Raw genomic sequence first — 288,358 nt, 5'->3', positions numbered from 1 at the left:
TATACATCTCTGTCTTCATTTCTCATAAACATCTCAGGCACAATGCATCTAAGCAGATCTCATTATCTTTTTATCCAACTCTACTCCTCCCCCCTGCAGTTTCTGTCTCAGTAAGTGACCTTCCTATACATCAATAACCAAGTAAAAAGCTAATTCCAGGTAGAATATCTACCCTCCCTCTAGTGAATTAAACATACAGCCATAAATTCAATTAAAATATTGGAAAACTCAACATTATAAAGTTAAAAGTTCTTCAAAAATTAATCTACAATTTCAACAAAGTTCCAATAAAAATTTAAACAATGTTTTGATGAAACTTGACAAGCCAATTCTAAACTTCAAAGGGAAGGGGAAAATGTGAAAGAATCACCAAGAAAATTTTAGGAAAAGGAAAAAGAGGGAAGACTTGTGCTACTATATAGCAAAACTATACTCTCAGGCTACAGTCCTCACCATCATGTGATGGCAGCACAAGAATAAACAAACCAAGTTCAGACACAGGCCCATCTGTATAGATGAGGAGAAAGATTAGCGGGAAAAGGATGGCCTGAATCTTAAGTAAATAGTACTGATACATGGAGAACAGTATGGAGGTTCCTTAAAAAACTACAAATAGAACTACCATACGACCCAGCAATCCCACTACTGGGCATATACCCTGAGAAAACCATAATTCAAAAAGAGTCATGTACCAAAATGTTCATTGCAGCTCTATTTACGATAGCCAGGACATGAAAGCAACCTAAGTGTCCATCAACAGATGAATGGCTAAAGAAGATGTGGCACATATATACAATGGAATAGTACTCAGCCATAAAAAGAAATGAAATTGAGTTATCTGTAGTGAGGTGGATGGACCTAGAGTGTGTCATACAGAGTGAAGTAAGTCAGAAAGAGAAAAACATGTGAAAGAGAAATACCATGTGCTAACACAAATATATGGAATTTTTTTTTTAAATGGTTCTGAAGAACCTAGGGGCAGGACAGGAATAAAGATGTAGACATAGAGAATGGACTTGAGGGCACAGGAAGGGGGAAGGGTAAGCTGGGATGAAGTGAGAGAGTGGCATGGACATATATACACTACCAAACGTAAAACAGATAGCTAGTGGGAAGCAGTCGCATAGCACAGGGAGATCAGCTTGGTGCTTTGTGACCATCTAGAGGGGTGGGATACGGAGGGTGGGAGGGAGATGCAAGAGGGAGAAGATATGGGGATATATGTATATGTATAGCTGATTCACTTTGTCATACAGCAGAAACTAACACACCATTGTAAAGCAATTATAATCCAATAAAGATGTTAAAAAAATAGTACTGATACAACTGGCTAATCTTTTAAAAAAGATCAACAATCTATATTATATATTATATATATATATATTTATATTATTAACCCAATTTATTATACAAGTCAATAAATTCCAGATAAGTTAAAGATCTAATTATAAAAACATAAAGCTATAACATGGATGAAACTTAAAAATACTATGCTGGGCTTCCCTGGTGGTGCAGCGTATAGGAGTCCGCCTGCCAATGTGGGGGACATGGGTTCGGTCCCTGGTCCAGGAGGATCCCGCATGCCGCAGAGCAACTGGACCCACGAGCCACAACTGCTGAGGCCCGCCTGCCTAGAGCCCGCGAGCCGCAACTGGAGAAAGCCCGCATGCAGCAGTGAAGACCCAACACAGCCAAAAATAAATAAATGAATAAAAATTAAAAACAACAACAACAACAACAAAAAACATGTAGCACTGTGATGTACCTAATGTGATAGGAAAGTGGTACAGCAACACTGGGATGTGCAAGTGGTTCCCCCCCCACCAAAAAAAAATATATATATATATATATTATGCTAAGTGAAAGAAGCCAGTCACAAAAGACCACATATAATATGACCCCATTTCTATATGTCCAGAATAGGCAAAACTACAGAAACAAAAACTGATCACCTACGGTGGGGAGGTGGGGGCACGTTGAGGGGAAATGGAAAGCTACTACAAATGGGTATGGGGTTTTTGAGGGGGCAGATGAAAATGTCCTAAAATTGATTGTGGTGAAGGTTGCACAATTCTGTAAATATGCTAAGAACTATTAACTAGGAGAACTAAGAACTGCTTTAAATAAGAGAATGGTATGATACGTGATATATATCTCAACAAAGCTATTAATAATATATAAAGCTTAAAAATCCAAGGAAAATATAGGAGAATGTATTTATTACCTTGTACCAGAAAGTTCATTCACATACACACACACACACACACACACACACATTTAAATAAACTGTATGACATAAAACCATGTAAGAAAAGACCTTATTAACAAAGTTAAAAATCAAATAATAACTAGAAAAAAATATTTGCAACATATATAAGAGACAAAGAATTGATATATGAACACAGTCACCTTCACACACATACAAACATACCTATAAGGAAAAGACAACCAAACAGAAATTAATAATAGTTATAAATGAGACATTAAAATTCGAAAATCATTCAATCTCATTATTAATGTAAAATATTATTTAAATCAGCATTTTTTTGCACAGCAAAGGAAACCATAAACAAGACAAAAAGACAACCCTCAGAATGGGAGAAAATATTTGCAAAACAAGTGACCAACAAGGGATTAATCTCCAAAATATACAAACAGCTCATGCAACTCGATATCGAAAAAACAAACAAGCCAATCAAAAAATGGTCAGAAGGCCTAAATAGACATTTCTCCAAAGAAGACATACAGATGGCCAAAAAGCATATAAAAAGATGCTCAACATCACTAGTTATTAGAGAAATGCAAATCAAAACTACAATGAGCTATCACCTCACACCGGTCAGAATGGCCATCATCAAAAAACCTATAAACAATTAATGCTGGAGAGGGTGTGGAGAAAGGGAACCCTCCTACACTGTTGGTGGGAATATAAATTGGTACAGCCACTATGGAGAACAGTATGGAGGTTCCTTAAAAAACTATAAATAGAGTTACATATGATCCAGCAACCCCACTCCTGGTCATATATCTGGAAAAAAAACATAATTTGAAAAGATACATGCACCCCAATGTTCACTGCAGCACTATTTACAAAAGCCAGGACCTGGAAGCAACCTAAATGTCCATCGACAGAGGAATGGATAAAGAAGATGTGGTCCATATATACAATGGAATATTACTCAACAATTAAAAAGAACAAAATAATGCCATTTGCAGCAACATGGATGGACCTAGAGATTGTTATACTGAGTGAAGTAAGTCAGATAGAGAAAGACAAATAGCATGTGATATAACTTATATGTGGAATCTAAAAAAATGGTACAAATGGACTTATTTACAAAACAGAAATAGAGTCACAGATGTAGAAAACAAACATAGGGTTACCAGGGAGGAAAGGGGGGGAGGGATAAATTGGGAGATTGGGATTGACATATACACACTACTATACATAAAATAGATAACTAATAAGGACCTACTGTGTAGCACAGGGAACTCTTCTCAATACTCTGTAATGGCCTATATGGGAAAAGAATCTAAAGAAGAGTGGATATATGTATCTGCATAACTGATTCACTTTGATGTACACCTACAACTTAACAACGTTGTAAATGAATTATATTCCTATAGAATTTTTTTAAAAATCAGCATTTGTTGATCCATCAAATTGGCAAAAATGATTTTAGACTGATACTATCCTATTGGCAAGGGTGTGGAAAAATGAGTATTTTCATATATTGTTGTAGGGGTCGAAATTTGTCAGAGTTGTTGGAGGGTAATTGTGTGGCAATTTATTAAAGCTTTTTTTTTTTTTTTTTTTTAACATCTTTATTGGAGTATAATTGTTTTACAATAGTGTGTTAGTTTTCCCTCTACAACAAACTAAATCAGTTATACATACACACATGCTCCCACATCTCCTCCCTCTTGCATCACCCTCTCTCCCACCCTCCCTATCCCACCCCTCCAGGCGGTCTCAAAGCACAGAGGTGATCTCCCTGTGCTATGCAGCAGCTTCCCACCAGCTATCTAATTTACATTTGATAGTGTATATATTAAAGCTTTATCTGTGCATACCATTTGGTCCAGCAATTCCATTCTAGCTATCTGTTCTGAAGACATATTCCTACATGTAGATAACAAGCATGGATAAGGATTTTATCTGGAGAATCACTTGCAAAAGTGAAAATTTGGAAACATTTTAAATGCCCATATTTTTGAACGTGGTTAAATCATGATATGCCTATATAAGTAGCTTCAAAGGATGGGATAGATTTACATTTACTAATAGAGAAACTAATACCGGTGGTTGGTTGGTTGGTTGGTTGTTTTTGAGGAGATTGATGTTGATATGTTGCTATATCTGTGTAGATTTTTTACCCAAAATTATGTATAATTTATCTAATTAAAAATAAGTGGAAACAATAAGGTGTGATACATTAGTGAGGAACATTTTGAGAAAAATATCAAAAGCAGACTTTGCATTGGTCTCCAACAGAGATTTTAAAATGGACTAATGTAGTTAAAATAAGTGTTTAAGGATCCTGTGATCCCACTTCTTGAAATTTACCTTGAGGAGAAAAATGCACATGTGCACCCTCCCCCAAAAGTACGCATAAGGATATCCATTCCATAATTTTTTAGTTAAAAAAATGGACACAAATTAAAGGTTCACACATCAGGGGATGGCTATATAAATTATGATGTGCACATCAAATAAAATTCACTATAGCCATTTGAAAAGATGCTGTAGATTTTTCTGACTTGGAAAATGTCTTACAACATATACTTAAGTGAATAAATCAGACAATAGAATAGAATATATAGTTTGATTCCATTTACATAAAAAATGGTTTCCATAGCCTTGTGAATTCACATACATAGAGAAGTATCTCGAGGGATATTTAATGAAATATTGATATGGTAAATTAAAATTATAAAAATCATTTATCTAACTTTTTGTTTAAAACTTAATATGTATTGAGACTATGTTAAGTAACATATACTCATTATTTCATTTGATCTTCATTATACTATAAATTGAGAACTATTATCATCTCCATTTTTTTAGGTTTGAAATTGAAGATAAAAAATTTATACAAGACCCTCCAGCTGGTAAGTGATGTGGTTGAAATCTGTCTTTCTAACTCTGAAGCCCATGCTTCTTCTAACCACTAGTTATTCTACTTCTGTACTCCACACATTTTCTTACACGTATTTAAGTAATTTATTAATTGATGGTCACTGTGTTGTTTCTAAGCCTAACAGTTGCCAAACAGTAGGGAGTTACTGGGAACTGTACACAAGGGATAGTCATAAAGACTAGAAAGAAGTGGTCTGAGGCTCAGGCCCTTGTCCTTGCCTTGCTCCTGGCAGACCCTGTTCCCAGCAAGGCCTGGAGAGAGTCTAACACTATGCTTGGAAATGCAGCCCATAGGGTGCTGGACACACAACACACAAACACACACACAGTGGCATTTTGTACGGCATTTTGTGACCTCTCTCTTTCTACCCTTTGAGAATCCATGACTTCTTTAAGAAAAAGCTGGACTAGATACTCTCTCTCTCAAATACCCTATAACTGTTCTTAAAAAAAAAAAAAATCAGTGGCAGAGGTCTTTAGCAGACATTAAGAAGAATATATTTGGGGGTCTACTTAAAACTTCAAATTGTGAGAAATTCCCTGGCGGTCCAGTGGTTAGGACTCCGTGCTCTCACTGTTGAGGGCCCAGGTTCAATCCCTGGATGGGGAACTAAGATCCCACAAGCTGCTCGGCACAGCCAAAAAAAAAAACAACTGCGATTTAACAGATTCCTTATAAATATATCGCCCATCCGCCCTGGTACTGTTGGATAAATGCATGGCAAGTTACCTGCAGTTCCTGTGGCTACGGTGGGTCCTACGGATGCAATATATCTGGATTTTAATAAAACATCTCATTTAAAAGCTCAAATAATTAGACATGCAACATACATGGTTCCTAGCAAGTTCAAAGCTGATTGAAATCCTCTCCTCACCCCCCGCCCCCCAAAAAAAGAATGCAGATAATTATCTGACGTTAGGAACAAAAGTATGGAGAGAGAATCATAGATAATACAAATACATAGAGAGATGGAATAATAAAATGAATGCTGCTGGAAGGCCTATTAGGTTCATTTCAACTAAAGCACGAAGTACACAAATATAATCTTAGGAAAGAGAATTTAACATGCATGCATTTGTAACTAATAGGATACGTTTTCGTTTGTGCTCATCTCATCCCAGGGTAGGAAAAGGCCATTCAGAGGAGAGACGTCCTGTTGTTATAGTGGTGACTTTGGGGGTCACTGGAAAACGGCAGACAAGAAAAGAGAGCCCACGGCTGTCTGTCCCTACGGAGTGCTCGCCTCATGCTCAGTGGGCAGCCATTTTGAGTAACAGTGGTAATAACCCCATGGATGCCTGTAATTTGTACCCTGCTTGAAACATTAACTCAGGCCAATGTGTCAAAAGTCCACAAGGAAATATATAAATTAAGGACAATAGGGCTTCCCTGGTGGCGCAGTGGTTGCGAGTCCGCCTGCCGATGCAGGGGACGCGGGTTCGTGCCCCGGTCCGGGAAGATCCCACGTGCCGCGGAGCGGCTGGGCCCGTGAGCCGTGGCCGCTGCGCCTGCGCGTCCGGAGCCTGTGCTCCGCAACGGGAGAGGCCACAGCAGTGAGAGGCCCGCGTACCGCAAAAAATTTTTTAAAAAAATTTAAAAAAAGGAATTAATGACAACAGTTACTTGATATTGTAATAAATATACAGTTAAATATATATAATATGTTATAAAATAAATACAATAAAACAAAAAAGGGAACTAATATTTGTTAAGCACCAACCATGTACCAGATACTTTATGGTGACAATTTCATATCAACACTGCAAAGTATCATCAACCCCATCTTACAGACAAGGAAACTAGTCCAGATAAGTGACTCACACAAGGCAAAAAGGCAGGGACAGAAATAGAACTCCAACCCAGGCCAAACTGGCTCTAGAATTCATGGTCTTTCCATGCTATGGCATCACTTCCCCAGATGGGGGCCTGAATTTCCCACCAAATAGACATACTTAATGTATATCAGCCTACTCGTAGTATGAACTGCTAAAAACCACTCACTGGGGTCCATCAGACAGAATCCTTGGCTGAAAAGAGGGAAGAGCATGAACACGGCAGTTTCGTCCTATTTGTTCCTTACAACACCACTAGGAATTATGCAATTATTTCTCATTACCCGGCTTTCTTTTCTGCAATGAAATTTTTATGAGTAACGAAAATAACCTCATAAAGAAATACCTTGGGGCTTCCCTGGTGGCGCAGTGGTTGAGAATCCGCCTGCCGATGCGGGGGACGCGGGTTCGTGCCCCGGTCCGGGAGGATCCCACATGCCGCGGAGCGGCTGGGCCCGTGAGCCGTGGCCGCTGCGCCTGCGCGTCCGGAGCCTGTGCTCTGCAATGGGAGACGCCACAACAGTGAGAGGCCCGCGTACCGCAAAAAAAAAAAAAAGAAAAAAACCCTGCAGTGAATAATTATTGAAACAATATGTCTTAGAATCCACATCTTAGGGCAGTGGGCAGCACCTGCATCCTTTTGTAGAGTAAGCATGCTTTAGGGCCCTCAAAAACCTCCTTTAAAAGGCCCAGATGCTAAAATTGCTCTAAAGCAGTTCTGAGCAGCCTCCAGCCTAATAATGTGTTTTAATGCTCTTGACCACCCTGCAAATTAGCGATATTATCCCCATCTTAAAATGAGGAAAGGGAGGCTCAGGGAGGCAGGACAGCCCAAGGCTTAATATCACAAATCCTCTTCCTTAACAGCTAGGGAGACAAGGCATCTATCTCAGCTTGGTTCCATCCTATGACATCTGTAACTCTTGTGCTGCTGATGGATGTGCCACTAGTAGGGTCTGACAGTTGGAGGATAAGCACTGATAGGATTTGCCTTGCAGGAAGAGGTATACTGTCTATTGGCTTGGAGAGAAGGCAGATGGTGGGGAGAATGGATGATGATGGTGTGAGTCTGTCATTTTCCAAATGGTTGCTGCCAAGAAGAGAAGAGCAGCTGATGAAAATCATGTGTGTCAAAGTAAGGAGACTGGGAAATACTTTTTTTTAAAAGACATTGTTTCTCTTATTTGCAATGGAAAAATCTCTTTTTCAGAAAGAATAATACCAAAATGCACTATGTAATAAGCTGCATTTTATAGTTAAGTAGCTTACAAGGTCAGTAAAAGACAAAAGAAACAAGATTCACAAATGTCTTATTTAACAACAAAAGTTATTGAAAGTTGCAGCATTATAAGATACTGTAGTGCATGCTACTATGTTGATCCTGAAATTTTAGCAAAAATTGTTAAGACTAACAAAACAGTAACAGAGAAAAAGAGAAATGTTTCAACATATTAACATGGAGAGCCTCCCTCCAAATGACCCAAGTGAAGACACCACAGTGAAGATCAAAATGAACAAGCCGCATTTGCAGAGATTCTAATCAGAGTTTTAGTTCTCTAATCCTGATCATAAGAAGACAAACAAGGGCTGCCAGACATATGACAAAACTCTCTAATGTGGAAGATAAAGATCAGAGCAAACAGAAAAGGAAACAAAACAAAAAACCAACTTGGAGTAAACAAGGAGCAGAATGCTTTTAAAACAACTGTAATTAGTATCCTCAGAGGCACAAGGAAAATATTGCAGTCCAGAAGCAAGAACAGTATCCTCCAAAAAGGAGCACTCAGAAAACAAAAAGTGTTCTTGAATTTTTTTTAAATGATAGCATAAATAAAAGTGTTAATATAAGGATTACAAGACCCAGAAAACTAGGGGAAAAGATAAATAGAAGGACAACTAAAGAAATAAGAAAATTAAAAAACAATTCCAGGAAGTCTGGCATCAGAATTATCAAATTACCAGAAAAAACAAGAGACAACAAAGGAGAGGAAATCATAAGCAAAACTTTTTAGAAGTAAAAGACATCAGTTTCCAGATTGAAAGGCTGACTAAGTAGCCAAGACGGTGGAAGAAACTGACCTACCGTAAAGCACATCAATTCAGAATACAGGCATACCTCAGAGATACTGTGGGTTTGGTTCCAGACCACCACAACAAAGTGAATATCATAATAAAGCAAGTCACTCGAAATTTTTGGTTTCCCAGTACACATGTACTGGGAAAGTTATGTTTACACTATATTATAGTCTGTTAAGTGTGCAATAGCATTATGTCTAAAAAACCATGTACATACCTTAATTTTTAAATGTTGCTAAAAAATACCAACCATTATCTGAGCCTTCAGTGAGTTGTAATCTTTTTGCCATAGTAACATTACAGACCACTGATCACAGCTCACCATAAGAAATACAATAATAATGAAAAAAATTGAAATATCACGACAATTATCAAAATGTGACAGGAGACGTGAAGTGAGCAAATGCTGCTGGAAAAATGGTGCCAAGAGACTTGCTCAATGCAGGGTTGCCAGAAACCTTCAATTTGTATCTGCAAACCACAATAAAGTGAAGCACAATAAAACGAGGTTTGCCTGTAGTGTGGACCAAGAAAATCTCCTGCAAGTTAGAGAGAGAGGAACAAATGGCCATATTCAGAGTGTCAGGATTCAGAATGGCTTTGTACTTTCCAAGACCAACACTGGAATCCAGAAGACGATAAAATAATGCCTTCAAAATTCTGCAGGAAAATTACTTCTAACTTAGAATTCAATACTCAGCCATAAATTATAGATAAGGTAAAATTGAAACACTTTTAGAAATGTAAGGTCTCAAAAAACTTGCTTTTCTGTACGCTTTCTCAGGAAGCTATTGAAGATGCCTTCACCAGGTGAGGGAGTAAAAGGAGAAGGAATATGTAGGATTCAGGGAAGAGGTGATTCAAAACAGGAGAGAGGAAAAGGGGAATTTTCAAGATGATAGTATAGAAAAAGTCCTAGTAATAACTGAGCACTAAGTATACAGATGAATGAAATAATGTGATTCAAGAGAATGGCATGGCAATGGCTGCCACCCTGATCTCCTCTGCTATAATATCCACTAAGAGAAACAAAAAACAAGATGAGTTCAGAAAGCCCACCCAGTCCTGGAATGGGCCCAAAAGTAATCAAAGATGACCACTGTCCAGCCAGGCTAGGAAGATCTCTAGGGACAGTGTCTCAAAAATGTATATATAAGAACTGATAGATTAGCTGTTGTGATAAACTTTGTGGAAAGTCTTACTAAAAGGTCATTAGAAGAAATGGAAATAAAAATAAATAAAAGAAAAAGAAAACTTAGCAAATGAAAAAAAAAGGATTCTTAACATTATGAAAAATATAAAGGAGGGAAAAATAACCATATACACAGAGATGCTCAGTTATAAAGAATATTAGAACAATCATCATACTAATTTAACCAAAATTAGTAGTAGAACTATATTGGGAAGATAAGAAAGGAGGAACAAAATGATGAAGAATAAAGAGGTAGCTATATCTTTCATGATAACTTAATAGATTACATCTAAAATGGACAAATAAAGAGATAGCAATATATGCATAGTTTTTAGAGCTCTGGAGATGTGTAAAGGCCAGAGGAGCTTTATTTATTTATTTTTTGGCCGCATTGGGTCTTCTTTGCTGCACGTGTGCTTTCTCTAGTTGTGGCGAATGGGGACTATCCTTCGTTGCAGTGTGCGGGCTTCTCACTGCAGTGGCTTCTCCTGTTGTGGAGCACAGGCTCTAGGTGCATGGGTTTCCATAGCTGCAGCATGCAGGCTCAGTAGTTGTGGCTCGCGGGCTCTAGAGCGCAGGCTCAGCAGTTGTGGTGCACAAGCTTTGTTGCTCTGCGGCATGTGGGATCTTCCCGGACCAGGGCTCGAACCCATGTCCCCTGCATTGGCAGGCAGATTCTTAACCACTGCGACACCAGGGAAGCACCCAGAGGGGCTTTAAAAGAGTCGAATTTTCCTCCCGTGGGAATTCCCTGTAGTCCAATGGTTAGAACTCTGCGCTTTCACTGCTGAGGGTGCAGGCTCCATCCCTAGTCCGGGAACGAAGATCCGGCAAGCCTTGCAGTGCGGCCAAAAATTTTTTAAAAAGAAAAAAAAAGAGTTAAAAGTCATTGCCTTTGGGGACTGGGGCCAGGAGAAGTGAGATGGGTTGAGTCAGGAAACAAATTTTGTAATAGATCTTTTACTACTATTTGCCATTTTAAACTACATGCCTGCAAAGCTTTGATTTAAAATTTAATTTTAAAATGAAAATAAAGAAAAGAAAAATGCTGAACTTCCAGTATAAACAGGTAGGGTCTCAAGTGATTAATTTGAATATTAAAAAGAGACATGATAGGGCTTCCCTGGTGGCACAGTGGTTGAGAATCCGCCTGCCAATGCAGGGGACACGGGTTCGTGCCCCGGTCCGGGAAGATCCCACATGCCGTGGAGTGGCTGGGCCCATGAGCCATGGCCCCTGAGCCTGTGAGTCCGGAGCCTGTGCTCCACAACGGGAGAGGCCACAACAGTGAGAGGCCCACGTACCACCAAAAAACAAACAACAAAAACAAACAAACAAACAAAAAAAAGAGACATGATATTATTTGAACCCCTGCCTGGGTAGGGGTATAATACAGATTACACCTGGAATAACCCAGCTCTTTTCACCTTAAATATTTTCATTTGTATTTCTGTGGTGCTTTCACCCTTTTTAATTGTTTGCGTAGTCAGTGATCTAATCTTCTCCGGGATCCAGAATTTCATCCACAGGCAGAATAGGATCTGTTACTTGCTCATATTATTTCTCTGAAACTCAGTGGTACAGGGAATGATTACCCTCTCCTAGGAAAGAAGATACTCTCCATTATATATGTAACCTGCACTGCCTTGAATATTCAAAGCCCCTCTGAATTGTAAGTACTTCACAGTTTTCAAAGTGCTTTCTCATGTTTTTATTTGATCCTGCAACAGCTCTGAAAGGTAGGCCAGACAGAAGCTCAGAGAGGTTAAGTGACTTCCCTAAGGTCACTCAGCTGGTCAAAGCAGAGCCACGAGTAGATTCATCTGCTTATGACTCTCTTCACCTACCACGCTCTACAGCAGCCTTGTTTTCACATTTCACGGAGTTTAATAACCTCCAATTGCTGGCAGCCGAACGACCGGATGGTGGGGAAAAAAGATAGAGGGCGTGTGTGAATTTACTTCTCCAAAGTCCAGCTACTGCGTCCAGACCTGGCCTAAGAAAAAATTGCCCTCTGCTCAGGAGATCAACCCCAGAACTTGTCCTGCAAACAGCACAAATTTGGGGTCTTAGGACTTTTCCACATTCAAGGTTCTCTTCTAAAATTGGAAATGTCCCTGAAAAAAGAGAGTAAGTACCTGACTACTTATCCTTCGGCAGGGCTGGTTGGCAGTCAGCTGAAAATAAGCCTGAGCTATAGGAAGACGGTTAAGAGAGGAAGAAAGAGGCATGAATTGATCCTAATTCCATATTGTTCCCAGGGTTAACCTTGGCCATCCTAGCCAGAATTATTTTAAAAGATTCCTTTAGCAGGAACATCATAAAGGGCCAACTCTCATTTTGTGACTATATAGAGTGATTGAAAAAAAAAACGACAACAACCAAACTCCAAACTTTCCCTGTGCAGTTCAGGTCACTGAGAAGCGTTTAGGATAAACTGGCTTTCGAATCATAAGTTATTTGTGTGTCAATTTAAAATCAGTTGGATGTTTCATCTTGTTCATCAGGAACAAGATTTTTCTCCCTATTTTTAGCAAAAATTGCAAGCTGAGCACGTGCAGTCTCTGCTAAACAGAATATGAACAAGGATTTCTTATAGCTCGTCAATGTATGGGGAGCATAATAAAGCTCAGAGAGGGACAGAACCAAAAACAAGCTGTGACGACCACTTGGAGATACAAGTCAAACTCAACTCTGGCTTCTGAGCTGGATATTAGTACTCCACCTTTTTAAAATTTTAATGAGTGTTACACATTAAAGTATTACACATAGTGAGTAGCAAAGTCCATGCAAATTTAAATATAGAGTAGGGCTTCCCTGGTGGCGCAGTGGTTAAGAATCCGCCTGCCAATGCAGGGGATACGTGTTCGAGCCCTGGTCCGGGAAGATCCCACATGCCGTGGAGCAACTAAGCCCGTGAGCCACAACTGCTGAGCCTGTGCTCTAGAGCCCGCAAGCCACAACTACCGAGCCTGCATGCTGCAACTACTGAAGCCCTCACACCTAGAGCCCGTGCTCTGCAACAAGAGAAGCCTGCACACCGCAAGGAAGAGTAGCCCCCGCTCGCCACGACTAGAGAAAGCCTGTGCGCAGCAACGAAGACCCGAAGCAGCCAAAAATCAATTCATTTTTTAAAAAATAATAATAAATATAGAGTAAAGGATAATTGTAAGATATCTCAATCAGGGATTCTGCTATTCTTCACGTATTTTAAAGGCATAACACACAGAGGTTACATAACTGCCTTTACAGAAAACTCTGCATTCAGAGCTGTTTTTGAAGCCTGTTTGCAGCTGAGTGTTTACTAAATCAAGCACCAAAAACTAGATTTACACTGGTTGTTCGAAGCTGAGAGCCAGCTGCAGCTGCCATTAGAGCAATTCAATTTCTTTTTTATAAAGCACAAGTAAGGCTCAATTTACTAAAGTTTTATTTCCTTTTTATGCATCACATATGCTAGGGGAAAAAATTAAGTTTATGAGATTAAAAATGAGTTTTATGCTAAATGTTTACAAAGTTTCAGCTGGTTGCATTTGCAAGCCCTCAAACCCACCAAGTTCAACTTCTGGTTTTTTTCTTTTCCATTTCAATGAAAGAAGGCCTTTGGGTTTGTCAAAGGAAATTTCCCCAGCCCCCTTCTCTGTTCTCATCTAGCTCTGCCTTCCTCTTTCACATCATACAATTTTACAACAGTTGAGACAGACAGATAAATAAGTTCCTTCATGATTTCAAAATCTTTAGTAGGAACGTTCTTGTATGAACTCAATTGCTTTTTTTTTTTAAGATTTTTTTTTTTTTTGATGTGGACCATTTTTAAAGTCTTTATTGAATTTGTTCTGTTTTGTGTTTTGGTTTTTTGGCTGCGAGGCATGGGGGATCTTAGCTCCCCAATCAGGGATCAAACCCGCACCCCCTGCATTGGAAAGCGAAGTCTTAACCACTGGACCGCCAGGGAAGTCCCTCAAATGCTTTTTTAAATGGTTCTTTTTTTCCTCCATTCCCTGTCTTGATTTACCTAGTCTGGTGATGTTTTTCATTTCTGCAGTCATCTCTAAAAAAGCCACATAGCTTTTACTTGATAGAAAGAAACATCTAGATAACTAACTGCTGCTGATTTGGAGAAGAGTACATTTCATCACTTAATTACAAACTACAGTAGCCTAGAAAAGGATGAGTGTTACCTTTCTTTGCTCCAGAATTAATGGGCACAGAGAATTATTATTTTTTTTAACTGTGCATACTTTTTTTTTTTTTTTTTTTCTGTACGCGGGCCTCTCACTGTTGTGGCCTCTCCCGTTGAGGAGCACAGGCTCCAGACGCGCAGGCTCAGCGGCCATGGCTCACGGGCCCAGCCGCTCCGCGGCACGTGGGATCTTCCCAGACCGGGGCACGAACCCGTGTCCCCTGCATCGGCAGGCGGACCCTCAACCACTGCGCCACCAGGGAAGCCCCTAACTGTGCATACTTAATTCAGGAGACCCCAAGATAGCCATTATAATAGATTTCACTCTGCAAATTCTCCCTCCCTCTGAAATCCTTTGGCCTTTCTAAGGATTGGTTTTATAAATTCCTCCAATTCAGATTAAGCCCTTGACGAACCCGTCATCTTAAGAAACACTCATTGATGTAGAGAACAAATGTATGGACACCAAAGGGGGAAAGTGGTGGGGTGGTGGTGGGGTGAATTGGGAGATTGGGATTGACATATATACACTAATATGTATAAAATAGATAACTAATAAGAACCTGCTGTATAAAAAATAAAATAAAATTCAAAAATAAAGAAACACTCATTGAAAAAGACAGGGTAGAAAAATACAAAAAGATGAAAAAGGCTTCTAGACATAAGGCCAGAGAAACCATCCAAATTATCAATGGAATAAGTCCATTTATGTTCAGTAGCTCATCCTGCGTCTACTTAACTGTCAAAAAGTCAAGTTTCAAGCCTTCTTAGTATCAGTAAAGGAGACTCTAGAGTCTTAAAGTATGAGATTGGGAAAAGGAAGGAGAAAAAAATCAACTTGTAGACCTCAGAGTAGATGACAGATGGGAAACGTCCTGTGAGAACAAGTTGTCTTGCTGGCCAGGGGAGCTCAGGTCTGTGCAAGCATGTTACAGAGGGTTCCATAAAGGGTTCTCAGCTGGGCAGAGCTCACAGAACCTTCAGCACCGAGATTCTTGAGCAAAGAAGAGAAAAGAAGGTCATCTCCCAGGCATTGCCCTACACGAGGGAAGAGTTGACATGGATCAACTTAAGCCAGAAACACTAGCTAGGGGTCAGTAGACTAGAATTCTCCAGGGATGTGAACCAAATAATCTCATTCCAAAAGGCAACTCTTGACAAACAGGATAGCTTACACGACAAAGAGTGAGAAGAACACCAACCACAGAGAAATGAACAGTCCCCACAGAGAAATGAAAGTTGAAAGATGCCTACAGAACACGGATCAATCTCAACCTGCGGCCTACAGCAGCAAAGGTGGGGCACCGTGGAGATGACCTTGGGTGCTTGATCTGAAGTGCTTCCGGCAACAAAGGAGAGGACCTGGGACTTGGCCAGGAGAGGGAGGAAATTGAAGGATGGGGTTGCCTTGATTTTACAGTAAGGGACTTCGACCATAGATCACTTTTTACTGGCATGTTAACTGTCCCCACCCCGACCCCCACTGCTTTAATTGTACCCCTTCCAACGATCACACCTTCGAAAACGAGCACCACGCCAACAAACCACACGCTTGGAATCCTCACCCTCATTTAGGGGAGACAAGGGACATGTTTATGAAACCAATAGAAACAATGAAGACCTGATCGGTAAGGTGTTACCCACAATTCATCAGAAACTTGGGAAGGGCTTCCCTGGTGGCACAGTGGTTGAGAGTCCGCCTGCCGATGCAGGGGACACGGGTTCGTGCCCCAGTCCGGGAAGATCCCACGTGCCGCGGAGCGGCTGGGCCCGTGAGCCGTGGCCGCTGAGCCTGCGTGTCCGGAGCCTGGGCTCCGCAACGGGAGAGGCCACAGCGGTGAGAGGCCCGCGTACCGGAAAAAAAAAAAAAAAGAAGAAACTTGGGAAGACAGAGGGGCCCATGTATGTAGGAGTGGTCAGAGAAGTTTTTCCAGAAGGGATGGGCCTTGAAAGACATACAGCATTTGGATAGAAGACCAAAGGTATTTCCAGCATATGGAGGGATATGATCTATAGCATTTGATGCAGGGATGAGAATGGCATGTTTGTAGAAAGGAGGACAGCAATAGAGAGGGCAAGTGGAGCCCAGGGCTAGGAGAGCTGCAGAAGATAACACTTGAAAAAGGGATTCGACTCAGGATTTGGAGGACTGCCGTCGCTAGGCTGAAGAGCAATGACAAGCCTTTGAAGGTGATGAGAAGAAAAATGGAGGGGCATCTTAGAGAAAACAGTCTGCTGACAGGACAGCAGGATAGAGTGGACAGGAATGAAGACAGGTCAGTCACGGGACAGTGATAATGATCCCGGCGTGAGGTAATGAAGCACAAGTGGGAAATTGGAAGCCACAAGGAGAAAAAAGCTGGGGTATTTATTCCCCCCACCCCACCCCACCCCATCCCATTGCTCATGAGAGTTTAGCAATGGTTGCATTCCTCTAGGAACTGGCGGGTGGTCCCCCTTCGTTAGATACAGCTCTCTCTGGACTCCCATAACACTGTTTACTCCTTTTCAAGACTACGGGTGATAAGAGCACCCCAATGGTATTAGCACCTGGGAGCTTTCCCATCCCTTTATGGTTTCTTTAATTTTATTATCTCCGTGTCCTTTTTTTTTTTTTTTTGAATGGGCCATTTGTGTCTCTGCAGCCCCTGATGGATGTAAATACCAAAAACGTTTGGAAAGAAAAGTAAAGAAGTCATGAATTGGGCTGGAAGAAAAAAGAAGGCTGTTGAATACACTTTTGAGTGTGGGGACTTGGAAAACATAGCCTAGAAATATAGAGCAGTGGTTAGGGGTAAAGGCTCTAGAACAACACTGCCTGGGTGAACCTTGGTTCCTCTACTTTGTAGCTGTGTGATGTCAACCTGGGGCACATGGCTTCACATCTCTAGGCCCGAGTTCCTTCATCTGTAAAATAAGATAATAATTCCTTTAAGAACTAAATGAGTTAATACATAAAAAGTGCTTAGGGCTTCCCTGGTGGCGCAGTGGTTGAGAATCCGCCTGCCGATGCAGGGGATACGGGTTCGTGCCCTGGTCCGGGAAGATCCCACGTGCCGCAGAGCGGCTGGGCCCGTGAGCCATGGCCGCTGCGCCTGCGTGTCTGGAGCCTGTGCTCCACAACGCGAGAGGCCACGGCAGTGAGAGGCCCGCGTACCCCCCCCAAAAAAAAAAAAAATGTGCTTAGCATGGTGCCAGGCTTCGTGTACATGCTGCTTAAGCATTTTCCATTATTATCACAAGAACTCACATAAGGAATATTGATTATGAACTAAACCTTATACACTTTGAGTTTAATGGTGATAATAGAATACTTAAATGGAAATTTACAGGAAGCACTTGGAAATAAATACTGACATTTGGGTAAGAGGAAATTACTAAGGTATAGACAGATAAACTTTGAAAATGAATGACCTTTCCAAAGCGAAGAACACATCAAAAGAACAGCCAAGTTCGGAAAAATAAGCTTTGGAGAAATGTAAAGTAGGTAGGAGGACGAAGAGACATGAAAAAAAGAATAGGAAAAAATAAGCAGAAAGCTGGATTTCATGGTATTAGGGAAGATAAAAGAGCCAGAAGCAATGAAAATGACAAGTGCCTTCTAACTTCACAGAGAGATTACCTGGGTCTTCAAGAGATAAACCTGAGGGAATGGAGTAGAAGTGGGAATGGAAGGGAGACTTAGGTCTAAAAAAAAAAAAACTGAGGAAATAGGTACACCCACCAGATTATTCTATGGATTTTTCCCCAGGATGCAACAGACAGGGGCATATTTAAATGGAAATTAAGAGAGGAAAAAAAGGGAAAATTCTAGGGAAAGAAAAAACAGGTAAGGTTGCAAAATGCTTCTGGGAAAAGATAAGAAGCTGGGAATAGGGGGACTTCCTGGTGGTCCAGTGGTTAAGACTTGTGCTTCCAATGCAGGGGGTGCGAGTTTGATCCCTGGTCAGGGAGCTAAGATCCTGCATGCTGCATGGCGCGGCCAAAAAAAAAAAAAGCTAGGAGTAAAAATCAAATCAGAATTTCTTTGGAAAGAGAAATCAAAATTCTAAGTGTTTGCAGGGTTTTTTTACCCTTATGAAATTCTTTTCACTTATAACAAAGCTAGCTACTGAGATTTTAATTATTATATAATCATATATTATATATATATTATATTATATATTACATACACTATATATAATATATATTATATATTATAATATATAATATATATTATAATATATTATTATATAATATATATTATATATTATATTATATATTATAATATATAATCTATTATATTATTATATAGTATATTATATGGTATATATTATAATATATAGTATATAATATATACTATGTAATATATTGTATATTATATAGTATATATATTATATTGTATATTTATAATATTATATATACTATATACTATATTATATATTATATTATATATTATATAATTATTTTAATTATTATGGTCCAGCTGTAAATCTGAGCAATTTTTTGTTTGTTTGTTTGTTTGTTTGCGGTATGCAGGCCTCTCACTGCTGTGGCCTCTCCCGTTGCGGGGCACAGGCTCTGGACGCACAGGCTCAGCAGCCATGGCTCACTGGCCCAGACGCTCCGCGGCATGTGGGATCCTCCCGGACCGGGGCACAAACCCTTGTCCCCTGCATTGGCAGGAGGACTCTCAACCACTGTGCCACCAGGGAAGCCCTGAGCAATTTTAAAACAAAACAAAAAAATGGCAACCTATACTCTTTCATTGCAAAATAACATTGTGGTTAAAAAATAGTCTCCAGAGTAAGACTGGCTGAGTTTACATCTCCAGACTTGTCACTTGGTAGCTACGTGCTTTGGGGCAAATTACTTTATCTTTCTATACCTAAATTTCCACATTTCTAAAATGGAGATAATAATAGTACAGGCTTCACTGGGCCTCTCTGAGGAATAAATAAGATAATGCAAATTAATTGTTCAGAACAGTGCCTGGGATATAGTAAAGATTCAATAATCCTTAGTTATTATTACTCACACATATCCACCTTGTACAATAATTATATCTTAATTCTTTCTTCTCAGGGCAGTACTCTGATTTCTTTCAACTCAAAGAGAACATTAATACATAAAAATCCCATGATAATGTAAATTCAGATATAATGCAGTTGGACATTGGCAAGTGTCTTCATCTGTGTTCAGCCTTGCTTTTTGAGTGGGGCGGGGCAGGCAGAGTTCTCATCTTCTGGAGGGGAGACACATGCAGTGAGGGGCAAGACTGGGTGGAGAAACTGTGTCACAGGAAACAGGGGTACAAAGGTAGCATCGCCACATCCCCGATAATCTGTCAGGCCAATTTCCCTCATACTGGGCTGAAGAAATGGACATCAAGTGACCTAGAGATTTCTGGAATCCCTGCTGCTGTTCTGAAAGTCCAGCCAGACCCAAGACCCAGAATCTTCCTCATTGATATGTAACCAGCGTGGCACCAAACGGCATGTGGGACCAGGAAGAATTTAAAGGGCGTGGCCCACCAGCTGCAGAGGCTCACCTGTTACTTGATTTATCTCACAATCCTGTTGGCTCCATATGTACACTATCGGAACTTTGGAACCCTCATTCATCAAGCTACAGTAGGGTTTTCCTGTACTTCAGCTGTCTTCAGAAAATTGTTCTAGGTTGATTAATAGACTCTTAAACCGGTTAGTTTTTCTATCTGCCCTGGCCAGACTCTGATTTTCTTGAGGGCAGGGCTCATTTTAATCTGGTTGTGTTTTTGTCCCCCCCATCTCCCACTATGACCAGCACAATGTAGTATGAAAATAGTTACCATGGCAACACAAGACCGGGGGTCGTGGAGCTTAGGAGGGATTTAGCCTCACCTGACCCTTCAATCATCTCCATATCCCCATCAACCCCCCTACTCACTCCCCTTTTCAAATGAATTCTGCCCCTAATTCCCTTTTTCCTAGAAATTCTGGAGCAACTTCTGAGTTGGTACTAAATAAATGTTGCTGAAATTTTCTGATTTGACCAGTATGCTGGAATCCTTTCTATGTCCCTGGAGTATGTCTCTAGCTCCCCTTTGTGGAGAATAATGACCAGGGTATCTCCAGCAGCTAATTCAGCTGGGTCAGCGTCCCAAGAGGAAAGAGACAGAGATCCTGAGATTAATTTAGCTGACCTACACAGAAAGGCAAATGCTATTTTGATAGCTAATTGCTGTTATCAAGAGAGAAACAGCCTAAATAGAGACAAAAACAGGAAACAGACTGAAAACAGGCACCTGGCCAACTACTTTGAGTTGAGTGCATAAAAATCCAAATTGTAGCCACTCTTCCATTTGAGTCCTCCTAGGATCCCAGACAGCTCCTCTTCCCTCTTGAGTCTGGAAAATCCTTTTCCAGTCTTTTTTGGACGATCAAAGGCTTTTAAAGTTGCCCATTTAGACATCTGCCGGTGTTTGTTACAGCTGCTTAAAAATTCACAATGGAGCAGAGTCTCCACCCAGGAATCACTCTATCAGAATGAAATGACAGCCTCGCTCCCACCCTAGCTTATGTCAGTTTCTGTTACCGTCTTTCATTTCTCTCACCCACCAATCTGTTCTGCTGCAAGCCGGCAGATAATAGCTCCTCCTTTGCACTGTCTTTTATCAACACTAATATAGCACTGCCATCTTCGTTTTTCTTATTGTTTCAGAATTGATGCTGCCCGGCGTGTAAACTCCAAACGGGGTAATGAATAAATGGTGCATGGTTTTATTCATCTTGGAACGGATGGGTTGACTAAAAGACTCCCTTTGTTTATTCATTCAGTATCCAGGTGCTGGTTTTAGCTTCAAGGAGTTGACAGCACATTTGGGAAGACACAGAAGCACAGAGTAGGAAGGTTAGGAAAGGCTTTCTCGAGGACAGAGTACCTGGGACTTCCCTGGTGGCCCAGTGATTAAGACTCCGAGCTTCCACTGTAAGGGGTGCAGGTTCGATCCCTGATCAGGGAACTAAGATCCTGCATGGCCAAAAAAGCTTAAATGTGAAACTGTGCAGGCTGGAACGATGCGGACGGTATTCGCAGAAGGAGCTGTGTGTGCACCAAGGCAAAAAGGAGCACAGCTTGTTCAGGGAGCAATTCTCGTGGCTGGAAAGTAGAGAGGTAGGCAGGGACCGGCTAAAGGTCATGTTGGAGGGAAAGAAAGCCATACAGAAGAGCTTACAGTTCTTTGGCAAGGGAAGTAATGAAAGGTTTGTCTTTAAACATTCTGAGATCTTCAGTTTCGAAAGCTAGCCCCAGAAAGGAGGATGATATTCAGTGCTGGATAACTCAAGGCTGGGAGAAAAGTTAAAAGACTGTTAAAATAAGCCACACTAGAAATAATAAATAGATAGCGTGGAACAATCATGGAGACTGATAAGATGTGGGGAGGTCAGAAAATGAAGGCGTCTCTGATGGTTCATAGATTTCTGGCTGAGCAACCAGGTAGATTGTGAGGCTGCTCTCTGACCCAGGGAATATGAAGAATTCAGGAAGAGTTTAGTTGTTAGATTCACCGACGTTGAGGTTTCCACAGGACTTTTAAGAAGAAATGTTCAATATACAGTTAGATATTGAATTCAAGAAAAAATTCAACACTAGAGACATAAATTTGGGAGCCCTTCACACAATGGCGGGAACTAAAATTGTGAGAGTAGATAAGTTCATTCAAAGAGTCTGTGCCGAATGAGACTCAAGACCAAATTGACCACAAGCAGACACTAGCCTTGACAGATGTCTACCACTCCACACTGAACCTGCACCGAAAGACAAATGCCGTATGATATCTCTTACACGTGGCATCTAAAATGTGACACACACAGATGAACCTATCTGTGAAGCAGACACAGAATCACGAACATAGAGAACAGACTGGTGGTTGCCAAGGCGGAGGGGGTTGGGGGGGGGATGGAGCAGGAGGGTGGGGGTCAGCAGATGTGAGCTTTTACACATAGAATGGATAAGCAACAAGGTCCTACTGTATAGCACAGAGAACTATATTCAGTGTCCTATGATAAACCATAATGGAAAAGAATATTTTAAGAAAAGAATATATATACGTGTGTATAACTGAACTACTTTGCTGTACAGCAGTAATTAACACAACATCGTAAATCAGCTATACTTGCATTGAGAAAGAATTTTTTTTAATAAAAAATAGAATGAAACTGCACCCAGAGGGAGTTTCCTGGCGGTCCAGGGGTTAGAACTCCATGATTCCACTGCAGGAGGCACGGGCTTGATCCCTGGTCGGGGAACGAAAATCCCACAAGCTGCATGGCACAGTCAAAAAAAAAAAAAAAAAAAATTGCACCCAGAACAAAGGAAAGTCCTACTCCCCCATATTCTCTGGATGGGTTTGCTTACTGTTCTATAGTCTTTCATGGGTTTTTGAAGGTCATTTTGGAATTTGCATAATTTCCTGAAGATTACAATTTTCAAATTTGAATTTATCTAATGAACTAAGAGTGGGAGGTAGGAATGAGGATGGGTGAGTCACCTGATGGAACTGAGGTGGGTACATTTGATAGTTTCACTCAAATAGGGTATCAACACTGATACAGCCAGCGTCAGATCCACCCTAGAAAGTCTTATTAGGGATCTTGGTACTTCCCAGTGGTAAAAGCTAGTCATCACAAAGTATTGTTACACATTTTAATGATGACAAAGAATACTGAAGAAACATGTGGTCTATAAAAATTCCATACCCTTCCGCACTTCTTCAAACACCCACATGGGTACACCTTGTCTCAGTGCCTTATGGCTATTACATGAGGTCACATATCCCGCCTTGGTCAACACCGGGTCTCGGTGGGCTCTCCTGATCATGATCTACTTGATCCTACTCTTTTCCCTCACTTTTCAGCATGTTCCATTCACCAAGACACTTGAACAAGCCACTTGGCTGTGGGCAGGCGGCTTCTGTTCTGTATGAATCAGGATTATCTGGGTTGCAAGTGACAGAAACCCCAGTCCAACTAGTTGAGGCACAAGGAGAAGTGTATTGGCTCCAAGAAGCTTGGCTCAGACATGCTCTCTGTCTGGTGTCTCTGCCCCTTTCTGCATCTTGGCTCCCAACTCTCCCCTCCTGGACTGACCTTCTCCACAGAGCAGGAGGCAACACCACATTTCTCATCTCCTAGGATCCACTCCAGAGGAGCTCTCAGACACATCCTCACTGGTCCTCAGTTCAGAATGCCTAAGAAATTTCCCTGATTGGCCAGCCTAGGAAACGCATCAACCTCATGACCACACATTTGTCCAGAAAGATGGTATTCCCAGAAAAAAAAAAAAAAAGGCAAAATAATAGACACCCACCATATGCTCATTGTAGAATCCTCCCTCAGTTACCTCGCTCCCCCTGCAGACCTGTCTGTGTGCCTTACAGATAAGGGAAGCGTTTCCTCTTTTAAAGCCTATTTCATTTTTATTCTGCTCAATCACTCGTTAAGGTCTCATCTACTCCCAGGCTGACACTCTCCACTCCTCTAAACTTGCCTAGATACCTTTCCTTCCCGGAATCCCTTGTGAAACTACCTGTCTTCTGCTCACCTAATGAAAGCACACCTGAGCTGGGAGGAGGTCAGAGTTCAGACAAGGAGGATTGCCAAAAAGAGAGAATATTTTCACTGCTGGTTTCATATGACAGTTTTGCAATCCTACGAAGTAGGAAGCTTGGTGAATTCAAAGAGGAGAAATCTATCATTTCTTTGTGCTAATTCTAATTTCAAAAAAAACCTCTTTAGAGACATATGGCAACTTAAGAAAGCAGGAAACCAAAGTATGTGACATTCTTGGATCAACGAATAAAATGAAAACCTCCTTGAAAGTTAACAAGGCAAAGATGAATGTGGATTCTAACATGTGAAGTTAGCGGTATTTAGTGATTTAGCGCTCCTGGAGGTTACTACACCAGAACAGAGTCAACACGGAACTTAGTTTGATCTGTAGTTCCAGTAAAAGAAATCTGACATTAACCCCGGTGTAATCTGAGCATGGAGTATTTCTAATGGGTCACTGAGCAGTTTGGTGATTACCCTTCTGTTCTTTGAAAATAAGAGAACACAAGACTGACCGATGATTGGCTGGAAGACAGATTTGGAGAACGTGACCACACCCAACATCATTTATCTAAGGTTACATTTGAATACAATCAGTTCTAAAATGTGTTAGTCATTTTACTCCGTTAAATGTTTGACAGCCATTTCTTTGTTACACATATTGAAAACTTCCCCTTCATCAGTTACTATCTCTTATAATTTTCATTTTCTTGGCTATGTGGCTTCTAGTAGAAGAAACAAAATAAGCAAAGATTATGTTTTTATAAGTTATTTTCCAATATTCAATCTTCTCCCAATAAATAAATATTAATTCAAAAATCGGAATGTTATATATCATGGTTATGATTCACTCTAGTTCATTCCTAGTAAGTTGAAAACTGTTCAATCTTTCACAACATTTTTCAATATAAAAAAATCATGTTTCATGGATATTACCACTAGGTGGCTCAAATGGCTGAAATATTAATTCAATATATGAGCAGGAAAAACATAACTTTAAAGATTTATATCTTTTTCTGTAATTATATGCTTTATACATTAATTTCTACAAACTTATATACTACTTATAGATTATCACTATAATACTACACATGGGAGACAATTACATTAATATAGGTCATCATCATGTATTCCATTTTTATGAAGGAGAGAGGATTAATGGACAAAATGAATGAGTTATGTTACATTTTGTCATAAAAATGTAATAATAAAATAAATTAAAATCTTGCCAGCTGACAGAGAACACAGTATTCAGTGGAGTCTAAATCGTCGGAGTCTCGGGTTGTATTTCATTTAAATTTATTCAGGCATTTGTAGAGATTACCTGCTATACTTCCTGGCAATTGTGGTTATTTATGTCTCTTAGAAGCAAGTGGCTCACAGCCAGAGCTCAAGCTCAAGGTAGTCCAGGGACCTTGAAAATCAAGCCATTCTTCTTTATAGTAAGTTATTGAAATGTAGGATGCTCAGGATACTGCATCCATTACATTCGATAGCTTGGGACCCTCTACTCTTTCTGATACAAAGAAAACAAAGTCAGGAAATGATTATTTCTTCCCAACTTTAATAAGCATCTTATCATTCTATTGGACTGTTCAGGATAGAGTACCAGGAGATAAAGGAAAAATGGGTTCTCTCCAAGCTGGAAAGGAAAGAATTAAGCCTTTTGATTCTGTCAGAGAAAAGAAAGCACAACAGGGATTTTGAATAAAGGGGACTTATGTGTTTCCTAACCAAGAAGAATCAACATGCCCTCCCATTACTCTGGAGATACCTGGTTCTCTAGGCTGTCTTAGTACTAACAGAAGTTCTGCCCTAAGTTTAAAGTTTGGGACCACTGAAATCTTAAAGAAGCTCTCCTTCAAGATGTTGGTTTTATCTTTGGATTATTTATCTTTATCCTTGAATTATTTGTCTTTGTAATCACCAACTATCCGAATCTTCCACTCTAAAAACTATTTAATTGGCTTACTTTAGGGAAGAAACCAGATCCTCTGTAGGAGGAGCTTAAGGGATGATTTTTCCAACTCTAATAACAGACAAGTAGCATTTTTCCCCTAATTTTAAAATATTTTCCTTGGCTATTTATTATTCGTCTTTTGGAAGTACATGTAAGAATCTGAGTTTGGCTTAAAAGAAAAGTACTGATTCTCCCTCAGGGAGGCCTAATTTAGGTTCAGCTGCAGTGCAGCAACAGCAGGTCCTGGTGTTTTTACATTCGTGTTCAAGCACCTGACATTTAGGTTTTATTTGAATATAGAATTGAAAATATAACATGAACCAGTTATCACATAGCTCTTAAATACTGAGATCTAATTAATTCTCTCCAAGTTTAACAACTATAGTTGGTCAAAGTTCTAACCACTTAGCTTTTGAGAAAGAGATAGAACCTTATCTTCCCAAATTATGGCCATGAATAGTTTCCACTGAGTGACTAAAAAATAAAACAAAACAAATAAAACCATTCAAAGTGGCTTGAAAGATCAGAAAGAGGTACAGTGGCTTACACGACTGAACCCTAAAGGTAGGGTTGCTTCTCCATGTCATCCATGACAAGGGTTACTTCTGCAGCTGTCTGCCCTTGGCAATGTCAGCTTCACTTCCGGTTCTCCTGGTTGTTCCTTCACAACAGCCTGGGCTGTACTTCCATTCATATCTCAGGACAGAGAAAGAAGGTGGTTACTCGAAGTTTTTCCAGAAGAGAGGACACTTCTCTCCCAGAAATTCCTCAGCAAGCATGCCCTGCAGGTTTACTGCCCTCCCCTGATGCAATAGCTCTGGACAGTGAATGGGGGCCCAGCATTAGTGTTGACCCAGACCACGTAGCCCAGGTCAGTAGCCAGCAATGAAATCTGCTCCCCACCCCCCACCCCCAGTAAAAGGGTTACATGCAGGTCGTTTAGATATCAGTGTAGTGCTCGCTTCGGCAGCACATATACTAAAATTAGATATCAGTGTAAATATCAGAGCTATCAAGGGGAAGGGAGAAAAAGTGGGGGAATGGGGAGGGGCAAAGGAGGGGTATATACTAATTCATACACCTGACTATATAGGTGGAACTCAAACCAAACTGCCTGAGTCTGAATCCAGGCCCTACCACTTGTTGGCTGTATGACCATGGGCAAGTCACTTGACCTCTCTCGTCGAGTGACAGGTAGGTCAATGATTTGCTTAATTGCTTATATCACAGGGCTTTTCTAAAATCCATGGCACTAAACCAAGCATTTATTACACTCTTCTTTGTGCGAGGCATGTGGAATTGGGAAGAACACAAAATGGAGCAAAATGACGTTCTGCTTTCAGAGAGCCAGCAATTCAGGAGAGGAAAGGAGAGCTCAGAGTTGGTGGCAAAAACAGACGGGATGAGATACATAGAAAAGATGTTTACTAAAATGGCGCGCTTTTTTCTAATTAAATATTCGTTAGTAGCGACCACATTTTCTAGTGTTTTTCAAATGCTATGTGAAGTCGATATGATTTTTCTGGATAGTCATTTATTAATAATAAATATCAACAATAATTAATAATCAGGCAATAAAACTACTAAAAAAAGAGTAACTGCAACCAAACTGCAACTATAAAATGTGTAAAGTGTAATGTTCTTAATTGTCTAATGTTTAAGATAATGCAGAGGAAAAGAGGTGAGGACCATTCAAAAATCACTGCAAGTTTTTCCTTGGAAGCATTTTTGTGCTTTCAGTGAAGTATGTGACCATTGGATATTCTGAATCTATTACCCAGGTCACAGAGCAAACCTCACTGTGGACACCTGGGAAGTTGTCTTTTCCCAGCCCACTAGTTCTTTCCTAAAGTTGGGAATAGACAGATTTCCTTTGTTCTAAATAGAGTTTATTCTCGGAGGGGCCGTGCAGCAGGTCAGCAAAGTAATTGAATAACTACCACCCCTAGAGGGAGCCATGGTGCCTCTTAAGTCACCGCAGTCGACTTCTCCCTCCCTTCCTCTCAGAGACCACTGCTGGTCCACTGGTCCCTGGGCATGCCTTCCTTCCAACTCTGAGTCCTCAGAATTTTGAACATCCTGCTTTTCACTTAGCGTTTTGGCCATTGTTTAAAAATACTGTCACAGTAAGATAACAATTCCGCAAAATGGCAGTAGCCCAACCACATTAATCCCAGACAGAAGGTACATATTGTCTTTTCATCAAAGAAACAGATGAAATACCACCATTGGTATTTATAACTACTGGGTAACTTCCTTATATCTTTTTGGAAAAGCATAGATAAAATTCTCAGGATGGCAGAGAGAGGGAATGTTGATGAGTGCCTGGGATGTTTAAGATGGAATCTTCGGGAAAGGAGCTCGCTGTCATTTCTACCCAGCTTTGTGGGGCTGGGGAACAGAGCCCTGTCTTTTCCTGTCTGTGTTCCCAGTGTGTGGCTCAGATTTACCTACAATAAATGTATGCCAAGTCGATTTCAATTTTTTCCAGAACGTTGGTAAACCAACCCAGCTTAGATATGAATAAGCAAATAATGATACGAAAGAGGAAAAGCACAGGACTGGGGTGGAGACTGGGGAAGATTGCAACGAAAATATCTCAAGAGAAGGGAGCGGCTGGGCAGGGCTCACTTAGAGCTGCAAGAACAACCGGTACTGGAAAAAGAAAAAGTCCACAGCATTCCAGGAGTGATGGAGCTGGGAAAGAGCATTAGGTGCTCTTGAGCCAGTCCCATTATTTTACAGATGAAAAGAGAGGTCCACGGCAGGAAGTAACTTGCCCATGGTTTCTCAGCAGATCAGAGGCAAAGGTGAGACCATGAATGATTTCAGCCACCAGGTGAGTCCCAGCTGTTCCCCATGCTGGTGGCCACTTCACCCGTCCCAGACATCCAGAATAGAACTGGCTGGTCAAGAAGACATGGTTTCTTGAAAAACCAGGCGCCACCTCAGAGTTTCTGCCAAAGCTTCAGTGAGTATTTCCAGGGCTGGGCCAAGTGGCTTCCGGTTCACCATCAGTTAGAAGTAAGGAAGCGGCGAGCCTCCTGACACTCACATTTTGCCTTGACCGTCCGAGTCCAATGCAGGGGATCACAGTCCTGAGCAAAGGACAGTCAAGAAGGGGCCCCGTTCTTCAAAACTCTGCAGAAGGTCTTGGAGGATTCTTGACCCCAGAGTTTCCAAAAGACCTAGATTACTTAGAAATATTTTGCTGGTGTGATGCAAGTTCAAATCTGAAGGTGTACAAGGAGAGATGTCGCCATGCACGCGTATAAGGTACAACCGAATCCTGCAGTGAAGAAGGGATGGCCTTCAGCAGGAGCCAACGGTCCTAGCAAACCCCCTAGGCCTGCGGTTTTCTCCCACGCTAGCTCAAAAGTGTACTTTAAACACCTGCAAACACCTGAGCGGCACAGTAGCTAAAACCTCCAAGATGGTCATTTTTGTAATAGAGGCTAAAACAAATAAATGAGTGGGTACTGCTTCCATTCAATCAGTCATTCCTTCCTGCAGGGTCTGGAAGTTGCACTGTGGGGAAGGAAAAGGAGGATGCCTATGCCACTTCTGCATCCCACGGGATAGAAGCTGTGGGAAGAAAACAGCATCCTTTGAAAGGTCTACTGGGAAAGCAATGGCCTCCAGGAAGAGCTAGGCTTCACTTAGAGCAAGAAGATGGAAGAAAGGATTAAAGAAGAATTTGCAAACATAGAGAGGTGTGCTGCTGACAGGCCATGAATTTGAAAGCACTGCAGGAGAGTCAGGGTTTGGTGGGGCATAGGTGCTGGGGACAGAAAAGGGCATGTTCAGAGCTGTATGGAGATGAGAATCCAGGGGACGGGGAAGTGCTGGGAGCCCTGAGTCCTGCACTTCTAGGGGTGCTTGGAGTAGATGGGGCTGCGATGCTCTTCCCAGATCCCCAGCCCCCTTTCCAGGACTGAAGATTCATGTCCCAGCTGCTGGGGTGCTGGTGCTGACAGCTCTTGGGTGAGTCCTCCTGCAGGAGCTGCCCATGGATGAAGAGAGCTCCCTTGCTTAACATGACACCCATTCCTGGCACCCCTGCCCCACCTTGACCAGTCCGTGCAGAGTCTGAATATCTGTCCCCTTGGCCTACCTCGCTCACAGCCACTCTGAAAGAGCACGAGAGCTTCAGAGCTCTCCTAGCGTTGCAGGATCTGTGCAGGTTCCTGCTGCAATGGCACTGCCTCCGCCCCATTCCGCTGCCTCCCCTTCCCCCGCGCCCGGGGATGCTGAGAGAACTCACCAGGGGAACCACCTGTGTGCAAATCTCCTGCACAGGGAACTCCACGTGTGACACCCAGGATGTGGTGAGATGAACCCTGAGACTCTCAGAGCAGATGGCGAGGGGAGACAGTGAGTGAGAGCTGGGATGGGTTAGGGCCAGGTCGGGGGTCTTGCCAGGGATCCACAAGCTCAGAGGTTCCCTTTTCACCCCCAGAACACAGCATTCTGAGGCTGTACTCACTGTAGGACTCATACAGTTTGATATGCTTCAAGGGAAGGGAAGAGACAAAAATGATTAGCCTTCTGCCCGAAGACCTTGTAGAAGTTTTCATTTCTATGCTGAACCCTTAACAAAAGCTCAGATAGCCACCGTACTAGCCTGGATTATTATCAAAGTTTTCTCAGCACTATTCCACACTGGGGCTGCTTCTTCAGCCTGCATCCCGGAGTGAATCACCAAAACTTACCCTCAGAGATTGCATCATAAGAGTGAGAAATACCCCTTTGTCAGAAACCACTGAGATTTTTCAATCATTTGCTACTGCAGCGTGATTTAGCCTCACTGGATAAATACAGACTCCGAGAACAGGGGTCAGCAAACTGTAAAGAGCCAGAAAGTAAATATTTTAGGCTTTGCAGGCCATCCAGTCTCTGTCAAGACTACTTAAGTCTACCATTGTCATGCAAAGCGCTCATAGACTATAGGTTAGCAAATGAGCATGGCAATGTTCCAATAAAACTTTATTTACAAAAACAAATAGCAGCCCAGATTTGACCCTTGGGAAATAGTTGGCTGATCCCTGATGTAGATCCTCCTGGGCATGTCACTGATGTAGCTTAGCCACTGGCTGAAAAATCCTACAGGTAATTGCCTAAAATCACATCTTTGCGAATTTTACCCATCCAGTGTTGTTTTGGTATGTTTTATATTAAAGAAGATGTTCTTAGAGTCCATTTATTTAGTAAGGCTTAAAGGGAGGCAAAAGCAAAGAATGGCAGATTTAATATTTCTTTATGGGAGAGGAGGGTATCTTTGCCAGCACAAAGCCTTCAAAAACAACTGGGAAGATCTGGAGAAAAAGAATTGGAGAGGAGAGATAGATGGCTGAATGAGGGATAAAAAGAAGGGAAATAGAAACATGAAGAGAAATAATGCAAAGGTGAGAGAAAATGGAGTGAAGCTAGAATTCCTTACTTGGCTTTTTTCAGTCCCAGGACCAGACAGAATGTTTATTCCTCTACTGCCACCTTCAGTTCTTTTAAGATCCTGGTTCTCATTTGCAATTTCCACTATGGGGCTAAACCACCCAGGATGCAACTCCTATAGGTACTTTCTCCATTTTTTATTTTAGTTACAACTTGTTGAAATCCACAGGGATTCATAAATGGCAGAACTTGAGTAAATGGTTTTTGAATGGAGGGAAGAGGACAAGATCAAGGATTGCGGATAAATATGGACCAAGATTAATGTCGGGATGGGATGGGAGAAACATGAAGCGAGTTGGGGGTCCAGGGACAGAGGAACCTTGGAGACAGAGCCTAATTCTATAAGTTAGAGAAGTGAGTTTGCATGCATTTGGGCAATTCCACAAAAGTGGTACAGTAAATTGATATCAATAGATTATTAATTATGACTGGGATCTGGAGGTGTGAATTGCAAGCAAAATTATGAGCTCTGGGTATACCTGGGACAGAACATCAGGGCTTAACTATCTCCTCTGCACTTTATCATGCCTGGTCAGGGAATCAGTGGTAATAAGATCACGGGGATATAATTTTTTTTACAAATTAACCAAATCTACTCTATCATTGCGTTATGGCTATCTGTTTAAGAGTCCGTCTACATTGTACGTAACTTGGGGCAGAAACAAGTCTTTTTCATCATTGTAAACCCAGCATTCACTATAGCAGATGTCCAAAAGTTAGCAGTCAATGGATTCATGTTGAATTAAATTGTTTCCTTTCAATGCTAAAATGCAGAATTTTGAAAATTTCTTGTGGGAAATTATCAGTTCCTCAGAATGGAGATGGAGAATGCTTTGTCCCTGGAACCTCTAAGAATTTGCCCTCTGTTTCCATGCCTCCATCCTAAAGCTACCCTTCTTCACTTCAATTCATTGTCTGCATAGAGTCCAAAGCAAATGGTCATATCTTTGCTCTAATAACTGCAGTTATAAGGGGCATTTAGTTTCACAGTGACCCCAGGCTGGGACTCGGCTGCAGCCACTCTAAGTCTCTCCTAGAGATGTGCAGCCTGAGAAAAGAAAGACTGAACAGGAAATGTCCATTGTCACCCTCTCAGGGCATCTCCTGGCAAGTCAGTCAACCCTGGTCCAGCAGTGGGTGATGGAGGATGCACTGTCTAGGAGTCCATTATGATATAAAACAGCCAAGCTCTTCAGAAGGTGATATGCATTTGCTTCTGAAAATAACTTCACATAATAGTAGAGGTTCAGTTACCAAGATAATCAAAACAAAACGTGGATAATCAAATGGGGCATCATACCTCAAGAAATAGCCATACCTGCTGTGTTCTTAACCAAAGGGCACTTGAGTTTTGCTTTTCTCTTATGGTTGAGGACACTTCACTTGGTAAATGTGCATGCAACTCTCTTCTTACTCAGGTCAGAGGTCACTTCCTTTGGGAATATCTTCCTGACCCTCTCCCCCACGCTCTCACTATTGGATCTGTGCCCCTCCTCCATTCACATTACTCTCATCGTATCATATTGAAATGGTTTATGGAACCTTCTGCCTCCAGTGCATTCCTTTAGGGCAGGAACCATTTCTTAATTGCCTCTGTCACTTCAACCCAAGCATCTAGGAGAGTCTCATTAAGTGTTTTTAAATGAATCCTTCCTTCATTGATCGTTCATGGAGTCAAAGAAATCACAAATTGAATTCTAGGGATCATGGCAGCTTCTCAGCCTTGCTAAGCAACTCAGTCATGGGAGAAGCAAAATAATCCCACAGAATTTTCCATCACACTTGGCAGTTGGAGTCCCATGGACATCTCAGGGACTGGTGAGAAGATGTCAGAGATGCCCCAACAATGCAGTAATGGATATTTGCCATTCTGTCTTCACTCAAAGGGTGTCCTTTGTGATCTCCGAGCCACCTCACAATAGTTTTGGGCCATGGGAAGAGCCATGTGGAGATTGCTGTGCTTCAGCTTGCTTCAAGGTCCAAGTGACCTTGAAACAGACTTCCTGTTGATCTTTATACCTAGAGGTCCCTTAACCATTTAAAGGCATAGGAACTTTCTATTAAGATTTGAATTATCTTTCAGTTCTGATTAGAACACTTTGCTTCAGAATCCATTGCAGTGTCCTTTCAGGAGAGGTGTAGCTAGATGAAGGTCAACACCCACACCGTACTCTTGCTTTATCTCTCAGCCAAATTAATAGATGTAAATGGGTGTCCATATGCATTCTCCGGCCAAGTAAACCACACTTGCAGAACTGGAAAAGTTCATTTTCTAGAAAACTGATAAAAATAACTGGATTCTGTTTCTAAGGGAGCACATATGTATAACTGTATATATATCTACTGAGTCTTCCCTTGGGTCATAATTACTTGCAAAAAAGAGATCAGATCAGATTCAGACTGTGAGCCTTTTGAGCTCCATTAAGTTGCACGTCCACTTAATAAGAACAATGGGTTACTCAGATTCCCCATCTGTAAAATCAGGTATTGGGGGTGGGACCAGGTGACCCCCCCCAGAGTCCTTCCAGTTCTAAGGAAACTCTAAATAAACATGTATGCCCTCAAGATCAAGAAACATCTCATTCCATCACCAGACATATTAAAGACCATCTTGAGGCAGGAGATAGATGGGCTGCAGGCTAGACATTTACAACTGGCCTCCTGTTCACACTACCTGGACTGAGAAGAAGATGGGCTCCAGGCCGGACATTCATTACCAGTCCCCTGTTTACATTTTCTGAGGCAAGAGACAAACAGGCTCCAGGACTACATATTTATGAACGGACTCCTGTCTACATTTCGATATCTGCACTTCAATATAAGAAACCGCAACAGGAATAGGGTAGATAACCGGACACTGGACACTTTTATGGCAGGGACAGAGAGGGGCTGAACCCTGTTCAACGGGTTTATCAAGAGGTCATACATTTCCTATCCTTGGGGCAAGGGAAACATTGCACATGTGCAGAAAGGCTCCTTGGGAGTCAAAAGGAGGGGGCACCACCCCATAATATGTGATGCTAAGGCCATCCCATAGGCTGAAATCCATCTTGGAAAAAAGTTGTGCACACAGGTTGGGGAGGGTCTTAGGGCAGGGCAGGTGCAGAAAAAGAAACCAGATAAGTGGCCAAAGGTAAACAAAGACCTGGAAGAACTGCCCTATATGAATGATTTAACCACCTCTGTACTGAGCGTCCTCATTAGGGAGGATGCCCACACCCTTCCTCTCCAGGTGCGCACCTCTGCCTTGCTTCTGTTTTAACTAAACAGTTTCTCTGTGTGTTCTCCCACTTGTTGTTGAGCTGTGTCTCTAATAATAAACTTTGTACCTGTTTTTACAGTTTTTGCCTCTGTGAGAAATGCATTTTTCACTGGGAGCAAGAGCCAGGGGGTGTGGTGGCCTGGATTCCTGGTTTTCAACCAGGCTCCCCAGGTTCAATTCCTGGGCAGGGAATTAAGATCTCCCTTCACGCCACCATTCACTGCTGCCTCTCCAAGATCAACCTGACCCAACATGGTCTTATTTCTAACTTGTAGTCACTTCATTTTCAGACCACTCACAGTCAAAATGCAGATTGTTTCAATTACCCACATGGATTAAGAAGACCACTGACAAGAAAGGAAGAGATTAGTCTGAAATATCCTTTAGGTTCGAGTGCATAATCCAAATTCCTAGGATATTTTACTACCTCAACTGTCTATGCTAGGTAGCTTCAGTTCTAGGCAGGCAAAGGCACAATACCAACTTTTAAAGTAAACACATATATATTATGCTCCGTGATTGGCTCTATTACTGTTAAAATCATTTCCTTTCTAACCCAAGACTCTTAGCTGAATAGCCTAAGCTTTGAGAGTTAAGCAGAAAGACTTCCCTTTCTGGCAGTTTTGGAGTTGGGAAAAACTAAAAATGCTCCTTCTATAAAACTAAAGATACTAAGGCAAGAGACATACACAGTGGCCAAAAATGACTGAGAAACTTAAACTAGAAAGATAAGAATAAGCTGGTAATATTAGACAGCTCTACAGGGTTTTACATGTTTTTGCAGCCAAATGGTTAGGTTCTTAATCCTAAGTAATGATAAGACCTTGAGCCTTTTTGAGGAAAGGGAGATTGAACTGAGGCTTCTGAGTCAAGAGAGATTCCAGAAGGTTTTACCCTTCTGCAAAAAGTAAACTGTAATGACAACAAAATGCCATCCAAAAAAGGAAGACTATTTGTCTTGGCCTAGACTTTGGATGGAAAAAATAATTATCTCTCTCTAAAATGTATAATCATGAGCCTGTTCCATTGTCTGGAGATGTTTGAGCCCCAAAGCTAACCACCACAGCAACAAAAAGTCCTGCCAACCTGGAAATCTCCTTAGCAGAGGAAGTTAAAAACTGCTCTGGAGATTGTACAAGATTCCCACCACTTAAGATGAGTTCACAATCCAAAATTTACAAATAAACAAATCAACCATACTGAAAATCAAACTACTCAACACGTGGTGGAAGAACTTCAAAAAATGAAATTTTAAGAGACAAGAAGCAAGTATAAATATAATAAAGATATATAGGTATTAATAAGTATAATAAAGTCAAAAAATTGAACACATGAAAGAACAAGACACTGCAAAACAAATAAGGTAGATTTGAAAAAGAATAAAGTACAAGTTATATAAATGAAAAAGAGTCTCTGAAATTAAAACTTAATGGAAATGTTAAACAGCATATTAGACATAGCTGCAGAAAAATATGAGTAAGAGGGAACTTAAATCTGAGGAAATTGCCAGAAGGCAAGACAGAGAATCAAGGATGTGAAAAATATGAAATAGAAGTTAAAAAACATGGTAGATAGAATTAGAAGGTCCAACATAGTTATGAATTCCAGAAAAAGAAAATAAAAACAATGCAGCAAAGACAGCATTCAAAGAGAGAGAGAGGATCAGTGCCGACCAGCACTCACCAGCCCGAGAGGCTTGTCTGCTCACCCGCCAGAGCGGGCGGGGGCTGGGAGCTGAGGCTCGGATCGCAGGGAGAGGTCTGGCAGTGTGAGTACAGCCTCAAGGGGTTAGCGCACCATGTCTAGCCAGGAGGGAGTCCGGGATAAGTCTGGAGCTCCAAAGAGACAAGAGATTTTTTCTTCCCTCTTTGCTTCCTGGTGCTCGAGGAGAGGGGATTAAGCGCAGAGGGGATTAAGCCCGCTGCTTAAAGGAGCTCCAGAGACGGGTGCAAGCCGCAGCTATCAATGCGGACCCCAGAGACGGGCATGAGATGCTAAGGCTGCTGCTGCCGCCACCAAGAAGCCTGTGTATGAGCACAGGTCACTCTCCACACCTCCCCTCCCAGTAGCCTGTGCAGCCCGCCACTGCCGGGGTCCCGTGATCCAGAGACAACTTCCCCAGGAGAACGCACGGCGTGCCTCAGGCTGGTGCAACGTCACGCTGGCCTCTGCCCCCGCAGGCTCAGCCCGCATGCATACCCCTCCCTCCCCACCCCGGCCTGAGTGAGCCAGAGCCCTCAAATCAGCTGATCCTTTAACCCCGTCCTGTCTGAGCGAAGAACACACGCCCTCAGGTGACCTACACGCAGAGGCGGGGCCAAATCTAAAGCTGAACCCCGGGAGCTGTGCGAAAAAAGAAGAGAAAGGGAAGTCTCTCCCAGCAACCTCAGAAGCAGTGGATTAAAGCTCCACAATCACCATGATGTACCCTGCATCTGTGGAATACCTGAATGGACAATGAATCATCCCAAATTGAGGAGGTGGACTTTGGGAGCAAGATATATTATTTTTTTCCCCTTTTTCTCTTTTTGTGAATGTGTATATGTGTGCTTCTGTGTGAGATTTTCTCTGTACAGCTTTGCTTTCACCATTTGTCCTAGGGTTCTGACCATCCCATTTTTGTAATAACTTTATTTTATCCTACTTTATTTTATCCTCTTTCTTTCTTTCCCTTTCTTTCTCTCTCTCTCTCTCTCTCTCTCTCTCTCTCTCTCTCTCTCTCTCTCTCTCTCTCTCTCTCTCTCTCTCTCTCTCTCTCTTCTTCTCCCTTTTATTCTGAGCTGTGTGGATAAAAGGCTCTTGGTGCTCCAGCCAGGTGTCAGGGCTGTGTTTCTGAGGTGGCAGAACCAACTTAAAGACACTGGTCCACAACATATCTCCCAGCTCCATGTAATATCAAACAGCAAAAATCTCCCAGAGGTCTCCATCTCAACACCAAGACCCAGCTTCACTCAATGACCAGCAAGCTACAGTGCTGAACACCCTATGCCAAACAACTAGCAAGACAGGAACACAGCCCCATCCATTAGCAGAGAGGCTGCCTAAAATCATAATAAGGCTACAGACACTCCAAAACACACCACCAGATGTGGACCTGCCCACCAGAAAGACAAGATCCAGCCTCATCCACCAGAAAACAGGCAGTAGTCCCCTCCACCAGGAAACCTACTCAACCCACTGAACCAACCTTAGCCACTGGGGACAGACACCAAAAATAACGGGAACTATGAACCTGCAGCCTGTGAAAAGGAGACCCCAAACACAGTAAGATAAGCAAAATGAAAAGACAGAAAAACACACAGCACATGAAGGAGCAAGGTAAAAACCCACCAGACCTAACAAATGAAGAGGAAATAGGCAGTCTACCTGAAAAAGAATTCAGAATAATGATAGTAAAGATGATCCAAAATCTTGGAAATAGAATAGACAAAATGCAAGAAACATTTAACAATGACCTAGAAGAACTAAAGAGGAAGCAAGCGATGATGAACAACACAATAAATGAAATAAAAAATACTCTAGATGGGATCAATAGCAGAATAACTGAGGCAGAAGAACAGATAGGTAACCTGGAAGGTAAAATAGTGGAAATAACTACTGCAGAGCAGAAGAAAGAAAAAAGAATGAAAAGAACTGAAGACAGTCTCGGAGACATCTGGGACAATATTAAACGCACCAACATTCAAATTATAAGGGTCCCAGAAGAAGAAAAGAAAAAGAAAGGGACTGAGAAAATATTTGAAGAGATTATAGTTGAAAACTTCCCTAATATGGGAAAGGAAATAGTAAATCAAGTCCAGGAAGCACAGAGAGTCCCATACAGGATAAATCCAAGGAGAAACACGCCAAGACACATATTAATCAAACTATCAAAAATTAAATACAAAGAAAACATATTAAAAGCAGCAAGGGAAAAGCAACAAATAACACACAGGGGAATCCCCATAAGGGTAACAGCTGATCTTTCAGCAGAAACTCTGCAAGCCAGAAGGGAGTGGCAGGACATATTTAAAGTGATGAAGGACAAAAAACTACAACCAAGATTATTCTACCCAGCAAGGATCTCATTCAGATTTGATGGAGAAATTAAAACCTTTACAGACAAGCAAAAGCTGAGAGAGTTCAGCACCACCAAACCAGCTTTACAACAAATGCTAAATGAACTTCTCTAGGCAAGGAACACAAGAGAAGGAAAAGACCTAGAAGAACAAACCTGAAACAATTAAGTCAATGGTAATAGGAACATACATATCGATAATTACCTTAAATGTAAATGGATTAAATGCTCCCACCAAAAGACACAGACTGGCTGAATGGATACAAAAACAAGACCCATATATATGCTGTCTACAAGAGACCCACTTCAGACCTAGGGACACATACAGACTGAAAGTGAGGGGATGGAGAAAGATAATCCATGTAAATGGAAATAAGAAGAAAGCTGGAGTACCAATTCTCATATCAGACAAAATAGACTTTAAAATAAAGACTATTACAAGAGACAAAGAAGGACACTACATAATGATTAAGGGATCGATCCATGAAGAATATATAACAATTGTAAATACTTATGAACCCAACATAGGAGCACCTCAATACATAAGGCAAATATGAACAGCCATAAAAGGGGAAGTCAACAGTAACACAATCATAGTAGGGGACTTTAACACCCCATTTTCACAAATGGACAGATCATCCAAAATGAAAATAAATAAGGAAACACAAGTTTTAAATGATACATTAAGCAAGATGGACTTAATTGATATTTATAGGACATTCCATCCAAACACAACAGAATACACATTTTTCTCAAGTGCTCATGGAACATTCTCCAGGATAGATCATATCTTGGGTCACAAATCGAGCCTTGGTAAATTTAAGAAAATTGAAATCGTATCAAGTATCTTTTCAGACCATAACGCTATAAGACTAGATATAAATTACAGGAAAATATCTGTAAAAAATACAAACACATGGAGGCTAAACAATACACTACTTAATAAAGAAGTGATCACTGAAGAAATCAAAGAGGAAATCAAAAAAATACCTAGAAACAAATGACAATGGACACACGATGACCCAAAACCTATGGGATGCAGCAAAAGCAGTTCTAAGAGGGAAGTTTATCGCAATAAAATCCTACCTTAAGAAACAGGAAGCAACTCAAATAAACAACCTAACCTTGCACCGAAAGCAATTAGAGAAAGCAATTAGAGAAAGAAGAACAAACCCCCTCCAAATTTAGCAGAAGGAAAGAAATCATAAAGATCAGATCAGAAATAAATGAAAAACAAATGAAGGAAATGATAGCAAAGATCAATAAAAGTAAAAGCTGGTTCTTTGAGAAGATAAACAAAATTGAGAAACCTGTAGCCAGACTCATCAAGAAAAAAAGGGAGAAGACTCAAATCAATAGAATTAGAAATGAAAAAGGAGAAGTAACGACGGACCCTACAGAAATACAAAAGATTATTAGAGATTACTACAAGCAACTGTATGCCAATAAAATGGACAACCTGTAAGAAATGGACAAATTCTTAGAAATGCACAAGCTGCCAAGACTGAATCAGGAAGAAATAGAAAATATGAACAGACCAATCACAAGCACTGAAATTGAAACTGTGATTTAAAATATTCCAACAAACAAAAGCCCAGGACCAGAGGGCTTCACAGGCGAATTCTCTCAAACATTTAGAGAAGAGCTAACACCTATCCTTCTCAAACTCTTGCAAAAGACAGCAGAGGGAGGAACACTCCCAAAGTCATTCTATGAGGCTACCATCACCCTGATACCAAAACCAGACAAAGATGTCACAAAGAAAAAACTATAGGCCAATATCACTGATGAACATAGATGGAAAAATCCTCAACAAAATACTAGTAAACAGAATTCAACAGCACATGAAAAGGATCATACACCATGATCAAGTGGGGTTTATTCCAGGAATGCAAGGATTCTTCAGTATACACACATCAATCAACGTGATACACCATATCAACAAGCTGAAGGAGAAAAACCATATGATCATCTCAATAGATGCAGAGAAGGCTTTTGACAAAATTCAACACCCATTTATGATAAAAACCCTGCAGAGAGTAGGCATAGAGGGAACTTTCCTCAACATAATAAAGCCCATATATGACAAACCCACAGCCAACATCGTCCTCAATGGTGAAAAACTAAAACCATTTCCACTAAGATCAGGAACAAGACAAGGTTGCCCACTTTCGCTACTCTTATTCAACATAGTTTTGGAAGTTCTAGCCACAGCAATCAGAGAAGGAAAAGAAATAAAAGGAATCCACATCAGAAAAGAAGAAGTAAAGCTGTCACTGTCTGCAGATGACGTGATACTATACATAGAGAATCCTAAAGATGCTACCAGAAAATTACTAGAGCTAATCAATGAATTTGGTAAAGTAGCAGGATACAAAAGTAATGCACAGAAATCTCTGGCATTCCTATACACTAATGATGAAATATCTGGAAGTTAAATTAAGAAAACACTCCCATTTACCACTGCAGCAAAAAGAATAAAATATCTAGGAATAAACCTACCTAAGGAGACAAAAGACCTGTATGCAGAAAATTATAAGACACTGATGAAAGAAATTAAAGATGATACAAATAGATGGAGAGATATACCATGTTCTTGGATTGGAAGAATCAACATTGTGAAAATGACTCTACTACCTAAAGCAACCTACAGATTCAATGCAATCCCTATCAAACTACCACTGGCATTTTTTACAGAACTAGAACAAAAAATTTCACAATTTGTATGGAAACACAAAAGACCCCGAATAGCCAAAGCAATCTTGAGAACGAAAAATGGTGCTGGAAGAATCAGGCTCCCTCACTTCAGACTATATTACAAAGCTACAGTAATCAAGACAGTATGGTACTGGCACAAAAACAGAAATACGGATTAATGGAACAGGATAGAAAGCCCAGAGATAAACCCACACACATATGGTCACCTTAACTTTGATAAAGGAGGCAAGAATATACAGTGGAGAAAAGACAGCCTCTTCAATAAGTGGTGCTGGGAAAACTGGACAGCTACATGTAAAAGTGTGAAAAAGTATGAAATTAGAACACTTCGTAACACCATCCACAAAAATAAACTCAAAATGGATTAAAGACCTAAATGTAAGGCCAGACACTATCAAACTCTTAGAGGAAAACATAGGCAGAACACTCTATGACATAATTCACAGCAAGATCCTTTTTGACCCACCTCCTAGAGAAATGGAAATAAAAACAAAAAAGAAACAAATGGGACCTAATGAAACTTCAAAGCTTTTGCACAGCAAAGGATACCATAAACAAGACCAAAAGACACCCCTCAGAATGGGAGAAAATAGTTGCAAATGAAGCAACTGACAAAGGATTAATCTCCAAAATTTATAAACAACTCATGCAGCTCAATATCAAAAAAACAAACAAAACAATCCAAAAGTGGGCAGAAGACCTAAATAGACATTTCTCCAAAGAAGATATACAGATTGCCAACAAACACATGAAAGAATGCTCAACATCATTAATCATTAGAGAAATGCAAATCAAAACTACAATGAGATATCATCTCACACTGGTCAGAATGGCCATCATCAAAAAATCTACAAACAATAAATGCTGGAGAGGGTGTGGAGAAAAGGGAACACTGTTGCACTGTTGGTGGGAATGAAAATTGATACAGCCACTATGGAGAACAGTATGGAGGTTCCTTAAAAATCTAAAAATAGAACTTCCATTCGATCTAGCAATCCCACTACTGGGCATATACCCTGAGAAAACCATAATTCAAAAAGAGTCATGTACCAAAATGTTCATTGCAGCTCTATTTACAATAGCCAGGACATGGAAGCAACCTAAGTGTCCATCAACAGATGAATGGATAAAGAAGATGTGGCACATATATACAAGGGAATATTACTCAGCCATAAAAAGAAATGAAACTGTGTTATCTGTAGTGAGGTGGATGGACCTGGAGTCTGTCATACAGAGTGAAGTAAGTCAGAAGGAGAAAAAGAAATATCGTATGCTAACACATATATATGGAATCTAAGAAAAAAAAAATGTCATGAAGAGCCTAGGGGTAGGACGGGAATAAAATACAGACCTACTACAGCATGGACTTGAGGATATGGGGAGGGGGAAGGGTAAGCTGTGATGAAGTGAGAGAGTGGCATGGACATATATACACTACCAAACGTAGTGTTGGGAAGCAACCGCATGGCACAGAGAGATCAGCTCGGTGCTTTGTGACCACCTAGAGGGGTGGGATAGGGAAGGTGGGAGGGAGGGAGACGCAAGAGGGAAGAGATATGGGAATATATGTATATGTATAACTGATTCACTTTGTTGTAAAGCAGAAACTAACACACCATTGTAAAGCAATTATACTCCAATAAAGATGTTAAAAAAAAAAACCAAAGAGATAATGTCTTAAGTTTTCCCAGATACTGATAATAACCTGATCCCTTAATTTCAGGAAGCTAAACAAACCCATATGGGATTAATAAAAATTCCCAGCATAGAAAATTCCATTCAATAACTTATGCTAGACTAACTGGTTATATGAAAAAATCAAATAAAATTAGATCTCTATCCTACACAATTTACAAAATTCAACTGCAGATAAATTAAAAGCTAAATAGGAGGGGAAAACACTTTAAAACACTTAGGGAAAAAATGTGGAAACTAACTATGATCCCAGGGTATGTAAAACATTATTAAACAGAATTTTTTTAAAAAATAATTAACAAATGATTTGTTAATTAAAAGATATTTAAAAATCAGAAGCCACAGACTGAGAGAAAAAATATTAGTGACCAAATATTATAAAGAACTCCTATAGATCACTAAGAAGATAAACAACCTCAAAAATGAGGAAAAAAATATAATAATATAATTCTCAGAACAGGAAACCAGAATGGAAGATAAATATATAAAAAGATGCTTGACTTTAGTAGTAGTCAGGGAAATTCCTATTAAAACAATAAAGTATATTATTTACACTCATCAGAGTGGTAAAAATGAAAATTTCTGACCATAAGAGTTACTAAGAATGTGGAGCAACAGGTACACTGTTCAGGGAAACTGCCAACTGGCACAGACTTTAGAGAACGATTTGGCCAGAGCTGGTCTTGGTAAAGATGTGTGTACCCTAGCACCCAGCAATTCCACTCCCACGTGTGTATCCCTAAAGAGATTCTTGCATAAGAGATGGAGAAAAGTTAAAGAATGTTTAATACACTAGTTATTGACACTGAGAAAAGTTTGAAACAGCTGATCAATGGGAGAAGAGCTAAAAAAATTTTTTTGTCTATTCACCTAATAAAATGCCATATATGAGTAAAAGTGAACAAAATAGAGCTACATCCATCAACATGGTTAAATCTCAAAAATATATTGTTAAACATTGTACACCTGAAATTAACACAATATTGTAAATCAACAATACTTCAATTTTAAAAATTAATAAATAAAAAATAAAAGACCATGTATTTTAAAAGATATACATATTGTTAAACAAACTAAAAAAAAAGGGTTTTATGAAGGATACACACAGTACAATACAATCTATATAAAAATTAAAGACATGGCCAAAATACCATAATATTCAAGGCTACATATGTATAGTAAAAGTAGAAAAACTGGGGACGGTGGGGAAGAATGATAGGGTTTTGTGGGGGCTTCAGCTGTGTTTGTGATCTTAAACCAGGTGATCAGTATGTTAAGTGTGCATTATACTATCATCTGTTCTTCTTATAGGTCTACAGCATCTCGTAATGTTAAGAAATAACAAAAAAGAGATGCAAACTCCCACACTCTGAGATGGAACAGTGAAACAATTTGTTTCATGCTGAGGAGTGGGCTGGTGTTTATTCCTGGGCCTTGTAAAGCTATCAGGAAAATACAAGAAGGCACATCTGCAGAGGCTTGGGTTAGTGGTAAAGGAAGCTTTACTAATAACTTTACATCATTTTACGTGTTTTATGAAAGATTTTAGAGTTAGTATCCCTGTTAAAGCTCCCTGACAGCATTCAAGTCTAAGAAAAACTGCGAAAAGATATTAACTGCCTTAGGAAAATTCCTTATTTTATGCATTTTGATAGCCCATAAATTGCCCAAGCCCCCAAACCAGAACGATAAAATGGAAATAGAACATTTTAAACTAATTTGTCGAGTACTTATAAGCTTCTCTCACGAACAAGGAGACCACATTTTCACTTAAAATAGTTATAAAACACACTATGCAATTTATTTATATATATATAGTTACTTCCTCTCTTTATCTCAAAAATCATTTAGGGCTTCCCTGGTGGCGCAGTGGTTGGGAGTCCGCCTGCCGATGCAGGGGTCACGGGTTCGTGCCCTGGTCCGGGAGGATCCCACATGCCGCGGAGCGGCTAAGCCCGTGAGCCATGGCCGCTGGGCCTGCGCGTCCGGAGCCTGTGCTCCGCAACGGGAGAGGCCACAGCAGTGAGAGGCCCGCATACCACAAAAAAAAAAAAAAAAAAATCATTTAAAGCAGTTAAACCTCTATTATAAATAAAATAGATTCAGGTGCTTGGAGTAAGACAAAGTATCAGTATTAGACAATCCCTACCCACAAGAAGCTTGCAAAATAATTTATAAAACCTTTGATCCAAACCTTACAAGTCCATGTTCTTCGTATGTAGCCTATCCTCACACTTAAACAGCCAAGTGCTAGAAATATGCAGGGCGCAAATCCCATCAGTGTCGGACATAATATCCATTAGCTCATTTATATTCGCCCTAGACTTTCCTAGTCACTGATGGAGTCGGCATTAATCTTTCTGGGCGGTCATCTCGTGATCCCTTTTAAAACACATAAAAAATCCAATTTTGCAACCTCATAGTCCCATATTAGTAATTTTCATCTCATTCCCTCTCTCCACGGTTGCTAACTGCCTAGAAAAATGTTATCATGATCATGTTTGGAAAATGACCCTATTCAAAGTATTATTGGACAATTATTGCATCAGCAACTGCCAACAATAGAAAGGTCCTAGACAACACTTATTTAAAACAGTCTCACCCTGGTCAGACGAATCCTGCATAGGCTGGAATTAAAACCTTTCAGTCCCGGGCTTCCCTGGTGGCGCAGTGGTTGAGAATCCGCCTGCCGATGCAGGGGACACGGATGGGTTCGTGCCCCGGTCCGGGCAGATCCCACATGCTGCGGAGCGGCTGGGCCCGTGAGCTATGGCCAAACCTTTCACTACTATGAAGTTTTGTGAGCCCGGGAATTTTTCTGATGGACTGGTTTTAACACTGAGAGCCTCCGGGAAATAATAACAGTAAAGCCTGCTTCGAGTAAACTGCGGGTGGGGTGGTCAGACTAGAGGACTGGATCCCAAGGGGAACTCAGCTGTCACAGTGGCTTCTGAGTCACTAGATGCATCTCTTTGAGATTGTTATGAGTAGGAGCGGTTTCCGTCCAATTGTTTTTGTGATCGGTACATAAGAAATCTATTAGCGGCCCTAGAGCTAGTCAACTTCTTCATGACTGGGGTCACATCTATCAAACATGATGTCAGAGGTGAAAGGGATTCTCAGTCCACCTGGCACCCTCATTTTACCAAAGGAGGAAATGGAGTCTTGGGGAGGCCAATTGTTTGCCCAATTATAGTAAAATCATAAAACAAGTAGCAAGGCTGCTGATAGCAATCACAGGCTCTTCCCCAACATGGTGCTATGTGGCTATTGGAAGAGTCTCACCTGCATGCTGAAAGAGCCACACGACAGATGCCCAAATGGGAAAGTGACCATGGCGACATTTCTAAATATACATCTGGAGGAGGCTTTGTGCTTCTTTGATCAGAGAGGAATGTTAAGAAAAGTATCTGTCCATACAAACAACATGCTTTTTCCCCCATACAGAGATGAGAGAAGAGAGCATGGGAAAGTAGTAGCACCTTTTCTCCTACTAGGGGGACCCTGAGTATTTGAAAGTAGCATCCCTCAAAGGCTGTCCAAGCTGGAGATAGCGCTCAGAGATGACCACAGTCAGAAAGCAAACACGTAGCTCCCATAAAGGGAATTTAGACAAATTGCTTCTGCTTCCGCCAGCCATCCACTGGGAAACACTGTCCCAAGGAGTGCCCACCTCGCCACCCCCGACTCCCCCCAGCCCCCCACAGCTGAGCAAATAGGATGGATCTCAGGCAGACATGCCCTCCTGGGCAGCTTCTTCTGCACCAGTGCCATCCAATTTCCCTCTTCACTGCCAAACTTACCTGGTTAGAACCCCCTCTACCTTTCAGTCACTCATTGCTGACAATTGCAGGGAAGACGACTTATTCCATTTTCCCTTCTACGTAATATATGTAATTCTGTAATTGGGGGCTTACTCTACGGCAGGCATAGTTCTAAGGTCTTTACACGCATTCCTATTTCATCCTCATAGCAACTCTGTAAGGTGGGTACTACTATCATCCCCATTTTACAGATGAGCAAACTGAGACACAGAAAGGTGATGGTAACATAAATTACTAGTACTTTCAGGTGGTCCAGGGGGTAATTTACCTACTCAGTGTGTAACCCAAAGCCATGTTCTTTTTTGTGAAATGCATATTTGCATATTTATTGAATGAAACTTGAAATAAACAACTTAGCACCATCAATTACCAAACTTCGAATTATTAAGCACTCCCATTAGTTCCTTTTTATAAGCTGATTTTAAATTTCATTAATAACATACAGGTTGGGTTCTAAATAAACTACAGCATACCTCAGAAACATGATCTAATTTTCATTGGCTTTCACCTGCATCCCGGGAACTTAGCCTGGGAAAACTGTCAACTCAATCACATCTGTAGAGCCAGCAAAAGCTATGCAAAGAATAACTAGCTATCAATACATAAAATGTATGTGATGATTTCCCAAAGCTATATTCTAATATTTGGGATATCTTTCAGGTGACTCAGAAGGAGAAGGATAGTGTCACCATTGGCCTATAAAAGCACATATGTATGTATGTGTATATGTATAATCTCTAATCTTGTGTGGATGGCTCTGAAATTTCACCTACACACAGGGCTGACTTTGGGGGAAGTTTGAGTGTCTGTCTACCCTTGAGTCCTCCTATTGCTAAAGAATAAGAGCATGGCTTCACACAATCTTCATATTTACTCTCAGGAAGAAGTCCTAGCAGTTTTGAAAACTTAGCTAGGGTATGCTTCAGACAAAATAAAAACCCATACATCATTTAAAAAACTTATTCCAAGTCACAGAAATCACGTGATATCAGCAATATCATCTTCCCTTTGACACTAATTAGGAACTTTATAATGTATTCATTATTTTATATTCTGCCAAGTTCTAAAAATAATTTGAGCCACTCTTGTTTCATGTTTAATATGTTGTTCACTCTCTTGGCATTACCTGTTAAGTATTTGGGAGTTCAGTACTAAATCAACTAAGAAACTTTTTAGTCATGCTGCAGAAAAGAAAAATCTGTAGTCATAAGTTATCTCCACTACAAATTCAAATTCAAAAGATAAAATAATTTCACAGCAGAAATGAAATAACATTTTACACTATCTTTTATGGGAATGGACTGACCCACATGAATCAATAACTTGAGATTTCATTTATTTTGGAAAGTTCTCTAAGAACTTCAAAGACTTAAATATAATAGAATTGATTTTCTAAGGGTTAAGTGTTAAGAATTTTAGCTCATCAACTCGAAATCTCAAACTGAAACTGAAAGCCATTCAAGCAATGCTTTTATTTTTTTAATTTTTAACATCATTTTTGGAGTATAATTGCTTTACAATGGTGTGTCTGTTTCTGCTGTATAACAAAGTGAATCAACTATACATATATATATATATATCTCCAAATCTCCCTCTTGCGTCTCCCTCCCACCCTCCCTATCCCAACCCCCTAGATGGAATCAAAGCACTGAGCTATTCTCCTTGTGCTATGTGGCTGCTTCCCACTAGTTATCTATTTTACATTTGGTAGTGTATATATGTCTATGTCACTCTCTCACTTCATCCCAGCTTACCCTTCCCCCTCCCCGTGTACTCAAGTCCCATCTCTATGTCTGCTTCTTTATTCCTGTCCTGCCTCTAGGTTCTTCAGAACATTTTCTTTTTTTTTTTTTTTTTAGATTCAATATATATGTGTTAGCACATGGTATTTGTTTTTCTCTTTCTGACTTACTTCACTCTGTATGACAGTCTCTAGGTCCATCCACCCCACTACAAATAACTCAATTTCGTTTCTTTTTATGGCTGAGTAATATTCTATTGTATATATGTGCCACATCTTCTTTATCCACTCATCTGTTGATGGAAACTTAGGTTGCTTCCATGTCCTGGCTACTGTAAATAGAGCTGCAATGAACATTGTGGTACACAACTCTTTTTGAATTATGGTTTTCCCAGGGTATATGCCCAGCAGTGGGACTGCTAGATCGAATGGAAGTTCTATTTTTAGATTTTTAAGGAACCTCCATACTGTTCTCCATAGTGGCTATATTAATTTACATTCCCACCAACAGTGAAAGAGGGTTCCCTTTTCTTCACACCCTCTCCAGCATTTATTGTTTGTAGACTTTTTGATGATGGCCATTCTGACCGGTGTGAGGTGATACTTCATTGTAGTTTTGATTTGCATTTCTCTAATGATTAGTGATGAGGAGCATCCTTTCATGTGTTTGTTGGCAAGTGGTATATCTTCTTTAGAGCAATGTCTATTTAGGTCTTCTGCCCATTTTTGGACTGGGTTGTTTGTTTTTTTAATATTGAGCTGCATGAGCTGTTTATATATTTTGGAGATTAATCCCTTGTCCATTGATTTGTTTGCAAATATCTTTTCCCATTCTGAAGGTTGTCTTTTCGTCTTGTTTGTAGTTTCATTTGCTTTGCAAAAGCTTTTGGGTTTCATCAGATTCCATTTGTTTATTTTTGTTTTTATTTCCATTACTCTAGGAGGTGGGTCAAAAAGGATCCTGCTGTGATTTATGTCACACAGTGTTCTGCCTATGTTCTCCTCTAAGAGTTTTATAGTGTCTGGTCTTACATTTAGGTCTCTAATCCATTTTGAGTTTATTTTTGTGTATGGTGTCAGGGAATGTTCTAATTTCGTTCTTTTACATGTAGCTGTCCAGTTTTCCCAGCACCACTTACTGAAGAGACTGTCTCTTCTCCACTGTATATCCTTGCCTCCCTTGTCATAGATTAGTTGACCATAGGTGTGGGGGTTTATCTCTGGGCTTTCTATCCTGTTCCATTGGTCTATATTTCTATTTTTGTGCCAGTACCATACTGTCTTGATTACTGTAGCTTGTAGTATAGTCTGAAGTCAGTGAGTCTGATTCCTCCAGCTCTGTTTTTTTCCCCTCAAGACTGCTTTGGTTATTCTGGGTCATTCGTGCCTCCATACAAATTTTAAGATGGCTTGTTCTAGTTCTGTACAAAATGCCATTGGTAATTTGATAGGAATTGCATTGAATCTGTAGATTGATTTGGGTAATATAGTCATTTTCACAATATTGATTCTTCCAGTCCAAGAACATGTTATATCTCTCCATCTGTTTGTATCATCTTTAATTTATTTCATCAGGGTCTTATAGTTTTCTGCATACAGGTCTTTTGTCTCCCTTGGTAGGTTTATACCTAGGTATTTTATTCTTTTAGCTGAAGTGGTAAATGGGAGTGTTTCCTTAATTTCTCTTTCAGATTTTCCATCATTAGTGTATACGAATGCAAGAGATTTCTATGCATTAATTTTGTATCCTGCACCTTTACTAAGTTCATTGATTACCTCTAGCAGTTTTCTGATGGCATCTTTAGGATTCTCTACGTATAGTATGTCATCTGCAAACAGTGACAGTTTTATTTCTTTTTTTCCAATTTGTATTTGTTTTATTTCTTTCTTTTCTCTTAATGCCATGACTAGGAATTCCAAAACTATGTTGAATAATAGTGGTGAGAGTGGACATCCTTCTCTGTTCCCTATCTTAGAGGAAACGCTTTCAGTTTTTCATCATTGAGAATGATGTTTCCTGTGGGTTTGTCATATATGGCCTTTATTATATTGAGGTAGGTTCCCTCTATGCCCACTTTCTGGAGAGTTTTTAATCATAATGCGTGTTATATGTGTCAAAAGCTTTTTCTGCATCTATTGAGATGATTATATGGTTTTTATTCCATAATTTGTTAATATGGTGTATCACATTGATTGATTTGCATATACTGAAGAATCCTTGCATCCCTGGGAGAAATCCCACTTGATCATGGTGTATGATGCTTTTAATGTGCTGTTGGATTCTGTTTGCTAGTATTGTGTTGAGGATTTTTCCATCTATGTTCATCAGTGATATTGGCCTGTAGTTTTCTTTCTTTGTGACATCTTTGTCTGGTTTTGGTATCAGGGTGATGGTAGCCTCATAGAATGACTTTGGGAGTGTTCCTCCCTCTGCTATATTTTTGAAGAGTTTGAGAAGGATAGATGTTAGCTCTTCTCTAAATGTTTGATAGAATTCACCTGTGAAGCCCTCTGGTCCTGGGCTTTTGTTTCTTAGAAGATTTTTAATCACAGTTTCAATTTCAGTGCTTGTGATTGGTCTGTTCATATTTTCTACTTCTTCCTGGTTCAGTGTTGGCAAGTTGTGCATTTCTAAGAATTTGTCCATTTCTTCCAGGTTGTCCATTTTATTGGTATACAGTTGCTTGTAGTAATCTCTAATAATCTTTTGTATTTCTGTAGGGTCCGTCGTTACTTCTCCTTTTTCATTTCTAATTCTATTGATTTGAGTCTTCTCCCTTTTTTTCTTGATGAGTCTGGCTACAGGTTTCTCAATTTTGTTTATCTTCTCAAAGAACCAGCTTTTACTTTTATTGATCTTTGCTATCATTTCCTTCACTTTTTCATTTATTTCTGATCTGATCTTTATGATTTCTTTTCTTCTGCTAAATTTGGAGAGGGTTTGTTCTTCTTTCTCTAATTGCTTTAGGTGCAAAGTTAGGTTGTTTATTCGAGATGTTTCCTGTTTCTTAAGGTAGGATTATATTGCTATAAACTACCCTCTTAGAACTGCTTTTGCTGCATCCCATAGGTTTTGGGTTGTCATGTCTCCACTGTCATTTGTTTCTAGGTATTTTTTTATTTCCTCTTTGATTTCTCCAGTGATCACTTCGTTATTAAATAGTGTATTGTTTAGCCTCCATGTGTTTGTATTTTATAAAGATCTTTCCCTGTAATTTATATCTATTCTCATAGTGTTGTGGTCAGAAAAGATATTTGATAGGATTTCAATTTTCTTAAATTTACCAAGGCTCGATTTGTGACCCAAGATATGATCTATCCTGGAGAATGTTCCATGAGCACTTGAGAAAAATGTGTATTCTGTTGTTTTTGGATGGAATGTCCTATAAATATCAATTAAGTCCATCTTGTTTAATGTATCATTTAAAACTTGTGTTTCCTTATTTATTTTCATTTTGGATGATCTGTCCATTTGTGAAAATGGGGTGTTAAAGTCCCCTACTATGATTGTGTTACTGTTGACTTCCCCTTTTATGGCTGTTCGTATTTGCCTTATGTATTGAGGTGCTCCTATGTTGGGTGCATAAGTATTTACAATTGTTATATATTCTTCATGGATCGATCCCTTAATCATTATGTAGTGTCCTCCTTTGTCTCTTGTAATAGTCTTTATTTTAAAGTCTATTTTGTCTGATATGAGAATTGCTACTCCAGCTTTCTTCTTATTTCCATTTGCATGGATTATCTTTCTCCATCCCCTCACTTTCAGTCTGTATGTGTCCCTAGGTCTGAAGTGGGTCTCTTGTAGACAGCATATATATGGGTCTTGTTTTTGTATCCATTCAGCCAGTCTGTGTCTTTTGGTGGGAGCATTTAATCCATTTACATTTAAGGTAGTTATTGATAAGTATGTTCCTATTACCATTTTCTCAATTGTTTTCAGTTTGTTCTTGTAGGTCTTTTCCTTCTCTTGTGTTTCCTGCCTAGAGAAGTTCATTTAGCATTTGTTGTAAAGCTGGTTTGGTGGTACTGAATTCTCTTAGCTTTTGCTTGTCTGTAAAGGTTTTAATTTCTCTGTCAAATCTGAATGAGATCCTTGCTGGGTAGAGTAATGTTGGTTGTAGGTTTTTCCCTTTCATCACTTTAAATATGTCCTGCCACTCCCTTCTGGCTTGCAGAGTTTCTGCTGAAAGATCAGCGGTTAACTTTATGGGGATTTCCCTGTATGTTATTTGTTGCTTTTCCCTTGCTGCTTTTAATATTTTTTATTTGTGTTTAATCTTTGATAGTTTGATTATTATGTGTCTTGGCATGTTTTTCCTTGGATTTATCCTGTATGTGACTCTTTGTGCTTCCTGGGCTTGACTATTTCCTTACCTATATTAGGGAAGTTTTCAAGTATAATCTCTTCAAATATTTTTTCAGTCCCTTTGTTTTTCTCTTTGTCTTCTGGGACCCTTATAATTCATATGTTAGTGCATTTAATGTTGTCCCAAAGGTCTCTGAGACTGTCCTAAATTCTTTTCATTCTTTTTTCTTTATTCTGCTCTGTGGTAGTTACTTCCATTATTTTATCCAGGTCACTTATCTGTTCTTCTGCCTCAGTTATTCTGCTATTGATTCCTTCTAGAGAATTTTTAATTTCATTTATTGTGTTGTTCATTCATTGTTTGTTTGCTCTTTAGTTCTTCTAGGTCCTTGTTAAATGTTTCTTGTATTTTCTCCATTCTGTTTCCAAGATTTTGGTCATCTTTATTATCATTACTCTGAATTCGTTTTCAGGTAGACTGCCTATTTACTCTTCATTTATTTGGTCTGGTGGGTTTTTACTTTGCTCCTTCATCTGCTGTGTATTCCTTTGTCTTCTCATTTTGCTTAACTTACTGTGTTTGGTGCTTCCTTTTCACAGGCTGTAGGTTCGTAGATCCCATTGTTTTCGGTGTCTGTCCCCAGTGGGTAAGGTTGTTTCAGTGGCCTGTGTAGGCTTCCTGGTGGAGGGGACTGGTGCCTGTGTTCTCGTTGGTGGGGCTGGATCTTGTCTTTCTGATGGGCAGGACTGCGTCCAGTGGTGTGTTTTGGGGTGTCTGTGAACTTATGATTTTAGGCAGCCTCTCTGCTAATGGGTAGGTTTTTGTTCCTGTCTTGCTAGTTGTTTGGCATAGGGTGTCCAGCCCTGTAGCCTGCTGGTCGTTGAGTGGAGCTGGGTCTTAGCATTGAGATGGAGATCTCTGGGTGAGCTTTTGTCAGTTGATATTACATAGAGTCAAGAGGTCTCTGGTGGACCAACGTGCTGAACTCAGCTCTCCCACCTCAGAGGCTCAGGCCTGACAACTGGCTGGAGCACCAAGACCCTGTCAGCCACATGGCTCAGAAGAAAAGGGAGAAATAGAAAGAAAGAAAATAATAAATAAAATAAAATAAAGTTATTGAAATAAAAAATTAAAAAATATTATTAAAAATTAAAAAATTAAATAGTAATAAAAATAAAGAAAGAAAAGAGCAATCAAACCAAAACACAAATCCACCAATGATAACAAGTCCTAAAACCTATACTAAAAAAACCCAAAAACATAAACAAAAACGGACAGACAGAACCCTAGGACAAATGGTAAAAGCAAAGTTATACGGACAAAATCACACAAAGAAGCATACACATACACTCACAGAAAGAGAAATAGTAAAAAAATATATATTTATTTTAAAAAAGGAAAAGAGCAACCAAATCAATAAATCTACCAGTGATACTAAGGTCTAAATACTAAACTAAGATAAACAAAAAGCCAGAAACAAATTACATGCAGAAAGCAAACGCCAAGGCTACAGTTGCTCCCAAAGTCCACTACCTCAATTTTGGGATGATTCGTTGTCTATTCAGGTATTCCACAGATGCAGGGTACATCAAGTTGATTGTGGAGATTTAATCTGCTGCTGCTGAGGCTGCTGGGAGAGATTTCCCTTTCTCTTTGGATTTGGTCCCACCTCTGCGTGTAGGTCGCTTGAGTGTGTCTCCTCCCCCAGACAGGACGGGGTTAAAGGAGCAGCTGATTAGAGGGCTCCACTCACTCAGGCCAGGAGGAGGGAGGGGTATGGAATGCGGGTCGAGCCTCGGGTGGCAGAGGCCAGCGTGACGTTGCACCAGCCTGAGGCGCGCTCTGTGTTCTCCCGGGGAAGTTGTCCCTGGATCCCAGGATCCCAGCAGTGGCAGGCTGCACAGGCTCCTGGGTGTGGAGGTGTGGAGAGTGACCTGTGCTCGCACACAGGTTTCTTGGTGGCTGCAGCAGCAGCCTTAGCATCTCATGCCCGTCTCTGGGGTCCACGCTGATAGCCGTGGCTTGTGCCCATCTCTGGAGCTCGTTTAGGTGGTGCTCTGAATCCCCTCTCCTCACACACCCCGAAACAATGGTCTCTTGCCTCTTTGGCAGCTCCAAACTTTTTCTTAGACTCCCTCCTGGCTAGCCTTGGTGCACTAGCCCCTTCAGGCTGTGTTCACGCCACCAACCCCAGTCCTCTCCCTAGGATCCGACCTCTGAAGCCCAAGCCTCAGCTCCCAGCCCCCGCCCTCCCCAGCGGGAGAGCAGACAAGCCTCTCGGGGTGTTGAGTGCTGGTCGGCACCCAGCCTCTGCACGGGAATCTCTCCGCTTTGCCCTCCGCACCCGTTACTGTGCTCTCCTCCACAGCTCCGAAGATTCCCCCCTCCCGCCACCTGCAGTCTCCACCTGCGAAGGGGCTTCCTAGTGGGTGGAAACCTTTCCTCCTTCACAGCTCCCTCCCACTGGTGCAGGTCCCGTCCCTATTCTTTGTCTCTGTTTTTTTCTTTTTTCTTTTGCCCTACCCAGGTACGTGGGGAGTTTCTTACCTTTTGGGAGGTCTGAGGTCTTCTGCCAGCATTCAGTAGGTGTTCTATAGGAGCTGTTCCACATGTAGATATTTTTCTGATGTATTTGTGAGGAGGAAGGTGATCTCCACGTGTTACTCTTCCGCCATCTTGAAGCTCCTCCCCTACCACCAACTTCTGAACTCAACACATGAAACTACCTAGATAGGAGGCTTCAGGCTTTTGTCCATTCTATACTTCTATTAATTTTTTTAATAGACTTCATCTTCCAGAGCAGTTTTAGATTCGCAGAAAAATTGAGCAGCAACTATAGAGATTTTCCAAATATCTGTTGCCCCCATGCGTGCCTACCCTCCCCCACTATCAAATTCTATACCCACATGGTCCCTGCATTACAGTCAATGAATATACATTTACACATCATCATCACCCAAGGTCCTTAGTTTACGTTACAGTTCATTCTTGGTGTTGTGCATTTTATGGGTTTCAACAAATGTATTATGACATGTATCCACCTATATTATAGTATCATCCAGAAGAGTCTCACTGCCTTAACTTCTATTAATTCTATTTTTGTGTGTGGCTGCTTTGGGTCTTCTTTGCTACATGTGGGCTTTCTCTAGTTGTGGCAAGCAGGGGCTACTCTTTGTTGCAGTGCGCGGGTTTCTAATTGCAGTGGCTTCCCTTGTTACAGAGCACGGGCTCTAGGTGCATGGGCTTCAGTAGTTGTGGCACATGGGCTTAGTTGCTCCACAGCATGTGGGATCTTCCTGGACCAGGGATCACACCCGTGTCCCCTGCATTGGCAGACAGATTCTTAACCACTGTGCCACCAGGGAAGTCCCTTTATTAATTCTTAAGTTAGAAAACTTTACCAATCAAATTTAATTAAAAGAAGAGACACCTGGATAATAATAAAAATAAATGCTTAGGCCACTACCAAATGAAACAGAGGTGGTTAAACAATATAAAATCAAAATGTCTTTGTTGGCTTAACTAATATCAAATTATTCTTTGTAGGTAATATAGTTATGTAGGTGGTTTACAAGGCCTTATCTAAAGTTCAGCTGCTAGCAAATTGCTTATAGCAGAGCAATGACCTCAGACTGTTTAGAATGAAAAAAAAAGGAAGTACCACAGGGGAAAATAAAGAGCACAAATCAGAGAGTTTCATATATTTTAAGGGCATGGCCTCCCCACAACATTCACAGAATGCCTCCAGTCTATGGGGTTTTCACGGATCAGCAGAAACTTCTTTGAAATAACACTTTCCTTGTTCAGCCTACACTTGACAATACATACCCACTCAGTGCCTTTCCTTATCATTACAAATAGAGGCCTTGAATATGCTTTTGACCTTTCTAGTCACTGTTCCCTGATTCTTGAACCTGGGATGTTTCCCTACTTCTCAGATCCCTGGCTCTTTCCATGCTTCTCTGTGGTCATTCCCTCACCTGGGATGCCCAACTCGCCAGCTATGCAAACCCTCCCCACACCTGAAGGCCAATTTCCATTGTCACCTCCCACTTGAGCCTCAACTTCATCATCTGTAGATGGGTTAATAGCATTTCTCTTTTTCTTTTTTTTTTTTGCGGTACACGGGCCTCTTACTGTTGTGGCCTCTCCCGTTGTGGAGCACAGGCTCCGGACACACAGGCTCAGCAGCCATGGCTCACGGGCCCAGCCGCTCCATGGCATGTGGGGTCTTCCCGGACCGGGGCATGAACCTGTGTCCCCTGCATAGGTAGGCGGACTCTCAACCACTGCGCCACCAGGGAAGCCCAGTATTTCTCTTTTAAGGTGTATGTTGAAGCATTAAAATAAATAACCCACATCCCTGTTGCCTAACAGGGAATCTTTCATGAACGGTGGATATTTGTATTATCTTCTAAACTTCCTAACTTATCTGTATATGACTGTGACATGTTTTTCTTTGCTCATATTATATTTATTTATGTAAATAGATATTTTTCCCGACCATTAGATTTTAAGTTTCTTGAGGCCAGAATCTGCTTTATTCATCTTGGTATCCCATGAAAACATAGCAAGTTTAAGCACAAAAGTAAATGTATAAACACGGCTTTCAGCAACTAAGTCAGAGTATCAATTCTAACTGTAGCAAACAGAAGTGAACTGACTTAACCGGGACAGAGAATGTGCCAATTACGTATAAATCCAGTCCAAACCCAGTTGTTCGTACTAAGAGTAATTTCCTGCAAGGTTCCGATAGTCTCAATTTTACAACACGGGACTAAACACAGTTACTGATCTAAGGAGAATGAACTCCAGAAATCCCCCAAAGAATGGAAGATCGGGTTTTAAAACGCAGGAACCCCTTCTCACTCACATAGTGATGTGGCTGAAGTTCATTCATAACAGTCTGTAAAGCTGCAATTATGTGGAGGAAAGAGGCTGAGACTTAGAATCTGACAGCTTAAATTTCAGTACCAACTCTGTCATTATCTGTTTTATAATTTGGTACAGATGACAATCTCTCTCAAAGCCACAGTTTTCTCATTTCCAATATGGGAGTAAACATTAGCAATTCAAAGATTATGATGAGAATTAAATGAGATGATACAAGAGAATGTACTTTTTTAAAGTTCCCAGATATTGTTAATATTTATGTAACATGGGATCATAATTCTTACCTAGATAAGTGTATCTTTATTTAATTTAAATATTCTCTTAAATGAAGTAATATGATGTCTGAGACTTGCTTTATAATAGAGATGGGGCAGAAGACAGAGGCTATAGAGAAATTAAGATCGGCCGTGTGTTGATGATCCTTGAAGCTGAGGGATGGGTATGTGAGGGTTCACTATACAATTCTTTAACTCATGGAGTTTTCCATAATTAAAAAAAAAAGTAATTCCTTACTTTGGTTATTTACTATTTAATTTTACTTAAAATAAGTTTTATGTAGTGGAGAGTTCAGGCTCTTGAATCCCAGAATTTGGGTTCCAGTCCTGTTTTTCCATCTGCAAAACAGAGATGATAGTTTTAATTCCTATCACATAAAAGTTGTTGTCAAACTTGGATGAGAAAAGCCTCATAAAGCCTCATGTAGCATACACAGGGCCAGAAGTCTAGTAAGAGCTTAATATATTACATTATGGAACCACATTAAAACAAACCAGTGTACTTAATTATAGGCATTCTTTTTCCATTTAGCTCTTGGAGAGACTAAATGCTTTTAACTAAAATGAGATAACAACAAGTTAAACCCTGCTTGAAAGTATTCAAGAGGTATATGTAAACTTACCCAAAAACTTAGCTAGCAAACTTCCATTAAACTGACATGTTCTGTGCCAATTTCCCCAAATCTTATAAAATTTCTACTTAAAGTTCCACCTAGTATTTCAGAATTTTTCTCATCAATATTTGTGGTCAAATTGCTGCTATTAATGGTGTTATAATTTATTAACAGTATCTAAAACTGGGCTTCCCTTATATGAATAGAGAAAAGTACCCTATCTTTTAAAACTTATCTAAGCAATATAGAAAAACTCAAAGAAAGGAAAAACTGATCCCAATTTCTCTACTCAAAAAAAGGCTCTTCATATTTAAAAACTCAATCTTTCTTCCATATCACCAAATATTGTATGTAGTTTTGATTGTATTTGACAAACCAAGAACCTTAGCCACAAAGTACCACACATTTACTGAAACAAATTAGTTATCTTTCTCTTTCAACTTGGGGCATTTCCATATGCTTCAGTGCAAAGCTCTTGAAATCAAAAGAGTTCCACTAAATTAAAACAAGAAAAAACAGGGCAAGCCTCAGTCATATTCTAGTATTGCGCTTGTTTCCTTGGTGTTTGTTTTACTTAACATTCCAAAAAAATGGAATTAGGCAATGGCATGTAAGTTTCACATGCCAGTTAAGAATTAATTTTAAAATAATTTGAGAAGCAAACTTTAGCTGCTGGAATGCTGCAAAAGAAGATTATTTTAGAAGGTCAGGGAAGCTTTAGAAAAACTGATGAAATGTACACACACACAAAAAAATTTTGCCACCTTTTTTTAGAGGGGTCTCCAGCACCCTGCAGTCCAGCCAAAGATTCCCCTAAGGTCCATGGCCTCTAGTCAAGAGCCTTGCTCTGGTAAGCCAATTTTTAAATTTTAGGATTAAAACACTGCTGTTCTGAGAGACCTTTGGTCCAATGCTCCTGTATGAGCCTAGGAACCCTGATATTCACCAGACACTTATTTTTCTCTCTTTCTTAGGGAGAAAAAAAAAAAGGAATTAACAGACCATGACTCCTATTAAGCAACTTACCACAAGGCTCTGCATGCTCTCCCCCAGAAGACAAATATTGCAACAAGGGAAGACTATGTTATGTTTGCAAAATGCTGGTAAGAATTTTCTCTTAGTTCAAAATGTGTGTACCCTTGCCAGTTAGGGTAAATATTACGGAAAAACAGCCCAGTGAACATGCCTCCAGTGGGAGGAGAGCGGTGGCTGGCTGTCTTCTCACTGACATTTTCTATTCTAGAGGAGATGGTAAGGGCAGAACACTGACACTCTTTAGAGGACAAGCTCACTCGGCTGGGTCACAGAGCCCCTCTGTGCGCTGCAGGCAAATCCCTTTGTATTCACTTTTGCCGGAGTAAATAAGAGTCTAAGACTGTTTAAAGATTTTTTATGAAGAAATATCTCATTTGTAGATGCCTGAAAATCAGTGAGCGTACTATCTGGGTACAGCTTAACATAGTTGTGGGTAGAAAACAAAGAGGACAGTTGAAAAACCCTTTGACTAATCATTAACTTTTGGTGCCCTCAAAGTCCTGCTCCTTGTTAACCCTAGAGAATCAAAAGTACGCTTTTTAAGAGAAGTTCTTTATCCCTGATTTTGGCAAGGTCCTAAAGCAATTACCTTTTAAGGTCAGACTGCTTTACAAAAACATGCACATAACCAACCTGCAATGCTGTTAGATGCATTTAGCTAAATCCTGCATTCTGCATTTCTTGAATTGATTTAATGTAAGTGAAATGAATAGAGAAGCCAAAATACCATAATTTGCCAAACACTGCGGAGTGGTACCAGACACAAATTAATGTATGAGAATGTATCACAGGAATTTAACTATAAGCCTTTGGTATTGAGTTAAAATGGGAAGAGGAGGATAAAGAAGCAGAGGGGTGACAAGGAAGAAGGTGCAGGGGGAGAGGGAAAAAGGCAGGAAGAGAAAACAATTTAAATCATGCTGGTGATCTACTACAGATGGATGCTTGAGTGTGTGCCCAGGAGGTCAAGCAGAACCCAAGGAGGTCACCCTGCATCCACAAATTCACAAATAGCTCATTGAAGAAATTATGTTTGCAAACATAACTTTCACTAAGTGCTGCCATTAGAACATGCAAAACACTTTACGATTTAAATTAAACTTGATGACAGTATCTTACACTACTTCCTAAACTGTACTACTCAGTGTCAAGAAAATATGCTTATTTAAGAACAATTAGGAACTTTTTTGACACAAGATGATAGACAATCAACAAATTTAAAATACCCTTCAACATGTTTACCACATTTAAAATGCAACACCTGGACTTCCCTAGGGTCCAGTGGTTAAGACTCCACGCTTGCAACGCAGGGGAAACGGGTTCGATCCCTGTCGGGAAACTAAGATCCCACATGCCGTGTGGCATGGCCAAAAAATAATAATAATAATATAATAAAATAAAATGCAACTCCTGCTGAAATTACCATTTTACAAGCATACACAAATTATGAAATGCCAAACACTCAAGAAACAAGCTCCTCTGGTCTGTGAAGCATACTCGTAGGTCACAAATCAAGCATACCTGGGGGTCTTAATTGGTCCCTTGGATTTTCTTGAATTTTTTTTTTTAACATCTTTATTGGAGTATAATTGCTTTACAATGGTGTGTTAGTTTCTGCTTTACAACAAAGTGAATCAGTTATACATATACATATATTCCCATATCTCTTCCCTCTTGCATCTCCTCCCTCCCACCCTCCCTATCCCACCCCCCTAGGTGGTCACAAACCACCTAGCTGATCTCCCTGTGCCATGCGGCTGCTTCCCACTAGCTATCCACCCTAGGTTTGGTAGTGTATATATGTCCACGCCACTCTCGCATTCGTCACAGCTTACCCTTCCCCCTCCCCATATCCTCAAGTCCATGCTCTAGTAGGTCTGTGTTTTATTCCCATCCTATCCCTAGGATCTTCATGACATGGTTTTTTTCTTAGATTCCATATATATATGTGTGTTAGCATACGATATTTCTTTTTCTCCTTCTGACTTACTTCACTCTGTATGACAGACTCCAGGTCCATCCACCTCACTAAAAATATCTCAATCTTGATTCTTTTTATGGCTGAGTAATATTCCATTGCATATATGTGTCACATCTTCTTTATCCATTCATCTGTTGATGGACACTTAGGTTGCTTCCATGTCCTGGCTATTGTAAATAGAGCTGCAATTAACATTTTGGTACCTGACTCTTTTTGAATTAGGATTTTCTCAGGGTATATGCCCAGTAGTGGGATTGCAAGGTCATATGGTAGTTCTATTTGTAGTTTTTTAAGGAACCTCCATACTGTTCTCCATAGCAGCTGTATCAATTTACATTCCCACCAACAGTGTAGGAGGGTTCCCTTTTCTCCACACCCTCTCCAGCATTTATTGTTTGTAGATTTTTTCATGATGGCCATTCTGACCAGTGTGAGATGATATCTCATTGTAGTTTTGATTTGCATTTCTCTAATGATTAATGATGTTGAGCATTCTTTCATGTGTTTGTTGGCAATCTGTATATCTTCTTTGGAGAAATGTCTACTTAGGTCTTCTGCCCACTTTTGGATTGGGTTGTTTGTTTTGATATTGAGCTGCATGAGTTGCTTATACATTTTGGAGATTAATCCTTTGTCAGTTGCTTCATTTGCAACTATTTTCTCCCATTATGAGGGTCTTTGGACTTGTTTATGTTATCGTTTGCTGTGCAAAAGCTTTTAGGTTTCATTAGATCCCATTTGTTTATTTTTGTTTTTATTTCCATTTCCCTAGGAGGTGGGTCAAAAAGGATCTTGCTGTGATTTATGTCATAGAGTGTTCTGCCTATGTTTTCCTCTAAGAGTTTGATAGTGTCTGGCCTTACATTTAGGTCTTTAACCCATTTTGAGTTTATTTTTGTGTATGGTGTTAGGGAGTGCTCTAATTTCATTCTTTTACATGTATCTGTTCAGTTTTCCCAGCACCACTTATTGAAGAGGCTGTCTTTTCTCCACTGTATATTCTTGCCTCCTTTATCGAAGATAAGGTGACCATATGTGTGTGGGTTTATCTCTGGGCTATCTATCCTGCTCCATTGATCTGTATTTCTGTTTTTGTGCCAGTACCATACTGCCTTGATTACTGTAGCTTTGTCATATAGTCTGAAGTCAGGGAACCTGATTCTTCCAGCTCCATTTTTCGTTCTCAAGATTGCTTTGGCTATTCTGGGTCTTTTGTGTTTCCATAGAAATTGTGAAATTTTTAGTTTTAGTTCTGTAAAAAATGCCAATGGTAGTTTGATAGGGATTGCATTGAATCTGTAGATTGCTTTGGGTAGTAGAGTCATTTTCACAATGTTGATTCTTCCAATCCAAGAACATGGTGTATCTCTCCATCTATTTGTATCATCTTTAATTTCTTTCATCAGTGTCTTATAATTTTCTGCATACAGGTCTTTTGTCTCTTTAGGTAGGTTTATTCCTAGATATTTTATTCTTTTTCTTGCAATGGTAAATGAGAGTGTTTTCTTAACTTCACTCTCAGAATTTTCATCATTAGTGTATAAGAATGCCAGAGATGTCTGGGCATTACTTTTATATCCTGCTACTTTACCAAATTCATTGATTAGCTCTAGTAGTTTTCTGGTAGTATCTTTAGCATTCTCTATGTATAGTATCACGTCATCTGCAAACAGTGACAGCTTTACTTCTTTTCCGATTTAGATTCCTTTTATTTCTTTTCCTTCTCTGATTGCTGTGGCTAGAACTTCCAAAACTATGTTAAATAAGAGTGGTGAGAGTGGGAAACATTGCCTTGTTTCTGATCTTAGTGAAAATGCTTTCAGTTTTTCACCATTGAGGACAATGTTGGCTGTGGGTTTGTCATATATGGCCTTTATTATGTTGAGGAAAGTTCCCTCTATGCCTACTTTCTGCAGGGTTTTTATCATAAATGGGTGTTGAATTTTGTCAGCAGCTTTCTCTACATCTATTGAGATGATCATGTGGTTTTCCTCCTTCAGTTTGTTGATATGGTGTATCACGCTGATTGATTTGCATATATTGAAGAATCCTTGCATTCCTGAAATAAACCCCACTTGATCATGGTGTATGATCCTTTTCATGTGCTGTTGGATTCTGTTTGCTAGTATTGTGTTGAGGATTTTTCCATCTATGTTCATCAGTGATATTGGCCTGTAGTTTTCTTTCTTTGTGACGTCTTTGTCTGGTTTTGGTATCAGTCATGGTGGCCTCATAGAATGAGTTTGGGAGTGTTCCTCCCTCTGCTATCTTTTGGAAGCATTTGAGAAGGATAGGTGTTAGCTCTTCTCTAAATGTTTGATACAATTCACCTGTAAAGCCCTCTGGTCCTGGGCTTTTGTTTGTTGGAATATTTTTAATCCAGTTTCAATTTCAGTGCTTGTGATTGGTCTGTTCATATTTTCTACTTCTTCCAGGTTCAGTGTTGGCAAGTTGTGCATTTCTAAGAATTTGTCCATTTCTTCCAGGTTGTCCATTTTATTGGCATACAGTTGCTTGTAATAATCTCTAATAATCTTTTGTATTTCTGTAGGGTCCGTCGTTACTTCTCCTTTTTCATTTCTAATTCTATTGATTTGAGTCGCTTCTCCTCCCTTTTTTTTTTGATGAGTCTGGCTACAGGTTTCTCAATTTTGTTTATCTTCTCAAAGAACCAGCTTTAACTTTTATTGTTCTTTGCTATCATTTCCTTCATTTCTTTTTCATTTATTTCTGATCTGATCTTTATGATTTCTTTCCTCCTGCTAAATTTGGAGGGGTTTTGTTCTTCTTTCTCTAATTGCTTTAGGTGCAAGGTTAGGTTGTTTAATCGAAATGCTTCCTGTTTCTTAAGGTAGGATTGTATTGCTATAAACTTCCCTCTTAGAACTGCTTTTGCTGCATCCCATAGGTTTTGAGTTGTCGTGTCTCCACTGTCATTTGTTTCTAGGTATTTTTTGATTTCCTCAGTGATCACTTCGTTATTAAGTAGTGTATTGTTTAGCCTCCATGTATTTGTATTTTTTACAGATATTTTCCTGTAATTGATATATAGTCTCATAGTGTTGTGGTCAGAAAAGATATTTGATAGGATCTCAATTTTCTTAAATTTACCAGGGCTCGATTTGTGACCCAAGATATGATATATCCTGGAGAATGTTCCATGAGCACTTGAGAAAAATGTGTATTCTGTTGTTTTTGGATGGAATGTCCTATAAATATCAATTAAGTCCATCTTGTTAATGTATCATTTAAAACGAGTTTCCTTATTTATTTTCATTTTGGATGATCTGTCCATTGGTGAAAGTGGGGTGTTAAAGTCCCCTACTATGATTGTGTTACTGTTGATTTCCCCTTTTATGGCTGTTAGTATTTGCCTTGTGTATTGAGGTGCTCCTATGTTGGGTGCATAAATATTTATAATTGTTATATCTTCTTCATGGTTGGATCCCTTGATCTTTATGTAGTGTCCTTTTTTGTCTCTTGTAATAGTCTTTATTTTATGTTGTTGTTGTTTTTTTGTTGTTGTTGTTTTTGCGGTACGCGGGCCTCTCACTGCTGTGGCTTCTCCCGTTGCAGAGCACAGGTTCCGGATGCACAGGCTCAGCGGCCATGGCTCACGGGCCCAGCCGCTCTGTGGCATGTGGGATCTTTCCCAGACCGGGGCACGAACCCGTGTGCCCTGCATGGGCAGGCAGACTCTCAACCACTGTGCCACCAGGGAAGCCCAATAGTCTTTATTTTAAAGTCTATTTTGTCTGATATGAGAATTGGTACTCCAGCTTTCTTCTTATTTCCATTTGCATGGATTATCTTTCTCCATCCCCTCACTTTCAGTCTGTATGTGTCCCTAGGTCTGAAGTGGGTCTCTTGTAGACAGCATATATATGGGTCTTGTTTTTGTATCCATTCAGCCAGTCTGTGTCTTTTGGTGGGAGCATTTAATCCATTTACATTTAAGGTAATTATCGATATGTATGTTCCTATTACCATTGACTTAATTGTTTCAGGTTTGTTCTTCTAGGTCTTTTCCTTCTCTTGTGTTTCTTGCCTAGAGAAGTTCCTTTAGCATTTGTTGTAAAGCTGGTTTGGTGGTGCTGAAATCTCTCAGCTTTTGCTTGTCTGTAAAGGTTTTAATTTCTCCATCAAATCTGAATGAGATCCTTGCTGGGTAGAGTAATCTTGGTTGTAGGTTTTTCTCCTTCATCACTTTAAATATGTCCTGCCACTCCCTTCTGGCTTGCAAAGTTTCTGCTGAAAGATCAGCTGTTAACCTTATGGGGATTCCCTTGTGTGTTATTTGTTGTTTTTCCCTTGCTGCTTTTAATATGTTTTCTTTGTATTTAATTTTTGTTAGTTTGATTAATATGTGTCTTGGCGTTTTCCTCCTTGAATTTATCCTGTATGGGACTCTCTGTGCTTCCTGGACTTGACTATTTCCTTTCCCATATTAGGGAAGTTTTCAACTATAATCTCTTCAAATATTTTCTCAGTCCCTTTCTTTTTCTTTTCTTCTTCTGGGACCTCTATAATTTGAATGTTGGTGTGTTTAAGGTTGTCCCAGAGGTCTCCAAGACTGTCTTCAGTTCTTTTCATTCTTTTTTCTTTCTTCTGCTCTGCAGTAGTTATTTCCACTATTTTACCTTCCAGGTTACCTATCTGTTCTTCTGCCTCAGTTATTCTGCTATTGATCCCATCTAGAGTATTTTTTATTTCATTTATTGTGTTGTTCATCATTGCTTGCTTCCTCTTTAGTTCTTCTAGGTCCTTGTTAAATGTTTCTTGCATTTTGTCTATTCTATTTCCAAGATTTTGGATAATCTTTACTATCATTATTCTGAATTCTTTTCAGGTAGACTGCCTATTTCCTCTTCATTTGTTAGGTCTGGTGGGTTTTTACCTTGCTCCTTCATCTGCTGTGTGTTTTTCTGTCTTTTCATTTTGCTTATCTTACTGTGTTTGGGGTCTCCTTTTCACAGGCTGCAGGTTCGTAGTTCCCGTTGTTTTTGGTGTCTGTCCCCAGTGGCTAAGGTTGGTTCCATGGGTTGAGTAGGTTTCCTGGTGGAGGGGACTAGAGCCTGTGTTCTGGTGGATGAGGCTGGATCTTGTCTTTCTGGTGGGCAGGTCCACATCTGGTGGTGTGTTTGGGGGTGTCTGTAGCCTTATTATGATTTTAGGCAGCCTCTCTGCTAATGGCTGGGGCTGTGTTCCTGTCTTGCTAGTTGTTTGGCATAGGGTGTTCAGCACTGTAGCTTGCTGGTCATTGAGTGAAGCTGGGTCTTGGTGTTGAGATGGAGATCTCTGAGAGATTTTCGCCTTTTGATATTACGTGGTGCTGGGAGGTCTCTTGTGGATCAGTGTCCTGAAGTTGGTTCTCCCACCTCAGAATCACAGCCCTGATGCCTGCCTGGAGCACCAAGAGCCTTTAATCCACACGGCTCAGAAAAAAAGTGAGAAAAAATAGAAAGAGAGAAAGAAAGAAAGAAAGAAAGAGAGAAAGGAAGAAAGGATAAAATAAAGTTATTAACATAAAAAGTAAAAAATAATTATTAAGAAGAAAAATTTTTTAAGGTTAAAAAAAAAAAAAAAAACGGGATGGTCAGAACCCTAGGACAAATGGTAAAAGCAAAGCTATACACACAAAATCTCACACAGAAGCACACACATACACACTCATAAAAAGAGAAAAAGAGGAAAAAAATAATATATCTTGCTCCCAAAGTCCACCTCCTCAATTTGGGATGATTCATTGTCTATTCAGGTATTCCACAGATGCAGCGTACATCAAGTTGATTGTGGAGCTTTAATCCGCTGTTCCTGAGGCTGCTGGGAGAGATTTCCCTTTCTCTTCTTTGTTCGCACAGCTCCCGGAGTTCAGCTTTGGATTTGGCCCCGCCTCTGTGTGTAGGTCTCTGGAGCGCGCTATGTTCTTCGCTCAGACAGGACGGGGTTAAAGGAGTCGCTGATTTGGGGGCTCTGGCTCACTCAGGCGGGGGGGTGGGGAGGGAGGGGTACGCATGCGGGGCGAGCCTGCGGCTGCAAAGGCCAACATGACATTGCACCAGCCTGAGGTGCACCGTGCGTTCTCCCAGGGAAGTTGTCCCTGGATCACGGGACCCTGGCAGTGGCTGGCCGCACAGGCTCCCGGGAGGGGAGGTGTGGAGAGTGACCTGTGCTCGCACACAGGCTTCTTGGTGGCGGGAGCAGTGGCCTTAGCGTCTCATGCCCGTCTCTGGGGTCTGCGCTGATAGCCGCGGCTCGCACCCGTCTCTGGAGCTCCTTTAAGTGGCGCGCTTAATCCCCTCTCCTCGCGCACCAGGAAACAAAGAGGCAAGAAAAAGTCTCTTGCCTCTTCGGCAGCTCCAGACCCTTTCCCGGACTCCCTCCCGGCCAGCCGTGGTGCACTAACCCCTTCAGGCTGTGTTCATGCCACCAACCCCAGTCCTCTCCCGGCTACCGACCGAAGCCCAAGCCTCACCTCCCAGCCCCAGCCCTTCCCGGCCGGTGAGCAGACAAGCCTCTCGGGCTGGTGAGTGCTGGTCGGCACCGATCCTCTGTGCGGGAATCTCTCCGCTTTGCCCTCCGCACCCTGTTGCTGCGCTCTCCTCCGCGGCTCTGAAGCTCTCCGCCCACCCCGCCCCGGCCGCCGCCCCCGCCCCCGCCGCCGCCGCCGCCGCCGCCGCCGCCGCCCACAGTCTCCGCCCGCGAAGAGGCTTCTAGTGTGTGGAAACCTTTCCTCCTTCACAGCTCCCTCCCACTGGTGCAGGTCCCGTCCCTTTTTTTTTTTTTTTTTTTTTTGTCTCCATTTATTCTTTTGCCCTACCCAGGTACTTGGGGAGTTTCTTGCCTTTTGGGAGGTCTGAGGTCTTCTGCCAGCGTTCGGTGGGTGTTCTATAGGAGAAGTTCCACGTGTAGATGTATTTCTGATGTATCTGTGAGGAGGCAGGTGATCTCCGCGTCTTACTCTTCCTCCATCTTCTTTCAATCCTTGAATTATTGTGGGAGAGAAGGGAGATAGAAAGTTGGTTATTATTGCCCTAAAACAAATAGACTGCCAGTTATTTCTCCAGCAAAAATGGGCTTACTTGAGATCAACAAAGAATTGCAAATGCAGTCTATAACCATGCTGAACCACTGTGCAAGCAAAGAACTCTTTTAAAGCAAGCACAGCAAGCAGAGAACTCTTTTAAAGCGGGGAAAAGGAAGTCCGAAGTGCTATAGTAAACAAAGAGTCCATTGGAGGAAATGACACTTCAAAGTATAGTGGCTTTTCATTGGCTGAGTTGTGGCAGTCTCTCATTGGCTGAACTCTTGCCAGGCGAGAAAAGGAAGTCGTCTTTTTTCCTGTTGGGTTCCACTATTGTTGCAGGGCATGAGAGGTCCCCCTCCCGGCCTCCCGACTCTTCTGAGCTTTTGTTTTATTAATCTTTACATTATAAAGTCTGTTTTCTCTCTATTCTGATTAACCTGTTCTATTTCAGTTAAAATGAACAGTGGTACTTGGAGGAACCAGTGACATATCTAGTACATCTAGCATATTGAACAGAGTGGATTTTTTTTTTTTTTTTAGTGGATCATTTTTAACATCCCCTTCTATATGCCAAAAAGTAATAATTGTGCAATAATCACTAGTAATCATTATTTTCTGCTTCTTTACTTTTAAAACAAATAATTTATGCTCAAAATAAAAAAGCAATTTCAATTTTGAAGATATTATTCAAGTTTAATAAAATATCTCACATATGAGCTAAAATTTGCATTTAACAAATAAAACTGTAACAGGCACATCTCAGAGATATTACGAGCTCAGTTCTAGATCACTGCAATAAATCAAGTCACACAAATTTTTTAGTTTCCCAATGCATATAAAAGTTGTGTTTATACTACACTGTAGTCTATTAAATGTGCAACAGCGTTATGTCTCTTCATCTGTTAAAGTTTTATCAAGAGATTGTAGCTATTCAGTCACATCTTCAGGTTCCACTTCTAATTCTAGTTTTCTTGCTATTTCTACCACATCTGCAGTTACTTCCTCCACTGAAGGCTTGAGCCCCTCAAAGTATTCCATAAGTATTAGAATCAACTTCTTCCAAACTCCTGTTAATGTTGAAATTTTTTCCTCTTCCTGTGAATCACAAACGTTCTTAACGGCGTCTAGAATGGTGAATCCTTTCCAGCAGGTTTTCCAGTTACTTTGTCCAGACCCATCAGAAGAATCACTGTTGATGGCAGCTGTAGCCTTATGAAATGTATTTCTTAAATAATAAGACTGGAAAGTCAAAATTATTTCTTCATCCATGGGCTCCAGGATGGATGTTGTGTTAGCAGGCATGAAAATAACATTAATCTCATTGTACATCTCCACCAGAGCTCTTGGGTGACTAGGTGCATTGCCCAAGAGCAGTAATATTTTGAAAGGATCTTTTTTTCTGAGTAGTAGGTCTCAACAGTGGGCTTAAAATATTCAATAAACCATGCTGTAAACAGATGTGCTGACATCCAGGCTTTGTTTTTCCATTTATAGAGCACAAGCAGAGTAGATTTAGCATAATTCTTAAGGGCCCTAGGATTTTCAGAATGGTAAGTGAGCACTGGCTTCAACTTAAAGTCACGAGCTGCATTAGCCCCTGAGAGAGTTAGCCGGCCTTTTGAAGCTTTGAAATCAGTCACTGACCTCTCCTCGATAACTACAAAAGTCCTAAATGGCATCTTCTTCCAACAGAAGGTTGTTTCATCTACATTAAAAATCTGTTGTTTAGTGTAGCCACTTTCATTAACTATCTTCTGCATAACTTTAGGCAGCTTCTATGTCAGCACTTGCTCCTTCCCCTTGCACTGTTATGTTCTGGAGACGGCTTCTTTCCTCAAACCTCATGAACCAACCTCTCCTAGCTTCAAACTTTTCTTCTGTAGCTTCCTCGCCTCTCTCAGCCTTCATGAAATTGAAGAGAGTCAGGGCCTTGCTCTGGATTAGGATTTGACTTAAGGGAATGTTATGGCTGGCCTGATCTTCTGTTCAGACTGATAAAACTTTCTCCATGTCAGCAATTATGCTGTTGCGCTTCCTTCTCATCTATGTGTTCACTGGAGGAGCGCTTTCAATTTCCTTTAAGAACTTTTCCTTTGCATATGCACAACTTGACTGTTTGGCACAAGAGGCCTAGCTTTTGGCCTGTCTCAGCTTTTAACATGCCTTCCTCACTAAATTTAATCATGTCTAGATTTTATTTAAAGTGAGACATGGGGACTTCCCCAGTGGCGCAGTGGTTGAGAATCCACCTGCCAATGCAGGGGACATGGGTTCGAGCCCTGGTCCAGGAAGATCCCGCATGCCGCAGAGCAACGAAGCCCGTGCGCCACAACTACTGAGCCTGCGCTCTAGAGTCCGTGAGCCACAACTACTGAGCCCATGTGCCACAACTACTGAGCCCGCGCACCTAGAGCCCGCGAGCCACAACAAGAGAAGCCACCGCATGAGAAGCCTGCACACCGCAACGAAGAGTAGCCCCCGCTCACCACAACTAGAGAAAGCCTGCATGCAGCAACAGAGACCCAACACAGCCAAAAGTAAATAAATAAGTAAATATTTATTTATTTTAAAAAATAAATAAAGTGAGACACGTGCAACTCTTCCTTTCACTTGAACACTTAGAGGCCATTGTAGGGTTATTAGCTGGCTTAATTTCAATATTTGTTGTGTCTCAGGAAATAGGGAGGTCTGAGGAGAGGGAGAGAGATGGGGAAATGGCCAGTTGGTGGAGCAGTCAGAACGCACATAACATTTACAATTAAGTTCACCGTCTTACATGGGTGTGGTTTATGGTGCCCCCAAACAATTACACTATTTACAAAAGTAACATCAGAGATCACTGATCACAGATCACCGTAACAAACATAATAAAAATGATGAAAAAGTTTGAAATATTTCAAGGATTACCAAAAGGTGACACAGAGACTTGAGGTGAGCAAATGCTGTTGGAAAAAAATACACCGATAGACAGGCTCTATGCTGGGTCGCCACAGACCTTCAATTTGTAAAAGACACAGTATCTGCAAAGCACAATAAAATGAGGTATGCCTGTACACTTTGCAATTCAAAGTATAGTTGATTTACAATGTTGTGTTAGTTTCAGTTGTACAGCACAGTAGACACATATCCATTCTTTTTCAGATTCTTTACCTACATAGGTTATTACAGAATATTGAGTAGAGTTTCCTGTGCAATACAGTATAGGTCCTTGTTGATTATTTTATATATAGTAGTGTGTATGCAATTCACAGTTTTTCACTCTTTTAAATTAGACACAAATAGAAATCCAAGGGGTCACAGAGAATAGCGGATCTGAAGTAATTCAAATAATTTCTTGTCGACATATTCTTTCATAAGGCACATTAATACCAATCAAGCTGCTTTGCTCTGGGGTAAAGTCTAATAGGTCCCAAATCAGGATGCACAGCAGACTTGCCTGGGAAACGTAAAATATACAGATGCTCAGGACCCACCCCAAATCTACTGATTAAACATCTCAGCAGGATAAACCTGGAAATCTGAATTTTAAGACACCACCTACCTCCATTTTCCCCACCCCCCCCACCCCATAATTTTGATATTTGCACCAAGAACTAAAGTTTGGGAATAGTTTACAAGACATCAGTAAATCTCTTTAGGGGCACATTCATTTCCTGTGGGAAAAACCCATTTGCATCATTATTAGTATCAGAATTACCCTGGACTCTGGAAAACATGCAGATTCTTCACTCCTACCCAGGACTCTAAGGGTGGAGTACCCAGGTGACTCTGAAGTACCCAAACCTTGAGAACCATTGCTTTAAGGTAGTGTTTCCTTTTTTTAAATTGAGGTATAATTGACATATAACATATTAGCTTCAGGTATACAACATAACGATTCAATATTTGTATATACTGCATAATGATCACTACAGTAAATTGTAGGGGAGGAAAAAATTGTGATCTATCTTCTAGGTTCTTTGGCTAGTCTAATAATTAAGTTGAATAAGACAGATTAACAGGAGAAAAACAAATTTAATTTGGGAGTCCCAAAGATATGAGATCCAAGGGCAGGCAAATCAGGCAGTCAAGGCTTATATGCCATCCTGAGCTAAAGAATGGGATAGGGGCCTGGGGCTTCACAGGACAATAAGAGCAGGTGTTTGGTTCTTAGATGTTTGCTCTGCCATCAGGTAGGTCATTCCAATAAAAGTTATCTCTGGTAATAGCACTCTCTCTGAGCCAGGCCCCCTGTCCAAATTCTTTTAGGTAGTTAAGAGCGAGATTAAAAGCTCTTCCTGAGTCTTTGGGGGACCTTGATCGTCTTCATCTCAAAACAATCCACATGCCAAAGTGACACATTTTAGGGACGCTTATTCTGAACCCCTTCAAAGTCTAGTTAACATCCATCACTACACATAGTTATAAATTTTTTTCTTGTGCTGAGAGCTTTTATTTTTCAGTTAAGTAAAAATTCATTCTAAGATTTAACATTTTATTTAATATTGCTTCTAATTTATCATAGGAATTACTTCCCCAAAATGTTAATCACAGCTGGATTGAAAGAGTATTTGGGAAATGTGGCAATGTTGTTTATATACCACATTGTAAGTCTACTGGAGATCCAAAGGGATTTGCCTTTGTGGAATTTGAAACAAAAGAACAAGCAGCAAAAGCTATTGAGGTAGGTCCAGAACCTAAAAGAAAGGCAAAGAAAATTACCAAGTATTTTAAATAGTAACAAAATTTTATTTCATTTCAGTTTCTTAATAACCCACCAGAGGAAGCACCAAGAAAACCTGGTATATTTCCCAAGACAGTGAAAAACAAGCCCATTCCTGCCCTTAGAGTAGCTGGTGAGTTATTAAATATTTTTAAAGTAGCTGTAGTTGAAGTAAAATAATAAATAATAAAAAAGATAAAATTGTTACAGAAGAAAAGAAAAAGAAGAAGAAAGACCGAATGAAGAAAGAAGACAGTATCCAGACCAAAGAGTCAAATATGGACACAAGCAAGGAAAGCATCTGTAAAAAAAGATCGAGGACCACATCTGAGGGCTCTGAAGTAGAGGTTACTGAACCCCAAAAGCCACCCACAGAGAAGAAGAAAAAACGAGAAAGAACTGAAGTATCCAGCTTACCTTTAGGCAATACAGGGAAGGGAAAGAGAAGGAGCTCTGAAGATGCAGATTACCTAACTCCCAAATCAAAACTTGAAAAAGTGGCTCAGAAAGACAACATTAAAAAAGAAGCTTCAGGGGCTTCCCTGGTGGCGCCTGCCGATGCAGGGGACACGGGTTCGTGCCCCGGTCCGGGAGGATCCCACGTGCCGCGGAGCAGCTGGGCCCGTGAGCCGTGGCCGCTGCGCCTGCGCGTCTGGAGCCTGTGCTCCGCAACGGGAGAGGCCACAACGGTGAGAGTCCCGCCTACCACAAAAAAAAAAAAAAAAAAAAAAAAAAAAACCACTCTCTTAACAATTCTCTTAACAATTTTCAAATATACAGTACAGTATTATTAACTATAGTCACCATGCTGTACATTGCATCCCCAGGTCTTATTTACTTTATAGCTGGACGTTTGTACCTTTTGACTAGGGTGGTGTTTTCTAAACTCGAGAAATCTAAAGAATTCTGAGACATTTGTTAAGTTGTAAGGATTCCATTTCCCACACCCTGTTCAGAACAATTGAAATAGACTTATTTTCTGGGAGGGGCTTGGTAATCTTTAAATGTAACAAACCCCTCCAAGAAATTTTTATCACTAGGCAAATTAGGAAACACTGCTTGAAGTCAGCAGCAGCTCGCATTTGTTGAACACACACTGCGTGCAGGTACAGTTCTAAGAGCTTTGAGTGTATTTGCTCATTTACCCCTAACAGCAGCTCCGTGCAGTATTGTCTCAGCTTCATTTCGCAGAGTAAGTGCCCCTCTCTTCACCAGTCCATGAAGGGTGGATTTTACCATTTGAATCTCAGGGCGATCTCATTTCACATATTCGTAGTTTCTTAGATTAGATTCTGAGCTCTCTAATGCCTTTGAGATTAAACACCGATTCAGTTTTCTTTAGAAAGTGCACAGTAAACTTCTTTGCATAACATAGAAGCTCCATACATAGTATTGCTTCTAAGACATCAAAGGGTCATTCTGCTTTTTGTCCAGTGCCTTTGGCAGTGGAAAAGCCTACCTTGATTTTGCAGATGTGGAGACAGAAGTTGGCAGTAGAGCCCGCTGCTGAAAGCAGAGACCTTTTGAGTTACTCTGGCTGAGAGTCAGAGTCCTTCAGAAACTGAACCAGGAAAAGGAAAACAGAAAGATCATCTGGTTTGGCTCGCTCTCCTAGCCCGGATCCTGGCCGGGGAAGAGAATTTCAGTGGAGAAGAGAAAGGTAATAGATATTTCCAGTTTCCTGTCACACCCCTTCTCCCACAGGCTTATCCACATTCTAATCAACCTTCTGAGACTAATAGTTTCCTATTTACTGAAAGCCGGTACTCATCGTTCCCTTTCGAATTCCTTTTACACTTGCCTGATTTGCACATTTTATGCTTCCCTAGTCTCTGATTATTCAATAACGCAAAAACTAAAACGTCTAAAATTCGTGCCATGCAACTCCAACCTCGAGGCGATCGGAACAAATGGGTGTGCTGTTTCCTTATCAACTGTTACCCTAACTCCTTCAATGTAAGGAAGCTTTCCTTGATCTGAAATCAAAATCACTCTCTTGAGACTTAAAAACGTACTTTAAGTACCTTTTATGGTTCAAGTTTTCTTTTGATTTCCATTCAGGTTTTTCTATTTAATCTTAACAGACTGGGGCGGCGTGGGGGGGGGGGGTGGTATCCACATCTCCATTTCTTCCCTCAGATAAAGCCAAAAGAGAAAGGCTCATGGGGTTAATAATTTGCCTTTTAGTTTAATCTACAGTCATGCACTTGGCAGGAGCAAGGAGCAAGATTCGAAAGCTGTCGCGTCTGATTTTGAAGCCCGTACTCTTCCCACCATATTGTGATACCCAGCGTTCAAGCCATTTTGTTCATTGTTTCCCATGTGCATGAATTATCTCCTCAAATAGATAAAAAACACACGTTTAAACATGGAGTGCTAAGCAGGCAGCAGGAATGCCATAAAAGAAGTGGTGTCTTCTCTCCTCAGCCAAACCAACCTCATCTGAAATCTCCAAATCAAAAAACTCAACCAGATTGACTTCTCAGAATTCCTCTACCAGAATCAGAAATCCTCTGGTGATGTTCCCGGAATATAGGACCGCTGCTCAGGCAATCTTACCGTTTGTTCCTGGAGGTCTCATACCCTGTGTGACCTCCTTGCGTGATACAGCTGCACTCAGTAGACAATTGACCGCAGCAACACAGGAACTGTATCCCGTATTATTCACTTGGAACTTTAAAGAGTTAAGGCAGGACATCATGTTTAATATCTAATGAGTCTATAGGTTCTGTCCTCTGTTGTGCATACCCAGTAGTATACTTCTGTTCATTACCTTACTACAGATAGATGAGATGGCAATGATGCCTAGATCTCTTCCAAAACTTCAGGTGAAAAATAAAAGAGGGTAAAGATCACCTTTCACCTAAGAAAAATATCTCTAGGTATTGGGTGGAGCTCAGATTCTCTGCTCACTCACTGCCAGTTTCTGGACCTATACAACCGGAGTCAGCCAGCTTCTCTCCGTGGTCATTGCCTCTCACATGATTCACGCCGTCAGGCTTCTTGCCCTGACTATTGCAACAGCCCCTTGCTCTTACCTTACTGCAGTTTATTCTCTACTCAGCACAGTGGTATTTCTAGACACTAAGCCAAAGGTTTTATTTTTTTACTGTCCTATAAAATCCTTCAACTTCTTGGAGGGAGCTCTGAGGGGTGGGGGGAGAGAGGAGCCCTGAGTGATGGAGGAAAAATAAAATATAAAATCCTTCAACTTCTTCCTGCTTTGCTGATCATAAAGTCCAAACTCCTTGCCATAGCCTACAAGACTCTATATGGCCTGTCCTCTGCCCACATCTCCACTCACATAATATCTCATTGCATAAATATCTGTGGAATAAATGAATGGATAACACTTTCTTAACTTTTCAGATAGAAATCAGTTTCCCAAAAACCATAGTGCCAGAACATAACAAATCTATTTTCATGTGTTTATCTGGATGGCCGCTAGTTGGTCGTCGGTGCAGGTAAACATGTCTGTTACTCATCTTTATCTCTGCTGTGTTCAAGCAAAGAAAGTTCACTCCACTCCCACCCAACCCCCTTTGGTATTTTGTGAAAGACTCTTCGTTTTTCTTTTTTTGGCTGACAACTGAATGCAAAATCCTGCCATAATATCCAGAATACATTAGCCAAAGAGTACACTCTATGAGGGCATCATGTTTGTACTAAGGAGCATCCGTTGGCCGATATCTATTAGTTAAAATCAATCAAGTAGTAGTAGCTCTTCTGGTGATGACAGATTTGATTGTTAATTAATCATAACATCAATTAGAGGTTCTTTAAAATTCATACAAAAGGTATTGTTTTAAAAGAATCTGCTTTGGGCTCTCCTGGTGGCGCAGTGGTTGGGGGTCCGCCTGCCGATGCAGGGGACGCGGGTTCGTGCCCCGGTCCGGGAGGATCCCACGTGCCGCGGAGCGGCTGGGCCCGTGAGCCGTGGCCGCTGAGCCTGCGCGTCCGGAGCCTGTGCTCCGCAATGGGAGAGGCCACAGCCGTGAGAGGCCCGCGTACCGCAAAAAAAAAAAAAAAAAACACAAAAAAATAGAATCTGCTTTTAGAATTTAAGTAAACAGTCATTGCTTGTCATCTTGCTAAGCTCACTACATTTTTGATCTACAAGTGCATTTAATGAAGTCAATAGCCAGCAGTTAGTCAGATTAAAAGACTGAGAAGTGTCAGTACAGGCATGAGCTGTGAATAGCTGACAAACACTAGTTACTGGATTTCAGCTGGACGATGGGCAGGCTTATTTCAGTGCCGATTCTGTTGTGGGAACCCTCATCAGAAGACACTGCTTTATCCTCAAGACGTCAAACTTGCTTCCAATGGGTAAATTTATTTTTTAGTTTATTATTTATTTATTTATTTATATTTTATTTTTGGCTGCATTGGGTCTTCGTTGCGGCATGCGGGATCTTTCACTATGGTGTACAGGCCTCTCTCTAGTTTCCAGAGCGTGTGGGTTTTGTAGAGTGTGGCACGCCAGCTCTGGTTGAGGAGTGTGAGCTCAGTAGTTGTGGCGCACGGGGCTTAGTTGCCCCGCGGCATATGGGATCTTAGTTCGCTGAGCAGGGATCAAACCCGTGTCCCCTGCATTGTTAAGGAAGATTCTTGACCACTGGACCACCAGGGAAGTCCCCCAATGGGTAAATGATCATGATACAGAAACAGACTGCAGATAAAGCCCTCAATTTTACTTGGGTAAATCCCAGAGTAAAGTAACCCGGATTGTTACTGAAATTTACATTTAGAAAAGTAAAAGAGTTCAGATAAAAATATAAGTTTAGTTTGAAAACATAGACTATTATTCTAGATTATGATTTTCTTACCTATCTCTTATTTAACCAATATTTATTTCTACTTGGTTTGGCAGGTGAAAGAGCTATCTGGATTCTCGAAGGAGACTCTTCAAATCATGCTTAAAGGCTCAAATTGAGCTCTTACCTAATGAGATCAGTGACATATTTTCATGATCCAGGATGGGGTGTGATCCACAATGTCTTTCCTTCATTCCTATGTTGTTGGCTGGAGTAGCCCGATTCTCACTAGATCCCATTCAGCTTGAAACTCCACTTTCATATATATTATAAGTCAGCTAGATTATCTCTCAAAGGCAAATGAAAAAAATCTAGTGTCCCATTTCCCACAGATCTTTAATCTAGACTGAAAGTAAATCCAGATGCTTAAATATTTTAATATATTTAGGATCATTTAGTTTGTTACTTTCAAAATATAATCTTTTAAATTTAGATCGGAATGACTGGAGTGTGCAGAATTGACACACATGCAGAACAATAAGACAAATTTACATTAACGAGTTTTATTACATCAGCTGAGGGTCACAAGAGCTTCACATGCTCTAATAAACCCAGGGAATGCATAAGAGCCAACAATGCCAAGAACAAATTAAAAGGAAAGTTCAGATGTCAGACTTGGTTCGTTGACATCTTTGGAAATGGATTGTTTTCGGGTTGAAAATCTAACTGCTTTGAAAATAAATCTTACCATTATTTAAAGAGAATTTTTAAAAATAATCCCTAGCGTATGGAAAAGTCTTGGTTTAAAAAAAAAATCTAAAGTCTAATAGTAACTTAAAAAAAATATCAAGTGAGGAAATGAAAAGATGGAATATATACTATAGGCCACAAGAAACTTGGGCACAAATTGAGTAGTTCTTAAAAACTGAGGCATAGCCTGTTCAAATATAATACTTCTCATATAGGGGTAAATTGCTCTAATAATATATTTTTCTTCGCTTCACAGGAGCATAACACAACTTGGGCATAAAGGAGAAAATGTGTCAGTTAACTTTCATAATGCTGCAATTTCTCTTCCTCCAAAATCCATTTCTGTGTTACGTTTAAATGTTAACATGGTGAAACTTAAAGAAAACTTAATCAGGTATACAAAGTGAGTTACGAGAACCTTTTCTTCCCAAATTTAATTCAAAGTGAATTTGAAAAAACAAACAGGAATAAACTACTGGTATCTAATGGAACCATATGCTGGCTCACACTGTTTTTTGGGGGTTTTTTGTTTTTCTAACATCTTTATTGGTGTTTAACTGTTTTACAATAGTGTGTTAGTTTCTCCTTTACAACAAAGTGAATCAGTGATACATATACATATGTTCCCATATCTCTTCCCTCTTGCATCACCCTCTCTCCCACCCTCCCTCTCCCACCCCTCTAGGTGGTCACAAAGCACAGAGGTGATCTCCCTGTGCCATGCAGCAGCTTCCCACTAGCTATCTAATTTATATTTGGTAGTGTATATATGTCCCTGCCACTCTCTCACTTCGTCACAGCTTACCCTCCCCCCTCCCCGTATCCTCAAGTCCATGCTCTAGTAGGTCTGTGTTTTATTCCCGTCCTACCACTAATCTCTTCACGACATTTTTTTTTCTTAGAGTCCATATATATGTGTTAGCATACGGTATTTGTTTTTCTCCTTCTGACTTACTTCACTCTGTATGACAGACTCCAGGTCTATCCACCTCATTACAAATAACTCAGTTTCATTTCTTTTTATGGCTGAGCAATATTCCATTGTATATATGTCACACTGTTTTTTATTCAAGCCAACACTGTTAACCTAATTCTCTATTTTATTTTATTTTATTTATTTAATTCTCTATTTTAAATTAACATTAATTTATTTTTCAAACTAAGCTTACAGGTTAAAATGTCTTTAACACAAATTGCTATAAAGAATTTTTTACTAAGAATTATTTCAAATCCAAAGAAAATAACCCCCATACTGAAAAAGATATTTAACCACTGTTGCTATACATTATTTTTTTCACTAATACTCATCAACCTAGTTAAATTTTTCTCATGCTTTACAGAAAAAAAAAAATGTATAAGAGTATTTCATTTGACCAAAGTCCATATTTATACAGCTGTACATTTCCCCCATTTCTAGATCCTGGATAGCCCAGAGGCACCCAGAGACTTGGCTAGAAACATCTATAGTTACTTACTCGTTATCAGTCCCTACCCATCAACAATCCAGAGAAACAGTTTGAGATCTGGGTCACTCTTGAGTATTAAGGTCCATCTTGCATTAATTAGAACTGATTTAACTGCAAGCATCCCAACCAAAGAAATGTATCCCTGAGATTTAGAACATCCCAGAGCACTGAAATGAGTGCAAACTTTATAAGTATCTTAATGCTTTATCTTAATTTTTCTTCTAATCTCATGCTGGAAAATTCATGTTCCTTAAAAAAAATTATTTACCTCTGGTCAGTGATAAGCTGGTAAATGTTTAACAACAGCTCTGTGGAAAAGGAGGAGGAGGAGGAGAAAGCAATGACTCTGATTGGTAACACTGCCAAATACTGTGGTGTAAATACTTCCACCCTGGCTTCCACCGTGGCTGATTTCCAGCCACCAATGGAATATCAGTGAATGCAGAATTGGGAATAGAAGCTCAGTAGGACAATATTACATTGTATTTCCACCATACATATCCAAAGACATAAATGAACTCAGGGCCATATACAATAGTGAAATGGAGTAAAATAGGAAGTGATGACTTGAGTATTTATTGCTTTTGTATTTTATGCAGTGGATTTAAGTTTATATAATGCAATTTTAAATAATGCCTGAGTTTAACAACCACTTCACCAAGTTCCTGAAAACTGAACAAGCAGCTCTCATGAGCTACTAAAAGCGGATTCCCGCACACTCCCGCTATCTTGTTTGTCTCTCTCCTTTGGTATGTTTTTGTTCTTTTCTCTGAAATTTTAAGTCAAATACATTATGTCTTTTTGTTTTCTTTTTTGTTTGTTTGTTTATCAAGACGAATAAGGAATTTAATCATGTGAATAATTCTGGCTACATACCATGGAGATTATTTCTATATAAATTTTTTTAAATAAATTAATTTATTTATTTTTGGCTGTGTTGGGTCTTCTTTGCTGCACACGGCCTTTCTCTAGTTGCAGCAAGCAGAGGCTACTCTTTGTTGCAGGGCGTGGGCTTCTCATTGCTGTGGCTTCTCTTGTTACAGAGCACAGGCTCTAGGCACGTGGGCTTCAGTAGTTGTGGCATGTGGGCTTCAGTAGTTATGGCTCGTGGGCTCTAGAGCACAAGCTCAGTAGTTGTGGTGCAAGGGCTTAGTTGCTCCGTGGCATGTGGGATCTTCCTGGACCAGGGCTCGAACCCATGTCCCCTGCATTGGCAGGCGGATTCTTAACCACTGAGCCACCAGGGATGTCCCCATGGAGATTTTTAAATATTATTTTTTCCATCTATTTTGTAAATAGTCTGTTGTTTGTATTATTGACCAGATACTGTATAAGAGCCTTTGTGGGTTTCGTCTTTTGTTTGCTTGTTTATTTCCATCAGGTTGTGTTTTCTTTAAACTTACTAATTTCTAATTTTGCTGCAGTGTGATTTGAGAATGTCACCTATATAATCGCAGCTCTTAAAGTTCATTCAGATTTTACTGTTGTGAAATATTTTTGTTAGTAATAAGAATAATAAAAGTTACAATTTATAGAGTAGATCCCAGAAACATATACCCTTTAATCTCCTCAAGAACCTGATATAATAGTGTCTTAACTCAGAATACCTATGAAACAAAGCTGAATAAAACCCCCTTTGCAATGCTTTGTGGGCGACTACAATCCCAGGGCAGCAAAGGGAGGGAATGAGGAATGAGGGAGGAAGGAAATCTCCCAAGACAGCTGCACAGTCACACAGGACATCTCCAAGGTGAGTATGTGGAACCAGTGCACCTCAGAATAGTCCACTGGGAAGGAAGAAGAGAGAGAGGGTTTGGCCTGTGGAGCTTGTCGTTCCACCTTCTAATGTCAAAGTTCACCCTAAGCAGGCATTAACACCCTGCGGTAGATTGTTTGCAAGAATGGTCGCAGTAATTCCTCCCATTCCTGAATGCGTGGCCCTGCGAAATGTGAATGCACAGCAATTCCTAACAAGAGGAGGAATTTTTGTAAAGCAATTATACTCCAATAAAGATGTTTAAAAAAAAAAAAAAGAGGAGGAATTTATTTCTCCAGCCCTTGAACCTTGGTTTGGTCATGTGACTTTGGCCAAGGGGACATTTGCAAATGTGATACTGAATAGAAAACTTGAAAAGTGCTTGAGCATCCAGGCTTGCCCTCTCTTACTGCTGGGAACTTCTGCCACCATGAAAATGACCCTGGTTTGATCTGCTAGGTGATGAGACACTCATGGAGTTGTCTCAGCTGACACTGACCCAACTGCCAGACATGTGTGTGAAGCTCCCCCGCCCGGCGAGACCAATCAGCCTGCCAACCAACAGACCTGTGACTCCATTCTACACCAGACAGTCCCCGATGAGCCCAGACTAAAAGAACAGCCCAACCATCCTTAGAATTGTGAGAAATAAGTGTTTGCTGTTTAGAAGCATTAAGTTTGGGGCTTTGTAGCAAAAGCCAACTGATGGATGATACCACACTTCCAGATTGGGTTACCTAGCCTGTTAAGTAGGTGCTGGAGAAGCCAGATCCTCTGACCTATGTTTCAGTGTTTCCTTGGAGTCCAGAAGAAGCAGAAGAAGTTGTATTATACTTCTGGGGCTCCAATCCAATGTCACTGAAACCACTACAACTCCCACCATGATAGGTGCCATGCTGAAGCCACACTGCAGAGGAGGTGAGGGGAGCCAGTGGTGCAAGGAGACGAGGTGGTGGGTGAAATATCCACAGAGCAAGGACCAAAGTCCAAGTGTGGAGGTAGGGCCAGGCAATATGGAGGAGTGCATAAGCTGTACAGACAGCTGCTTTTATCCTGCTGAAATAAGACTCAATTTGTAAGTAATGAAAACTAACTTGAAACAGCTTAAGGGAAAAAGGTTAATTTATTACAAGGATGCAGAAAGGCAGTGGGGCCTTCGAAAGGGGTCAATGTCAGAAAATGAAAATCTCAGGACTCTCTCACCATATATCACCCAGATCTCTCTGCACATTTACTTCATGCTTCTCTCTTTCTGCAAACTCCCTACTTTCTCTGCTCCTCCAGGACCCTGTGGAAGAGATTATACATATGGTCCCCTAAATTCAAAGGTTACTATTCCAGGCCCACAGATGTGCCAAATTTCCAAATGAAAGAAACTGAGTCTGGCTGCAATCAGATGTGCACACCTAGGTAGAATCAGCCATGAAAGGGGGGCCAGAAGTCTTGCCAGTGGTTGATTCCAATGGACAAGTGCAAAGGGGAGTTTCCAGAGAAAGGCGCTGAGAACTGAGAAACCCAAAAGGTGTAAACCATACTCACCCAATTTAAAAGGTGAAGACATCAACCAAAGTTCAGGGAGAATAAGGAACTCTCTCCCTGTCTAAAGTCACACACACTTCCAGTGGCAAGGTCTTAATACAGATCTGATCTCAAATCCCAAACCCTTTCACTTCTAGCAGAATTAGCCCATGGGATCTTACCAAAACATATCTAAGATATTTGTATGTTCAGTAATTAGCATGTTTAATTCTATAAGAAAAAACACAAAATTATATCTTAAGCCAAGATACATCAAGGAAAATCACTCCCTGAAAAGGGAAACCTTGTACACTGCTGGTGGGATTGTAAACGGTGCAGCCACTATGGAAGTTCCTGTAAAAACTAAAAATAGAAATAGCAGATGACCTAGCTATTCCACACCTGGGTATATGTCCAAAGCACATGAGAACACTAATTTGAAAAGATACATGCACTCCAATGCTCATAGCAGCATTATTTACAATAGCCAAGATATGGAAGCAAACTAAGTGTCCATCAACAGATGAATAGGTAAAGAAGATGTGGTATAACAATGGAATATTACTGAGCCATAAAAAGAATAAAATACTGCCATTTGCAGCAACATGGATGGACCTAGACAGTATTATGCTAAGTGAAATAAGTCAGACAAATACTCTATGTTATCACATATATGTGGAATCTGAAAAATAAATCTAGTGAATATAGCAAAACAGAAATAGATTCACGGATACAGAAAACAAACTAGTGGTTACCAGTGAGGAGGGGGAAGGGGGGAGAAGTGAGATAGGCTTATGGAATTAAGAGACACAATGGAATATTACCCATAAAAAAGAATGAAATAATGCCATTTGCGGCAACGTGGATGGACCTAGAGAATATCATACTAAGTGAAATAAGAGAGAGAAAGACAAATATTATGTGATACCACTTATATGTGGAATCTAAAAAATAATACAAATGAATCTATATACAAAATAGAAACAGGGGGCTTCCCTGGTGGCTCAGTGGTTGAGAGTCCGCCTGCCGATGCAGGGGACACAGGTTCGTGCCCCGGTCTGGGAAGATCCCACATGCCGCGGAGCGGCTAGGCCCGTGAGCCATGGCCTCTGAGCCTGCGCGTCCGGAGCCCGTGCTCCGCAACGGGAGAGGCCACAGCAGTGAGAGGCCCGCGTACCACACACACACACACACACACAAAAAAAAAAAAAAAACAGAAACAGACTCACAGACACAGAAAACAAACTTATGGTTACCATAGGGAATGGGGGGAGGGATAAATTAGGAGTTTGGGATTAACAGATACAAACTATTATACATAAAATAGATAAGCAACAGGAATTTACTGTATAACACAGGGAACTATATTCAATATCTTGTAATAACTTATAATGGCAAATAATCTGAAAAAAATATACATACAACCAAATCACTTTGCTGTACACCTGAAACTAACACAACATTGTAAATCAACTATACTTCAATAAAACAAACAAAAAAAAAAACAGCACTGAGCTAGATTCTGCGACATAGAGCTTGCAAGAATCTTTAATATACTGAATTTACTCTGTAATTTTTATTTTTACATATTTTTTAATCAAATAGTTCAATAGTTTAAAATGGAAAACAACTGTCCCTGCTACAACCCTCCCACTCCCCAGAGGTAACTAATTTCACTCTTTTAACCTTTATTCTGGTATTTGCCTCTATATTTTATTTTCTGTGTGTGTGTATTTATATTTATTTATTTATTGTTATTGGAGTATAGTTGCTTTACACTGCTGTGTCAGTTTCTGCTGTACAGCAAATTGAATCATCCATACATATACAATTATCCCCTCTTTCTTGGATTTCCTTCTCATTTAGGTCACCACAGAGTATGGAGGTCCCTGTGCTATACAATAGGTTCTCATTTGTTATTTATTTTATATATAGTAGTGTATATATGTAAATCCCAATCTCTCATTTCATCCCCCACCCTGTTTTCCCCTTGGTATCCATATATTTGTTCACTATGTTTGTGTCTCTGTTTCTGCTTTCTAAGATCATCTGTACCATAAGATCTGTACCATTTTTCTAGATTCCACATATATGCGTTAAAATACGATATTTGTTTTTCTCTTTCTGACTTACTTCACTCGGTATGACCATCTCTATGTCCAATGACACAACTGCAAATGACACAATTTCATTCCTTTTTATGGCTGAGTAATATTCAATTGTATATATGTACAACATCTTCTTTATCCACTCTTCTGTCAATGAACATTTAGGTTGCTTCCACGTCCTGGATATTGTAAATACTGCTACAGTGAACATTGCGGTGCATGTATCTTTTTGAATTATGGTTTTTTCTGGGTATATACCTAGGAGTGGGATTCCTGGGTCATATGGTAGTTCTATTTTTAGTTTTTTAAGGAACTTCCATACTGCTCTCTATAGTGGCTGTATCAATTTACATTCCCACCAACAGTGCAAGAGGGTTCCCTTTTCTCCACACCCTCTCCAGCATTTATTGTTTGTAGATTTTTTGATGATGGCCATTCTGACCAGTGTGAGATGATACCTCATTGTAGTTTTGATTTACATTTCTCTAATAATTAGTGATGTTGAGCATCTTTTCATGTGTTTGCTGGCCATCTGTATGTCTTCTTTGGAGAAATGTCTATTTAGGTCTTCTGCCCATTTTTGGATTGGGTTATTTGTTTTTTTAATATTGAGCTGCATAAGCTCCTTGTATATTTTGGAGATTAATGCCTTGTCAGTTGCTTCATTTGAAAATATTTTCTCCCATTCTGCGGGTTGTCTTTTCGTCTTGTTTATGGTTTCCTTTGCTGTGCAAAAGCTTTTAAGTTTAATTAGGTCCCACTTGTTTATTTTTGTTTCTATTTCCATTACTCTAGAGGGGGGTCATAAAAGATGTTGCTGCGATTTATGTCAGAGAGTGTTTTTCCTATGTTTTCCTCTAAGAGTTTTGCAGTGTCGGGCTTTACATTTAGGTGTTTAATCCATTTTGAGTTTATTTTTGTGTATCGTGTTAGGGAGTGTTCTAATTTCATTCTTTTACATGTAGCTGTCCAGTTTTCCCAGCACCACTTATTGAAGAGACTGTCTTTTCTCCACTGTATATTCTTGCCTCCTTTGTCATAGATTAGTTGACCATAGCTGTATGGGTTTATCTCTGGGCTTTCTGTCCTGTTCCATGTTTTTGTGCCAGTACCATACTGTGTTGATTACTGTAGCTTTGTAGTATAGTCTGAAGTCAGGGAGCCTGATTCCTGCAGCTCCATTTTTCTTTCTCAATATTGCTTTGGATATTCAGGGTTTTTTGTGTTTCCATACAAATTGTAAAATTTTCTGTGAAAAATGCCATTGGTAATTTGATAGGGATTGCACTGACTCTGTAGATTGCTTTGGGTAATATAGTCATTTTCACAATATCGATTCTTCCAATCCAAAAACATGGTATATCTCTCCATCTGTTTTTGTCGTCTTTGATTTCCTTCATCAGTATCTTATAGTTTTCTATATACAGGTCTTTTTCTGCCTCTATATTTTAATATAATGTGCTTAGGGAATTCCCTGGTGGTCCTGTGGTTAGGACTCCACACTCTCACAGCCAAGGGCCCAGGTTCAATCCCTGATCAGGGAACTAAGATCCCGCAAGCCATACAACAAGGCCAAAAATAAATAAATAAATAAATAGATAGATAGATAAAGTGCTTATATTATAATATGAATTATTAATATAAATGTAATTTATATTCATATACACATGGTACCATTAAGTTTAATAGAAATACTTAAATTCTTCTTGATTTTTACTTTTAGATATTATATATTAATTTTCTACTATGGAAAACAAGAATTTAACTCTTACCTCACCTCACACACATACACATACTCCCCCTCCATTCTCAATATAATTATATATTTCATTTTTGCTAAATCAATATTCAGGGTGTATATGATTATGAAATTATCTTTCACAGTTCAATACACATACTTAATGGGTTTTGGTTATATTTCCTTTCCTTGTATAACTTTTTGTTTGCCCTAAAAGTAGAAATTGTCTTTTCTTCCATTTGCTTAGTTTTCTGTTCCTCTCACTGGTCTATCCCCAAACTATTCAACACAGTGTCAATCCCCACCAACAACATTCACACTCGTTAGGTAAACTGTCTTCTTACAGCCAGGCCTCCTGAAGCCCAGATTCCTCCTGCTCCAGGCTGACTCTGCTGCCCAGCCTTTAACTTGAAGGTTCTTGCCACCACCATTATGGGGATTCCCTTTGTCTCATCTGAGATGGATGCCTGTTTCCCAGATCCTGTGTCTTAATTTCCCTTGGTTCACAGCCTCGTATAGGTAGAACTTCTTTCAGCAGATTTCTGAGAAAAGTTGAGGGGGTGGTATGTTGTTTTGAGACTTGAATGTCTGAAAGTGTGTTTATTCTACCCTCATTCTTAATAGTTTGGTGCATGTAGTAAATATTGTTTATTTTCCATACCACCCAAGATCTTTTAATCACCTTCTCTTGGTAAATTTCCCACACCTTGAGTCTCACTTTTCCAAGGTAGAATCTTGTATGTGCTCTTTTGCTACTGGGGTTGGGAGAAGGAAGTATGCAGCCTAAGCTCTTCTAATGACACATACCTCTATGAGGCTTCAGTTCGGAAGTAAGCAACGTGAGATAGTAGTTGTTTGCAGAATCCATCTTTTTGGCAAATGATGGAAATAGAGACATCTAGTCTGGAGGGGAGGGATGGCTCAAGAGTGAAGCTTCTTCATCATGCTGCCCGCTGTGCTGTCTGTGCCAGGTGTGGTAGTGGAGATGTCTTCTCAAGTGCAGCTCCCACAGTGGTCTTTGGGTGTGGACCTGGCACCTTGGTATACAAGCCTGCATTCTCTGGCTCACCAGAAAATTCCATAAACCACCTAAGCAATCTGAAGTCAATAAATTTCTTATCTGCTTAAACTATATAGATTCTGCTGTTGACAATTAAGAATACTAACTGATATAGCTAGGTATAGAATTATAGCTTGGAAATCATTTTCCCTCAGAATTTGCAAAGCATTTTTCCATGGTCTTCTGTTATGATGTTTCTCTTGAGAAGTCTGATGCCATTCTTGTTCCTAAGGTTCTGGATGTGACTTATTTTTCCTCGCTGAAGGATTTGAGGTTATTTTTTTATGCCTAATACTCTGAAATTTCTAGTTGAAATGCTGTGGCATGGGTCTTTTTGCATTCATTTGATGGCCACACACAGTTGTACATGTTGTGCACTGCACCACTTTAGGGAGCACTAGTCTCATCTTAATCCATAGACACACCTGTATGGCTGTCCACAAAGACCCTCTGGACACTCTGTGGGACTTTACAATCTAGAGACGACTATTCTTGAGTTCTGGGAAATCTTTTGTATAGTCTTTCTTCTCAACCATTGTCTTTGTTCTATCTCTGGAAAACCTATTAGTCAAATACTGGGCTTTCAAGATTAATCTCATTTTCTTATTTTGTCCCTATTTTCCATTCCATGTCTCCTTGTTCCATTTTGAGAGATTTCCTCCAATTTATCTTCCAAACTTCACCTGTGCTATGTTAACTTCAGCTGTGCTATTTTTAATTCACAAGAGTTATTTCTAAATATAGCAATTCCTTCTCCCAGATCTTGATCTTATCTCTCTGAAAATATCAATTATAGATTTACTTTTTTCTTATTTTAGCTTTTCTTCCATTCACTGCATTCTGTCTCCTTTCTTTTTTCTTTTCACTTGCTGTTTCTTTTTCATGTGTCGGTGTCTCTCTTTTGCTTTAGATAGGATGTAAAATGCCTCAGTTTGAACCCCAGCCAACTTGACTCCAAAGACCTTTCTTAATGAGCAAAATAATTTGTGCAAGATACAATTATTATAGCCTCTAGTTATTAAAGATCTACCATATAACCTATGAGTTTACACACTACTTACCACAGTACCTACTCCAGGCAGTCAATATTTGTTGAATGAATATTTACTTCCTATTTCCAAGAACTGTTTTCCTTTATTTTTCTTCTCTATTCAGCATATTAGCATGGCTTGCCCAGAGCACCTTCTCACCTCAATAAAAGTAAAGATACACTGACCCATGTATTGCCATCTGGGTTCCTTGGCTGTCTTTTCTCTAGGCATCATAGAGACCACCACTCTTCTCTTGTGACAGTACATTCCTGCAATAGGATGGATAGACAGACAGACATATAGATAGATAATTTAGATATAGATACTTGGGTCAGTTATGGCTTTCTTTATATCAATTACTTTTGATTACTTCTGCTAAGAATATGCTTGTAGGGCTTCCCTGGAGGCACAGTGGTTGAGAGTCCTCCTGCCGATGCAGGGGACACGGGTTCGTGCCCGGGTCCGGGAAGATCCCACATGCCGCGGAGTGGCTGGGCCCGTGAGCCATGGCTGCTGAGCCTGCGCATCCAGAGCCTGTGCTCTGCAACGGGAGAGGCCACAACAGTGAGAGGCCTGCGTACCGCAAAAAAAAAAAAAAAAAAAAAAAAAAAAAAAAAGATATTCTTGTAGTACAGCTGCCCTGACTTAACTGGGAGAACCCCCCCATCCTGCTCAAAAAGAACTTTAGTGACCATCTCTTGGGGTGAGTTATCTTTGCGGTTGGCTGCTCTGACCCATGTATATGAATATTCTTATTAACCTTAACTTGAGAGGGGAAGCCTCATCCTTAAATTATAAATATGACTCTTATATGGAGCCTCTAGCCCACTAAGTACCCACTAACGGTATGTTTGTTTGTTTTCTTTTTTAGCGGCTGAGGTGAAGTTTCCTTATTTTCTTTTAAAGACTTAATAAATTAGTGAAAATTAGGAAAGACCACCTAATTTTAAGCAGAGTAGACCACATAAAACTATTCTAAAAGAAAACCAAGCAGGACAATATAAAAGAAAAATAATTCAAAAATAGAGAAAGAGGGGGATTTCCCTGGTGGTGCAGTAGTTAAGAAACCGCCTGCCAATTCAGGGGACACAGGTTTGAACCCTGGTCCAGGAAGATCCCACATGCCGCGGAGCAGCTAAGCCCATGCGCCACAACTACTGAGCCTGCACTCTAGAGCCTGCGAGCCCCAACTACTGAGCCTGCCTGCCACAACTACTGAAGCCCATGCACCTAGAGCCCATGCTCTGCAACAAGAGAGACCATTGCAATGAGAAGCCCACGCACCTCAATGAAGAGTAGCAGTAGCCCTCACTCACCGCAACTAGAGAAAGCCCGCGCGCAGCAACGGAGACCCAACACAGCCAAAAATTAATTAATTTTTTAAAAAATAGAGAAAGAGGGAAAAGTAAAACCAGCAATATCCGAAAGAAGCATGATCCTTAAAAACCTAAAAAGGAAAAAGTTTTATATACTATTCTTTCTGAAGCAAACCAAGGCTTGTGTTGAAGGCCAGGTTATTGAGATATTTCTGATATACTAAAGAACAATTAAGAATAGAAACAGAAAAATAGCAGCCTTCTCAAAATATGGACGGCTTTGCAACATGTATATATTTAATCTGTGGCAAACACATTGTTGAGGAGCTGATCAGGAACCCTAAATTATGGCAACTATTAATTCTACTTTTATATCTTTGTAATGCAAAACAAGTTAATGTATATTTTATTCATTTTATTCCCAGATACTTCAATATCAGAATTTTCTTCTTAAAGAATTTTCTTCTTAATTTCTTTTTATTACAACAGCTTAGCTTAACTGTTAAAATTATGCTGTCTATTCCTGTAGGGTCAAGCTGTTTTCTAAATCAGTATAGCCATCTCTTTACAAATTGCCACAATTTTGAGTAGTAGTGACATCTATCAACAATCAATCAATAAAATGAAAAAGTAATGAAAAATCTGTCAGAGAACTATCTTCTATGGAAAAGTTCAACATACATCTTAAATCTCTCTCTTCTTTGTCCTGGAATTCTGTATAAGCTGAATTACTGAGGAATTCTGTATATACCTGGAATTACTGGGGGGTGTGTCTCAGGCACCTACTGTTTATAGAGACATGAGCATTGTTTAAAGTAAAAGGCATAATTGTTTACTCCCCCAGGTTTGCACTTTTCAATAAGATGGCAAAGGCAGTGAAATGACAGCCAAGAATTTCCTGTGTTCTTCTTCTTTCATTCCTATTACATCACCAGTATAGCTCAAATTTCACTGCAAGAAACAAAACGTGTGAATGTTTCCTGTTTGTCATTAGAACTGAAAGCCTTATTTGAGTTGATTTTACAACTTGGCTGCACAGGTGTTCTGTGACACATTGGTATCAATTCCCTCCACAACTACCTATGTTGCACACCACTTTGTGGTACCTTGCTAAGCCAAGAAATGCAACTACACAGTCCATTGCTAAAATTATTCAGAGAACTTCTAATCTAAGTGGAACATTCGTTTAGACTCAATCATCACTTCAAGCAAAATCACTGAGACTGCCTCTCTACACATTGCCAATCTACTTGACATCAACACTTCCTAAAATCATTCCAATTCAAAGTATAAAAGGCTGGGAGGGAGCCGGGCAGGGAGTGGGAAGAAAGGGAGAGGGTTCTACTTTAACTGCTTTAAAATATAAAACGCACATATACCACTGGACTTTTTTCAAATTGTCATTGTCTATTTGAAAACAAACTTATGGTAACCAAAGGGGAAAGGGGAGGGGAGGGGTAAATTGGGAGTTTGGGATTAACACATACCCACTACTATATATAAAATAGATCATCAACAAGGACCTACTGTCTAGCACAGGGAACTCTACTCAATATTCTGTAATAACCTATATGAGAGAAGATTCTTATATGGGAGAAGAATCTGGAAAAGAATGGATATATGTATAAGTATGACTGCACTTGATCTTAGCCAAAAGGCCGAGAAGCGATGTATAACTGAATCCCTTTGCTGCACGCCTGAAACTAACACAATATTGTAAATCACCTATAATCTAATATAAAATAAAAATTAAATTGAAAAAATCGTCATTCTATTGTCTATTGTCAAAAATTGTCTAAATTCTATTTGTCAGCATACTAATGCAAGGTGCCTACTGAACCTGTTCAGCCATTCTAGTCAGTACGAGGAAAAAAATTTTACTTTCAAGGAAAGGGAAGGCCAGATGAGGAAGACTAACTTATTTACACAATGCAGACATAATATACATTTATTAAAGACGTATTAGAGAGAGGAAATTTGTTTTTTAATTCTTATTTGTACTAGACCTATGCGTACTGGGATTTGGAGTCTTCGCTGAACACCTGATTTTTGAATTACTTCATCATTAGCACATCTTGGTGGACCGGAAAACTAAATACAAAAATGCATAGCATGGTAACTAGACTAATCATGGTGAGCATTTTGAAAGGTATAGAAATATTAAATCACTATGTTGTGCACCAGTAACTAATATAGTGTTGTAGGTCAATTGTACTTCAAAAACAAACAAACAAACTCACAGAGAAAGTGATCAGATTTGTGGTTACCAGAGGTCAGGGGTCAGGGGAGGAGGAACTGGATGAAGACAAAGGGTACAAAATTCCGGTTATAACTCAGTAGTAGGGATGTAATGTACAACATGATAAATATAATTAACACTGCTGTAGGTTATACATGAAAGTGGTTGAGAGGAAATCCTAAGAGTTCTCATCACAGAGGAGAAAATTATTTTTTCAATTTCTTTAATTTTGTATCAATCAGATGAAGGATGTTCACTAAACTCACTGTGGTAATCATTTCACAATGTATGTAAGTCAAATCATTATGTTGTACGTCTTAAACTTATACAAGGCTGTATGTCAATTATATCTCAATAAAACTGGAAGGAAAAAAAGAATCACAAAAATTCAAAGGATTTGACTATTGAAAAAGTTAAAACTTTGATATATTTTTTAAAAACACCATTAGGAAACATAAACACTATCGATAAAAATGCATAAGCAAAAGGAAGACAATGGCAGGTACATGCTATAAAGGATTCCACATGCCAGAGATGGAGCAAAATACTAACCAGGCAATGACAAGTCAACTCCAATTCTGAGGATTAGGACAACTAACCCATGTTGCTTTGTTTTGTTTTTTTGTTTTAATGTGCCACTGCACACATTCACAAGTCCCTTAATCAGACAAATTCAGCATTTCCAGGATACCACTAAAGAATGCAAAGAAGAAGACAAAGGCAAAAAAGCTCTCTGGTTGACCAAAAACTAAAGCTTAAACACATTACTCATAGCAGAACATCCTGGTCGCGAATGAGAAACCCATTTCCTATTATCTTAGAGTCAGTTCTGACAAGCATGTTTGATGGTGTCTCTAATTCAACATGGGAAATTATGATGGAGAATTAAGGCTGGAAAGAGAGTGGTGAGAGGAACAATCAGAAAGTGAGGGAGGAGACAGGAAAGAATAAAACCCAAAGATAAAAGTCCCAACTCTCTGAGAGCCTTTAAAGTACAAAGGGACTGTCACATCTCAGCAATCTGCCAAGGCTTCAAGGCCATTGACCCATGCCATCATGAGGCCCCTCAGTCATTAAGGGAAGATTAAACTGTATTGTTATTTTACAAAGGCAAATAAGTGTACCATAGATTCCTTTTTTAAAAAAAATATTGAGTATATATGGTATACTGCTATAAAGTGAATGGTGGTTTTATTTATTTATTTATTTATTTTATTTTTGGCTGCACTGGGTCTTTGTTGCTGCACCCAGGCTTTTCTCTAGTTGCGGCGAGCAGGGGCTACTCTTTGCTGCGGTGTGCAGGCTTCTCATTGCGGTGGCTTCTCTTGTTGCGGAGCTCAGGCTCTAGATACATGGGCTCTAGAGCGCAGGCTCAGTAGTTGCAGCGCACCGGCTTAGCTGTTCCGCGGCATGTGGAATCTTCCCGGACTAGGGCTCGAACCCGTGTCCCCTGCATTGGCAGGTGGATTCTTAACCACTGCGCCACCAGGGAAACCCCATAGATTACTTTTTAAAGAATTTTATCAAAAGCAGTCTTTCTGTTTTTTATTTTACACATAAATGGACTGTTCAATTATTTAGAAAATTCACTTGTGAGAAAGCAGCCTAGATAGATAACGTTTTACTGCGAATAATCTGATGACCGTGAACTCTCTGAACATTACTCATAGAATAATTGCCACCGACCTAATTTACAGTAGGAAGAAATACACTGATTTTTCTCCCAATAGATCTGTTTTGATCTGATTCATGCTACTTGCCCAGGACCCATACCAATGGCATAAGCATGCAGCCAGGACTATTGAACACAACAACAGTGCGTAAAATCTGTGCAACATTGCTTCCCCAACCAAGCCACAGAAAGAAAACATAGCAAAACTAGGAATTGCTGTAGACTGGACTTGGGTTGGATGTACCCCTAAAGCAAGTCAGAGTAACTCCCTTTGGATATGGCAACACCTTCAAAATCACTTCAAATTAGTGAAGTTCTACTTTTAAATAATCTTTCTGAGCTGAGGCCTCAAGATTTGGAAGATGACACAAAGATAAAAATCAATAAATTCTAATTTTTGGTTTCAAAACCTATTTTTTCCCATTATAGAATTCAATACTTTAATACCCTTTTTATAATACTACTTCAGTTTAAAATGCTCAGAATTACTTTGGCTGTGATGATTCCCAGTAATTGTAGAGTCAAATCATCTTTATTTAATCTTCACATCCACCAACTAAATATTCCCAAGCTCATACTTCCATTCAATTTCTTCCTTCAGGGGCTTCCCTGGTGGCGCAGTGGTTAAGAATCCGCCTGCCAATGCAGGGAACACGGGTTCGAGGCCTGGTCCGGGAAGATCCCGCATGCCGTGGAGCAACTAAGCCCGTGCATCACAACTACTGAGCCTGCGTCCTAGAGCCCACGAGCCACAACTACTGAGGCCCACGTGCCTAGAGCCCGTGGTCCACAACAAGAGAAGCCACCACAATGAGAAGCCCGCGCACTGCAACGAAGAGTTGGCCCCCGGCTTGCCACAACCAGAGAAAAGCTCGCGTGCAGCAAGAAAAACCCAATGCAGCCAAAAATAAAATAAATAAAATAAATAAATTTATATATAAAAAAGACATGGCCCATTCAATAAAAGGTATGCAAAGTTAAATAATAATGAAAAAAAATTTTTTCAGTCAGTGAGTATTTACTGAACATTTACTCTGCTAGGTACTGAGCTGGAACCCAGGAGACTCATGAGGGAACGTAACAGAGCCCATGCCCATTGCACTTGGTACATTTGGGGAATGAAATTGAATGAAATGCCATCTAGTTTCTCAGTGCCTCTTTGAGATAGTTACAGACACTCTAGGGATGTCAAAAGAAATAAACACTAAAAAAAGAGTGGATATATGTATAACTGATTCACTTTGCTGTACACCTGAAACTAACACAACATTGTAAATCAACTATACGCCAATAAAAACTTAAAATAAATAAATAATAAGGTCTGGACTTATGATCTCATGTGACAAATAACTTAAATTTGAATACGTTAAAGTATACACTCTTGAATTATTCCACTACATTTACCTACATATGAATTTATCTGATGTCCAAAGGTCTGAAATCTATTTTTATTCTCAATGCTCTTCCTTCATATGAGCACATTGAATAGCATGGTAAAATTTGAGTTTAAACTTTCTCATCTCTTTGGGAAAGAGGAAAAACACATAAAGTAGTGAGATTATCTCGGTCCTTTTTTTTTTCAGTACAAAAATTATGACGAGAACATTGCAGTATAAGACCATATTTACCCAAGCTGAAGATAACCAATTCTGATGTTCAAAGGATGCTAATGCATTTCCTCTCCTCTATAAAAATGTGGTTTGTGAGAAAAGGCTTTGTGCCTAATGAAATGTTACTATATAAAGCATATGGACTACCAGTTTAGAGAAATGTAACGGAAGAATCACAGGTACATGCCCTCATGCAACTTATTAATAGCGGTTTACTACTCAGTTCAATTAAAAATGCTACCATGAGTCTTTTATCTTAAAGAAAAATGTGAGTGGAAAATGAACAAGAGGATCCAGGAATTAGGTTTTAGGTCTTCACCGAAATCCTGACCTACTACGCCATTTTAGTTTTTAAATGACAGTAATTTTTTAAAAATCACACTAATAGTTATTTGTCTTAGTTTTTATCTAGGTACCCCTTTAATAAAATTTTAAGTTACTAGTATGATTTTCATACTACTTTACCGGAAGACACAGTTGGATTTACTTATAGATTCTATACTCCCCCATCATAATTTATGGGGGAGTAAACTCTAAAGAAACTTTAGCTCATAGCAGCAACTGCTTCCTTCACACGGTTTTGAGCCTCTTAGCTGCTATATGAGTAACTGAAGGAATGAACTGTTTAATAAACGTCCGCTAAAAGGAAATCAGAGTCAACCACATTTCCACACCTTCCACTGTTCAAGTCCTCGGTGATCCAGAATTGCTACTACTAACAAACAAAACTGGTAAGGCAGTAGGAAACAAACATGGAGCATCAGGAGTGACAAATATTACATTTCTTCCAAGCAACGACGACAACGAAAAACTAGACAAAGAGGATGAGAAAAACATAAACCTTTCAGGCAAGACAACCAAAATAACATGGTGCCACGTAATACAATTTGGGAGCCACTGAATTTTATTTAAACGTATCACCCTCCTTGGGAAACTAAATCAAGGACTTGGGATCCTAATTTGAAAATGGAACAGAACATAGAGGAAACTGTTTCCTCAAAATAGTAACGGGCTTACAGATACCTTTTAGGAACTTATACCTAATTAAGTCTATTCATTCCTTCTGTAAACTATAAGCATCCCCAAATTTTATACATCTCTAAATAAGGTGGAGAAAAGGGGGAAAACCACATTTAGCTGCATACTTCAAATAAAAGTATTTCTCTCTTCCCAAGTTAATTAGGGAAGCCATGAAGCAAACCTTATCTTACCTAAATACCTAAAAACCAGAGAGGTTCATGAGTAGTTAGCATTTAAACCTTTGACCAATTGCCTTTCCTTGATAACTAATGGGATCCTTCCACTCGTATGTATGTATGTATTTATTTATGGCTGTGTTGGGTCTTCGTTGCTGCACGCGGGCTTTCTCTAGTTGTGGGGAGCGGGGGCAACTCTTTGTTGCAGCGCGTGGGCTTCTCATTGTGGTGGCTTCTCTTGTTGCAGAGCGCGGGCTCTAGGCACGTGGGCTTCAGTAGTTGTGGCTCATGGGCTTAGCTGCTCTGCGGCATGTGAGATCTTCCCGGACCAGGGCTCGAACCCGTGTCCCCTGCATTGGCAAGCGGATTCTTAACCACAGAACCACCAGGGAAGTCCCTCCATTGGTCCTTGACCATCCTTCCACAGTCAAGCAAGGAACTTAAATTATTGTCTATAACCATGACATCAACTGAAAACTAAAAAATCTAAACTAGCTGTGCTTATCCTGCAATAGGCATACCAGCACTATGTATACAGACACTACCAGCATTATGTATACAGACACGCTTCTCAACTAAATCTGATAACACATCTTAAAATTAATGCATTCCCTTGATCTCAAGAGGCCAGACTCGATAAAAAGTTAGGCCACTGCTTTGTTTACTCTTTAAAACATTAAAATCTGTGCTGACAGTGAGTGGCACACACGACTATACTTGGACGTTGTGCTGGTTAACACAACACTTGCACTTCCCTGTTCTAACATTAGCCATTGGTACATCTATACTCTTAGATGGGAATATAATGAGAAATAATGAGAGCAATTTCCTGAGCTACTCCACCTTTTACTTACATTTCATTGAGACTTATCCTCGGAAATTACTGGTTGTCCTATCCTGTTTACGTGAGAACCTAAGAAACCTCTCCTAATTCTGACATCTTTACACATGAAAAAAAACTGTATACATGTAAGAAAGCTTCCTACAGATGTCACTTTATCATTTAAAAATCACTTTAGCCAAAAAGACGTAAAAGTAAAATTACACATTTTATTCATTCATTCCATCAGCTGAGAATTGCTCAATTGTACAAATACGATATTGTACAAAAAAATCACAAAATGTTACAAAATAAAAAAGTACAAACTGCATTACTTAATAAATACCACTAAAAGTAGTTAAAGTGGAAATGAGATAGGTTTTAGGTTGGAAACACTGTTTGACCCAGCAAACCATACAAGCTCTTGGATACAGACATTTTTATTTGTACATAATACAGGGCAATCCTATTTTGCCTTGTGAAAGAATTTAAAAGGAACAGACTATGAAGACAGTATTCTTCTGCTGGAAAATAACTGCCACGGTTGGTTGGGGGCATTTATGCCATTAGTTTTTCAATCTCTCGATTGAATCCAAGCAGGAGGCTTATCTCGTCACAAAGTCTTCTATCACGTTAAAATTATTTTTTCAACAAAATGACAAATATAAATAAAAACAATTGAGAGCACCAGACAATCTACTCTAAACCTCAACCAGAGTACAGAATAATCACTCTGCCATCAGCAAATATCAGACCTTCATTCAAGTAAGAGCTGGTACTATTCTTTAAAGAAAAAAAAACATTCTTCCCATAACCTCCCCTTACGTGTTTCTCTTTAAAAGGCTGACCATTTCTAGAAAAATAATGATTTTCCAAACAACAAATCTGTTTCATCAAAACGGAATGGGCCAATCATCTGGTAATATGAATGCATCAATATCCATTTTAAATAATTACTTACGAACTGTAAAATTCAAATTCAACAACAAAAAAATACTAAATCACAAACTCTGTTCAAAATAATAAACTTCATATAAAGCACTTCTCTGGATTTACACCGGAAAGCTGTGTGTCAAAATGGAACACGTCATAGATGAAGACACACCAGTTGTTAAAAATGTTGTGCAAAAATACATTTTTATAGAAAATAGATTACCAGGAATGAACAAAATTTACACTGTGAGAAATCAGCTTGCAACTTAGGTAGTGCCACCTTTATACAGCACGTGATATACAGCAGGAGGATCACCCAAAGCTATCATGAAACATCACGTAGGTGCCCAGCAACCTTCAGCTCTGAGGAGAAAACATTCCAAACAATGATTAAGGCATTACACCTACAGTAAATCTACTTGCAAGTTTAAAAGTGCTATTACCCTGATTAGAGTTCATGTAATTCTCCAAACACAAATTAGGCCTGCAATTTTCCCAGGGTGGAGGAGTTCAGACACTTCAAGAGCATGCGTTTTGTTCAATATACATTTTGGATAGGGATATGGCCATGGACTTGGCGAGTTCTTCGTCGCGTTTTCTTTGCACTTGAGTCTGCCTGCACCAAGTGTCATACTCCGGATTCGGATAGGAGTGATCAAACACCGCGTCGTAATGTCCGTTACTGAGCCAACTGAGCCAAATGCTAGGCCTTAGGGAATCCTCTGGGCCCAAATAGTGAATCATGGTAGACACCGTGGGGCTCTCCAGCCTCCCGCCAGTAGTTAGATGTATATTCACGTTCAGCATCTGCCCCATGGCCAGAAGTTCAGGGTACCCGGCCCACGCCCCGTCCTGAGCAGCGGCGATGATAAACTCCCCCACGTCGCCCTCAATCAGGGGGCTAAAGTGGTCGAGGTGGTCGGCGATGTAGTGCACCGTCTGCTCCCGCAGCTCCCGGTGCAGGCTCTGGTCCCCGTACACCGCCTTGCTGACCGCTCGGTAGAGGCAGTTGCCGTCGGGAATGATGTGAAATCGGTACTTGTTCCTCTGCCGCAGGTACTTGTCCTGCCTCTCCACCTCGGCCAGGTACAGGGCCAGCTTCTCGTCCTTGGGATCCGACCTGGAGACGATCGCCGCCTCGGCCGCGCCGCCCGGGACCGCCTCGTCGCTCCGCGCCGGAGGCGCCTCGGCCTCTGGGCCGGGCCGCCGCGCCTCGTCGGCGCTGGGAGAAGGGTCGCCGCGGTCGCCGGCCCTGTCCCAGCCCCGGAGGCCCCTCTCCGCCGGGCGCTCCTCGGCCCACGGGCCGGGGCCGGCTTCCGGGCTCCCCTGGGGCGGCGCGGGGCCGCGGTGCTTAGCGGCGGCCAGGGCCTGGCGGTGCTCGCTCAGTCGGAAGTTTCTGTCGGGCCCCTCGCGGGCCGCGTCCAGGCCGGCGGGCTCGGGGCCGTCGGGCCTCAGCAGCTCCTCCAGGAGCCAGGCCGAGGAGCCCCGCCGCGGCGGGACCGGAGCGCCGGGCGGCGGGGCCAGCAGGAGGCAGCGGCCGCGCGGGGCGGCGGGCGCCGCGGCGCCGGACTCCGGCCCGCGCAGCAGGAGCCGGTCGGCGCCCAGGGCCCGCACGGTGATCTGCGCCGTGGACGTGTAGTGCGGCGGCAGCGGCGGCTTGCAGGACCCGCCGGGCGGCCCGGCGGTGGCGGCGGCGGCCGAGGCGGGGGCGGCGGCCCCAGACACCATCTCGAAGCAGGAGGAGAAGGCGGGCATCTTGGCGGCGGGGGCGGCAGCGGCTTCGCGGGGCTCGGCGGCCGCGGCCGGCTGGGACTCACCGGTATCGGGCTCCGGCGCGCCGCCGGCGGGTCCCGGGGGCTGCAGCGAGACCTTGAACGGGGCGGCGGCGGCGGCGGCGGCGGCGGACGGAGCGGGGGCTGCGGCCGTGGGACCAGGGCCCCCGGCTGGGTAATGGGTGCAGACGCTGCTGTAGAGCTGCATGTCCCTGCCCGCCGCTCGGCCCCTTATAGGCGCGCCGAGCCCCGGTGAGGGGACACACCCTCCGGGCCCGGGAGGGGGGGCCGGCCGAGCGCGGTGACCCAGTGCTCCGAGAATAGAAATGACCAAAGGGCCGCCGGCGCGTCAGGGGCCGCATATAGCGCCCGGGGCCCCGCCAAATTCCTGCTGCGCCACAGCACGCGGTGGGGGCGGGGAGGGGACGCGCGCTCGACCCCTGCCGGCGCGCTCGGCCCGCAGACCCGGGACGCGTGCGCCCGCTGCTGCTGCTCCGGCCCTCGGCGGCCGCTGGGGACTCTCGGAAGAACCCGCCCGCCCTGCTGGAGCGCGTCCCACCGGCGAGGAGCAGCGCGCGGCTCGCTGAGGGGCCAGGAGGCGGGGCCGCGGTTGTTTACCTCAGGCCGCGCGGCCGCGTCACGTGTCCCCGCTGGAATGCGCGGCTCGTCGCGTCGCCCCATTCAACCGCCCGGGTTCGTCCTGCCCCTCCGGCTCGCCCCGCCCTGTTCGGCGACGTCATGGGCGTGGCCCGCGGCGCGGGCGCGCGGGCGGGGGAGTGCGGAGGCTCGGGTCTCTGTACGGTCAAGGGGCTCCTTTCCGTTTCCCCACCTCAGCCGCAGTTTTAGACGCCGCGCTTTTCCGGGCTGCTGCAGCGGTCGTGGCGGGATGGGTACTGCTTGGGGCGGGCTAGAATGCTGAAAGTGCGCGTTTCGGAAGAAGCTTCCGGGTTCGGGATGGAGAACGGAGAGCTGCCCTGAAACCTGCACGGCCTCTGCCTGGGTCATAGCACCACTGCCGTCTTTTTCATTCAGTCCCTTGGGTTGTATTGTAAACGTAGCGTGACGCCTCCCTTTCTCCCCAGCACCTTGCTGCCCTGCTAAACCGAAACCAACTTTTCTGCAGCCCTAACCCGTGACGACGGGCATATACAAGACGGGCGAAATGCCTAACCGAGCTTTCTGAAACTAGGGGCAGCTGCTAACCATGGGTCAGAGGCAAAGTAGAGAGGGTCGTGATGCATCGCGAATGTGTTAAAATTGAATAGAATTTTGAACATAGTTCTACCCAATTGTGTTAGTTGTTCCTGTTTGTAAAGGAAAGCCGTACTACGCACATGATCAACCGTGTACTGACTGTATAGTAGTAGGCAGCTCTTTCTATATTCTGAGCTTTGATCACATGCTAAAGTAACAGGCCCTAAACGTTCAAAGGGAACCTAGGAAGCTGTCCCACCGTTTTACTGATGAGGAAATAGCTTACGTTGTGGCATACGCCTCCCGCGACCCTCCCGCTGAAACGTAAATTCCATGAATGGAAGACTTAGTCTTGGAAACCAAAGGTTTGTTAGAGTTACGAACCCTAGCACAGAGCCTGGCACGTAGTTGGAACTAATTAATATTTACTGAATGAATTAATTAATGGAAGAGGAGTTCCCAAGACACTGGAGAAGCCAGAATTACGATCCTGGTCTCCTGACCTCAGCCAGGGCTTTTAATTTGCTGTGGTGGGTGTGACTGCAGGATCCCAGCAGCGTTTGCTTGGGTCACATGAACCTGTTAGGCAAATCAACTCAGAAGGAAAAGCAACCACTTAAAAGTCTAACCGTCTTTTCAGCTTCTGGTGACACCCCATTGGGAGTTTGTAGACCCCACTGGCTAACTAGAAAAGGGAAATTACTTAGATTTCATCACTGCTTTGAGGGTTATCTGTTGCTTTGTGTATTCAGCAGTTCACCCTGAGCTCTACCTGTAGCCTTTCAGTAGCTGGCGTTCTGAAACAGAAGACGAAACAGTTAACAATAAAGTAACCCCTAAATGGTATTTACTGAGTAGCCATCGTGTGCCTAGCCGAGCTAGCAAACAGGAGCATGGAGGGAGATAAGGAAACTATTAAAAAAATGGAAATCCTAAAGCAAGAATGTGTTTTGAACAGACTGGAGTAAACACAGGGGAAAAAAACAAAACAAAACAAGGCTAGGTACACAGAAGACAGGCTAGGTCTGATGTACCAAATTAGGAATGTCAAAAAAATGCAATTGAGTAAATTTGATGATCTGATTGGCTTTATTAAGAAATTCGGGCTTAATTCCATCAGGCAACATCCCATCCAGCAGCTAGAAGGGTGCTTCCACCTGTTGTAGAAAATGGAAAGTTTTTTTATAGGAAGAAGGGTGGGGTAAGGGCGTTATTAGCAAAAAAGAAGAAAATTATTTTTAGGTCAGGACTTTGGTGTGGGTTGGCGGCGTGTGAGTGTTTTATCATGCAGACTGCTTCTTCCTCTGGGGAATGGAGAAGGCCTACATGACAGGTGAGCTCAATGGTGCCGATCAGATCAATGGTGCCGATCAGAATAATTCCAAACCGGTTGATTAAGGTTACATTAAAAAAATTTTTTTCATAGCTATTTCCTTTATTTTTTAATTTATTTATTTTGGAGTATAGTTAAGTTACAATGTTGTGTTAGTTTCAGGTGTACAGCAAAGAGATTCAGAGATATATATATATATATATATATATATATATATATATATATATATATATATACATACTTTTTCAGATTGTTTTCCCATATATGATAAAGACTACATTTCAGCAGAAGGCTGAAACTGCAATTAAGTCTTGGTTTGTTGTTGTGGGACCCTTTTCGGGCCTATTCTTTCTTTCTTTCTTTTTTAAAACAGGAACAAATATCAACAAAGATGTGAAGATTCAAAAGTTTAATATACGTGAAACCTCTTTTTAAAATTTTTTCCTTTTAGTCTGTGTGGGGATGGTAGACTATACCTCAGTGCATATTCACTGTGAGAGTCAGTGTCCACTCTGTATCTTGGTCTGGAAAATCTTCCTAGAGAAGATGGTACTTGAAGAGACTCAAAGCAGGGATGATTGCCAGTCTTGGAAATGGGAGTTGTTTTCTGCCCTTGGAGTGTAAGAGAAGGCAAGGCCTGCAAATGATAACAAAGAGATTAGGGTATGAAAGAGGGGGAGGCAAGTTCATTTCCTTGAAGTGCCATCTGAAAAGAATTTCTAATGATTGTCTTCTGGAAAATCATCTGTCTAGCATATTTCGGTGCCACGCAGAAAGCTGGCAGAAGTTTAGAAAAATAGGCTTCTTGAATAAGCTAGAAAAAACCAGAAAATTTCAGCAACTAGCCACCAAAAGTTAGCAACAAGACAATCAAAAGGTTAAAACAAAACAAAAAGGACAAGGCATTTAATCAATGAATATTTATTGAGCACAAGCTTTGCTCCCAGCATGGTGCCAATTACAGGGAATTCGGACACAGATTCTGTCCTGCAGCCCAGGCAGCAGAAACCTAACCACTAAAGGCATCTTTGTAACATAGGACCCAATCCCAGCATGTTTTTTGAAGATACATACATGTATGTATGTATCTTAGCTGCATTCCTTTAAAGAAAAAAAATTCCTAACCTCTTCCCCTCCTACCAAAATAAAACTTTTAAAAATGCAAACAAGTTGGACTTCCCTGGCAGTCCAGTGGTTAAGATCCCAGGCTTCCACTACAGGGAGCACAGATTGGATCCCTGGTCGGGGAAATAAAGATCCTGCTTGCCACATAGCGAGGCCAAAAATAAAAAACAGCTAACATTCATTCATTTAGTCACCCATTAAATCATCATTTATTTACAAACCTAATATGAAAAATCATCTTGAAAAAGAATAAAGTTGGAAAACACGTGCTTCCCAATTCCAGGACTTACTACCAAGCTACAGTCATCAAGACCATGTGGTACTGGCATAAAGGTAAACATATAGATTGGTGGAATAGAGCTGAGAGTCCAGAAATAAAGCCATATGTGTATGACTAATTGTCTTTGACTGGATGCCAAGACAATTAAATGGGGGAAAGAATAGCTTTTTCAAAACAAATGGTGCTGGGACAACTGGATATCTACATACAAAAGAATGAAGCTGGACCTTCAAAAAATTAACTTAAAATGGATCAAAAGTAAGAGCTAAGATGATCAAATCCGTAGAAGAAATTTGAAGCAGAAATCTCAGTGCGCATGGATCAGGCAATTGTTTCTTAGATGTGACACCAAAAAAGACAAACAACAAAAGAAAAAAAATAGTAAGTTGGACTTCATCAAAACTAAAAACTTTGTGCTTCAGAGGACACCATAAAGTGAAAAGACAAATTGAAGAAATGGGAAACTGTATTTTACAAGTCATATATCTGATAAGGGACTTTGAAATATATAAAGAATGTATTAAAAAGTCTTATAATTCAATAGTAGAAACAAAAATAACCCAACTTTTAAATGGACACATAATTTGTATAGACATTCCTCCAAAGAAGATATACAAACAGCCAATAAGCACATGAAAAAATACTCAACACTGTTAGTTGCTAGGGAAATGCAAATCAAAACCTACAGTGAGATCTACCTCATACCCACTAGAATGGCTGAAATAAAAAAAGACAGACAATAGCAAGTGTTGGTGAAAATGTGGAGAAATTAGAACCCTTATACATTGCTTGTAGAATTTTCAAATGGAACTTTGAAAACAATTTGAAAAACAATTGGGTGATTCTTCAAAAGTTTACACATAGAATTACCATATGATCCGGTAATTACACTGCTAGGCATATAACCAAGAGATTTGAAAATATATGTCCACACACAAATGTATATATCAGTGTTCATAGTAGCATTATTCATAATTCCCAAAAAGTGGAAACAACCCAGTTGTCCATCAACTAATGAATGGGTAAACAAAATGTGGTATATCCACACAATGAAATACTATGCAGCCATAAAAAGAATGAGGTACTGATACATGCTGCAACATGGGTGAACCTTGAAAACATTATTGTAAGTGAAGCAAACCAGATACAGAAGGCCACATGTTGTATAATTTCATTTGTATGAAGTGTCCGGAATAGGCAAATCTATAGAGATAGGAAATAGATTAGTACTTGCCAGGAACTGGGTAGAAGGGGGAAGGGAGTCACTACCAATGGGAATGGATTTCTTTTTGGAGCGATGAAAATGTTTAAAATTAGATTATGGTGATGATTGCACAACTCTGTGAGTACACTAGAAACCACTAAACTGAACATTTTTATTTTTTTATTTTTGGCTGCTTTGGGTCTTTGTTGCTGCACGGGCTCTAGGTGCGCGGGCTTCAGTAGTTGTGGCGTACAGGCTTAGTTGCTCCATGGCATGTGGGATCTTCCCAGATAAGGGATTAAACCCATGTCCCCTGCATTGGCAGGCGGATTCTTAACCACTGCCCCACCAGGGAAGTCCTGAACATTTTTAAAAGATGAATTTTATGGCATGTGAATTACATCTAAATGAAGCTGTTTTTAAAAGCAAAAACCTACTATGAGCAAGGTACTGTGCTAAGTGCTTGATATAAAAAGATGATTATATATTATTTATAAATGTTGCAGCAGGAGCAACACTTACTTTGTGACATTATTTCATAAATCATGGACATATTATGTATCTTAATGATTTTTCTAACAAATGCACGGTACTCTATATAGCACTTAAGTATACTTGTTATATGATATAAAGGAGTTGAAACTTACTGAAACCAAGTCATTTATGCCCAAGTGAAAGGGATGTTTGAAGAGCTGGGCTAGTGAAATGCTACTTGAATTTATAATTTTGTTTTTTTTCTTAAGCTTTTTATGTAGTCATAATGATATAAAAAATAATTTTATATTTTTTCAATAAATATTTAATGAGCAGTAATATGCATAAAGCCTATGGGAATGTGTCCCAGTTTAACCATATATAGAACCAACCAAACTTAAAATATATAATATGTGTGGGAAAGATTCCAAAAAGTGGGTTTCCCTGGTGGCGCAGTGGTTGAGAGTCCGCCTGCCGATGCAGGGGACACGGGTTCGCGCCCCGGTCCGGGAAGATCCCACATGCCGCGGAGCGGCTGGGCCCGTGAGCCATGGCCACTGAGCCTGCGCGTCCGGAGCCTGTGCTCCGCAACGGGAGAGGTCACAACAGTGAGAGGCCCGCGTACCGCATAAAAAAACAAAAACAAACAAACAAAGATTCCAAAAAGTGCCTGAGACACATCAGGCCCTCAGTAAATATTCTCTGAATATTGTCAAATAAAATGGAACATAAGCAATAAAGGCAAGCAACTTGGGAAGTATTGTGTAGGTTGATATATGTTCATGCTATTGAACTGACAATTTAAAGTGAACAAATAAATCAAATAAAGAACACCACCTCATGAAAACCCCACAATATTCTTTCTCTAGCATATTTCCACTGCTGACATGTCACTGGCTGGAAGTGAAATTTTCAGGCCGAAGTGAAAGCTCCTCTCAATTATTTAAACCTTATGGCTCTTCTGAAATGATATTAGTATCGCTGAAAATCCTGTTATCTAAAGATCTTATAACTCCAGGAAATCTAAATCAATTGATGATAACTAGATCAGGTAATCAAGAAGTTTTTGCTTTTTGTAGGAAAAAAAAAAAAATAGAACAAAGAATGGAGAAAAAGCTGGAGAGCATATATAATCATTGACTCCTATATTTAGGCTTGGAAAATGTGCAGATCCTTTTGATAAATAGCCCACAGTTCTCCTGGTGATTAGAATATGGTTCAAATCGCTACCTATGCAATGGCATTTTTCATCTTGTGGATTCAGTGGACTATTGAGAGAAAGGAAGTCAGAGCCGTCGTTTGCGTAGAGGTTCACATCACATCATTTGCATAGAATAATCAGTTCCCACACACAGTTTTTGAATCATTGCAGCACGAAGGGGAGAAGCCCCAAACCTGAGTTGTTTCCTGAATTCCGTTCATCAGATTTGGGATTATGTGAGGAAAGGGGTAGTTCGACCGGACACAGTTTGTTCCGTACTCTGTTGCCTGCTTCTGGTTGCCTTAACCAGTATAATGATGAGATCTACTAATAATAACTAGGCCTGCTAGTTGCAGAGGAAGAATGAGAAATATATATAGCCTTTGGTCAATGATATGATTTGAATGTTTGTATCCCGACAGAATTCATTCGTGGAAATCCCTGCAAAGAAGACGGTATTAGGAAGTAGGGGCTTGAAAAGTGCTTAAATCACAAGGGTAGAGAGCTCAGCAAAGGGATACGTGTTTATAAAAGAGGCCCGAGAGGTCCCTAACGCCTCTCACCTTGTGAGGACAGAACAAGATTATCTGCAACCCAGAGAGGGCCCTCAGCCTTCCAGCCAACAGAACCATGAGAAAGAAATGTCCGTTGTTTATAAGCTACCCAGTCTGTGGTATTTTGTTATAGCAGCTGGATTAAGACAGCTCCTGTTTATAAAGGACTTGACATAAGGTAGGGGAAACAAGACACCATACACACACCAACGTTAAATAACAATGCAGTGTGTGCGGTAATCTGTTGTCAAGGGTGGTTCTACTACAACCCAGTTGTCCGGTAGTTGTAGGCCAACATTTTAAATATCCGCAATCTTCAATGTTTGCATAGTAGTTAAATAGCTGTAAGCAAAGGAACACGATAGCGTGGCTTACCCCTCTTAGAGACGGATGGGGAGGGAGGAGGTACCTCTCGCTGCTCTCCCTCTACATGGGTAGAAGTCCAGGCTGAGTGACACACCCGTAATGACTAAGAAGTCAATTGTAAAAATGCCCAACCATTACGTAAGTATATTGCCAAGACTTAAGAAAAGGAAAAGATAGAGGGTAATCATGAAGTTACTTCACGTTTTAATAAATCACGTTTTATTTTTCTTTCTTACATTCTTTTTTAAAATATTCTTTTCCATTATAGTTTATCACAGGATACTGAATACAGTTCCATGTGCTCTACAGCAGGACCTTGTTGTGTGTGCGTCCTGTATATACTAGTTGGCATCTGCGAACCCCAAACTCCCAGTCCTTCCCTCCCCCACCCGCCTCCCCCTTGGCAACCACAAGTCTGTCCTCTATGTCTGTAAGTCTGTTTCTGTTTTGTAGAAAAGTTCAATAGTGCCATATTTTAGATTCCACATATAAGTAATATCATGTGCTATTTGTCTTTCTCTTTTGACTTACTTCAGTTAGTGTGACAATCTCTAGTTGCATCCATGTTGCTGCAAATGGCATTATTTCGTTCTTCTTACGGCTGAGTAGTATTCCATTGTATATGTATGTTGTAAAAAAGTAACGCGATGCAAACGTGTAAAAATAAAAGTGAAATTCCCTCCATCCCATCTCCCCTATTTCACATTGCAGAGGGAAGCACTGTTAACAATTTGTTTTGGATATTTCTGGAACTTTTATAAGCATATATAGATTGTATATCCATATACATATGTGCCTGTAAAATTTTTGCATAGTAGCATAATACTGTGCATATATTCTCTGCCTTATGCTTTTTCCTTAACTAGTCTATACTGAGCGTTTTTCATGTCATAATATACAGCTCTACCTCATTCTTCTAATGTCTAGAAAAAAAATTCCAAAGTGTGGATGTGTGATAATATATTTTTAATGACATTTAGATTGTTTTAACTTTGTCACTTGCTAGTCAAGCAGTGTCACAGAGAACATCTTTGCACTTACATTTGCACCTTTATGTGAGGGACAATTTCTTATAAACATTTTAGAAGGTAATTCATGAGAAGGCTTACCTTCAAAACATGGGGAGGTTTTGAATGTCAGTGAATCTGATTTGTTTTGGAAATTGTTGTATCGACAAAATATATTTTGTAACTCCAATTTTCTGTGAGGCATGGAAAATAGCACTTACTGTATTTCTAAAGGCTCTCTCTGTATCATATGTACACTTACAGACATGGTGCTAATAAGTAGACATTTTTGAATGAATGAATGAAAGAATGAATGGAAACAAAATGAAAGAAATATACTTGACCACAGCAATTGTACATGTGAGCTTCCTACTTGATTTTCCAGGAACATCTTTCTGCTTAAGAGTCTCAGTCATCAAAGTTATAAAAATAACTGCTATGAAGCCAATACATTTTTTCAATATAAATACCGTTTTATGGGATTTTATTATGAAAATAATACATGCTCATTACATAGAAAAATCAGAATCTTTAAACAAGTGAAAGAGATAGAAAATTTAAAAAAAAAAAGTCCATCCACTAAAGAGACAACTCCTTAGTCAGTTATATCTGTATCAGTGGTTCTCAACTGAGGTGGCTTGGCAAGGTCTGGAGACATTTTTTGTTGTCACAACTGGAGAAACTGATGTGTGTGTGTTGGGGGCCGGGCGTGGTGGTACTGCTGCTTGCATCTAGTGGGTAGAGGCCAAGGATGCTTCTACGTGTCCTATAGTGCATAGGCCAGCCCTACAACAAATAATTATCCGGCCCAAATTGTCAACAGTACCAAGATTGACGAATCCTGATACACACACACACACACACACACACACACACACACACACACACAAAATTTTTGACAAGAATGGGATCATACCATAGATAACATGCCGGATCTATGGTATGATGACTAAAAGAAAAGTATACTTACTTGATATGTCAAAATATCTTTCATATTAAAAATACACTTCTACAACATTTTTCTCTAATAGCATTTTAATAAATCAGTTTTCCTTGAGTCTTTTAGAAATCTTGTAACAGTCTCACATAAAGGCACTCCATAAGTGCCAAATAGTATTTGCAGCAGGTGGATTTGTTTTCTGTTATCTGCTTAATAGTACCTTGGAATATGAAGACAACTAAAGCAACTAAAAAATACACACTTAAAGGTGATTATTGCTTCTTCTGACTCTATAACTGCAGTGAAAACTCTAATATTTATTCTTTACTGTGTCTCAAAGTGTGTCAATTTTAGTTACCTTGTTGATAACAGCCAGTTCATCTAGTAGCTGACTGTAAAGTGGTATAAACTACCGTGAGCTTGCATCTAGTTTTGTAGAGCTCTTTTAAGTCCTGGATTTCTCTATGCAGCAGCTTCCCCACTTTTTTTTTTACTGTGGCCCATAACAAGAAATAGGTTTTCCATTGAGAACAAGTACACTACTATATGTATGTATAACCAAAACAAGTTTCAAAAAATCACAAGGGGAATTCCCTGGCTGCCCAGGGGTTAGGGTTCGGCTCTTTCAATCCCTAGTCGGGGAACTAAGATCCTGCAAGCTGAGTGGTGCGGTCCCCCTCCCCCTCGAAACAAACAAACAAAAAACCCCACTTCCCTTTACTAAGTATATGCACTCTATTTTATGTACTATTCTTTTCCTTCTTCTAAAGGATTATAAGGCCAAATTCATTTCGTGGCCCACCAATGGTTGTGACTTGGAATTGGAAAACCACAGCATCACAGCTTCAGTTTCACTCTGATTAATCATTGTATTACAGTATAAGCCAGCTCTTTTACATCAATACATTTGCTGAGCAAATGGAATCATTGAAGAACAAAGAAATTTTTCATTAAGTGAGCTAACCTATAATTTATGTTCTGAACCGGTAAACTTTTGAGAGGGAAAGGGGTTCCTCTTAATAATCATTCCAGACGTTAGAGATAAATCAGAAGTGTCCCAGACAAAATAGCATGTGTGGTCACCCCATCAATTCTGACTGAAGAGAAAATAGTTATTTTCATATGTTTTCCTACTTTCTCCCCCAGCCCTCATTCCTCTATTATATCCATGAAAACCCAGGATCTCTGATATTTGGTGTAGGAGTCTTATAATTTGCTAATAGAAGCTAGAATTGGGAGCTCTGAATTCTACCCTCAACGTCAAAACTAAATGATTGACTTGGAGCAAATCATTACATCTCCCTGGCCCTTCATTATTTCATCTATAAGATGAGGGTTTAATGATCTCTATGATTCCTTTTGACCTTAAAATTATATGACTTTATGCCATAAGAAATGATATGAAAACAGCTTAAAAAAAAGATTAGAAAGTATAAGTGGGGGGGGGGCTTCCCTGATGGCGCAGTGGTTGAGAATCTGCCTGCTAATTCAGGGGACACGGGTTTGAGCCCTGGTCTGGGAGGATCCCACATGCCGCGGAGCAACTAGGCCCGTGAGCCACAACTACTGAGCCTGCGCGTCTGGAGCCTGTGCTCCGCAACAAGAGAGGCCGCGATAGTGAGAGGCCCGCGCACGGCGATGAAGAGTGGACCCCGCTCGCCACAACTAGAGAAAGCCCTCGCACAGAAACGAGGACCCGACACAGCAAAAACAAATAAATTAATTAATACTCTCCTACCCTCAACATCTTATTTTTTTTAAGAAGTATAAATGGAGTAACTGGATTATGTAATATCCTAGCCTTCCCCCAAAATACAGTTTCTTAGAGTGTTTCAATACAAATGCCGGAGTAACAATGCCTGGGCTGGATTCAAAATGTGAGCAACCAAATGCATAACAGAATTGGAGGCCTCAAGAGAGTTCCCTTCTCCTATCAACCCCGTGAAAATTAAAAAAAAAAAAAAAAAGATAAGGTGACTAGGTAAGAGCAAGTTTCTCAGATGCAACACAGAAAAATATATGTAGAGAGTCTGTGATTGAAGAAAAATGATGCTAAGAGTTTAAGTGTGAGGTCAAACACACTGTCGACTTCAAAGTTTTGTTAAGAGCACACCGGATGTGGATTAAGAGGTACAATCACTGTGTATAAAACAAGCTACAAGGAGATATTGTACAACACAGGGAATATAGCCAATATTTTATAACTATAAATGGAGTACAACGTTTAAAAGTTGTAAATCACTATATTGAACAGCTGCCAGTTATGTAATATTGTATGTCAACTATACTTCAATTAAAAAAAAAGAGCACGCCCTATTTAAAATCACAATTGCCTAATAAGCTAATAGTCATAATTGTGTGCAAGTTAAATGAGCTACAGCACACATACACTGTAGAGGGCATTTGTCATATTTTTCACTGCCCAGCATCTTTTTTTAAAACACCCTCCCTTTTTTTTTTTGGCCACGTGTGTGCCTCATGTGGGATCTTGGTTCCCCAACCAGGGAGCAAACCCATGTCCCCTACAGTGGAAGCACGGAGTCTTAACCACTGGACCACCAGGGAAGTCCCTAAATACCCTTTTCTGACATTTCCTCCCTAGCTAGAAGCCTACATCCATTCTCCCAGCCTTCCATGAAACCAGGTCCAGGATTTGACCTACGCTGCAGCATCAAACACACGCACAGGCCCAAGACTTAGGGTTACTGTTGAGCATGTGCAAGGCACTGGGCTAGCTGTTTTCTACACACTGATCATTCAATACAATTGTCTACATTTCACAAAGGTGAAACTGACGCTCAGAGTAGCTAAAGGTGGCCGAGTCTGCTAATTGTTCCCCAATAACCAAGTTTTTCTTTCTCCTTTTATTTTTGTTTTGGTTTTTGGCCATGATGTGTGGCTTATGGGATCTTAATTCCCCAACCAGGGATCGAACCCAGGCCCACGGTAGAAAGCACCAAGTTATAACCACTGGACCACCATGGGACTGCCTCTTTCTCCTTTTAATACTAGAACCTCCATAGTTTTAGGTGAGTGCATGACTAGTCATCTAGAGATTTCGGTTCTCAGCTTCCCTTGCATCTAGGTACGGCCGAGTGGAATAATAGCCAATGGAATGTGACTAGAATTGATGAGTGTACATTGTAGGTCCTGCCTTTTAAAGGCATACCTTACACTGTCCTATATTCCCCCCATTCCCAGTAGGCAGGAACACAGATGTAGTATTGAGTCAGCTTCCACAATGCAGGTAAGACCACACCTTATGGCATGGCAAAACCCGAGTCCTCCAATGACCACACGAAGCTGCCTACCAGCTTGGACTTTTAAGTGAGAGAGAAACAAAGTAATGTATTTTATTTAAGCCACTGTTATTCTGATCTCTATGGAAGCAGTTAAACCAGTATTCTAATACATTAACTTGTCGGAGATCATCCAGCAGCAAGTGATAGACCTGAAACATCCTTGTTTTCCAACTTCTACTCTTTCACCTTCTCACGTACACTTTGACAAGGAAAAGGTCCTTACTAATGCAGAATGTTATTTTTGCTCTTGACGTTCTTGTGTCCTTTAAGAGCTCGATAAATATTTGAAAATGGGAGTTCATTCTGACAATTTTATGTCCTTATTTAGTGGAGAACCGAAGCTATGTTTCCTCCAATGTTGAGTGCAATCTATCTCCATCATGATGAATGTTACACTTTTTTTAAAAAGTTGGGCTCTGCTTATGCTCTGTTTTGAGGTTCTGACTCATTTTCTTTGGAACATAAGACTATTTGTTAAATTTACTGATTGTTTTCAAATGCAGTGTTCTCTGAGCACATTTTTCCTGTACCTTGTGCAGATGCTTACCATCTTGCTGTCTTTGGATAGCTCTTCCTATTCATACTAAAAACAGGAACATGTACAGCTAATATTAAGCCAATAGCTACTGCTGTGGTCATACTGGTTGGTAATAAAATATTGAAATTGTTCCATATTCCTTGAGAAACAGCCAACTCCCTATGACCTCCAAGGTCTCCCAGCTGCTCTAACATCTCTGGTCCATCCTTCAGCCCCCCTGGATATCCGCAGCACCCAGAAACCAGCAGGGAGCCTCCAGCTCTGCGATCTGAATACTTTTTGATTAATTGGTACTTGTATCCTTTCGGTTACTAAATATTTTTATGTCACTTCTGGGAGTATGTCCAGACTATAGCTGGCAAAGTTGCTTCATGATAATTTCTATAGCTCTTCATTTTAACAATGTCTTTGAGAAACAACTCAGTATGAAGATGCTATCTTCCTGATAGTTTTATGTCTTCTCAAAACTTTATGCATACTTCCATCCAAGGCACACATTTGTAACATTCTTCCAAGGCCTTTCCACCAAATCCCTATTTACCACTTATCACTTACACACACACGCACACACACACACGCACGCACACAGTTATTACGCTGACACAAAACTGCACTATAGGGAAATAAATTAAAAATAATTCAAACTTATTCAAAACTACTCTGTAGTTTAACCACTTTCCCCTAGTAATTCTATGTTCTCAGAATGAAAAGTATCCTGTTTGTTTACATTTTCAAATTATGTTCTCTAAAGCTGGGGTCCATTCTCCACATAAAGTCACACTTGCACTGGTGATTATTGAACAAAGCCCTACTTAGGTAAACTAAAATGTGTTTCTCCTTTACAGTTTCTGACAATTATAACAAAATGTATATCGCTTTTACTGCCAGCTATAGTCATTTTACTTGAAAATATATTAGAGGGACTTCCCTGGTGGTCCAGTGGTAAAGAATCCACCTTCCAATGCAGGGGACACAGGTTTGATCCCTGGTCGGGGAACTAAGATCCCGCATGCCACGGGGCAACCAAGCCTGCACACCACAGGTATTGAGCTTGCACGCACGCCTCAACTAGAGAAGCCCGCGTGCCGCAAACTACAAAGGCCACACGTCCTGGGGCCCACGCGCCACAACTAGAGAGAGAAAACCCACGCACCACAAGGAAGAGCCTGCACTGCAACGAAAGATCCTGCACGCCTCGACGAAGACCCCTTGCACTACAACTAAGACCTGATGCAGCCAAAAAAAATAAACAAATAAAATAAATATCTTAAAAAAAAGAAAATATATTAGAAAGTGTATGATATAAAACGTTTAGCATACTGTCTGGTATGTTAGCAACACAATAAATATTAGCCATCATTATTGTTATTATCATTACTCTTATATCTCTAAACTATAAATCTCATCCTGTTACCCTCCTCTGCTTCAGATCCTGTGCGGCTCCCCATGGCTTTTCCTAACAGTTTAGTGGGCTTGGTGGTCAGGCTCTTGGCTTCCTTTTCAGCCCTCACCTCCCAACACTCATGATTTATCTCCCCTTTATCCTCCAGTCATAGGAAATGACATTAAGTCCCCTAACGGGACCCTGTCTCTCTAACCTCTAGGCTTTTGCACATTCCGCTGCTTCCTTTGCTTGAACACTTCATCTGGGTAACTGATTCACCCGTGAGGTCTCAGTTGAGTGATGCTTATTCCATGCCAGTCTGGGTACCATTCCGTTACTTGCCCATTTCCTGGATTACAAACAAGCTTTGTAAATGTCAGGAAATGATCAGTTCCTTTTCCCTGTTGAATCTTCACTTAGGCTCTCCATTAATACGATGATTGTTGGCACAGTGGTTAAGAATCCGCCTGCCAATGCACGGGACATGGTTTCGAGCCCTGGTCCGGGAAGATCCGACATGCCGCAGAGCAACAAAGCCCTTGTGCTACAACTATTGAGCCTGAGCTCTAGAGCTCGTGCTCAGCAACAAGAGAAGCCACCGCAATGAGGAGCCCGTGCACCGCAACGAAGAGTAGCCCCCACTCGCCACAACTAGCGAAAGCCCACGTGCAGCAACGAAGACCCAACGCAGCCAAAAATAAATAAATATATTTAAAAATAAATAAATAAAAGGCAATATTGCTGTTTAAAAAAATGCTATGTTTGTTGAATAAATCAATGTTTAAAGAGGAACTGGCACTTTCCTCATGAAAACAATACATCTTTTCAGTTTGAGGAAGTTCACATATACCTAAAAAGACTAAAACAAAACAAATCTGTACTTATATTTACTATGTGTACATATGTAAATGCCTCTCACCTCTTAGACTGCAGCCTATGCTTTCATTTCATGGCCTATAAAATGGGAAGGGATATTTACTCCATTGTATTACACTTTGAGGACTGTGGAGAAAAGAAGAAATTATAAATACTATGTATGCTTATGATACATTTTTAATAGTAGGTTAATAGGCATCTAGTTGTATATGTCATGATTAGAGTATCTTTAGTGTTGCTGTAGGTATTTTTTTTAACCCAAGGAAACTAATCACATCTATCATGTCATAAGAGATCTATAAATATTCATACATACATTTAGAACTAAAAGGGGTAGATGAATCTTAAACCTTAAAATAGATACTAATAATGAGTGTAATTAATTGCACTCATTATTATAGAAGAGTCCTTAATTAGGACTCTTCTTTGAATTTACTTATATATACCATGATATCTGGTATAGTTCTACTCTTGAGTGGTAAAAATTTTTCTTTATTTTATTTTATTTCTTGGCCAGGCCGAGAGGCTTGCAGGATCTTCGTTCTGGGACCAGAGATCAACGCAGGCCCCAGCAGTGAGAGAGAGAGCGCGTGGAGTCCTAACCACTGGACCACCAGGGAATTCCCTATTCTTTATTCTTGATGGAAACAATGCGACAAGCCTCAGATAATGACTTAGTTCAAAATTAATGCCTGGAAATGAGAGAGAGGCCTTTAGCCTTCCGAATGTTTTTTGAACCAAATGTCTGGAACACCTCCTCAAGCAGAAAATTGAAAACATTTCTTGTTACAAATAAAGGAGAGTACCTGTCTTTAGACTGTGTGTAGGCTTTCCCACGGAGATCTGAGATCACATTTTCTGAAGGAAGCCAACGATTAGAGGAGGCAAATTTACCAGAACTACTTGTTTTTGTGGAAGAAGACATATAGTGAAGTGGGAATGGATTATTAGACTGCCTGCTGAAAAAAAAAAAAAAAAAAGGGATGGTTGCAAGTAAAGATGCTCAAGTTTAAGGAGGGAGGGAGAGTATGATCTGTTGATGTAGCCTTGAACTGGATTGAAGACTTGGAGTTTCCAGGGATAAGAAGTGGTCAAAAGAATAATTACTAAGTGAAAACACAACCCACAGACTGGGAGAAAGATTTGCAAATCACATACCTGATAACAGGCTTCTCCAGAATGTGTAAAAGACCTCTTATACTCGACAATAAAAAGACAAACTAATTTTAAAAATAAGCAAAGGGTTTTAATAAACATTTCTCCAAAGGAAATGTAAGCACATGAAAAGATACTCAACACCATTGTTTTTAGGGAAATGTAAATCCAAACTGCAATTAGATATAGGAATTCCCTGGCTATTCAGTGGTTAGGGTTCTGTGCTTCCACTGCAGGGGGCACAGGTTCAATCCCTGGTAGGGGAAATAAGATCCCACATGCCTCGAGGCCAAAAAAAAAAAAGATAAACTTCTCACCTCTGGACAATCTTTAACCAAAATAAACACAAATCTATGGAGACAGAAAATATATTAGTGGCTGCCTAGGTCTTTGGGCAGGGAAATGAGGGGGGAGGGGGAAGTGGGAGTGCCCGCCAATGGGCACAAAGTTTCTTTGGGAGATGGTGGAAAATGTTCTAAAATTGGATTACAGTGATGGTTGCACAACTCTGTAAAAAAAAAAAAATATATATATATATATATATATATATTTTTTTTTTTTTTTTTTTTTTTTTTTTTTTTTTTTCTGTACGCGGGCCTCTCACTGTTGTGGCCTCTCCCGTTGCGGAGCGCAGGCTCCGGACGCGGAGGCTCAGCGGCCATGGCTCACGGGCCCAGCCGCTCCGCAGCACGTGGGATCTTCCCGGACCGGGGCACGAACCCGCGTCCCCTGCATCGGCAGGCGGACTCTCAAGCACTGCGCCACCAGGGAAGCCCAACACACAGTTTTTATCCTTTTACTTCCTTCCTCAAAATGTGTCTCATTCTCTTAACTGACCATAATTCTTGAATAAAACATTTATCCCTTGTACCTGAGTAAATTGAGTTGAACATTTTCTATTTTTCTCTTAATAACCAAATAACTAAATAGGTGTTTTGCTTCTTCCTCTTTCTCGTGTCAGGAATTACTGTTCTAAAATTGAGGGTCTAGGGACTTCCCTGGTGGTGCAGTGGTTAAGAATCTGCCTGCCAATGCGGGGGACACGGGTACGAGCCCTGGTCCAGGAAGATCCCACATGCCGCGGAGCAACTAAACCTGTGCGCCACAACTACTGAGCCTGCACTCCAGAGCCCGCGAGCCACAACTACTGAGCCCGCATGCTGCAATTACTGAAGCGCATGTGCCTAGACCCCGTGCTCCACAGTGAGAGAAGCCACTGCAATGAGAAGCCCGCGCACCGTAACTAAGAGTAGACCCCTCTCGCCACATCTAGAGAAAGCCCGCATACAGCAATGAAGACCCAATGCAGCCAAAACTAAATAAAATAAATAATTTATTTTTTAAAAAATGAAATTGAGAGTCTAAAGGAAGCAATCTCCACCGAGATATTTGAGTAATCCTCCAAATAGAAAAAAAGCTATTCTTGTCATTCCATAAGACTTTCTAACCTACACTATACTAAATTGGCTTGCACCGCAAAACTTCTGCCGTCACTCTATAAATCTCACTAATGTAAAGATTTATCACTCATTAAAATAGTTTCTGGTTAGACATTTCTGGATTGCTAAGTCATTTTTTAAAAATAAATCTGAATGCAATCTCTCCTTCCCATTCAGGTACTCACCAGTCTCCAGAGCTAAAAAAAACGAGGATAGGAAAACAATCTCAAAATAGTTGGTGGAAAATAGAAACTTCTCCTTTTCTATAGGGCTTTTTTCTTCTTTTTTCCAGAGAGAAATTTCCTCTATCTCTTGCTCTGTAAGTGAGATCAGAGCCTCAAAAATACCGCACTGTATCACTTACTTGGACATTTTCTCAGAAGGGGATTAACTTCAGAAAGAGTTTGGGAGGTTACAAATGACTCAGAGAGATACAAGATGAGTCAATAAATGTTGCTAAAACTGTGGTCCCTTCACTACATTAGGTATGTTGAATTTCTTTGCATCTTGGCTACCATGAACATATATTGATTCATTTAATGGATTCCTTGTGAGTATGATAGCTAGACGTAGGCAGAATATTCTTACTATGTCAATAAATTCTATCAGTCATTATTTGATACTTGGGGGAAAAAAACACTAGGCTCAGGAAGCAAACTTTTAAGTACATAGAAATTTTTGCATTACTACTGAAAAGCCATCTAGGAAGAAAGGCACTCTCTGTTGGATCTCTGTTTACTCATTAATAAGCCAAGATCAAAGGACCTTTATTAAAAAACAAATTAAAAAAAAAAACTTATTTGGAGAACCCACCTCTCCTCAAGCTACTACTTGAGAATTTTTCTGATTACCTTCACATCAGGAAATACCATTGTTAACAAAACAATTTTGAGTAAAACCACATACTAATGACTAATATTATTGAACCCTCAGTATGTTCCAGGCACTGTTTAAGAAGTTCCCATATATTAGCTCAGCTCACCCTCACAATCATTTTATGAGATAAGCACTATTATTTATATCACTTTACAGGTGAGAAAATTAAGGTACAGAATATACAGTAAGTGGCAAGAGAGGGGTTGAACCCTAGGCAGCGCCACTCCAGAGCAAACACTCTATTGTTGCACCACACAACTCCCAGGTGCAAGGTCTTTCCTGGGAAGAAAGGAAATTCCATTCAGTCTCATGAGTAGATCTTTGTGACGAAGATGAGTCTAATTAGAGCAGATTCTGAAGATCTTTAGGTGCTTTTTGGAATGAAATCTCTAAGACCCATCTGAAAACCTTATGAAACTGAAATGGAGTGTGTTACTCTGTAAGTGTTGTTTATCTAGTTGAGTCAGATCAGCACTTAATTGAGTAAATGGAGTGATGATCTTTGACAGGAATAGAAAGGGAGTTCCTAATATATAAAGTTCTTAAATAATATCTTATTTTAAAGAGTGACTTTAAGTCTAGGACAGTGATGACTAGAGTTTTGCATCCAAGACCATCCTGATAAAAGCTGTAAGAACTTCAGCGTCTTGGGATCCAGTTGGAAGCAATACCACTTGATTCAGGTATGTTTCACAACTTCAAAGTACTTTATTATGTTTCTCCTCATTTTATAACTGATAACTAAGAGCTTTTCATATTTAAGACTTTTTAAAACCATAGGCTAATAATAATCAAACTGAGAACAGAGATTCTGACCTACTGAGACATTGGTGTTATTTTCTGAAATTTGTGACATTATCAGTGGTCCCCACCAGGAGTCCAGGAACCTAATAATGGGGGATTAGCTCTATTTCTAATATTTTTTAAAGATGAGTAAAAATCATAATTTCATAAGGTTACACAAACTAGTTAAATATAAATTTCTTTGCTTTTCATTGTAATACACTGACAGTGTGGTTATTGCACTGGTAATTCACTATGAGCTCTGCACAAAGGGAATGTTTCACTCATCTATCTTGGGACAGTACTCAGTACATGCCTGGCACATGGTAGGGAGTAAACAGTTATTTAGTCGAGTGACTACATGCCAACAGAAGCTCTGATTGGCTGCTGATGACATCATAGGGATTCCTGAGATGTATTAGATGGAGCAGATGGTTACTAGTGTGTTCCAACATGCTAGAGTTTTAACAACCCCAGTTTTATCAACCTAACACATAATTAACGTCCTGCATAAGTACAGAGTGACCGCTAAATTGTAGTGAGCAGTAATGAGTAAATAGTGCTAAAGTGTCTGTGTGTTACTTACAACAATAGTGTTTGTTGGTATCAACTAACGTTTTTGCTTATTGACATCAGGACCACAGCACTGGTCTGTGCAGTTTTTATATTATCAACGTTTTGATAATGATTTTTGTCTGATAAATATATGACTCGATTTTGTAAGAGAAGAAAGGAGGTACACAATTGCAATTGATGCTCTCCCAATATATGCAATTTGGTCAGATGAACTCGTTCAAAGGATTGCAATCCATCGAGGAAGATAATAAAAGGAATTATCATGGATGGAAAGGGAATGGAAAAGATAGATGATATAGATATAGATATGTATTTCTGAGCCTGCTGGTCATGGCTTACAGTTCCTGAACTGTATGTAAGGCTGGCCACAAGACTTGGACTGCAGTCAGAGATAGGAAGCACCCCCCCCACACACCACCCCTTCTCCACCACCATTCCTGTCCCATCCCTACCTGTCCTATTGCTCTATGCCTAACTACCAACGCCAGCCTAGTTTTACCCAGGTTCTCTGAAGCTCAGGTACAAATAATAAAGGGAAACTTTGTTTCCTGTGGCCATTATTCGGGGTGGGAAGAGCAAGCCTAAGAGGCAGAGAGGTGATTGGCTGATGGACAGGGCAGGATGCTGGCGTTCCCGAGTCCTCTCATTAATACCTTCGAAAACTCTTTTCTTAACCACCTCACATAATTTGCATTGCTCATTTTTTATTTTATTTATTTATTTATTTATTTTTGTGTGGTTCGCGGGTCTCTCACTGTTGTGGCCTCTCCCGTTGCGGAGCACAGGCTCCGGACGCGCAGGCTCAGCGGCCATGGCTCACGGGCCCAGGCGCTCCGCTGCATGTGGGATCTTCCCGGACCGGGTCGCGAACCCCTGTCCCCTGCATCAGCAGGTGGACTCTCAACCACTGAGCCACCAGGGAAGCCCTGTGTTGCTCTTTATTTTTATTTTTTATTTTTTTTTGTGGTACGCGGGCCTCTCACTGTTGTGGCCTTTCCCTTTGCGGAGCACAGGCTCAACGGCCATGGCTCACGGACCCAGCTGCTCCGCTGCATGTGGGATCTTCCCGGACCGGGGCACGAACCCGTGTCCCCTGCATCGGCAGGCGGATTCTCAACCACTGCGCCACCAGGGAAGCCCCTGCATTGCTCTTTAAATCTCTAAATACTTAAATGTTGAGTCTCAATTTCCAAACCACGAGGTTACGTAAACTTGAATTTGGTGAAAAGGAGACTGCTTTGAGAACAGGACATGGATTTATTTTCTGTACTTCATATGTCTACATTTTCCACAGTTTCCAAATACTGAAATAGATAGATATTGCTTTTGTAATTAGAGAGCAAAACAATAAAGCAATAGAGAATATAGGAGGGGGAACTCAGAAAACATCTTCACAGCTATTGATGGGAACAGTTGAAATCCAAACTTGAGGGGAATGATTTTTATCACCGCTAACAGTAATGTTAGGATAAGAGTAAGTATGGTTTATAATGTGGTTTTATGTACATTTTCCAGTGTACGTTGATAGTACTTCCTCCCCACGGGCTGACAATTACCTAACTGCTGAATTCCTCTCTTACAGGAGAGATGTGAAGAATGCAGGGCCTATGAATCGACTCCTGGTTCCCACCCCCTTACCCCCGCGCCAACCTTCTTTCATTTAGTCAGCAAATACTGAGCATCTACTACAGTCCAGATAAGGCCTAGGCACTTTGAATTTAATAGAGGACAGAATAGGCATGGTCTCTGACCTCTGGAAGCCTGCAGTCTAGTTGAGGAAATGGGAGAAAAAGTAAACAGATAAAATAGTTAAAACAGTCCACTCTATGAGGGGTCAGTTCCCTCCAGCCAAAGACCACCTGCGGCTGAACAAGTTGGTTTATTACTCCTCACAGCAAAGAGAACACACACCGTGTGGCGTTGTGGAGCATCTCCATGAAAGGTGTTAGAAAACCTCTGGTTAGGGCTTCCCTGGTGGCGCAGTGGTTGAGAGTCTGCCTGCCAATGCAGGGGACGCGGGTTCGTGCCCCGGTCCGGGAAGATCCCACATGCCGCGGAGCGGCTGGGCCCGTGCGCCACAACTACTGAGCCTGCGCATCTGTAGCCTGTGCTCCACAACAGGAGAGTCCACAGCAGTGAGAGGCCCGCACACCGCGATGAAGAGTGGCCCCTGCTGGCTGCGACTAGAGAAAGCCCTCGTGCAGAAACGAAGACCCAACACAGCCCAATATAAATAAATTAATAAATATTAAAAAAAAAAAAAAAAAAAAAGGAAACCTCTGGTTGGAAGAACCCAGCTGGGTGACTCGGGGGAGGGTCTAAGGAAGTGGGGCTTCCCTCCACATTGGATGCTGCCAGAAAGCAGGGGTGTTTCGCTGCCCGGGGACAGACGCAGCCATTACACATTCAGTAAGAGAGCGAATGTTTGCTATTCTGTGGCTTGTATAGTGGCCTGGCTTTGTCTGTGCTGAGACAAAAAGATGAAGTGACTTTGCTTTGTCTCGTTTTATCCTGGTCTCAGAGTAGCCTGGTCCGAGCTTGATATGCCATGAGACTGTTTATGTCTAAGAGCAGAAAAACATGGCCCAGCTCTGAATGCCAGGACAGCTTCTGAATTTTGGTGGCTCCTCTTTTTTTTTTTTTTTTTTTTTCTTTCTCAAGGGAAACAGATGAGGAGCTGCAACAGCAAACCACAGGGGAGAAATCTGTATTGGGTGAGGGTGTTCAGGGATTAATAGTGTCTTCCCCCAAAGGAGAGTATCATGAGTAATGCTTAGAGGGGCTTCTAGAAAGATACGTTAATCATTAATGCAACTAGGTATCACTTTGCCTCATGTACAAAGAGACACGTGTGTGTGTGTGTGTGTGTGTGTGTGTGTGTGTGTGTAGAACGTTCTGGGCCAGGTGAGTTTAGAGTCCATTTCTCTCAGCCTTTCTGTGCTATTCTGTCCCGTGCCCCTGACAAGACACCACAGGCATGTTTAGTGACAGAGTAGCTATCCTGCACACCTGATCAGTAAGCAGTTTTGAAGATCATCTATTTGTAGTTAACAGTAACACAGGTGTAAGTCACTCCAAATACACAGAGGCCTCAGTTTTGGCCTCAGTTGTATAACACCTGTCAATCGGTTATAACAGCACTGTAGGTAGATTAAACTCATATTAATATTGTGATTACTTTTTTTTTTTTTTTTTTTTTTTTTTTTTTGCGGTACGCGGGCCTCTCACTGTTGTGGCCTTTCCCGTATGCGGAGCACAGGCTCCGGACGCGCAGGCTCAGTGGCCATGGCTCACGGGCCCAGCCGCTCCGCGGCATGTGGGATCTTCCCGGACCGGGGCACGAACCCGTGTCCCCTGCATCGGCAGGCGGATTCTCAACCACTGCGCCACCAGGGAAGCCCTTGTGATTACTTTTGATCCCTCTGAATTTAAGACAATTTGTAAATCTACATGTGTATATATATTATTTTTCCAGTCACAAAATCATAAGTATTCATTAACAATTCAAACATTACAGCATTAAAAAATGATTCATGGCACTTGTTAAAGATGGTAAGGCAGGGCTTCCCTGGTGGTGCAGTGGGTGGGAGTCCACCTGCCGATGCAGGGGACACAGGTTCGTGCCCCGGTCCGGGAAGATCCCACGTGCCGCGGAGCGGCTGGGCCCGTGAGCCATGGCCGCTGAGCCTGCGCGTCCGGAGCCTGTGCTCCGCAACGGGAGAGGCCACAACAGTGAGAGGCCCGCGTACCACAAAAAAAAAAAAAAAAAAAAAAAAAGTTAAGGTGAAAATTCCACCTGTTAGGGAAATTTCCAGCTGTTAGGGAAATTCTACTCCATATGGTCATTTAAGGACCCAGGTTCCTTCCAAGTCATTGCTCTGCCATCCCCATGATATTGTCATAGTTAGAGATAAGCCACCATCAAGTCCTGGTTCCAGTTGGTGGAAAGGAAGAAGAGAAAGTAGAGTGTAAGACCCTAGACCCACCCACTACTCCAAGCCATATTCTATTGTGAGATTGTAGTCACTTGACCACACCTCACTGCAAAGAAAGCTTGGAAATGTCTACACAGATGCCCAGGCAAAAGTTAAAAGCAGATTATGGTGAACATCCAGCCACAAGCAAACACACACACACAAATATTCATATTTTATATTTTCATTATGTATTAGATACATAAAACTGTACATTATAACTATTTTCATTTACAAGTATAGGACAGCACCACAGCACATACTATTTTTTTTTTTAGCACATACTATTTTGCAACTTGCTTTTTCAAATTTATAATTTATCTTGGGCATATCTTCACGCTTTTCAGCTGTCTAATTCTTTAAGACAGCTGTATATGATCCTATTTACAGATTTGTCAAAATGGTTTAAAACTTTTAACCTTTCATGATCTTTAGTTCGTTCCAAATATCTTTTTCTTATTTCATCTCTCCAGACTGGTCCACATCTTTGAATTGCATGTTTTCATAATCATAATGGCCTGTACTTCTCCTTCATTTGGGATTAAATAATATTTGATTAAATATAATTTGAATAATTTGTCATGTTTTAGATGTTGTGGGGTGGTGTTTTTTTTGTAATTTTAAATTAAATGTGTAACCAAATCATGAATGATGTGACTTGTTTGATATCTGTGCTCTCTTCTGCATATAAAATTTGTGGGAGTCCTCCATCAAAGCTGGACTACAGAGTCAACCCAACCTATGTGCAGAGTCCACGTGGAGCCTCTGTGTCACCCCTGAGAGACTCAGGGACAAAGGGAACCAATACAAACAGGCTAAGAAGGGAATTATCGAATCACAGGTCCAACAGTTTTGGTGATGGAGAAGTGGCTTCCTGGAAGAGGCAGAACAGTAGTGGCCAGGCTGGATGGAAAGAAAGAAATGCATCTGCAGTGCAGTAATGAAAGCTCTTCCCCTAGACATTTGCCCATGTTTGGGGCAAGAAGAGGGGAACATCTATCCCTACTGTCCAACTTCTTAATAAGGCTCATCAGTAAGTGTATCAGTAGTTATATCAGCTTGCTTTTCCTTAATTTCTCAATCTTATACTACCCTTACTTTTTAAATGTCTCTTTATACACAGACACTATGTGAAGTTTCAAAATACCTAAGTATTTACTATCCAATCTTAAAATCCTTTTACTTGGAGCATATACTCTATAATATAATAAGTTACTAATAAATTTGAGGAAAAAAAAAAAGCTAGACTACAGCTGTCCTGTTCACTAATGTATCCCCAGAACCCAGCCCCACACCTACTATGGAGTAGATACTCAATAAATATGTCAATTGCACGTTGAGTGTATGAATGACTAAATATCAAAACTGCCACAGACTTCGCAGTGTATTTCTAGAATAATTCCTAAAGCAAAGTTTCTTCATCGAATTCATGAACATCTTGTATTTTTATAGATATTGCCCTGCAGAGAATATGTACCAGTTTAGTTTTTAAGACTTTTTTACAACAAAAATACGTTAGACCAAAGGGAGGAGTTATTTTAAAATTCAATTCATTACATTGCTATAATTGTGAGGAGATAAGAAATGTTATTTTGGTTTTGGGGAGGGAAATTTCTAAAAGATAAAATAGAACCCCCTTTAAATGAGAGATTTAGGTCTATTGGACTTTGTAAAATTTTCAAACATTATTTGGTCTTTGATACAGTTCTGATATGTATTGTCTTGTGTATATGGTGTACTGTTGCAATTGATCACATTTTTCCTCAAAAAACTGAGATTAAATAGTAAATGTTTAAAACTGTTTGTTGGGCTTCCCTGGTGGCGCAGTGGTTGAGAGTCCGCCTGCCGATGCAGGGGACGCAGGTTCGTGCCCCGGTCCGGGAGGATCCCACATGCCGCGGGGCGGCTGGGCCCGTGAGCCGTGGCCGCTGAGCCTGCGCGTCCGGAGCCTGCGCTCCGCAATGGGAGAGGCCACAACAGTGAGAGGCCCGCGTATAACAACAACAACAACAACAACAAAAACCTGTTTGTTGAGGACTTCCCTGGCAGTCCAGTGGTTAAGACTGTGCCCTTCCACTACAGGGGGCTTAGGTTCGATCCCTGGTCAGGGGGGAGACCCTGCATGCCAGCAGGGCGTGGCCAAGTAAATTAATAAATAAATAAATCTGTTTATTGAAATGCAATACAGAAAAATGCACACACAGTAAGTCTTTCGTTCAATGGATTTTCACAAACTGAAATCACTCATGTAACCAGCACAGGATCAAGAAATTGGACACTCTCAGCACTTCAGAAGCCCACTGAATAACAGTTTTAATCTATACAGGTATTTGTCCCAATTATGTAAGCAAATTGATACTACTACATGTTGTAGTAATAGTAGTAATGTGCGTTTTGTATGAATACATTTAAAATACATTTGTATGTACCCACATATATTATTGCACAGGGGCTCACACCAAAGTTTTCTCTTGATTTTCTTTTATCCTTACACTGTATTTTAAAGACAGGTCACAGGAGATAAATAGAAGATCCCTCATGTCATGCATGGTTAAACTTAAAGTCACCGATTACCCTGCACATTCTTGGAGGTTTCCAGATAGCACTGAGAGCCAGCCATGCAAGTCGTGGAAACAGCTGAGGACGCTGTATGACAGGCAGTGACGCAGGAGGGTTCAAGCGCAGGGGCTATTATTAGAGTGAGCAAGTGCTAGGTGTGTAAACAGACTATTAAATAATCTCTTTGGAAGAGGAAGGAGAAAAGGAAAAGTGAATCCGAGTCGCTGGCGCTTTATCTCTCCAAACTGTACTAGTCACAATCCAAACGTAGCGTCAGCCTGGGTCCGAGCAGCTCTGGTTCTTGGACTTTGTGTGTCTGCAGAATTCCCATGCGCTGAGCCAAGCTCCATGGGTCTCTGTGTCCCTCTGAGTGAATTCAAGGTCACGGCTCTTCACAAAGTGCTCACAAGGAAGAAAGGAAGACATGCATGTGACTGTCAAGGAAAGTTCCAGAGACTTCAAAAAAGCACATACCTCTCTTTTTCTCAGCTCTTCTGTCACATTTTACTTTGACTTCAAATATGATTGCTATTTTCTTAGGCTTTTAAAAGGGCTGGAAATAACATCATATATTATGATTTTGTTTGGGTGATAATTATCTTTCATTTGAAGGTCCAAGTATGAAAGACAAGGTTCTGTCAGCAGTATAAATGGAATCAAAAGCAGAGGATAATACAATTCTCCAGTGAAAACAAAAACAACCACCTAACAACAACAACATTTAGAAAAATTATCTGTCCTGCATTTACCAAATAATTACACACAAATTTGATTTTCATTTGGTAGACCTCACCAATATTCAGAATATCCCAGTAAATTAGAGAAATTGTTTATTGAATAAAATTCAATAGAATATTATATTGAATGCAATTCAATATAGGTTTGAAGTGTAACACTTAAAGAAGATAATCAACTTCCTGTGTGACAAGCATTTTTGCGAATTTTTCTCACTGAATCCTTATGATAGTGCAATGAATTAGTTACCCTTATTAATGTCTTTTTTTTTTTTTTTTTTTTTTTTTTTGTGGTACGCGGGCCTCTCACTGTTGTGGCCTCTCCCGTTGCGCGGAGCACAGGCTCCGGACGCGCAGGCTCAGCGGCCATGGCTCACGGGCCCAGCCGCTCCGCGGCACGTGGGATCTTCCCGGACCGGGGCACGAACCCGTGTCCCCTGCATAGGCAGGCGGATTCTCAACCACTGCGCCACCAGGGAAGCCTTAATGTCATTTTATAATTGAGGACTCTGAGTCTCAAAGAGGTTCAGTGACTTATACACCTGGCAGGGGATCGAGGGAGACCAGAACTCAGGTCGGTTTGAGCCCAAAGTTTGTTCTCCTAAATATTATGTTCTACAAAACGACTACATATTCTTTCAGCTTAATTATTCTACAGTCTTCGGCCCTAAATGTGAATGGTAATGTGAAAACAGGTCAAAGGCAAAAGTTGTGGATTTACAAGCCACTAGTTCCAGCACTTGCAGTGAGTACTGCTATGTAGCAGGTGCCAAAAGTACTTCACGGATGTTCACATTTAATCCTGGGTCAGCCAGTTTCCAGACAGGCTTACAAAAGAAGCTTCCCCAAGGTCAAGTGGGTAAGGGATGCGACAGTGGGAGTTCAAATAGGGTCTGGCAGTCCAGACTCCACTGCTTCCAAAAATGGATTTTTATGCTGATGAAGTGCATCAGAAAATTAGCACTCTAACATTTGTGCCTTTGTTATAAGTGTAATTGAAATCAAGCAGCACCCTGAGGGGTCCTCCCTGATACAAAAGCCTTGCCTTGTCCCCCGTTTCTAGTTTGTAGAAAAAGGCTTCAGCCTCCTAGACCTTCCCTGAGTTCCAAAGGGCAGATTCAAACAGTTTCTAATCAGGGAAGGGAGAGAATGCAGAAAGAAAGGAAAAGCAGTCACGAAACAATAGTGCAGTGAGAAAAGAGAGTCCTAGTTCCTCCTCAAGGAATACACTAACAATACAGGAACTAAGCCCCCCCTGCCAATCTGGAGGATGGTAACTTCAGGCTGAGCACAAGATTTTTGGAGCACAAACCTCACCGCCAACCAATCAGAAGAAAGTCACCCTGTAGCCCTCCGCCCAAAGTTCGGCTATAAAAACTCTTCCCCGAAAACCTTTGGGGACTCTGGATTTTGGGGGCATGAGCTTCCTGTTCTCCTTACTTGACTCTTGCTCTACTCTGCTCCAGCTCCGACATTTCAGTTTGTTTGGCCTCGCTGTGGGCACGGGAACTTGGGTTTGACAACAGTCATAATGATTCTGAGAGAGGCACTGTTTTATGCAGTCAAGTGCATGGCTGCCCCTGTTATTTGTGGGCCAGGGCGTGAGTAAAATGGCAGCCCACATGCCATGTGACTAAATCTTTGACTAGACACCAAGCTAGCACCTTGTTAAACAGATTGCATTCAATCTGTGTACTTTGATGAACATACCTTTGTGATGACCTGGAAGGCGAGACTTCCATCTCAGACGTGTCTCTGACTCCTTGGCATTAGAAGCCAAAGGTGCTGCACAGGGACCTCGCTGGCCCTCCTCTTCCCACACAGTGAAGGCTCTTGTGCTTCTGGTGGATCAGAGCTCTTCACTAAGCATCACCCACCGGGGTCCTGGCCGCACAATCTGCTGCTGGGGAAAGAGACCCCAAATGAAGTCAGGACAAACCCTGTAAATCAACCTGAGGCCATTTGGGTAGGAAAAGTTGGCGTCCCGAGTACTTTGGAGCATAAACTAGAAGGAGAAGGCCTGGGTGTTGAGCAGACACATCTCTTTGGCCCCATCTCCTCACCTGGCAGTTACAGCTGGAGAAGAGCAGAGCAAGGAACCCGATGCATAGGGCCCCTCCTTCCGGGGCTCATGGGCAGGAGGTGTTGTCTGTGGTCCTCAGGGCCACTTTCAGAGAAGCAACAGCCAACACTGCCTTTTAAAATGAATTCCAGGGCTTCCCTGGTGGCGCAGTGGTTGAGAATCCGCCTGCTGATGCAGGGGACACGGGTTCGTGCCCCGGTCCGGGAAGATCCCACATGCCGCGGAGCGGCTGGGCCTGTGAGCCATGGCCGCTGCGCCTGCGCGTCCGGAGCCTGTGCTCCGCAACGGGAGAGGCCACAACAGTAAGAGGCCTGCGTACTGCAAAACAAAACAAAACGGAAGTGAACTTCTTTTTGTGTCATTATTTTCTTGTACTCTCTTATTCTCAATTTGATAATTGCCTTTCAAGAAGTATTTGCTCTAAGTACAAAAATTTCCAAAGCTAAGAAATTAAGTGCTACAGAAACCAAATGCAAAAAAAATACTAAATCATATATAGATAGATATGCAATATCTATCTATATATATGCAATATATAGATAGATATGTCAAGATATAGATAGATAGATATGTCAAGTCATTATGTGGGATACCTTAAATTTATACAGAGCTCTGTGTCAATTATATCTCAATAAAAGTGGGGGAAAATAAGTACTATAAAAGTTAAAATGTAGAGCCATTTTCTCATGATTCACAATTCTTTTTATTGCTGAGTTTTCAGAAATCCCATCTGTGTTTGCCCGTGTGATCATATCCAATAGTGAAAAGGTGAATAAAGTTTCAGGGTGTAATTATAAAAATGCTTTGAGTTCCTATTCTTTAAAATGTCCGACTATAGACCATAGCTTATAATTTTCTTAACCTTAACAGTGCATAAGATTTGTTTAAGCAGATTGTCCATTGAGTTAATCTCATTAATCCAAACTGTCAAATTTTAAAATATTTTTATGTTCTGATTTTGTCAAGTATAACTAATTGATGAAACTCTACCAAGTTAAAGGCACTTTGCCAGCGTTAGCCTTTTTATTAAATTGGTCTAGCACAGTCCTCTCTATAAGCATTTGTGCAGATTAGTTGTAACTTGCATATTTTATATCTAGATTAGGGGATCCTTCTGGAATGCTACAGACTTGTTTCGGTTTGTTGATTCAATAATTTGTTGCGAGTCTTGCAAAAAAACGATTCAGCTGGATCATAAAAGCTACACCCAGTAAATGCTGCAGAAACACATGTTGGACAGAGCAATTTTGTTTTCTGCTCAGCAGTTGCCTGAGTCACCAGATGACTTGTTGGATCTTGAGAGCCTGCTTAAGTAGAACAGCCTTGAGGCATGAATCAGAGCAACTGTTTGCAGTGTGCTTATTTCACATCGAGTTCAATAAATGGACATGGCGTTTTTTTTTTCCTTTTAATATTCACATCACTAGATTCCTTCTGAAGCATTTATAATTGAAACACTATTCAAATTCTTTTGTGTTATCCTGTAGGTATTAAACAATTTGGCAGAGTCAGAGGTTGCTAAAATATTTCAGGGAGCATGCAACCCATTCTTGCAGTGAGATACCAAACGTTCTGCAATGGCATGGGAATATTCCTCTGTGTTTTGTGGAAGGCAAGGTCAAAGTTCTCTGATTAATCACCAAAGAGAAACCCAGTAATCATGATGTACTTTCTTTCTTGGTGAAATCAAGGTGTGTACCATGGATACATTTGTAGCCAATTATTTGTTATGTAATATGGCATAGATGGATAAGATCTGAAGAATAACAATAACACGTTTGCACAGAAAGGTCCACTCTTGAGTATACAGGGTTTGGGAATTGCAGGGAACAGGTTCATCAGTTGGGCACCATTTCTCCCGATGGGTCATTTTTGACATTAATGGATTAAGAACTCAGGAAAATGTAAAAAAATAATAATAATAAAACAATAAATACAGAAGAAGAAGAAGGACTCAGGAGTCACAGTAAACATACCCCTTGTTACATTTTATTCAATAGTGTCTTTATCAAAGGATCTTACACACTGTATATGAGAATGCTTAATTAAAGGCTTACTGATTATTGATTGGGAGGAGAAGGTATGAGGAAGTAAAGGACAATTAAATCCCAAACAAAATGTGTTGTCTGGACAGCCAAGATAAAGATGGAGCAATATACAATCAATCTGGTACCACTTGGAACAGCTTACATTTCAATGAGTGTTTATGAGCAACTGGAAATGGCTCTTCAAAGCTCTTTCATTCTTCCCTTCACTCTTGAGCTTTGTTCTCTGTGGACGGAATTGGCTACTGAATTTCGGAGGCTGCAGGAAACGTTCAGTAGTGACATCTTGTGATCCAGGTGGACTCACATGGAATGCCTCTGGAGGAAAGATTTTTTTAATCTACCTTCTTAAAAATCGGTTGTCATCTATTTAATCATATCTTCTAAAGTGTCTCTTGAAAACCTTTGGGCTGTAATTCTAAGAGAAGGCGCTGCCAGCAGCTCAGGCCCCCTGGTCCTGAGGGGCTTTCCCAGTGTCAGCCCTGAATCCTCTGCCTTGTGTCCTTGCGGAGTTCAGGCATGCTTCCTGAGAAAGATGTAGACAACCAAATAGCTCCTTCCTCACCTTCCCACCTTGTCCTCCATCCCCCACGTGGTTTTGCAGGAGACCTTTTTCTGCATCCCAACGAGTCTCCTAGAATTACTATAACTGGCCCCAGACAATCCATGAAAACCTTCTTGAGTCACCAGACACGTTTTAAATTTTTATCATTATTTTTTAATAATTCCTGTTACTTGTACTGACATCATGGATTCACAAGCCAGTATTTCATGCATCAAGGTAATTCATCAAGTTCCCAGAGTGCCTCCAGGTAGGTATTAGAACAGTGTGTCTTCTTACCTATATATTATTTCATGGATACATGTACAATAACTTATTAAAACAATTTCATTTCAAAAACGGTTACGATTCCAGTTTTTCAATGTTATAAATAGAATCGATGTAAACATCCAATGTTGTGTATATTTCTATAGAATATAGTTCTCATATCCACGGTAATGTTTGATCCTTTTCCCAGGTTGTATCTGATAGCTCAAAATTTGTCAATTTACGGACTTGGATAGATTGAATTGTTTTTCTCTAATTGCATTACTTGTCACTTGCCCTTAATAAAGCTCCACCTGCCTTATTTTCTGCCTAGGAATGTAGACTTGCAATTTCCTCTCTTCATTGATTTGTTAATTCCTGCTCAGTGAGTTTACTGTCTCCATAAATCTCAGAGCTCATGGTATACTTGCTTTACCAAATTAATTATAACACTATTAAAGTTTTTAGCTAAAGAATTGAAGCTGCAGATTATTTTCTATGACCTCTCTTTTAACTGCTTTGCCAAACAGACTATTCTGTGATGAACCCCAAAACTTTGAGGCTTTAGAGCTGAAGGTATCCTTATAGATCTTATCAGAAGCTTCTTTTCAGGGACTTCCCTGGTAGCCCAGTGGTTAAGAATCTGCCTTCCAATGCAGGAGATGCGGGTTTGATCCCTGGTCGGGGAGCTAAGCTCCCACAGACAGCAGGGCACCTAACCTGTGTGCTGAACCCATGTGCTGCAACAAAGAGCCTGCACAGTGCAATGAAAGACTCTGTGTGCTGCAACTAAGAGCCGACACAGCCAATAAATTTTAAAAAATTTTAATTTTAAAGCTCCTTATCAGAGGCCCCTGGGATTCAAACAAAATATAAATTATCTCTATCCTTCCCCCTTTGTCCACATTGATTTACCTCAAAGCACTGTTTTAAATTACTAAGAGTTCATTCCCCTTTATCTTTGCTTCAAGATAATGTCTAATGCCTCTTTTCCATTTCAGAAACTGGAGAGAGTTATCTCTGAGGATGTGATTGTGTGTGTGTGTGTGTGTGTGTGTGTGTGTGTGTGTGAGTGTGTGTGTGAGATATAACAAGTTGGATCAAGCACTGGTATATCTTTTTTTTTTTTTTTGCGATACGCGGGCCTCTCACTGTTGTGGCCTCTCCCGTTGCGGAGCACAGGCTCCAGACACGCAGGCTCAGTGGCCATGGCTCACGGGCCCAGCCGCTCCGCGGCATGTGGGATCTTCCCGGACCGGGGCACGAACCCGTGTCCCCTGCATCAGCAGGCGGATTCTCAACCACTGCGCCACCAGGGAAGCCCGCACTGGTATATCTTAAACAATTGGAAATTCATACTTTAAAAAATTAATTTATTTTATTTTATGGATCTTTGGCTGCGTTGGGTCTTCATTGCTGCGCCCGGGCCTTCTCTAGTTGTGGCGAGCGGGGGCTGCTCTTTGTTGCGGTGCACAGGCTTCTCATTGCAGTGGCTTCTCTTGTTGCAGAGCACAGGCTCTAGGTGTGTGGGCTTCAGTAGTTGCAGCACTGAGGGCTCAATAGCTGTGGCTCATGGGCCCTAGAGCACAGGCTCAGTAGTTGTGGTGCATGGGCTTAGCTGCTCCACAGCATGTGGGATCTTCCCGGACCAGGGCTCGAACCTGTGTCCCCTGCATTTGCCAGCGGATTCTTTTTTTTTTTTTTTTTTTTTTTTTTTGCGGTATGCGGGCCTCTCACTGTTGTGGCCTCTCCCGTTGCGGGGCACAGGCTCCGGACGCACAGGCCTAGCGGCCATGGCTCACGGGCTTAGTTGCTCCGCGGCATGTGGGATCTTCCCAGACCAGGGCACGAACCCGTGTCTCCTGCATCGGCAGGCGGACTCTCAACCACTGCGCCACCAGGGAAGCCCTTGCCAGCGGATTCTTAACCACTGCGCCTCCAGGGAAGCCTGGAAATTCATATTTTAAACACACACACACACGCAGAAAAAAACTATTAGGTCATGATCTTGTCACATGAGCTGGTTCCAGACTAAAAGTTCAGGTTGACAAGTTCCTCTCCATGTTCTTCTACTTCTGGGAAGCCCAGGCTAGGTTTCTTCCCCGAGTCAGAGAGGAGCTGATAAAACAACCTCGCACAAAGCTATGAGTGACTCAATACTTACCTTTTGGGGGGTAATGCATTAAGGATGTATCAGAAGGGCTTCCCTGGTGGCGCAGTGGTTGAGAATCCGCCTGCCGATGCAGGGGACGCGGGTTCGTGCCCCGGTCCGGGAAGATCCCACGTGCCGCGGAGCGGCTGGGCCCGTGAGCCGTGGCCGCTGAGCCTGCGCGTCCGGAGCCTGCGCTCCGCGATGGGAGAGGCCACAACAGTGAGAGGCCCGCGTACCACAAAAAAAAAAAAAAAAAAAGAAAGAAAAAGGATGTATCAGAAGGCATGGCTTCATACAAATAAGGAACTGCTGATTCTGGGGATTTTGACCATCAGCCAGAATAGGAGATATTTCCAAGTTTCACATCAATCATTTTTTCAATAAGCATTTACTGATTACCTTCCATGACTAGACACTGTACTAGACATTGGGGATACTCAGAGGCCCTTGCATTCAAGGAGCTTGCGATATACTAGGGGAGACAGCAAAGAGACAATTATAATACATTATAATAGAATACGAGCAGGTATAAAGACATGCCCAAGATGTGGGATGCCAGGAGAAAAGAAGTACAAGAATAGAAATTGTGTTTGCCCCACATCCTTGGCACCTCTTTCCTTTTCGTAGCAATCATAGGGTGAAGAGGGTTGATCCTAGCTCTAGGGGATGGGCCCCGAGGAATCTAAGCCACTCAAGACCCACATGCTTCTCACTGGACACAGGGCGTCCCTCAGGACACTGCTTCATTCACGTACTGTAGTTCAGATCATTGATAGGTAAGGAGAGGTTTTCTGAGAACTTCTGGTAAAGAAGTGTTCATGCTTCTTCTTTTGTTAATTGAGATATAATTCACACACCGTAATATCCACCCTTTTCCTTTTTCTTTTTGGCTGCACCGTGCAGCATGTGGGAGCTTAGTTCCCCGACCAAGGATCGAACCCGCGTCCCCTGCATTGGAAGCGTGGAGTCTTAACCCCTGGACTGCCAGGGAATTTCCCCACCCTTTTAAAGTGTACAATTCGGGCTTCCCTGGTGGCGCAGTGGTTGAGAATCCGCCTGCCAATGCAGGGGACACGGGTTTGTGCCCCGGTCCGGGAAGATCCCACATGCCGCGGAGCAGCTAGGCCAGTGAACCATGGCCACTGAGCCTGTGCGTCCGGAGCCTGTGCTCCGCAACGGGAGAGGCCACAACAGTGAGAGTCCCGCATATCACAAAAAAATAAATAAATAAATAAAAAATAAAAAAATAAAATAAAGTGTACAATTCAGTGGTGTTAGCATACTCACAGAGTTGTGCAACCATCACTTCTATCTAATTCCAGAACATTTTCATCACCCCCAAGGAAACCTTGTACCTCTTCTCTTTTCCCTGCAGCCTCTGACAGCCACAAACCCGCTTTGTCTCTTTTGCCTATTCTGGATACTTCATGTAAAAGGAATCATCCAGCACATGGCTTTTTGTATCTGGCTTCTTTCCTTGGGCACATGTTCAAGACTGACAAAAACAAACAAACAAACAAACACCCCACAAACACTCTTTCATTGATATTGCTTAAAATTTTCTCTTATAATAGTAGGAAAAGGATTCACATGGATTCCACAAACTTTTCTTGAATCTGTTATTAACTAATTTTAAAATGGAAGATTACATTCCAGATGTTCATTTTCCTCAGTTATCATGAAAGGTTCAGACTATAATCAGAGGCTAATGCCAAGCTTTGCACTGTTGTAAAGTACTCAAGTAACAAATGAACATGCTTCTTTGTAACTTTTTGCTATACTATTACCTGGGGAGAAAGTTTGCACTAAGTCTATAAACTATTGCCAAGCCAAGAGAGGATTCCCTCATTCAGCTCATTTCTCCTTGAATAATTCATTTGGCAAAGTTCCTTTTACTGCAAGCCTAGATGAGAGTGTCTTATTGTGTCTTAATGAATTTTAATTGTATCTCTCCCTATCTTGATGTCAACAGTGTCTTATTTATTACTATATTTTGCTCACTTTTAATAATTCTTCGGACTCCAAAGCTTGAAACAATGTGTAGTTTTGTTTTTTATTCTCGTTGTCTTCTCGGACGGCCAGCTCAGTGAATAAGCTGATGAGACCAATGTGTCCAAGATCATGGGCTTGGCTTGTGATGCCTTCCCTCTGGCCACAGACTGTCCGTCTGAACCTCCCCCACACCCTTATTGTGATTTGTAATAAGAAATATATATGTTGGTCTTCACCTCATTTCTTTTTTTTTTTTTAGATGTTGGGGGTAGGACTTTATTAATTAATTTATTTATTTTGGCTGTGTTGGGTCTTCGTTTCTGTGCGAGGGCTTTCTCTAGTTGCGGCAAGCGGGGGCCACTCTTCATCGCGGTGCGCGGGCCTCTCTCACCGTCTCTCCCGTCGCGGAGCACAGGCTCCAGACGCGCAGGCTCAGTAGCTGTGGCTCACGGGCCTAGTTACTCCGCGGCATGTGGGATCCTCCCAGACCAGGGCTCGAACCCGTGTCCCCTGCATTGGCAGGCAGATTCTCAACCACTGCGCCACCAGGGAAGCCCCTTCACCTCATTTCTGACATGGAGTTCCTAAAACCCTTGGAATTTCCTAAAGGATAGAGTTATAAAGATGTCTTTTGTTATTCATAACAAGCCCCATTCCGACACACCTGAGTTTATGTTAATAAGTGACTTTGGGGGGACTTCCCTGGCAGTCCAGTGGTTAAAACTCCCTGCTTCCACTGCAGGGGGCACTGGTTCCATAACTAAGATCCCTGCATGCCACATGGCATGATCAAAAAAAAAAAAAAAAAAAGATTATTTTTGGAAAGCCCTAAGGATGGGGGCTGGTTGCCAGGGGAACCAGTCAGGATTAAATCAAATTAGTGGATTGGAGCTTTCAATCCCACCCATCAACTTCCAGGGAGGGGGGAGGGGCCGGAGGTTAAATCAGTCACAAGTGACCAAAGTTACAGTCCAGCATGGCTATGTTAATGAAGCCTCCATAAATACCCAATAAGAAAGGTTTGGAGAGCTTCCAGGCTGGGAACACATGGAAGTCCTGGGAGGCTGGTGCACCGGAGAAGATGTCCTCACTGTCTTCCTCAGACCTTGCCTTACGCATCGCTTCCATGTAGAATAAACCAGTAATCGAGTAAGTACACTGTATTCCTGAGTTCTGTGAGCCACTCTAGGAAATGAATGGATAGCTAATTTAATTAGCTGGCCAGTCAGAAGCACAAGTGACAACCTGTTCTTTCAATCGGCCCCGGAAGGGGGAGGACAGGGGCATTCTTGCGGTACTGAGCCTGTAGCCTGTGGGATCTGATGCTGTCTCCAGGTAAATAGTGTCAGAATTGGGTTAACTTGTGGGACGCCCAGCTGGTGTTGCAGAATGGCTTGATGTGTAGAAAACCCACACATCTGGGCTCAGAAGTGAAGTAGTGTTGTAGCAGCGTAGTGAGGATAGAGGAGACACACAGGAGTGGGTTTTTTTTCTTTAGACTCCTTAACCCCCATCTCTAAAATGCACCTGTGCAGTCATCCGGCTGAAGTGCTGGGTTAGCTGAGGGGATGCAACTAACTGAATTTTCCAGTCCAAACACTTGCCTTTCCAGCAAAGGGCCGTGAGCCTTTCATTTGCTGAGGATGGCAATCAGTAATGTTCTAAGGCTCAGTTTCTCTCCTTATAAAAAGATGATGATTAATATGAATAATTACGAAGACTATGCACATAAAAGCAAGACATGAAATTATTTGTGCCCTAGGAGTACAACCAGTTAAGAATGCCTGCAGTGTAAACAGCCCAAGAATGAAAGGGAAAGCCAAAACGGAAAAACAATTGTTTTCTACAGAGGTAAAAATTTTACAGAATTTTATTTATAAATAAAACAATTCTTTTACTTATGAACAAATGTTTATTTAAATGAACAGATGTTCAAAACCCCTCTAGACTTCACTCCCACTTTCCCTTTATGTCCAAATAAAATGGCTTAATTATAAATCCCCATATTTCCCTAGGATTTTTTTTTTAAACCCCCAGCATAGATGCAGGGGGAGGAGACTTCAGTCTCCTGTCCCCTTCCACTTGCCCACATGCCTGGGGCTGAAGTCCATTCTCAGCACAGCTCCCTAAGCAGAGACCAGCCTCTTCTCCTTCAAGGCAAAATCACCATTAACTCAAGGCTATTCACTCATTCTTATCTTGCTGACGCTTTGAAGAAAAAGAGGGGGTGACAGAACAGCACAGAACACAGAACAACTTGAAACTGTATGTTCTATCCATTCTCACCCCACCATACATAACTTCCCCAGAAATTTTTCTCTTCCGTATCTGACCAGATCAAGTGACCCTATAAATATACTCTCACCCAAGCTCTTCTTAACATTTAAGGCAGTTTTAATTCTGCACGCATGTGTGTGGTTACTTGGATTAATAACTGTGTCTCCCACTGTATTATAAGCTCTATAAGGGCGGGGTCCATTTTTGGTTTTGTTCACCATTGTATTCCCAGCACCTAGTATAGCACCTGGCCTGTGGTAAACATTCAATAAATATTTGCCGGGACTTCCCTGGTGGCGCAGTGGTCAAGAACCCGCCTGCCAATGCAGGAACATGGGTTCCAGCTCTGGTCCGGGGAGATCCCACGTGCTGCCGAGCAACTAAGCCCGTGAGCCACAACTACCGAGCCTGCATGCCACAACTACTGAAGCCCGTGTGCCTAGAGCCCATGCTCAGCAACAAGAGAAGCCACCGCAATGAGAAGCCCACACACCGCAATGAAGAGTAGCCCCTGCTCGCCACAACTAGAGAAAGCCCGCTCACAGCAACGGAGACCCAACGCAGCCATAAATAAATAAATAAATATTTAAAAATTAAAAAAATATATTTGCTGAGTAAATGAGTAATGACTGTTAACACTTATTGTGCACATGAGATTTTATAGGCATTGTGCTTATGTGCTCTTTATGGGCCAGACATTGTTCTTAGTGCTAATGTCTCATTTAATACTCATAAAAACTTTGTGAGATATATATTGTTATTATTTCTGTTACACTAATGACCATTGTTATTATTTCTGTTACACTAATGACCAAAAAAAACTGAGGCACAGAGAGGTTATGTGACTGCCCAAAGGCCACACAGCTTCTAAGTGGAGGAATTGGGATTCAAGCAGTCTGCGTCCTGAGCCCATCATCCTAACCTGTATGCAAGCTATGTATTTAAATGGATGAATCATTGAATAGAGAGGCAGATTCTTTGAACTATTTATCCTGTAAAAAATTTATTGTCCATCTATTTTTCTAGGCATTTGGAATAAGGTACAGATGAAACAATTCACTTCTCATGTAGCTTATATTAGTGTGTGTGTGCACATGAGATGAACAATGAACAAATGAATATATACTATGTCGGGTGGTGATAAGTGCTATGACAAAAAATAAAGCAAAAGAGGGAAATGGAGAATAAAGACAAGTTTCTGCCAGCGTGGTCAGGGAAGGCTTTTTTAGAAGTGCTATTTCCAGCAGCTGAGGGTTGAAGTCAAAGAGAAGTTATTGAGGGGGCTTCCCTGGTGGCGCATTGGTTGAGAGTCCGCCTGCCGATGCAGGGGACGCGGGTTCGTGCCCCGGTCCGGGAAGATCCCACGTGCCGCGGAGCGGCTGGGCTCGTGAGCCATGGCCGCTGCGCCTGCGCGTCCGGAGCCTGTGCTCCGCAACGGGAGAGGCCACAACAGTGAGAGGCCAGCGTACCACAAAATTAAAAAAAAAAAAAAAAGAGAGAGAAGTTATAGAGATGATTGAGAAATAAATGATTCCATTAAAGGGATCTGAGCAGATAAAATTCAAAGCAAGTATTTATTAAAGCTTCGTACAAGCCCAGGACTGGCGAAAGCGGCAAAATATCCTGGGAGGTCATTTTACACAGCATAGTGGTGGTGGTTTTAAATTCCAGGGTAATGGAGATAAGTCAGCCCTGAAGTATCCCTGCTCTGTCTTTGGCTGGTTTGCTGGGGTGCCGCCTGCTGCATGCAGGGTCCTGGCAGGCTCCAGGGGAGAGGCAGTACCAACCAAAATATACAACATCACCATCCAAATGCACCTCTGATTCATTGAACCAAATAAAAATCGAATATAATCTTCTATGCATCCACAGATCAGCCCATGTACTTGCTTTCCTGGGACTCTGCAAGGGAAATGTGCTTTTTTAAATGTCTGGGGCTGAGGTCCACCGAAGGGTCCATGCATGTCCCTCAGATGTTTTGTTGATGCCCAGGTGGTAGGTTGAGCACTTAGACCACCTGACTCAATGTTGTCTAAGAGGAAAGTCTTGAGAACATGACACCTAATTGGCACTTTTGTTACTAAATCTTTGTGAGAAATACATTGAGAGACATCCACAGAACACAGTGTTGGTGAAAACGATTAGATGTTTTGATTCCTAAAGCAAAGGAGTTCTTTTTTAAGAAAAAAAATATCAAGTAGGTGTTGAGTGGCCCCTACTATCACTAGAGTTTCTAAACAAGGCTGAAATTCACCCACTGCTGCTTTGGATCTTTTTACTATAATCACTTCTCTCCATGCCTGGCTTTTTTTTTGCTTTCCCTTCCTCCCTTCCTCCCTCTCTCTTTCCTTCTCTTTCTTTCTCTTTCCTTCTTTCTTTCTCTTTCCTTCTTTCCTTCTCTTTCTCTTTCTTTTCCTTCCTTCCTTTCCTCTCTCTCTCTCTTTCTTTCTTTTCTTTTCTTTTCTAATTCATTCAGTAGCAGTACACAAACCAGCAAAGCCACACCCAGGATGGCTGGTTAACTGATACACCTTGAGGTTTTGAAAACAAAAGAGCTGAACATTTCCTTTGTGCCAAAGGAGAGGAAGTAGAGATTGGCTAAGATGCTGCACTTTATTAAGAAACCCATTTAGTCAGAATGATTTCCTGACTGAGGAGGTAAATTACCTGTTCAGTCCTTCCTCTACTGATCTGCCCGAAGGCCAATAAAATACAGATTCTGTCTCAGAAAACTGAGATATAAATAAAAGCTTGTTAAGCTAACATTTCATTAGCAATGCAGCAGAAATGTCCATAACCACTGCGTCTGAGAAGGCATCATCATGTTTCCCTGTCTTTGAGGTGATACTACTCACAACTCTTGTAAAGTTTAGATAAACCCCCAGATGTTGCTGTTGGTATTATTGAAGGTTAGTTCTTCTTCTTTTTTAAAAAATCCTACCCATTCTTCCAGTTCTTTTTAAAATTTTTTAATTTTTTTGGCCCTGCAGTTTGCGGGATCTTAGTTTCCTGACCAGGGATAGAACCTGGGGCCCCGGCAGTGAAAGCCTGGAATCCTAACCACTAGGCCACAATGGAATTCCCAATGAAGGAGTTTTTTGTTTTTGTTTTAAAATTTAGTTTCCATACATTACCATACAGTTTCTTTTTTTTAAATAAATTTTTATTTATTTTATTTATTTATTTTTGGTTGGGTTGGGTCTTCATTGCTGCATGTGGGCCTCTCACCTCGGTGGTCTCTCTTGTTGCGGAGCACAGGTCCAGGCGCACAGGCTTCAGCAGTTGTGGCACAAGGGCTCAGTTGCTCCACAGCATGTGGGATCCTCCCGGACCAGGGCTCAAACCCGCGTCCCCTTCCCTGGCATGTGGACTCCCAGCCACTGTGTCACCAGGGAAACCCCCCAGTGAAAGAGTTTTGAGCACCTTCTATGTGCCACATGCAATACCTGCGTCACTTACACAAAGATAAATAAGGCCCTTTCCTGGAGATGATCATAATCTGTGGGACAGAGATACACATACACAACTAAGAACAACGCAAGTTGGTGCACCATAGCCAGGGCCAGGCACTTTCCCAGGAACACAGTGTATCTGGAGCCTTTGTTCATGCTGTTTCCAGAACTGATTCTCCTTTCCTCTCAACCTACCCAGACTGTATTCAGCTTCCATTTCTGGGTCCACATCAAGCTTTTCTATGAAAAGATCACTGAGTCTTCCTCCTTCAGTTTTTTCCCTCTTTCTTTCTTAGCATCTCGTTTTCTTCACATTTCCTACATCATTTGGAGTTTTCACTGTACAAAACAGCAGTTTATTTTAGACTGTTTTACAGGAATGTGTATCATTTTACATTTCTTCATCAATATGTAAGTTTCCAGAAGACCAGACATCTCCTCTGTATTCTGTGCCAAACTTAATGCTAAAAGTACAGCTAAATATTTATTGTGGAGTTGGGTCTGCCGTTCTCATTTGGCTACCTTTGCTTCTAAAATCCTGATTGTTAAGTTCTCCCATAGTTCAAGTGGGATCAATTTATTTCACAACTGTAATTTGTTTTGTCACATCTAGATTCAATGAGTTGAAGGCAATGAGTTGCCTTAAATTTCTAGGCCAGATGTGATATTTCAAATCTAATGGTGTTCTTACGTAACACCTAATACATGCTATTCGGGACATGCGGTTTTTCACTTTCTTTTTTATTAGTGTAATAAATATTAAGTGTCTCCGCTTATAGGCCAGACATGTTTTGTTGTGAAAGAAAAGGGTGTATGTGGTCAGAAGTAAAGGAGTCACAACTAGAAACGAGCTCCACTATTGTCTTTACTTCTTTCATCCTTTATGCTTCAAAGTTCCTTTGCAGTGAATTCTGGGACTGGGTTTCTCATGTCGGCCGTCTCCTGGTTTAAACTGCTATCCCACTTTCCCCTCAGGGCCTCCTCTTCAGCTGTGACTAAATGTTCAGCATTTCATCTCCTAGATACTCACTGATGTGATCCTAAGCCAATCACTCCATTCAGTTGAACATTCTCTGAGCTCAATTCTCTCATATGAAAAAGGAATGTTACTGCACACCGTTGAATTAATAATGTAAATGAGGGACTTCCCTGGTGGTCCAGTGGTAAAGAATCTGCCTTCCAAGATAGGAGACACAGGTTCGATCCCTGGTCGGGGAACTAAGGTCCCAGAGGCTGCAGGGCAACTAAGCCCGGGTGACACAACCACTGAGCTCGGGCACCTCAACTCAGAGAGCCCACGGTGCCACAAACTACAGAACCCACGCATTCTGGAACACACGCGCCACAACTAGAGAGAAGCTGGTGTGCTGCGGCGAAAGATCCTGCGTGCCTCAGCAAAGATCCGGCGAGCCGCAGCTAAGAACCAACGCAGCCCAAAATAAATTAAATAAATAAATAAATAAGTAAATAAATCTTCAAATAAAAAAAAAAAAAAAGTAACGTAAATGAGAGCTTTCTTGCTCCCTAGCCATCTTGGCAGCTGCTCGAAAAAGTCACTGGTGTCGATCGACTCTAGGCTCCAACTCGTTACGAAAAGTGGAAAGTACCCGCTGGGGTACAAGCAGACTCTGAAAACGATCAGACAAGGCAAAGCAAAACTGGTCAGCCTTGTTAACGACTGCCCAGCCTTGAGGAAATCTGAAATATAGAGTATTATGCCATGTTGGCCAAAACTGGTGTCCATCACCACGCTGGCAATAATATTGAACTGGGCACAGCGTGTGGAAAATACTACAGGGTATGCACACTGGCTTATCATAGATCCAGGTGATTCTGTTATCATCAGAAGCATGCCAGAACAGACTGGTGAAAAGTAAACCGTGCCCAATTTCTCTTTAATAAAACTGGCCAAAGCTTGTTTTTCTTTTAAAAAGAATAATAAAGTAAATGAGAGAAGCATTTTCTGGACCTTAAGGACCTGTGCAAACATCAGATGTTACCATCATCGCCTTTGTCGTTATCTCCATCACTACCTTGTTTGCAAAGTTACTTAAGAAGGGTGATGTGATGGAAGGAATCCTGGTAGGTGTTACTGGCGCTTCGCAACATCAGTTCCCCTCTACCTCCTGAGCGCTTGGAAGAATAGACTTTTCAGTTGCCTTTGCAATTGGTGGAGCCCCGTGACTCTCTCTGATCAGTGGAATGGGTGGAAGGGGCCAACGTGTTTAGTAACTGGTGCCTGACACTTTCTCCTTCTTTTTCTTGGTAAGGTGACTCAGGAGGCCTTGTGTTCCAGAGAGACAAAGCTTCTATCAGCTGCATCCCTAAGTTGTTGTGTGGAGCAGAACTTCCTGCCAACTCTTGTAGTGTTGTAGTGTGAACAAGGAATTAACTTTTGTTGTACGGAGTCACTGAGATTTAGGATCGGTTGTTGCTGTAGCATAACAGCCTGAAACACCGATACACTGTAACAGACCAACGGATGAAGAAATCCTGGATGTAGCTGTGGCCTAACTACCTGTATGTCCTTGACTGAGTGGACTAAAGTATACCAGCTCTAAGGTCCCTGCAGCTCTGAAAACTCTTTTGACACTTCAACACCGCAAAGCCATCCCATGCCAATGACAGAGAAATGTTACCTATCATTTAAGGAATAAAATGAAATTTCAGCTCATAGAAAATCATCTCGGAGAATGAATCAAGCTAGAATAACGTGTAGAATTGAGACAATATTTTTTTTAACTGTTTTAATACACACACCGGCCTTTTAAAGAGAGTGTGCTAAAATAGTTGCATTAAGGAGAATCAGTGACTCGTGGTCATTATTATGAACCTTAGTTATTTTACAGTGATGGCCTCAGGGCCAGGGACGAGTATAATAAGTCTCTTTGTTACTCACAGTGGCCTAAGCCTCCCATGTGATCTGAATTTTTGTTATGAATTTTTTACAGTCTTTTTTGTGCCAGCCGTTACCTTTCATTGCTGTCAATGTCCGGATCATTTTCAGCAGCTCGTCCCCCAACTTTTATTGGCTGTAGAGGTAGAAAGCAGATATCAGACTGTTAGAATTGTACATGATGGTTAGGATATATAAGGTCTGAGTAAGAGGTTAAGAAGCTTTCCTAGGAGTAAAGCAAATAGGCCCTCAGCATGAATTTTGTAGCTTCTAAGGATACACATCTTTCTGCTTCATTTCTTGTTCTCACTAATATTGCACAAAGGTGAATTTCCCCAGTAACTGGGGTCTGGTAGACAGTGTGCTAATGTATTTGATTCTCTACAGCAGCCCTAGCAACATAGATTCATAATTAAGTTGCTGATATGGGCCTGGCAGCTTTAGGGAGAATTCTCAGGCCATTTGCCAGAACTAACATCATGGGAAGAACTACATAATTTGTTTCTCGTGACAATTCGGTGAAGCAATATAGCATAACAATTAAGTGTGTAGGCTCTGGAGTGTGACTGACAGTGTTCAGAGTCCAAGTGCACAGAGCTTACCCTTGGAAGCTCTACGAACTTGGACAAGTAAATCCACCTCTTGGCGTCTCCGTTTCTCCTTTTTAAATTGTGAGTAATCAACTACATGAGGGCTTCCCTGGTGGCGCAGTGGTTGAGAATCCGCCTGCCGATGCAGGAGACACGGGTTCGTGCCCTGGTCCGGGAAGATCCCACATGCCGCGGAGCAACTAAGCCCGTGAGCCATGGCCGCTGAGCCTGCGCGTCCGGAGCCTGTGCTCCGCAACGGGAGAGGCCACAACAGTGAGAGGCCCGCATACCGCACAAAAAAAAAAAAAAAAAAAAATCAACTACATGAGTAGTGTGTTGAGTGCTTAGAAAAGTTCCTGGCATTGTCAGGACTCAGTAAAAATGTTAGACTTGTAATAATTATTTTTCTCGGTCCTTTTAGTATACTTACTGTATCAGTCAGGGTTCTCCAGAGAAACAGAAACAACGGGATATAAGTGATCTAGAGAAAGACTTATTATGAAGGATTGGCTCATGTGACTGTGGAAGCTGAGAAGTCCCACAATCTACTGTAGATTGAGAAGGACCAAACTGGAGGACCAAGAAGGCTGGTGATATAGTTCTGTACCAAACCTGGAGGCCCGAGGACTGGGAGCCGATGGAGTTAAGTGCCAGCCTAAGTCCGGGGGCCTGAGAGCCAAGAGCATCCATATATGAGGACAAGATAAGATAGATGTCCAAGCTCAAGCAGAGAGCAAATTCGCCCTTCCTCCACCTTTTTTTTTTTTTTTTTTTTTTTTTTATGGTACGCGGGGCCTCTCACTGTTGTGGCCTCTCCCGCTGCGGAGCACAGGCTCCGGACGCGCACGCTCAGCGGCCATGGCTCACGGGCCCAGCCGCTCAGCGGCACGTGGGATCTTCCCGGACCGGGGCACGAACCCGCGTCCCCTGCATCGGCAGGCAGACTCTCAACCACTGCGCCACCAGGGAAGCCCCCTCCACCTTTTTGTTCTATACAGTTCCTCAACAGATTGGATAATGCCTGCCCACCTTGGTGAGGGGGGAATCTTTACTCGGTCTACTCATTCAAATGCTAATCTCTTCTGGAGGCACCCTCACAGACACACCCAGAAGTAATGTTTTACCAGCTCTCTGGGCAACCCTTAGCCCAGTCAAAGTTGATATAAAAAATTAACCATCACATTTACAATTATCAACATTAAGTGCTACAAAGAATATAATGGTATCCTCTGATTAATTTGTTAATTTTTCATTGGTCACTCTGTTAGGGTTCTCCAGAGAAATGGAACCAATAGGATGATTGTATATAATATAGCATATAGGTAGATTTATTTTAGGAAGTTGACTCATGATTATGAAGACTGGCAAATCCAAAATCTGCACGGTGGACAAGCAGGCTATAGACTCAGAGGAGAGCTGACGCTACTGTTCTGACTTGAAGATCATCAGGCTGAAGACTCAAGAAAGAGCCAATGTCCGAGTTCAAGTCCGAAGATCATCTGCTGCAGAATTCCCTCTTGTTCAGGTAGAGGACAGTCTTTTGTTCTAGTTGGGCCTTCAACTGATTGGGTGAGGCCCACCCACATCACAGAGGATAATAGGCTTTATTCAGAATCCACCGATTTAAATGTTAATCTCATCCAACCCCCCCCCCCCGACAGAAATATCTGGAATAATGTCTGACCACAGATCTGGGCACCATGGCCCAGCCAAATTGACGCATAAAACTAACAATCACAGACACATATCATGTCTCCTTACTGGGCCAGTCTCTTCAACTGGTGGCTTGAAGCTAGCCCTAGAATTTCCCGATGGGAAGTTCTCATTTGCAATCCTCTCCCTCTCCTCACTTATACATTATACATACAGTCATATTAAGGAAGTTTTTATGATTTCTCTGGCTTCCCAAAAAACTGACCTAATTTGGTCACATGCAATTCTTAGGTTTCTTTAGATAGATGCTATATCCTTTAAAGAAGTTTGATGAAGGTCAAGGTTAGCTATTTCCCCTTGCTCTCAGCTTACAATGAAAGCAAGTCTCAGACATTTATTTAAAAAAAAATTCAAAAGCAAAAACAAACAAACAAACAAAGAGAAATTAAAAAACACTCATTAGCAAGCAGGGCCCAAACAGTTTATGCAGCCTGTTCAGAGAGGTCCACAAAGTCCCACCTTTTTGTCCTTTCAGGTGTTCTGACTACTGCCAGGTGTGGATGGTTCCCTTGAAGCAGATGTGATAACTTTCCAGAAGCAAGCTCCTAGGCCCTTTCAGTGGGCATCAGGCAACTATACAGCAAAGGCTGGACAGAAGGCAAGGGGTCAAGCCCCATCCCTCAGGGTTTAAGTTACAGCCTTCCTGAGGTTCTTGCATACTGTTCCTGCAAGGGTGGGAGGATTTATGAACTATGTGAGCTGACTTACATAGCTTGAAGATCTTTAAATTCCCCAGTTCAAGCCTGCTTCTAACATCTACCGTGATAGTCAATAGACCACTACGTTCAATAAAAATCCACTGCTGACGTGCCATATATTAACCGGCACAGTGTGGCTTGTTGGTTTAGAACAATTAACAGCAGAGCTTGAAGTAGTCCCTTCTGTCATGTGGGCGTCCTGATAAGCCACGGTGGGTGGACCATCCCTGGACTGTGCACCCCTGATCAGCACCTTGGTTACATGCTTGGTTATAGCATAACCCATGTCACATGTACATAATACCTCTCAGTGTACACTGAAGTATTTCCAGGTCAATAAACATATAACAGTAACAACCTGGGTTTCATGCTACTGTCTTCTCCTATGTCCCTGTTCTCTACTCGTTCTCGAAATTGCTAAATTTGTATTTTTTTTCCTACCAGTTTTCCAAGATAGGGTTTGAAGCTGAACGACAATGACCGATGCCTAAAACTGCAGTTACAGGATGTTAATGAGCTGGGCTGACTGCCCAGGCAAAGCCTGACTTGCAGGTTTGTTGTGGGGAAAGCCTTGCCTCTGACTCTAGCCCTGTGAAGGCGGGTCTAAATCCTGTGTTTTATCAGTTCGTTAGGTCAGGCTACAGAGGAATACTCACACTAACCAAAGTCACGTTTTTGCTGTTTACACCAAGTCTTTCTTGGAAATCTGTGTACCTGTGAGTCTGGCTTAGTTATTGGCAAGCTGCCTCGTGACACTGGAGAAAGAACAGAGAACTAGATAGTATTATGCGGGTACTTTATCCAAGTTATGGAAAAGCCTGATGAGTGTTCCACATCTCACGAGACGAGATACCTCTATGATGTGATGAAATGGAGCGCCCTGAACAGATTTCTGTCTGATAAATTCTTACTATACCTTCTTTCACTTATTCTAAGATTCATATTTTTCACTTATTCTAAGATTCATATTTTTAACACCTTTGAATAGATTGCATGAAATATGGTAACTGCCTTTTTTTGCTCTCCATTCAGACTTCTACCTTTCCTGAATGACCTCACTATATATTACAGTGGACATGTTACAGATGCCCTATGTCCCAGGCATGAAGATCCACTCTGGTCACATGACCAGACTTGGAGATTTCCCAAATTCCCTTCAGCCCCAGGTTCATAAATCTTCTCTCAAATGGACTCACTTCTTCTTTTTTTTTTTTTTAAAATTTAATTAATTTATTTTGACTGCATTGGGTCTTCGTTGCAGTGTGCGGGCTTCTCATTGCCGTGGCTTCTCTTGCTGTGGAGCACGGGCTCTAGGCGCCCGGGCTTCAGTAGTTGTGGCACATAGGCTCAGTAGTTGTGGCGCGTAGGCTCAGTAGTTGTGGCTCGCGGGCTCTAGCGCGCAGGCTCAGTAGTTGTGGCGCACGGGCTTAGTTGCTCCGTGGCATGTGGGATCTTCCCGGACCAGGGATCGAACCCGTGTCCCCTGCACTGGCAGGCAGATTCTTAATCACTGAGCCACCAGGGAAGCCCCTGGATTCACTTTTTTTTTTTTTTTTGCCCACGCCATCTGGCTTGGGGGAATCTTAGTTCCCCAACCAGGTATGGAACCCCTGCCCTCTGCAGTGGAAGCGGGTAGTCCTAACCACTGGACCGCCAGGGAAACCCCATCTCAGATAGACTCACTCCTGCAGATGACTAAACTCTACCATTTTTTTCACATTTTTATTGATTTCCCTTCTAAACTTAGATTTAAACAGACGATACCCTTTACTAAGCAGTCAAGGGCATTTGGCAGTAGATCTAAGTTCCATATCAAAGTTACTCCTGTCCAAACTCCCTATCATGCATCTCATCTTGGTTTTCAGCTTTAGCCAGACAACAAACACTTACTGATGGATTTTTATAAGAGTGGATATGTTATCTCATGGCAGCAAAATTTAAGACATTAAAATGATCTAGTCTCTGGAGTTTTTCCATGAAGGATTTAGTAGCATAATATTGTCCTGGCTAAGGGCCTTGCTATTTCCTGTTACAACTCTTTATTTAAGAACTTTGGTTCTAGATGAAGCACGACATAAAACAAGTTTACATAACAGAGCCTGTACCACATAATCTTAGATTACAGCTGATGATAAAAGAAAACTAAGCACTTTACGCAGGATGACGCTCTAGAAAGAATTTAAATTACAAACCTACACTGAAACCCTCTTGGCTTTTACTTTTACTAGACTCTAGAACTGATAATATCCAATTGCAGTACATAAATTACTATGTTTAGAGCCAGCACTTGACTCAATCAAATCCTCATGCTATTTCATCTGAGATGTTCACACTTTTAATAATTGGTAGGTGATATTTTCTTATATTCATACATGTTTCAGAGAAGTACTTGAAAATTTAAAATGGGGGCCTTAGTCCTATTAATTTAGAAAGTAAAAATTATTTTTGCTTATGAAATATCCAACTTTTTTAAAATGGAAAACTTAAAATAGTACATTCCTCGGCTGTGGTTTAGAAGGAAGGAACACACTCTTTGAAGGTCTGGTTAGCATTCGACTTGCAGTGTGTTTTATGTGCTGCCTGCTTTTCTTGCTTTATGGATTATTTCCAACCACCCCGAGACAGGTTGATTATCTAGTTTATACTGGTGAGAAAAGAGAGGCTCAGAGATGTTAAAACAAAAACAAAAACCTTGCCAAATGTACTGAAACAAGTTTCAGAGCTACTATTTTTTTTAAATGTTTAATCCAGAGCTCACAAGCTTGCCATTAACAACCATTAATGAACTCAACATGTGATACAAAAGGCCGGCATTTAGTATAATAAATTCTCTGACAGTGACAGTATTGGAGGCGGGAATATGATCTGAAATGAACAGTTTTATAAGGCAGAACACCTGAGAGATAAATGTAGGTAACTGGTAAGAAGTGTTATGTAGTTCATAGTTTCAAAAAACAATCATCATCATAACCTGGTCTCCTAGACACTGAAATCTGAAGCTCCTTGATATGCTATATAGCATGGGCAAACAAAGAGGTTTTGTTCAGTACATGTTTTTGTGGGATGGTGTAACTATGCAATCCCTATAGGTCAACAAACACTGCACAGAGCTGACCAATGACTCATGAAATCTACTGTGAGATCTCCCTCCTCAGTTTCAAAATATTCATTTAGCATTGCATTAGTGAAACAGCCAACAGCTTTTCAGTCTTTTCACTATCTTGGCCTGGTTCAAAACGGATCAGGCTTTTTAACTTGGAATTTTACTCATTTTAAAAATTTCGTATGCATTGTGATAAAATAAAAATTCACTTAAGACAATTTAATTTATACATATATTACACTTACATAGGCATATATTTTTTAAATACTCTTTTCATTATATAGTAAAATTTTCCTATGTAGACTTAGAAGTTAGATTTTGAAAATAAAAACCACCGTAGAATTAAAAATAGCTCTTTTTCTCCTTTCTTCAACTTCCCGGAGGAAAAATGAATCTTCACGAAGACTGTGTTGACACTGGTTATGAATTTTGTTTGGCATTTGGGACTTTTCATCTTTGCCTTTAAATATAAGAGTAGTGATAATGCTACAGTGATTTACTCTTTGTATTTTGAGCATCCAATACCAAACTAACTTCTTTTTACATAACTATTATGAGAGAGAAGAAAATATTTTGTTTTCCTGTAGACAACAGATTGAAATGCTTAGCTCTAAATTGAAATTACTTACTTCCAAAACCAGGCAATGACATATTGATGATATTAGATGTTTCCTATCGTTGTCAACGAGTGGTACATAATTTAAAATAAAGGATTAGCAACAGTTTCACTATAAGGAACTTATTATTGTAGAAGCAGTAAAAATGAATTCCACACAACACGGTATAGTTTAAAACGATGCATTAGTTCTTACCTTTTATATTAAATAGGAATGTAAACCTGATTAATCTCTGCAAAATTTTTTTTTGTCCACGAACACCTGCGTTTGTGGCCAACTGGCAGGTATAGGCAATTCATCCGGCTGCCTGCTTCCCTCTTATTATGGGATTGCTCTGAGAGCCCAAGGCTCATTATGCAAAGAGCATCGTTATTAGATGGGTGCACTATTTTTCACCCTCCCGGAAGATGACCTTTAGCATAGGGAGGAAGGTCAGGAAGCGAGCTTCGATATAATGTCGCGAGGAGAGGGGAGTTGACGTAGGAAAAAAGCTCACGCATCCACGCCCCCCAAGTGCGCGGGCCTCACAGGAGGCAGAGCTCAGAGCTTTAGAACAGGAGAAGGCGCGGAGAGTTCGGGGCGTGGTGGGCTGCCTCAGGGTTATCTATGGGAGACCAGCTTTCCTGGGGACATGTCAGCGGCGGCCTGGCCCGTGCGCACCGAGAGCAGGAAGCCGTGAGCCAGGCGGGCAGTGGAAATGGCAGCGGGTCGACTCCCGGGCAGTCTCCAGGCCGCCCGGCGCGCCGGCGCCCCCAGGATTCCGGCTCTCTGCCGGTTCCCCGGGAGTCGCCATGGCAACGGACGCCGGATCCTGGACTCGGCGGGAGGCGCCCGGCCCAGCTGCCACCTCCGCGACTCCGATGGAGAGCCGTGCCGACACGCCCGAGACCGAGGAGTGCTGGAAGATCATCGAGAACCTCGAGTCCACTATTGAGCAATTCCGGTTCAGCCCCAGGTGACCGGCGCGAGCTGCGGCGCCGCGGCCCGCGCTGCCTGCCCCTCCCGCAGGTCAACCCGGCGCCCCGCGCCCCTTCCCGCGCCCCACCGCTCCCCGGGCTCCTGGCTCCAGGCCACAGGGCTGCTGTTTTGATTTCTAAAATGTACTACTGTACACTAAGCACGGACTCTGGAGCCAGACTGCCTGGGTTCGAATCCTAATGACACGCTACAGGGCCCAAGAGTTGGGCGAGTTAGCTAACTTCTCTGTGCCTTGTTATCTCGTGGGGGAAGCAGCCGCGATGGTGATGGTGACGCATAGTGCCTCCTTAACAGTTCATAGCGAACATCCAGTGAGTTAATCTGAGTAAGGTGTTTGGAAGAAAGCCACACATGTAGCGTACATAGTACCACAGAAGTGTTTGCCAATATAACTCTCTGTTATTGACCCTTTTCTCTAGTTTTTCCATCTCATAATCCTTCTTTGCCCCCTCTGCTCCAGTTTTATTTGGATAATATAGAGCTGATGTTTCTTGGGGGAAAAAAAAAAAGGTACTTTTCTTTCTAAAAACCTTTCGAAATCCGTAAGTGGCCTGCGCTAGGTTAGCTGCTGTGGAGGCCCTAAGACCAGGGCCTCGTGGTGCCCCGCGGGCTGGCTGAGAGGCAAGCCCCGCCCACTGAGGCCGCTCCCGTGTGGGAAGAAGGGACCAGAGCCCCGTGGTGGGAACCGACGCAGTGAAGTGGTGCCGCCAGACCAGCTGCCCCCGCTCAACTGTGTTAAGTGGGTGCGTTTGTTAAAAGGGATCAGAACCTGGTTGATTGGTGGTTGCGAAAACACATATTGGCAGCAGCGGATGGTAAGCTCGTTGGGTGCAGTGTCTCACCTGTTCTCGTGGTTGACTGAGAGGAACGACTTCCGCCCTGGCTTCCGCAGCATTCCGTGGTGCGGAGCTTCTCCAGCAAAACGCACTGGCGGTGCTCAGCGGCCAGACTGACAGTGCCAGGGGCTCAGTTCGTGCTTGTTGCGTGAACAGATGCCCGTGTGAGTTTCTCTTCACCTGCGGTGCTGGGGGAGTGGGGGGACGGACTGTGCTGGTTCTCAGGTGTGCGGTGTGAGCGGCAGGGGCTCAGTACTGACTGCAGTCCCGGAATGAGGGAAGAATCGCCCATGCGGAAGCAGCAGTCCACAAACCAACGTAAGCCCGTCCTTTGTGACGTTTAGTTCTAGTCAGGAAACCAGCGATAAACAAGCCGACTCTATAATAAATAAGTTAAGTGGTGGTGAATGCTAAGGGGGAAGCAGAGCCGAAGAAATAGCGTGTGGAGTGGGGAAGGAGGTTGTAATTTTGGATACTGTGGTCAGGGAAGGCTTCTTGGAGATGACTTTTGCGGGGAAGACCTGCCGGCTGGAGGGGGAACCCTCTCAGGGAACAAAGTGTTCCAGGCAAGACAGGAAGCAGAAGAGAGTGGGCGTGGGTTCACCAGGTGGCTGATGCCTCTGGAGCAGGGGGAGAGGAGAGAGCAGTGGAGATGAGGACAGAGGTAAGGGGATGGTGCCGGATGGCCTGGGACCTAGATCCTTGTAAGCACTTCAGCATTGACCTTGAATGAGGTGGTCAGATGTGTTTTTTCAACACTGCCAAGCAATTCTCCAATTCTCAGCAGACACTGACTGCGTGTGTCCTGTAGTTGGCTTATTTATTTATTTTTAATTGAAGTATAGTTGCTGTACAGTATTTTGTAGGTTACAGGTGTACAATATAGTGATTCACAATTTTTAAATGTTACACTCTTCTTACAGTTCTTATAAAATATTGGCTATATTCCCTGTGTTGTATATTATATCCCGTAGCTTACTTAATAGTTTGTACCAATTAATCTCCTACCCCTGTGTTGCCCCTCCCTCTTTCCCTCTCCCTACTGGTAACCACTATTTTGTGCTTGTGTCCTCTAGTTTAACTGGAGATAGTGTCAGATTCCATAGGTTAAGGGCTCAGTCCCATAAGACTGCCCCTGTCCTCCCTCTTCAGAGGCCAATTGCAAGTCCAGGTTGTCACCTGTGCTTCTGACAACCAGCTATAACTCAAGAGGTTCTTCAAGTTCAGTTGATTTGCTAGAGTGGCTCACAGGACTCAAGAATCCAGTATACCTACCCAGTTACTGGTTTATTACAAAGAATATTAAAGGATATGAATGAAGAGCCAGAGGAAGAGATACATAGAGCGAGGTCTGGAAGGGTCTGGAGCACAAGAGCTTCTGTCCCTGTGGAGTTGGGGTCCACCACCCTCCTGGCACATGAGTTCATTCTTGTTCACCAGCCTGGAAGCTCTCTGAACCCTGTAATTCAGGGATGTTTATGAGGCTTCATTGCATGGGCAGAATTGATGGAGTCATTGACTTTTTGTGATTGATTCAACCTCCAGCCCTCTCCAGAGGTGGAATTGGGGGATGGGATGGAAAGTTCTAACCCTCTTTCCATGGTTGGTTCCCCTGGCAACCACCCCAGTCCTTAGGGGCTTTTCAAAAGTCACCTCATTCACATAAAATCAGGTGTGGTTGAAAGGGGCTTCTCACGAATAGCCAAAGACACACCGTTCACCTTTTTCCACTATTTAAGAAACTGAGGACAGAAGACCAAATATTATCAGTATAACAAAAGATTCTCTCATTGTGCTTGTTGCTTAGGAAATTACAAGGGTTTGGGCTGCTGTGAGGCAGGAAGCACGGATGACAACCCAAATATATTTTTTAAAATTATAAATCACACTGTCATAGATGGGAAGACATGAGGGGACTGGAGGAGAGGAATGACATAATCTGGTTTATCTTTCAACAGAATTCCTCTGGCAATTGCTTTGATATTAGACTATAGTGAGGACAGGGCTAGAAACAGGGAAACCAGTTAAGGGACTAGGATAATATGCTTGGTGAAAAATGACCCTGGTGGTAGCAGAAGTTGGAGGTGGTGAGACTAGTCAGGTTCTAGATCTATGTTGAAGGTAGGACTAATGGGCACAGAGTGGGAGCTGGCTAACTGGAAGGATGGAGTTGCCATGGGCTGGGATGGAGACTAGGACACGAATAGCTTTGGGGGGAACACCATGAGCTTACTTTTGGACATAATATCTCAGATGTAACTCTTTAGCCATCCGTCTAGGCTGTTAAGTTGGTAGTTGGTTATGTGAGTCTTTAGAGAAGGAACAGTAATTTACCCTGTGCTCTTCTGAGTTCTTGGCTGAGACAGCCCCGGTTATAAAAGATTTAACAAGAGGAAAACAAACAAGTTTATTAACCTGTATGTCTCATGTATACCTAGGAGTTACCCAGGAAACATGAGTAAAACTCCAAGATGGCCCAAGCCACTGCTTTAAATACCATCTTCAGCTGAAGACAAAAGAAAGATGTAGGGTGGAGGGAGGCCAGTTATGGGAGGTTACCAAGAAGTCCGGTAAAAACCGGTAAGGTCTGTTATGCAGATTTAAAGCGGTGTCTTCTCCTTTAATAAGATTCTTTTGTGGGTTAGAGTCAGCTTCCTGGTAGGAGAGGAAGACACTTACAAATGGAGAGTTCCTTTATATATGTAAATTTCTCTTACAAAGGGGTAACTTCTACTCTGTTTGCAGGGCTGCACCTGTGTCTGTAGTTTCTCAAAAATAATTAGCTCAAAATAATCCTTATGCTAAAGGGGCATATTTCAGGGTGCCATATTCTGCTACCTTTAAAGCCTAAAGTTCAGAAGAGAGGCCCAGGATGGCTGTACCTTGTGGGGGTAATTGGCACAAAGATGGATCTAGAGCTGGGGAACTTGGTCACATCACCCAGGCAGTGAGTGAAAAGAAGTGTGTAAGCCTTGGGGCACATCAAAGTTGTGTGCTCTTTGAAGAGGAAAAGGTGGAAGCAATATTTTCCTTAGTTAAAATTGAGCAGTACACCATAGTGAAAGTTTGGTGCCCTTAATGCCACTTTCTTTGACTAATTCATTAATGAGCATTTGTTAGGATAGATTATTCTAGGATTTAGTGAGATGTGTCATTGCATTCTGATAATAAATATTCATGGATGTATTTTCTATAAGTTAACATGTTAATTTTGTATCTAATTTATTTGAAAAAAACCCTGTAATTTCTATTTTTCCAAGACTGTATTTGATGCATAACAACTAAGCTATTATTCAGAAATCAAATTGTTAAACCTGTAAATAAGGACCGTGTAGGAACCACTTGGTTTGTTGGGATGTTGGTTTCCATTCTAGGCAGAGGGGTTGTTATCTAAAATTAGAGACATTTGGAATTTGATGGGAAGCTGAAGAATGAACTTCCATGTTTCACTTAGATTCTGAATGAGCCAGAACTTTCTAAATCAGTCATTCAAAAAGTTAGGACCAGTTAGGGATAGTAGAGCCATAGGCCTGTTCTTTGAGCCTCATCTTCCATATCTTCAGAACAAGAAAGGTAGATAACCTGAGAAGACAATGTGTGTGTATTAAGACGTATATCTTGACTAAGCACATAGGACAAGTTAAGCGTTCAATTGTTTTGTTTCTTTTTTGGGGGCTGCGTTGGGTCTTTGTTGCTGCATGCGGGCTTTCTCTAGCTGCGGCCAGCAGGGCTACTCTTCGTTGCGGTGCGCAGGCTTCTCACTGCAGTGGCTTCTCTTGTTGAGGAGCACAGGCTCTAGGCGTGCAGCTTCAGTAGTTGCAGCACGCGGGCTCAGTAGTTGTGGCACACAGGCTTAGTTGCTCTGCAGCACGTGGGGGATCTTCTGGGACCAGGGCTCGAACCCGTGTCCCCTGCATTGGCAGGCGGATTCTTAACCACTGCGCCACCAGGGAAGTCCACATTCAATTGTTAAAAAACAAAATTCAACCCAGTAGATTTGAAGATCTAATTGGTTTAATTAGGTGATTTATGAATTGGGCAGCATTTTGTCTAGGCATTAGAAGGGTGCTCCAAGGGGGTTGTACAAAATGGGAGGTTTCTATAGGAAAAAGAGCTATTAGTGAAAGAGAAGAAAGCATTGCTTTTAGGCTTATCTTTTTGGGGAAAGGGAAAGGCAGGGATTTTATCATGCAGATTGCCTCTTCTTCCTCTGGGGGCAGAGTGGAGAGCCCCCCCACCCAAACCCTTAACCTATTCCAGACCGGTTGATTAGGATTACATTTCTGGGAAAGGTTGAAACTGCAATTAAGTCAAGTATTAAGTCTAGATTTGGGCTTTAGAACGAGTAATGCCATTTTGAGCCTGTGGTTTTCTCTTTAACACAGTAAATAGGCACTAATATTATTTCTAGACACCCTGGAGGAGGTATCTATAAAATTCTTGAACCTGGTTTTAAAATATCATACTGTATTACTATAATATTATGGCATCAGATGGAATAGCTGAAAACATTATTCCAAGTTTCTAAATCATATCCTGAAGATATATGTATTGGGGGTGGGGTGTTTTTTTTTTTTTTTAACCTCTATTTTTTTTCCTAGCTTTGAGATATAATTGACATGTAACATTATATATTTATTATAAAACCTACTCACATTCATAGTTTACTACCTACCACAGATCTTTTGCTTAAAGTGGGAAGAAAGGAAAGAACATACGTGGTCAAGCTTATTGAAAAATGCAGCTGAGTAGTAAAAAGGAGCTGCTTGGTGCCGGAATGGGTAAAGGATTGCATTTCCAGGCTGGAAGGGTGAGTCACCGAGTTCTGTTAAATGGGAGGCGTTGCAGAATATAAAGAAACAGGCTAAGTTTAGTTTGTTGTTTGTATTTATCGTATTGATGTAACACTCAAGAGTCCAAACAGGCGGCAGAAACCCCACCAGTATTTGAACAGGGAGCAAACATTTCCCGTTTCTTCTTAAATATTAAAAGAGGATTTTTTAACTAGTAAAAGGTGGTAAAGGTGATAAAAGACCCTAAGCAGCATTGTTGTATTGAATGCAAAGGCAGCTGTGACCCCAAGGGCAGAGGAGGCCTAAGCGCAGAAGGGACTAAGATTCAGCAGGCTCCCACCCACCAAATGCTGAGATGAAGACCTCTTGGGAGAGGGTGTGGCTGGTGGTAGAGACACCTGCCAGAGGGTGCTGACCAGAGTGTCACCGAGTCCAAGCCCGCTCTGCATGCCGTACCACAGGCAAGTAAATCGGGAGACGGGGTGTTGAGGCAAGGAACATGACTTTATTCGGAAAGCAGGCAGACGGAAAAGATGGGAGACTAGTATCTCCAAGAAAACCCATCTTATCGGGGTGTGTATGCCAGTTTCTTTGATGGAACAGAGAGGGGGAGGGGGGAGGAAGTAAAGTAAGAAGGCCATAAGTCTTGCAAATATCTCCTGGAATGGCCAGCCTCAGGGAGGGGATGTGTTAATTTCTTCTTTCTTGCAGCCATTCACAAGTGGACAGGGTCAGGATGTTTCCCTGAACAAAGGCACTTTTGTTTAACATTCAGGCAGAGGGGCAGGGTTCCCCAAGGCAGGCCATTATGTATGGAGAGTATCCTTTTAGAGAACAAAAGCAACGGGAAGGAAAGGTTAAAATAAAAGAAACAGATCCAACATGGAGTCTGATTTAGCTCTTCCTGGTAACAAGAGCTGGTCCATGTGTTACCAAGGTCCGGCTGCTCGCTGCTGGAAAGCCAACTGTCGAGAGACAAGTGTCGGTAGGAAAGGAAAGGTTGCTTTATTTCGGAGGCCCGCAACTGGAGGCGGGGAGGGCGGACGCCTGTTCAAAGGCCGATTCCCATCCAACTCCGACAATCAGGAGGTAAGAGCCTTTATAGACAGAGTAAGGCTGCTACAGGCAGAAACAGCACAGTCAGCTCTGACAGTCACCTTGAAATTGGTCATCGGTGGTCTGATCTCCATCATCTCGATGGTATTAGGTACAGTTAATCTTCAGTTCCAGGGTCGGTTTGTTTCCATTTCTTTGAGGCCAGTTCTTGGAATTGTGGCAGCTTATGTCAGGGCTACAGCCTGGTTATCACATAGTTAACTTCTAACACCTGGTGAGGGTTTCAGTATCTATAAGACAGCTCACGGGATATGGCTCAGAATTTACCTATAGCCCTTAAGGAGGAGCTAAAGGTCCTTGACTTTGCTTAATGACGAAGCTATTATTATTTGGTCTCCTTTGACTGTTTTCCTCTGTTTCTGCATTTTCTCACTTCTCTGATTAACCTTATTCTTTGGCTAAAGTTTTTCCACAGACAAAAGGCAGGCTGAGGACATGGGGGGCAAGCACCATAGGGTCCTGCTCCGTTTCACATAGGCGTGGCTTGTTGAGTGGCCAAGGAACTTGGTGAAAGATACAGGCAAGCCAAGGTTCTGTACATAGCTGGGAGATCCATATCGTCATTCTTGAAGGCCCTGAGTCCTCAAAAGTCCTGTCTGTTTTGGGGGGATTGCTGTATTTTTCCATTAATCTTTGCTGTTGGACGTGGAAATGCTGAGAGTTACTCCAGAGAAACTCTTGGGTTCCAGACGCAGTTCTTGACTCCACTGTGTACCGACAACCTGTTTTCCTCTTGATAATCCGAATTAATCACTTCAACCAGTAGAGTGCCCCCTTTCCCTGCCTTTGGTTTAGTGGTGTAAGGATCACACAGTGTGGCCAGGTACCAGTTCAATTCACTCTCATCTAATTCAGTGGAAACATTGTTGTGCTTCCTAGTAGAAGCATTCTCCCCTTGGGACCTAAGACCTCCAAGCCAGCAGATCATGAAGTTGCTGGGACAGGAAAGCAGTGATTTTAGGGGTGGATTAGTAGTTGTAAGAGTGAGAGGATCCTCTTCCCCTTTTACCCCTCAATTTCTGGACCTGTGGCTGTGGGAGAGATGGCATCTTGTACTGATTCAAAGTGTAGAGGAAGAAAAGTAATTTTGTTGCAGGAAGGGGGACCCCTTCCAGGGCCCGAGAGTGGGCTCTTGTCTAACACTAAGAAATGAATGGTCCGAGGAGACACACGTGTTGGCAAAGCAAGAGACTTTATTGGGAAGGGGTGCCTGGGTGGAGAGCAGCAGGGTGAGGGAACCCAGGATAACTGCTCTGCCATGTGGCTTGCAGTCCCGGGTTCTATGGTAATGGGGTTAGTTTCTGAGTTGTCTCTGGCCAGTCATTCTGACTCTGGGTCTTTCCTGGTGGTGCAGTCATTGCTCAGCCAAGACGGATTCCAGCGAGAAGGATTCTGGGAGGTTGGTAGGACATATGGGCTTGCATCTCCTCTCTCCTTTTGACCTTTCCTGAATTCTTTCCTGTGGTGGTAACTTGTTAGTTCCATGTTCCTTACCAGGACCTCCTGTTGTCAAGAAACTGATGCAAGTGGCTACTATCTTGTCTGGCCAGGGTGGGCGGTTTCAGTCAGTGGTTCCCATAACAATTTTCCTTCTACCCTTTCTCTGTTATTGGCTGAGAGCCCCCCCCCACCCCCGTAAAAAAAGACAGATTAACTGGAGAAAAAAAATATATAACCAACAGAAGTTTAATAACATGTATACCTCCTGTATACAAGCGAGATACCCAGCAAAACTGAATAACTCAGTTATGAAATGGCCCATGCCACCACCTTAAATATCACCTCCAGCTAAACACAAAATAAGATGTTGAGGGTGAGGATGGAGCCAGTTATGGGAGGTTCTGAGGAAAAGCACGATAAACAAGGGGATGGTTGTTATGCAGCTTTAAGTCCATGTCTTCTACATTGTAAGAGTTTCTAGAAATTTAGTCATTCTCTTCCTGGTACAGCCCAGAAGACAAGCTCACAACAGAGATTTTCCTTACAAATGTAACTGTCTCTTACAAAAGGGTAACTTTTATTCTGTTTTCAGAGCTTCTCTTGTGTGTGTAGTTTCTTTTTTTAAAAAAATATTTTACCATTTTATTTATTTATTTTATAAATTTATTTTTGGCTGTGTTGGGTCCTTGTTGCTGCGCACGGGCTTTCTCTAGTTGGGGTGAGAAAAGAGTAGCGGGTGCTACTCTTTGTTGTGGTGTCCGGGCTTCTCACTGGAGTGGCTTCTCTTGTTGCAGAGCATGGGCTCTAGGCGTGCGGGCTTCAGTAGTTGTGGCATGTGGGCTCAGTAGTTGTGGCTCGTGGGCTGTAGAGCACAGGCTCAGTAGTTGTGGTGCATAGGCTTAGCTGCTCTGCGGCTTGTGGGATCTTCCCGGACCAGGGCTCGAACCCATGTCCCCTGCATTGTCAGGAGGATTCTTAACAACTGCGCCACCAGGGAAGTCCTGTAGTTTCTTAAAAATAACTAGCTCAAGGGCTTCCCTGGTGGCGCAGTGGTTGAGAGTCCGCCTGCCAATGCAGGAGACATGGGTTCGTGCCCCCGTCCGGGAAGATCCCACATGCCGTGGAGCAGCTAGGCCCGTGAGCCATGGCCGCGGAGCCTGTGCTCCGCGACGGGAGAGGCCACAGCAGTGAGAGGCCCGTGTACCACAAAAAAAAAAAAAAAAAAAAAAAAACAACTAGCTCAAGATAATCCTTATGTCAAAGAGGCATATTTTGGGGTGGCAAATTCTGCTCCCCTTTGAAAGCACGTACTACATCCTATAAGACAGAACCACGTCCTTTTGTGGATTTGTCTCTCAACTGCCATGACTTGAGTCTTCAATAAGCCATTCTACCTTTCCACTAGGTCAGCTCTACTGGGTATGGGATATGTGATAAGACTGTTACCCCCAAACTGGGTTCACCTCTTGGTGGGTGTTGAGCCAAAAGACACAACCAAGCCGAAGATTGGGAGAAGGAAGGACTTATTACTTGCAGCAAGTAAGGGGAACACTGGTGATCTCTCTCGCAAAGCAGTGTCTCCCCAAACAGCAAAACTGGGGACATTTAAACTAAGGGTTCATGCATATTCATAAAGGGACTTGAGTAGAGGAGAATTCAGCATAGAATTGCGGCAGGAGGTGACAGAGTCCAAGGTTTAGTTGATTGAAGTCAAGAGGGTCAACGTCATCATATTCCCATTCCGTCCTCCACCTGGGTGGGGGCCTTAGTTTCTGCAGAACTCAAAGATACATTATAATGTATATCTCTTGAGGAGGAACTAGGATCCTGTTTTATCACTGACCTGTTGTTTCTTGACTGCATTTCCTTTGTTCCTGCATTTCCCTCACTTCCTGTAAGGTCATTAATTATGGAGACCTGTTCAAGGGCAAGCACTGTGGCCAGGCTTAGATCACAAAACGGCGTAGGCCAGAAATGGCTTCTCTTATGTCAAGAAAGCCATGCCTGGCTCTCTTTCTTCATGAACCCTCCTACCTTATCTACTTATAAGACCAGTCAATTCCGTGGGCATGGGTCCATTGCTGTACTTCTTTTGCCGTGAAATAGAGTACCTTGATTAGAAGTGATGCCATGTCCAATGTTATGATGGTGGATGAGGCCTTCTGTTACTCAATGGATGATGGTTCTGGTGGCCTCGGCCTGCAGTGGCATGGAGCAGGATTTTAGTTCCCAGCCAAAGATTGAAGTCAGGCCTCAGCAGTGAGAGCCCCAAATCCTAGCCACTAGACCACCAGGGAACAGTGGTCAGTGACAAGGCCCTGGCCTGTACAGCTTTGCAGAAAGTGAATTTCCACAAAGAAATGGGAAGTAGTGAAACAAAGTGTTTATTAGGAGGAAAAAGAGTATGTGTGGATAGACACATAGGCGGCCTCAGAGAGAATCATGCCTTCGTGGTAGTTTGAATCACTTACATGGGGCATTTCTTCTGGGTTTTCTTTGGCCAGTCAACTTGCTTTGCCTGGTTCTGAGTCCGTATTTGTTTTATCTCAGGGTCCTCCCCTGCGTGCGCGCATCTCTTAGCCAAGATGGATTCTAGTGAAGAGGCCTGTGGGTAGGTTGATGTCTCTCCCTTTTGACCTCCAAGGAGCCTTTCTGCTCTTGTATAGTCAGGAGGGGCTCCTTGACCTCAAGAATGAGAAATATGTGGTCTCTTATCTGGGCAGGGCTTAGCTCCTCCTCCTCTTCAACTTGGAGTATCTGTCCACAGGGGACAAACCCCAGCTGCTCAGCCTGGGGCCCATCTATCTCCCACCTCAGTTCTGGTAGATGCGTCATGGTCAGGGAATGCAAATCCATATCCAGTATGTGTCTATCCCAATGAGGATGATGGGAGAGGTTCAATGTTACCAGCCTGCCACCAGGTGGTTGGCTATCCTCACTAGGAAATATTGCCATATTAGGGGCTCTCTACGTGGGCTGATTAGGCCCTCAGGGCTTGCAGCAGTCAGGCCAGCCTTGGTAAGGAGAAGTCCATTGTTTTGAACTCCATCCCTGCCACCATGGCCATTTTGTTGAAGGGCGATAGAGCGAGAACTGGGGTGGCTATGGAAACTGACTGATACCCACAGGGTGTGTCTTGTTACCTACCTGATTACTGAGCACTTTTTCTGTAGTGGATCACATGTGAGCATTCACATGGGGCACAAAATTTTTTGTTTGTTTGTTTGTTTTTTTCTTTTGCGGTAAGCGGGCCTCTCACTGTTGCGGCCTCTCCCGTTGCGGAGCACAGGCTCCGGACGCGCAGGCTCAGCGGCCATGGCTCACGGGCCCAACCGCACCGGGGCACGAACCCATGTCCCCTGCATCGGCAGACGGACTCTCAGCCACTGCGCCACCAGGGAAGCCCAAGGGCACAAAATGTTTACAGCCCGTACCCGTTCTTAAAGTCTCATCCACGGAACTCTCCCTTAGACTTGCTTGTCACCAGTCTCTCAATCTTGCTCCTTCCAAGTTCCTGACCATCCAGTTAAGCCTTTAGCCACTACCCATAAATTAATACAGACGTGTGGTTCTGGCCATTTCTCATCCAGAAAAAGTAGTAAAACCAAATGTACTAGTTCAGGTTCTGTCCAGTGGGAGGGCTTTTCTTCATGGCTATTCTTCAGGGTCACCTCCGAGTGAGGCTATACGATGGCAGGTATCCACCTTCTGGTGGCAGCGCCATCGTTAACCATTCTTGAGTTTTTTCTTCCTCAGCTCATCATCCAGAAGTTCCCGTGAGGCCGTAGCTGTGGACTGAGGGGGAAGAGGCCCAGGGCCACTTACTCCTATAAACTGCTTTCCTTCTTCCTGAGCCTGGTGTCTTATGCGTCACTCCCACCTGATGAGAGATTGAAGCCTCTCTTGCCCAACTTCATGGTTTGGTGGTTCAGATAAAACCCAGTTTGTCCTGGGAAACCCAGGCCAGTAAGGTCACCCGGTGACTCATGGTTAGGCATTCAGTCTCTCCAAGGCTCAGAAGCAAAGCTAGAGGCGCTTTTCTCGAGAGGATGATAGTCATCTACACAGGAGGGCATAAGATTTACTTCGAAATCCTAGAGGTCTCTGCTGCGATTTTGTGATGGGTGCTTGCCAAAGGGTCAACCAGATCGTACCTGGTTGTTCCAGACACTCTTGAGAGTCCCATTGTATCTGCTGGTTCGTGGCATCCAAGTGGAAGAGCAGCTTGCCCTGCAATCTGGGTTTCTCTTACTCTAGGCTCCAATAAAAGCAGGCTCCTTACTTGTGACTTGGAAAACGGGTTGAAGTAGCACACACAAATGTGGTATATGTTGCTTCCAGATTCACATTTCATTGTTCATTCAGGCCTAAAATACTGACAGTTCTTACTGGGTGAAATTGGTAAAATTTGAGCTTGCTTGAAGGATGCACGGGACTTTAAAAAAAAATAGTTTATTTTGAAATAATTTCAAATCTACAGAAAAGTTGTCAGAACAGAACGAAGGACTCCCACATCCCCTTCACCTAGATTCTTCAGTTCTTAACATTTTACCATATTTGTTTTCTCTCTCCTCCTCTCCCCCGTACACATTCACACACACATACAAACACTCAGACATTCATTATCATCAGTCTTTTTAGAACCTTTTGAGAGCAAGCTATAGACATGGTTCCCATCACTCCTAAGCATTCAAGTGTGTTTTTCCTAAAAGGGATACTTCCCTACATGACCAACACAGCTCTCAAATCAGCAGATTGACATTGCACAGCCCTATAACAAGCCCCTTTCAAGCTGTGCCAAGTGTACCGGCAGTGACTCTTTCTTTCCTTTCTGGTCCAGGAGTCTATCTAGGAGTGTGTGTTGTCTTTAGCTATCCTGTCCCCTCAGACATGTTCAGCAGGAAGAGTTCCTCAGCCTCTCCCTGTTGTTCATGTCCTTGACACTTTTTTTTAAAAGTACAGACATTCTGTAGCATGACCAGCTCTACCTGGGTCCATCTACTGTTTGCTTATAACCAGACTCAGCTCACGCATTCTTGGCAGGAATGCTAGAGAAATGGAGTCTTAACCCCTGGACCACCTGGGAATCCTAGTAGTTCTGTTCTTAATTTTTCAACAAAATATCCTTTTCCTAATCAAACTTCCACTGACCAGCCTTAGCCTTTAAGCCAAGCTTAGCCCTAGCTGCCATTGATAACTCCCACCTTAATCAGTCCCCTCTATGGTGGCTGCCAAATGGTGATTCTGTTTTCATCATTCTTTTCTAATACATTTACTAGAGCTTCCCATTCTCATTTATCTGTTTATTCATTCATTTATGTCAGTGTGGACTGCTGGATTCATATTTCATTCAATAGGTTGTAAGCTGATACTTTAATCATTTATTTATTTATTTAAATTATTTATCTTATTTATTTATTTTTGGCCGCATTGGGTCTTCATTGCTGTGCGCAGGCTTTCTCTAGTTGCGGCAAGTGGTGGCTACTCTTCGTTGCGGTGTGCGGGCTTCTCATTGTGGTGGCTCCTCGTTGCAGATAGCGCGGGCTCTAGGCGCGTGGGCTTCAGTAGCTGTGGCATGTGGGCTCAGTAGCTGTGGCTTGCAGGCTCTACAGCGCATGCTCAGTAGTTGTGGCGCATGGGCTTAGTTGCTTCAAGGCATGTGGGATCTTCCCGGACCAGGGCTCAAACCCGTGTCCCCTGCATTAGCAGGAGGATTCCTAACCACTGCACCACCAGGGAAGTCCCTCATCATTTATTTTGATGCTCAAATTGTCCCAGATATGACCAGTGGGAATCTCTTCAATCTAGTGTCTGTGTCATTCTCAGGTGTCCCCATCATTTTTTGAGTATTTCCTCGCTTTCTGGAATAACAAGATGTTCCAGGCTCATTTTATACTTTTGTTATCCCAGCTTTGGAACCAGCCATTGTTCCAAGAAGCCCGGGTTCCTTTTAGTGCAGAATGGTATTTAAAAACCAACATCTGAGTGTTCAGTGTCCTCATTGTTACTGGGGTGTCATTGCTTCTAGGCTCTCATATTGGACAGAACTAGAAACAAAGGTATATAAATATATGTACATATGTATGATATATGCACACATTCATATGCACATATATGTACCTATAACTATTTATCTGTCTACGTACGTAATTATTTAACCATGCCCTCATGCCAGAGCTTCCAATTCCATTACATTGCCTTGAGGCATATTCCAGCCTACTCTTTTTTTAAGTTTGTAAATATCATGTTGGGCACTGAAGAACTTGACTTCTATCATCTTAGTACACTTACTCGTTCGTTCAGTGTATCCAGTCTCCCAGCCATGCAGGCTCTCTCCTCTGCCTGCTGCCTCTGTGCTGCTGCCCCTGTTCTCCCAACTGCCCTCCATCCTTGGCTACTGGAACTGTTGGCCTTCTGCTCTGCATGGCTCTCAGCCTTTTTCATCACTGAACAATTGACCCATCTCATTGGCCACCATGTTGATTCCTGTCCTCTGGGAAGGGAAGGGAAGGGGGAAGGAAAAGGAAGGTGGAAAAGAAAGTGACTACGTGTGATTTTGATAGGTAGAACTGTAGGGAAACTGTCCTAGGCTGAGATACTGCCTAGGTATAGATGTATTTTGGGAACTTTTAACAGGAAGATGTGCGACAGGTGAGTATGGTACATGGGGTATACTTAATGAGAGATGAGGCTTACCACTACCTCAGAATATGTAACATGTTTTTGTTTACTTGTTTACTGGTTGTCTCTCCCTTTAGAATGTAAGTTCCACGAGAACAAAAACTTTGCCTTGTCCACTGCTGTTATCCTTGGTGCCAAAAATAGTGCCTGGCAAATAGTAGGTACTCAATTATTCTTTGTTAAACACATGAAGCTCCGAAAAGTAGTTTGCCTGCGTATTTTGGAGGTCAGAATAAGAAGATTGAGTTTAATTTTCTTAAGCAGGGGAAGGCTGTCAAAGTCCTCCATAGTGGGGTAGTGGTACAACCTGAGTTTTAGTAAGATACCTCTAGGAACAATGGGAATGATAGATGAAAATGAGAAAGGATTTGGAGACGCAGTCATTTTAGGAAATGTTTATTATCTATATTTTTGTGGGACGCTTGTTAAGAAGTATAATGATTTTATTTTTATTTCATGTTTTAAAAGATTCCCAAATGTATCATAAAAGAATTTCATTAAAATTTCTAAAACACATAGTCTAGAAAAAAATTTACCACATGGACAGTTTGTCATCAATATTTGTCAGCTTTGAAAAGTACCAAGAACATTTTCCCTGAAATTTTATGTCATCACCACTTAAAAGTTGGTTTCTCCTATTTGTTATAAATTGCTTTAAAAAGTACATTAAAATTTTTTTATCATAATTGATCATATGATTCATCCATTTCTATAGTTCAGTACAATATTATACATATTTAATTTTAACATAGTGATTATAATTTAGTAGTGGTTTTCCCAAGTTATTTTCAAAAATGGTTATAGATTTTAGATAGACAAAGCCTTAAATATTGGTGATCTTTTCAGTTGATTGCTATATCTTAGTTTTCTTATTTTTTTTTTTTAAGGAATTGAATACAACAAGCATTTATCAAGAGGATTTTATGGGTCAGGTACTTGTCAAGGACTCTGCAGTGTGTGAGATCTTACCCTCCTTACAAGCTAATATGTTTGCTTGTTACTGTTTCATAGCTGTTGGCAAAAGACATGACTCCTGGGTCAGAGACAAAGGACTTCACCATGGCAGAAGAAGTATTAGTGATTCATGTTTATTTGCATTGACTCCCCATGCCCCCTAAGTTCCATGAGGGTGTCACAAAAGACCTATCATGGATACCTGTACACAGTAGTGAGTGGTATTAAAGGAGAGGATCCCTGAGCTTGGGGGGTTCACCACTTTTGCAGTAAGGAGTAGCAGGCCTGCTTCTTGGCAGGGGAAAGACATTACCTTATCCTTCAAGGTTGCTCACGGCAAACACACCTCAGGAATGGCCCAAGGAAAGAGTGATTGGGGCCTTTGTATTCTTGGCATGCCCAGAAAGAACATGCAGGGACGCTTGGGCCGATGGAGATTGCCTCTCCCAAAGGTGCTGTGTTAGTGAGAAAAAAATAGCCTCCTAAAATGAAGTAGGCCAAATCTAAAATACAATTTTTTTGTGGGAAAACACTAGAAATTTTCATTGAAATTGAGATGTACAGCATTACGGATGCTCCCTCTGCATTGAAAAATGCTGCTGACTAGGTCTGTCATCAGTATAATATTGATGGGTGTGTGGAAGGTTAGTTGAAAATTTAGTGGGATTAGTTGAAAATCAATACAGTGTAGTGAATATCAAAATCTAAAAACATTTAAATTTAGCCTTTCTTGGTTGAATATTGCTATGCTATTATAGTTTTCTCTACATATGATTTTTAAAACTCTGATATTTTCAAAACATAGTGCTGATAGCAACAACCACTGTCACAGCACCAAAAATGGGTAGCATTTCGCGAAGGCTTACGGTGTGACATTCACCGTTCAAAGTTCTTCTCAACTCACTATCCTGACAATAACTCTATGAAATAGGCACTATTTATTTTGCATAAGAGGAAACGAAGGCACAGAAAGGGTAAGTAATTTACATAATGTCACATCGAATATCAGTTAGGATGCTTTCAGCTACGGTTAACAGAAACTCTCACAAATTGTTGATTTATTATGTGACGTTCCAGGAAGACCAGAAGTGTGATGGGTTTCAGAGTTGAGTCAATGGCTGAACAAAGTCAGCAGTCGAAATGATTTCCATCTTTTTAAAAGCTCGTCATCTGTGCACTGGCTTTGCCCTCCGGCTGGCACCTCTTGTGGTCACCAGATGACCGTGCCAGTTCCCGGCCTCATTTCCACACGTGGCAATGTCCAGAGTCATAGAGGAAGCCTCTCCCTGGTGCTTCTGTGTAAAAAGCTTTCCCACAAGCCGCCGACAGATCTCGCCAGAACTGAGCCCCACACCCACCCCTAAAATATCTGACCAGAAGAATGGGGTCACTGTGGTAGGCTGAGACCAGACGAGGGTTACCCTTGATACTGGGCATATGATCACGCTCCCCTGAGTTCCATGGGAGATAAATCTGAGGCTCTGCCAGCCGTAAAAATAGAGAGGGCTTGCCATGGGGTGCCCTGCGTCATGGTCTGCTGCACCTGGTCAGCAGACAAGTGAGGGGTAGAAACACAGATACTCCGTCTCCAGAGCCTGCACTGAAAAGTCTGAGAATTGTGCTTGAGCTTTCACGGCTCTTTTTTTGTGTGTGTGTGTGTGTTACGCGGGCCTCTCACTGTTGTGGCCTCTCCCGTTGCGGGGCACAGGCTCCGGACACGCAGGCTCAGCGGCCATGGCTCACGGGCCCAGCCGCTCCACGGCACGTGGGATCTTCCCGGACCGGGGCACGAACCTGTGTCCCCTGCATCGGCAGGCGGATTCTCAACCACTGCGCCACCAGGGAAGCCCACACGGCTCTTTTTGTACCTGACATTTTAGCACCCAATAGTTGTGGTAAGTTTGGTCAAATGGACAGAGAGAGTACATCCAGAAAACTGGCCTTCTTGTTACAGCTTGAGATGACCGTAGTTAAAAGTCTGTAGGAGGACATTACAAATACTTGCTCCTGCTTAGATTTTTGGGGGGAGTTCTGTTTGAAATCAAATACAGTACAGTGGTGTGATTATCTTAAAGAAGAAGTTCGCACATTTGTTGGTTTCAACACCTCTTTACAGTCTTAAAAATTATAGGGTCCCTCAAAGAGCTTTAGTTTATGTTATATCTATTGAGAGTTACCATATTAGAAATTTTAAAGGAGAGACGTTTAAAATAATGATAAACCAATTCTGTGTTAGTATAAATAATGTATTTTAAAGAAAAACGAACTCTTATTTTTCAGCACAAAAACTTTAATGAGAATAGTGTCATTGTTGTACATTTTTGCAAGTCTTCTCAATGCCTGGCTGAATGGAACATAGCTGAATTCTCCTGTTGGCTTCTGCATTCAATCTGTCATCCAGTCACATAACCTGTAGCCTCTGGAAAACTCCACTGAACACTTGTGAGAGAATGATAATGGAAAAGGCACATAGAATCTTAATATTGCTATGAAAATAATTTTGATCTGTGGATTCCCTGAAAGAGTGTCCTGGAACCTCCAGGGGTTCCTCAGACCACACTTTGAGAACCCCTGTCTCAAAGTAATTTTGCTTGCTATGCCCATGCATAATTTATAATGGCTTCAAGCAGAAGCACACATAAAACGCAAATAAGATATTAAAAGTAGGCTCATAAGTTGGTCATGTCTCAGAAAATGGAACTAAGATGAGTATCAGTGGAGCAGTGTGCTAGTGTCCAGGGAATCTGATAATCCAGCAGAGTCCTGGGGAAAAGCCCTAGTCCCGAGAAGGTCATTCAGTGGTTTCCTCACTTCACCAGTCCTTTGAATCCGTAAAATATGATTTGCATGAAATATGCTCACTAAATATATTTTTAAGGAAATAGCTATTATATAAACCACGGTTAATCTCTCCTTCCTCCTTTTTTTTTCTTTTTCAGATTTAACATTTCAGATGATTTGAAGGTTGGCTTTTTCAGCACAGACCATGCTACTCAAACGGATTCCAGTGAGATTTTGCCATTAAAAGAGTTGAGTTCATCTACACAAAAGCTAGTGCAGGTAAATCTGGATTTATTTTGAAACTTCTGAGATAATTTGTGGGTACTATTTGCCTTTATGTCTTTCCTTGACAGAATTGAAATGATTAGCATTTTAAAAATAGTATCTTTTACACACTGAGTTAGATGACAGTTGTGTTTCTTAAAATTATTAGTATAAACTACTATTTCTATTTGTGTCATATTTATGTCCTGCTTATATATGTTAACTTGTTTAGAGAAATGTTTTCTTACTCTCTTTAGAATTCTTTTGACATCTGTGAACATTTACTGTTTAGGATATTTTTAAAAATTACAAAATATCTTTGGCATATAGAAAAATGTCAAGAATAATATACAGTAGTGAATAACTGTATTACCCATGGTCAGGGAGGAAGAAATTTTCCTCTGTCCTTCTAGGTTCTTCTGGCTGGTCTAAGAATTGAATTGACATGAGACAGATTAACAGGAGAAAATCCAAGAAAAATTTAATAACATATATGTGGGAGAAACCCAGAAAAACTGACTAACTTGCCAAAATAGCCAGAGCTCTCACCTTCAGCTAAAGACAAAAGGGGATGTTGAGGATAGTGGTTTGGGACTTCGTAGGAGAGGAAGACAGTTCACATGAAGATGGAAAAGCAAATATTTGGTAAACAAATGTTTGCTGGGCCATGCAGAGACAGTGGGACACAGAAACGAATTTTAACTGACTTTGCTAGGTTCCTCCCGGTCTACACAGCTAGTGCATATTATACTATAGTTATCTATGGTGCTAGCTCCCTTCCTGGAACAGATCCTCTGTCCACATTCTTCTAGGAAGTTATGGGGAAGGTCAAAGTTCCTTCCTGAGTCTTTGGGGCCTTAAAAATAATCAGCCTAAATAAATCCTCATGCCAAAGAGACACAATTTGAGGTGGCAGATTTTGCTCCCCTATACTACCATACAGCTTTTTCAGATCTCCATATCCTATCATATTTCCTTTGGGGCTTTAAAAAACTTTTTAAAAAATTTTATTGAGGGCTTCCCTGGTGGTGCAGTGGTTGCGAGTCCGCCTGCCAATGCAGGGGACGCGGGTTCGTGCCCCGGTCTGGGGAGATCCCACATGCCGCGGAGCAGCTAGGCCCGCGAGCCATGGCCGCTGAGGCTGTGCGTCCGGAGCCTGTGCTCCGCAACGGGAAAAGCCACAACAGTGAGAGGCTCACGTACCACAAAAAAAAAAAAAAAAAAATTTTATTGAAGTATAATTGATTTACAGTGTTGTGTTATTTTCTCTGTACAGCAAAGCTTTGGGGCTTTTTTGATTGTAAAGAAATAGAACATTTCATACACATTAGATATCAAGAGTTTTTATTAAAAGTCCTAATCAATAAAACTGTGACACAGGGTGGCATATTACTACAAATACTTTAGGTTGCTTTGCTTCTGTTTTTTCACTTAACAACGTAACTTGGAAATCACTTACGTACGTTGGTACATAAAGAGCTTCCTCTTCTATTTTACAAGTACATTGTCTCACAAACTGGCATCATTTATTTAGCTATCCTCCTACGGATGGACATCATTTTGGTCGTTTCAAATCTTTTACTGCAATGAATAATTCTGTACGTACTCACATGCCAGTAAAACTGGGATGTAAATTCTTAAAAGTGAAACGTCTGAGTCAGAGGATGCACGCCTTAGTCATTGTGAAGGATGTTGCCAAGTTGCCCTGCATAGAAATTATACCAATTTACACTCCCACTTTTGAGGGTGTCTCTTTTCCCACATACGTCCCAATTTATTGTCTTCTTTTATGCCTTCAGAAAAGTGTTATAACTTTATTCCTTTGCAACTAGCGTCTAAATGAGTAACTTCTGGTCAGTAGAATTTAGGTGGAAATATTGGGTGGCCGCTTTGGGCAACCTTGAAGGCACAGTTTCGATGCACTGTCTGCCACTTTACTTCTTCCTAATCCCATCCTTCTTTCTACTTTTCTTCCTTTCTTGCCTTCCTCTTTTTACTTCGGTGCCTAGACCATGGATGCTAGCAGTTACACCATGATTTTGATATATACAGAAGACTAAGGAGATAGAAGGATCTTGGGTCATTTTCACCACCTAGTGAAAGAGAAGTAAACTTACCTCTCTTTTATGCTTTTGTTATTTGGATTTTTTAATATAGCTGAACCAAAATCTGATGCAATATGCTTAAAGCAGATTAAGGATGTTTATTTCAAATTAGTGAGAGACATTTTTTTTAAAAAAATCATGAATGGCTGGATTTGAATGCTTTTCATGGATCTGTTGAGATGGTCATACCGTCATTTGGTTTTTCTCCTTTATCTGATGATGTGAAGAAATTTGATTTTTTGATGGTAAACCTGGAACGAACCCAACTGGACTATAATATTTCCTTTTGCGTCACATTATTTGCTGTTATTTTACTAAGGATTGTTTTCCATCTATGTTTGTAAGTGAGGTGGTCCTATAATTTTCTTTTCTCCTTATGCTGTCCTTGTTCAGACTTGGTAGCAAGGCCATAGCACTGTCATAAAGTGAGTTGGGAAGTGTTCCCTAGTCTAATCTCTGCAATTACTGGCTTGAGATTGGAAGTATCTATTTCTTCAGTGTAAACTTGCATGTAAAACTGTCTGTACTTATTTTTACTGCCATTGTTGTTTTGTTACGTTTATATTAAGGTTTTCTTAAATCTTCTTGGGTCGGTTTGATGTTATATTTTTCTACAAAATATTCAGATTGTTGGTTATGGTGTTGATTATTGTCTTTGCATATTGTTTTTAGGTCTTTATTGTATCTGTAGTTATATTTCTTTTTCTTTTTTTTTTTTTTTTTTGCGGTATGAGGGCCTCTCACTGTTGTGGCCTCTCCCGTTGCGGAGCACAGGCTCCGGACGCGCAGGCCTAGCGGCCATGGCTCACGGGCCCAGCCGCTCCGCGGCATGTGGGATCTTCCCGGACCGGGGCACGAACCCGTGTCCCCTGCATCGGCAGGCGGATTCTCAACCACTGCGCCACCAGGGAAGCCCCTGTAGTTATATTTCTTTTAAAATTCTTAATATGGTCTTCATACCAACTCTCTTTTTTCTTGATGAATCCTGACAGTGTTATCTATTTCATTAATTTTTTTCAGAGACCCAGCTTCTGGATTTATTAATCCTTTCTATCATAACTTTATTTTCTAGCTCATAAATTTCTTTTCGTATCCTTATTATTTATTTATTTATGTGTTTTTAAAATATTTATTTGTTTATTTATTTTATTTGGTTGCATTGGGTCTCAGTTGTGGCAGGCAGGCTCCGTAGCTGCAGCTCGCCAGCTCCTTAGTTGCAGCATGTGGGCTTCTTAGTTGTGGCATGCGAACTCTTAGTTGTGGCATGCATGTGGGACCAGGTTTCCTGACCAGGGATCAAACCCAGGCCCCCTGCATTGGGAGCTCAGAGTCTTGTCCACTGCACCACCAGGGAAGCCCCTCTTATCTTTACTATTTAATTCCTCCTACTATCTTTGGGTTTACTCTGTTTTTCTTTTTCTAATTCCTTGAATTGGATCTGGGTATTAGTAGGGATGTCATATAGCTCTATGTACAGACAGTGCAACTCTGTCGACTTAACAGGAAGCCTTGGGTTAGAATATCTGGAGTTACAAGTTAGGGCAGTAGCTCCCTGATGTCATCTGTGTACCAGATTCATTTTATCTTTTCACAGGTCCATCATTAGTGCATGGATTTTGCTATCATATTTCTGACTTCACAGTAACAGGATGGCTGCTCCACTTCCAGCCTCCATCTGCATTTCACAGAGGAAGGAGAACAGGGGAGAAGTGGAATGGAGTGGTGGTAGCTCTACTAAAAGAGCAAAAACTTTCCATCGAAAACCCCAGCGTGTTTAGCGTTGGCCTTAACCACATCACGTGACCCCTTTAACTGCAGAGGGTTCTGAAGGAGTGAGTGTGTTGGTGAGGCAGTGATGGACACGGGGCTCTTAGCTATCCGTGCCTACAGGCCATTCATTTTGAGGCTCCCTTCTTTCCTTTCATAAGCATTTAAAGACGGTATAAATGACAGTATTTAAGACAATACAGTCCTACTAATTACCTCTTTAGCGTCATCCCACAAATTTTGAGATGTAGTACTTTTATTAGTATTTAGATTTAAGTGCTCCAATTTCCCATTTATTTTGTTGGCCCGTTGTTTAATAAGAAGTTGGTTAGATCGCCAAGCGTGCTCTTTAGTCACTGTTACGTTGTTGAGTTTTCACTTCAGTGCTTTGTTGTCAGCGGACAGCCTTTGTGAGATGACTTATTTGGTCTTTGTTGCGACTTGTCCTGAGGCTTTGTGTGAGGTCAGTCTTCATTATTGTGCCATGGAAATGGGAAATTAAAAATAACCTGTAGGGCTTCCCTGGTGGCGCAGTGGTTGAGAATCCGCCTGCCGATGCAGGAGACACGGGTTCGTGCCCTGGTCCGGGAAGATCCCACATGCCGCGGAGCAACTAAGCCCGTGAGCCATGGCCGCTGAGCCTGTGCGTCCGGAGCCTGTGCTCCGCAACGGGAGAGGCCACAACAGTGAGAGGCCCGCATACTGCAAAAAAAAAAATAAATAAATAAAATAAAATAAAAATAACCTGTATTTGTTGAGTATGTGTCTATACATATATATATCTCCACACACACATATGTACATGTGTGCATATATACATATATGCACATACACACATTGTCCATTTTGTTCAATATTAATATACCTATATTAACATTCTTTGGGACATTGTTTGCCTGGTAAAACTTTCTTATTTCTACACTGACCTCAGTTCTGTGTCATTGTATCTTAGGTATGTCTCTTGTAAATTGTGATCCGTGGGAGTCTCAGGCCAGTAGGAGTTTATTTGACCATACCAGGATTCCTGTCCCTCCCTTCTTCAGAACAAGACGTCCATATAGGGCTGGATCTTCTAAAGGCAAAGTCATTTCATCTTGTCCCTGGAATTTAAGGAATTCTTTAAGCTTTCACTTGCTCTAGCATTTTTTTTTTCTTATTTCTCAAAACAGTAACCTTCATAAGTTGACAACATGGTATAAAGAAGGGGTATGAGTCAGTCACAACTCTGTTCCAATCTGGCCCTTCCGCTTACCGGCCACAGAATGTTGGACTAGTCAGTCACTTAACCTCTCAACGTCTCAATATCCTCACCTGCAAAATAAAACCTTCCACATAGTATCAGGATGCTAAAATCGAGCTTCTTCCCAGGATGCTAATAGCCAGGTATCAAATTCCAAAGTGAGTGTGAGATCCCATTTGCAGAATTTACGGAGAGACTGTTACACATCAGATCAATGACTCTTAGCTCTTTAATCAGACCAAGGATAATAAAAACGGGGATCAGGAGGTGAGGGGGGAAAATTGCTGAAGCAATTTCTTTAGGAAACACTATTGCCGTGCTCTTTCTGGGGGAGGGGTAGCCGAAGGGCGCTTCCTCACCTCAAAGCCAGTAAGGCAGGCTTCTGTGGAGCTTGAAATATGTTTGCTGCTATTGGAAGACTCAGAGGACCGGTGCCGATTCACGTGCGAGGAAGCTAACGTGGGCTGGGGCAAGAAGGGGGAGCGGCTGAGCTGGGCTCAGTCTGCACTGCCAGAGTTGCTGGGGTGAGGGTTGTGTGATTGTTCTTGTGGACCACATGTGGCCTCTGGGAAAAAGAGAGAGCGCCAGCCTGGGGTCATTCTGGGTCCTTGCTGGTTGATGGGTTGAGAAGGGCAGAGGGCCTCCAACAGAAGGGAGGAGAAAGGGTAAAACTCTAGATTCATAGGGCCTGAGGGCGGAGTAGCAGTGACACCCCCCCCCCCCCCCCCCCCCCCGCCCAAGTAGAGAAGCAGCTGCTTGGCCCTGTGCGTCCACAGGGGAGAGAGGGTACCTGCAGCGGGAACCTCTCGAGAAGCTGTGTTGGTGCCCGAGGGAAGAAGGGTCAGGGTCGTTCTCCTGTTCTAGCAGACCAGGGTGAAGCCCCCTGCCGGGTGGGAACAGCCGTGCCCCTTTACCCCTGCTGCCTTGTCTGTGGTGGAGAAGCAGCTGGGGTGTGGGGGGAGGAGGTAAGAGGGGAGAGAGCTCAAGAGTGTATCCCACTCTTTTCCTTAAAGACCTGCAGCTGCCAGCTTCTGCCCTTGGCCTGGAGTGCAGGGAGCAGCCTTACCTATGAATGAAGTTGGAAGTGTCACATTCTAAATGCTACTTTCGGGCTGTGTTTCGAGTGATGAGGACTTTCTCTTCCCAAGAATGAGGAGGAATTGCTTACAGTTTCCATTCAGGGTGAGGGAAGATTACCTAGTGAATACATTTTATGTTTTATTTTTTGAATTAAATATTTATTTACTTATTTGGGGCTGCACTGGGTCTTAGTTGCGGTGTGTGGGCTTCTCTCTACTTGTGGCTCGAGCTCCAGAGTGCATGGGTTCTGTAGTTGTGGCGCACGGGCCTAGCTGCCCCGTGGCATGTGGGATCTTAGTCCCCCGACCGGGGATCGAACTCACGTCCCCTGCATTGTAAGGCGGATTCTTAACCATTGGACCATCAGGGAAGTCCTAGTGAATACATTTTAAATAGACAGTGGGAGACAAAAATACATTGCGTTTGGATAATACCAACCAGTTCTTAGTCAACACATTGGTAATATATTTAAGTACTTGGCTAATAAATTCACAACAAATGTTGATTCTTGCCCATTTTTCCTGATGTGAAAATCACATATTGAAAATTATTTTCTCAATCGTTTTTTGATTCAAGGCAAAGGATAACTTACTCTGTATGGGAGGAAACTGCTGGGAACCTCCTCTCCCTTCGTCCATCAGCATGTATTAGTTTAGCAGATTAACTGGTATCCCCAGTATACACGACTCCGGAGAGGAAATCTTGAATTCAGGACAAGCCCCTGACCAGGTGCCCAAGTGATCTGCCCAGACCAGGCCAGGTGCTGGAATCTTTACACAGAGGGCCCTTACTCTCTACAATAACGTATGTTTTTCCATTTTTAGATTATTAAATCTCTTCAGGTGGATTTTGGGTTCCTCAAACAATTGATTCAACTGAAGTTTGAGGACCGTCTTAAAGAGGAGTCTTGCAGACTCTTCACTTCTCTACACGACAGGATCCTGACAATCGAAAAACGTTATCAACAGGTAGACGTTCTCTCATTTCCTCTGTTTCATATGTGGATTAATTTTGTGTTTAGATGTGTAGGTACTACAGTTTTTAGCTTAGCAACTTATGAGGGCAATTTAATTTGTATGTGTTGTGTCTCATGTGATGACTACATAAAGCTGTATGGTACCTATAGCTTTACTATGTGCAGAAACTTTTGTGAGTACCCTGTGTATGAACTCATTTAAGGCTCATGACTAACCTGACAAAGTAGGTACGATTATTATACCCCTTTTACAGATGAGGAAACCGAGGCACAGAAAGGTTAATTCACTTGCTCAGGGTCACCAGTTAAAAAACCATCAGGGGGGCTTCCCTGGTGGCGCAGTGGTTGAGAGTCCGCCTGCCGATGCAGGGGACACGGGTTCGTGCCCCGGTCCGGGAGGATCCCATGTGCCGCGGAGCGGCTGGGCCCGTGAGCCATGGCCGGTGCGCCTGCACGTCCGGAGCCTGTGCTCCGCAGCGGGAGAGGCCACAACAGTGAGAGGCCCGCGTACCGCAAAACAAACAAACAAAAAACCCCAAAACCATCAGGGTTTAGGTTCCAGGCCAGAAGTTTAATGCTTGAATTGCAGCCCTTAACTACAGTTTTATATGACTTGTGTTTTAACGGCTCCGGCTCCGTAGGAGCCAAAGACATGAAAACTCTGCTGCTCTGAGGAATTTCCCAGAATCTGTGATCAGGTCAGCATATCTATCTGTCATTCAGAACAGGCATCAGTGTTATTTTTCTGCTGTAAAACGAAACACCCACGTGTTGTTGACCCCACCATTCAAAGTACCTTTTAATGCATTTCCTCTTTAAGTCCCTCAACAGTCCCTAAATGGGAATCCTCTTATCCCCGCTCTGCAGGTAAGGAAACTGCGCCACCAAGGTTAAGTCACTTGCTTAAAGTGAGACAGATAGTAAGTGGCACAGGGACATTGAAATCCAGTTCTCTCTGACTCTAAAGCCCGTTGGTGGCTTACACTCCGTGCTAGAATCAAAATTGATAGCAGAATCAAGAGTATTTTTTAACATCTTTATTGGAGTGTAATTGCTTTACATTGTTGTGCTAGTTGCTGCTGTGTAACAGTGAATCAGCTCTACATATATATATATGTCCCCATTTCTCCTCCCTCTTGCATCTCCCTCCCTCCCACCCTCCCTATCCCACTCCTCTAGTTGGTCACAAAGCACTGAGTGGATCTCCCTGTGCTATGCGGCTGCTTCCCACTAGCTAGCTGTTTTACGTTTGGTAGTGTATATATGTCCCTGCCACTCTCTCCCTTCGTCCCAGCTTGCCCTTCCCCCTCCCCATGTCCTCAAGTCCATTCTTTACTACGTCTGTGTCTTTATTCCTGTCCTGCCCCTAGGTTCTTCAGAACTCCTTTTCTTTTTTTTTTAGATTCCATACAAGAGTATTTTTTTAATGTACTATCTTTCATTGTTATCCATAACAGATAGGATCAAATAATTTGATTAATCAGAAAATGACTCTAGTTTGTGGATTAGTGGCCCTAGATTGCTTTCCATGAGCATAATTCATCCAAAAATACCAGGACCAGGGGGCTTCCCTGGTGGCACAGTGGTTGAGAGTCCGCCTGCCGATGCAGGGGACACGGGTTCATGCCCCGGTCCGGGAAGATCCCACATGCTGCGGAGCGGCTGGGCCCGTGAGCCGTGGCCGCTGAGCCTGCGCGTCCGGAGCCTGTGCACCACAGCGGGAGAGACCACGACAGTGACAGGCCCGCATACTGCAAAAAAAAAAAAAAAAAAAAAAACCAGGACCAGAACAGGATGTGAACTCCAAATAGATTTCACTATTTTATTTTATTTTTAAATTAATTTTTATTGGAGTATAGTTGCTTTATAATGTTGTATTAGTTTCTGCTGTGCAGCAAAGTGAATCAGTTATGCGTATACATATATCCACTCTTTTAAAGATTTCCTTCCCATTTAGGTCACTACAGAGCACTGAGTAGAATTCCCTGTGCTATACAGTAAGTTCTCATTAGTCATCTGTTTTATACATAGTAGTTTGTATATGTCAATCCCAATCTCCCAACTTATCCCATCCCCCGATTTCACTATTTTATAAGCAGTTCTAAGACATTAACAAGACTCTGATATGGAAGATTAGAGAAAATGTTCACGTTATCTATATTTATTTTATCCATATGAGCTCTCTATTGCTTTTGGTTCAGTGTAAGTGAAATTGGAATGTGTTGTATTAGCTGTAAGCATAGGGGAAATGATTATAAAGTGAAGGTTTTTTTTTTTTTTTTTTTTTGCGGTATGCGGGCCTCTCACTGTTGTGGCCTCTCCCGTTGCGGAGCACAGGCTCCGGACGCACAGGCCTAGCGGCCATGGCTCACAGGCTTAGTTGCTCCACGGCATGTGGGATCTTCCCGGACCAGGGCACGAACCCGTGTCTCCTGCATCAGCAGGCGGATTCTCAACCACTGCGCCACCAGGGAAGCCCAAAGTGAAGTTTTTGAGAGAGCATATGATTTGAATGGTGGTTTTATACTGAGCCCTGTCCCTTGTAGGTGTGAGAGTTGCATTTGGAAATACATCGTGATGCTCATTGTATTTATTTTTCATTTGCAGAATGAGGATACCTTAAGAAAATGCTACAATCAGCAGCTGGCCGATGCCATAGCTACTATCAAAGGAATGTACCAGGTGAGCTTTGAGTGCCATCGTGGGTGAAACCGGCTTGATATCTTGTGAGGGCCCAGGGTGGGGCTCACCGTGGGTTCCCAGTCAGCGTTTTTAGCTTTGAAGGTCTAAGACTGTTCATGCTTACTTTAAACTGACCAAAATAACACTTTATGGTGACAGAACTTTTCGGAAATGGAAAAATTCCAGTCTGGTATCTAGTCCACCTGGGCAAGCGATGCGGTATTCCAGAGTTTGTTTGGTGAGCATGCAGTTCGATAGGAGGAGGTCAGGGAGTCTCAAGAGAAGCTTCCTCAGGTCGGTAGTAAATCCCAGGGAACAGATCCTCATTGGAGTAACTTTTCTAATGATGGGGACGCGATCTGTCTGCCAGACTCCATGCTTCCTTCTCGTCATCATTTCCAATCATTATTTTTTCATCTTAGTGAGGACCTTGTGATTCTTTTAGTATTTATAGCTATAATCTTGTCTTTCACTGCAGTATATTTCCATAAAGAAATGTTGCTTTATTTACAGCAAATAGTGCTTTGATTGCATTTTCATGGTACTGAACACCTTTGATTTAATTATGTGATTGCTTGTTACATGTCTCTGTTTTGTGCTGGACTGTAAGCCTTATAAGGGTAGGGATGCTTGTCTTGCTTTCCGCCATGCCCTGCCTCTTAGCCCTGTGCCTGGTACACAATTAGCAGTCAGCTAATAATTGCTAAATGAATGGAGGTTGCCTGAACTTGTGGCAGATACTGGTGGCTCCACTGTCATTCTTCCCCTTCCTTTTTTTTTTATTAGCAGAAGCACTTCTTACTCTGAAGCCAAAATGCTAGATCCTTTCTCAGCTTCTTTCCCAGCTATGGCATGAACAAGGGCAAGGTCAGGTCCAATGTGACCTGAAGATAAGTTAACTGTGAGGTTTAGAAAGGAGGTTATTCTTCTTCTTCTTTCGGCTGTGCCTTGCAGCATGTGGGATCTTTCTTCCCCCACCAGGGATCGAACCCCTGCCCCCTGCAGTGGAAGCTCGGAGTCTTAACCACTGCACCGCCGGGGAAGTCCCTATTCTTTTTTTTTTTTTTAATTAAAAGAGACTCAAGGGAAAATATACCCCTCTTTTTCTTTGTTTGACTTTATTTCTCCTTCTGATGCTTGGAATTGCTGCAACCAACCTAAAAGCAAGGAGTGGGATACTTAGGATGTGCTAAGGGTAGCAGACTAGAAAAACAGAAAGCCCTGGGGTCCTTGATGACATCACCGAGCAACTAACTAACTCTGGACTTGCCCTGCCTCTGGCCCTTTTATGTCATGAGACAAAAACCCCCTTAGAATTTAAGCCACTGTTAATTGCCTGTTCAGTTACCTGTGGCTAAAAATATCCCAGAACCTATTGCCCTGTCAACAGCCTCTGTGACTCTGGGCCAAGTTGTGTTTCCAAAGGTGACCCGAACACTGTCTCCCACTCACCTGCTCTTCCGCGAGGTTACCTTGCTTCTCCCCCATCCAGAGGTGGAGCCTAATTCCCCGTCCCTGGATCTGAGGGGCCTCCGTGACTTGGTCGTAAAGACAGAATGTGACGCTTCACGACTTCGAAGGCAGGGACAAAAGAAGCCTTGCAACTACATCCTGTGCTCTCGGGATGTTTGCTCTCTGGATTCTCGCCTTCCGAATCCAGCTGCCGTGCTGTTGGGAGCCCAAGCCATTTGGAGAGCCCGCGTGTGGGTACTGGGGCCATTGGCGCAACTGAGCCCAGCCTTCAAGTCAGCCAGCCCGCAGGCATTTAGCCTTGCCCTCTGGGGTCCTGGCATTATGGAGCAAGAGTGTGCCATCCTGCTATTCCTGTCCTAATTCCTTAGTGAGTGAGCATGATGGATCGTTGTTTTATGCCACTAAGCTTAGGGAGCTGTGTTATGCAGCAATAACTAGATAGCTGGAACAGTTTCCTTACGCTCACATCAATAAGCGATTTAATTGCATTTGTTGGATAAATTACTTCCCTAGTGGTTCTGCCGGCACAATATAGCATCATGGTTAGGAGTTAGCACAGTGTATGTTTTAATACAAGGACTTGGGAGTCCAACTACTTGCGTTCGAATCCTGGCTCTGCCACTTAACTGCATGTGACCTTGGGCAAAATACTCACCCTCTCTGCCTCAGTTTCTTCATCTGTCCGATGAGGATCATATTAGTACCCAGCTCATAGGCCTGGTTTGAGGATGAAATGAACTGATCCTTGTGAAGCACTTACAACAGTTGGGCACGTGATCAGTGCAGTCTAAATGTTTGTGAAACAAATAAGCTCTTATACAAATTCATGACACTCCTTGGTGTTGGTGTCTTTTTCTGGCCCTTTATTATCCTGTGTTAGTGTTTAGGCTTACAGGTTTCTGTCCACTGACCACAGGTTGCAGATACAGTAAAGTGCCCTTAAGATATCTGTCATCCTTATCAATTTTTATTATGTTGAGGCATGTGAAATTGCCATTTGCTCTTACAGTTCTGTTCTGAACATTCTTGTACCGTCTCAGGTACACAGGTGCGAGAGTGCTTTTAAAGTATGTTTGTAAGAGTGGAATGGAGAGTGTGGATTTTCATGTTTATTATCTAAGGCCAAGAGCCTTCCACACTGATCATAATGTGAAAATATTTGTTACTCTTCTTCGTCGAGACTTGATATTGTCAGATGTTTAAATGTTTGTTGATCTCATGGACACATGAAACTATTTCATTCTGTCTGATTTGTGTTTCCCTTGATTATTAATACGGTTAACCCTTTTAAGAATGTGTATCAGCCATTCAGTTTTCGTGTTCTGTGACGTGCCTGTTCAAATGCATTGCTTGTTGTATTATTTGTTTTCTTTTTGGTTAATAAGAGTATTTTAAAAAACATTTTGGATACTCATCTTTTGTTTGTTTTATGTGTTGCACATGTCTTCTCTTGGTTTTTTGTTCACTCTTTTTAAAAACTTTGTTAATTTTTTGGCTGCATTGGGCCTTCGTTGCTGCGCACAGGCTTTCTCTAGTTGTGGCTTCTCTGGCTGCGGAGCACAGGCCCTAGAGCGCGCGGGCTTCAGTAGTTGCTGCGTGCGGGCTCAGTAGTTGTGGCGCACGGGCTTAGTTGCTCCGCGGCATGTGGGATCTTCCCAGACCAGGGCTCAAACCCGTGTCTCCTGCATTGGCAGGCGGATTCCTAACCACTGCGCCACGAGGGAAGTCCCCTGTTCACTCTTCTTACAGTGTTCTTTAATAAACCAAAGTGGTTTTTTTTACACGAATGTAGTCAAACTCCTATCTTTCCTCATGGTTTCTACATTCTGTGTTTTGTTTTAAAAATGCTGCTGTATCTTAAAGTCTTCTAAGATTTTTATATTATTGTCTTTTACGTACAGGTCTTTAATCCACTGGGACTGATTTTTAGTATTGATGCGAAGGAGGGATTAATTTTTTTCCCCATAATGATCCCCCAGGTTCTCAAGTTAATGACAGAAGATAATGTGTCATGTCAGAACTCCATGTATGTGTGTAGGTCAGATTTGGGGTTTTTTGTTCTGTTCCATTCGTTAGATTATCTATCCTTGTGGGAAATCCCACTAAAATTAATGTTACCCCAAAACTGGGTTCGCCTCTTGGTGGGTGTTGAGCCAAAAGACACAACCAAGCCGAAGATTGGGGGAAGGAAGGACTTGTTACTTGCAGCAAGTAAGGGGAGCACTGGTGATCTCTCGCAAAGCAATGTCTCCCCAAACATGCAGCAAGTAAGGGGAGCACTGGTGATCTCTCTCGCAAAGCAATGTCTCCCCAAACAGCAAAACTGGGGACATTTAAACTAAGGGTTCATGCATATTCATAAAGGGACTTGGGCAGAGGAGAATTCAGCATAGAATTGGGGCAAAGGTTGACAGAGTCCTGGCTTTAGTTGATTGAAGTCAAGAGGCTCAACATCATCATTCCGTCCTCCACCTGGCTGGGGGGCCTTAGTTCCTGCAGAACTCGAAGACAGGTGTCAGATTGTTAGGTACATCCCTTGAGGAGGAACTAGGACTCTCTTTTATTGCTGAACTATTGTTTCTTGACTGTTCTTCCTTTGTTCCTGCATTTCCCTCACTTCCCTTTAGAGTCTTAATTACTGGGCAAGCATTGTGGCCAGGCTTAGATCACAAAGTGGCTTAAGCCATGCCTGGGTCTCTTTCTCCCAGGATCCCCTACCCCATCTGCTTGCATTAATACTTAATTGTAGGTGTTTGGTAAGATAAGTTGTCTCATTTTCTTTTCTTCAGGATGTCTTGAATGTTCATGGCTCGCTCTTTGTTCTTCCATATACATTTTAAAATAAATCTGTGTGGGGGGGGGAAGATATTTTCTTCTACCATTCTAGGTTCTTCTGGCTGCTCTAAGAATTCAGTTGACATGAGACAGATTAACAAGAGAAAACAAAAGTTTAATAAAATGTACACATGGGAGAGACCCAGGAAAACTGAGTAACTTGCCAAAATGGCTGAAACCCTCACCTTAAATACCATCTTCAGCTAGGGACAAAAGAGAATGTCGGGGGTATGGTTTGGGACCTCAAGGGGAAGGAAGGAAATAGAGATGGAAAAGCAAATGTTTGGTAAACAAACGTTTGCTGGGTCCTGCAGAGACAATGGGATACAGAGTGGACCCTGATCTATAGTCCCTGACAAGTTTCTCCCAGCACACCTAGTCCATATTCTTTACAGATATCTCTGGTGATAGCTCCATCCTGGAGACAGGCCCTTTATCTAAATTCTTTAAGCAGCTAAGGGGGAGGTTAACAAGAAAAACTTTGAGTTTTCTGTTTCTTAAAAATAATCAGCCCAATTAATCCTCATGCCAAAGAGACACATTTGGGGATGGCAAATTTTGCTGTCCTACAATTTTACACCATTTCTTCATTCATTCATTCATTCATCTCTGCCAGCTGCACTGTTGGGGCATCTAGCAAATTGTTAAGTAAAAGTGATGAAAGCAAGCATCCTTATTTTATATTAATACTGAATACAGTATTTCAACATTACACATCATACTTGCTGTAGATACTATCAGGCTATTACTTTTGCAAAGAGACTTTTGAAAAAAATCATGAATGAATTTTAATTTTGTAAAATGTGGGTTTTATGCATCTATTGAGAGGCCATATGATTTTTTTTGCCCTTAATCTGTTAGTGTGATGAAATTAACTAGCTGATTTTTAAAAATGTGAAATCAACCTTACTTTCTTTGTATAAGCCCAACTTGGTCATGATGTGTTTATTTCTTTTTAAAATTTGTTCCTGAACTTAGTGTGTTAATCTTTTGCTTAGGATATTTTAAACCTGTGAACATCAGTGTGGTGAGCTATACATTTCCTTTTTTATACTATTCTTTTGGGGTTTGGGAATCAGGATTATGGTAGCTTCACAAAATGAGCTGGGAAATGTTATCCGCATTTTGTTTCCTAAGAGCATTTGTGTAAAATTAGAACTTTTTCTTCCTTAAATATTTAGAACTGCCAGGGAAGCTACCTGGGCCTAGAGGAGTTGATTGATTGATTGACATATTTTGAACTCCCAATTTCCTTACTGATTATGAGACTATTTGGGTTTTGTATTCTTTTCGAGTCAGCTATAGTGAAATATTTGTCTAGGGCATTTATTTCCTTTAAACTCAAAAATGTGTTGGAATAAAGGCTTAATATGTATCTCATTACCCTCATATCTTTTAATCCTATATTTTTAAACTCCACTGCATATTACTCTTTTATCCATTTTCATTGAGGTGTTTTTTTGTGTGTGTGTGGTACGCGAGCCTCTCACTGTTGTGGCCTCTCCCGTTGCGGAGCACAGGCTCCGGACACGCAGGCTCAGCGGCCATGGCTCACGGGCCCAGCCGCTCCGCGGCATGTGGGATGTTCCCGGACCAGGGCACGAACCCGTGTCCCCTGCATCGGCAGGTGGGCTCTCAACCACTGCGCCACCAGGGAAGCCCTTCATTGAGTTTTAAAATATCACTTATAATGTTTTCTATGACTAGGAGTTCTATGTTTGGTGTGTTTGATTATTTTTTAATGGCTCTGGCTCTTTGCCAGTAACTTGTCCTCTTATTTCTATAAATATATTTCAGTGTACTTGATTGATCTTCCATGTTTCATAATTTACATGTCTTTCATCTTTGAGGGTCTAATAAGTACTGACTGTCGCTCATGATATGTCCTTTACTTTCGGGTTTCATGATTTTTGACTGTGAACTCATATTTCTGCAGAAACTCTTTGAGGCCTGGAATAGAGGTGAGTCTCTGTAGAGAAGATTTCTGTTTGCTTCTGCGAGACTGCTGGGTCTGTGACCGCTTTAACCTAATTCTCAGCTTGAGGCATTTTAGACCACCCAGATGTATGAATGTGGGCCATCTCATGCTTATAAAACTCAGAAGAGACTTCTCTCCACCTCTATACTTTGAGCCAAGTTTCCAGACAGGAGGCAATTTCACTTTTACTGGCATGGGAGGGAGGTACAGCGTTCAAGGTGGTTGCTTCTAGTTCCTTCTCACGCTGAAGAGGTGGCCCTTTGGGGTCTCAGCCTTAATGGGGTGGTCTATTAGTTAGAATCACCACTCTGAGGAAGACCTATGTGATGCCTTTTCTCTGTGCCCTGTTAAGAGGTGAAAACCAAAGTTCAAGTTTACCCGATTTCGTGATGCCCTGGAGTACAGGCCGGCTTCAGTGTCCTGCGTAAGTCTCTGGATTCACTTAGTTTTGGCTAAACTATTCCTTACTTTTGTCAGCTTATAGAAGCATTTCACCTATCTAACCAGAATTTTTGTTGTTTACAAAGTAAGTCAGAATAACATGATTTTTTTTTTTGAAACATGCTTTTATAACCCTTTGTGTCTTCAACCATTTCTGGGTCACTGATAAACTTTTAGTGTGTATCAAATGCTCAAAAAATATGACAGAATAAGTGACTATCACTTTCTATATACTTTTTGTATGTCTAGGAATAGAGAGCCCTGAAAGGATTAAATGCTTTCTATGCATCAGTGTTTCATAAACATGTGCTGGTTAAACATGCTTAGCCAACACTGTATTAATTGTGGTTCGTTGGTTTATCTAATAAATTATTTTAAAGATAAAAAAGTGATTCTTTGAATCTTTGCTGCGGCTGGTTGGTATCACTTTGATCCTTGACCTCAGACAGCCTTCCCCATCCTGGCCACCCAGTGTGTTAAGGCTTAGTCATAGAAAGAACAGAAGAGTTGAAAAAACAACCAAAGTACACACTTTGGTTAAGAGGTAACTTTTGGTTAAGTGTAAATGACTCTCTGCTGCCCTCTGGAGACCAGTTCAGGATACAGGTACAAGTGCTTTTTCATCTATGGAGCAAGGTTTTAAATCTATTAACAATTAAAACAATTTCTTGTGTGATATTATAGTACCTTATTTTCAGATAAAAGAAAAGGGTGGTTTTTTTTTTTTTTTTTTTTTTTTTTTTTTGTGGTACGCGGGCCTCTCACTGTTGTGGCCTCTCCCGTTGCGGAGCACAGGCTCCGGACGCGCAGGCTCAGCGGCCATGGCTCACGGGCCCAGCCTCTCCGCGGCATGTGGGATCTTCCCGGACCGGGGCACGAGCCCGTATCCCCTGCATCGGCAGGCGGATTCTCAACCACTGCGCCACCAGGGAAGCCCAAGAAAAGGTTTTGATAAAAATTACACTTTATTTAGTTTCTTTTGGTCTTGGAAATGTATCAGCTCTGATTCAGATAAGGAAACACTACTCTAGTTTCCTCAGACACAAAGGGATTTACGAGCATATAAAAACCCTTACAGAGGACTTCCCTGGTGGCGCAGTGGTTAAGAATCCACCTGCCAGTGCAGGGGACATGGGTTCGAGCCCTGGTCCGGCAAGATCCCACATGACACGGAGCAACTAAGCTCATACGCCGCAACTACTGAGCCTGCGTGCCACAACTACTGAAGCCTGACCACAAGAGAAGCCACCACAATGAGAAGCTTGCACACTGCAATGAAGACCCAGTACAGCCAAAAAAAAAAAAAAAATCCCTTAGAGACACTGGAGGAATAAAAGTTTGGGAGACTGTCACTAGCTTTCAAATTAATAAGCAATTTTCCCAACATCATTTGTTGAAAATCTTTAACTTTTTCATTGATTTATGATGTTTACCTCATGTTAAATGATAATCTGAGGCATGTTACTTTTTTTTTTTTTTTTTTTTTGCGGTACGCGGGCCTCTCACTGCTGTGGCCTCTCCCGCTGCGGAGCACAGGCTCCGGACGCGCAGGCTCAGCGGCCATGGCTCTCGGGCCCAGCCGCTCCGCGGCATGTGGGATCTTCCCGGACCGGGGCACGAACCCGTGTCCCCTGAATCGGCAGGCAGACTCTCAACCACTGCGCCACCAGGGAAGCCCCATGTAACATTTTTAAGAGTTTATTTGAGCAAAAATAAATAAGTCATGGGGATGTAATGTACGAAATAAGGAATATAGTCAATAAAATTGTAATAATTTTGTATGGTGACAGACGGTAACTTAGACGTACTGTGATGATCATTTGGTAATGTACACAAATATTGAACCACTATGTTGTACACCTGAAACTAATATAATATTGTATGTCAATTATACTTAAATAAAAGGGGGGAGGGATGAGTAAAAACAAATTTTTTTAAGTTTATTTGAGCGAAAATTGACTCGAGTCAGGCAGCACTAAATCAGAAGTGGTTAGGAGCACTCCAACACAAGAGTCAGGGGGAAAATTTTTATAGAGAAAAGGTAGAAGCAAAAGCAAGGAGGTTATTGGCTGTAGCTTAAGTGTTTGCCTTCTATGGAAAAGCCTCATTGGCTGTTTGTGACTGGTTGTCCTTAAGTATTGATTTCTTAACCTTGAGGCATTTACAGGTTCAGGTTTGGGTTTGCTTATGTAGGCTGCTAAGGTATTAGAACCCCCTCAGTCTGATGGTCTCCTTGTTTAATTAACACTCATCATATACCAACAATAAGGTTTATCTCAAGGTTATCTCTGCTATTTTGTGGCTATATAAGATTATCTATGCAGTGTTATGGCTCTCCATTGCTTTTTTGGTATTTAATGTTTTTAGCATTATAATATGTTAATATGTGGTAAGTTTGGGTCTTTTTTCATTAGTTCTCTTTCTCGAAAATGTCTTTGCTCTCTTATTTTTCCAGATAAATTTTAAAATCATTGTGTTTACTTCCATTCCAAAACGGCCTCTCTTGGTATTTTTATTAAAATGGAACTGTTTGGAAATTTATTCATGAATTTTGGAAGAAATTTGTATCATTTACGATAGTCAGTCTTCCTATCCAAGAATATTTCTTGATTTACTTATGTCTTATTTCGTGTATCTCAATGCAGTTTTATAATTTTATTTATGTGGGTTGTATATCTTTTTCATACAACTAAATTATTCCTAAATATTTTATGTTTTTAGAAGATGAGATAAGTGTTGTCATATTTTGGGTATTTTGATATGCATGGAAACTGTTGATTTTTAGCAGCTTTATTGAGATACAATTTACGCAGCATAAAATTCACTCATTTAAAGTGTACAGTTCAGGGCTTCCCTGGTGGAGCAGTGGTTGAGAGTCCGCCTGCCGATTCAGGGGACACGGGTTCGTGCCCCGGTCCAGCAGGATCCCACATGCCGCGGAGCGGCTGGGCCATGAGCCATGGCCGCTGAGCCTGCGCGTCCGGAGCCTGTGCTCCGCAACGGGAGAGGCCACAGCGGTGAGAGGCCTGTGTACCGGAAAAAAAAAAAAAAAAAAAAGTGTACGGTTCAATGGCTTATAGTATATTTACAGAGTTGTGCAGCCATCACCCTAATGGATTTTTGTTTGTTTGTTTTGGCCGCATGGCTTCTGGGATCTTAGTTCCCTGACCAGAATCAAACCTGGGCCCTGGCAGTGAAAGCGTCGAGTCCTAACCACTGGACTGATAGGGAATTCCCACCCTAAGCTAATTTTAAAACAGTTTCATCACCCCGCAAAGAAAGCTTGTACCCATGAGCAGTCATTCCCTATTCTCCCCTCTCCCTTTTCCTCTCCTGGTTCAAATCTCTGGCAACTGCTAAACTCCTGTCGCTATGCATTTACCTGTTCTGACTATTTCATATAAGTGGGATTGTACAATATGTGCTCTTTCAATTGACTTCTTTTACTTCAGCATAATGTTTTGGATGTGAAACCACTCATTTTTATAACTACTGTTTCCAACCACCTTGTTGATAGATTTCCAAATGTGGGATTATCAGATCTCATTTTAACAGTTCTTAATTTATTTGTATTTTATTCTTAAAAATTTTTATTTATTTATTTATGTATTTGATTGTGCCGGGTCTTAGTTGGGGCCAGCGGGCTCCTTAGTTGTGGCTCACCAGCTCCTTAGTTTTGGCGTGTGAACCCTTAATCGCGACATGCATGTGAGATCCATTTCCGTGACCAGGGATCGAACCCCGGGCCCCCTGCATTGGGAGTGCGGAGTCTTAACCACTGTGCCACCAGGGAAGTCCCGTTTGTATTTTCTAAATATTTACTTCTACTAACTGAAAATGATAATATGCCTTAAATTCTCAAATGTATATCACTTTTTTACACTAGACAGAAGTTGCAGAATAATATTAAATAGTACTCGAGAGTGATCATTTCCACTGAATTTGAAGGGAATCCTACCTGTAATTCATCATTAAACATAAGAACGGCTTTTTGTTTGGAATAGTTTATTGAATTCATTCCTTGTTGGAGCAGCTGGATGGAAAGAGGGTCAGACTAATTAGTCCTTTGAGATGGGCTGATTGCAGAAATGTCATTAACCTATACAGTCTTGGTGCACTGGGCAGTAAAGTAAAAATAGAATGTATATTCATGGGGGAAGGCCAAAAGTGCACCAGAAAAGTAGGTCAAAAAAGAGTTAAAGTCAGAGGGACTTGAGATGGATGTTAGGTGTACACAGCCAAATGGGGATCAGGGAACCAGAGAAGATTAAGAAAAACCAGGCTGGGCTTCCCTGGTGGCGCAGTGGTTGAGAATCCGCCTGCCGATGCAGGGGACGCGGGTTCGTGCCCCGGTCCGGGAAGATCCCACATGCCGCGGAGCGGCTGGGCCCGTGAGCCATGGCCGCTGAGCCTGAGCGTCCGGAGCCTGTGCTCCACAACGGGAGAGGCCACAACAGTGAGGCCCGCATACCACAAAAAAAAAAAAAAAAAGAAAAACCAGGCTAGAATGGATAACACAGTGGTGACCTAACTCCTGAGGCTGGGTTCTTAAATGCTCCCAGAAAAGCATTGCCGAGATGAATGCAGTCCCTTTACAGAGGCCCAAGTGGTTTAGACTCGGCCCCTCATTTTGAATGGGGAAGGACTGGGCGCTTCCTTGTCTTGTCAAGGTGGGGAGTCAAATGTGTATCCTAAGGAGGGAGCTGAATTGGGGTAGGGACACAGTTCTTTGGCACTAATGCACTGGGAAAGCCTATAACCAGCCTCACACCCCATGTGATGCATGTAGCTCCTGGCAGAGAGGAGAGTCCTGTGACTTTTATAAAACTGAGGAGTCTGAATTAGACTAAAACATGTGTCTTTGCAGAGGCATCAAGGTGAAGTGCAGATGGAGGCTGGCAGCCCGCTGGAGGTGCTTCTCAGTTCAGATCCTTTGGCGTGGAACACGGTTTAATTTTGCTTTCAAGTTTGGAATACGCTCACTTCCTGTGTCTTCCGTACTGCATGTACTTAGAAGCTTCTTTAGATGATGGTCTGCCAGGTCTTTGAAAGAGAATTTGAGAGAGACTTAGCAGATTTATTCTGTTCTCTGTCTACACTGGATGATGAGGCTTTTCTTATACATAGAATAATTTGTGACTAGCCCAGAACTGTGCATTGCAGGTCCTATGAATATGTACAGAATGGATGCTGATGTGTTCTTGCAGAACTCTTTGTGTAGAAGAGCTCTCTTAGGGTGGCCAGGGTAAGAGAATACATCTTATTGTTCAAAAGCCTTAGGCACATCTGCAGGCCCAGAGTGCTTGAAATAGAACCATCAGAATTTCATTTCCTCAAATCAAATCACCTCCCTCTCCTTTACTAACTGGGGGCTAATGAATGAAGTCATTACCTTTAGTGGGTATTCTTTCTTCTGTGAGTAAAATCTGGGCCAGTCAGAGGGCCTTAGGGAACTGACTGTTGGGGGGACTTTGGAGGAGAAGAGGGGGATGGGGAGGGATGTTTACCCTGAGAAAAGGATACAGAGGAGTAGAGAGAGCCCTGCATAAGCTGTACCTCCGTTGTTCTGCGCAGACCTGATCTCCTTGAATCTGACATAGTCTGGGGCTCCAGTTCTTTTGTCTTAGGTGGCATTGGTGACAGGGCATTAGTTAAAGATCTGTGAGTAACAGTGCTTGGGGAAACTTCCTCCTTTTCCCTAGGCAGATAATTAATGACAATGAAAGCAGTTATCTCTTAGCGGACATATTTACTAGGGCCCAGGCACTCTGCAAAGTGCTTCATGTGTAGCATCATATTGATTATATTTCTTTAAAAAGACAAAAAAAAAGACTAGAGTTAAACTCAAATGGATTGCAGAAAAATGCAGATTTTAATATCTAAGTTTTTATCTCAATGCCTTCCTTTTCGGTGTGACTATAATCGGTGTTCAGAAGGAAAGGTAAATGGAACTAATGCCTCTTCTGAGTGTCCTCTCTCAGATATTTGGAGAAAAGCCTGATATTCATGTCGTCTCCCCTCTGGCTAAGCCATCCTCTACTGGAATGGAAAATTGTTATAAGTTGACTTCAAATATTCTCCCATGATGTCTTCCCCATCAAATACTCACGTGTCCTTTTTGGTAACTTTGAAGAGATCTTGCAAACAACTCCTAGTTCATTTTGCAGAACTGCAACCTTTTTATGGATAGCAAGTAGTAATGCTTGTTTCAAGGAAAGCATTTCAGGTTTGTCCTCTTCTTTACTTTCTCAAATGTAGATGAAGATTCAATTCAGAATTACCCCAAACCTGTTTCAAGGCTGTCATGTTAAAAAATGAGTTTGTTAAAGTGGTAAAATAGTAAAATTGGTTTTGTTTATTTTATTTAGTTTAAGCTGCGTTGGGTCTTTGATGCTGCGAGCGGGCTTTTCTCTAGTTGCGGCCAGTGGGGCTACTTTTCGTTGTGGTGCACGGGCTTCTCATTGTGGTGGGTTCTCTTGTTGCAGAGCTTGGGCTCTAGGCGTGCGGCCTTCAGTAGTTGTGGCACATGGGCTCAGTAGTTGTGGCTTGCGGGCTCTAGGGCGCAGGCTCAGTAGTTGTGGTGCACGGGCTTACTTGCTCCGCAGCATGTGGGATCTTCCTGGACCAGGGCTCGAACCCGTGTCCCCTGCATTGGCAGGTGGATTCTTAACCACTGTGCCGCCAGTGAAGCCCTAAAATTGTTTTTAAAAGTCTCTGAACAGTGGGCTTCCCTGTTGGTGCAGTGGTTAAGAATCTGCCTGCTGATACAGGGGGCACAGGTTCGAGCCCTGGTCCAGGAAGATCCCACATGCCGCGGAACAACTCAGCCTGTGCGCCACAACTACTGAGCCTGTGCCCTACAGCCCACAAGCCACAGCTACTGAAGCCCGTGCGCTTAGAGCCCGCACACCACAACGAAGAGTAGCCCCTGCTCTCCACAGCTAGAGAAAGCCTGTGTGCAACGATGAAGACCCAATGCAGCCAAAAATAAATAAATTAAATAAATTTATATTTTAAAAAAAGGAAACCTTATTTTTTAAAAAAGTCTCTGAACGGGGAAAGTATTTATTCTTTTTTTTTTTTTTTTTTTTTTTTGCGTTACACGGGCCTCTCACTGTTGTGGCCTCTCCCGCTGCGGAGCACAGGCTCTGGACGCTCAGGCTCAGCGGCCATGGCTCATGAGCCCAGCCGCTCCACGGCACGTGGGATCCTCCCGGACCGGGGCACGAACCCGCGTCCCCTGCATTGGCAGGCGGACTCGCAACCACTGTGCCACCAGGGAAGCCCAGTATTTATTCTTAAAATAGAAGCCTTGCTATGTTGATTGCCATTGTCTTCCACCTCTGGAGGGTTACAGAGATACAGAAGATCCCTTTCTAACAAGAGCACTAACTTCAGATTCCAAATTTTAATGCAGCAAATACTGTCCAGGTCTTAAATGATTTTTATTTCAGATTTTTTTTAAAGTCCTAATAACAGTACTGTGCAATAAAACACCAACATTTCAGTATTTGGAGGGGATTGAATTTTCTGTACTCTGACTTATGAAACCATGATGGGCTTCTGCTAAGGGCAGGACGCATGCTTTTGGATTGCGACCAATTCCCTCCCCTGGAGCAGTGGCCTGAATGAGGCTTTTTGTTAGAAAGAGAGTGAGAGAGAAAACTGCTTCGATGAAATGGCAAGAAACTAAAGACTGTAAAGGAAAGAGTTACAAAATAAATCATCCCATACTCAGCGCGACACAAGCTGTATGAAGCACCTTCCCCCTGAACTCTGCTTTCTCCTGTGTGATCTCCCCCTTGCCTTCTCTAGTGCGGCAGGATGTGGTGAGGGTGTCCTTGCACCTCTCGATGTAGGGAGGGTACCTTTCTCATGGGAGATTTTGATTTCCTGCCCTCACGGAGACAGAAAGGAGGGTCTGAGTGTCCCATTTCTTAAGAAACTTTAATTCAAAATAATCAACATGCCGTTGAGGCACACTTTAGGGCGGCCTACACGGGGCCCCAACAAACGATGATGAATTTTGGCAAGCTTAAGGAAAACGGGAGAAAGGCAGGGAGGTGGTGCACTTGACATCAGAGAGGCATTTAAGGTTCGAGGCACAGCCAGAGAACTGCCACTCCTTTGGTATGACTGGAAGGCATGAAGGCTGAGAAAAGTGGTGAGAGGGGATACGGGAAAAGGAACCTACAGAATTTATATTTTATCTCAAAGACATCAAAGAATCATTGTAGAATTCTAAGGAGCTTTCGTGACCTGCTTAGATTTGCTAACTTGAGAGAGAAATCTTACTGGAGTATTTGTGAGACTTGATAAACAGTACTTGTCTTCCCTACTGAGGTGCTGGACCAGTTAAAGTCAGGGAGCCAGTAGATGGAGATCATCCGTCTTACCGATAACACAGGCTATTCGGTGCCGAACCCCCGAATTTGGCAGATTAACTCCCGTCCCAGGCCGCCGTGGGCTGAGGAGGTCTCTTCCTGCCAGAGCAGAGCATCTGCTCCCTAAAGAGAAGGGCAAGGGGGAGGAGATGGCCAAGATGTGACCAAGTTCCTTCTTCCAGGGTCTTAATCAGATGATTGATGGAGGATGTCACTCCACGTGGAAGGAAACAACATTCCCTGGGTTTTCCTTCTTCTCTTAATACGTTAAACTTAACTGTTCAGCCTGTGATCAACTAGGCGTGGGTCTGAGCCTTGGGGGAGAGGAAAGCCCTGCTCTCACCTTCACGATGCAGCCCCCCAATACCAACCACCGCTCCTCTGGGCATCCCGAGACTGCTGGTGACCCAGAAAACTCAGCATCGGGTTAGAAGAGTGCATCATTTCCATTAAACTCCAAGGTCACTTTGTATCCCATCCTGAGAATTTACTTCCTGGTCTGTTTCTCACCCCAGATTACATCCAGCTGTGTTGACCAATTATTGTCTGTCGAGGTTTTGCCCATGGGGTCAAATAGCATCATAAAAGTATTCTAATAATAAAAAGCCAACAGTTATGTCCCAGATTTGAATATTAACCCCCTACTTTTGACTGCCAAAGGAAAAATTAAATGTTAAATTTTCCTGTAAGAAAAGAATTAAAGTCCAAAATAAAATTTTCTTGCCCTCGTGAATTCAAAGACCAAAGACACACTCCTGCCTCCTTCCCCGCCCTGTGCCTTGCCTCAGAGCCAAGCTCTCAGGGTGCAGTGTGGTCAGAAGATTGGTTACATACAGGGAGGGAGGATGAAGCAGGTGTCAGTGCCTCAAGCACCATGGGCACCGGTTCTTAACTGCCGGAGAAGGCATTGTACTGTGGAAAGGAGACGAGCCGTACGTAATCAGCGCTGTGGAGTTGGGCTGGAGTGGGAGGTGTTGTGTGAACGTATGTTCTTTCGATGTAGATGTTAGGATTCTCCAGAGAAGGAGAACCAGTAGGGTGTGTGGAGAGAGAGAGGGGGAGAGAGAGATGGAGATTTAAGGAATTGGCTTCTGTGGTCCCAGAGGCTGGCAATTCTGAAATCTGAAAAGTAGCCTGGCAGGCTGGAGACCCAGGGAAGAACTGATGCTACAGCTCGAGTCTGAAGACACTCTGCAGATAGAATTCTCTCTTCCTCTGGGGATCTCAGTCTCTTTCTCTGAAGGCCTTCAGCTGATTGGATGAGGCCCACCCACAGTGTGGAGGATAATCTGCTTTACTCAACGTCTATTCATTTAAATGTTAAACCTCACATGAAAAATACTTTCACAGCAACATCTAGGCTGGTGTTTGACCAAATCTCTGGATACTAGAAAAGGAAGCCAGGCTCAATCCCTCTCCTCCCCTGCAGGCTGCTAGTGTAAGGGAGGCTGGGACTGCAAAAGATCAGGAGCTTTGATGGGAAAGAGTCCGCTGGATTGGGATTTGGGGGTTTGAGTTTGGGGGTTAATTTTTTTGGCCCTTCCTTCCTTCCTTCCTTCCTTCCTTCCTTCCTTCCTCCCTCCCTCCCTTCCTTCCTTCCTCTCTTTCTTTTTCTTTCTTTCTGTGTTTTTGTTGTTATCTAAGAGTTTTAAAAAAAGTCATGGCACTTTCCCAAGAGTTCTTCTAAGAGACTGAAACATGAGACAGGATATCAGATTTGAAGGGGTGGTGACAAAAAACCCTGCTTCCTGCTCACCTCCTCTTGAGCCCAGCTCACTCAATAAACACTAGTAAAGCATCAGAAACCTTCTTGGAGATGAAGAGAAATGAATCCAATGTGTTTGGGCCTTACGATTACTGTATGAAATGTCAAAAGTGAAACTTTTTTTCTTCCAACGAACTGTGGCCCCCGCTGCCCCGAAGTCCAGAAGGGCCGAGTGCATCCTGAAGGCAGGCTGGCCCCAGCAATGCCATGTGTGCTGCATCTCAGCCCAGTTCCTGGCGGGATTTTAAATGAGCTCCCAGAGGCCGCTTGTGCTGTGTTATAAAGGAGATGACTCGGCCAGCTTGTCAGAAGCACCTTTGTTTTGCTGTTTTTTAGGAGGACAAATAAATCCATCCTCTTCAGAACATAAAGATTAGTGAGCAAAAAAACAAGTAATAAACAAATGGACCCAAGAAGAATGTTTATAAGGTATAGAAAGAACAGAGCAGTGGAAGGCAGGTGGGCAGGGGAGCAATGCTAAGGTTTCCCAGAGCAGGTGGCATCTGGGTTTGGATGACAAACAGTAACAACGATAATAAACTCTAAGATATAATACTGGGAGCTGACGGCGCTGTAAACACTGTCCAAAGTTGTTTACATGCATTATCTTATTTAATTCTCACAACAGTTCAGGTAGTGTTATTGTTTGTCCCATTTTACAGATGATAAAACTGAGACACGGGATTTAAGAAACTTGATTGGGCTTCCCTGGTGGCGCAGTGGTTGAGAGTCCGCCTGCCGATGCAGGGGACGCGGGTTCGTGCCCCGGTCCGGGAAGATCCCACATGCCGCGGAGCGGCTGGGCCCGTGAGCCATGGCCGCTGCGCCTGTGCGTCCGGAGCCTGTGCTCTGCAATGGGAGAGGCCACAACAGTGAGAGGCCCGCATCACTCAGGAGATTGACAAGTAAGAGCTTATTAGGTGGCCTAGAAATTCCAAGTGCATGGAGACCTGTGGTCCCATGGTGCTTCTGAGAAATTGCCTGCTGAGTATCAGCACTGATTAAATGCCCAGTGTGGCGGGGGAAGGGGACAGAAGGCCGGCACGAGTCAGGGGCCAGGTCAGCCAGCAGCAGAGCAGCAGGGGTGCTGTTTTGTCCATTGTGCTAACGGATTTGGACTTTAGCCTATGGGGGTGGGGAGAGTTGCATTTTAGAAAGATCCGTTTGGCCACAGGGTGGAGATTGGTTGGAGAGGACAAGAGAAGAGTCAGGCAGGTGAGTTAAGGGCTCGTACAAATAGTCCAGGTGAAGACAAGGCCTCCGACTGTAACTGAACAGGACCCCACGGGGCCTTCCCGGGACAGAGCCGTCCCCCAGGTCCCCTGCTATGGCTCCTCTCTGAAGTGCCCAGATAACAGTATCTGATGCACGTTCCCTGAGTTGTTTCACAGATGCTAAAACCTCCACCAAGGGGAAGAGTAACCACTTGACGACTCCTGGAGCCTAAGGACTGATAATATTAACCCCCTCTGAGAGCGGTGCACCAGCTGATCACACATGCTGGACTCCCTTCCCTCACCTGGCCTCTGAAAATATTTTGCTGAAACCCATCAGGGAGTTCGGGTGTTTTGAGCATTAGCTGTCCCGGACTCCCGGCTCGGCGCTTTGTTTTATTTATTTATTTATTTATTTTAAAACATCTTTATTGGAGTATAACTGTTTTACAATGGTGTGTTACTTTCTCCTTTACAACAAAGTGAATCAGTTATACATATGCATATGTTCCCATATCTCTTCCCTCTTGCGTCACCCTCCCTCCCACCCTCCCTATCCCACCCCTCTAGGTGGTCACAAAGCACAGAGGTGAACTCCCTGTGCTATGCACCGGCTCGGCGCTTTAAAATAAACACACGGCACCGCAACCCGGTATCGGTATCAGTAGATCGGCTTTGCTGTGTGCGGGCGAGCGGACCCCGGATTTGGTGGTAACTTGAAGGCGGGCGAACAGGGAAGGGGAGGGTGGCCTCGGGAGTGACTTAGGGGTGGGTTGAAGGGATTTGGTGAGGTGAGGAGGGAGGGGGTCCTCAAAATGACAGAAAATCGGTTTCTGGCTTGGGCTGCTGTTAAATGGGGGAGGCAGAAGGGAGGAGAGTGAAGATGGGGGACCTCCGCTCAGACCTGTTGGATTTGAGCTGCCCTGTCACTTACACTCAGAGCACCAGTTGGGTAACTGTCTTAGTCTCTGCAGAGCGTTTGAACTGTAGACATAAACAGAGTAGATGTGAAGAATAGATCTACATACTCGGTGCTGTTCTTTAAAATCTCCCAGGGCTTCCCTGGTAGCGCAGTGGTTGAGAGTCCGCCTGCCGATGCAGGGGACGCGGGTTCGTGCCCCGGTCCGGGAGGATCCCACGTGCCGCGGAGCGGCTGGGCCCGTGAGCCATGGCCGCTGAGCCTGCGCGTCCGGACCCTGTGCCCCGTAACGGGAGAGGCCACAACAGTGAGAGGCCCGCGTACCGCAAAAAAAAACAACACACACACACACACACAAAATAAAATCTCCCAATTAAAGAGCTAATATTGTCATATGGATTGTTCTGTTTTCACTCTTTTTAATTCTACTGCATATTCACTTACTGATGTTTTTCATTAGTGTGGTGTAGACTGTGTCAGTGTTATGTCCTTAGCTTGACTCTTAATGCTACCTCGATGTATTATTATTATTCTCAGTTTGTAGGTGCTTATCATATAACATTAGAACAATTTTAGTTTGTAAATCTAACTCTTTGAAATATAATATATTAGCAGATATGGTTAGGTTTTACTGTATTTCCTGTATGTCCATGTGTCCAAACATATTAGTAACAAATGATAAAAATAAAATAATTCTTCTGTAATTCCCAAAAGAGTCCAAAATGGACAAAATGCTTTTGCATGTCTGTTGAAAATGAGATTTTTATATGTTGCCAGTAAAGAACGGCATCATTTTTAAAGCATTTTTCATTGTTTTGGTTTTGTGATACAATCCTTCAGAGTAATGACTGCAAATAGGTTAGCACCTCAATGCTTAAAATAGGCTGTCAAGAAATGGTTCTTCTTTTTTTCACATCTCCATACCACACCACTGAGGGAATTAGTTGCACCACTGAAGTACATTTCCTTTCTTACATAGTCAAAATTTTTTGCTGGCTTCCTTTCTAGAGGAAGATTGAGGTAGGACATTCACAGTCAGGATGTGGGTTTACTATTATTATTATTATTACTGGCATGGCTGATGCAGTCAGACTCATGCTTTGTCTCATAGAATAATACTGTGCCGTATACCGTGACACTTTATTGTTCAATGTAAACTTAGTTATTTACCAAAACTTGTGTGCAAGTTGCAAAAATAAAATAACTTTACAAGACAGGAGCTTGAATAAAACATGAAATGGTTTCTGCGGGCGCTAGCATAGTGTCTGACTTTTAACGCTGCTTTTTCCCCCCAGCGGTTCTTTGAGGTGGAAGAAAAGACACCTGTGCGTGACACAATGACTGTCAAAATGAATATTTTGTTTAAAAAACTGAAGGAGAAAGAAGAACTCATTAAGGAATTAAGAGAAGAACTGGACCAATATGAAGAATTTGGATCTCAAAAAGTTGTAAGTTTCACAGCAAAGAGTAATTCATTTTAATACATACAAATGAAGTTACAACTGTCTAAAAGCTTGGGGTCAGAATAAAAGGATTACAATGCATGTATCTTAGGTATCTCTCCACAGCATAAGCCAGTCCAACCCTTTTCTGCTCAACACCATAGTCTAGAAAATCCATAATAATTATAAATAGGAGCAATATAATTGTTCTCAATTTTTATTTGTAATAGAAATAAAATAACCTATCTCCCACTACAAAATTTTCCCCACCCTAGAAGAGAATGTAAAGAGATTTTTGTTTTAATTTGGAAGAGTTCCCCCCTTTTTGCGGTCCAGATAATTTGAAAGACACAAAACAATCTCAAGTCAGAGGCTTCCAAGAAACCAACTTGGAACAGGGTGACCTGAAGTGGAAATGTCAAGAAGGAACATTCTCAGAGGGTTTTCGCCCTCTTCTCCCCGTTGCAGTAGGAGCCAGGAGCTGCCTTGCTGCTCAAAGCACTGACGAGAACAAAAAATGCGAAGAGAGGAGAGCTTAGCTGCCTGTCAAGGAGGTGAATGTGAAGGATCTGGAAAGTGTGGACCCTAGAGGCGAGTTTATTTTCATCTCAGATCAGCTCTGAGCTGCAGGCTGTACTGCCCAACCACGGCCCAGAGCCATAGAGGGGTTTTCGTATTAGGTTCTAAGGGCAAGAAGTGGATTGTCTGAGTAGGAGAGGCAAGCAGGGAGGCCAGAGAATCACAGCCTGTTGAGTGCCAACTGGCAGGGGTACCTCTTCACATCACACACAGCGCAGTTTACCAATAAGGAAGCTGACCTACATCCCGGGCGCAGCTGGTAAATGCTGACGTGGCATGAGAACCGAGGTCCAGCTGAATCCAAAGGCCCGCGTGAGGAGGAGGAGCTTTATCCTCTGTATAGAGGAAGAATTAAAGTTGCTATATATATATATATGTATACTTTTATATAGTGTATATATATTATCATATGGTATTATGGTCTATAGGTATATCATTATAATGTATGTTATAATTAATATATAGTGTATATTAATACCTGTGTATAGATATGCATAAATATCGACACATGCATATATATGTATGGAAGAAGCCTGAGAAGTTATACATCAAAGTGTTAACACTAGGAAGAAACGCGTGCGGGTTGCTGGGCCCTTTAAGTGCAGTGCTTGGTTTATGTAAGTCCCACACTAGTATTCTTACTTAAAACCCCAGAGTTAGAAAAGATAAGGAATTGAACTTGCACCATTCTAAAGGACTTCATTTACGAACTGGGGAAGGAGTGCTTTGTTTAATCGATTAGAATTCTCTATGTTCTAAAAAAAACCAGAGCATCTTCTAAGCAATGTGGTATTAAGTATTATTGTCGTAGACCTAATAACATTGAATATTATTTCTTTGTACATGTTCTGATTGCCTTGGAGGGAGAGGCACATCCAATTTTTGCATTTACTTTTCTTGTCATGGGTCTACAGTTTACTCTTAGTTTTTGGAGAAAATAATTTAATAGAAAAGGCTAAAAAAAGACTAACAGTTTTGGCTTTTTATCCTGCCTTGGCTAGCAATGTCCAGCATCAGTTAGGAAGGCAATTTTGATCCATTTGTTTCCCATTTGTGAAATGGGAGGTGATACCTGCCTAGCCAACAGAGTTACGAGGAGGATACCTGTTGTAGTGGATATGAAATGCTGTGAGTTCTTTGAAGAAAGACGTGTATATAAATTCTAGTTATCGTTACGAGGAAATGCACAAGTCCTTATGACAATCTGGTTTACATTCCATGAAATGCACCGTTGAGAACATCCCAATTCGGTAATTGAGCTTCTTCGAGTAAAACACGAGGTCTTTCTTGGCGTGTTTACGCCTCTGAGTGTCCTCAGCCCGTTAACTGGTCTGTCTGGAAGGCCTGAGTATAGAGGATGAGGGTGGGCGGGGCTTGGTGAGGACCCCAGAAAGTGGGAAGCTGCACCCGACTCTTGTATAAGAAGGCGTTCTCTGGCTCGGGTGGCATCTGGAAGACCTTGGTTGTTTCACTGTAGTTTGTCGCCAAGGACACCACATCAGTATTTCTGTAAACCCTTAAGATGTGAGGAAAGTGTGAGACTTCTGGTGAACTGGGTCTATACATTTTTCCTAGCTCCTTAGGACCCCAGCAAAGCGCCAGGCTGACTGAGGACAACGCAGCGCAGGGCTAGTGTACCTTTGGGAGAACGGACACGAACACTGCAAAAGCAGATCACGGGTTCTATAAAATAAACGTCTGAAACTTTCTTTTTAAAGATCCTCTAGGAACTAGCTTTCCTAGAACTCCATGTCACTCAAGTTCTAGGTGATTTTACCTTTTAAATTTGAAATTTCATCTAATACGACTGCTCCCTCTAGTGGTGTAAAAAACCTGCGACAGCAAGTATCTGAAACGATTGGGAAAACGGAATCTGGATAAGCAATTAGAAAATTTCAGTGCAGCAATGGAAAAACACTTGCAAAAAGCTTGAAATAAGCAAACTGAATGAACAGTAAGGAAACACTCTAGTTTGTTCTTTCTCATAGTCCAATTATATAAATCACTCTATAGTTAATAGTCGTAGCCCCTCTCTAGGACTGTTGTAGAATGAAGTCTAAGAATATGATAGGAAAGGGAAGGTTTAATAAACAGCTAGTTTAACTTATGTTTATGACAAAATGGAAATCAGAAAAAGGAATCTCTTCAAGTTCCAGAAGCCTCATCTCTCCAGGTCAGAACACCCTTAATGTTGAATTCCCGTACCATCCCCCCCAACCCACGACCCCAGACCAACTACATTCAAGGGCTGAGTGTCTCTTCAGGTTCTGTAAAAACCTGCAATGACTTAATGGCACACTGCTGTAGTTATCGGGTTGCCTTTCAGTACGCGGATAAATCCACTTGAGAATTGCTGAAGAAACTAGCCTGTCGAGGTATGTGTTCCTGTGTGTCTGTGCGCCCACGCACATGCATGTGTGCTTTCGTTGCAATTGGAGTTGCTTTGAAAAGATTTTTCATTTTTCTTTCTTACCCAGCATGGATGAGCTACGCAACTATCACAACCCACATCCCCTCACCCCCACCAATAGGTGAACGTAACTGTTCGTGGCTGACAGTTCTGAAACAGAGCTGTCATTCAAGAGTGGCAGCTCCGCAGGGCTGCACTGCCCCAGTGTGCCGCTTTCCTGCTTGTCACTCACTGGGAAAGCACCTGCTCTTCTCCGTGACTGTCATGCAGCATGGGCATGCAGCAGAAGCCCACTCCACCCGCAGCATCAAATATGAGATGTCCGAGTACTGTACGTGGAGCCTGCAGGATTGAGACGCCGACAGGGCAGAGGGAGGCTGCTGGGAAGGCACCTGCGGTGCTCCAAACGGTGCTTATCAGCCTTTATTGTGTTATTGTGTGTGTGTGGGGGGGGTGTCACCTGCAGCTCTTGTTAAGATACAGATTCTGGGCTGGGGCTGGAGATTCTGCATTTTCAGAAAGCTCCCAGGTGACGCTGCGGCTCCTGGTGCTTGGACCACGTTTTGAGCGGCGAGGCTCTGTTCTGAAAACGCCTGTTTTCAGAAACGATTCTCTCACGACTCAGTTTGGGATTCTAAAACCTGGAACAGTGAGTGATAACCGCACATCTTGGCGCACAAGAGAAATAGCATGTAAGCCACCACTTGAAGTCCTAGCTTTCACTACACGATAGAAAAACTCTAAATTGGCAAGTTACTTTATAAATTTAAATTTCCGGAGTGACTATGGATCACATACACAGGCTGTCTTAGGCTCTAACGTGGCTTTTAATAGCTTTACCTCGTTAACCACCTTTTAACAATCTCCGCCCTTCTTAACTTCGGTTTGTTAGCGCAGTTTGCTTTAAAGAAGTCTCATGGTTGAAGTGAGCCAGAGCTAGTGGTGTGGGCAGATGGTAGAAGGAACAGCACCACAAAACCTGCCACTCAGAGTGTAACAGATGACCGTAGCGGCCCAGAACTATCCCTTTGTTCATTTTGCTAATGAGTGTCCTCATTGCTGTGAGAATCTGAATAGTTAATTACTTGCAGTTCCTGCAGCTGACAGATGGTGGGGACAGAGCTAAAGGTTAACCTCTCAGGAACAGGGGCTGTCGATGGATTTGTGGAGAAAAAAACTCCTCGAGCTGGACGTGTTTCCTTGTTTCCTGCTTTTCTACCAGAGTTTTAGAAAACCCACTTAGGTGTTAGCTGCTACCACTAGTAAATTTTACACTTCATCCGATTAATTCAAATAGTTCTCGTTTAGTTTATAATCTTGGGTGCTCACGTGATCCACAGTGGATGTTCATTTTCTGCCACTGTTAGGAAATGTATGCTTAAGCCTATTAAGGCAAATGTTGTTTGTCTTTAAGAAAGCTTTTTTAGTCTATAAATACATTCTGTGATGTTCTCAAGTTGAACCATGGGGGACAAGAAATTAATGACTGGGATTCTTTATTAAGCAAACAGTGTTGTTTATTAGCTATCAGATTTGTTAGTTAAGAATGAATTGGGGTTAAATAATTTGAATGGAATGGTGACTCAAAATCATGAAGATTCATAATTGGGCTTTAGTGCAAAATTTAACAACATTATTTTAAATATTAACTTTGATATAACTGACTTCATTAGTAAGTCACTTGTTGTTTTACAAGGATTTATTCATGTACTATAAAACATTGTACCCACTAATTTTTCTTTTGAACCATTATGACCACAGAGGAAAACATTTTTAATAATTTACTTTCAGATATCTCTAAAGTTAAATAAAAGTATGGTTTCAAAGGGACACCAGTTATATTGGGAGGAATGGTTTTGTTTTTGAGAGGAGCATTTATTCTCGTGTATTTGCAATCATGGCATTGCTACGAAAAGAATAGCTTATAATTCATCTGAAGATCCATTTAAAGTTCAGAAGTATTTCTAGTGTCTATTAATTTTGAAGGAAGGCATGTAGACACTTCTCTCTTTTAGTGTAACAATATAATGACTTTCAAGCATGCTCTTTAATATTTTGAGATTGCATAATCAGTTTAATATTTTATCATCATGAAGTATAAAGTTCTGCACCAGCTTCTCCAATTCATTACATCTTAATTCAAAAAAAAAAGTGTGGCAATAAAATCTAGACAGCCATAAGCAAGCATATTCAGATGTTTTCAAAAGCTTTGAAACAAACAAGAAGAAGAAGAAGAAAAGCAGACTAGCTGTCCCCATAAGCTTCCACTGCGTAAGAAAAAGCTTCTCCCATAATGGACATGGCAAGATTTAAACAAAAGACGCACATAATAAAAATGTAAATGAGTTTGCTTTACTAAAACTATAACTTTAAAGTCTTTTGTTGTAAGTTATCCTGAAACCTTCTTACAAGGTAATCACTGTTTGCATAGAGATTTAAACCGAAGCCCTCAATAGCATTCAACGCCTGCACAGTCCCAGTGTGACAGGCATGCAAAGCCACGTTAATGTTCAGAATATGAATTGCCTCTGGGTGGCTCCTTCACCAAGCAGAAAACCAACTGTGTGGCTATCCGTGTGCCTGATGGACTCCATGCGGCTCCCAGCCTGGAAACGTCACCACTTTGACATGTGATGTGCTCCTCCTGACACTGGCAGCGCTGACACTGGCGAATGCCACAAAGGCGACAAGCCCCCCTCCTTAGCCGTGCGCTTTGCCCCGCCCCCCGGCGCTGCTGCCCTCCCCACCCCCACCCCCCGGCCATCCGCGGTCTCCCCAGCCTGCCTGGTTACGGGCGGACAGCACTTCAGACACACACAGAGGGAAGTGTGGGTGGAGGGGCCCCAGCTGCCTCCATAATGAATTGACCTGAATGATGAGGGCACACAAACAGTATGATATGCATTATTCCTGTCAATAAACTGTCCCCATGTGCTGTGGTCTTTGTACAGAATGTACTGCAGCCTTTCTCCCAGCAAGCTCTATTTAGTCTCCTTCCTTTTTACTATTCATATTATAAGTGTGTAATAGAATTCAGAAAATTATATGATAGCTCTTCTGTATCTGTATTGTCTTGTGTTGCATATTTAAAATCTTGGCTCCCTGCTTAGAAATATGGAATTCTCCATCTTTTAGGACTCTTTTATCAAAGACGGCAGCCCTCTAAGAACAGCTCTGGAAAAGGAAACTTTGGAGTACAGAGTGGAAAATGAGAGACTGCTTCAAGTCATTTCAGAACTCCAAGAAGAAATCCAACTCAATCGAAAAGAAAATTCAGTATTAGGTAACATTTTAAAGTCATTTTTGAGAAAACTGTGCATTGGGCACTTTATACAACTCATAGCCATGCTTGTCTTCTCCAAACATACGTACGTTTGGCTACTTACCTTTAAAACATCAACTTTGTTAGCCACTTTGGATTTTCATTCTTTTCTTGAGACAGAAATTGGTCATACTCCCTTAGCCTTGCCTTTTTAACTCAGGGTGGTTGTTTTTTAAGCCAGGCATTGGCCTCTGAAAAAATGTGCTCATCAGTACTCTATATCATTTAGAAATATTATAAACAGATAGAAACTTGTGCTGATTTCTGTCATTTTAATATTTAAGCATATGTATTGGGGTGTGCTCTGTGGAGAAACAGAGTGGGCCCTTCAGAAAATATGCTCCTACTTACTACATTATCTTCAATTTTTGGTACAAATTTTAAGTACAAATTTCCATTTGTAGACTTTATACCCTCTTTTTAATATCTATAAACATTGGTAAATACTGCATTTAAATCACCCAGTTCGATTGCTTTAAAGTCTTTACACATACTGCTATCTTTGTATTTATGTTAGTCACACAATGAAAAAGCTATGAGTAGGCAATTCAAAATTTACAGCAAAACATCGATAAAATCAGATGTAGGGCAGTATTCCTTGAATGTAAAATTATACCACGCCAGTGTAGTTTCGTTTCTCTTCTGCTGTGGGATAGGAATGCTTTTTCAGGTTTCGGTAGTTCGGTAGTCCTGACTGAGTCATAAAGTACCACCTGCTAAAGCCGTTTGTATTGGCTGTGACTTAACAGCAAAAATGTCTCTTGCTAGTATCGATGAGAAGCTTTCAACCCTCAGCCACACTTGGATCTTGAACTTAGTTCTTAATCCCTATCTGACCAGCCATCTGAACAGCAGGAAGAAGGCTGTGAATGTCAAGGGCAGTTGTGAAGGTCAGAGTCCTGCTAGGACTTGCGTCCAGCATGCCTGCCAGCAGTGTACGGCCTGCCCTGAAGCTGGCAGATTGAATACAGGGCCATAAGCTTGTAATTTCATGGTTGGCCTCTCTCTCCTTTTGTTGACAGAAGATGAAATTATAAGTCTGAAAGAGATGGCAGAAAAGGATCATAAAACCATTCAGAAGGTACTGTAACTTTTTTACGTTGATGAATGACTCTTTTCAATGGAAATATCAGCATAATTGGTGAAATAGCCGTGTGTCCCCCTTGCCTTACGATGTAGCGAAAAGTCAGGTTCTGTATGTAATCTCGCCCGTTACTCAGGATTATTTCTTTAGTAATGAAAAAGGATTCCGTCTTGAAAACAAATTCATGTTTTCTTTTATTTGGGATAACTGAGTATCTACCTTGTTGACTGTGAGGAAGTGAAAAAGCATGTGACACAGGGAGTCCGAAAATGTGCTTGTGGAAAAATGCTATCATTAAAAATGAGCAGCCTTATTTTCAGATCAGATGTCGGTTTGTGTTCATTTTTCTGTGTATGAATGAACTGGGTCTGTATATCCAGGAAATCTGTATTTAGAGCAGGAAATTCTTTTGATATCATGAAGATCAAGATTTCCTGGGGCATCTAATGCCGCAGGACCGCGGCAGTTCCTGCCCTCCACGCCCAGGTCAGGGGCTCCTGCTTTGTGCTTTCTTAGCTCTCAAAACCCTTTTCTGTGACGGTCGGTCTGCCTTGCCGAAGACCCCACAGCCCAGAGACAGTACTGTCTTGCGGTCTCTGATCTCTTCCCAGCGCTCTGCATGCTGCTGGCGCACTTAAAAATAAAAATACTCTTTGAGTGACTCAGAGAATGAGAGTGTAGTTAGAGTTCATAAAATTTGTAGACGAAATGTGGATTTACATCCTCGATTATTCCAAATAAACGTAAAGGTTTTCTGCGAACTGAGTCGAGTGTTAATTTTTAAATAAAATTTAATTAAAATTAGATAAAATTTAAAATTCAGTTCCTCAGTCACACTAGCCTCTTCTCCAGAGCTCAGGTGACTTAGATTCAGATTTCAACCTGATTTTGCAGTTCTGGGTATTCTTAGGTTTTAGATAAAATTACTTCCAAGAGCTATTTTGTAAACAAATGTGTACCGTGATCGGTCAGAGTTGGGAGATGTCTTCTGTGATCCCTGAATCCATCACAGGTTTTCACAACATGATGTCATTTTCTCATGCTTCATCCTGTTTTCAGTGATGAGGGTGCAGATGCCATTCTTACAGAGATAGCAAGAGTCTACAGAACGGACAGGTTTAACTTTCTTGGCCTCAGAGTTTAAGGTTAAAAAAGAAATCTCAGCTTTCTAGTTTCGCTTAATGACCTGCAAGGGAACCATCTCAGTTTATGTAAAAGTTTCTTAAACAACTCAGTCGGTCCTGTCGCTGGGAAAGGTGAGTCAGATGAGCCTGCTCTCCTCTGGGGGCAGTTGAAGGAAATTAAAGCAGAAACTCTCACCGTTAAGCCATTCGTTAGAAAGAAACATCCCCCCTGAGTGGCTGGTCGTACCCTGTGTGGGTTTCAGTATTTCGATTAAATGCTGCCTCAGCTTTCTAGAGCCGCAGGGCCCCGTGGTAGCCACCAGCCACGGGTGGCTGCTGAGCACTTGTGTCTAGTGCAACTGAGAAACTGAATTTTTAAATTGTTTAATTTTAATTTTTAAATTTCAGTATAAAAATACTGATATTTGTTTCAGGTATTGAAAAACTTTTATGTATATTTTGAATAACTTGAATATGTGAATCTACCTTTTTATTGGTAAATTTTATGAAATCTAAATGCAGATCAAGTATCTCCCGTGAAATTTTAGCCCCCAAATTGAGATGTGCTCTAAGCGAAAAATACACGCTGGGTTTCAAAGACTTAGGTACTGTAAGAAATGTGAAATATCTCACTAATGATTTTTAATGTGGATTATTACCCATTTAAATGATACTATTTTGAATAGCTATTGGGATAAGTAAAATATATTATTAAAATTAATTTTACCTGTTTCTTTTACCTTTTTAACAAGACCATAAGTTCAGCTATAAACTGTAAAGTTTAAAATTATATATATGACTCATTATATTTTTATTCGACAGCTCTGTTCTAGACAAATATAGCAAATCCATAGTTTGTATGATCATCTTTTTTTATCCTTTCTCTTTTCTTTTCTTTTTTCTTTATATGCACTGGGTTTCTACCTAGATGTTGAATGTAGGAATAATTTGGTATTTATTGATGAGGAAAAATCTCTAGAACCCTGGGTTCCTGTTCCATTTCTGACACTATGGCCACTTGGGCTGGTTCCTCATCCTTCCTGAGTCACAGGCTTACTGTGTGGACAGAATGAGATAATGTACGTCAAAGTGCTTTGTCAATTGGAAAACAGATCAGGAGTTCTTGAACAAAATGAGAGCTGATATTTACCGGTTTGTTTCCAAAGTTCATCAGATGCCTTTTAGTGCCAGGCACTGCTGAGATACAGAACGGTTATATACACACATCTCACACACACACACACACACACACATACACACACGCAGGCTTGCTGTGGAGGAGATCAAGTCTGGAGGGAGAGACCAAAACCATAGGCCAGTGTGATAGGGACTGTAATAGAAGTATGTACATAGAGAAGAGATGCCTGGCTTTACCTGGAAGGTTCTAGAAAAAGGCTTCACAAATTCTTCCACACCTATCTCACACTCCTTCACTTGAAGTGATTTTTCCAGGTGGGTAGGAGGGTGAAAGAGCTGCATAAAGTGTAAGCTACGCCCGTGGAACTCTGATTTGGTATGGCTAGAGCAGGAGGTGGGATCTGGTGAGACCACGTGGTGAGAATTCCTGTTGGGGCAGGAAGAGGAGGGAGGAGTCTGGGGTGTGAGGGAGGAGTCAACAGAACCGGAAGAGAGGAAAGGGGCATCTCAGAAGCCTCTGGATAAACCACATGTTCCCCTTTTCAGTCCAGGATGCAATTAAAAACAAGTTGAAAATGGGATGGAATTTGGGCAGGCTGACCTCTTGCCGTCTCCATGGGCTAAATGCTGTCAATTACGGGATTCGGTAGCTTTTATGTTTAAATTTTAATAATCAAATGACAGCTGAATCTGTGTTCCAGCTGTGGCCGAATACGTGAATTTATAAATTTGTAAATATGAGTTTCCCTCTGAGAGGGAGCAGTCGTCAGAGATTACAGCCCAGGTGTGATCAGTGTCAGGAAGCAGGGCAGCGTCACTTGCCGTGGGGGCAGGTGGTCGCACAGCCAGCCTGGACCGTAAAGTATCAGGCAAGGCTGGAGGAAGGGCACCGAGGTGACTCCTGGAAGCAAGGTCAGCGTGAGCAGGAAAGGATGGAGGGGAGGTGGACTAGCCAGAACAAGAGAAGGGAGAGGGCACATGACTTGCTCTGGCCGCAAGGAGGTGTGGGAACAGGGGTGGTGAGAAGCAGGGCACATCGTGGAGGAGTGTTATTCATGCCAAGGGGGTTGAAGTTGCCTTCTGAGAGGATGGGGGGCTTTGAACGTTGGGACAGGATCGGATTCGTGTTTCAGAAAAAAGAAGAACGGGAGGGAGGAAAATCCAGAGCCAGAGAGGCCAGTTAAAAGATTTCTTGTATAAACTAGGGGAAATATAAAGTCCTGAAACAGAAAGAGAGTGGTGACACGGGGCTGAAGGGGATGGATGAATTCAAGAGATGGTTAGGCAATAAAAGCTGTGGTCTTTCAGAAGGCTGAAGGTGGGAGAGATTAAGCAGAGAGAAGTGAAGACTGACATTCAAATGAAAATGACAAGGGCGGTAGAGCAGGGGGAAAGCAGGAGAGAGAGTGGCTATCACAGAAGCCAGGCAAGAGTTTCAAAGAGAAAGGAATCATTCAGCGTGCCCAGTGCTGCCCAGAGGCCAGGTGTGCAAAAGGCTAAAAAGGGAGGATTGGACAATTAGCTTTGGCAAGTAAAATGACCCTGGTAATTAATGAGGGTCATTTACTGGAACGTGGTGGAAGCAGTTGAGAATGGGGGGTGAATGCAGACGTGGAGACGGTGGGCGTGTGCAACTTTCTAGAAGTTTGGCTGCGGATGGCCAGGGAGAGGTCGGGGAGTAGTTGGAGGGGGACATGGGGTTGAGGAAGGAATTTTTTAAAAGATGAAACTAGAGTATTTTTAAATGACGTCGATGGAAAGAAGAATGAGAGAGTAAAAGTACAACAGAGAGAAGAGATAATTGCTGAGAGACATCTACGGAGGCAGGAAGGGTTGGGGCCAATGGCCTTGGTGTTCACCGGTAATTGTTGCCCATTGGAAACTCAGTGACACTTCTTTTCAGACCAAGGTATAAGACTCAACACAAAATCTTTTCCTTTCCTTCCACTTCTCATTCCTTTACTTTTCTAAACCCGCTGTTCAGCCTTTCACATCTTCAACTACACCACCACCTCCCCTTCTGAGGCTCTCATGTGACCAGTACCCACTGTTCCCCAGCCCTGCTCAGGGCTTGAGCTGTGCCATTGGAGACAAGCTGACCCTTGCCTTTAGGTGCTATGCCTTCTCTCTACCCATCCTTTCCCTTGGGTCTAATTAGCATCCTTAAAAAAGCAAAACAAAACGTATTGATTGATTGAAGTACAGTTGGTTTACAATGCTATATTAGTTTCAGGTGTATAGCAAAGTGATTCAGTTATATATATATACATATATATATTATTTTTCATTTTCTTTTCCATTATGGTTTATCACAGGATATTGAATATAGTTCCCTGTGCTCTACAGTAGGACCTTGTTGTTTATCTGTTTTATAGGTAGTCATGTGTATCTGTAATTAGCACCTTTTCTAACCACCCACTGCGGCTCTTTCCATCATTACTACTTTCCCCAACTCCATACTCCATTCCTCCTCTCTGTTCCCTCATTCACAGAGAACATAGCAGACTCCTGGATTTTTTTTTCTCCTCTCCACTCTCTTGCTCACCCTGTCACTTAGCTTACCTAGCCTCACCTTTACTCCTTCTCATCAGAAGAGGGGACATTCTTCTTTGCCTTGACCCCATCCTTCCACCCATTTGCCTGACTCCATCTTCTCCTTTCTTTTTTTGACTTTTAAAAAATTGGGATATAATTGTTTTACAATGTTATGTTAGTTTCTGCTGTACAGCGGAGTGGAGTTCCATGTGCTATACAGCAGGTTCTCATTGGTTATCTGTTTTATACATATTAGTGTATATACGTCAATCCCAATCTCCCAATTCATCACACCACCACCCTTTCGCCCCTTGGTGTCCATACGTTTGTTCTCTACTTCTGTTCTCTAGTTCTGCCTTGCAAACTGGTTCATCTGTACCATTTTTCTAGATTCCACATATATGCATTAACATACAATATTTGTTTTTCTCTTTCTTACTTCACTCTGTATGGCAGTCTCTAAGTCCATCCACATCTTTACAAATAACCCAATTTCGTTCCTTTTTATGGCTGAGTAATATTCCATTGTATATATGTACCACAACTTCTTTATCCATTTGTCTGTGGATGGACAGGTTGCTTCCATAACCTAGCTATTGTAAATAGTGCTGCAATGAACATTGAGGTGCAGGTGTCTTTTTGAATTATGGTTTTCTCTGGGTATATGCCCAGTAGTGGGATTGCTGGATCATATGGTAATTCTATTATTCATTTTTTAAGGAACCTCCACACTGTCTCCATAGTGGCTGTATCAATTTACATTCCCACCAGCAGTGCAAGAGGGTTCCCTTTTCCACACCCTCTCCAGCATTTATTGTTTGTAGATTTTCTGATGATGCCCATTCTAACTAGTATAAGGTGATACCTCATTGTAGTTTTGATTTGCATTTCTCTAATAGTTAGTGATGTTGAGTAGCTTTTCATGTGCCTCTTGGCCATCTGTATGTCTTCTTTGGAGAAATGTCTATTTAGGCCTTCCACCCATTTTTTGATTGAGTTGTTTGTTTTTTTGATATTGAGCTGCATGATCTGTTTGTATATTTTAGAGATTAATCCTTTGTCCATTGATTCATTTGCAAATATTTTCTCCCATTCTGAGGGTTGTCTTTTTGTCTTGTTTATGGTTTCCTTTGCTGTGTAAAAGCTTTTAAGTTTCATTAGATCCCATTTGTTTATTTTTGTTTTTATTTCCATTACTCTAGGAGGTGGGTCAAAAAATATATTGCTGTGATTTATGTCAAAGACTGTTCTTCCTATGTTTTCCTCTAAGTTTTACAGTGTCTGGTCTTACATTTAGGTCTTTAATCCATTTTGAGTTTATTTCTGTGTATGGTGTTAGGGAGTGTTCTAATTTCATTCTTTTACATGTAGCTGTCCAGTTTTCCCAGCACCACTTATTGAAGAGACTGTCTTTTCTCCATTGTATATCCTTGCCTCCTTTGTCATAGATTAGTTGACCAAAGTTGCATGGGTTTATCTCTGGGCTTTCTGTCCTGTTCCATTGTTCTATATTTCTGTTTTTATGCCAGTGCCATATTTTCTTGATTACTGTAGCTTTGTAGTATATTCTGAAGTCAGGGAGTCTGATTCCTCCAGCTCCATTTTTTTTCTCAAGATTGCTTTGGCTATTCGGGGTCTTTTGTGTCTCCATACAAATTTTAAGATTTTTTTGTTCTAGTTCTGTGAAAAATGCCATTGGTAATTTGATAGGTATTGCATTAAATCTGTAGATTGTTTTGGTTAGTATAGTCATTTTCACAAGCTTCCTTCTTCTTCTTCTGGGACCTTTCTTCATCAGCCTCTCTCTCTCTCATATGCCTTTAAGCATAGCCAAGCCATCATTCTGGGTGGTGTCCCTTGACCCTGATCACCCCTGAAGTAATTACCATTCACTCTTTTTCAAATATCAACTAAAAGAAATCTGTATCTACTAGCCCCTTCTTTACACCCCTGTTGCTAGTTTTTCCTGTTGGTAAGGTCATCATGAGGTTCATCTCGCCCTCAATCCTTTTCAGTCTCATTCCTTCTTGAATCTTCTACTCTCTGTGGCAGGACTATGCCCCATGTCAGAGATGCCCTCTGCAGCAATGCTTGCTTCTGATGTTCTGCTCACTTCCTCACACCTTCCTAAACAATATCTGTCAATGGTTCCTCTTCCTCCATCTTTCACTTGAATGCTGTTCTTGGGAATTCTCTTTATCCTTGGTCTTCGTTTTCTCTCTGTCTGACTTCAGACTCTCCCATAACTGGCACATCTGGTTACAAATGACTTCCGAACCTTCCCCCCACTTCATGTTTTCCCTGAATACCACATCTTTAATATTAACTCTGTCCTCACCCTTAATTTCCATGTTACATGCACTGGGAAGACTTCTTTGACAGTCCCCTTCTGTCCCCTCTGATAATTAGGGGCTTCCTTTGTGCCCCCGCATACCTGGGACTATTTGCTCCCTGGAGGTCAAGAACTGTGTCTATCCTTTATTACCTTTATATTAGCTCTCAAAGATATTTGCTAAAAAAAAAAAATACTTTACATGTTCATCAAATTCAGTGTCAAATCTTGAACTCATTACTCCTCAAATCTGGACTTGGCTGTGTTCCCCACTAAAATGAATGACATTGGCATCTATCTCAGAGGACCAAGTGACAAATCTCGGGTCCTTCTCTACTTTCTCCTTTTTTTTTTTTTTTTCTGGCCATGCCACATGGCATGGCTTGTGGGATCTTAGTTCCCCAACCAGGGATTGAACTCTGGCCCTCGGCAGTGAAAGCGTGGAGTCCAGGGAATTCCCATCTACTCTCTCCTTCATACCTTATATCTAGTTGGTCATTAGGTCTGTAGACATTCCTTCCAAAATTTACCCCCATCCCCTTTCTCTGCAACAATATTGTCACAGATTTAGTTGAGACCCCATCATTTCCATAGATTCCCACTTCATTTTCCTGTCTCCACTCTCATCCCCTTCAAATCTAGCTTCCACACCCCTGCTATGGTTATTAATACCCTAATCTTACATGCTAAAACCTTCAGTGGCTTCCCATTGCCTTCAGCATAAAATCAGCCTGCCTCAAAATGTTCTGGGTGATTTTTATGTGCCAGGAGTAGCTGAGCACTTTCACATTTGCTGTCTCAAATTCTTTTCAGAAGAACTCTTCAAAGTTGGTTTTTATTATCCTAATTTTATAGATGAGAAAATGAAGACCTGAAGCATAGAATTAATTTACCCACACAGCTAGTAAGCAGCAGAGCTCTGATTTGAACCAACCCCTATTCTTCACTTTACACCAGTCTGCCCTCCACTCCTAATTGAGGTGAACAAGCCCCCTCATAATATCACCCTGAATCTCTGTCTCCCTTCATTTCCTGCCGTTCCTGTCTCTGTGCACCCTGGGTCCACAAACACCAAACTTTTTCCAGTTCCTCCATTACTCCAGGCTTCTCTGTGGTTACTTTGCTGTTTTTATTGCCATTTTCTCTTCCTCCAACTTGTTGAACTTCTGCAGATCCTTCAAGACCCTTGTCAAATGGCCCTTCTGTGCCATTAACACCGGGTATAGCAGAACTTGTTATAATTACGGTTGCCAGGTTATGTGGATTTTTATGCTTTTCGACTACCTGAAGATTTGACTTATTAACCTTTTTCTTATGTATTGCAGTCATTTTTTTCACGTTGCTCTCCTAGCATACTGTAGATGCTCCAGGGAAGGGATCTGTTTAACTTCGTTTCCCTACCTCCACAGCCGAACAGAATGTCTGGCATCTGAAAGGTGTTCCATATGTGTTTATTAAATTAATGAATATATGAATTAATTGAATTGAATGGATGTCAAAACCAAGGGTTGAATTTTGTCAGTGTATATACTACATGCAAATTGCAAATGATCATTTAAAATACTGAGGCGGGGCTTCCCTGGTGGCGCAGTGGTTGAGAATCTGCCTGCCAATGCAGAGGACACAGGTTCAAGCCCTGGTCCAGGAAGATCCCACATGCCACGGAGCAACTAAGCCTGTGCGCCACAACTACTGAGCCTGTGCTCTAGAGCCTGCGAGCCACAACTACTGAGCCTGCGTGCTGCAACTACGGAAGCCCATGCACCCCATGCTCCACAACAAGAGAAGCCACCACAGTGAGAAGCCCAGGCACCACAACGAAAAGTAGCCCCCGCTCACCGCAACTAGAGCAAGCACGCACGCAGCAATGAAAACCCAATGCAGCCAAAAATAAAGTAAAATAAATTTATAAAAAATAAAAAAATAAAATAAAATACTGAAGCAAGTCAAGTTGGTATAAAGGCCCTGCAGTATATGCTTTGATGGCTATTTTCAATTATTATGAATATGGCTTGATATGCCTATAAATATAGCACCAAAACCTAAAATAAGAGAAATGGTTCATATAATGAGTAAAGCAAAATTGCTCTTTTTGATAGAGTAGGACTTGCTTTATTATGCATTGAGTCACATTTTTTGGGGGGTGGGGTGAGAAAGGTCGTAAATAATTTGTCATTTTTATATATGTTTTGCTTGCTTATATAATAAAAATAATTATATAGTAGTATATCATTATTACATGGTAATCTATGGACATTTCATTTTTGCTTTGATCATACTGGGATCCATTTTTCTCACATTTAGAATCAAAATGTTTCACTAAATTTCACTGAGGAGGAATCTTGAGTGTTTTCTTACCTTTAATCAAAATGTAATATTCCTCTCTTTCAGCTAATCAATGGCAGAGACAAATTAATATGTGAGCTTGATTTTGAAAAATCAGTAGTGCAAGAAATGGTAAGGGGATTTACATTTTCTTAATAAATTTGAATCCAGGAACTTAATCATGAAAGTTTTATAAACTTTATTTGTAACGGTTTACTGTGAACTCTTCATTTCACCTTTATCCATAATCTAAATGCATGCATAATTATAAACATTTTTTAATGATTGTTTTGGAGAAAACAATTTGAGTAGTTCTTTAATAAATATACTTACTATGTAGAAGAGTCTTATACAAGAAAGAGTATTACAATTTAAAGCAGTGTACAAAATTTTTGTATTTTATTATAGGGATTAAAAAAACAAATATGAGAGCCCAGTATTTTGAAGGATTTACTATTTTTAGTTACAAATTGCCATAAGTGACAACAAAAAAGAGCCCAGCCAGATATTTTGGCATTCTGTGTTAGTCTCATAAGAAAACACTGCCTTTTTATGTTCTTTTAAGCGAACTTTCCAGACGGCTGGTCTTTTATTTTATCAGTTGACTACCCGCCCCCACCCCCAGGCTCCCCGACTTCACCCCCCGTCCAGCTCATGGTGTCGTACTTTGCCTTTCAACTGATCACCACTACCATGTCTTTGTTACAGTAAACTGACTGTGTTTATTATAATCAAAAATAAAACACAGCTTGACTTGCGTTCTAAATGCGCTTGAAAAGAATATGATACTGTTTAGAAGAGAAAAGGTTGTTCATAGGAAATCAACACTGCTTCAGATATTGAAACATTCCCTTTTTTACAGCTTGTCACACTTTGTGCCAAGTCATGACTGTTTCCCTAACTCTGTTTTGTTACTCTCAGCACCATGTGTTTTGGGTGCCTTGTCATAGAAATTAATGCAAAACAATGCTCTGGGACGACAATAAAGCCTTCTATGAAACCAACTTGGGAATGCAGGCCAGGAAAAAAATTATGGTTAGCTATCCACAGAAACTATGTGTTAACAAATGTGTTATTTTGAACTCTTTACTTTTAAATCGCTGGCGTATAAAAGTCATCTCCATGAACTGAGTATCCGTGGTCGATTTCTGCCCCGCCCCCTTCCTCTTCTGTGGTTCCCCCCAGTCCAGGAGTTACTTCTGAAAACAAACAACTCAATGTGCACATTGTCATTAAAATACAAAGTGTTTTTATAGAGTGGGAAGCAGATGTTAAACTGTCGGTTTGCTAGCAGTATCAGAGAAGAAATTAAACTACTCCATCAATGAGTTCGTGCCTATGCTAGGAACGGACTCCAGTTTGTGAATTACTTTGCCGCTTTATTTGAACTGTAAGCGGTTAACTGGTGCTATTATATTGCCCACGGGGAACCAATCATGTTTTATTTTGCCGTTTAGAAGTTGAGCACCACGCTTGTTGCCAGGCAGCGAGATCTTGCATCGCAAACCTCAGGACAGCACAAGAGGTGTTCAGAGCTGGTCTGGAGGCTCATATTTTCAGCAGAAGGAGTGTGTACTTAAGGTTCTTCTTAGGACTGAGTTTCCGTGGCATAACTTTGGGCCCAACAAGATCACTATTTGGCTCCCCGCTTCCCACCACCAAGGGATTCTGTTATTCACTTGGAAGGGAGGCTGGCTTTGTGGCTATTAGGGCTTTCTTTGTTGCTACAGTGCTTTTTTTCCAGAAATGGAGATTTGTGATTGTGGCCAGATGGAGGAGTGGGAGAAGGTGGAGTTGACCAGAGTCACTTTGTAAAAATTAAAAGACGCGCTCCCTGAAGGGTTTTTGTTCCATGCTTGTCTATTACTGTTTTCAGTACAGTTTATTTTCTGGCCTATTAAGAGCCTAGTTTAAAAAGTCAAAGAGGTTGTAGTAAAAAGGCAGGATCAGTAAGTATAGGTAAGCAATAAGGTATGGAACGATGTACCCTTAGTTTTAGGAGAAGCATATGAAATAATTTTGAATCTTTCTGTGATTCCTACGCTTGGTGGCTTTCATTTATCCTTTTTTTTTTTTTTTTTGGTCAAATTGAGATATAATTGCCATATAACATCGTATTCGTTTCAGGTAGACAGCATAATGATTTGATACATGCGTATATTGCAAAATCATCACCACAATATGTCTGGTTAGTGAATATCCATCATCACGTGAAGTTACAGAGTTTTTTTGTTTTCCCTTTTGGCTGTGCAACACAGCTTGCGGCAGTGAAAGCGTGGATTCCTAACCACTGGACCTCCAGGGAATGCCCGTCATAATTTTTTTCCTATCATGGGAACTTTTAAGATTTAGTCTCTTAGCAGCTTTCAAATATACAATACAGTGTTGTTAACTACAGTCACTGTGCTGTACATTATGTCCCCAGGACTGACTGACTTATCTTATAACTGGAAGTTTGTACCTTTTGACCACCTTCACCCATTTTGGTCCCACCTCTGCCCCCTGCCTCAGGTAACCACCAATCTGTTGTTCTCTGTATCCATGAGTTTTTTGTTATTGTTGTTGTTATTATTGTTGCTGTTTTTTAAGATTCCACATATATGAGATCATACAGTATTTGTCTTTGTCTGTCTGACTTATTTCACTTAGCATAATGCCCTCCAGGTCCATCCATGTTGTCTCAAATGACAAGATTGCCTTTTTTACGGCTGGATCATATTCCATTGTATACATACACCACATCTTCTTTATCCATTCATCCATTGACGGACTTTTAGGTTGCTTTCATGTCTTGGCTATTTGTAAATAATGCTTCAGCGAACATGGGATGCATATATCTTTTCAAGATAGTGTTTTGATTCCTTTGGATAAATACCCAAAAGTGGAATCATATGGTAGTTCCATTTTTAATTTTCTTGAGAAACCTGTGTATTGTTTTACATACCAGCTGCACCAATTTACATTCCCACCAACAAGTGCACAAGGGTTTCTTTTTCTCCACATCCCTGGCAACACTTGCTACCTCTTGTGTTTCCAGTGACAACCCATTCTAACAAGTGGGAGGTGATCTCTCATTGTGGTTTTGCTTTGTATTTTCCAGGGGATGAGTGATGTTGAGCACCTTTTCATGTACCTGTTGGCCATTTGAGCATTTTCAGAAAAATGTCTACTCAGATCATCTGCCCATTTTTTTAATTGGATTATTTAGGGTTTTGCTATTGGGTTGTATGAGATCATTATGTATTTTGGATATTAACCCCTTATCACGTATATGATTTCCATATATTTTCTCCCATTGTGTAGGTTGCCTTTTCATTTTGTTGGTTATTTCTTTTGCTGTGCAGAAGTTTTTTAGTTTGATGCAGAGTCCCAAATTGTTTATTTTTTATTTTGTTACTTGTGCTTTAGGTGTCATATCCAAAAAAAAACATTGTCAAGACCCATGTCAAGAAGCTTTTTCCCTATGTTTTCGGCTAGTCTTATGGTTTCCTGTCTTACATTTAAGTCACTCATCCATTCTGGGTTAATTTTATGAGTGGTGTAAGATAGGGGTCTAGTTTCATTCTTTTGTATGACTGTTCAATTTTCCCAGCACCAGTTATTGAAGAAACTATCTTTTCTCCATTGAGTATTCTTGGCTGCCATGTCAAATATTAGTTGACCGTATTCTTGATTCTGTTCCATTGGTCTGTGTCTCTGTTTTTAATGCTAGTACCATACTGTTTTGACTGTATAGGTTTATAATATAGTTTGAAATCAGGAAGTATGATTTCTCCAGCTTTATTCTCCTTTCTCAGGATTGCTTTGGTTTTTTGGGGACTTTGTGGCTCCATATAATTTTTAGGATTATTTCTTCTACTTCTGTAAAAAGTGCCGCTGAAATCTTGATAGGGATTATATTGACTCTATAGATGGCTTTGAGTAGTATGGACATTTTAACAATATTAATTCTCCCAATCCATGAACATGAAGTTTCTTTCCATTTATTTGTGTGTTCTTTGATTTGTTTCATCAGTGTCTTGTAGTTTTCAGTGTAGAGATTATTCACCCCCCCGATTACATTTATCCCTAAATATTTTATTGCTTTTAATGATATTGTAAATGGGATCATTTTCTTTTACTCTCACAGATGATTCATGGTTAGTGTATAGAAATGCTACTGACTTTTATATGTAGGTTTTGTAACCTGAACTTTCATTGATCGTGAAGCTAACAAAAAAGAGGGTCCTTATCAGAAAACTACCATAATTGAACTCTTACCCTTAACTAATTTTCTGTCTACTTCATCCCAGTGCACCTTATTTCTAGGAACAATCCAGACTTGAGATAGAAAGGAGTTACACAGGTTGTTCTAGCCTCTCATTCTGAGGGCACAGCACTGAGTTATCTTTGCAGTGGGCTTTGATCCCATTACTGGTTTCCTTGTTGCCTGAGTTCCCTCTGAGCCATGCTTCAAGTCTGTCCAGTTCTATTACATGTAACATGCCAGCATCTGGCCATCCAGCTAGAAAACTGATATTTTGGTAACCCAGACATTTACTCTAATAACATACATGTCTGAATTTCTGTGCCTAGGAACCATCACACGTTTCCAGTGGGAATAGATAAATCCATGACCCAAGAGGAGGGTCTTTAGTGGTTAGCCTATGTCCCACCATGGTATGTGGGCTGTGGGGTCAGATAACTTGTCTCTTTAGTTCCTGGGTCTTCCAATCAAGATAGACTTATTCAAGGAGCTTCAACTGCACCTAAACCTGATTTAAGTAATGAGATCCTGACTTCAAGTAGATGCTGTTATAGAATGAGATTTTCTGAGGCCTTGGATGAGGATGAACGTATTTTGCATGTGGGAAAAATGTAAAACGTTGGAGCCAGGGGGCAGATAGATGTAGAGAAAGCATTTGAGAAAGTCCCATATACATTTAGGGTAAAAGCTCTCAGCAAGCTGGGAATAGAAGGAAACCTTCTAAAGCTGATAAATGGGCACCTACAAAGCATAACCATTAGTACATTTGATAGTGAAAGCCTAAATGTTTTAAGTCTAAGATCAGAAAATGAGACAAGACTCTCTGTTCTTATCACTTCCACTAGACATTGTTTTTTAGGTCCTAGCCAGTATAATATGGAAGAAAAAGAAAAAAATGGCATCCAGATTAGAAAGGAAAAAGTAGAACTGTTTTTATTCCTAGATAACCATGATCATTTATATAGGAAATTCTAAGGAATCTACAAAAAAACTACTGGAATTAATAAGTGAATTTAGCAAGGTTACAAAGATCAAAAAAATGCATTTCTATGTACTAACAATGAACAATCAAAAATTGAAATTTTAAAAAACTCCAGTTGCGATTACATAAAAATATGAAATGGTTATGGATAAATTTGACAGAATATGTACAAAACCATGCAAAACACTGCTGAGAGAAACCGAAGACTTAACTGGATGGAGAAACATACCATGTTCATGATTCAGAAGATGCATGTTATTAATCTGTCAGTTATCTCTAAATTGATTTATAGATACAACACAATCCCAATCAAAATCCCAGCAGGCTTTTTTATTAAATCAACAAGCTCCTCTACAATGTATATGGAAATTCATGGACCTGGAATAGTTAAAACAATTTTGAAAAAGAACAAGCTGGAGAAAGCACTCACGCAACCTGAATTCAGCACTTACTTTAAAGGCACAGTAGTCGAGATAAAGTGATATTGGCATATGAATAAACATATAGATTGATGGAATAGAATAGAAAACCAAGAAGTAGACCCTTTGGGTCATAAATGATGAACTGATTTCTGACAAAGGTGCCAAGGCAATTCAAGCAGGAAAGGATGATCTTTTCAACAAGTGAGGCTGGACTAATTGGATAGCTATAGGCAAAAAATGATCCTTAACCCTTGCCTCATACCTCATATAAAAATTTACTTGAGATGAATCATAAATCGAAATGTAATAGCTAAACCCACAAATTAATAGAATAAGGCACAAGAAAGGATCTTAGTGACATCAGGTTTGGCAGAGATTTCTTTAAATAGTGTAAACTGCATTTCATCAAAATTAAAAACTTCTGCTCTTCAGAATGTTAAAAGAAAACCGAAAAGGCAAGCTACAGAGTTGGGAAAAAAACATTTTCAAAACATACCTAACAAAAGATTTGCATCTAGAATACGTAAAGTGGTCTCACAATTCAGTAACACGATCAACCGCCCAATTTTTTAAATGGGCAAACAATCTGAACAGACACTTCACTAAAGAAGACGTATGGCTGGCGAACTATGACGTGAACAGATGCTCAGCGTCATTAATCTTTAGGGAAATACAAATTAAAATCTCCGTGAGATATTATCACTCACTATACACTCACTAAAATGACTAAAATGTCAAAATCTGACCGTATCAAGTGTTGTCAAAAGTGAGGAACACCTAGAACTCTCATTTACTGCTGGTGAGAATGTAAAATATCCAACCACTTTAGGAAATATTTAAATTTAAATACTTTTTAAAATTTATATCTATTCTTATCATGTCATCTGGCTCTTCCACTCCTAATTATTTATCTGAGATAAGTAAAAATGTATATTCACACAAAGACTTGTATGTAAATGTTCGTAGCAGAAATAACCCTGATGTCTATTAATGAGTGAACGGGTAAATAAGTTGTACCTTATCTACCCAGTGGAATACTACTCAGAGATAAAAAGAAATGGATCGTTCTCATACACAGCAACAAGGATAGATCTCAGAAATATTACGTTGAGTGAAAGAAGCCAGACAAAATAAAGAATACCTTTGTACAGTTCAACTTTAAATTCTCATAAATGCAAACTAATGTATCGTGACAGAAAGCACAACAGTGGTTGCCTGGTGATGAGGCAGGATTGGCTTTCAAAGAGGCGTAAGGAAACTTTTGGGAGTGGTGGGTATGTTCATTATCTTGACTGTAGTGATGATTTCACAAGTCATAGAGTTGACAAAGTATGAGTTACCCCAAAAATATAAATATGCCCTAAAATCAATTTAATAAAAGACATACTATCCACTAGAAACATAGGCAAAGAGTTGAAAAGTGGGAATTCAGATGAGGAACCTACAAACATATATCCAGTCTCATTAACAATAAGTGAAACAGAGTAAAACCATGAAGAAATAGTATTGCTCACACCAGATTGATTGTTTAAAAACAAAACTAAAAGGCTTACAGTACTGAGTGTTGGCAAAGTTGTGAAGCAGTGGGAGCTTTCATAACTTTCATAAACCTTTTAAACAAGGTTTAAAAATAAGCAAAACTAAATTTGTATATTGTTTAAGGATACCAATGGGGTAAAAAGATAAGTCTGTAAAAGCGACAAAAAATTATCAAGAAAATAAAAGGGAATCCCGGGCACAAAATTCAGAATAGTGGTTACCTGGTTGGGAGGGTAGTGGTCATGGGACGCTTAAAATTACACGGGGAGATTCCACACTGTAGCTGTTGTTCTCTTCCTCAAGTCGGATGGTCATATTTTTATTAATTCTAACTAACATTTGCACTGCTTCCTTTTTTGGTATATAAAAAAATTTTTTTTTAATTGAAGCATTTAATTAATTTTTTTTCCCAGCATCATGGCTTGTGGGAATCTTAGTTCCCCGACCAGGGATTGAACCCGCCCTCTGCCCCCCACAGTGGAAGCCCGGAGTCCTAACCACTAGACCCCCAGTGAATTCCCTAATTGGAGCATTTCACAAACTCATTTTCTGCTAGAACCTAAATGCTTGACGGCAAGGTTTATGTATTATTTATTCTAAGAGTCTAGTGCAGTGCCTGGTACACAATAATGTTAATAAAATAAATACACATAAGCAAACAATTGCATGTTTTCCTATAATCTCTATTGTAAAGTACTTTTTTTCTGGGTGTAAATTTATTTTCTAATTTACATTCAGTATTATAATTTATATTCCTATAATAGTTTGGGCAATGAAATGGTTTAAAATGCCACTCTTTCATTGCTTAAGGGAAGTTTACCAAAAATTCTCTTTCTTAATCTTTGCAAAAGATAACAAATGACACGGGTCTTTAATTTCATAGGTTAATAAACAGAAAGAGGACCTTGAAATGAGAAGAAAGTTTGACGCCATACTCTCCAAGGTTTGCATTTAAGTTCCTTTTTTTTTTTTCTTTTACTCTGTTCATTGCTTATTTGGGCATCTGGGTTGAAGAACCTATACACACCATCCCGAGGCTTTTCACTTCCCCACATCCGAGTTTGAAGGAGAAAACACTTAAAAGTGAGGCAAGACGTGTGCATGGGAGACGAGGGACTGGTGGGTGAGAGCAATGAGGAGGGAGTGAGAGTGGAAGGTGGCACTGGCGTCCCGACCCCCAGGCTCAATGCCCTGGCCCTTCGGACTCCTGTCCCGTCGCTCCTGCCTGCGGGCCCCCGACGCCTACCTCCACCTCCGTACAAATACGACGACACCCACCTCAAGCTACGACCTCACCCCACTCCACCAAGACCCCACCCTTCCAGGTGCTTCCAGAAAACACTGATCTCTTGGTATGTATTTCTTAGCACACGAGCATCAGTGGGGGCCTCACCTGCAAATGAAATCAGGCAGGAGCGGGGGTGCTGGGGGGCCGAGGATTGTGGGACTGGGAGGAAGAGTAGATCCAGGCCCTTCAGGACTGCGATTCTAGCTCAGGGGAGGAGAAGAGAGGGAGGCGAATCGGAAGCATGTGTAGTGAGAATAACAGAGCTGGCTCTTTTTCTGTGCCAGAGCCCCAGAGCCATCAAGGGGAAAGAAACCACCTCGTCCCCGTCCCCGTGGCCCTCACAGCCCGGGAGTGCAGGCGCCCCGAGGCCACATTCTTCCTCCGCCGATTCATTGCTTCCTAAGGCCAAGAGAGTCAAGAGTCCAAAGAAGGTTTCAAAGGAAGAGCCGCCTACGGTAAGACCCACTCACAGGACCACACCCCGGGACACCTTCACCTGCAAACAGTCTCAGACACCCGATTCCCCCACTCGCTCTGCGTGCATCTGGGCAGGGGCTCTGGCTGCTCTTCTCACCGATGCGTTCTCATCAGGCCCCTTACCTTACCTAGGAGGATGCCGGCCGATGTCCTGAGCGTGGTGGTTTATTTGGCTTAGTCACCATGGCTTCGTGGATCTCTGTTAAATTAGCAACACAGAGAAGCCACATTCTGAGCGCTGTCTAAGGTGTATAATCTCTTAACTCATGACTACCCAGTATCTATCAGAGGCTTCCTGGAGACTCCCTGAAAGATGTGCAGTTGGAAAGTCCATTTGCTCATGGACTATTCTTTTTTTAAAAAAAAATTATTTATTTATTTGTTTATTTTTGGCTGTGTTGGGTCTTCGTTGCTGCACACGGACTTTCTCTAGTTGTGGCGAGCAGGGGCTACTCTTCGTTGCGGTGTGTGGGCTTCTCATTGTGGTGGCTTCTCTTGTTGTGGAGCATGGGCTCTAGGCGCGCGGGCTTCAGTAGTTGTGGCACACGGGCTTCAGTAGTTGTAGCACATGGGCTCTAGAGTGCAGCCTCAGTAGTTGTGGCACATGGGCTTAGTTGCTCTGCGGCATGTGGGATCTTCCCGGACCAGGGCTCCAACCCATGTCCCGTGCATTGGTAGGCAGATTCTTTTTTTTGTGTGTGTGGTACGCGGGCCTCTGACTGCCGTGGCCTCTCCCGTTGCGGAGCACAGGCTCCGGACGCGCAGGCTCAGCGGCCACGGCTCACGGGCCCAACCGCTCCACGGCATGTGGGATCCTCCCGGACCGGGGCACGAACCCACGTCCCCTGCATCGGCAGGCGGACTCTCAACCACTGCGCCACCAGGGAAGCCCGGTAGGGCAGATTCTTAACACTGCGCCACCAGGGAGGCCTTGCTCATGGACTATTCTAAATCAACCATGGATTATCTCATGCTATCAGAGACATACATCCATGAATTATATGCTAGTAATCTCCTTACCCCCAGATAATCAGAATTGCTTCTACTGGGCCTACGGAGGTGCCGTTGGTCTATATGAAAGGGCATATCAAGAAGTGGGTCTGTGATGTTCATCTCAATGTTGGCTTGTTGTGTGGACTGTGCAGAGACACCACTCACTGCATTACCCAACACCTCCCTTTAAAATGATCCTGGGGCAAACTGTCACATTTCTCTGAACAATCGATCTATCTTGTGGGCCCTGTGAATCGTGCAACCGGTCAAAGCTCCTTTTCCACATTGTCGTTTCCAAAGCTTAGAGGCTGATGGGTGACACACGTGGCCGAGGTACAGCACTTCCTGGAAGGAGTCTGTCCGCTAGCATCTCTTGGTTTCCCAGACTCTCTTGTCTTATTTCTACGTGTCCCAGTGTTCTTCCTCCTTCTCCCCCAGGGGGCGGAATCTACCTCTCCAACACTCAGGGCAGGAGAACAGAGCCGAACCATGCTCTCTGTGTCATCCTTGCTCCAGACGGGGGCAGGAAAAGGCATAGCCCTCTCTCGCCCACTCACCAGGCAGACGGCTCACCACTCGAACCCGCCACTTTCTCTCCTTTCGGAGGAGAAAGAGGGAAGTCGAGCAGCAGGTAGAGGGAGGCCGGGGGGTTCATACTGGTGGCAGTGACTCCACTTGGAAGGAAACCCCAGGACTTGAGGAAAAGCATTCTTCTCTAAGAGCGCTTGCACTTCGTAGAGAGTTAGGAAGTATCAACAACTGGAATTTCCTGAGCAGAAGGACATTTGGGGAACATGGCGCATGACTGGCCAATGACTGGGTTCTAGAAGTGAGATTTTTAGAATCCAGATCTGGGAAGTATTTGGCGGGGTGCTGGGGGGGGGGAGGAGGCCCACAGCAAAGCAAGAAAACAAAAAGCAGCCCCCGTGGGCTGAGCGTGCGGGGCTGCCTGCTGACCTGGGGCGGGGGCCCAGCCTTCCTGGGCGAGAGACTGTGGTCCAAACCCGGGACTTAGGGCGCCTGTGGCCGAGGGAGTGTCCTATTCCGTAAACCTCTGTCAGCTGCCTTGAAATCAGGGTGTGTTCCCCGGGGTCTGTGGTCTGAGGCTCTGAGATGATGGCGGGAGCGTTGCAGAGTGGGGTTGGAGGTGGGGACAGGGCAACCCCTTCCCTACAGCAAACCCAGGGCCCTAACGAAATCCGAGAATTGCAGACTGGAAACTCCAACGTCCCGAATCTACCCATCAAAATTGAGCTTCCAGAGTCCCAGCGACAGGGGCAGAAATACCACTGTTCTCTGCTACAGGAAAGACACCACGAAGGGGAGACAAAGGCAGACAGCGGTTCTGAGAAGGTGTCATTTCAGTAGGGTTTTCTCCTAGTGTCACAGTCTCCCCTTCTGACCGTAATGACTGTTATCTAGATGTTTCCAAAGCTTAAGAGTACATTTTGTCAGCCGGGAGACTCGGAAGTTAATGTGTAACAGTAAGTAAAAATCGGACTGGGGGAGGGGAGAGATGACATAAGCCGGAGTTTACATTTTCATAGGAATTGACCCGATTTTAAAGGGAAATATATTTTTCTAGCTCACCGTTATTACTCTCGTATACACTTTTGTTAATAATGATCCTATTATAATGAGTGCTCCCTTCCACCCACCTCCGCATGTGGTGTTTTCTTCATCGTAGATTAGCTCTCTCCATATCCGCTCTGCTTATCATTTTCCCTGTTTCTCTCCTTTACATATTTTATTATATTGAGGTAGTTGGACTTCTTAAAAATTGTCTTTAAAGGGTTTTGTCATCTTGACCACGTGTAAATGACCAAATGGAGAGCTTGCTGCAGGAACTTTTTACATCAGTCATTTACCTTATCTAATTAATCATACTTATTTTTTGAAATGTGTGTCATTCGGTGGGAACAGCACACGTGCTTCACCCAGCAGCACACACAGTGATAAACTGAGTGTTTCAACCAGTCTGAAAAGCACAATAGGAACATTGCTGTGTGATTTCTATTTATGAAAGATTTCACAACATGAAATTTGTATTTGGATAGCGTTTTTGTGTAAAGTTTATTTTTTGATAGCTGTAAAACATTTCAAATACTGAGGTTTCACAGAACAAGGTTAACTTGGATTCCCAGGTTTCCCTCCCACAGCCCCTGCTCCAGGGTAATTAGTTAATTACGGCTGCACCCAGTAAATGCTTCCCTGGAAGACTTCTGAGCTTCCATGGGGTCACCTGTCTGCGCTGATGGAACATATGGTGCGCGCTTAGATCTGCAGAAAGCATCAGGACACTTCCGTATGGGAAATGGGACAGGGGACAAAGTCAGTCCTATTCCCATTCTTAAAGTTCATTCAATACAAAGCAATTTGGACACCAGAAAAAACTTTAATAAAAACTCTAGAACGTTGTTCTTTAAACATTCAGGCATTGCAAGGTCAAGTACTTTTGCAATCGTTTTGCAAGTATGACCATAGTCACCCTGCAAGCTAGTAATTTTTTAAAAATTATTATTACTATGGGATATGGAATTATTATGGGTGTAGAGTATTATAGGCAACGTGGGTGAAAGGAAGATCTTTCCCGTTCCTTTCCTGTACATCCCTTTAATATATTAGATTGAGCTGCCCGTGTAGTTGAAAATAAAGTCCATCAGAGAAGAAAATCATATAAACTGTTCATTGTTTCATTATTTCGTTCTTTTTCCCCTGGGCTTGGCTTGATAAAGCAGGCAGTTCATAGTTCTGCAGAGCTGTGTGAAAAAGCCAGCATTTTGCTCATTGTTGACCTGGCAGCCCAGGGTGGTGGAGTAGTACGGAGCTAGGACGGTCCCGGACACGTGTACGGTTGTATGGTCTTCAGGGGCTGTCAAAGGATATTTACTGTATTTTGATAGATTATGTTGACACAAAAGAATTTTCCTTATCGTACTGGATCTTTGTTTCCTAATGGGAGTCGCTTTTTTTGTTGTTTTTGGCTGTGCCGTGTGGCTTGCTGGGGTCACAGCGGTGAAAGCACTGAGTCCTAACCACTGGACCGCCAGGGAATTCCTGAATAGGAATAACTTTAAAATGTAGAGATAACTGAAATCATGCACAACAATGACTTGTTTTTAATTTTAAAATCAAATTTGTCATTTGCCGCCAAAGTGAATGCATCTTTAGATTCTGCTGTCAGAGACCAAAATTGAAAAATCTGAGTAATACCATATTTAAAATTCAACTGAAATGTGGCATTGACTTTCTGTATTATTCTACTCTAAGTAGTTTGATGATACATAAGTATTTTCAGTATACTTGGGACTGAAAATATTTTAGTGAAAATAATATCCAACATTTGTTCCACAAATGAAAAATGGTTTTTGTTAAAAATCACTTGAAAGGTTTTATGCTTTGTCTTCTTCTTGTTTATTTTTGCTGGGGAACAATAGTAACATTTTATTTGTAGGGTTTGCGATATTTTAGTATAATTTCATTTAAGGGCTTAAGATTGTTGTGGAAATCAGGAAAAGAAGAGATTAGTGTCAATTTCTGTTCTTCCCTGGACACTGCCACAGGGCAGATGCTAGGTCCTGACCACATGTAATGTCATCTTGGTGGTAACAGGGGAAATGTCATTCAGGAGCCCACAGGGCCGCCACCTGACCCCTCACTGCATGGTGTGCTTTATTCCATTTACCTGGGTTTCAGCTGTGGGTTTTTTTCGAGTTCTCCCTGGGAATTGGGGCCAGTCTTGAACACCAGGTCATTTGCCAGAGTCCTGACACTGCTGGGACTTGGGTCTCACCCCCTGAACATTTGACATGCTGACACCTATCCTAACTGCCATCATTGCATGTACTAGTTCTGCTGTGAATTCTATTACAAACTCACTGTCATAGAACAGCTTTAATACCGACGTTCACCACTGTCAGCCTGAGGTAGCTACACCCCACTGGGTGCTGGCATTGGACTATCAGCCACCCTCCAGCTCTTCCAACTTGACAGGTTCTCCAGCCCTGACCTCTTCAGGTTTCTCCTCAAATCCTAGGGATTAGTTTATATAAATTACAAAATATTTTCAATTCTCCTTTCTTCAGGAATGTATTTTCGTGGAGGGTGGTACTTAGACTTTTCTTCATATAACGCCTCAGTTGTAGTCTCCATTCGTTCATCAAAAAACTGAACTAATTAAAGGAAAGCTATTTGTTTCCCCTTATTCACCTATTACATATTACTGCTAACTTGCATTTCTGATCAACTTTCGGTAACCAAGGATAGCTCACTGAATTGATTTTATGCCAGCCAAATCCAAAGACTTCTTATGTTTTGTTAGCCTATACAGCCTTATTAGGGAATCAGGTATACTGATTTTTAGACTTTTAGAAAATCTTGAATATAGCCTGAGGATCTCCTTCACTAATTTCTATGTGGGAGACATTCTTCTGTTGACTATAATCTCCAGAATAGAATAAGGAGTTACCTGTAATCAGTGCCATGAAGTGTCACGGAGTCCAGTTAATCCAATGGCTGAAAACATATGGTGAACTCATACTGTGTTTCATGCCACCAGAACTGATAGACATGAGCCTGAACGTCCTAGAGAGTAATTCTGGTGGTCTTTCTCTGTAGTTGAATATATGCAAGTGGATTCTGATTAAGATTCATAACATTTCTGTCTGGTTTACATTAAATAAGGCATAAATGTATGTTAAAGGTAAAATTTATACTTAAATTAGAAAGATTTCAATAGTTTTGGATTCTTATACAACCACTGGGATAGCTAGGAGAAGATCTATTAGGAAAGCAACAAAAAAGAAGATCTCAGACTGAAGCACCCAAGCAGCTGGTTGATAAGAGATCAGTAAGAAGGCCTTGCGATTTGTAGGAACCCCTGGAAATCTCCCACCAAATAGCTCAGTCTTCAGCAGTAAAGATAGTGTTTAGGAGTTCTCCAGAAAGTCACTGTGCAACTCATATTTGTCCATTCAGCTTGCTCAGCATGACTTTGGATGATCTTTTCCAATGTGTCCATCAAAAGTACAGTTCTTTGGAATTTCTAACATGTTATAGTCTTCAGAAAATGATAATTTAATATAGATATTTTCATGTAACAAAAATGGATATAACTTGCCACGGCAAGATTTGCATTTGACACCTTCATTTATACCATTTCTGGAGCTTTAATTTTTTTTGTATATCTAAGTTTCTGTCCGGTATCATCTTCTTTCTTCCTGAAGAACTTCCTTTTGCAGTGATTATAGTGCAGATCTGCTGGCAACAAATTCTCTCAGCTTTTGCTTGTCTGAAAAAAACATTATTTTGCCTGTATTTTTGACAGATTTTTTTCTGAGTATGGAAGCCTGGATTGACAGTTTCTTTTCTTTAATACTTTGAAGATGTCACTCCCTTATCTTTTGTCCTGCATAGTTTCAGACAGAAAGTCTACTGTATATTTTAACTTTGTTTCTCTGTCTGTAATGTGTCTTTCACTTTGGAATGCCTTTAGAAGTTTCTCTTTCTCTTTGCTTTTCAACAGTTAGACTATAATGTGTTTTGGAGTGTTTGTTGTTCCTCTTTCTTTCTCTCTGTCCTGATGGACTTTCTTGAATTTGGGGTTTGGTGTCTTTCATTAACTCCTTATCATTATCTTTAATTATGTCTCTTGCCCTATTCTCTCTCCCTTCTCCTTCTGAGATTCCGATTACACATATGTTAGACCAATTTGATATTGTCCCCAAATTCTTGGATATTCCAATCATTGATTTTAAATGACTTTTTCCTCTTTGTGTTTCAGTTTGGGGTATTTTTTTGACCTACCTTCAAATTTACTAATTGTTTTCCTCCACTGTATTGATTAATCAAAGAAATTAATTTCTTCACCTTTTAAAAAAATTTCTAATATTTACATTTGACTTTTTTTTACATTTTCCAAATCTCTGCTGAAATTATCTATTTATTGTTTATCATCTATATTGTTCACTTTTTCTCCTAGGTTCTTTAACATTTTAATTATAGTTAAAGTCCTCATCTGATAGGTTCATGATCCATGGGTTATCTTTTTTTGTGTGTGTGTGGTACGCGGGCCTCTCACTGTTGTGGCCTCTCCCATTGCAGAGCACAGGCTCCAGACGCACAGGCTCAGCAGCCATGGCTCACGGGCCCAGCCCCTCCGCGGCATGTGGGATCTTTCCAGACCGGGGCATGAACCCGTGTCCCCTGCATCGGCAGGTGGATTCTCAACCACTGCGCCACCAGGGAAGCCCCATGGGTTATCTTTGAATCTGATTCTGTTGATTGCTTTGTCTCCTGACAATAGGTTCTTTTCCTTTTTGTCTGTCTCATAATTTTCGATCGAATATCAGTCATCATGTGTAGAATAGTAGAGACTGAAATAAACAGTGTTCACACCTGGAAATGGCATGCCTCTTCCTATAACAGACTGTTATTGTAAGTGGTAGAGCCAATCTATCCAAAAGTTGAATTGAGTTTGGTTGTTGCTATGGTTCCTTTTAGTGGGCCACAACCCTGATGTTCTTGCAGTGGGTGTGTGCTTAGAATGGGAATGGGAGTAACAGAGTGCTTTTCTCTCTGCTGCTCCACCTTTAGCTTTCAGCAGAACTATCCACCTGTACCACCGAGTATGTCTCTCTCTATGCTCTTATGCCTTCCTTGGTAATAGACTGCTATTGCTTGGTACCTCACAGGTGAGGGCAGAGAGAGTTCTCTGTTGTTCTAACGCAGACTTACTCTTTGGGAAGTGCTGTGTGCCTGTGGCTCAGAGGTGGGCTCTCTCAGGATTCCTGCCCCTCCTCCCTGTGGCAGTCTACCTCCACCTTGTATCTGAAGTTGACCTTGGGCAGGAGTTACCTGTTTCTTCTGCAATAGGAAACCTCCACTTGGTAGTAGTACAGACTCTGAGGCCTAGTACAATTACTGACGCCTCACCCAGGAGAGGAAAAATTTTCCTTTATTTTCCCCCTTGCCATACTATGCCTTCACCTATGCCCTGTGAGCAAGAGGCTTTGCTGCCCTCCCCGGCAGTTCAAAGCTTTCCTTCCTAGGAAACAAAGCCCTAAGAGAAGGGGATGGGGCTTGATGCCTGACACTTTTCCACTGATCACCTTCTTTGAGGTTTGACTGGCCAGAGAGTTTGCTTTCCCTCTCCCAGAGGCTTAAGACTTTTGCTTCTTAGGATAGAAGGTGCTTTTCTCTTAGCAGCAGCTGGTCCTCTCTTCAAGCCTGCACAATCCACGAGTCTCCTGCCCTGCTCTGCCCTCAGCTTTTCACATGGGCATCTTGCGGGGGATGGAGACAAAGGCTGTGAGTGAGTGTGAACTCAGCTTTTAACACGTGCTCCCAGCTACTTCAGACTGCTCTGCTCACCAATACTTGCTCCTCGCTACTTTGTATTCTAGCTCATTTTTCTTAACCTGCTTATGTTGCAACTGGCACGGTGCTCCTTCTACTATGGATGAGGCTATGCGTGTGTCTCCTCTCTCCTTGGAGGGACTCGCTCCCTCTTTGGAATTCAGTTACCTGGTTGTGACCTCAGTTCTCAGATGGGTTCAAGAAAAGTTGTGATTTTTGTAGTGAATATGGATTTGTCTTGTTGTTAGTATGGGAGTGACATTTGCATCCTCTGAGGGAGCCAATTACATATTTATCATTTTCGCCACTTTATTTTTTTTTAATTAATTTATTTAATTTATTTATTTTTGGCTGTGTTGGGTCTTCATCGCTGCGCACGGGCTTTCTCTAGTTGTGGCGAGTGGGGGCTACTCTTTATTGCAGTGCGCGGGCTTCTCGTTGTGGTGGCTTCTCTTGTCGTGGAGCATGGGCTCTAGGCACATGGGCTTCAGTAGTTGTGGCACACGGGCTCAGTAGTTGTGGCTCGCGGGCTCTAGAGCGCAGGCTCAGTAGTTGTGGCGCACGGGCTTAGTTGCCCTGCGGCATGTCGGGTCTTCCCAGACCAGGGATCCAACCCGTGTCCCCTGCATTGGCAGGTGGATTCTTAACCACTGTGCCACCGGGGAAGCCCTCTCAATTACTCTTTATAAAACAGATACATACTTATTATACAAAATTTGCTCAGTAAACATAAATATCAAAAGAGGAAAGTAGGGAGTTCCCTGGTTGCCTAGTGGTTAGGATTCTGGGCTTTCACTGCCATGGCCTGGGTTCAATCCCTGGTTGGGGAACTGAGATCCTGCAAGCCACACAGCTGTTCAGTGCCACTGAATATATATATATATATATATATATATAATCAATTACGTACAGTATTTCACTCCACAGAAGTAGCACAATTTCCTTAAGCAATCTCTTATCAATTTACAAGTACCTTCTTAAGATTTTGTTTCTATTCTTTTGTTATTATAAACAATGGCTTTAATCATCGTTAATAGAGACCTTACTTTCATGGAAAAGTTTTGATTACAAAGTTTTTAGACTGGACGGTCTGATAAAAGATGTATGTGCTGCTTCTACATACCTGACTTCCTGCAATGAACATGAAGTCTAGGATGATCTGGAGCCAGGTGAAGAGGCCAGCCCACACAGACTTTCGTGTCCCTCTGGGCATTTGAGAAGATGTGCTGGAGGTTTGCGTATAAACTAGATCAGCCTGGTTTCTGTAGGGCTTTGGAGCCCAGTCATCTGTCAGGAGGTTTCACAACCCCCTGGCAGACACGGAGTGGCACCCTTGGGGCACATCAAATAAGGACTCTTGTCTATTTTTGAAAGAATTTTGAAATAGAATTCTAATAATTTTGTTAGAAGAAAATTCACCAGTGATATATGGAGGTAAATGTTCTGTTTTGCCTTCTGGCTTACACAGCGATCAGTGCCTGACTGCATACAACCTCCTGGTCTATCCTCAGTGTTCTCAGTTCTTAAGTCTCTTCTTTCCAGACTGCAAGCACACAGGCTGCTTCTCCTCTCTTCCTATGGTTGCATCATCACTCTCCACTCCTCACCCACCACTGTGCCAACTACCACCTGCTGGCACATTACTGGTATTCAAAACTAGTTGTTTGCTTAGAAGGTAATCAGAAAAAAAACATGATGTGGAAGTCAAGATTAATGAAATTTTAGGGACAGAAGATCATCTTTCCTCATGAGTTAGAAACATTGTTTTGATAGAAATATATGTGATGGTTTAAAGGAGAGACTCAAGGAGGCATTAAACCCAGAAGGAACGGCCCAAGTTTCAGAAGAGGGATGTTTGTGGAAATTGGGAGAAATGAAAGAATGTGATGAGTCTTTGATTGACAAGCAAAGGCGAAAGAGGATATGATAAGGAATCTGGTTGATCATACGACAGTTAATAAACATAATTGCACTCCTGTTATTACAAACTTTGGCTGTTGATTCCAAATTTAGATTATATTTATTAAATGTTGGGTGTTTTTTTAACATGTTTTAAGTGCTTAAACTGGGAAATAAATTTAAGAATCATAATTCTTAAATTTCTCTTGTAAATAAAACTTATTTCTTAATTTTATAGATTTTTTAGCTATAAATATATACACAAATTCAAAAAAAGAGAAATATTTATAATGAATTATGTCTAGTCACAATGTTCGATTATCTTTGTAGTTATTTAATTTACATTTTCCTACTTAGGAAGTTATCTCCTTTTCTATTACCACTCATTTTCACCTCTGTCTACTGTTTAACAGTCCAGTGTTTGCACCTGTCAATGAAGTAGCCACATAAAGACCAGCACATGTATTCCAGAGAAAATGGAACGCCAGCAGCTGGCAAAACAAAATGACAGTTTAATGTGGACAGAGCCAGGATTGAATATAACGTGCTGTAGCAAGAGTTGAAAGTTCAACTCAAACTGGAGAGCAAACACTCTAGTCTACATGTGGTGCTTTTTTTTTTTAATGAAAAGAGAAGCTATCTTTGTCATTGTCAGAGTATTGTCTTTGGGAGAGATTGAATAATTATTTGCTTTACAGAAGATATGGTTTAGCACGGTTTTATCTCTAGTTATTACAGAGTTGGTCATTATATGAGAGTTAGAAAAAAGGAGCCTTGAAAATTGGAACTAATTTTTACTGTATGCAAATTTAAACACAGCATCTTTTTTTTCTTTTTTAAGTTCTAAATTAAATTAAATTTATGTATTATTTTTGGCTGCGTTGGGTCTTCGTTGCTGTGTGCGGGCTTTCTCTAGTTGCGGCGAGCGGGGGCTACTCTTCGTTGCGGTGCGCAGGCTTCTCGTTGCAGTGGCTTCTCTTGTTGCGGAGCACGGGTTCTAGGCTTCAGTAGTTGTGGCACGCAGCCTCAGTAGTTGTGGCTCGTGGGCTCAGTAGTTGTGGCTCGCAGGCTCTAGAGCACAGGCTCAGCAGTTGTGGCTCACGGGCTTAGTTGCTCCGCGACATGTAGGATCTTCCTGGACCAGCGATCGAACCCCGTGTCCCCTGCATTGGCAGGCGGATTCTTAACCACTGCACCACCAGGGAAGTCCCAGGATCTTTATTTTTTAAATAAACTTTCAGTTACTGATATAACTTCAGATAGAGTGAAATAAATAAATATAAATGTCTTTATAAGTGGAAACTTATTTTGTTTTGCCAGTTTGTTTTCCCAACTTCCTGTGGATTCGTTTTTAAAATTTGGGTTAGTTTATTACCGTTAACATACGGGCAAGTGCCCTCTAAAGCTTGGGGCTCTTACTCTCATGATTTCCGTGGTCTACTGTTAACCAAATGGCAGTGACTTCACTGTGTACTTACTCCTCATGTCCTGGTCAGAGAGGCAGTTCAAGTGGTTTGTGCTCTTTGAGAACTAACAGGTAGAGGGTGACCCAAAAGTGCATGCCGGGCTTCCCTGGTGGCGCAGTGGTTGGGAGTCCGCCTGCCGGTGCAGGGGACACGGGTTCGTGCCCCGGTCCGGGAGGATCCCACGTGCCGCGGAGCGGCTGGGCCCGTGAGCCGTGGCCGCTGGGCCTGCGCATCCGGAGCCTGTGCTCCACAATGGGAGAGGCCACAGCAGTGAGAGGCCCGCGTACCACCAAAAAAAAAAAAAAAAAGTGCATGCCTCCCATGACTTGGGTGACCCCCCCCGTATTCCGAAGCCAAGGAAGGCTAATGATAACCAAGGTTCTCACTGTTTTGTTAACTAGGTGTTGCTAGGCCTCAGGCTTTGTTTTTGGCTAACTTCCTGCCGCATGGGCCTTGGGGAGACTGAGTCACTATGCTGGTGGTTGTAGGTGGTAGGTTTCTCTAGGAAGACGTGTAGACAACCAAGGGAACAATCATCTGGGTAGTTCTAGGACCACCAGAAAGCTCCTCAGGACTGAGGGGACTGATGGAGTAAGAGTTAGAGCTTAGTAAACTAAGGTAAGAGCAATGGGTTAGGGTCCAAGTTCAGGATTAAGTCCGTGCTGAAAATTCTCCTATCAGTCAGGGGATAATCAGGAATGATCAGCAGGGAGTTTGTAGATCACCATATAGAAGTTGACATATATTGACATCATAATAAAGGCAACCACAGTAAGAGCTAAACATTTGCAAATAAAAAATCAGGCATTCGAGGGAAGAGAGAAGGTGGAAGGTAATTTGAACGCTCTAAATTCTTAATCTTTATTTGTGGGGAGCCCAAACAATAAAGGCTACTGTTTATTTATAATGATAATGACGAGAAAAACTAAAACAAAACAAAACCCTTGGCTTCTGGGAAATGAGTTTTATGTTCACGTATACTATCTGCAGTTTATTTTTAAAACATGTGCGTGCATTCTCTATCACTAAAAATCTGAAGTAACAGGGATGGTGAAATCAATAGGGTAGTAAATAGAAGTAAATGGTAATATGTGTGACATGCCTGGCACATAGTAGGCACTCAAAAACTTACCACTTTTATGTCTGTTAATTACAAATTTTGTTACGTGGCAGCTGATGTCAGCTGGGTTCTCTCTGCCCCTTCGGATATAAGTAAAATTGGCTCAAACCCCCATTCTGTGCTTTGTGGCAGCCGAAAGCGTGTCCCCTTGTTTCTGCAGGTACGCCCATGGCATCTTCTGGTGGTTGTTGCTATGTCTGGGCTCCTTCTTGCAATGAAACGAGTCCATTGCTGAGTCCCATCGCACTCTGTGTCATCCCAGCTCACACTTTGTTGAATCAGACACTGAATTCAACCCAATTCTGTGATTGCTACTAAAACCACTCACTCACAGGACACCTTTAGTCGGACGAGGTTGAACATCTCGTTCTGCATCACCAAGGACAGGGACAGTCTGCATCACCAAGATGCCATTTCACATTGAATATTGGACATTACCCCTGGGCACTCGTCACCTGTGGCTTCACCACGCACTAGCGGCTCCCGCCTTGGGGTCCTGTCTGGCCATTCTCTTCTTTTCTAGCTCTTCTCAGCCCTCACTTCTGATTGCTCCGGGGGGCTCTGGGTTCCTTTTACTTTATTCTGCAGACCTGGCTCCAGCCCCTGCGTGGCAGAGCCCACCCCATCAAGATGGGCAACAGATCGAAAGCGTTTGGGTCACAGAACCCACTAGAGAAGGTAGTGGTGGTAATAAGAAGCACCTTTTGCTGTCTACATTCTGTAGAGGAATATAAGAATAGCTAATCAAGCAGGTTTTTATATTCAGTATATTTTCTCACTGCCATCTGCTCTCCGCATCATTCAAGAGGAATAGTAGTGAAAATTCATCTTAATTATCATTTAAAATAAAAGTTTATTTATTTATTATTAAATAAATGAGCAAACGAATGCATTAAAATCTAAAAAACAAAAAACTGCAATATGTGATTTACTTAACCATTTTGAAACACAGTGTTTTTATATCTATAACTGGGATTCATTAGATTTAATCCAAAAGATAGTTGAGAAAAATAAAAGTTTTTTTTAAGCTTGTGACTTCACTGGGTAATAACTGCCCACTTCATTTAAAAAAAAGTGTAATGGTAAAATTTGACCCATATATAATTACAAAGTAATGCATTTAAAAAACAAACAGTAGTGGGAAGGTTGGTTTTAATGGGATGTAATTGTCCAATTGCAAATGCAATGTATAAACACTGAGTCTTTTAAATTAAATGAGGCAGTCAAGACCCCTATGGGACCAGGGTTGGCATATTTTTAGTCTCATTTGCCTTTCTCTAAGCTGCAGAAAAACCACATCTTTATGCATTGACTTGAAATGTTATACTTGCTTTGGTTTATTTTCTTTCCAGGTTAGACATGGAATACCTGCTGCGATGCATGGAGAAAAAGCGAGACTATCAGTGGCTAAGGTATAATAATTACTAATATGACCCTTATTATTAACTTAAATATTGTTTATATCGATGCTGACTATCCTTAGAGAGGAGCAGGGACTTTGAAAGCTACACCAAGAATCAGTCTAACGAAGAGACAGAGGACCTGTTTGCATCTATAGTATGATTCTGGGGTATATCCCTGCCACACCCAAAGAAATCTCATTCACGACATGCCTACAGTTCCACCGTTACAGACTCATTCCTTTGCCAAAATTTTGTTCCCTTGTAAAATAGAAACAATACTGAGAAATGGCATTCAGTTCTAATGTGATTGAATTGGTCAGAGCCTTTCCTGAGGACAGCTTTGATAGAAAGAGGAAACAGAGTAACTGGGGGCAGCTGCTGCTATGATGAAGAGATTTAGAAAAAGTGATACCTGCTAGGGGGGAGGGGGGATGAAGATAAATTTTGGTTACTTGGTAATATTGTCTCACACTGGCTGCTTTGAAGTGAATCATTTACAGGAAATGGAGGCCTGGGATCTTAAATTCTTCCCGTTTATGGGAATTTGCAAGTAAATGTAACTCATTGTCCCCCCAAATTGTTGATGATCGTTAGAATATGCATGCTATTTAATAGAAATAATCTTTCAGAATTACGGGGAAACAGGGTATAATTAACTTTGTGATGTATTTTCTATTGAAAGATTGAAGAAGAGAAACGCGGTTTGGAAGAGCAAATAGAAATGTTAAAGGCTGAGTTAGAGGAAGAGAGAAAGAAGTCGGAGAGGTACTGGTAATAGTAATTCATAATTGTTCACCTGCAGCTAATACAATATTTAACCACCTATAAATTTATTACAGGGTTAAGAAGGAATCAGATCAGATCAACAAAAACTGGGAAAAGAAATTCTTAATTCTCAGGAACAGGTATAGTGTGGTGATGTATACAAATTCTATTTATAAAAATGCAACTCATCATCTTCTAAGGAAATTGGGAGCCTTACATTTTTCTGTATATATTTATTAATAGGAAATGCCCTCACATACCTCTTTCAAGAGATGCAAAATAACTGACCTAAAAAAGAAGAGTAGTCAAAGTCACTTCAAAGAAAACCTAATTCAAAACTCTGTTTTATTCCTGGTCGCAGTGTTTCAAATTTAAATCATCGACAGGATGGACAGACTCTCTTGATACCTGGTTTAATCGGACCTACACAGTCATCTCCCTCCGTAGGGCTATTAAAACATTTCCGTTCATTTGCACATGATAATATTTATCTTCAGATATAGAGACCTGAATGAGTGAGGGAGCACGCCATGTGATTACCTGGAAGAGACTTCCTGGTGAAGGAACATCACGTGCAAAGGTCCTGGGGTGGGGGTTGCTTGTGTGTTCAAGGACAGTGAGGAAGCCGGGTGGCTGGAGAGATGTGAGCAGGGACGAGTGGTATAAGAGCTCAGTGAGGTAGAACATTTGGGGTTTTGCTCTGAGGTGGGAAATCACTAGAAGCTTTGTTTTTTTCTGTTTTGGTTTTTTTGGTTTTTTGGTGTTTTTTTTTTTGTGGTACACGGGCCTCTCCCGCCACGGAGCACAGGCTCCGGACGCACAGGCCCAGCAGCCATGGCCCACGGGCCCAGCCGCTCCGCGGCACGCGGGATCCTCCCGGACCGGGGCACGAACCCGTGACCCCTGCACCGGCAGGCGGACTCTCAACCACTGCGCCACCAGGGAAGCCCAGAAGCTTTGTTTTTAATTGATAAGAAAATTTTCTCTTTTACATGCCTGCTGGGTCATTACCACACTTAATAAAGTTAGCAATATAAATCCTTTAGTACTACTTATTGACCAAATCATATTCAAATTCCTTGATTATCTCAAGGGAATCTTTTACAGTTGTTTCTTTAAATCGGGATTCACGGTAGGTGGACCACTGCATTTGGGTGTTATATCCTTTAAATCTTTTTTTTTTTTTTTTTCTCTGATGGTCCCACTTATATCCCCGTTCTGTCCAACCCACTGATTTGCTAGAGAAATATGCTCATTTGTTATGTAGACTGTCCCCCATTCTGGATTTGACTAATTGTTTATGTGCATGTGTGTATGTCTGTGTGGTGTCATCTAACATATTCTTCTATCTATATATCTTACAAACTGATCTTTAAATCCAGAGAGTTGATTAGACTCAGGTTCAATATTTTAGGCAAGACTTACTTCACTCGAACTACTATGTGATTCCTATGCATCACATCATAGGGCACATAGTGTCCGACTATATTATTTTAATCAAGTGTTATCAGGCTACTTCATGTATTTTAAGGTTCATCACTGACCTTTCTCCAAATAATTTTAACATCCATCAATGATCATAAACCACGATCCAAGATTTCATTAGGGTTGCAAATTGGTGATACCTTTATTTTATCTTTCCTTCTGCATTTCTTAGCTAAATTCTATTAAAGAAAAAAAAAGTTTTCCCCAACGGTTGCCCTGAAATATAGTTTCAGGCAAGATAAATGCTTGATCCCCTTTATTTATCAATATTCGGAATAATGAGTTGATACCCTAAAACCTCACTGGAGAGTCTTGAACTGAGGAAAGACCCAATGATCTGATGTCTTAAAAGAATTATGACTTGTGTTGATAAAAGGCCATAGGGAAGCCAAAGGAAAAGCAGGGAGAAAAGTTAAGAGTTCCAGAAAGAATAATTCCCTCTTAGGCAAAACATGATGGTGATTTGCCTGGGGTGGGAGACCTGGAGCTGTTGAGAAATGATTAAACTGGGCTTATATTTTGAAAGTAGGATGTATTGAAAGATTGGACATAAGGTGGGAAGGATGGAGTTGCCTTCAACTGAAACAAGCAAGAAGATTTTGGAGGGAAATCAGTTTTGATGTGTTAAATTTAAGGTGCCCTTAATCACTTAAGGGTAGAGGTCTAGTGGCAGTGATGAGTATATGAGTCTGCAGTTCAGAAGAAAGTTTAGGCTGGGGGCATAAATTTGGGATGCATAAGTATAGATGGTATTTAAAGCCATGGGATTAAATGAGATCTGCTAAGAATGAGTGTTGGAGAAAAATAGAGAGATACAAGGATTGAGTTCTAATATTTGATAATAACTGACTTTCAGATGCTATTTTTTTTGATCTGATGTTTTCCTTCTAAAGGACATCCCTCTTTTGTGAACTCTTTTCACCTTTTGCTTTCTTGTTGGCTTGTGAAATTTATTTGTGTATTCTTATTAATTCCCTGTCTGTCGGGCTTCCTCGGTGGCGCGGTGGTTGAGAGTCCGCCTGCCGATGCAGGGGACACGGGTTCGTGCCCCAGTCTAGGAGGATACCACATGCCGCGGAGCGGCTGGGCCCATGGGCCATGGCCGCTGGGCCTGCACGTCCGGAGCCTGTGCTCCGCAACGGGAGGGGCCGCAGCAGTGAGAGGCCCGCGTACCACAAAAAAAAATAATAAATTTTTTAAAAAATTCCTTATCTATCAATTTTAGATGTTACAAATACCTTTTCCCAGTCTATGAACTTTGTATATGCTGACCTTTATTGTACAGAAATTCTTAATTTTTATCCATCAATATTTTCGCCTTAGGTGTGTTTAGAAAGTCTTTCCCCATCTCCACTAAAATATTCTCCCATGTTTTTAGACAAGCATTGATTTACCTCTCATATTTAGGTCTTTACTCCAGTCCTTTCCAGATTGGGTTGTGGTGCCACTTTGGTCACAGACTATGTTCTAGTACATTCCCGAATCTGTTTCAGTGTTCCTATTCTATTCCATTTATTTTTCCTTTCCAAACTGTTTTTATACTATGATTTTTGTGGTATATGGCTACTCCCTCCTGTTTGCTTTTCAGGGCTGGAAAATACATAATTTTAGAAATCAAAGAGTGATAAGTTCATACGAATATTTTTAAATGTTTACTTGTATCTCCTTGCTCTTACACTGAACATTGTAGTTTCTAATCACAAGAACATAATACTGATTGGCTCTTTCCTATAATTTCTGTTCATTTTAATTCCACTGCTTCTTTTATTTCAGCTTTCATGTGCTTAAGAATGAGATGTTCACTCGGCACACATTGTTCCGTCAGTTTTCAGTGCTGACTAACACGTCCTTCAATTATGTTGTAAGTACATACTGGCTAGATGCTCTTTGTCTCTTTGATGATACCTGTAACGCGTCTTTCTGAAGTTAACATGTTTTGAACCCCTGACATTGGAGGCTCTGGAGATAGTACATGAGTCACTCTGCTGAATGCTGATGGCCTAAGACAGAGTGTCCGAACCCCAAGAGCTCTCTCCAGTGTGAGACATAGATGTGTAAACAAATTGTTACCATGCAGTATGGTTGAGCTGTGATGGAGGCAAGTGAAAATTTCAGAGGAGCGGGGGGGGACTCCCCCCGGGAGGCACTTATCAACCTGACCAGCTGTGCGCGTGGATGGAAGTAGGAACTATCACAGCTCAAGATCCAAGTATCCAGTCACTTCCAAATGGAAAAAGGAGGTAAAAGAATCTGTTCCTAGTACGAAGCCATTCGTTTTCACACTAGAAGTCACCTGTAGATACAGCCCAATCCTAAAATAGACTTTTTTTGGAAATTGAAGTATAGTTGGTTTACAATGTTGTGTTAGTTTCTGGTGTACAGCAAAGTGATTCAGTTTTATATATATATATATATATATATATATATATATATACACACACATATATATATATAACTGAATATATATATGTTCTTTTTCAGATTCTTTTCCATTATAGGTTTTTACAAGATATTGAAAATAGTTCCCTGTGCTATACAGTAGGTCCTTGTTGTTTATCTATTTCATATATACTAGTGTGTATCTGTTTAGTCCCAAACTCCTAATTTATCCCTTTCCTTTTCCCCCTTTGGTAACCATAAATTTGTTTTCTGTGTCTGTGAGCCTATATCTGTTTTGTAAATACGTTCATTTGTATTATTTTTTTAGATTCCACATATAAGTGATATCATATGATATAAGATAGACTATCTTTAAAACTCTTTACTTAATGTTTTCACTTGGGAGTTGTAATTGTAAGGGCACATGATGACCAGTGTAGAAAGACAATCAATAAATTGCAAACAATCAGTAACTTAACCTACTATAAATGCTATTGAGAAACTGCTGCAAAGCTAAGTGTTCTGAGGACAAGTCAGGTTTGTGGAAAAAGTCACAAGAAATACAAACTTTGGTTTCCTGCTTCAAGAGGCTTACAATCTAAAATCACTTTCTTTTTAAAATTTTCTCCACAATTTTCACTTTAAGACAATTTTCTAACTCCAAGTTGCTGCAAGAGATCAGAGAACTTAAGAACATTGGCAAGATAATATTATTTCTAATTTTTAACTAAATTTACATAGTAATAGGAACCGTGCTGAGGATTTTAATAATTGACTCCCCTGAAATGTTCCAAAACTGGTCTACATAGATGGGAATATATTAAGTCTCTTTCTTCTCCTTTTGGTTTTTTCTCTTCTCAACTGAAGGTTACAACTTTAATTGGAGTAATCCTCATTTTAGATATTTAATCAGCTGGACAAATAAAATATTGGAGGACCCAGGAGAATGCTGTGCTACTCAAAAAGCAGGCTTTTTAAGGATTATCTGGTAAAATTTTCTGGTCCAAATTTGAATTGTCCTGGCTTTATGAAACAGACTTCTAAAATCTCAGAATTATTCCAGTCCAAGCATAGTAATAGATCTAGATTTTCCTTGAGAAAAATCTTGGCCCTGCCTCAGATGTTCATGCAATCTGTCTTCCTACGGAGGAGAGATGGACTCTATCTAGTCTAGAATACATCTGTGTGCCACTACTTATTTGGGATTCAGGCTCATGAATCCTTATCTATATAGCTACACAGTATATATGCACTCAAGACACTCATCAAAGAGGACAGCGAATATTTAAGAAAAATAGAGAGAGGGAAGGGGAGAGAGTGATGAGTGAATGAACTTTGGGTAAACTAACATTTTCCCTTGGTTCCCTGTACTCTAGTCACTTGTCCATTCACAGATATTTGAGTACAAATATGTACCAAGCAGCATGCTTGGGTTGCAAATGTCATCTCCCAGTTTGTGGACAAGGTTTTGGTATCTTTTCATAAATAAATGTTCTTAATCTCAATGTTAGTTTAATAATCTTTTCCTTTTTGCCTTTATATTTTTTTCTGTCTTTAGGTAAACCTTACCTAACCTTCAATCAAAAATACATTCTTCTCTAATGTATGCAAATGTCAAATCACTATGTCGTACACCTGAAACTAACATAATTTTGTCAACTATATTTCAATAATTTTAAAAAACCTAAAAAACAAAAAATATTTTCTTCTCTATAAACTTAAATTTTTTTTCTTGTTTTGCCTTTCATATTTAGAGGTTTAATCCACCTAGAATTGATATTAGTGTACAGAACGGTAGACATCTGATTTCATTTTCTTTTAATATAGATAATCAGCAGATCTAGCACCATTTATTCAAAAGTCCATCTTCTCCCCTGATACATAATTCCACCCGTTATATATTATAGTAAGGGCTCATATATGTATGAGTCTGTTTCTGTCTGTTCTGTCCTACTGTTGTATTTCTCTAGTCTCGCATCAGTGTGACACTGATTTAATATCTATACCTTTATTATAAATCTTTTTCTGATAAAACAAATACTCCTGCCCTGATGTTCTTCAAGAATGCCTTGGCTTTATTGGTTCTTTACATTTCCATATAAAATTTAGAATCAGATTGTCAATATTCACAGTATAAAAAAAAACATAAGAAACAAATTAAAAATTCTGTTGGGATTTTGACTAGAAGTGCATTAAATCTATAGATCAGTTTGGGCACAGTTGGCACCTTTTAGGTGCTGAATCGTCTAATCCATAAACAAGGTATAGCTTTTGTTGACAATATTATGTTCGTTTGCATTTTATCTCTGCCGATTCTTTTCCAGAGACTTTTGTCAGTAGTTTCTAGAGTTCGTATATTCTTATACTCTATTGTTGGGGACAAGAAGCTTAATGAAATTTTCATCTAGATCTCATAATACCTCATTTTTTAAAGAATATAGTTCTAATTTCAGGATACTGTTTCTTTAACTGACTCTACAGTTTTTTCATAGTTCCTGTTTTATTTACTCTTCTCTCTCATCCTTGACAGGGTGAGGTGTGTTGAAACCCAGTGTTACCAACTGCATTCTTGTGTGTTGCTCAGATCTCCCTTTTACATTTCAGCTGGAAGGCAGGTTGATATGCACAGCCCCTATTTCAGACCCCAACTTCAGCAGGATTTTCCCTTTTTCAGCCCTGTCAGAGAGGTTGTATTTTCCTCTACACCCACGGTATGGAACAATGGAGTACATTGGAACTTAAATTCTCAGCAGTCATGCATTTAACACTGGCTTCTTTTACCATCTTTATGAAAGACTTGAAGGCAGTGAGGAAAGGACCATATGTATATTTAAAAGAGTTTTCTAGACAGGGAGAGAAAGGACCATCGGAAGACTCTATGACAGAAGTGTACCTGGCATGTTTGAGAAACAACAAAACATGCAGTGTGGCTGGAGCAGAGTGAACGAGGAGAGAACAGGAATAAATATGGTTAAAGGGATGATAGGACTTCGATTTTTTTTCTATCACTCTGAGTAAAATTGGAAGCCTTTTAGAGTTTTCGGCAAAGCAGTAAGGCAATCTCACTTAACATTTTAAAGGGACAGCTCTGGCAGCAATGGAGGCCAGGGACAGGGAAAGAAGCAGATTAGGAAGCTATTGAAGTGATGCTGGTAAGAGATGGTGTGGCTTGGACCGCCTTAGGAGAACAGATGGGCAAAACGGGGCCGACACATGCCTGGAGTGCTGTGCCGTACTACGCGGTGCTAGATTTTATGTATACGTAGCAAAATGGACGGACCTTAAAAGCAAGTACTTAGTGAAATTACTTTGTACATAGTCCTTAGTGAAAGAAGTGGAACACATGAGATCTGCTGATTTTCACCCTGAATCTAAGATGTGCTCAACATTGGTTCAAGATTTTTTTTTTTTTTTTTTTTTTTTTTTTGCGGTACGCGGGCCTCTCACTGCTGGTCTTTCCCGTTGCGGAGCACGGGCTCCGGACGCACAGGTGCAGCGGCCATGGCTCACGGGCCCAGCCGCTTCGCGGCACGTGGGATCCTCCCGGACCGGGGCACGAACCCGTGTCCCCCGCATCGGCAGGCGGACTCTCAACCACTGCGCCACCAGGGAAGCCCAGGTTCAAGATTTTATAAGACTCTAAAATAGAGAAAAAGTGCTGCCAGTCATACTGTGACACTCCATCTATTGTCAGATGCAGCCTGATTTTAGGGATGTTAAACTATCAGAGGGCATGGGCTTCCCTGGTGGCACAGTGGTTGAGAGTCCGCCTGCCGATGCAGGGGACACGGGTTCGTGCCCCGGTCCGGGAAGGTCCCACGTGCCGCGGAGCGGCTGGGCCCGTGAGCCATGGCCGCTGCGCCTGCGCGTCCGGAGCCTGTGCTCCGCAATGGGAGAGGCCACAACGGTGAGAGGCCCGCGTACCGCAAAAAAATATATATATATATCAGAGGGCTATGCCTTAGAATCAACAAAATAGGATATCACATAATACCACTAGCACAAATTAAAATACATGCACAAAATTACATATTTTTGCAAGAACGTATTCAAATGAAAAATACAAATAAATATTTAAATGGTCTGTTTGCTGAGAGGAACAAACACAGAGTGGGGGCAGGCTGTGGGGAAATAGAAAAATGCACGCAAACACACTTACATGTATGTGTGTATACACACATACAAACCAGCAAGAGAGAAGCCTTGAGTAGGGAGAACATCACATAAATTTCCAGGGCGCATCCATGGACCTCAGACCTCTTTTTGATAATCATGCTTGGTGTACTTTTGGTCCTTTTCACCTGTGCATTTTTTTTTTAATCTCATGATTTACTTTGCAGTATATGATGCTGGTGGCAGTTCTGCTTGTGTGCTACTGCTTCTGAACTCCCGGAAGAGATGCTTTTGTGTTTTCACTCTTCAGTTCCTGGGAACCAGGACCATCACCGTGTAGCTTCCAGGAGCTGGGTGGTGCTGGGGATGGCCCGGTGGTACCTGACCAGTTACAAGCAGTAAACCCCATACGGCGCAGGGATAACCGAAAGGAAGTAGAGTCAGAAGAGACATTAAGGAAAACATTTTTCTTGAATTTTCTCTCAAAGGAGCCTGAATTAGGAAGGGGTCCATTCCTTGGGTTTAAAGGGAAGGATTTCCCCAGCCATATTTGAGCAAATAAGTTAGGAGCAGGATTTTCATATCTCAGTTAACTAAGGACTGAAAAACATTCTACATCCATTTGAGCTGGTCATCATTTCCCCTGGATAACACGGTACGTACCGTTTGTGTCTTTCAGAAAGTTAAACCTTTATTTGTGCAATCCAAAGTGAAATTGATAACAGCGTCGACAGCTTCTGCAAATGTTTATCATGCATCTTCGGTAGGGAGATTATTTTTTCCCTATTTAACATTCAATCAGTCAGTATTATTCAGCCTCAGTAATGAAACGGTTTGGTTTACCTACAGACAGACAACAGGTATGTCGACCTAGACAGGGATCACATATCTCTCCTTCCTTCACCAAGAGGTAAGTAAGAATCCTTATTGTTGGAGAAATGGTTCACGCAGGATGGGTAATTAAGATTAATAATGCTTTTCTTTGTTGTCCTGAGATGTTTGGTTTCTGGGTGAATGCATAACTTTTTTCAGCCAATTTATTAAATTAATAGATACGATAAATAAAAGAATGTTAATATGTATTTCTGAATATTGATCTCTGCTAACTGAAAATGAATTGAGTCATACTTCAAAACCAGGAACTGTCTCAGTTGGAATCCTGTTTCTTTTTAATTAAACTGCCAACAAACCTGAAGCTCCTGTTAAATGCCTGTTTTTCCAATTTAATACTTAGAAGAAAAGGACAACTATTTATAGTATCCTTTATCTCCCATCAGTCCTCGTGCGGCCTCAAATTTGACTGTTTTGGAGGTGGAAGTACATTTTGTCCACACGTTTCTGTAAGTCTTTAGGAAACAACCATGCTTGCTTTTCTCTAATAAACAAGTTGGATTAACGAAATGCAACGTTATTTGAATTACTGATGGTAATCAAAGGATGTCAGTAATTTCTGTTTTTCATGTCTGGGAATCTTTAAAAGTAGACTTTTATAATGAATCTTTATACAAGGAGGAAGTGTGTGATATGAGGTTAAATCCTGGACCCTAATTTTTTTTTTAACATCTTTATTGGAGTATAGTTGCTCTACACTGTTGTGTTAGTTTCTGCTGTATAACAAAGTGAATCAGCTATATGCATACGTATATCCCGATATCCCTTCCCTCCTGCATCTCCCTCCCACCCGTCTAGGCAGTCACAAAGCACCGAGCTGATCTCCCTGTGCTATGCAGCTGCTTCCCACTAGCTAGCTATTTTACGTTTGGTAGTGTATATATGTCAGTTCTACTCTCTCACTTTGTCCCAGCTTACCCTTCCCCCTGCCAGTGTCCTCGAGTCCATTTTCTATGTCTGCATCTTTATTGCTGCTGGACCCTAATTTTAAAATCAACTTTTTGAAAACTAGATTGAGAAAAGAACCTCTCTTCTGGGCCTCCATGCAGTGGAGAGGCTTTTTCTGTAGTGCTTGTGGGTATAGGTAGTATCTTTTCTGGAGGTGCCTGCCTGGGTGCAGAGGAATCTTTCGGCAGTCATGATGCTGGCTGCCTCCCGGACTGGCATTTAGGTGACAGTAACACCCAGCCTGGACTCTGTAGCAGCTGCTAGCCTGGGGCATGCAATTTAAAGATATCGCCTTTTTTTTTTTTTTTTTGCCACACTGCGTGGCTTGGGGGATCTTAGTTCCCCGACCAGGGATCGAACCCGGTCCCCCTGCAGTGGACGTGCGGAGTCCTAACCACTGGAGTGCCAGGGAAGCCGCCGAAGATATCAACATTTAAATAAGGGAGTAGCTGTATTGAATTGTTGGAAAATTCCAACCCATACAGTAAGTTATTTCTGAAATATCACAATGTGTTAGGGGAAGAGAGACTCATGAGTTATCATAAAAATATAAATTGTTAAATTTGGAACCTGTGTTCCACCTGGCATTTTAATTAGAGAGCTTAATTAACAGCAGAAAATTCAGTTGAGAACTTTACATCCAAAAGTGATTTTTCTCTGCCGAGCAAACCAGTTTTCAAAGGTCCATTTGTAGTCATACAAACTGACCTTGACGGCCACCTGGGCCATAAGGCAGCTTTGGCCAAAACAAACACTGTCACTCCCTTTCCTCTGTCCTAAAAATGCAAAGTGTACAGTTATTTCCACCCTGTCTACAGAAAGCCCTCCTAAAATTCATTGACACCCTTTTTTTTTTGCCTTCCTAATAAAATTGAAAGTAGATGCTATTTTATGATCCATAATTTTGCAGCATGCCACAAAGCGCACCATTCTGAATATGACTGCACTGCAGAAGAGGCGTGGGTGACAGTGTCACACTGAAAGCCTCTGGACATAACTCTGACGTTTCTTTCTGCAAAACCTCTGATGCAACGTTGACATGTCATGTTTTCCCCTCTGAAGATAGTGTGGGGGAATCATCCAGTTAACAAAAGTTTCTGGTTAATTGGGTTCCAGTTAATCCAAAGTTGACTAGAAATAAATTTTCTATTTTTAATGGATTAAAAAAACCAATACATGAATACCAGGAGGAAACTGAATTACAAATTTACTAATTGGGGAGTAGGTGAATTTTTTTCATTAGATATCAGCCTTTCACGATTATGGAGACTGAACAGTATTCACACTAGACGGTCAAAGACCAAACTGTCGTCACAAAACACATCACTCCAGGCTTCTCAGGTACTTCAGGAGGTGGAGAACCCCCTTCAGGCCCCTAGGAAATAGTTCAATACGTTATCAGTGTTTTTAAGCACTAGTTCACAAATACATTTTCAAAGGGGTGTTTAGCTGCATGGTTCGTACGTATCTGACTTATAGACAAATCTTAATTACTTCCTATAAGACGGGGGTGACCTATATGGTGACAGAAGCCAGATTCAACCCTGTAAAGTCACTGTGGTACTGAGTTCTGTTTTTTAAATTATGTAAATAGAATATTAATATGTTAATTACTCTATGAATATTTATCCTCCCTGTTAACAGCATCCTTGGTGTTGCATCAAAGATAGAGGTTCTTACGTTGTACTTTCATACCACAAGATACTTTTGAAAATTGTGGATAACAACCATTTAGAGGGTGTAGGTACTATTCCAAATGTCTTTTAAGTTTTAACTCTAATCCTCACAAAAACCCTATAAAGTCAGCCCTCTTGCTTTCTCAAGTCTTAGAGGAGACAATTGGATTCAGAGGGGTTTGGTAAGCTGGCAGGTTTATGACCACAAATAAATAGATTATTAATTTATAAATAAGGCTGGGTTCAGACCCAGAGAATGTGGCCCTAGAGTCCAGGCTTGTCACCACTCCGTTATATTGACTTTTGCCCCAAGACTCACGCGTGACACTGTGTGGTCGCATTTTCAACAGCACACAATGGGAAAACGGGATGTGGCAGAAACGCTTTGGAGGTGGACAGACCTCGGTTCCTGTCTCATTCCAGTCACTCCCGGGGTAACTTCATTCATCTCCCTCTGCTGTGTAACATGGAGATGGCGACCCCGCCTCCCAGCTTTGCTATGAGGATTAAATGAGGTGAAGTGCCTCGCTAACCCCATCCCTGCCTTTCCTCCTGAGCTATGGATAATATAATCCCTGGGTTCCCAAAATAAAGTCAGGCAAACATGCTTTTTAATCTACTACACGAGAGCTATAATGTCCTCAGCAGTAGGCTAGTGATTGAAAAGAACTGGTCTCTCCTTTAATTCTTTAGTAACTAATGGTCTACCAAGCATAAGAAAGAATAAAATTTGTCACTGGTATCAGATCATATGGTAGATATTTTGAAAAGAGCAAAATAAAACAAAACGTAACTTAAAACAACGTTATATCAGGTGATATATCTTTCCTAGGCAAATTGAAATTAACTTTTTGTTATGTTGCAAGCTTTACTCCAAAAAATTCTAGCAAGAACAACAGAGAGTTATTCTTGCAACAAAGAAAGTTTAAGAGATAAATAAATCCTCATTAATATAAGGGAATAAAAAAATGAGGTACCATACTATCTGCAGAATTTCAAAGCCGTTTTTTTACACAGTAGTAATTATCCCAAAAGATCCCAGGTAACATTATTAATTTGTTTGCTACTTAACTGTGATAAAATTTGGGGTCTGAGCTGTCCATTGTGCACTGTGCACTGCCACAGATTTTATGTACTTAAGAAGACCTTTCTCACAGTCCAGTAATTAGGTGCTATTGACATTGTAATCTTTGAAAATGTTCCTAATGAGCCTCAAAGACACAAATCTCATAGATAAAACCTCAAAGTAACAGTGACCCTTTAAGTGGCTTGTCAGTAAGAGAAAGCTCAAACATAAATATCTGAAACACAGGAGACACCCAAATTTAAACCTAGATTACATTGTATTGTTAATTCTCTCAGACTTTTAGGGAAGAAACATGGAAGAAGTGATTTTAAAGGCTTTTAAAGAATAGTAGAACAATCGCAATACATTGGATAGGATTTTAAAACCTTTCTTTTCACCCTTTGAAACTTTGGACCTGAAAAGTGGTTTTTTTTTTACTAAGTGTATTATCCACCAATTTATAAAAATAAATATTAATTGAAAGTGGAGTTCAGTTGACCCTGTTTTTGTTTTAAACACAAAAATAATTTTAAAAATCACACAAGAAATTGGAATTTAAAAGATAAAAAGGAAAGTATTTTAGGCATAAGTGTTAGCATTGTTTTACATACTGTTTCTAGACTTCAGCTATAATATAATTTACTAAGGTATTCATATTCAAATGCATATTTTACAGTATTACCACACATATACCACATACGTATATAATATATAACATCGCTTGGCATGTAATTGATGGCTATTAAAAATGTTAAAATAGGACTAACCTGATTTACTAAATATAATGTATTAAGGGGTCTGTTAATGTTTATGATGTCACTGCCACCAACTTTTCTACTTCCCTTATTGTCACCAATTACCTGTAATTCAGATGTATTGCTAAGTTATATATGTCATCCTTGTCTTTGAGATTTGGGCTGATTCTCAACTACCTTTTCTTAAGAATTTGCCTTGCTCTTTATGCCTGTGTTCTAAAGATATTTTCTATTCAAGGCATGGGATATAGGATATTAAATGACAAATTAAAGCCTGGAATATCAGCAGTGTGTCTCTTAACATACCTTTCCAAATACAGGGAATTCTCAATGGCATAGAAAAGAGCCAAGCTGACCAAATGGATTCGAGAATTAATCTGAAGTTCTGTATCCAACTGAAGCTTTGTCCATTGGTCAAATAGTGAATTGAAAAATGAAAACAGATAATACATGCTTTGAAAATAATGTTAATAGTTGAAACAAGTAGGCAGGCAAAGTACTCTGAATTTGTAAGATCATAACAACTTAGTAGGAAAAAAGGTCACGACTAATACATATTAAAAATGTACTTTGGGCTTCCCTGGTGGCGCAGTGCCCATGAGCCATGGCCGCTGGGGCTGCGCCTCCAGAGCCTGTGCTCTGCAACAGGAGAGGCCACAGCAGTGAGAGGCCTGCGTCCCACCAAAAAAAAAAAAAAAAAAGTACTTTATTAATTTGATGGACTGTCTTGTATTAATTCAGTCTAGTGATGCTTTTACGTATTTGTAGACAATGTTTCATTGAATAAATGCCACTAAGCATATTCCTAATTATGCCCCACGTTGGTACTCAGAGGTCTCCAAAGCATGAGCATGAGGCAAAGATGGTTTCTGGTGTGTGTTATTATTCAGTCATTGGGCCATGAGTTGGATTCCAGCAGCCTCTCTGGATCCTGTGGCCACTGATTTCATCCCAAACCTCAGCTACCCATTGCTGCCCAGTCAGTATAAACCATATAAGCCTTTTATGGTGGTAACAAAATATTGAGAGAGGTTTTAATTAGTGTTGAGTGAGTATTAATTTTTAAATTTAGGAATGGTTCTGTTAGAGAAATGACAAAATGTTACAAGATGTTGTATATGGATTCATGCAAATTCATGGACATATCAAGTTGCACCCTTAAGTGAACTGGGAGTGACATCTTTGCATGTGAAGGATACCATATGAATATTCCTTTCAATGGGAGGAACCCCGAGTTTGGAATTTGAGGGAATAAATTGAGATCAGAAAAGCGGATATTTATGTCAGTGTAGGGAAGTGTCACTGGGCTTCAGTCCTCAGCCTTTCCTGTTCCCGGCTGGTTCAGATTCTTTAATGCATGTTCCTTATCTTGAATGAAATGATCACATGGAAAAAAAGTAGGTCATAGGAAGAAGTATGTTGTATATATACTATTACGTGCTACACAAATGTAAGCTAGAGTGACAACTATAAAATAATCTTATTATTTTTGTTTACATATCAGTAAGAATGAATTGAGGAAGGTCTCGTCGACTAATTTAGAAACTATTTTTTTGTTTTATGAAATATTTCAAATATTCAGAAAACACAGAATTACATGTTGAGTACCCATTGCGTATGTGTATGTTTTAGTATATGTGCATGTTAAAAAGTATCATTACTTCAATAATTTGTTTAGTGAGGACCTATTAATGATAAATTCTGTTTGTCTTAATTTTATCTCCCTCTTGAGGGTAGTTTAGCAAGATATGATATTCTGGGTTGGCAGCTATTTTTTCCTCCACATTTTGTTATTATGCCGTTGCCTTTGAGCCTCTGCTCAGGCTTCTTGAAGTTTGTTGTTGATTTGTCAGCCATTTGTGGTCATTTGAGTTTTCTTTATGTAGCTTTTAAGGTTTAGTCTTTATTCTTGATGGTCTGTAGTTTTACTGTAATGTACTCATTCTATAAAATGTATTTAATCTTGATCAATATTCAGAGTACAATTTGGATCATTCATATCTTCTTTACTTCTAGAAATTTCTCAGCCATTGTCTTTTCAAACATCGCTTGTGTAACATCCTACACATTATTTTCTTCTGAAGCACCTCACAGTCTCTTCTCATGACTCTAATCTACATTTTCTAATTTTTGTGTTTATTTCTCTGTTGTGCATATGGATGGATTTCTTGATGTTACCTTTTCCGATTTTCCAATCCTCTCTTCATCTATGCCCAATTTATCCCATGTTTTAGTTTTATTTTAGTGACTTTTTTTATTTCCCAAGACTTTAAATTGATTGATTTTCAGAGCCACCAGTCCTTATTTTATCCTGGCCTGTTTTGCATCGTGATTTATTTGTTTAGTGGACACTATCAATTATTTCTGCAAGCATACTAAACACACATTTAAAAATCTTTGTCAAACTATTTCACCAACTTAAATTTATCTGGAGTGAATTCATATCCTGATAGCTTATCTTTCTGTTGTCTTTCCTAGCATTCCGTTCCTTTATTTATTTTGGAATTTTGGTTTACAGGGTCAAGTTTCTTTGTCTCATTCATATTCATTCTCTCTCTCTCTCTCTCTCTCTCTCTCTCTCTCTCTCTCTCTCTCTCTCTCTCTCTCTTCCCTCCCACCACCTGAATGCAATATTTCCTGTATTTGGTAATTTGGTATTTCCAGTTTGGTAACAGCACCCACTTCCACCACTCTCACTCCCAGTCTACAGCCAGTTCTTATAAGTTTGGGGGTGCCTGTCCTGCTGTGACAACAGGGTCTTGAAGCCTTTAAGCTATCAGGTCGCTTGGCTCAGTTCCTGTGAGTGAAGTAAGTTTTGCCTTTGAGCCTCCCTAAGCCCAGAGCTTTCTAAAAAGCCATAGTAGCCCCAGGTTAGAAACTTATTTTTTTCTCCCAATTTCCTTTCATTCATGCCTCTGTCTTTGAGGAGTGGTTTGTTCTTTCACCCAACATGGAGCACATTTAGCCTCTGTCACCAGACAGGAGCTTTATTCCTGGCTGTCACTGTGAATGTCTGTAGCTGGCATTACACAGGGCTGTGGTTTGAGCCTGTGTATGACTGCTAGGGCTGCCATGACCAAGTACAGCAGCTGGTTGGCTGAACCACGGAAATTTGTGGTTTCACAGCTCTGGAGGCTGGAAGTTTGAAATCAAGATGCCAGCAGGGTTGGTTCCTTCTGAGGTCGGTGAGGGACAGGTTCCGTCCATGCTGCTCTCAGAGCTTCAGGAACCTCACGTGTTCCTTTGCTTGTAGATGGTGGTCTCCTCATGTCTTCACACAGTCTTCCCTCCGTGTGTGTCCATCTGTGTCCAAATTTCACCTTTTTATGAGGATGAAGACATATTGGATTAGGGTCCACCTTAATGACCTCATCTCAACTCAATCATCTGCAAAGACCCTATTTCCAAATAAGGTTACATTCACAGGTCCTGGCAGTTAGAACTCTAACGTCTTTGGGGGAGACACAATTCAGTCCATAACAGCCTTGCTCATTGTTTTACATTTCTTTACCTGAGAAGTGTTTATCTATTTTATCCCGGTATGTCTTGATTTTTTTTTTTTAATTTATTTTACTTATTTATTTTTGGCTATGTTGGGTCTTCACTGCTATGCACAGGCTCTCTCTAGTTGCACGGAGCGGGGTCTACTCTTTGTTGTGGTGTGCGGGCTTCTCATTGCTGTGGCTTCTCGTTGTGGAGCACGGGCTCTAGGCACGCAGGCTTCAGTAGTTGTGGCACGCGGGCTCAGTAGTTGTGGCTTGCAGGCTCTAGAGCACAGGCTCAGTAGCTGTGGCTCACAGGCTTAGTTGCTCCGCGGCATGTGGGATTTTCCCAGACCAGGGCTTGAACCTGTGTTCCTTGCATTGGCAGGCGGATTCTCAACCACTGTGCCACTAGGGAAGACCCCCAGTATATCTTTGGATTATTTTTCTTTTTAAATTGTTATTTATCATGACCATACAGTATAATAAATCATGAACTTGCTATATTGTACTTCCTTCTCCCCCCACCAAAAAATTCCTATATGTTCAAATCAGTTTTCTTCATGTTTCTAGACCAAAGGCCCTTCATTTGATTTCAGGCCTACCTTATGTATACAGTCTGTTCTAAAGAACACTTCCCCTTTGTAAACAATGGCCCCACTTCTTATTATCCTATACATCAAAAGCACGTATTAAATATCTACCATTTCTTGAAAGAACATTTTAAAAGTCTCTGTTGCACCTTAGTAAAAGTCCTTTCCCCCGGTGTTCTGTCTGTGAAATAGGCAATAAGTTACCTTTTCTGGAAAAGGATGTGTTAGGGGTTGAATTATGTCCCCCCTTTCCCAAAAGATATGTTGACACCCTAACCCCGGTTCCTGTGAATGTGACCTTATTTATAAAATAGGGTCTTCGCAGATTTAATCAAGTTAAGATGAGGTGATTGGGGTGGGCCCTAATGCAATATGACTGGTGTCCTTATAAGAAGAGGGAAATTGGGACACACACACGCAGGGAGAATGCCACGTGATGAAAGAGACAGAGATTGGAGAGGTGCAGCTGTAAGCCAAGGAACCCCAAGGATCTACAGCTACTACCAGAAGTTAGGAAGAGTCAAGGAAGGATTGTACCCAGAGTTTGAGAGCGAGAAAGGTCCTGTCAACACCTCGATTTCAGACTTACAACCTCCAGATCCGTGAGAGAATAAATACGTGTTGTTCTAAGCTATATGGTTTCTATTACTTTGTTACAGCAGCTCTAGGAAGCCAAAAGCAGGATGGCAATTTGATCATTTCCATGACATCCACATTCAATAGATAGAGAGCCACCATCCCAAATGAGTTCAGGGACCTTGTGTTTCCAGTTGGCATTACATCGTAGGGTAAGGAGTTCTGCCGTTGACTTCTCAAGTAATGGAGACATCTCCCTTGGATTGATTAGAAAGCTACTTCCTCCAACTTCAAGGTATGTTGTCGTTTTAAGGAATCAAATGTGATAAGGCTTGTGTATAAATGTGCCTGCCACTTCCCACGCATTCAGCAAATGATCAATAAATGTTTAATAAAATTGAGTCTGACGTTTGCGTCACATCATAACTGTATGAACTTGGGTAACAACCTAACATCCCTATTTGTCCTCTGACTAAAGAGTCCCACCACATCCCAGTGGCCTCCTCCTGTCATCCTGTCGATGCCTTCTTTTCTTACTCATCCCCTCCCTTCCTCTTCAAGCAGGCACCCTCTGGTCCTCCTTACCTTTAATGTCAGCCCTCCAGAGAGAAATCATCGGAAGCTGCTCTCCTTCTCTAGCCCCAGATTATTCCACTTGCCTTTTGCTCTGCATCTCCCTGACACTCCTCCTGCCTAGGGCACCCTCCCTAGGGAATCCTTCAAATGTGAAATCGTTTTCAGTTCCTCCAGTGTATCCCCTGGCACTGGGCCACACCCCTTGCATTCTGTTCCTAATGAGCGTCCCTTAACTTGAAACGCTCTTCTCTTGACTCCAAGACACCAACCTTTTCTTGTTCTCCTCCTACTTCTCAGAACATCCTTCTCTGTCGGTCTCTCCTGGTTACTCAGTTCTGCCCCCCTCCCCTGAGCATTAAGGGTTGGGGTCACTAAGGATTTCATTCTTCGATTCACTTTTACACACTTTGTTATTCCTCTGCATCCTTCAATAGATGTCTGTGGCTTTCAGGATAAAACCAAATTCTTCAGTTTAGCATATAAGAGCATGCATAATCCCTGCCTCTCCCCTACGTGAGCTCTCTAATCTAGTCATAACAAATGACTTGCTGTTCCCCACTCTTCCATGCTGTTCCATGCTTCTGTGCCTTTATACGTGCTCGCACCTAGGTGGTAGGTCTTGTGCCTGCTCTTGCTGGGGCTCGCTCCTATCCTACAGTTAGCTGGCTGTCGATGGGCCTCAGGCTGGCCGTCTGCTGGGCTGACAGGTGCAACCACATCTTATATTTCTCATCATTGATCAGGCAAACCCAGTCTTGCTTTCATGGTGGTGTCAGGGTTCCCAAGAACAAAAAAGAGCAAGCGCCAGTGCACAAGGACTCTTGACGTTTGCTGACGCCACATTTGCTTCTGTCCCATTAGTCAAAGCAAGTCTCATGACCAAGACCGGTCAATGTGGAGGCAACTGGAAAGGCCGTGGATACCGAGGGGCCCATGCTTCTTAACCTCCTAGGTTTCACCTTTTTGTTCATTCATTCATTTATTTATTCATTCATTCCACAGACTTCATGAGCACCTACTAGATTTTACTTTTTTTAATTGAAGTACAGTTACTTTACAACACTGTGCTAGCTTCTGCTGTACAACAAAGTGATTCAGTTATACATATGTATATTCTTTTTTATATTCTTTTCGATTATGATTTATTACAGGATATTGAATATAGTCCCCTGTGCTTTATAGTAGGACCTTGCTGTTTATCTATTTTATATATATAGTAGTTTGTATCTGCTAATCCCAAACTCCTAATTTATCCCTTCCCCACCCCCCATCTCCCTGTGGTAACCATAATTTTTTTTTTCTGTGTCTGTGAGTCTGTTTCTGTTTTGTAAATAAGCTCACTTGTATCATATTTTGGATTCCACATATAAGTGATATCATGGTATTTGTCTTTCTCTGACTTACTTCACTTAGTGTGATCATCTCTAGGTCCATCCATGTTGCTGCAAATGGCAGTGTTTCATTCTTTTTTATGGCTGAGTAGTATTCCACTGTGTATATATACCACAGCTTCTTTATCCATTCATCTGTCAAGGGCAGTTAAGTTGCTTCCATGTCTTGGCTATTGGAAATAGTGCTGCTATGAACACTGGGGTGCATGTATCTTTTCGAAGTAGCATTTTGTCTGGATATATGCCCAGGAGTGGGATTGTTGGATCATACGGTAACTGTGAGCACCTACTATAAACAAAGACTTAGATGAGGCACTGAGGATGCAGAGAGTCTTCTCAGTGCATGAAATTTCTATTCTAAGGCGGACACTCAAAGATTAGCACATTTGGCGGCTTCCCTGGTGGCGCAGTGGTTGAGAATCTGCCTGCTAATTCAGGGGACACGGGTTTGAGCCCTGGTCTGGGAAGATCCCACATGCTGCGGAGCAACTAGGCCCGTGAGCCACAACTACTGAGCCTGTGCGTCTGGAGCCTGTGCTCCGCAACAAGAGAGGCCGCGACAGTGAGAGGCCCGCGCACGGTGATGAAGAGTGGCCCCCGCTTGCTGCAAATAGAGAGAGCCCTTGCATAGAAAAAAACGAACACCCAACACAGCCAAAAATAAATAAATAAATAAATAAATTTTTTAAAAGATTAATTAGCACATTCAATAAAAGCAATACCAGTATTTACAGAGGTCCCACGAGGCAAGGTGAACCTGAAAATGCCTCTCTGCATTTGTCACCATTTCTGCAGAAACTGCTACCTCGTGAAAGTCAGGATTAGCGATTAGCCCCTTCCCTCATAAAGATCAGAAAAAGCCCAAATACAGAAACGGTGTTTAAAATATTTTCAGTGTGTAAGTTTTTTAAAATTGTAATCGAAAAATTACTATATTTCTTTGGTAGCCTATAAATTCAAGCCATGGGATTGTGTGAACACAGCACTTCCTCTAAATACCAAATGTGGGCTAGAGGAGCAGTTAACATTTTAATCCTCCTTGCTTGTTTATAGGAACAAATTCGCTTGCAACTTCAAATTCACACTTGTGCAAATAAATTACAAAGACCAAAAGTGCAAATGAAAAATCCCTTTTCAAATAACTATGAAGCTTCCGTGTTAGGTATACTGATTTTTCTGTAGGATGAGGACAGATTGCATGGGGAGCCCAGGCTTTCATAAAGAGGGGGGTGGGGAATTGACTTGGGCCTTCATTTTCTCACAAAAGGCACAATGCGAAGCGCATCTGTGAACATTGCATAATTTGTTATGTTCTACAAAGAGGTGGGTTTTTGTTATACACATACCAGAGCTATTTGGTACTGTTTCACCAATGATCTCTATTCAGGTCCAGAAAAGAAATTGGCCTCAGAAGAGTGAAAGGAGAGTAAATTTTTCTTTAAAAATTAGATACAGATTATCGCTTCAAAATGCAGGAGGGAATTTTACAAGTGACGGTGCACTGATTAGCTTTCCAGTGGACACCCAGCCCTTTATGAATCGCATACTAGCTGTGGTCAACTGTGACCAATGTGGTTTATTACTCTCCCGAAGAGCTGAACTAAGATTACCCATCTAATTTAATTGAGAAATGTTGGGTGAACTTGAACTGTTTCATGGACATGAATGACCAGAGAATTTATTTGATAAGACATTAAAGGCTGAATATGGTAGCTATCTCTTTGATGGTTTGATACAGTCATTTCCTTAGTTCATTAGCAAATCTCTCGTAGATTTTTGTTCTTCTTCTTTTGGGGATTACATGAGCAGCCGGAATGAAAAAGGGAGAAAAATGTTTCTGTACATCATTAGAAAAAATTTTTAAAACTTACCTTTATCGGTAAATATTCATGACAGTTTTTAATGTAGTCTGAAAAGTGACATCAGCTTTGAAGTAAAGGAAGCTAACAGTAGTAAAATTGTGGGAAAATTAATAAATCCACTGTATTTTCATGTGAAAGTCCCTAAATTATTTTTAAATATTGTCTTCTGATTTCGTTTATTAAGGGGGAAAAAAGATGTCAGGAAGTTAACATGTTATTCACCAGCATCCTTTGCATTTTCTTGTAAACTGGACACTGCGGGCATTTATTGCTGGCATCTCAATGAAACGTTTAAGGTAACTTTACCATTAGCAGAGCACACAAGGTAGCATCAGATGAAAAGGTGCTTTCTCTTATGTCTGCTAACATTAACATAAATTCTGCTGTATTCCCAGTGACAAGCGCTAAGGTGTAATGTGGATGTTTGCATCTTTTTTTAAACTGTATTTAAATGTGATATGTTTTAAACTACTCACAGAAACTCCGAGATGGAAACTCTTAAGAATAAGTTACAAAATCACACCTCATGTTCCTAGTGACTCTTTAAATGGAATTTTTCATTGAAACTTTGTCATTAAAATAGAAAGGCCTTCGGTTGTGCCCATACAAGCATAATAAATTGTATATGTTTGTGATACTGAATGACTCTTGCCCATATGCTGCACTGCAAAGCTACATGAATAAGGCATTTACCAAATCAGGCCCACCACATTAAACAGAAAAACAATCTTTATTCATGGTAACTTATCAGTTTCAATTAATCAACCTTAACAATGGAAATTCTGATGTGTTCAAGCAACTTGAAAGCAATAGGTCATCTTGAGGGCAGCCATGTTGTGTCTTTGTGCCTAAGGTTTCAAACAAAGAGACATCTCCAATAAATATACATGCATATACATACATACATGTGCATATATATATGTGCCAATGGATGGTCATATCTATGCCGGGTCACGCCAACCAAAATGCATGTTAAGTATTTAAGACTTTTATCATAGCAAATGTAATTATTTTCCTCCAAGTATTACTTTTTGAGCTCTGCAAGTGTAAACAAAAGGAAAGAAATTTCCATTGGATGACCATCCTTTCAGTTTCTGTGCTGCTATGTGAATAGCATTGTGCAAACCATTCCAATGGTTTTGAAAAGGGGTAACCATTGGTTTGATTTGGTTACACGGTTTAGTAAAAAGCTCCCTCCCACTGCCTTAGGGTCTGTGAAAGGTCTGTGACCTGTTTAGAACTGCCAAGTGAAATGTCATGTCGCCCCTCCCACATGGGAGTATCTGCATTCATTTGATCAGTATAAAAAATGATTGGGGATGGCGAGATCAGTGCTTTTGAATTGCAATTTATAGCAGTTTACAAAAATGCACATTGTTGGAAAAGAAAACATGGAAGTGTTTCTTTCCAAATTGCATTACCTGTGAAATGTCATTAGTCTTTTAAGGATATTTACATCCTTTTTTAAAATTATTATTTAGGAGACTTACTTCAGCGAAAGAAAATCAGAATTTTATTATACGATGATTTTTAAAACTTGTATTTTGGTTCTAGTAGCAGAACTTAAGGAACACAACGTGTCCGCGTTCTTAGGATAAACGTAATTTGTCATCATTTCCACTTATTCGTTCTCTAAGATGGTCTTTGCTAATCAGTTGCATTAGCGGAGGATTCATTTGCTGGTAAATGCCTTGTCTGGTGATTTCTAATAGGGAATCTGAAACCACAGGTATATTTAATTCTACTAGGTCTCCATTATTCTTTCACTGGTTTACTACTGAAACTTCTTTGTTGGATGAATACTTTCTAAATTATGTTACCCTTCGATTCATCTGCATGTATGCACAGTTTCATAAAAGGAAATGTCATTTCTTTTCATTAAATTTGTACAAGAGTACGTGAACTTTTTCCCAAAAGTTAAGGTAGGCCGTTCCAGTTCATAAGTTAATACAGCCACCTGGGTCTCTGGGACCCGGAAGTGCTGAAAGCTCCATCTTCACCTTAGGCAGTGGGTAGAATCGGACATTATTTTGAAGATTCTTCCTTTAGTAAGAAAAGTTACGTTGGGAAAGAGGCCTTAGAACTTCCCTGGCTGATACTGGACGAGAGAAAGAGGGGCTGGGCCCTGCTTCAGAGAATACTTGACCCAGATACACTCCCTAGCACTCCATTTGGAACCTCCCAACCATTGAAAGCTGAGCTTGTCGCGTTTTTATCTTTGTTCATGTTAAGCCTTGGAATGACAGCCTGGCTCTGTGTCCCCCTCTTCCACTGCCCCGGCTGTGAGTGTCCACATTGACACCTACCGGTGACCGCAGGCTGCAAGTCTTTGTTGCCTTCTCCACGCTCCTGGCTTTCACTGGGGTTAGCTCGGGGCCTTTGTTCCCCTTCAAAGCTGGAACATCATATCCCATGTTGTGGCTTTGCTGTCTCAGACCCCCAACGCTTTCCTCACAATTTACACACCAGGTAAATGTCCCTCCCTACCGAGCAGAGAGCCCAGCCTGGGGCGGGAGGGGGGCGGGAGCAGGGAGGGCAAACCTCCCCACCCCCCAGCTTCAGAACCCCGCCAAGTTGCTTGTCTTTCCTCCTCATTCATAATTTGCTGTCTCATGAGGAGCAAAGATTGAAAACGCAAATGGAAATGTAAACCTGAGTCAGATCCTAGGACCCAAACACAAGACAACCCCTGCCTTGTTTTATTCTCTTACGACGGTTCGTAACTCCTGAGTCAGAAGAAGGTCAGTTACTGTCCTTGATCACAGGCACCTCGGACCATTTCTCCAGCCCGGGGCAGCAGGCAAACTACCTCAGGGGAGAACTTGACGGGCACATGCTAGTTTGAAGGCCAAGGAGGATCTGGCCGGCTGACTGACCTGCCCTCACCCCGTCGTCGAGGTTACTGAAGAGGCCCCCCCAGCCGGGGCCAAGCCCGGGAGGCTCCACTGAAAGTGAGGGAAAGAGCTATGGGTGGGGAGTGGTTTACGTACAGACGTAAAACAAATTTCACATTTCTTCGTCTCTCCGGATGTTTAGTGAGGCTGTCAGAAACCCTGGAAGAAGAGCCTTTGGAGAAGCCGTCGATGCCCCAGAACATCCCAGTGAACGAGACGTATGCTCCTGAGTGGGCACCGGGCAGTGGGCCGCGCAGAGCGGGACCCTAGGAAGAGGGCCCTCCCCATCCTGGCGTAAGGACTGCCTCCCTGACAAGGGACACCATCTCCGAGGCGTTTCTAACATAACTGTACCGTCTCTCCGCAATGTGGCGCACGCTCTGGGGCACCGCGCTTGAAGAGAAAGCCAAGTGCGCGCTCTGTGCGCACCTTTCCAGGCTGGGAAGGAAACCCCGCTCGCCGGCGCTTGGTGAGCGGGGCGCACAGACCCCGAGCCGCCGCCAAGTCCCTCCAGGCGCTTCCTGGGCTCAGCGGGGTGCCCCAACGCCTTAGGGTGGGAAGGAACGGGCTTCCATTAAAATTAAAAAGCTTGAGGCACTAACCCTTTGTCGTTCCCTCTCTGATCCACTCCGTCTCTCTCTAGCACGAAGTCGAACTGATTTGCTGCCAACTGATGCCATAAAGGCGAACCAGGAAACCTCGAAGGGGATTTTAAATTTCCTCTAAGGAGGTCCACTCTGACTCCCAGACGTATCTTAAACGCTGTAAACAATTCTTTAGTAAGTGTGGAAACTCTCTGGAGTAGTGCTTCCAGGTAAGGATCGAGGTGAAGATTCACATATCTATCCTTTCCGGAATGTCAGGTGCCATTTCCTGAAAGACCGGTTTGCTCGCTTCCGCGCGCAGCGGTCAATTCGGTCCTTTCTGTTCCCTTGACTACAAGTCAGGCCCAGTCTGCAGCCCAGTTTCAAGATAGTAGGCTCTGCATTGCAGATTTCTAAAGCTGTTTATTAAATCTCAAGAAGTATATTTGTGGTAGCTGTCACATAAAGCTGATATACCCTGGTGCAAACGAAAGCTACAGAGGCGATTTATTTGTACGTAAAAGGCGCTGGGTTTAATTGGAGAGAGACGTGTTCAACTCGAGTACATGGGGTGGCATAGCGCGGTGGAGCATTATTCGAGCTTCATCTACTATGCACTATATGCCACCGTCTCCAAAGGAGTGTTGCCCTAGAAACTTGTTTTAAATCTGCTGCTATATATCAACACCTTTTTTTAGCAGTCCTTGGCTGAATTACAGTTACACAGTTTGGCGCTTCTTTCAAATTTCCTCCCATCAGTTTGGCTAAAGAAAGGAATTTTTCTCCTTTAGAAATGAATTGGCTTAATTAGTAAGTAGATTAATGGCAATTGCTGGTGAGTTGGTTTCCAGCAGAGTTTCACCAGAGAGGGTTAATCGGAGTCAGGTCTGGAATCTTTCCCAGAACTGGCTGCCAGCCATTTCCACCAACCAATCAACCCTACAAGAAACGGAGGAAATGAAATAGAATTTATATTCTCTGTGCTGTTCTCCTGGACAGAAATTCCTTGGAAACAGCCTCCTGGCTGGGTGTAGAATAGACTGTTTCATTTCAGAATTTTCACAGAAACCTTGAAAAGCTTCACCTTCAAGATTTATCTGGGTACCAAAGCGGAATTTCACGTGGCACAATGACTGTCTCCACAGAACACTGAGGGCACATTGGAAATGCCTGAGGCTCTTAAGTCAATTTCAGGTTTTACAGAAGTTGCACAAAGCTCCTAAGTCCCACCCTAGATCTTATCTACCAGAAGTCTTTACAAAGTTTAGTTGTATGTTTTGCAGCCTTTTCACTTATTTTTTCCATAGTGATAAAAAAATGCATTCATAGTTTAACTTGCAGCTGCATTACTCTTGCAAAAAAAAAAAAAAATCCCTGCTGAGAAATGCATATAATAGGAAAAACAGATCGGCTGGACAGCAGTGTAATTAATGCCAGAAAGGGCTGAGGCCGGTTTCATAGTTTGTCTTTTGAGGATATCACGACGAGACCTGGTGAAAAATGACGCATGCTTTAGCATTTCAGAAAGCTGGCAACTGGCAGCGCTTTTCCTTTTTTCTTTGACTTTCTGCCTCAGAACAAAGAGGTCGGCAGAACGAGCTAGGTTGTAATGAGTTCTATGTCCCTAGCACATTAAGTGCATCATGGAAACATATTGTATCGAAATAGTTTGGAGGAGAATACCGGGGATGAAAGAGAATGGGTGCTTTGATCAGCTCCCTGGGGTCCTGAGCGCGCGCAGACTGACTTGCAAGGCGTTATTCAGCTGGAGCTAGACACACTTACAACACCATTCAAAGAAATTTGCATATCTGTAATTTATCACATTGGTCCAGAACATTTTCGCAAGGTAAATAAAAGTTGGCTGAATAAAAAAATCAATCATCGCAGATAGTGTGGAAACTGTGAAAGCCTATCTCCATTAAAAACATAAATAAATATGTCCATAAAGCATGACGACTTAGAGGCTGACTTTATTATAAAATGTCCTTAGAGCAACAGGTTATGCGCTGACAAAGACAAGAGTGGCCACAATGTCTTTGCACTTCTACTTTAGGAGAGTGCATTTGAGCTTCCCACTAGAATAAAGGCAGAAAGTTGAAGAGATGTGTGTGGCTATAACCAACCCCGTGACATGCAGAGAAAAATTAGTACACACTTTGAGGAGATGTGAAAGATGGCTCAGTCTCCTCGGTGTCTGCAAATGCTAAGGTTAAATCTCATTTCTTCTTCTGTTGATTTCATTGCCAAGCCCTGGTTGCTGAATTTAGACGCTCAAGAGGATGAAATGTCCTGACATCCGGTCAATAGGAAAACTTGCTTTGGAATGCCCCATGAGAACAAGTGAAAATTTAACAGGCAGGCATTGTTCTGAGTTTTTAAACAAGCCAGTTAAACAGCAAACAAGAATCTTCAACTTGACCTTGAAAGAGGCTGTGTGCCTGCAGATAATCTATCAAACAACTCTGGATGACAATGATATATTTCAAAGTATTGTCAGATGAAAAGATTGATAAATTTGCTGCTGCAAAGGGAGAACTTTGGATGGAAACAGGCAACAGGCGATTTAGCGCACTCCCTCCGTCACCTCCTCCTCTGTCCTCGCCTCCCCGTACCCCCCCTCCACCCCCGGCCTTGGGGCCAACTCAGTGGAAAGGGGCCAGTAAATCAGCACTGTAATATTTCTTAAGGGGCACGGAAAAGCTGTGAACAGTACTTCTCATATTAAACGCAATATTTCTTTGCTTTCGTGGGGAACAAAAGTCATAGCAAGACGTCTTTATGTCTAGTTCAGTCAAAGGCACATCTCCGTTCCCCCCGCAGAAAGGTCAGTATCGTTGTGTTCGGTCCACCGAGGGGGTGTTTTCACGCTGAAAACTGAGCCAGCTGTCCCTGTCATACCCTCGCCACTGGGGAGCACGCACTAGCCATGGTTATTAGGCACATTCTACACCTGCAAAAATACCGATTTCCAAGACTTTTCAAGGACACCCCGCCCCCCCCCCAGTTCTCATGCCCCCTCCTCTTTCGTCTACTAAACGTTGACAACACAATTCAAGCGCTGGATGAAAGCACTGCACGCAAGAGGAAGGCTGGGGAGGGACGGCTCAGCCAGCCTCTCATGGTGTCTATTGAGCAGCCATCAAAGAAATGAGGCATCAAAGATGTTTTCAAAAGTACAGAAAAACTTCCAAATAGTTGCTTAGAGGAGTCTCACATTTGTTATTCCCACACATGCTAACGGTTGAACCCCAATATTTAGATTTTTGCACCGGTGTTAGGTGTATGTGGGGGTGGGGGGTGCAACCCGCAGTCCTTCACTGAGAAGTGGTTCTTCCACAACTTTTACTTGTAGTTAGCATGTCACCGACCAAGGTCAGGAGATAATTTTCTTTTTTTCAGAATTGCCCCAATTCAAGTCCGCGTCTCTTTTGAAAATCCAAATGCCAACACACTGTTGCTATCCATTTCAAAACACTTGCCCAACTGGATGTCACAATAAAACTCCTAGAAACATCCACTAGCTAGCCTTCTCACAGGAATCCCGTTCCAAAGGCTTGTACTCTAAAGGTAGGTGATTACCTAGCTGTTTGGGGGACGACCTGTGGTCCAAACAAGAAAAGAGCTAAAGGGGATCCCGTGCAATCGCTGAAAATAAATCGTAAAACTAGAAATAATTGAGGAAACTTCACCTTAAGGGTGAAAATGTCCCAGGTGCCAGTTCCTCTAAGACAGCTGTGCAAAAGAAATTAGTTTTCTCTAGGAGCACTTAGGGGTGGGGTGGAAGACTAAAGATTCCTATCTGGCTGCCGGGGGGAGGGGGGAGGCAGAACGAGGAGTGGAAAGGGAGGATTTAAGGCGCCCGTGGTGTGTCCAGATCTCTGTCCAGTCCTTCCACCCAAACTGCAAAGAGATACAGAAGTCCACAGAATGGCCAAATGCAGGAGTGCCCAGGATGCCTTGGTTTCCCGGGACAAAGGCAGGCGTGAAGCACACTGCGTGCCACAGGAGGCAGGGAAGGGGTGCCTCTCACTAGCTGGGAACCCTAAATTCTTCCCTGGGGCCTCGGGGCCTCCGCACAGCCCGCCACCATCAAGCAAAGCGCCGGCGCCTCTCCAAAGCGATGTCAGCGCAACAGCTTGTTTGGAACTGGTACCGACCCCCCAGGGAAAGCGTTGGCGTGAAGCTGCGGGGATCTCCCAAGGGCCATGACCACCCCCCCGGCGGAGCAGGGGTAGATGCCCAGGGCCCAGAAAGCAGGAGCGGGTTAGAAACCTGAGCCCTCGCCACTGCCGCCGCTGGCGCTGACGCCTCTGCCCACAGGCAAAACCAGCTCGCCGCAGCCTGCGCCCCGGGCCACGGAGCCCTCTGCAGGCGGCCGCCCGAGGGATCCCCGCCCGGCCAGGGGGCGTTGTTACCCCCTGTCTCCCTAAAGGAAGCCTTGGGTCCCATCTCCTGCCCTCCTTCAGGCCGTTCAGCCCCCTCTCTGCTCGCCGCTTCCTGGAGCCCCTCTTGGAGACTTCCATGCGCAAAGATAGCGGGACTGCGGAGAGCCCGGCGCCGGGCAGCCACTTACAGCCTCGAGGGAAGACAGACAGCCCCCGAACCCCGACTGCACCGGGAGCAGGGGTGAGGCGGGCCTCTGGGGATGCTGGTCCGACTCCACCCCGGCTCTCCGGAACCCTGGGAACGCCGAGCAGCGGGCGGGGCGCATGCGCGCCTCCAGCCAGGGTCCCTCCCCAGCCCGCCGAGTTTGGGGAAAGTTTGGCGAGGTTTGCCTTGGCAGCGGCTGAACTCCCAAAGGCCGGGCTGCCCTGGGGATGCGGCCAGGAGGCCCCCGGAGCCCCGGCAGCCGTCTCGGCGTGGGCCCGAGGGCTGAAAGGCGGCAGAAGGTGGGGAAAAGGAGGCCTTTTGTGTGTGGCACTGGACAGTCACTTGCGCACAAACGCAGCAGCGCGCTCCGCCGCCGCTTCAGCCTCCTCGGCTGCACCTCCGCCTCCGAGGCGCTTCCTTACAGCCGAGCCCTTCCCCCGCCTCCCCCCGGCCCCGGCCTTTGTTCGGCTTGAAAGTAATGCTGTGAATTAAAAGAAATGACAATATTTTCTATCTGCTTGAAAGTCCAAGAGAAGAGCCCTTGAGCTTGGCAAAAATCAGGCAAATCATTCATCATGCCACCCCGCACCTGTGGTCTTGGCATTGAAAACCCTCCAGACCTATTCCTATTAAACTTAATTATTCCCCCAAAGCACACAATGGTTGAAATGGAGCAGGTTGGAGTCTGTTTATTGGTGGTAAATGTTTTTCTGAAGATCTTCTGAATCTCATTGTTAGCTCGTTGTTTGAGGCTGCCCTCTTTCTTTCAGACTAGAGTAGCCTTGGACTTTTCAATTTTCAATCGTAACATCTGCTTAATCGTACGGATCAAAATATGGAGACACAAAACATATGTAATGGTTGATTTGTTAAATCCTGGTAATGAGTTATTAACAAGGGAAAACAATAGGCTAGGATGGTGAGAGCCTTATGGTAACAGAGTCACTTTATGTAACGCCTGACGTTCCCTTCTTGATAAATGGAACTAAGGCCTGAGCGCCAGGTGATAGCAAGAAAATCAATGTCTTTAGGGGCCAGCACGGAGACTTTTTTCTATGTGAAAAATTAGGAGACATAAAATTTAATTGGCTGATCAGGAGGGGGGGAAACAGTGGTCTTGGGTTTAATTGCCAGTAGGCTTAGCAAGGGAGACAAAACAAGATTTGGGCCTGTTTGTTTGCTGCACCCCAGCTTCAAGTCCAAGTGTATCATTGAAAATGTGTTTTATTATAACACATGTCATGCTTTACAGTTCCCATATTGTGTAAAGACAATAGTTAATGGTACATTAAAGACAGGCAAACCATGCCAACACGTCTTGGAGACATTGTAAGGGCCTCTCTCTTTGCTTGTTTTAGGCAGCTGCAGCCCAGGACCCAGAAGCACAAAAAGAACAAGTTTGAAATACCAGGTGCACCCTAGAGAACGACGACAGGGATTGATATGTTATAGCCCAGGACATGAACCTAGCAATAAAGATATCATTGCAATTGTTTGCGGCTTCCACGGCCTGTAAAGCTGGGAGGCCCTGAGCAGCCTGCATTCTGGCAGTCTCCTCTCACTCCCTGGGTTTCCCCATCTCCCTGGGCCAGATCCCAACACCTGTTGGCCAGACCCCACATCCCATCGTGGGAATCGCTTCCTACCAGTGGTTCCGGGTCTCAAAAACGCAATTGGTTGTGGAATTATTTAGGACCATTCCCACAGGCTGCAGAAGGCTTTGGAAGCCAGTGGGAGGGGAGGGCGAGGGCTCTTCCCAGAGAGGTTCGCCGGGGAGTGCTCAACTGGTGTTTGTTCAACCCCGCAGCTGGTACTCGGTGCCACCGCAAAGGCCCATTAACGGAAATGGGATGGGTTTATGGATTGAAGAGGCTTCACACCCTCTCCACAGAGGGGCGTTAATCCTGATCCCGGCAGATGAGCTGTCCTGGGAATCACCCGCAGCCGATTTCACAGGCGTTCCAACAAGGCTCTTTATGCGCGCTGCTCCCAGCCTGGGGTGGGAAGCTCATTCTCTTCCCCACCTACTTTTTTCTACCTTACAGGACCAGTAGCCTCCAGAATTCAACTTTTTGTGAGGGCTTTTCATTACTCCTTAGTGTGCCCTCCCTGGGAAGGAAAAGGCTCCACAAAGGGGCTCCATCTCAGCATGGGGAAGCAGGTCCCTCTTCTTGCCTCCCTTCTCCTCCCCTCTCAGGAGACAGCCCACCCCACCTCACCTCATCGGTGAGAATCCCCTGATGAAAAACAAAGCAAAGAGATTTGGTGCCTTGGTCCCCAGTCTCTGAAAATAGACGGCTGCCCTTCTGTGACATGTAGTATCTCTTAAGGCAACAATGAGAGGACACTGACCCCAACGCCCACCAGAAATGTAGGGGGGACAGAGGAATGGGGAGAAGGGGCTTTTATTGTCTAGAGCTATAGGCACTCTGACACCAAGGCAGAATAGAATGGCCGAGCATCCTGGGATGGAGACCAGGAGGATGGGCTGGAAATGAGGATGTGTACTTGGTGGGAGGGGGGTAAGGTGTGGGGAGAAGGGAGGTCCCTCCCACCCAAACTCTCTTCCTTGGCTTTACCAAACCCTCTCCTGTACCCCATCCCCCCATGACCTCTTGCATGGAGTCTGGACCACTGGGCAATGATTTAGCCAGTTTGCCAGCAGAGATCAGAAAATGCATCCCGTTCTGGGTTTGCAGCTTCTTTACTACGCTAAATGGACAAGGGCAGCCAGGGAGGGCTTTAAACGCTTTCTCCTGGTGGTCCCAGGCTAGGTTTCAGGGCAGGGGCTGATGAGTGTTCAGAAGAGCAGGGCCGAGCAAAGGGTCTGCACACCCATCCAGAAGCTTGGCTTACTGGATTATTTTCATAAGCATTTTTGCTGAAGTTGGAAGAAGAGTGTCGACTTAGAAGGACCGCTGAATACCTGTCACTCAAACTGCCCCCACGCTGATCCTTCCAGAGCCAGGCTGTATTTACTGGCTAGAGATGCCCCAGGCCAGAGGCTCTGGAGCCTGGCTCTGTCACAGGGAGAGCCGCTCCTGCACCGAGCAGAGCGCAGCTCCGGCCTCTCCGCTGCCAAAGGAGATTCTGAAATGATACGTTTGTTCTGCTTTTACTGCCGCATTTTTTTAAAAAAAGAATTGCTACACTAGCATGAATGGATTATGAGTAAATAAAAAGAAGCTGTCAGTCTCTTTGAAGGTTGTGTTTAAAGGGACTTGCCAAGTCAGGACAGAAGAGTGACAAGATAGAGACCCTGGTGTTTTACATGCTCAGCCCGGCTCTTCCGCTTCATGTGCACCGCACTAAAGGATGTCGCTGAAGCACTGAATCACAAAAAAGTGGCACGCAAAATAAAAGGTGCCACATCACAATGATGGTAGTGTTTTAACGGCCGACTGCCACATTCCCTAATCCAACGGAAACGCAGGTCTACACAGCCGAAGAAAACGGTACAATACTTACATAACTTATAATTAAGTTGAAGTCTGCCTACCATTTGACTTTCTAATGAGTGTAATGAGATTACATGGCTGATAGAAGCACTTGTGCAGAAGCAACTTTCGTGTTTAATGAGGCCCTAATACAGGACAAAATCGAATTATTTTCTCTCGTCCCCAAATTCTGCCTCCAGTGTGAAATCTCCATCCTTTACGGGGAGGGACGGGAGAGGCTGCAGAGGCTGGAAAGGGTGAGAGGGTCCGTGGCCAAGGGCCTCCTGGGAGCCTCGCGACGCAGAATCTCCGCGCGTCTGGCCAGGCCGCGCTGCGGGTCGGGCTCGCGGCCTCGCTTTAATTGGTTTTGGATGACGTCCATGGCACCCGCGGTGCGCGGGGAACCCCTCGGTGGGTCTGAAACTAGGTTAAAGCAATTAGCATGCTGCCGACATATTGTCCTTCGGCAGGGCCGTGGGTACCGGGGCGATCGTACCTTGGCTGACCAGGCCGCTGCCTGGAGAGGAGCGACACCCCGCCTCCGCAGGGCCTGCGGGGCACGGGGTCTGCGGATCAGCCAGGAGTTGCGCGCCGGGCGCGCGAGGCCCCGCTCGGTGCCTCCCCCTCCGCGCCCGCGCCCTCCGAGCGCGCGCGGGACCCCGCACTCAAAGCCGCGCGCCCCGACTCCCGCCGCCGGCTGAGGGCGCCCCGAGGGCCAGGGCGGCCCCGGGTGGCGGCGGCGGAGACCAGCCCGAGCCCCAGCTTCCTGGCCTCTCCCGGCCGCGCCCTTACGCCTCTCCCCTTCGCTAGGGGGCGACCCTGAGCCCTCCGCCCGAAGCTCGCCTTCTCCGCACGCTGCTTGCCTTAAGAGGACTAGATTCTGGAGACAAAACCAAGTTTATTTCAGAAATAACGCAGCTGCAGAAGTGGCCGAGAGGGCGCCTTCCTTCTTGCCTTACCTAAAAGACCCTGGGTTTTGTTGGGAACCATCCGACAGGGTCTCCGGCCTCAGCATGGTCGTCTTCCCCATCTGAGTTCCATGTACCTGACGCTGTAATTGCAGAAGGGATGGGTCACAGGGCGGCTCAACAGCAACCCTTTCTCCCCAGCCCATGGGAGCAGAAAGGCCCCTTCCTTTGGCTAGCCCGGAAACCAGCCCCCTGTTGCCACCGGACACATTTTCCACACCATGATTAGGCAAGGTGCCGGTGACCTTGGGTAAGTCAAACATCGTCTCCCAGCCTTAGCTTTCCCGTCTGAAAAATGAGAACAATAAATAGTCTATGACCTCTTTGCCTCATAGGGTGTTTGGATGGTAGGCTAAAAATACAGGCGAAATATTTACCTATTTAGCGTTGGCGATTCAGATGAAGAGCCTCCAAGAGAACTGAGGCCTAACCCTCTAACCCAATTCCTTTCAGCTAAAACTAAAAGCTGCGTTTGAGTCTCTGGTTCAGTTTTTTTAAACTAATTACACCCCATCGTGTGTTAAACAAATAACTTTTAGAAAAAGGTGTAAATAGCATTTATTAACATTGCTTAGAAATAAACCATATCTGGCAATAAATTAGCATGAAGTTTTCTGGCCAGAGTTCTTCCAACAACGCAGAGTTCTGCCAAAGGTGCTGGGTGGAATCACAGACTATTGCATATTTTTAGAAAATCAGGATAAATTATATAAATTATATATTTTAAAAGAGATCGTCTATTTCATTAACTCGACAGGATAATAAATAGATAAATAACAAACAGTTGATTGCCATTAGAAAAATGTGATTCTTAAATTACATTTACGTTATAGATATTTACATGTACAATATGCACAGAGACACAATCAGATCCTCTGGCGGCTCTGGGACTTCTCAGGACACAAACTCAAAGGGCGGTTCGTTTTCTATGTTGTTGAAGGAAGACTTGCTGTTGAGTTTTCTGGGATCCTCTGGGGTCCACACTTTGGCTGTTCGGATAATATTTTGTTCTTTGAGTTGTTTTTCATCAGTCCAAGAGAGAGAGTGTCCCGCGAGGGGAGGGAGGCCATAATCCGGGTCGCTGGGGGAGGGGGACCCTGAGGGGGTGAGAAGAGAAAACACACTGTGAATGTCCAACTCTGTTCCCAACGGTGCCCTCCGGTCCGTTAGGATCCGCTTTTGGGCGCCTGGACAGACAGGCGTCTTAGGTTCCATTAAAACGACCCTCTTCCTCCACCCCTCAAGCCCCCAGCGCCTCCACCCCGCAATCCCAGAAGCTGCAAGTCTGTCGGGGATGCGCACCCTCCGAGCCACGGTCAAAGTGGCGGAAAAAAACCTCAAAAAACGCCAGCTCGCGCTCATGGTGGCCGGCGCCCACGGCCCGTCCGTCCCTCTGTCAGTCAGTCTCCGGGACCTTCCCGTGCCCGTCCCCGTCTCCCCCAGCTGGGAGGCGGACGCACTTACGGGTGCCCCGATGGCAGATGATGACCTTCTGGACCTGGCTGCCAGGGCTGTCCCCGCCCAGGCGCCCGCCGCCGCCCGGTCCCCCGCCACCGCCCGCGCCGCCGCCGCGCAAGGGCAGGTCGGCCTGCACGAGTTCGCTGAGGAAGTTGATGTAGCCGATGGCCAGGCGCAGCGTGTCCACCTTGGAAAGGCGCTTCTCGTAGGGCAGCGTGGGGATGTGCGAGCGCAGCCCCTCGAAGGCGTCGTTGATGGACTGCATGCGGCGCCGCTCGCGCACGTTGGCCGCCTGACGCAGCTGCTGCAACTCGGCCTCCGAGCGCACCCGCCGCCGCCGCCGCGCCGCCGCCGCCGCCGCCGCCCCGCTCATGCCGCGCAGCCGCGCTCCGGGCGACAGCACGGCCGGCCCGGCGCACGGGTAGGCGAGGCACGAGGGCGGCGAGCCGGGCGAGTAGGAGAAGCCGCCGGGGGGCGCCCCCGCCTCGCAGCAGTAGCCGCCACCACCGTCCTCCGGCTCGCCGGGGCCTCCCGAGGGCGGCGGGGCGAGCGCGTGCGGAGCCACCGAGGGCGCGGGCTGCAGCAGCAGGCACGCCCCGTCGCGGTAGCAGTACTCGTGCAGCTGGTGGCTGAGGAACTCCACCTCGGCCTGCTCGTCGGCCAGCAGCTCATCGCCGTCCTCCAGAGGGTCCCGAGACGACTGGTCGGTGAAGAAGTCCTCCTCGTCAAAGTAAGGGGACGGGAAGGCGTCCAGGCCCCCGGGGAAGTGCTCTAGCAGCACCGCGTCCATGCTCCGCGCCGCCGAGGGCCCGGGGGACTGCTGGCCTGGGGTGAGGGTGTTCTCTGGAGGTTTGCTGCGGCAGTTCGGGCTTGTCTGGCAGCCCCGCCCTCCCGGTCCGGCGCGGGAGGCGGCGAAGACTGCCCGCCCGCTTCCTGCCCCCGGCCTCCCTGGGGAGCCCGCGGCCGCTGCGCTCTGGCCGACGCCCGCGCTGCTCTGGGGAGGGCTGTGCCGACTGGCTGGAGCTGAGGGCCGGCACGCGAGGATTCTTATAACTACATCCACAGGCGCGTGCCAGGGACCCGCGGCGCCAGCCAATCACCGAGTGCGGGGTGCCGGCGGGGAGGGGGCCGGGGAGGCTTTCCGCCCGGTGGGAGCTCCCGGGGCGGAGGGGAGGCGGGGCCCGCGCGGCCCGGGGCTCCTCCCGCCCGCTCCTCGGCCGAGTACCTGCCGGACGCGCGGCTCCAGGGGCACCTGCGGCCCCCGGCGCCCGCCCGCGCGCGCTGCGCAGAGCCAGGCCCTTCCGCGGGGTGTCTCCGCGCAGGCACAAAAGTTCGTAAGGGCGCGTCCGCGGCCCAGACGGCGGGAGCTGATCGCGGGCGGAGCTCGCTGCTCCTTGGGGGTCGGCGCAAAAAGTGCAAGTAGCCTGGGCAGTCCAGGCGGTGCGTTTCTCCACCCCCGTCCCCGGAGCGCGCGGGCCTCCGGCCTGGGTTCCATTCCCGGCCTCTGTCTCGCCGCCGGACTTTAACAGTACTCTGGTCAAGTTGGCACAGTGTGTGCCGCCGGGGTTGGAAGGCGAAGCGATGCAGCTCGCAAGACGTTCCAGGCGCGACTCGGGGTCGAGGGGCGCGCGGCTGCGGGGCGCTCTTCGGGATCCTGACTACTGTATCCGGTGCTCCGCGGCCGGCCTCGCCTCGCCTCGCCTCCCCTCCCTTTACCCGCCCGGAGACAGAAATGGGGACTCTGGAGGGACCGCCTTGGAGAGCGGCTCAGAGGGGCACGTTTCTTCTGAAAGCAAATCGAGACCCTAGGGGTCCGGAGCAATAAAACCGGGTACAAAAGGAGTCAATTGAATCTTCTGCTCTGGAGCAGTCAGGAGGGAGGGCATGGAAGTTAAAGGGCAGAGTAGGAACCGTTTTCAAAGTCTCTCGCCAGAGCCTCTCACCTTTATGAGTGCGAACCGGGACCATCCCTGAATGATTTTATTCCTTCCCGGCCTTAAAAAAAAATTTTTTTTTAAAAACAAACACAAAACATTTGTGCTCTGGCCCATAACACACTCCATCACAGACTACGATTGCAACACGAATTCCTCGGTTGAAAAGTAACAAAGAAACACTTTCAAGGTCGAGGCAATTCTGTTAAAAGCCAAGCTCCAGAGGGTTCAGAAGTGCAGCCGCCCGCGCGTGTTCTCTCAACAGAAGACCGAGAGTCACTGCCTCCCTGGGTCAGCCTCTTCCTTTTTCAGACACTTGCCCCACCAGAGGCTTCTAGTGGGTGTTTAGACCCCTCTCAAAAGCCAAGTCCATGTCTCTTAGAACAGCGCTTTCAACACGCTTCTTGGTTTTAGACATTACATTGTATTTAACTGAATTCTAAGACCAAAAAAATTAAGGGCAAAAGATATATAAGAAGACCAGAGATTACCTTACCTTGAACGGCCAAGGACACCAGAGAATTTGAACCCGAAGACTTACTGTTTTTCAGCAAGTTCTTTCCTGTGTTGTTAGCTCATGCCCTTCCTAGGGAGGTGATAAACTGATGCAAATGTGGACGGTTTCCCTGTGTCCCACCCTGGGCTGCAATTTCCTGTATTTAGATTGACCTTTCTCACCTCAAAGGGAGGGAAGCTGTTTGCGGGGGAGGAGGTCAAGAGCCCGGATCCAGCCAGCTGCTGGAATTGGGCATCCAATTCTCTTTATATTTAAAAGACCCTCCTCCCCTCCCCTCCCCTGGTTAGATTAAAACCCAGGAGGGACATGCCTTTGAAGCAATCCGAGCACTTGGAGTAACAACAGATGACCAGACTTGAAACCCTCATCCAAAATATTGATAACCATACAGTGGAGGAAAGACTGGATTCCAGCCTACACAGGCTCTCTTCAAGAGGCCTTCTCTGATAGATCTAGCTGGCTCTTGAGAAAATGTTTGCGTCATGGATATGCGGGGGGCGGGGGCGGGGTAGGAGCTGGGGGAAATGGGAGTCAGTAAGTATATTGGGGGATATTTTAACCCAATGTGATTTTGTGTGTGTGTGTGTGTGTGCGGTACGCGGGTCTCTCCCTGCTGTGGCCTCTCCCGTTGCGGAGCACAGGCTCCGGACGCGCAGGCGCAGCTGCCATGGCTCACGGGCCCAGCCGCTCCGCGGCACGTGGGATCTTCCCGGACCGGGGCACGAACCCGCGTCCCCTGCATCTGCAGACGGACCCTCAACCACTGCGCCACCAGGGAAGCCCCCCAATGTGATTTTTAACAGGCAGCGTCCCCAGAAAATCACCTTCTGTATGCTTGAGGAGTTTGTGGAAGAGTCCAGAACTTTACCTTGGGCACCCAAGCGAGCTATGGGGAAGTCCAGTGCTGGCGGGAAACCTTACTGTCCTGTGAGGCTGAGCAGAGCTAGCATGAAGGTTCTGGGCAGCTCCTGGGGCTGCAGGGATGAGCCTGGGGTAGAAGGAAAAGAAAAGAGTCACTTGTTCCAGCCAGAACCCTCGTCGCCCTCACCCGCCCCATCGTTATCTTCCCCTTAGAGAATTGCTGCCCGTCTGCAGGCTGGTGCAGATGCTGATACGGGGATGCTGGTGCGGGCGTGTATGCTTACACACACACACACACACACACACACACACACACACACACACACACACACACTGTCATTAAGTAAGACATGATTGTTCTTTTCTCTACTAAAAAGAAGAAAGGCTTCACCGCTAATAAAGGAAATTTTCTCTGGGTCACTGGAGGTCACAACAGTGTGGACGGCTGGCCTCTTCCTTTGGAAGCAACAGGTCGGATGAGGAAAAGGCTGGGACAGAGCCCTGTCCTGCCAGGCTACAGGCCCCAGCTCTCGTTGCAGCCCATCGCTCCACGTGCCTGGATCCCCAGGGCAGAGGGGGAGCATGGAGAGGAACGAGAACAAAAGGGTCCAGGTACTTCAGGGCAGAGGAACAGGGCTGGTCGCAGAGCCCAAAGCCTCTCCACCCTTCGCTGAGCTCTAGCTTCTCCACTCCACCCTCTGTCCTCAGGAGAGATGTCCCCTAACCTTGTCCCCCGCCTCAGTATAAAATAACATCCATCCCCTAGGGTTAGGCAGTGGCAAAGTGCTTGAGTCTTTTTAGGGCCAAATCCTAGTGAGGCATTGAGATTTTTTCAAGTCTTTCCAAGGGGCTCAGTGGCACCTGTCATCAGGGCCCAGCAGACTCCTGCCACGCCGCCTTTGAGGCTGTCGGAAGCCTGAGAGGCCATCTTCAAGTTTCTGGGTTCCAGGGGAACATCTGGCGGGGGCCATGGGGCACTGAGGCAGCTTTGCTGTGCCCGTCTGCCTGTTTGTCCTTTTCTTTCCCTCGCATGCTCTCTGTCTCTCTCAGCTCTCTCTCCCTTCCAGGGGTGGCATGGACCTGAATACTTGCTCATGGCTTTCCCAGCAAACATTTCTAGAGTCTTTCTCTGGCTTTTAGGAACAATGACTAGAGCGTTGGCGCCTGGGTCCCTGGCTCCTTCCCAGGATGGATTCTGGGCAGAGAGCACCCCTGAAGGGTGGGGAGTCTGGGCCCTCCATCCTCTGCTCCCCCTTCATATGGCTCCACAGTGTTCGACACCCCTCAGAATATGTTCTCCCTGCTGGAGCCCCAGGTCCCCAGAAACGGGGTGCCGTTGTCTCCCCGCCGGTGTCCCACGCTCCTCGCTTAGTGCTTGCAAGCAGGCACCAGCAGATGTGACTGGTGTCGGTCTCCCACCTTGAAGATGGGCCCATGTTAATTCCTCATGACCCAAATTGTCCCCGTCCCCACTCAAGAACACAGAGGTGATTTCAGGTGGCTGGATTGCCCTCACCTGTGTCTGTTTCCCCTTTCTTTACCTTCCCCCTCCCTCCCCATTCTGTGAAAACTTTTTCTTCTCAGTTGAGTGCCCTCATCAACCCACCCTTTAACCCTACACTCTTAGGAAAGGGTTTGAAAAATAGAATCATGGGGCTAATGCTGAAAGGCCTCTGAAGCCCAGAGAGGTTCAGTGACTTCCCTAAGGTCACACAGCAGGTTGTCATCAATCCCAGTCCACCCCAGGCCAGTGCTGGTTCCACTGGCTGCTGAGACCAGATTCTAGCCTTGCTTCCACCCACTCATGAAAGGTGTATTTACACTGATGTGCAGTGTAGTCAGACAGGCCCCAGTTTACCAAACACCACCTTTCTGGGCTCTCCAGAGTCCTGGCTACACTGCAGATTCCACAGCACCTCCTGATGTGCTGAGGAAGGAATCACTGAATGGTGCAATTCCCAGCATAAGACAAAGGATGCAGAACTAAATATGGGCTCATGGGACTTTCTCTGGCCCCCAAAGTCACGCTATATAGATTATGGATGATTTTTCCACTCAGAAAGTACGCTCTGATCAGGTGACATTTTATTCCATCCTGGAAAGGACTGGCCTAGGTAATGCCGAGCTCCTCGACACCACTTCAAAAGCCTTCCTTGAACTAGCCCCGCCTACCTGACATTCTCTTCATCTTCTCTTTACTTCATTCTTTATTAACTTACCATCTCTTCCAATGCTACGATGACCTCTCTCTGGTTTCCTACAGTCCTTTCCACTAGTTTGAGCTCCTTGATTTGGTTTGACGATCTTATATTTATTTGGAGATCTTATATTTATTGTAAGATAGGTAGAAGGAGTAATGTGAAGGCTAGACAAGATGGAGACGAGCATTTTGGAGGGATTTCATTCATGTTTATCACTTACTCTCATAATTCCGCAGAGCTGAAGGGCATCCTCCTTACTTCAGCCAGTGAATAGATGAGTCTCGGCCATAAACCCAGGGCGGCGTGGCCCGTCAGAGAAAGGGACCGAGTTACACACCAGGTTGGCTGACTCCATACCTCACTTGCCTTCCATAGCATCTTCTGGCCCCTTCTTTGTCTCTACGCTGAACGTAGCTGATATTTTTTTTAATATAAATTTACTTATTTTATTTTATTTATTTTTGGCTGCATTGGGTCTTTGTTGCTGCATGCGGGCTTTCTCTAGTTGCGGCGAGCAGGGGCTAGACTTCGTTGCAGTGCGCGGGCTTCTCATTGCAGTGACTTCTCCTGTTGTGGAGCACGGGCTCTCGGCATGAGGGCTCTAGAGCACAGGTTTGGTAATTGTGGTGCACGGGCTTAGTTGCCCCATGGCATGTGGGATCTTCCCAGACCAGGGCTCGAACCCGTGTCCCCTGCATCGGCAGGCAGATTCTTAACCACTGCGCCACCAGGGAAGCCCAACGTAACTGATCTAATACGGTTTCCACATGGATTCTCTTGTTTGCTAACACAGCACTGTGAGATAACTTGGGCAGGTGTTTTTATTATTTGCAAATGATAAGATTCAGAAAGGTTAAGTCACTGTCCTGGAGTGACACAGCTGGTGCCAGAGAGCCATGAGGGGAAATAAATGGATTTCCAGTACAAGGGTGATGGGGGTGTCAGCATCGTTTTCTAGGGTTTCCCATCAGACATTCTCTGCTCTGAAGCTACTCAGCCTGAACAAAAAAAGCTGGGCCGTGTCCCATCTGGGAATGAAGGCGGGAAGCATGTGACTGCTACCAAAGGCAGGGAAAATCCCAACATCCAACACCCACCTTCTTCCTTCTAGAAGTTCTCGTTATTATACATTAATCTTTGGAGGATGAAACACCGAAATGCTGATATAATTATCCAAATAAGTATTTTCTGTCATGCCAAGGTTTCTTTGATGAATAGCAAAGCTTCTGAGCTTTGTCCCTCAGTCTTGTTATTCCAAAAGGTGTTTGGTCTTTAGTAAGGTAAACACTGCAGGTCATTATTACCAGACTTCTGTGTCTTGGCCTCCATAGTGAGCAATGAAGAGGAAAAATAACGAATTTAATAGAAACAGGAACTTTGAGCTTTTTTCTGTTTGTTTCTCTTTAAAGCTATATGTTTTTTCTGGCTTCATGACCATCTGTAGGGCCTTAATTGAATTATGGTGCATTTGTATAATGCGATATTCAGCTGCCATAACAAAATGAGAATGCTTTTGATGTAACGATGTGAAATGATTTCCAAGATACATCGTTAAAGAGAAAGAAGCAAGAGTGGCTAGTATACTCCCACTTGCATTTTTTTTTTTTTTTTTTTTTTTTTTTTGTGGTACACGGGCCTGTCACTGTCGCGGCCTCTCCCATTGCAGAGCACAGGCTCCGGACGCGCAGGCCCAGCAGCCACGGCTCACGGGCCCAGCCGCTCCGCGGAATGCGGGACCCTCCCGGACCGGGGCACGAACCCGCGTCCCCTGCATCGGCAGGCGGGCCCTCAACCACTGCGCCACCAGGGAAGCCCGCATTTTTTTTTAAAAAAGGAAGACAGTGACTGTATGTGAGCACATCTCTTTATGCAGCCAGCCTATATCTCTAGATGGGTACTCAAGAAACTGAGGATGTTAGCTGCACTGAAGAAGAAACTGAGTGGTTAATGGATAGAATTTTTCCTTGTATACTCTTTTGGATCTTGTGATTTTTGAAATACGTGAACATATATGCAGAATTTAAAAAAAAATTTAAATTATGATCTTTTAAATTAAAATCTTTTAAAAAATTTATTATTATTTAAAAACATTTTTTTTGGCTGCATTGGGTCTTTGTTGCTGCGCGTGGGCTTTCTCTAGCTACGGCCAGCGTGGGCTACTCTCCGTTGCGGTGCGCGGGCTTCTCACTGTGGTGGCCTCTCTTGCTGCGGAGCACGGGCTCTAGGCACGTGGGCTCAGTAGCTGTGGCTCGTGGGCTCTAGAGCGCAGGCTCAGTAGTTGTGGCGCACGGGCTGAGTTGCTCCACGGTATGTGGGATCCTCCCGGACCAGGGCTCGAGCCCGTGTCCCCTGCATTGGCAGGCGGATTCTTAACCACTGCGCCACCAGGGAAGCCCTAAATCATGATTTTTTTAAAAAAAAATAAGGAATTTCTTTTAAAAGAAAACTTTTGCAGTTTATGATCCCTTCATATAAGCCCTGGAGAAGCCCTCCAGAAATATTGCATATTATTAGCTTGTGCCACCTTCAAAAAGCGGCAAGAACCCTCTGGCAGGAGGGACCAGTGAGGGCTGGCTGGGGCAACCAG

General features: G+C 42.3%; 3 protein-coding genes and 1 pseudogene across 3 annotated transcripts; 2 read left to right on the top strand and 2 right to left on the bottom strand.

Annotated features, from left to right (window-relative positions):
• Positions 1-98,788: 98,788 nt before the first annotated feature.
• On the bottom strand, positions 98,789-101,864 carry OTUD1 (OTU deubiquitinase 1). The gene has a single exon (XM_059057862.2). It carries the CDS (start codon positions 101,489-101,491, stop codon positions 100,031-100,033), a length of 1,461 nt encoding a protein of 486 aa, XP_058913845.1. The 5' UTR covers positions 101,492-101,864; the 3' UTR covers positions 98,789-100,030.
• A 43,607-nt stretch (positions 101,865-145,471) lies between these two features.
• Positions 145,472-145,843, top strand: LOC131752924 (large ribosomal subunit protein eL30 pseudogene; annotated as a pseudogene).
• An 8,287-nt stretch (positions 145,844-154,130) lies between these two features.
• Positions 154,131-269,819, top strand: C3H10orf67 (chromosome 3 C10orf67 homolog). The gene is made up of 17 exons (XM_067030739.1): positions 154,131-154,538; positions 173,321-173,441; positions 180,443-180,586; positions 183,202-183,276; positions 203,581-203,733; positions 209,852-209,999; positions 211,061-211,119; positions 220,642-220,707; positions 228,648-228,707; positions 229,337-229,507; positions 243,716-243,775; positions 244,449-244,531; positions 244,606-244,671; positions 247,790-247,877; positions 253,188-253,271; positions 253,358-253,418; positions 269,361-269,819. The coding sequence occupies exons 1-17, from the start codon at positions 154,375-154,377 to the stop codon at positions 269,486-269,488; spliced, it is 1,731 nt and encodes a 576-aa protein (XP_066886840.1). The 5' UTR covers positions 154,131-154,374; the 3' UTR covers positions 269,489-269,819.
• A 9,875-nt stretch (positions 269,820-279,694) lies between these two features.
• PTF1A (pancreas associated transcription factor 1a) lies at positions 279,695-281,048 on the bottom strand. The gene is made up of 2 exons (XM_059057869.1): positions 280,265-281,048; positions 279,695-279,897 (listed from the first exon to the last, which is right to left on the bottom strand). Exons 1-2 carry the CDS (start codon positions 281,046-281,048, stop codon positions 279,695-279,697), a joined length of 987 nt encoding a protein of 328 aa, XP_058913852.1.
• Positions 281,049-288,358: the final 7,310 nt, after the last annotated feature.

The sequence above is a fragment of the Kogia breviceps genome, chromosome 3 (genome assembly GCF_026419965.1).
Source record: "Kogia breviceps isolate mKogBre1 chromosome 3, mKogBre1 haplotype 1, whole genome shotgun sequence".
Lineage (NCBI taxonomy): Eukaryota > Metazoa > Chordata > Mammalia > Artiodactyla > Physeteridae > Kogia > Kogia breviceps.
This window is presented reverse-complemented; position numbering and strand designations above follow the sequence as displayed.

Excerpts from the sequence above, each read along its gene's own strand:
- PTF1A (XM_059057869.1), bottom strand. The coding sequence starts at position 281,048 with ATGGACGCGGTGCTGCTAGAGCACTTCCCCGGGGGCCTGGACGCCTTC. Across the intron at positions 279,898-280,264 it reads CATCTGCCATCGGGGCACCC|GGTCCCCCTCCCCCAGCGAC; the intron begins GTAAGTGCGTCC and ends TCACCCCCTCAG.
- OTUD1 (XM_059057862.2), bottom strand. The coding sequence starts at position 101,491 with ATGCAGCTCTACAGCAGCGTCTGCACCCATTACCCAGCCGGGGGCCCT.
- C3H10orf67 (XM_067030739.1), top strand. The coding sequence starts at position 154,375 with ATGGCAACGGACGCCGGATCCTGGACTCGGCGGGAGGCGCCCGGCCCA. Across the intron at positions 183,277-203,580 it reads CTATCAAAGGAATGTACCAG|CGGTTCTTTGAGGTGGAAGA; the intron begins GTGAGCTTTGAG and ends TTTTCCCCCCAG. Across the intron at positions 229,508-243,715 it reads CAAAGGAAGAGCCGCCTACG|GTTAGACATGGAATACCTGC; the intron begins GTAAGACCCACT and ends TTTTCTTTCCAG.